Source organism: Aotus nancymaae, unplaced genomic scaffold, assembly GCF_030222135.1.
Source record: "Aotus nancymaae isolate 86718 unplaced genomic scaffold, 86718_ANA_hifiasm-v0.15.2.pri h1tg000032l_0, whole genome shotgun sequence".
In the NCBI taxonomy this organism is placed as follows: Eukaryota; Metazoa; Chordata; class Mammalia; order Primates; family Aotidae; genus Aotus; species Aotus nancymaae.
The window spans coordinates 21,326,890-21,595,103 of NW_026988445.1; the positions used below are offsets into that span (position 1 = coordinate 21,326,890).

Sequence of the window (268,214 nt, forward strand, 5' to 3'; positions counted from 1 at the left end):
CAATAATGTTCTTTTTAGTAACGTGTTTTAAAAATGATGTATCATCCAACCCAAGATCATACATTGCATTTTGTTGTCCTCTTTCTTTTTTCTTTCTTTCTTTCTTTATTTTTTTTTTTGAGACAATCTCACTCTGTTGCCCAGGCTGGAGTACAGTGGTGCAATCTTAGCTCACTGCAATGCCCACCTCCCAGGTTCAAGTGATTCTCCTGCCTCAGCCTCCTGAGTAGCTGGGATTACAGCTGTGTGCCACAATGCCTGGCTAATTTTTGTATTTTTAGTAGAAATGGGGTTTCACCATGTTAGTCAGGCTGGTATCAAACCCCTGATCCTCCAGCCTCTGCCTTCCAAAGTGCTGGGATTACAGGCGTGGGCCACCGTGCCTGTCCTGTCCTGTCTCTTTAGTCTTCGGTAAATTGGAATAGTTTCTCAGCCTTTCTGTCTTGTTCATGTTATTGACATTTGTTAAAAGAACAGGCCAGTTGTTTTGTAGGTCTCTCAATTCAGGTGTGTCTAATTGTTCTCTTATGACTAGATTAGGGTTATGCAATCTGGCGGGAATGCTACAAAACTCTCAGGGTGTTCTTCCCAGCACATCTCATCAGGAGGCCCGTGATGTCACTGTGTCCCGTTATTGCTGAAGTTAATGTTTATTGATTGATCCAGTGGTATCTGCCAGATTTCTTTAACTCACTGTTTTAGAAAGTAAATTTATCTAGTAATATTTCTTTAAAATCCAGTATTACTACTATTATTAACAACAAAGACATTATCTTTCATATTCTTATAGTTTTAATCATCTACATATTATTTAATTCTATTTTTGGAATAAAGGAATTTTTAATTTCATTGATATCAAATTCTAAGTTGATATTAATTTTCTTCTAAATGTTTTCTCTCCAAAACCATTTTTGAAACAGTATTTTTTTTTTTTTTTTTGAGATGGAGTCTTGCCTGTCACCAGGCTGGAGTGCAGTGGCAAGATCTTGGCTCGCTGCAACCTCCGCCTCCTGGATTCAAGCGATTCTCCTGACTCAGCCTCCCGAGTAGTTGGAACTACAGGCATGCACCACCACACCTGGCTAATTTTTGTATTTTTAGTAGAGACAAGGTTTCACCATGTTGGTCAGGCTGGTCTCGAACTCCTGACCTCCCCATCCACCTTGGCCTCCCAAAATGCTGGGATTACAGGTGTGAGCCATCATGCCCAACCATTTTTGGCTATTTTTAAAAAGCATCAGGAGTGAATATTGCTCTTTGTAGGGCTTCTTTCCTCAAATCCTCTTCCCTACAGTGGGATTGCTGGGTGAAAAGCCATGAACATTTTGATGGCCTTTGATTGTATTGCTGTTTTTGGGAATGTGGGCAAAGGGAGTCCCGAGAGGTAGGACATGGGCAAATTACCATGAACACCAAAGATACAAGAGGCATGCCTTTCCACCTTCCTTCGGGTCCAGCTCCAAACCCCCTTCTGCAAAACTCCTTCCCCAATCCCGTGCCCCATACAATTCATTTCTCCCTTGCCTTCACCCTATTATACCAATGGTAGTAACAACACCTCATCTACTCCGCAAACATATCTCTACAATCTCATGTAATCTGCAGGAGTATCTTTGTCTCTCATTTTACAGATGAGGACACTGAGACTCAGAGTAATTGCCTCGCTCAAGGACACTCAGTCAGCAAGAGGCAATGCCAGCTCTTCAAATACAGAGTTCTTTCCATGGCAGAGCTGTAAAACAGTGACTCAAATCCACAGTGAACATTCTGTCTTTGTCTGAAGAGGTTGCTGCACCCAGAGTTGGAGATACTTGCATTTGAGAAAACCTGACGTCTCCTGTCCAGGCAGCCTCTTCAGCGTTCGGAAAAACTCTATTAGGGCAAGGGACGAGCTGTCTTCCAGAACGGTCATTCTCAGCAAGTAGACTGAAAGGTGGGGAGACAGGAAGGAGGAGGGAGGGGGAAATCGTGCATCAGAATTACTTGTAGAAAATTCTGATAAGCCTGAGCCTGTGCCAGGGTCTAAGGAGGGGTGGGGAGGGAAATGTAAATTGAAATTTGAAAGAGAATCTGATAAGCACCCTAGAGGGAGAATCTCTGATGGAAGCTGAAGATCTGCTGGAGGTCAGGACTAGGCTTTCTATTTCCTGGTTACAGCCCATTTAATCCTGATTACAAACTAGCCATTCCTTATCCAGGAACAAAGCTATGAGGATAAACAAAATGTAAACCTAGACAATGCAAGCAGATAAAAGAAGGGCCTTTCCACCCTCTCTTCATTCTAATGCCGGGAAGAAACTTGCACAGCACCTGTCACATGTCCAACTAACGGCTGAAGGGCCAAGTGGGAAAAGATCTGGTGTAGAAAACATGCCAACAAATTTGGAAACCATCAGATGCTGTGACATAAGCAGTTTGTTCGAAGATGCACCTGGAGTATCCTCTGTATTTACCTAGTGAGGGACTTCTGGGAAATTCTTCTTCTTTTCTTCATCTGCTGCCTGGGATGCAGATGTGGTAATTGGAACTCCAGCAGCCAACTTGAACCATGAGGCACACTTGGGGAAGGTGCTGCCGTGATCTGCAGGGGTCCCTATGGACAACACGGAAGTGTCCTCAGTGTCCAAGCTCCTGACCACGTGGAGCTGTCCTCACTGCCTGAGCTGCTGACCTCTAGACTCTTAGTCCCTGAGAGAGGGATTATAGTAGAGGACCAAGCTTAATACCTTCATAGGACAAATCACAGAAAGGGAGTCCCTTCTACAGGGTACAGGAAAAAAAGCGGCCAGGTGCCATGGCTCATGCTTGTAATCCCAGCACTTTGGGATGCTGAGGCAGGAGGATCGTTGAAGCCAGGAGTTCAAGACCAGCCTTGGCAAGAAAACGAGTCCTCATCGCTACAAAAAAATACAAATTAAAAAAATCAGCCAGGCACGGTGGCATGGGCCTCTAACCCCAGGGATCAGGAGGCTGAGGTGGGAGGAGGCCGAGCCTGAAGAGGGAGACCCAGGCATCTCAGATCAACTTCCCCTTTTTCCTAAGACTGTAAACTTCCCCTTTTCATTCTTAAGACTGTAATTCCTAAGACTGTAAACTAAGATCCTTTTCATATGTAATTCCTAAGACTGTAAACCGAAGCTCTTTTCATATGTAATTCCTGAGACTGTAAACCAAAACCCTTTTCATATGTTAAGCTATAAACCTAAGATTCTTCCACGTGTAACATCTAAAGTATAAGCCTATATAAAGATGGAACCTTCCTTTGTTAGGGGAGCTTGGCTGTTAGACAACTATGCCACCTTGCTCCCGGCCAAATAAACTCCTTCCTCCTGTATTCGGTGTCTGAGAGATCCGTTTCCCGCAGCCGCTCCTGCTACAAGCCCAGGCATCCAAGGCTTCAGTGAGCCATGATCATGCACTGCACTCCAGCCTGGGCAACAAGTCAGACCCCGCTCTACAAAGAAATAAAACAGTTATTTATCAGGGACAGTGGCATGTGCCTGTAGTCCCAGTCACTTAGGAGGCTGAGGCAGGAGGATGCTCAAGTCCAGGAGTTCGAGGCTATAGTGAGCTGTGATCACACCACTACATTTTAGCCTGGGCAACAGAGCAATACCCCATTTCTAAAAAAAATAATAATAATAAGGCAAAACCAAAAACAATCAACCTCTCATAGCTGATGGCACAAGCCTCCCTTGCAGGGCACAAGCTGATTCTCTACTTTTCCAATGCTCGAGGGTTGACAAAATAAATATAGTAAATAAATTTTATGATCTGTAAGAAAAGCTGAGTGCTATGGGGAAAATAGAGAGGTGTAGGGGGTTGGGAATGCAGGGGTAGGCAGGAAATGTGAAATTTTAAATAAAGGGATCAGAGAAGACCTCTGAGAAGGTGGCAACTAAGCAAAGTCTAAAAGGAAGTGAAGAAATGAGCTATGAAGCTACACAGGGGAAAAGCGTTCGGGGCGGAGGGAAGTCAGTGCAAAGGCCCTGGGGCAGGAGCAGGCCTGGCATGTCGGGGGGCGGGGCAGGAAGGCTAGAGCCAGAGTCAGAGGAGGGTAGCAGGTGAGGTCAGTGTGTGTGTGCATGTATGTGATGTGTGTGTGCATGCAAGTGATATGTGCATGTGCGTGGTGCATATGTGTACACGTGCCATGTGTGCATGTGTATGCTCTGTGTACATGGGTGCATGTATGTGGTATATGTGTGTGCTGCGTGTATGCATATATGGTGTGTCTATAGTGTGGTGTGTGTGTGCATGTGGGGGTGTCTGGGTGTGGTGTGTGTGTGTGCATGGTGTATGTATGTGAGTGTAAGTGGCGCATGTATATGTATGTGTATGAATGCGTGTGTGTGGTATGGGTATGTAATATGTGTATGTACATGTGAATAGTGTATGTATGTGTGTGTGTTGTGTGTGCATGTGTGGTGTGTGCTTGTGGTGTGCACGGTTTGTGTGTGTGTTTACTCGGTGTTTGGGGAGTGGGAGAGGAGTGGCTATCGGAAGGGCATATTCCTGTCATCACCTGGTCTCTGAACTCTCCCATTTCCAAGCCTCATCCCATCCTGCTCCTCCCTCTTAAGAAAGCATCTGGGCTGCGCGAGGTGGCTCATGCCTGTAATCTGAGCACTTTGGGAGGCCAAGGTCGGTGGATCACCTGAGGTCAGGCTTCAACATCACCCTGGCCAACATGGTGAAACCCTGTCTCTACTTAAAAATATAAAAATTAGCCAGGCGTGGTGGCAGGAGCCTGTAATCCTCTCCAGCCTGGGCGACAGAGCAAGACTCCATCTCAAAAAGAAAGAAAGAAAGAAAGAAAGAAAGAAGAAAGAAAGAAAGAAAGAAAGAAAGAAAGAAAGAAAGAAAGAAAGAAAGAATCTGATATCAGCCCCTGTTAGCGATCATTCTGTCTGATTCTCTCAGGTCTGTGCCATGACTCACCTTAGGCTGGTCAGTGCTCCTGGCCCATGCAGAAAAACCAGAGGCGGGAATACAAACCGAGCAGGGCATCAGGGGCTTTGGTTTAAGGAAGAGTTTAAAGCTCCATTGGATCATTCAGGCAACCTCTCTGATTTGAAATAAAAGCGGAGGAAATGAAGGATTTCTAATACAAAATTAAAGATTCTGGCTTTAAAAGAACCAAATGGGAGAGGGTTGGGTGCTTTGGGTGGTGGTTTTTCAGGACTGGAAGTACTGGAGGAAGCAAAATTAAAAATTTCTTGAAAAAGGAAAGATGCCTCCTTCACCTGCCAATCAACATCGATCAACAGGAAGAGGATGCAGGGGACTCCTCTCTGTTTGAGAGCGACCCAGGTGCTGTGTCCAGGCTGGCTGTGACTCCGCTTGCCTGAATTCAGGCTTAAGAGGATGATTTCTATGTTGAAATACAAACAGAAAGGGATGCAGGGAGCTACGCCCCTATTCATTCTTTTTTTCTTTTCTTTTCTTTTTTTTTTTGACGGAGTCTTGCTGTTGCCCAGGCTAGAGTTCAGTGGTGCAGTCTCGGCTCACTGCAACCTCCACCTCACGGGTTCAAGCCATTCTCCTGTCTCGGCCTCCTGAGTAGCTGGGACTACAGGTGCGTGCCACCACACCCAGCTAATTTTTTGTATTCTTAGTAGAGACACGGTTTCACCATGTTAGCTGGGTTGGTCTCCATCTCCTGACCTCGTGATCTACCCACCTCGGCCTCTCAAAGTGCTGAGATTCCAGGTGTGAGCCACCATTCCAGGCGTGAGCCACCATTCCAGGCGTGAGCCACCGCACCGGGAGGCTCCTATTCATTCTCGTCATGGTCCCCCGTTGTCTCCGGTCTGCTCATCCCCACACAACCTCCATACCACTGTTGGGGGAGTTTTTGGAAATGAAAATCTGATCAATTATCTTATTTCAGTGAATCCCAGAATTTTGGACTCCCTGGACCTCTGAAAGTTTAAGCGGAAACTGAAGGCACTGACGTAGAATGCCCAGCTTTTTATTGTCACCATCATTTGATTAATGACCAGATGTTTAAACATCAAAATGCAGGAATGGCATAGTGTCAGAATCAAAGAGAGTCTTTTTAATTGAATATGGTTCATTCCATGAAAAATTTGCTTTAGATAAATTATATACATCTATATAATTATAGATGTAATGTCCAATTATATGCATATGTAATTATGTTATACAATAATATGCAATTATAATATATGTAATCTTTAACAATTTTACCACAGACAGATGAAAACTTTGTCATAGACCACAGCTGGCCCCAGGACGGTGCTTACAAGGGGCCTCTGGCCCATGGAGCAATCCTAGGCTCCCTAAAGTGGTGGGAGAGACCCTTGCCAGCCCTTCACTCCCCCACCTCACACTCCTGCCCCACTCACAGTTTCCTGAGCCTTGTTCTGTCTCATGCCTCCTTGTCCCAGTCCGTCCCTTCTGCCTGGATGTCCTTCTCCTCTTCTTAGCCTTTATGTAATCTCCTATTCAACTCTCAAATCTCTGCTCAGTTATTACCTCCTCTCTTGAGTTTCCGTTGTTTTTCTTCTGCACCTAAGAAGACAGAATTGCTCACTCATGCCTTAGAATGGTATCTTAGTCTGTTTTGTGTTGCTACAACAGAATACCCGAGACTGGATAATATATAAACAACGGAAATGTATTTTTCACGATTCTGGAGGCTGGGAAGTCCAAGGTCAAGGCACCAGCATCTGGTGTGGGACTTCTTGCTGTGTCCTCATATGGCAGAAGGTGGAAGGGCAGGAGAGGATGAACGCTTTGTCCTCATATGGTGGAAGAGCAGAAGAGAGAAAGCCCACGCCCACAAGCACCCCCTTCCTTTTTTCTTTGAGCAGAGTCTCACTCTGTTGCCCAGGCTGAAGTGCAGTGGCATGATCTCAGCTCACTGCAATCTCCACCCCTCAGGTGCAAGTGATTCTCCTGCCTCAGCCTCCTGATTGGCTGGGATTACAGGCACCCACCACCATGCCTGGCTAATTTTTGTACTTTTAATAGAGACAGCGTTTGGCCATGTCAGCCAGACGTGTCTCAAACTCCTGGCCTCAAGTGAATCCCAGAGTACTAGGATTACAGGAGCACCTCCACTAGGAGCCACCTCCCCACGTTATTGCATTGGGGATTACATTTTCAACATATGGAGGGGGAGCACATTCAGATCTTAGCAAATGGTATCACTTCCCCTTCCCCTGTTTCTTGCAATTTTAATCATTTTGATGAATTCTTCTCTGGTTTCCCCCTCTGGTTTCAGGCATCTTGCAATCTAGACCTTGGTGCACAGCCAGAGTCCCAGGGCTCCTGGTATGCCATTGCCAGTAGTAACCACAGAAGCTAGGGCCTGGAATGCAGTGAGTCTAGAGTCCTGGTGTCCAGGGACCAGGTGGAAACTGAGGGTGGGCTGGGAATGGGCAGACAAACATCTTCTCTCCAGGCTGCTCGGGCCGGGGCTGGAGGGGAGTGGGCTTCCATCACAGAGTCCCCAGGCTCTGCTTCTGCCCGAAGCTTTGCGCACCACACCACTGCCCCTCAGAAAGCCTGGGGGATAAAAATGTTATCACTTTTCTATCTTCATCATTGTATTGATTTTTAAATATCTCCTTCTTTCTCCACTAGACTCTGAGTTCCTTGTTTACTGTAGATGCCTGCACAAAATAAGTACATAGTAGATGCTCACGAAATGCTTACCAGGCCAGGCAAGGTGGCTCATGCCTGTAATCCCAGCACTTTGTGAGGCTGAGGTGGGTTGATCACCTGAGGTCAGGAGTTCGAGACCAGCTTGGCCAACATGATGAAACCCCGTCTCTACTAAAAATACAAAAAATTAGCAGGGCATAGTGGTGGGTACCTGTAATCCCAGCTACTCAGGAGTCTAAGGCAGGAGAATCTCTTGAACCCAGGAGGCGGAGGTTGCAGTGAGCCGAGATTGCACCACTGTACTCTAGCCTAAGTAACAAGAGCGAAACTCCATCTCAAAAAAGAAATGCTTACCTAACTGAACTGATGTCGAACAGAAACCACCCTGTTCAAAGCAAAGTTTATTTCATGAAAATGACTCAGACATGAGCCAACTCGATAACAAAACAGTTTCCCTGTGCTGTTAACATCAGGGACTTCAGGGGGCACTCAGTCATTTGTCTCAGTGTTCAGACAGTTCCTGAAAGATCAGTTCTGCAGAGATGTGTTTAAAACAAAGATCATTTCGGAAGGCTGAGGTGGGAGGATCACTTGAGCCCAGGAGGTCAAGGCTGCAGTGAGCCTGGGACTGCATTTCAGCCCGGGGAACAGAGTGAAACCCCGTCTCAAAAAAATTAAATAAATACATAAAACAAAGGTCGTTTACAATTATTTCCTGCAAAAGGTAGTCTACGTTTGCCCAGATAACATTATTCCACAGACATACCAATGAGAAAAGACAGCTGATTATTATATTGATAAAAAAAAAAAAGACAGGTGATCACCGTGGTTCATGCCTGTATTTCCAACACTTCAGGAGGTCCAGGCAGGAGAATCACTTGAGCTCCGGCACTTGAGACCAGCCTGAACAACGCAGCAAGACTGCTCCTCTATGAAAAATAATTTTTAAAATTATCCAGGCATAATGGCGCCTGCTTGTAGTCCCAGCTACGTGAGAGGCTGAGGTGGGAGGATCTCCTGAGTCTGGAAAGCTGAGGCTGCAGTGAGTCTTGGTCGTGCCACTGCACTCCAGCCTGGGCGACACAGTGAGACCGTATCTTAAAAAAAATAAAATAAAATAAAATAAAATTAGTAAAAAAATCATTATAGTATCTGTACTAATACATCATTTTTTAAAAAAAGGGAGTAATTGTATTTTTTTTTTTTTTGAGACATAGTCTCACTCTGTTGCCCAGGCTGGAGTACAGTGGTGCAATCTCGGCTCACTGCAACCTCTGCCTCCCCGGTTCAAGTGATTCTTGTGCATCAGTCTCCCGAATAGCTGGGATCACAGGCATGCGCCACCATGCCCGGCTAATTTTTGTATTTTTAGTAGAAAGGAGATTTCACCATGAATGTCAAGGCTGGTCTGGAACTCCTGACCTCAGGTGATCCACCCACCTCAGCCTCCCAAAGTGCTGGGATTACAGGCATAAGCCACCGCGCCTGGCTCAGATCTCATTTTCTTCAAGTAGTCTAGCTGAAGTGCAAAACACCCTTTGCCCCTTTACAATTAAAACATGCCGGCTCACAATTAGCCAGGCATGGTAGCGGGCACCTGTAGTCCCAGCAACTTGGGAGGCTGAGGCAGAAGTATCTTGAACCTGGGAGGCAGAGGTTGCAGTGAGCCAAGACTGTGCCATTGCACTCTAGCCTGGGCAACAGAGTGAGACTCCATTTCAAAAACAAAACAAAACAACAATAAAACCATGCGGGCTCAGGCTGGAATACAGTTCCGTGTCATGCAGGCACCCTCCTTCTCAGCCACGAAGATTTGCAGGTTCAGAAGTGGGCAGAAACCCCTGAGTCCGTGTATTCTTGTGGATGGTAACTGTATGGACCAAATAGCCTTCGTTCCAGTTAAAAGATCTGAAACTAAAACAATCAGCAGTCCACTCATTTCAGACCAAATATGGTATGTTTTGGCTCAGAACGCATGCTCCATGGAGCTGTCATCCACAGGGAGGTTTAGGAGAGACAAGCACTTATCTTCTTCCAGGAACTACAGGGCTAAATATTTACAGAAGCAAGACAGGCTGTGTGCCTGAGACCCTCTCAAGGGATGAGTGGTTGACTGAGGTATTTTTCCCTCTTTCTGGGTTTACACTGAAGCTATATCATTACCAAACAAATGATGAAAAATGAGAAACGTGTTCAGCTGGTAGTGTGGCCCATCTGCGAGGCATTTTCAGCTCTGCTCTGCTCAGCTCCACCCTTCACTCTGTCTCGTTACAGAATCAGGCTTACTGAGGAACAGCTCTCCTCTCTGAGAAGCCAGGTGAGCAACTACGCCTGAGAAGGGAATTTTTTTCAGTTATACGTATTTATTATTTTTTTCAGGTATATGTATTTATTATTTTTTATATATATACTTTTTTTTTTTTAGACAGAGTTTTGCCATTGTTGCCCAGGCTGGAGTGCAGTGGTGCGATCTCAGTTCACTGCAACCTCCCCATCCTGGGTTCCAGAGGTTCTCTGCTTCAGCCTCTCAAGTAGCTGGGATTACAGGTGTGCACCACCACACCCAGCTAATTTTTGTATTTTTAGTAGAGGTGGGGTTTCGCCATGCTGGCCAGGCTGGTCTCGAACTCCTCACCTCAAGTGATCCATCCGTCTCAGCCTCCCAAAGTGCTGGGATTACAGGTGTGGGCCACTGTGCCCAGCCTTGGTTATATTTTAAACTAATATTACCACTCCCTATTACATTTATTTTCCAGTTAAATAGCTTGACTTTTACAATTTTTCCCTTTTTTAAAACTATAGAATACACGACTTTTATAAAAAATTCAAACATTCAGAAAAATATAATGTAAAAAAGAAAATTTCTTCTTTCCCTTCCCTACATCCCATACTCCAGATGTAATTTAGGATCTGTACCTCCAGAATGGTTTTCTATGCGAGCAGTGGTTAAGAACACAGACTCTGGAGTCATACCACCTGGAAGCCTGCCCCAGCTCTGCTGCTTCTTCTAGCACTGTGACCTTTCATATTACTTGACCTCCTCATGTCTCAGTTTTCTCATCTGTAAAATGGGCACAATTATGGTACTCGCCTCCCAGGGCTGTTGTGGGGTTTAAACGAGTTATTTATGTAAAGTGCCTAGAACAGTGCCTGGCACATAACAAGCACTAGATGTCGGTACACTGTCATTATTAGCAAAGGTAATCCTATAAAGGTACATTGTATTACTTACTGTATGAGATTTGCAGCTGTTAACAGTCCCCAGATTACAGTGACTCGAACAAGAGAAAAGTTAATTTCTCTTTCTAGAAGCTGTTAGAGGAGTGGGGCAAGGCAGGCAGTTGCCTCTGTTGCATGAAGACTCGTCCTGTAGCAGGGAGACCTTGTGTACATCAAAGCATTATCTCCGGGGTCCCACTGGAGAAGGGGGACAGAGGACGTGAACAACTCTCTTCCTTTTGAAGGATATGCCCCTTCATTGCATTTATCACTTCTGCTCACATCCCTGTGGTCAGAATTTAGACCTTTTGCCAAAGCTGGCTGAAAGGGAGGTGAGGACTGCCCACTTACATGGAGGATTCAGCCACTTTGCCCCTGACCCCTTACACCCACGCAAGCCCACCACTTAAAACGGGGCTGGAGGGGGCAGACTTCTTCTACTAAATGAAAGAAAGGATCCCGGGGAACAGCTGGCGATCTCTGCCACACACTCTTTTTCTTTAGTGGGATTATTTTGTGTGTGTTGATATACACATGGGTTTTTCATTGAGCAATGTATTGGGTGCTGTTCCCTAAGTTCCCATACACAGATCTGGTTTATGTTTTCCGTCAGGTGTCTTATATTCCAGGAAATAGAAATCTCTTTGGGGGACGGAGTCTCACTCTGTCACCAGGCTGGAGTGCAGTGACACAATCTCAGCTCACTGAAACCTCTGCCTTCTGGGTTCAAGCGATTCTCCTGCCTCACAGCCTTCCGAGTAGCTGGGACCATGCTGGGGGCAACAGCAATGGAGGGAGGGTTTACAGAGTGCCCACAAACGGTTACAAGTACTGGAAACAATAACCGTGGCGAGCTGTGTTAGGCCTTTGGTGAGGCAAAAGTCTCTAAGCCTTTACGTTTTAGGTGCAAAGTAACCTTAACTTTGTTACAGTACATTTTAAGGACTTAAAATCCCTTTTGTAGCATTACAAAGTAACCAAACTTGTAGGCTCCTTGTAAAACTTACTTCCTTCAGCTGTGCCTAAAATGCAATTTATAGATAACCACCGCACCCAGCCTTCTCTTTTTTTTTTTTTTTTTTGGAGACTGAGTCTCACTGTCACCCAGGATGGAGTGCAGTAGCACCATCTTGGCTCACTCAACCTCCACCTACGGGGTTCAACCAATTCTCCTGCCTCAGCCTCCCGAGTAGCTGGGATTACAGGCATGTGCCACCATGCCTGGCTAATTTTGTATTTTTAGTAGAGATGAGGTGTTGCCATGTTGGCCAGGCTGGTCTCGAACTCCTGACCTCAGCAGATCTGCCCACATCAGCCTCCCAAAGTGCTGGGATTGCAGGCGTGAGCCACTGCGCCCGACCAGAAAATGGAAATCTCTTAATTCACTTAGCCAAGACTTACTGATGGATGGACATGGAGGTTGTCTCCAAGTTTTGTTATCGCAAACAAAGTAACAATGTACTTATTTATTTATTTATTGAGTCAGAGTCATGTTCTGTTGCCCAGGCTGGAGTGCAGTGGCATGATCTCAGCTTACAGCAACCTCTGCCTCCTGGGTTTAAGTGATTCTCCTTCCTCAGCCTCCTGAGTAGCTGGGATTACAGGCACCTGCCACCACACCCAGCTAATTTTGATATTTTTGGTAGAGACAGGATTTTATCATATTGGCTAGGCTGGTCTTGAACTCCTGACCTCTTGTGATCTGCCCGCCTCATCCTCCCAAAGTGCAGGCATGAGCCACTGCGCCTGCCCAAAGCAGCAATGTATTTCGTTCTACATATTTTTTGCACATTTTTTTTTTGCCAGCCTTTCTACACATGGGTTTATAGAAGCAGAAAGGGTTGGCACATTTAACATTTTGACACATATGAGAGTCTTCCCATCTAGAGATTGCCCCTTTAGAGAAATACGATTTCCATCTGAAGACCTCAGGGGAGAGGTCCCTACCCATCAATGACAGTCTTGATTTATAGCTGGCTCAGACTAACAGTCTGGAGAAAAGAAAGGAAAGGAGACAGAAACTTGACATTTATTGAAAGCTAGATATTGTTACCCTTATCTTACAAGTGTGTGGAAATAGAACACTTACATAATCCGTCCAGTTCAGATTCAGCCTTGCTCCCTTCTCTTTTCTGCTTCCCTGTGGGAGCCTTCCTTTTTGTTCTTTTCTTTCTCTCTTTCTTTCCATCCCTCCCTCCCTCTCTCCCTCCCTCCCTTCCTTCCTTCCTTCTTTCTTTCCTCCCTTCCTTCTCTCTCTCTCTCTCTTTCTCTCTTTCGAGACAGTTTCGCTCTTATTGCCCAGGCTGGAATGCAATGGCGCGATTTTGGCTCACAGCAACCTCTGCCTCCTGGGTTCAAGCAATTCTCCTGCCTCAGTCTCCCAAGTACCTGGGATTACAGGCATATGCCACCCCACACCTGGCTATTTTGTATTTTTAGTAGAGACAGATGTCTCCATGTTGATCAGGCTGGTCTCAAACTCCTGACCTCAGATGATCTGCCTGCCTCGGCCTCCCAAAGTGCTGGGATTGTAGGCATGAGCCACCGCGCCCTGCCTTCTTTTCTTTCTTGTCTTTTATTTATTTATTTATTTTTGAGACAGAGTCTCACTCGGTCACCTAGGCTGGAGTGCAGTGGTGTCAACTAGGCTCACTGAAACTTTCGCCTCCCAGGTTCAAGTGATTCTCCTGCCTCAGCCTCTCAAGTAGCTGGGACTGCAGGTGTGCACCACCATGCCCGGCTAATTTTTTTTTTTTTTTTCTTTTTTTTTTTTGAGACGGAGTTTCGCTCTTGATACCCAGGCTGGAGTGCAATGGCGCGATCTCGGCTCACTGCAACCTCCGCCTCCTGGGTTCAGGCAATTCTCCTGCCTCAGCCTCCTGAGTAGCTGGGATTACAGGCACGCGCCACCGTGCCCAGCTAATTTTTTGTATTAGTAGAGACAGGGTTTCACCATGTTGACCAGGATGGTCTCGATCTCTTGACCTCAGGTGATCCATCCGCCTTAGCCTCCCAAAGTGCTGGGATTACAGGTGTGAGCCACTGTGCCCAGCCTTCTTTCTTTTCTTAAATCAGCTTTATGGAGGTACAATTCACACACAATAAAATTCACCAACCTTTAGCATGAAATTTGCTACATTTTAACAAATGTGGACAGTTTTGTAGCCAGCACTAGAATCAGGATAGGAAACACGAGATAAAACCCCTACAAGATCCCTCCCTTACAGTCAATCCCTTTTCTCCACCCCAGCCCTGCCAGCCACGGATCCACTTTCTGTTGCTATCATTTTGTTTCTAGAATTTCGTATGAATGGAATCTTATAGTATGTGGTCTTTTGTGCCTGACTTTTTTCAGTTAGTGTACTGCTGAGCCCCGCCACACTTGCTGGCCTGCCCTCCTCCTGCTACCCTTCCAGCGCGGAGAATCCCAGCTGCCCTGCAGGCTCCGTGGTCATGGAGATCCCCAGGAGACTGCGCAAGAAAGTCAAGCTGAGCAATAACATGCAGAGAATGCAGAGAGCAACTAATGTCACCTACCGAGCCCATCGTATCAGCAGAAACAAGAAAGGTCAGGTTGTGGGGACCAGAGGTGGCTTTCATGGCTGCACAGTTTGGCTAACAGGCTTGTCTGGAGCAGGAAAGACTACGGTGATCGTGGCTTTGAAGAGTACCTGGTTTGCCATGGTATTCCATGCTACACTCTGGATGGTGACAATATTCGTCAAGGTCTCAGGGAAAATCTTGGCTTTAGTCCTGAAGACAGAGAAGAGAATGTTCACACATAGCAGAAGTTACAGAACTATTTGCAGGTGCTGGTTTAGTGTGAGCACAAGTTTTATATCACCTCATACTCAGGTTCGCAGCGATGCAAGGCAAATTCAGGAGGATGCAAGTTCACCGTTTTTTGAAGTATTTGTTGATGCTCCTCTGCATGTTTGTGAACAGAGGGATGTCAAAGGACTCTACAAAAAAGCCGAGGCAGGAGAAATTAAAGGTTTCACTGGGATCGATTCTGAATATGAAAAGCCAGAGGCCCCTGAATTGGTGCTGAAAACAGACTCCTGTGATGTCAATGACTGTGTCCAGCAAGTTGTGGAACTTCTACAGGAACGAGATGTTGGACCTGCAGATGCATCTTATGAAGTCAAATAACTGTATGTGCCAGAAAATAAACTTCATTTGGCAAAAACAGATGCAGAAACGTTACCAGCACTGAAAATTAATAAAGTGGATATGCAGCGGGTGCAGGTTTCGACAGAAGGTTGGCCAACCCCATTGAATGGCTTTATGAGAGACAGGGAGTAATTGCAGTGCCTTCATTTTGATCGTCTTCTGGATGGAGCTGTCATCAACTTGTCAGTACCTATAGTTCTGACAAGTTCTGCTGCTCCTGAAGATAAAGAGAGTCTGGACGGCTGTACAGCATATACTCTGATGTATGAGGACCGCCATGTGGCCATTCTTCACAATCCAGAGTTTTATGAGCACAGGAAAGAGGAGCGCTGTGCCAGACAGTGGGGAACAACATGCAAGAAGCACCCCCACATCAAGATGGTTATGGAACAAGGATATTGGCTGATTGGAGGAGATCTTCAAGTCTTGGACCGAGTTTATTGCAATGATGGTCTTGATCAGTATCATCTTACTCCTACTGAGCTAAAGCAGAAATTTAAAGATATGAATGCTGATGCTATGTTTGCATTTCAGTTACGCAACCCAGTGCACAATGGACATGCCCTGTTAATGCAGGATACCCATAAGCAAACTTCTAGAGAGGGGCTACTGGCACCCCATCCTCCTCCTTCACTCTCTGGATGGCTGGACAAAGGATGATGATGTTCCTTTGATGTGGCATTTGAAGCAGCATGCTGCAGTGTTGGAGGAAGGAGTCCTGAATCCTGAGATGACCATCCTGGGAAGTGGTGGCCATCTTCCCATCTCCCACGATGTATGCCAGACCAGCTGAGGTCCGGTGGCATTGCAGAGCACGGATGGTTGCAGGAGCCAAACTTCTACATTGTTGGACGAGACCCTGCTGGCATACCTCATCCAGAAACAAGGAAGGATCTTTATGAGCCAAGTCATGATGCCAAAGGGCTGACAATGGCCCCTGGTTTAATCACTTTGGAAATAATAGTTCCCTTTCGAGTTGCAGCGTACAACAAGAAAAAGGAGCGTATGGACTACTATGACTTGAACACCATGAAGACTTTGAATTTATTTCAGGAACGTGAATGCACAAACTTGCCCGAGAAGGCCAGAAATCACCTGAAGGTTTCATGGCTCCCAAGGCTGGACTGTGCTGATGGAATACTACAAATCCTTGGAGAAAGATTAGGCTGCTAACCCAGTCACTCCACCTTTGAAATGTTACTAGTAACAAGAGGGGACCACTCAGTCTTGGTTGGCATTTTTCATGGTGTCTGCCTGGACATGCTTCCTTTTTTTTTTTTTTTTTAATTGCATTTTAGGTTTTGGGGTACATGTGAAGAACATGCAAGATTGTTATATAGGTGCATACGTGGCAGTGTGATTTGCTGCCTTCCTCCCCTTCACCTATATGTGGCGTTTCTTCCCATGCTATCTCTCCCCAACTCCCCACCCCCCGGACATGCTTCCTAAAAACAGACCATTTCCTTTAGTTGCATCAGTTTTGTTCTGCCTTTCGAGTTTTGTTTTGAATGAGTATAACACACTGATGGTTTTAATGTATCTTTTCCATTTATTATAGTTATATTCTTATAATACAATTTTAAAATTTTGTCCTTTTATATTATATTTATGCTTCTATCTTATGATTTTTTCAAGCTGTTATGTTAGTTGTAACCAGTAGTACACACGTTGAGTCTCGCTTTTTTCCTTTTGAAAAAAGAAAAAATTACCAAATAATAAACTTGGCTAGACCTTGTTTTGGGAATTTTAAAAGACATCTGTTGCAACTAGATTTTTTTTTCTACATTCAAAATAGAAACTGCTTCCTTTCTTCTTTCCAGTCAGTTATTGAGCTTTTCAGCTGTTATAATCTAAAGTATTCTTATGATCTGCGTAAGCTCTGAACAAACTTCTTTACTCAATAAAATTAATTTTTTGGCAAAAAGAAAGCATACTGCTTTGAGATTCAGCCATGTTGTTACACATATGTGCAGTTGATTCTTGTTTTTAGTTGCCAATGAGCATTTTACGGCTGTACAAACATTTGTTATCCAGTCACAAGTTGATGGACACTTGGGTTACTTCCAGTTTTTAGCTATCACAAATAAAGCTGCTATGAATGTTTATGTGAATACATGTTTTCATTTCTCTTGGGTAAATATTTAGGTGTAGGATGGCTCGGCTGTATGGGTGATGTATATTGAAATATTTGAGAAATTGCCAAACTGTTTTCCAAAGTGAGTGGATCATTGTCCGTTCCCAGCAGCGGTCTGTGGGAGTTCCGGTGGCGCCACATCCTTGCCAACACTATCCGTCTTTTTCATTTTAGCCATTTTAGTGGATATGTAGATGTATTTCATTGCGATTTCAAATTGCATTTTCTTTTTCTTTCTTTCTTTCTTTCTTTTTTTTTATTTTTTGAGCCAGGGTCTTGCTCTGCCTCCCAGTCTAGGGTGCAGTGGTGTGATCACAGCTCACTGATGTTGCCTCGACGTCCTGGGCTCAAGCTTTCCTCCCACCTCGGTCTTCCATGCAGTTGGGACTACAGATGTGTGCACATCACCATGCCCAGCTAATCTCTTTGATGTGTGTTTGTTTTAGTAGAGACAAGGTCTCATTATGTTGCCCAGGCTAGTCTTGAACTCCTGGACTTAAACTCTCCTCCCACCTTGGTCTCCCAAAGTGCTAGGATTACAGGCATGAGCCACTGCATGCAATCTGATTTTCTTTTTTTTGAGACGGAGTCTTGCTCTGTCACCCAGGCTGGAGTGCAGTGGCATGATCTTGGCTCACTGCACCCTCCACCTCCCAGGTTTAAGCAATTATCTTGCCTCAGTCTCCCAAGTAGCTGGGATTACAGGCACCCACCACCACACCCATCTAATTTTTGTATTTTTGGTAGAGACAGGGTTTCACCAGGTTGTCCAGGATGATCTCAAACTCCTGACCTCAGGTGATCCACCCACCTCGGCCTCTCAAAGTGCTGGAATTACAGGCGTGAGTCACCACCCCGGCCATGATTTGTATTTTCTCAATGATGAATGATGTTGATTTCCTTAGCCATTTGTATATTTTCTTTGGTGAAGTGTCTAATCAAATATTTCACTTCCTCCCCAATACTTTTAAAGTATTTAAAAAAAAATTTTTTTTTTGAGACAGAGTCTCACTCTGTTGCCATGCCCAGGCTGGAGTGCAGTGGCACAATCTCGGCTCACTGCAACCTCCGCCTCCTGAGTTCAAGCAATTCTCCTGCCTCAGCCGTCTGAATAGCTAGGACTACAGGCGCACACCACTACGCCCAGCTAGTATTTTTAGTAGAGCCAGGGTTTCACCATGTTGGCCAGGATGGTCTTGATCTCTTGACCTCATGATCTGCCCGCCTCGGCCTCCCAGAGTGCTGGGATTACAGGTGTGAGCCACCGTGCCTGGCCTAAAATTTTTAAAATTAGTTTGGCTTCTGATTTCTGAGTTGTAATAGTTCTTTATATATTCAGAATACAACTCATTTAACAGATACATATTTTGCAAATATTTTCTCCCATTCTGTGGCTTGCTTTTTTGTTTTCTTAACAGTGTACTTTTTTTTAAAACAAAGTCTCACCCTGTTGCCCAGGCTGGAGTGCAGTGGCATGATCATAGCTCACTGCAGCCTCAAACTCCTGGGCTCAAGCCATCCTCCCACCTCAGCCTCCCAAGTAGCTAGGACTACAGGCACATGCTACTTTGCCTAGCTAATTTTTTTTTTTCTGTGGAGATTGGGGTTTTGCTATATTGCGCAGGTTGATCTCTAACTCCTGGGCTCAAGAGATCCCCCTGCCTCAGTCTCCCAAAGTGCTGGAATTACAGGAATGAGCCACTGTGCCAGGCCAACAGTGTACTTCGAAGAGCAAAAGTTTCAAAGTTTGATGATGACCCATTTATTGATTTCTTATTTTTAATGAATTGTGCTTTTAGAGTCATTTGTATTAACTATGGGTTCTTATTTTCGGTATTGTCGACGCTCTGACATCTGGGGCCTTTCTGAGCCAAAAGGGGCTGCTCCTCCCAGGCAGAGTAAGCTAATTCCCAGAGACAGCAAAGGACAGGCCTGCAAGCATGCCTTTCATATGCAAACCGATCAACCCAGAGCTCACACCCCCAACCACTTCCCTTAGTGGGTTCCCACACTCTGGACCATTATCTACCTGCCCCAGTCACCCCAGAACCTGGTACCAGACCACTAGGGACAGTACCTGTGGCCGAGAGCCACCAAAGTGTTCAGACTGCCCAATACTAACCCTGCCTAGCCTGCTTATCTGCACTCATTCTATTTCCTCCTGTGAAAACCGCGATGAAGGCTCCCGCCCACAGCTCCCATCACCCCAGCCTGCTGCCTTGCCTGAGTACTTCTCCACGTGGGCCTGCGTGGAGTCCCACGCCTCCCGTCTCTAGGGACTGTGAGTATAACAGAAAACTTTTCCTTGATAACAATTATTGTCATATCTGTTTGTCTTACCATACCCAATTAGAACAAACCTCAGGTACGATTAGAAGTCACTTCCGAGAAGTCTTTGCCTAACACAGCCTCACAAAGATTTGCTATATGTTTTCTTCTAGAACAGAGGTCACCAAGCTATGGCCTGCGGGCCAGCGGCTTGTTTTTCTAAATAAGGTTTTACGGGAACAAAGCCATACCCTTCATTTTTGTCATGTTTACGGCTGCTTTTGCGCCGTGACAGAGTTAAGCAGACACGACAGAGACCACATGGCACAGAAGCCTAAACCTCTGCTACGTCACCCTTTAAGAAATAGTATGATCACCTCTGTTTTAAACATTTAATAGTTTTAGTTCTTACATTTAAATCTAAGACCCATTCTGAGTTAAATATTTTTATGATGTGAAGTAAAAGTTAAGTTTATTTTTGCGTATAAACATCCAGTTGTTTCTTTTTCAAACAAGACTATCGTTTCCACATTGAATTATGTTGGTAGTCGTCAAACATTAATCGACCATATAGTTGTTTCTCAGCTTTTTATTCTGTTCCGTTGATCTTCATGTCTATTCTTCTACCAATTCTGCCCCGTCACATCTATGGTGTCTTTCTAGTAAATCTTAAAATCATTCAATATAAACCCTCCAATTTTACTCTTTTTTTCCTTCAAAATAGTTCTGGCTATTTTAGATATTTGAATTTCCATGATTTTTTAGAATTAGCTTGTCAAACTCTTATTATTATTTTTTTTTATTTTAAAGCCATCTCTAGTAACAAAAGAAAAAATAGGCTGTGGATGGTGGTTCATGCCTGTAATCTCAGCACTTTGGGAGGCCAAGGCGGGTGGATCACCGGAGGTCGGGAGTTAGAGACCAGCCTGGCCAAAATGGCAAAACTCTAAGACCCATTTTCTATTAACTACATGTTTTTGTTTTTGGTATTGTCGATGCTCTGACATCTGGGGCCTTGCTGAGCCTAAAGGGGCTGCCCCTCTTTTGTATACAAAATACTAAAGTTAGCCGGGTGCGGTGGCTCACGCCTGTAATCCCAGCACTTTGGGAGGCTGAGGAGGGTGGATCACGAGGTCAGGGGTTCGAGACCAGCCTGACCAACATGGTGAAACTCGGTCTCTACTTAAAAATATAAAAATTAGCTGGGCATGATGGTGCACACCTGTAATCCCAGCTACTTGGGAGGCTGAGGCAGGAGAATTTCTTGAACCTGGGAGGTGGAGGTTGTGGCGAGCCGAGAGTGCACCATTGCACTCCAGCCTGGGCAATAGAGTGAGACTCGATCTCAAAATTAATAAATAAATAAATAAATAAAATACTAAATTTTGTATTTTTAGTATCTACTAAAAATACAAAAATTTAGCCAGGCTCAGTGGCGTGCAGCTGTAGAGTCAGCTACGGAGGCTGAGACAGGAGAATTGCTTGAGCCTGGGAGGCAGGGATTGCAGTGAGCTGAGATCACACCATTCCACTCCAGCCTGGGTAACAGAGCAAGACCTTGTCTCAAAAACAAAACAAAACAAACCTGCTGAGATTTTGTATGGGTTGCTTTGAATCTATAGATCAATTTAGAATTAACATCTTAATACTACTGAGTCTTTCAATCCATTAACATGGTATTTCTGTATACTTTGGTCTTTCTAAACTTCTGTCAGCACCTTGGGAGGCCAAGCGGGGGTGGGGGGTAAATCACCTGAGGTCGGGAGTTCGAGACCAGCCTGGCCATCGTGGTGAAACCCCCATCTCTACTAAAAATACAAAAAATTAGCTGGGCGTGGTGGTGTGTGCCTGTAATCCCAGCTACTCAGAAGGCTGAGACAGGAGAATCCCTTGAACCCGGGAGGCAGAGATTGCAGCGAGCCGAGATGGCACCACCACACTCCAGCCTGAGCAACAAGAGCAAAATTCTGTCTCCTCCTCTCTCCCCCAAGAAAGAAACTCAGTATATCTAAAAGATACCTGCATCCCCATGTTTATTGCAGCAGTATTCACAATTGCCAGGATAGGAAGTCATCCTGTGTTTATCAATAGATGGAAAGAGAAAGAAAATGTGGAATATACACACAATAAAATACTATCCAGTCATTAAAAAAAAAATAAAATCCCATCATTTGTAGCAACATGGATGGAACTGAAGGTTATTATGCTAAATGAAGTAAGCCAGGCACGGAAAGACAAATCTTGCACGTTCTCACTCACACGTGGGAACGAAAAGGTGGCTCCCATGGAGCTAGAGAGTAGAATGATGGTTATCAGAGGTTGGGAAGAAAAGTATTGGCGGGGAGGATGAAGAGAAGTCGGATGATAGGTACAAAAATGCAGTTAGCTAGAGGAAATGCGTTCTAGTATTCTATAGTACAGTAGGAAAACTACAGTTCATAATTTATAGTTAATATATTTATGGTATATTTCAAAATAGCTCAAATAGAAGAATTGTAATGTTCCCAACACAAAGAAAAGATAAATGTTGGAATTACCCTGATTTCATCATTACTCATCATATACATATATCAAAATATCACATGTATCCCAAAATATGTACAACTATGATATATCCATTTTTTAGGTCCCCTCCAAAAAAAGAACCGCTTTTCTTTTCTTTTTTTTTTTTTTTTGAGACAGAGTTTTGCTCTTGTTGCCTAGGCTAGAGTGCAATAGCGCCATCTTGGCTCACCGCAACCTCCCCCTACCAGGTTCAAGCGATTCTCCTGCCTCAGTCTCCCAAGTAGCTGGGATTACAGGCATGCGCCACCACATCCAGCTAATTTTGTATCTTTCATAGAGACAGGGTTTCACCTTGTTGGTCATGCTGGTCTTGAACTCCTGATCTTAGGTGATCTACCTGCTTCAGCCTTCCAAAGTGCTAGGATTACAGGTGTGAGCCACCGAGCCTGGCCAAGAACAGCCTTTCATTTCTACCTTGTCTGTGGCCTCCCAAACCAAAATACAGGTCTCAGCGCATTTCAAGGGCTTCCCACCTGGTCCTCGATCTCCTTGACTCCCCTTGGGCCTAAGAAGTATGGCTTCTCCGCCTTTCCCTCTGGTGGATGGCCTTGGACAAAACCCACCTCACACTGACAGAGACACAAGGGGTAATCCAAGGGAGGTAAGTGAGAAGTTACCCGCAGAAGAGGGAACTTTTGAGAGAAGAAACCAGGTAGCCATGAGGCCTTTGAAAACAGAAGGCTGTCAAGGCAGACTTGAAGCGAGAATACATGTGAATTAGCAAGCACAGGAGATAGAGAAAGCACTAAGTATTAGAAAGAAGTGAAGATGGGGCCGGGCGCGGTGGCTCACGCCTGTAATCCCAGCACTTTGGGAGGTTGAGGCGAGTGGATCACTTGAGGCCAAGAGTTCGAGACCAGCCTGGCCAACATGGCAACACTCCCCGCCCCGTCTCTACTAAAAATACAACAATTAGCCGGGCGTGGTGGCAGGCACCTGTAATCCCAGCTACTCGGGAGGCTGAGGCAGGAGACTCTCTTGAACCCAAGAGGGAGAGACTGTAGTGAGTTAAGATCACACCACTGCACTCCAGCCTGGGTGACAGAGTAAGATTCCATCTCAAAAAAAAAAAAAAGTGAAAATAGAAATAGGGAGAGGATAAAGAGATTTTTAATTTTTTAAAAAGCTGTGTTAAGCTAATCAAGTTCCATGAGATCATGCAGAAATGCAGCTACCATAGTATCTAAAGGACTCTGAAGTGGGTGGCCTGCCTGGTTCGAACCCTCCCCGCCCCAACTTATTCACTGTGCAATCCTGGGTAAGTTACCTAAACTCTGTGCCTCTGTTTCCTCATTTGTGACGGTTGTTGTAGGGATCAAGTTATTGCATGTAAAGTACTTCAAACAACTCCAGGCCCTTAAGCACAAGAGACCTGTTTTTAGTTCTTTCATCATCTTCCTCCTCGTCATTATGTACCTATGAATTCACCCACCTGGATTTTACCGGCATTCCAAGATTTCCTTGCACAGTGCCAAAAGTTACTGTTCACAATTGTACTCACAATCTGTGCACTCTTATTAGAATATGGGCAAGAGCTTGGATGGAGTTGCCTACAAGAGAAAGTGGGCATATAGGGAGCATTTTTTAAATATTTGCATTGAGGTAGTCTGTCATTGCAGTGGGAGCAAAATTTGACAGGCAGTAGAGTGGGTGAGGTACAGCTCCACACTAACCAGCTGAGCCGTGTGAGCAAATATTGAGGACTCCTTTTTTTTTTTTGAGACGGAGTCTCACTCTGTTGCCCAGGCTGGAGTGCAATGGTGCGATCTCAGCTCGCTGCAGCTTCTGCTTCCCGGATTCAAGTGATTTTCGTGCCTCAGCCTCCTGAGTAGCTGGGACTACAGGAGCGCACCTCCATGCCCGGCTAATGTTTTTTGAATTTCAGTAGAGACGGGGTTTCACCATGTTGGACAGTCTGGTCTTGAACTCCTGACCTCTGGTGATCAGCCTGCCTTGGCCTCCCAAAGTGCTGGAGTTACAGGTGGGAGCCACCGAGCCCAGCCATCAGGCTCCTTCTAATGTGTTTACATTTAATCATTCAATTTGCATAACTCTAGCTTCCTGCCTGCCCTAGACGTGCGGCTTTGTTGCAAAACTGACATGCTTTAAAATTAATTTGAAATGCATGTATCTTTTGCTATCCCAAAGATGGCAATAGAGCTACACTGCATTTCTAGAGACCACCAACACTTCCTTTCTTCCTGAGCAGAGCATTTAACTCCCTTTTCAAACTACTGACTATCTGGGGCAGTGTGCCATGATGCCCCGGGGAAGCTCCGTGGATCTGGAAGGCAACTTGGGACATCTGGTCTGGCCAGCCCACCCACGTAATGCGTTCAGCAGACCTGCCACCTACACAGAGGGCTGAGCCTCTGAGCTCCCACAGGCTCTACCCTATAAGCAAAGACTGAAGATTCTTTGTTTATAAGGAAAAGAGAAGAAAGAAAAGAAGCAATTAAACAGAATGGCAGGAGTTCGCAGAGTCTGTCAGTTTCTTGAGAGCCACGCCAGGGTCTCGCCTATCTTTGTAGGCTGTGAAGTGAGGCACCCAGTAGAACTGAGGCACCCAGTGGGTGCTGGCTGAGGTCTCCCTCCTCTCCCTTGGCAGGGTCCTTTCTGAGGCCCCCCATTCCTCCATCTGCAGCAATCCCCCGCACCCCCGTGGGCTTCCTTCTTCCCGCCACCTCTGCGTGCTGGGCCCTCTGGGTTCTGTCTTCCTCCTACTGGGAGCTCCCTTTCCAAATGACCTCCTGTCCTCTGTGGGCCCAGACCTCCACTTATGGGCTGTGAACCCCCATCTCCAACTCCAGCCCGATCTCTCTTCTCAATACCCAGCGGCCACTTTCATCCACGTCCCCCAGGCATCTTAAATTCAGTGTTTCCAAAGCGGGAATTCACAGATTTCCCAAACGCACTTGCGCACCTGGGTTCCTCATCCAGCCCAGGACACCACCTTTCCCCGACTCGCTCTGCCTAAAACCCGAATCTTCTTTGACTTCTCCCTCCCTCTTTCCCTCATGCCTAACGATAGTAATGGTGTTGCTAATATGTATTGAGTACATCCAGCATGCTAGACATACACGAATCCCCAGCAGTTTCCTTTGATACACCTGTTGCATGAGGCAGGTACTGCTACCAACAGCATTTCGTAGATGAGGAAGTGGGGTGTGGAGAGCTGGCTCCAGGTGGCAGAGCTGATGGAGAGCTAGGCTGAGACTGGGATCCGTTTGACTCCAGAGTTTGAGCCTTTTGTACCACTCTGCCCCACCCTTGATCGCCACATGCCCTAAAAACAAAACAAAACGCAAAACGCTCCACCACTCAACAATTTTGGTGACCACTATCCCATCTCTGTGAGGGCCGGGAGTCCCCAGAGCACACAGAGTAGCTCCCAGGCCTATAATTCACCCCAAGGCTTTTGGCTCTAAAAATCTGGTAAACAGCCACCTTGGCCCAAGCCGACACTGCGTGGCCCGCCTTCCCCTGGGCCCAGCAAGGCTGAAAGCGAGTCTAGAAGGTGGAAAGGAGGGAAGGGAGGCTCCTCTGTCCTTGCTTCAGAGAAAACCTTCTCCAGTCTCAGCGTCATCAGCACGCATGTGGCCTGCTCTTCAGCGGATCTCACCGGTATCACCTTCCAGGATTTCAGGCAGAGATGGGGCCCCTGAGGCCGCCCTGGGAAGCCTGAGGTGTGGAGGGGGATTCAGGATGTGCCTCTGTTTGTGTGCAAGTGTGAGTGTGTATGTGTGAATGCGGAGGTGGCTGAGTGTATGCATGTGTGTGTATGTGTATTTGAGAGTCATGTGGGTGTCTGTGTATGCATGTGTGTGGGTGTTGTGTGTGTACGTGTGCACATGTGTAGTAAATGTAATTTTGTGGGTGTGTGTGCATGAGTGTATGTGAGAGTGTCATGTAGGTATGTGTGTGTGAATGTGGACGTGCATTGAGTGGCTGTATACAAGTGAGTGTTAAGTGTATGTGTGTGCATGGGTGAGTGCGGGTGAGTGTTGTGTGGGTGTGAGTGTGCATGTGTGGGTGTGAGTGCTATGTGGAGGTGGTGTGATGTGAGTGTGCATGAGTGTGTGTGTATGTGAGCATGTTATGTGTGTGTGTGAATGTGGATGTGCATGTGGGTGTGTACACATGTTAGTGAGTCTTATGTGGGTGTGAGTGTTGTGTGTGTGTGTGAGCATGTTATGTGTGTGTGTGAATTTGGATGTGCATGTGGGTGAGTGTATACATGTGAGTGTTATGTGGGTGTATGTGTATGTGGGGGTGTTATGTGAGTGTGTGTGGTGTGTGGGTGAGTGTATGTGTGTGTGTCATGTGGGTGTGTGTGTGAATGTGGATGTGCATGTGGGTGAGTGTATACATGTGAGTGTTATGTGGGTGTATGTGTATGCGGGGATGAGTGTTGTGTGAGTGTATGGTGTGTGTGGGCACAGAATTTATCTGATCCCAAACCATTTTCACACCCACTCTCCCATTCGAAGGCCCATTAAAGGCCCCAAGCACTCCCGGTCCCTCCCTGCCTGTGGAAGGGACGATCTTCTGCGGCCTCCTATGCGGAAGGGACGCTCCTCTGCGGTCTCCTGTGCGGAAGGGACGCTCCTCTGCGGTCTCCTAGCACAGCCCACCTCGCCTCAGTGGCCATTTCCTGCTTGCATGGGTAGTTATTTGCATCATCTTCTCTGCTCCTTCTAACTAGACGCCTCCTGAAGACACACAGCGTCCAGTCTGTCATTGTCTTCCCAAAGCCACCAGCACACAGTAGGTGCTCAATAAATAGCTGGCGAAGGCCGGGCACAGTGGCTCACACCTGTCATCCCAACACTTTGGGAGGCCAAGATACGAGGATCCCTTGAGCCCACAGTTCGAGACCAGCCTGGTCAACATATCGAAACCCGTTTCGATTTAAAATGTATATAGCTGGTGAACTCGTATCAACCCAACCGCCCACTCAGTGCTCTCCACAGGGTCTTTGGGGTGTTTTCTCTCCCCTACATTTCTGCTTTCAGCCCCAGGAACACCTGCCCCAGCCTGGGGTGGGTAGGTGGGTGGGTGGCACAGTAGCTCCCTGTCGGCTTTGGTGAGGGTGACCCCACCTGGAACTCCACGTGACGTCAACGTCCCTGGTCTGCAAGTCGTCACAGAGAGGCTAAGAACGCGGCTGAAGCGCTGGAGGGGCGGTGCGCGGTGACCGGACGCGCTCAGCGTTCTCGGGGCCTCCGTTTTCGGCTTGGCAGTAGGAGCAGCACCTTCCCAGCCACTTCACCTGCCTCTGCAAGATGATAGCGACGGCAGCGTTGGAAAAGCTCTGAGTGGTATCAGACCCCAAGTCACAGCACTGTAAAAACAGGTCTAGTGTTTTCAGGGTCGGAAAAAGTTATTGTTCAGTGTGCTGAAATAATGTACAGCAAGTTGAAAATGGATTTGAACGAACTAAAAAGCCGAAGAGAGAAAGCAGCCTGATGCACTGCTGACTGCTCTTTGATGTGGAAATGAAGCCGAGACGCCTGGGGCTTGGCCTTTGTAAAGATCAGCCTCGGAAGATGGAACTTGCCAGTGAAGGCATCTGCCCCCAACACTGGTGTCCCAGGCTCTGGCCTCGGCCCACAAAAAGTAGACTTTTTAGCAAAGCTGCCGCTAGGCAGGGACTCAATGGTGACTGAAGCTGGTTCACCTTTTCTTGTTTCCATTTTGCTGTGGTCACTTGATTTTAGAAGTTGCTGGAGGTACCTGTCCGCACCCCCTCCTCAGACCAGGGGCTGGGTTGGTTTTGCAGGTAGAATCACTTTCCCTTTTCTCTGGACTTGGTTTTCAGGCCAGTGGACTTGCACAGCCTTTGTTTTGCCTGCTGTCCCTTCTCCAGTCCTTGGCTATGTTCCTGAATATTGGGACAGTATTTGTAAGGGAGGATGGGTTGGAGTAGAACGAAAATTCAACCATTTTTGCCTGACAGCAGATTTAATAGAGGTTTTAGTAGAGGAGAAGCTAGCATTTAACTAATGGTTTCTTAAATGTATGTTTTCCATATGTCTTCTTATAAGAGATTTTCAACATAAATCTTGTATTAAAGAACAGAATATATGTAAAATTTCCTTTTTGTCAATTTTATTCGATTCATCCCCATCATGCAGAAACAGAAGTTTCCAGTAGATGGCGCCAAAGGCTGTCTTTTCTCCGCCTCCCGGCGCGCTCTTCGTCGTTTCATGATCAGCACATTCTCTCTCAGGAAAATGACATTTCTTTCTCCGCGTAGACCCACACGAGGTACGCGCCACAGCCGAAAATCCCAGTAAGATGTCTGGCAAGCAAAACAGCCCCAAGGGTTGCAGCCCTGGGCAGTAAAACCAGCCGCCAGGAATCCCGGTTTCCAAATAGTTAATGGGTTTTGCGCCAGCTCCGTTTTGAAGCAGCGGCCCTGCAGGACCGGGGGTCAGGCCTGTCTCCCATCCGCTGCCTCCGTCCCTCCCACTGACCCCCATGGAAGCAGCTGCCCAGACGTTTTGAGAAGGTGAGTGCTGAAACTCCAGGACAGGAAAAAGACTCTAATCTTGGTCTTAAAAGACCACAAAGCATGAGATCCCCCAGCCTGGGCAACGTGCTGAGGCTTAGAAGGAAAACGCCACACTCTTGAGTTCCAATTGAGAGTCCTTTACTGCGGCGACCGAGAGTCAGCTGGCTGGCGCTCAAAATCTCTCGGCCCCAAAGAAGGGGCTTGATTCCTTTTTATACCTTGCTTAAGACAGGGGAGGGGAGAGTCTAGCTGAAGCGGAATTTACAGAAGCAGAACAAGCAAGTTAGATAAGGAGGCTGGTCACTAGGAGGCAGGAGGTTCCCATGACTGCTGATTACTAAGGCGCGTATACGCAAGTGGTTCCCATGATTGCTGGTTACCAAGGAGGGTATTCGGTACTTGCCATAAAATCAGTCAACGGGGTATTCACAATAGGAGTGGGCTTGCGGAGCAGGATATGGCTACAATGGTTGTATGTTTCTATAGTTCTGAGTGCAGCATGACCCAGGTGTGCACTCAAGGGGGAAATGGTCGGGGGGTGAGGCGGAGGTTAAGATGGAGTCTGTCAGGCTAACACAGGGTAGGTTAGCACAAGGTCTTGTCTCTAAAACAAAATTTTAAATAAAAAAAAATTAGCCAGACTTGGTGGCGTGCTTGAGCCAGGGAGGTCAAAGCTGCAGTGAGTTGTGATCATGCCACTGCATTCTAACCTGGACAACAGAGCAAGACCCCATCTCAGCAAATGAATAAATAAAAACAAAAAACAAAACAAAACCCCATGAAATCCTAAGGTTCCCAAGGCCTCTCTTCTTGCATTGGGCCCATGACTCTGCCTCAGGGTGTGACCGGGACATGAATGGAGAAGAAGGATAGGGAAATGGTAAAGGGGACAGGATTGTCCCCAAGTACTTCCCCAGTTTCGGGGAAGAGGGCTGGCAGGTGAGGAAACCAGAGAATGAGAAACCCCAGCTGAACACTGACGTTGAGCCTGAACGCTGATGTATTGCCATCTGCGTGCATAGCACAGTGTAAACTGCAAAGAGATGTGTTTCTTGGCCTCCAGGAATTAACGATCAGGTGGAAAGAAAGTTCATTCCACCCAGGGATGCACTGGAGCCAGCTGACACCCATGAGCTGATTGCTCACATCTCTGTGCAATGACACCATGACATAGCGTCAGTAGTTTCGAATCCGCCATGTAGGAGTATTCACACCACAGAAATCAGCAAACTCCACAAATCAGGCCTCCCTCCTCCCCCTCACCCAGAGCTGAATGTTAAACATTTCCCTGCACATTGGTGATTCTGCCTCACTATAGCACAAACTGCTTAAATAAAGGTGGGATAGGACATTTTGTCACAGTCAGGAAGCAACTGAAAGCGTCACGGGCTTGGGTGTAAGGTCAAGCTCTTCCACTGATTGACTATCTGACCCTGATGATCTCCGCCTCGGCCTCTGCCTCGCTTTAATGAGACTAATGCTATCTACCCTACTTAGTTACAGAGTGGCTCAAATGAGATCAGTCTGTGTGAATGCTATGTAAATTATAATGGATTTGATCACGGTAACAGAGGCAGCCTTAAAATTCATAAAATTATGAGAATGAGGCCTACCGAATCCCAGTTTTAGAAGGAATACATATGATAATGCATATTTGTTTCATTTCCCATTTATTTAATAGCACTTCTTCATGCTTCCCATATACTAGACACTGCTAGGTGGGCAGTCTGAAGATGTAAAAACACTTTGTAGATTACAAAGCTTTTTTTTTTTTTTTTTTTTTTTTTTGAGGCAGTCTTGCTCTTGTCACCAGGCTGGAGTGCAAGGGCGCAATCTCAGCTCACTGCAACATCCAGTTCCCTAATTCAAGCGATTCTCCTGCCTTAGCCTCCCGAGTAGCTGGGATTACAGGCACTCGCCACCACGCCCAGCTAATTTTTGTGTTTTTAGTAGAGACGGAGTTTCACCATGTTGGCCAGGATGGTCTCGATCTCCTGATCTTGTGATCCCCCTGCCTTGACCTCCCAAAGTGCTGGGATTACAGGCATGAACCACTATGCCTGGCAAGCTTTTGAGATGATAGAGTCTCACTTTGTCTCCCAGGCTGGAGTGCAATGTCGTGATCTTGGCTCATTTCAAACTCTGCCTCCTGGGTTCAAGCGAGTCTCCTGCCTCAGCCTCCCAAGTAGCTGGGACTACAGGCATGGATCCCCATGCCAAGCTAATTTTTCTATTTTTAGTAGAGATGGGGTTTCACCATGTTGGCCAGGCTGGTCGTGAACTCCTAACCTCAAGTGATCTGTCCACCTAGGCCTCCCAAAGTGCTGGGATTACAGGTGTGAGCCACGGAGCCCGGCTGATTACAAAGCTTTTATGCAAGTCTTTTGTAAAGTAGAAGGCATCGTGCAAGGAAAAGTATTGTTGTTTTTCTCAACTTTCTTCATCTCTTCCAGTCTGGACACACTTGCATTTTCACTACAACACAACCTGCAACCAATATTATACCCTAATGCTTTCATTTAGACCAAAATACTTGGCAGTGGTCACAAACAATGGTGTAGAAATGAAACCAGTACAGGAAAACATCCTTGCAATATTTCGTTGACTGAAAAAAGGCCATACCAAAATTTGTACAATATAATTTCTATGTATGTCTATATGAATCGAGAAGAATATACATTGAAATATTCACAGTGGCTATCTCTAGGTGGTAAGATCATTTTAATTAGCCTTTCTTGCTTATATGTAATTTTTACTTTCTCTACAAGAATTGCCTGTGAAATTTTGGAGATAAAAACTGAGAAATAAAAGATCTTCAGGCAGCTATTTATTTTGTAGAATTACAAATGTGGCTTGAAAGGAGCTTTACAGATCATCTGGTTTCATAAGACGGGAAACTGAGGCCGAGGGAGATGGAGAGGAAGTAACTGAGAATGTCGGGCCTTTCTCTGATTTTGCATTATCTTTTTTTCTCTCCAAATGTATGTGCAGAGCTTTCGAAATTAATCTAAACCTGTATACTCTATAATTAGATTCTCATCTTTCATTGTCTTTCTGATTTTTGATGTATCTGCTTCCTCTAGTATGGTCATTTTTCTTTGCCTTGTTTCTAATTTTTTTTTTTTTTTTTTTTTTTTTTGAGACAGAGTTTTGCTCTTGTCCAGGCTGGAGTACAATGACATGATCTTGGCTCACCACAACCTCCGCCTTCTAGGTTCAAGAGATTCTCCTGCCTCAGCCTCCCAAGTAGCTGGGATTACAGGCATGTGCCACCACACCCAGCTAATTTTGTATTTTTTAGTAGAGATAAGGTTTCTCCGTTGGCCAGGACAGTCTCGAACTCCTGACCTCAGGTGATTCACCTACCTTGGCCTCCCAAAGTGTTGGGATTACAGGCGTGTGCCACCGAGCCCGGCCTCTAATTTTTTTTTTAAACGTTCAGCTGACTGCTTGGTTTCTCTTCTCTTTGAAAGACTCTGGATGTAAATAAGCCTTTTATTCCAATCAGTGGCCTCTTTAATCATTTCTTCTCACGTTTGCTTTCTGGTCTCTACCAACTAATTTCTTAGAAATTTGCAAGGGTGAATCACAATGCCTCTGACCCATGATACCCAGAATCAGAAAACTGCTTTTTTAATTTGATGTAGATTGAAGTGTTTTTCATCCACGTACACGATACAAGGTAATATACTGGCCTTTGCTTTCTGGACCTCAGCGTTTACATTTGCCAAGTGGATGTTTTCCCAACTTGTATGATGACTGCTCCTTGCTGAAAGCGTCTTGGAAAATCTGAAGCCCTTTCCACCTCAACAGCACAGGCCGGGTGGGTGTGGAGTTTCCACCCCCGTAATTCTAGCAGTTTTGGGGACAGAGGCAGGAGGATTACTTGAGTTCAGAAGTCCAAGACAAGGCTAGGCAACATAGTGAGATCCTGTCTCTATTAAAAATAAATTAGCTGGCCACGGTGGCACATGTGAGCTATGATCGTGGCACTGCATGCCAACCCAGGAGCTCAGGTGAGCCACCTGCTTCAGCTCCCAAAGTGCTGGGATTATAGGCATGAGCCACTGCACTTGGCCATTAGCAGCCTGATTTAAAAAGGTAAAAAAAAAAAAAAATGGCAATAATTGTAATAATGTAATCAATATTAAAAATGATTATTGGGGGCCAGACACAGTGGCTCACACCTGTAATCCCAGCACTTTGGGAGGCCAAGGTGGGTGGATCACCTGAAGTCAGGAGTTCGAGACCAGCCTGACCAACATGGAGAAACCCAGTCTCTACAAAAAAATACAAAATTAGCTAGGCGTGGTAGCACATGCCTGTAATCCCAGCTTTTTGGGAGGCTGAGGCAGGAGAATCGCTTGAACCAGGGAGATGGAGGTTGCGGTGAGCCGAGAGTGCCATTGTACTCCAGCCTGGGCAACAAGAGCGAAACTCCGTCTCAAAAAAAAAAAATTATTGTTGAAGTATTTTACATTCTTTTGCTCCTACTAAGTCTTCAAAACCCAGTGTGCCTTTTACACTGAGGGCGCGTCTCTGTTCCAACTAGCCACAGCGGAAGTGGTCAGCAGCCGCATGAGGCTGGCGGCCTGCAGGCTGCACAGCACCGGTCCAGGTGTATCCAGCAACGTACTGAGGATGGCAGGATGGAAAGGAGGAGTATGAAATCGTCCCTGGAATGTCCAAGCGGATTTAATGTTTGTCCACTAGGTGGCGCTATATTCAAGGAATGAAAATTTACTATGTGGCTGGCATTATTAATATATGCAATTATTTGTAGATATAATTCAGCATTTCCACCATCCCTGCAAGATGAGTAAGAGGATCTTCATTTCTCGGATGAGGAAAATGAACCTGAAGTAACATTAGTGTCTGGTGAAAGGGTTTCCAGCTGGCAATCAGAGGAGGCAGGAATCAAGCCCAGTGTGTCTGGTTACGGAGCCCAGAGGCTTCCCAGCTCTGCACCCTTCATACTCACCCATCTGCCAGCCACACAGAGGTCCTGGATATCTGGTGGGCGATGAGCAAGTGACTGAGAGTCCATGTGATGAGGTTGCTCAGGCTGATGTGACAACAGTGAGAAGAGTCGTCTCATCTCATCCCTAACCAGACAGCCTTAGGGACGGCATCTGGGAGCCGCCAACTGGGGAGAGCGACATCCCTGATAAAAAGGCAGATTCACCGACCTCATCTTTGTCAGTGCACAAAATGGTGCCCTACAGCCTACTGGTGACCCGGCTGCAGAAAGCTCTGGGTGTGCGGCAGAACCATGTGGCCTCAGTCCTGTGCCAACGGGCCAAGGTGGCAATGAGCCACTTTGAGCCCAACAAGTATATCCACTATGACCTGCTAGAGAAGAACATTAACATTGTTCGCAGGGCCGGGCGCAGTCGTTCATGCCTATAATCCCAGCACGTTGGGAGGCCAGGGCAGGCAGATCACAAGGTCAGGAGTTCGAGACCAGCCTGGCCAATATGGTGAAACCCCGTCTCTACAAAACAAATACAAAAATTAGCCAGGCGTGGTGGTGCATGCCTGTAGTCCCAGCTACTCTCTTGGGAGGCTGAGGCAGGAGAATCACTGGAACCCGGGAGGCAAAGGTTGCAGTGAGCTGAGATCACGCCACAAAACAAAACAAAACAACAAACATTGATCTGGGGCTCTCAGCAGCCATGGCCAAGCAGGCACATGGCCTCAAGTGCAAGTCCCAGTTCACCATCACTCCAGGTTCCAAGCAGATCCGTGCCACTATTGAGCAGGATGGCTACGCACAGATCTTGAAGGATGAGGGCGGAATCGTCCTGGCCAATGCTTGTGGCCCCTGCATTGGCTAGTGGGGCAGGAAGGACACCAAGAAGGGAGAGAAGAACACAGTCGTCACATCCTACAACAGGAACTTCATAGGCCACAACAACGCGAACTCTGAGACCCATCCCTTCATCATGTCCCCAGAGATTGTCACAGCCCTGGCCATTGAGGGAACCCTCAGGTTCAACCCAGAGACCGACTACCTGACAGGCAAGGATGGTGACAAGTTCAAGCTGTAGGCTCCGGGTGCAGATGGACTTCCCCAAGCAGAGTTTGACCCAGGGAAGGACACCTACCAGCACCTGCCCCCAAGGACAGCAGCAGGCAACACGTGGTCGTGAGCCCCACCAGCCAGCGCCTGCAGCTCCTAGAGCTTTTGACAAGTGGGATGGCAAGGACCTGGAGGACCTGCAGATCCTCATCGCGGTCAAAGGGAAGTGTGCGACTGACCACATCTCGGCTGCTGGTCCCTGGCTCAGGTTCCATGGGCAGTTGGACAGCATCTCCAACAACCTGCTCATCGGTGCCATCAACATTGAAAACGGCAAGGCCAACTCCCTGCGCAGTGCAGTCACCCAGGAGTTTGGCCCTGTTCTTGACACTGCCCTCTACTAAAAGAAACATGGCATAAGGTGGGTGGTGATCAGAGACGAGAACTACAGTGAGGGCTTGAGCCAGGCGCACACAGCGCTGGAGTGACCTCAAGGGCCCAGCCGTCATCACCAAGGGCTTTGTCAGGATCCTCAAGACCAATTAAGCACCCCAGCGGGACCCAGCAGACCATTCTCCTAAACCACACCTTCGGTGCCGGCAGTGCCCTCAACAGAATTAAGGATTTGCAGCAGTGAGGGCGGCACCTCCCGTTCCCACCCCCCGCACCCAGTGCTGGCGTCATGTTCAAGTTCAGTTCTGTGTGCCCCGTCAGCAATGACTTTTTTTTTTTTGAAATGCCCCATTGTCCAGGCTGGAGTGCAGTGGCACCAAATGGCTTTTTTTTTTTTTTTAGATGGAGGCTTGCTCTGTCACCCAGGCTGGAGCGCAGTGGCACAATCTTGGCTCACTGCAGCCTCCGCCTCCTGGGTTCAAGCAATTCTCCTGCCTCAGCCTCCTGAATAGCTGGGATTACAGGTGCCCACCACCATGCCCAGCTAATTTTTTGTATTTTTAGTAAAGACAGGGTTTTACCCCATTAACCAGGATGGCCTCAAACTTGTAAACGCAGGGTGAAGGCCGGATCATCCCTGGACCGGGTGCCTCATTTGCTCAACGCTCTGTATCCGGGGTGTGGAGCCCTCCTAACCTCGTGATTTGCCGCCTTGGCCTCCTAAAGTGCCGGGATTACAGGCGTGAGCCACCGCGCCTGGCCCCAGCCACGGCTTCTTATCCCAAGATGGTGTGACCAGACATGCTTCCTGCTCCCTGCTTAGCCCACAGAGTGACTGTGGGTGGGGGCGGGGGTTTCTTAAAATAACTTTTTAGCCCCTGCCTTCCTATTTTTAGTTTGGTTAAGATCTTAAGCAGCTCCATGCAACTGTATTTTTGATGACAAGACTCCATCTAAAGTTTTTCTACTGCCTGATCATTTCACTGGTGGCTGAAGGATTCTAGAGAATCTTTTGTTCTTGCAAGGAAAAGAAGAATCCAAATTAAAAAAAAAGAAGAGGCAGATTCAGCAAGCTGCTTCAGGGAGGTGTTGAGGGCAGCTCTATGGAGATTGCACATAACTCCATGTGGCTAAAATATGGCCCAGGGTTTGCTGCAGTGTGAATGTACGGGGTGAGAGCAGTAGAGATGTCAGCGGTGGGCACAGCATCAAGGGTATTCGGCCTCCAGGCGATTGATAGGAACGGTTTTACTCCTTAGAGGGCTCCACACCCCGGACACAGAGCTTTGAGCAAATGAGGCACCCGGTCCGGGGATGATCCGGCCTTCACCCTGCCTTTACAAATTTGAATGGCAAGTTCAACCACACGCAGTTACCCTGCAGTGTAGGACCTGGCCCAGCCAACAGAACGGAGCAGGAGCTCTGGGAGGTGCTTGATGATTGCACCGTATGATTTGGAGCCCCACAGATCTAAACTCAAGCTCTGGCTTTGCCGTTCACGAGTACAGTAACTTCCGGCAACCCTCAATTTCTGCATGGTCAAGTAGGGATAATGCTCGGATCCTTGGGTTGAGCTGTTTGAGGATTAAATGAAGCGTTGCTTGCAAAGTCATGGTTAGCAAAGCAGTCCCACGGTGGAGCGTTCAGGACCACGAGTGGATGGTGGCTCCAGACTCTGAAATTCTCATCCAGGTCCCTTCCTTTGTCGCACGCACGTCAGCACGTGGCCGGGCACGGGATACCTGCCTCACGAGCCACGTGTTCATTCAGGAACTATTCCAACCTTACACACCTGGGGAGGACAAGATGCTTCTCCTTAATGGAGCTGATAGCCTGGTGGGGGAGATAGATGGTAGTTAAATGACACGATGAACATATAAATACAACGACAAGTGTCTCAGAGGGGAACTCTGTGTTCTAATTGGGGAGGTGGAGAAAGTCTTTCTTGGTGTGTTAGTTTCCCAGCACTATCGTGACAAAGTACCGCAAACTGAGGGGCTTGAACCAACAGGATTTTCTTCTCACATTTCTAGAGGCTAGAAGTTCAAGGTTGAGGTTAGGGAGGGCCGTGCACCCTCTGCAGGCTCATGTCTCGAAATAAATAAATAAATAAATAATTGTTCTATAGAATTGTATTGATTTAAGAAAATGTTCAGAATAGATTTACAAGCAAAAAATTAAAAAGGTATATATACATGTGTGTTGATTTGTGCATAGAATAAGACTTTTTTTTAAAAACAGACTCAAATGCTAACAGTTATCTAGGTGGTAGGATTGCAATTTTTTTTTCTTTCTATCTGAATTTTTCTATGTTTGCTGCATGGAACCATTATAATTAATTTTAAAAAGCAAATATATTTATTTCATTTTTTTCCTGAAAACTGAAAACAACTGTTCATAAGAAGGAGGCCCCTTCCTGCCCCTTCCTGCCCCTTCCCAGCATCTGGCTTTGCTAGAGATTCCTCGGCTGGTAGACACATCACTCCGGTCTCTGCCTTTGGTGTCACATGACTTTCTCCTCTGTGTCCCTGTCTCTGTGTCCAAACATCTCTTTCCTTATGAGAACACCAGTCATTGGATGTATGGTCCTTCCTCCTCCAGCATGACCTCATCTTCACCTGATTATATCTGCAAAGACCCCATTTCCAAATAAAGTCACTTTTTTTTTTTGAGATGGAGTCTTGCTGTTACTGGAGGACAATGACGCGATCTCAGCTCACTGCAACCTCCACCTCCCTGATTCAAGCAATTCTCCTGCCTCAGCCTCCCTAGTAGCCGGGATTACAAGTGCCTGCCACCACACCTGGTTAATTTTTGTATTTTTTCAGTAGAGATGGGGTTTCACCATTTTAGTCAGGCCTTATGGCGCCTGACCATAAGGTCACTTTCATAGCTACTAGGGGGTTGGGACTTCAATGTATCTTTTAAGGGAACACAACTCAACCCACATCAGTTGGGGAAATGAAATTTGAGCCAAGATCTAGAGCTTGAGGAAGGCTTATCCAGTCAAAGAGGTCAGGAAGCAGGTTCTGGGCAGGATGTGGCCTGTGCAAAGGTCCTGGGGCAGGAGGGAGCACAGCACCTACAAAGGACTGAATGAGGGCAGAGAAAGGGAGGGGCTGTGGGCACTGATTATCTGTAAGAGTGAAAGAGTTGCTAGATATTGTTGTTTTTGTATCAAGGATCACACAGGACAGGTCTTGGCGCTCTGTCTGATAGGATTGTGCCATCCAAGCTGCCCAATCTGCTTTCCTGCTGTATGCCTTACACCCAGTTCTTTCCCCATCACGTATCATTCAGAGCAAGGTGCAACAGCAAATGCTTCTGAACGGGGACAACCTGGGAGGATGATGTGGCCTGTGTTCAGCTCAGCACACAGGCTCTGCCCCAGACAGCACACCTGTGTGTCCACATTCCCCACAGAGCTGAGTGCCTCCTGAGGCTGGGGGGTGTATTTATGTTAATATTTGTACATTCAACATTTCATGAAATGTTAAGCACATCAGAGGAGTTTTAGGTGTTTGCTAGATGTTACTGACTTAGATAATTCCAGGGTGTGGCCAATTCCATCTAAGGGGCATTATTTCTCCTGTCAGTAACCACATCCTAGAGAAGTTGTTAAGCATCTGTCTAATTCAAAGAAAAATGGGTAGGTGGTAGGAGTTGGGAGGCAGGGGTGGAGGAAAGCCAGCTTGCTAATCAGAATGTCAGTGAAGGCTGGGAGCGGGGGCCCATGCCTGTAACACCAGCACTTTGGAAGGCTGAGGCAGGAGGATCATTTGAAGCCAGGACTAGCCTGGGGAACACAATGACACTCTCTCTAACAAAAAAATTTTTTTTTTAAATGCATTAACCAGGTGTGGCGGTGCATGCCTGTAATCCCAGCACTTTGGGAAGCTAAGGCGCGCAGGTTGTTTGAGCCCTGGAGTCTGAGACCAGCTTGGGGACCATGGCAAAACCCCATCTCTACAAAAAATACAAAAATTAGCCAGGTATGATGGTGTACACTTGCGGCCCAAGCTACTCGGGAAGATGAGGTGGGAAGATCACAGGAGCCCAGGGAGGTCGAGGCTACACTGAGCTTTGATGGTGCCACTGTACTCCATTCTGGGTGACAAAGTGAGATCATGTCTCAAAATAAATAAATAAATAAATAAAAATAAAAATTGTTCTATAGAATTTTATTGGTTTAAGAAAATGTTCAGAATAGATTTATTTATTTATTTATTTATTTAGAGACAGAGCCTCACTCTGTCACCCAGGCTGGAGTGCTCTCAGCTCTCTGCACCCTCCACCTCCCAGGTTCAAGCAATTCTCCTGCCTCAGCCTCCCGAGTAGCTGGGACTACAAACACCTGCCACCATACCCAGCGAATTTTTGTATTTTTAGTAGAGATGAGGTTTCATCACTTTGGCTAGGCTGGTCTGGGACTCCTGAGCTTGTGATCTGCCTGCCTCAACCTCCCAAAGTGCTGGGATTACAAGCATGAGCCACCGCGCCCAGCCTCAGAATAGATTTATAAGTAAAAAATTTAAAAAGGTATATATACATGTGTGTTGATTTGTGTGTAAAATAAGACATACATTTTTTTAAAAACAGACCCAAATGCTAACAGTTATCTAGGTGGTAGGATTGCAAGTGGTTTTTTTTTCTGTTTCTGAATTTTTCTATGTTTGCTGCATGGAACCATTATAATTAATTTTACAAAACAAATATATTTCTTTTTTTCCTGAAAACTGAAAACAACTGTTCATAAGAAGAATTTTACATGCACAAGATATACTATATAGTCATTAACAATAATGTTTAAAAAAATATTCCATAATATGAGAAAACATTCATGCTATATTTAGTGGAAGGAATAGTTTATATAATAATATATGGGTTTTTTGTTTTGTTTTGTTTTTTGAGACAGAGTCTTGCTCTTGTTGCCCAGGCTGGAGTGCAATAACAAAATCTCAGCTTACTGAAACCTCCGCTTCCCAGGTTCAAGTGATTCTCCTGCCTCAGCCTCCCAAGTACCTGGGATCACAGGTGCCCACCACCATGCCCAGGTACTTTTTGGTATTTAGTAGAGATAGTATTTCACCATGTTGGTCAGGCTGGTCTTGAACTCCTGACCCCAGGTGATCCACCCGCCTCAGCCTCCCAGAGTGCTGGGATTACAGGCATGAGCCTCCATACCCTGCCAATATACCGTAATTTTTAAAAGGGCATTTACAAAAAGACTATCAATAAGACTGATATAGTACTTATAAACTGTGAGATTACAGGGGATTCATATTTACTTCTTTATACTTTTCTGTATTTTCCAGATTTTTAATTATGAATATGAATATCAAGCTATAATAAGAAAACTTATTTAAAAATCAGATTATAAAATTGTTCAGGTTGTCATGGCCAGGCAGGGTGGCTCACACCTGTAATCCCAACACTTTTCAAGGCTGAGGTGGGCAAATCACTTGAGCCCAGGAGTTCAAGACCAGCCTGGGCAACATGGCAGAACCTTGTCTCTACAAAAACTACAAAAATTAGCCAGACATGATGGTGCACACCTGTCGTACCAGCTACTAGGGAGGCTGTGGTGGAAGGATTGCTTGAGCCCGGGAGGCAGAGGTTGCAGTGAGTCATGATTTCACCACTGCACTCCAGCGTGGGCAAAAAAGCAGGACCCTGTCGCAAAAAAAAAAAAAAAAAAAAAAAAAAAAGGTTGTGAGACAATGATTTTGTGGTTTTTTTGCTTTTTTTTTAGAGACGGGGTTTCATCGTGTTAGCCAGGATGGTCTCGATCTCCTGATCTCATGATCCGCCTGCCTCAGCCTCCCAAACTGCTGGGATTACAGGCGTGAGCCACCGCGCCTGGGCTGACAATGGCTATTTTAAATTTTATTCCATGGTTTTCTATATTTTCCAAATTCTTCTCAATAAAAAAAATGATTTCATATTGTATTAATTAGTACAGTGCAAAATCATAAGATCAGGGGACACTCATGGTGGTCTACCTCGTGATCCTCTAATACGTAGCATTTCACCCAGGGTTTTCACGTGCAGTTTCTCATTTGGTCCTCGAAGGACCCTGTGCCCAGGTGAGGATGGCGGTGCTGCTTCTGAGAAGTTGCTGCCTCCTCTTCTCCCTTTTGCCTCCCTGCAAAAGAAGACACTTCGATTGCGGGGCCACAGTCAGTTCTGACTCCCATATCTTACAGCACTTGGCAGGGACCAGCCTGAATCCATTACCTGAGTGGGATGTGGCCTCCTTTCTCTCTGAGCTTTCCCTACACCTCAAACTCCTGATCATTCAGCCCCTTAACTCTCCAAGCTACCAGCACATGCCTCTCCACCTCAATCTTCTAAATAAATAATCAACACCTGCACAAAACACTGTCGTTTTCAGTAAACTTTTCTCCCCCTTTAAAAATTGCGGTAAAGGGCCGGGCGCGGTGGCTCACACCTGTAATCCCAGCACTTTGGGAGGCCGAGGCGGGTGGATCACGAGGTCAAGAGATCGAGACCATCCTGGTCAACATGGTGAAACCCTGTCTCTACTAAAAATACAAAAAATTAGCTGGGCATGGTGGCGCGTGCCTGTAATCCCAGCTACTCAGGAGGCTGAGGCAGGAGAATTGCCTGAACCCAGGAGGCAGAGGTTGCGGTGAGCCGAGATCGCGCCATTGCACTCCAGCCTGGGTAAAAAGAGCGAAACTCCGTCTCAAAAAAAAAAAAAAAAAAAAAATTGCAGTAAAATATACATAAGACAAAATGTATCATTTAAATCATTTTAAGTATACACTTCAGTGCCATGATATACGTAAGTCAAAATGTATCATTTAAATCATCTTAAGCATAAAATTCAGTGCCTAATATGCGTCAGGCAAAATGTATCATCTAAATCATTTCAAGTATACAATTCAGTGCTGTAATATACATAAGACAAAATGTATCCCTTCATGTGCTATACATGACAAAATGTATCATTCAAATCATTTTAAGTATGCAATTCAGTGTTGTAATATACATAAGACAAAATGTATCATTTAAATCATTTTAAGTATGCAATTCAGTGCTGTAATATACATAAGACAAAATGTATCATTTAAATCATTTTAAGTATGCAATTCAGTGCTGTAATATACATAAGACAAAATGTATCATTTAAATCATTCTAAATATACAATTCAGCGCCCTGATATACATAAGACAAAATGTATCATTTAAATCATTCTAAGTGTACAATTCAGTGCCCGAAGTCCATTCATGATGTTGTTGGAACTGTCACTTCCAACCAGCTCCGGAACGTCTTAATCATCCATCTGTAAGCTTTTGAATCCACAGTCTCTTAACGCATTTTATTGCTGTCCCCATTGTCAGGTGAGGAAACTGAGGCTTTCTTCCTGACCTCGCTTTTGTGTTTTCTCTTTAACACTTGCAGTCTGGCTTTTGCCCATGGCCCTTGGAACTGATCCCCTTCAGGCTGTCAAAGACCTTCTGGGGGCTGAATTTCATGGGCTGCTTCCTGGTCTTGTCTTATTTCTGGTCTGTAGCATTTGACAATCTTGTTTTCCAATCGCTCTCAGAAATGATCTCCTCCCGAGGTTTCCATAACACTTTCTCCTGAGTTTCCTACTACTACCTCTTGGGTCTTTTCTTGTTCCTTTCTTTTCATCTTTTTCTGTTTGATTGTTTTGTTTCTTTGTGGTTTTTTGAGATGGAGTCTCTCTCTGTCACTCAGGCTAGAGTGCAGTGGTGTGATCTCAGCAACCTGTGCCTCCCTGGTTCAAGCGATTCTTCTGCTTCAGCCTCCCGAGTAACTGAGATGACAGACACCGGCCACTATGCCTGGTTAATTTTTGTATTTTTAGGAGAGACGAGATTTCACCATATTGGTCTGGCTGGTCTCAAACTCCTGACCTCAGGTGATCTGTCTGCCTGAGCCTCCCAAAGTGCTGAGATCACAGGCATGAGACACCATGCCCGGCCTCTTTTCATGTTTTTAAATTAGTCTCCCCTTTTTATTTATTTATTTTTAAATTAGAGACAGGGTCTCACTATGTTGCCCAGGCTGGTCTCGAACTCCTGGACTCAGTCAGGGTCTTTTCTTCAGGCTCCTCCTTCTCCTGGCTCAGGAACTCATCCTCACTCCCTGGAACATTTCAAGAACCACCTGCCTGGTTTCCTGCCTCTGGTCTTGCCGATTAGACAAATATGATCTTTCTACCAGGGAAATGTGATCCTGTGCTCAAGTCTACGAGTGCAGCCTGAGCTGAGAGGATAACATCTAACCTCCTTAGTTAGATATAGGATGTCCCTTGTCATCTGGCCCCGGTGACCTCTAACATTATCCCCACCCCACCCCTTGGCAGTCTGCAGTAGAACCATCTGCAGTCCCAGTGCTGGAAGCCCAGGCGGCCTCATGCCTCCCTGTCTCTGCATATGTGGTCACTCTATCCTAAAATTTGTGATGTAGTCGCCTATGTGCCTATCTGTCTCCATATCAGGGCAAGGTCCTGGAAGTGGGTCGGGGAGGGGGAAGGGGGATCTTGCTTGTCCTCTTTATGTCTCAGAGCTTAGTGTACCTTATATTTGGACAATAAATAAATAAATAAATGTGTGCTACTCTAGAAAAGAGATCAATGTCTTGATGGAGTGAAAATCAGTAAGGGGCAGAGCAAGGACTGGACATCAGGAATTGGTAATGTCTGACCCTTCTCACTATGTAAGCATCCTTTCTATGGAGGGACCTCCCAGGGTGACAAAGCCTTAGAGGAAATGCACACAGTCGCTGTATGGTCCTAGGAAAATAAAGCAAACAGAGTAAGTGTTGTAATCCTGGACTGGAGTAGGGAGACTTCTTATGGGGAGGCATTTTAAGGAGGGTGGAGAGTGGGGATGCTCTTCCTGCCTCCAGATCACAGTCTACAAGAGCTTGCTGCTTCAGATGAGCTCACACAAGACCGAGAGGCAGGCGGAATGGTGCGGCTGAAAGACATCTCCGCATCAGAATGCTTGGGTCCTGGTTTTTTTCTAGAACTGCCACTGACTAGCCAATCTCAGAAGGCCCAGCAGCCTGCATGTGTAAAACAAAGGGGTGGTTTCCATGTCTTTCAACCCGAAAATCCAGAAAGTGGGAACATCTGTGTTTAAAGATTGTTCATTTTTCAGATTAAACTGATCCACATTTTCCAAGGTATCAAAGTAGTGGCCGCATCCTCTCATGGTGCTGGGAATCATAGACTTCGCCCCTCACCCTTGACCGTGACCTGATTCTAGATGACTGTTGCTGGTAGAAATGTGCAAGTCATTCAAGGTTCTTATCTAGAGGAAATAACTTCAGTTTCACTCTTGATTTTAGCTATGTTTATGTTATGAGTTGAAATAAATGACCTTGGAGTTGATTCATCGAGGAAGGAGTGATTCTGCCTAGAGTTCTTTGAAAGCTGGCTATACTGAGTGAGAGCCTAGGTCACTGCCGAGAACAAAAGGGAAGAGAGGTGGGGAGGGAGGGAGACTGATTCCTTTCACAAACCCAGCTGGTCTCCTTAGCAGTTGTGTGTGGTTTCCACCCAACCCACCTGTCACTTGCTTAGGACTGCTAATTAGGGGGCAGAGATGTGGACTGCTGTCTGTAGCCCTAAAGATGGTTATTAACCAGGAGGCTGAGCTGGTGGTTGCAGCTGACACTGGAAATTCACCCAGCTCCGTCCCTGGGAGATGGGCCATCCCGACATCGTAGACGGCTGTGCGCCACAGGCATTTCATTCTCCAAAATCCTACATTCATTTAATGTTTCCAGCCACATAAGAAGTAGAAAACATATGACTTAATTTCCAGATTAGAAGACTAAAGATCGAACAGAAAAAATAACTTGCCCAATGTTACCCAGCTGGCACACAGAGGAGCTGGGATTCAACCCCGGTCTGTCTCTCTCCATAACACAGGTCTACCCACCTCGATTCCTTGCCCTGTCAGGCCTTCTCCATTTTTCCAACTGCTAAGTAAGTCACACCTGGTTTCATCTCTCCTTCTTTCTTCCCCTAACCCATGACACACTCTCTCTCTTTTTTTTTTTTTTGTTTTTGGAGATGGAGTTTCGCTCTTGTCGCCCAGGCTGGAGTGCAGTGGTGTGATCTTGGCTCACTGCAACCTCCGCCTCCGGAGTTCAAGCGATTCTCATGCCTCAGCCTCCCGAGTAGCTGGGATTATAGGCACGTGCCACCATGCTTGGCTATTTTTTGTATTATCAGTAGAGATGGGGTTTTACCATGTTAGCCAGGCTGGTCTCGAACTCCTGCCCTCAGGTGATCCACCCACCTCGGCCTCCCAAAGTGCTGGGATTATAGGCGTGAGCCACTGTGCCCAGCCATATCCCATGACTCTCTAGAGCACTCTGTGGTTGTTTCTGGGTTATTTTCACTTCTCCAACTAGGAGGTAAGTTTTTTGGGGTCAAAGAGCATGTTTTCTAGTTTGTTTTCATCTTATCCCAAATTGGCTGGTACCAAGCCGGGCACATAAGACATGTTTGGCAGTTGATGAGCCAACAGGGAACCCGCATTGTATTAGAAGACCACGGGCTTTGGGCTCAGGGAATGAACCCTTGCCTCATACAGTCCTGTCCACGCCTCAGCAGCCCTCTCTTAGCTCGGCGGATCTCAGTGGAATGTCACTGAGCCAGAGCTTTCCCTGACCACCAAGCCAAGCGCTCCCCTGGCTGTTCCTTCCTGTGGCGTCCTTTTTCCTCCTTCATCGGACTTACTACAACGTGTACTCATAGGCTCATTTGAGTATCTACCTTATTTTCTCCACCAAAATGTGAACCCCAAGAGGCCATGTTCTTTGAATGACTGATAATAGAAACTCCATTACCGACTTCTCAAAGGGCCAACCACAGACGCAGTGAAGAGGGTTCCGAATGACGAATCAGGGACCTGGCTCATGTTCAGGCGCGGTCCCCGGCTCACCGTGGGGTCGCATCCACACGCTCTCTCTTGGCCTCCGTTCTTTACTTGCAAAACACGGATCGTGGGTCTAGTCCTACCTACTCTCACAGGTTCTTGCCTGAGGAAGTGAAATCATTTAGCCTTGCCGTGTTGTGCAAATCAAGGCCTGACGCCAGCAGGACTAGTTCTCAGCCCCTTGAGGAAGGGCTCATGTCTGACAACCACTCTGTCTCTCTCTCCCTCTCAACATAATTTTTGTGAATAGGCCAAGTTGATATACAACTCAAAAATATAACAATATATAAAATGCATGCAGTGACAGTGTTCCCTCATTCGTCTGTCCCCACCTCCCCAGGTCCCACCCTTAACCATTACTATTGGTTTCTTTCGTAGGATTCCAGAGTTTCTTTATATTTTATTTTATTATTATTTTTTTCCAAGATGAAGTCTTGCTTTGTTACCCAGGCTGGAGGGCAGTGGCACTATCTCAGCTCACTGCAACCTCTGCCTCCCGGGTTCAACCAATTCTCCTGCCTCAGCCTCCCGAGTAGCTGGGACTACAAACGCCTGCCACCACACCCAGCTAATTTTTGTATTTTTGGTAGAGACGGGGTTTCACCATGTTGGCCATGCTGGTCTCAAACTCCTGATCTCATGATCTGCCCACCTCGGCCTCCCAAAGTGCTGAGATTACAGGTGTGAGCCACCACACCTGACTTTTTTTGTTGTTAACATTTTTGTGGGTACATAATTGATGTACATTTACATGGGGTACATGAGATAGTTTGATACAAACATGACATGCACAACAATTCCATCATGGATTATTGAGTATTCATCCCCTCAAGCATCTATCTTCTCTGTTACAACAATCCAACCACACTCTTTTTTTTTTTTTTTTTTTTTTGTTTTTTGAGACGGAGTTTCGCTCTTGTTACTCAGGCTGGAGTGCAATGGCGAGATCTCGGCTCACCGCAACCTCCGTCTCCTGGGTTCAGGCAATTCTCCTGCCTCAGCCTCCTGAGTAGCTGGGATTACAGGCACGCGCCACCATGCCCAGCTAATTTTCTGTATTAGTAGAGACGGGGTTTCACCATGTCGACCAGGATGGTCTCGATCTCTTGACCTCGTGAGCCACCCGCCTCGGCCTCCCAAAGTGCTGGGATTACAGGCTTGAGCCACCGCGCCCGGCCCAACCACACTCTTTTAGCCATTTTATTTTATTTCATTTTTATTTATTTATTTTTGAGACAGAGTCTCACTCTGTTGCCCAGACTGGAGTGCAGTGGCACGATCTTGGCTCACTGCAACCTCCGCCTCCCAGGTTCAAGCGATTCTCTTGCCTCAGCATCCCAAATAGCTGGGATTACAAACGTGTGCCACCACGCCTGGCTAATTTTTGTATTTTTAGTAGAGACAGGGTTTCGCCATGTTAGCCAGGCTGGTCTTGAACTTCTGACCCCAGGTGATCCACCTGCCTCAGCCTCCCAAAGTGCTGGAATTATAGGCGTGAGCCACTGCCCCTGGCCGCCATTTTAAAATATACAATTAAACCATCATTGACCACAGTTCCCAGTGTGTGATCAAATTCTCAGTGTTATTCGCTCTTTTTTTCTATTTTCCAGAGTGTCTATATTCACCGACAAGTAATCATGAAAGCACTTCCCCCACCGGATCATGTCTTACCCTTGCAAGCGTTCCAGCTGTCTTGTTCCATGCACAACACCAATTAAGTCTTTAGTAAATTCAATACGTTTAGTAAATCCATTGATGAATTCGATTAGCTAAATGATCTTGTAACCAACACATTGGGCAAGCAACAATGTGAGTTTGCAGTGTGCCTTAAAGACAGATGAAGACACACGCGGAACGGGGCCTGCCCAGCGTATCATCCTCTGCCTGCATCCTTCCTGCTCCAGGCTGAAACCAGTCCGGATACCTGAGCCTTGTTTGGTTTTGCTTTTCTTGGGAAATGTCAATTCATTGGTCGTTACAAGGATAATACGAGTTACTTCCTGACTGCATGAAAAGTACACAGAACAGAGCCTGGCACAAAGAGAGAAGCCAACGAGCACCAGGAATGATGGTCACAGGCAAGCGCACCTCCCGCCGCCACTCACCTCGGATGACCTGGTAAGCCTGTGTTACGGGCTGGATATTTGCCCAGAATTTACGTGTCAAAGCTCTAACCCGCAGTACCCAGAATGTGACTGTATTTGGAGGATGGAAGGAGGTAATTAAGGTAAAATGAGGCCATCAGTGTGGGTCCTAATCCGATATGACTGGTCCTGACAAGAAGTGGAGATGAGGTACTGACACGTGCAGGGGGACGCCGGTGTGAGGACACAGGGCAGGGTGGCCATCTGTAGCCAAGGAGAGTGGCCTCCGCAGAAACCAGCCCTGCCAACACCTTGGCCTCAGACTTTCAGCTTCCAGAACTAGAGATTGGTGTTGTTCAAGACTCCCAGTCTGGGGCGCTTTGCCACGGCAGCTCAAGCCGGCTGACACACCTTGCTCAGCCCCGCATTTCTCAAATATATTCAACTAGAGAAGTTGTCTTGATTGTTTAGAGCCAACTCCTGGGCTGTGCTGCCACAAGGGCAGAGGCTGAACCAACCACCTGTCAAGGAGTTTCCATCCAGAAAGGGGTGAAGGAGGCTTCACCCTAGGGGGGCCCCGTGGCCCTGTCCCCAGGAATTCTCCAGCTATGCCTGGGGGTGGAAGCCACCTTCCTGACTACTGTTTTGTTGTTGTTGTTGTTGTTTAAGAGCTGGGGTCTCTGTCACCCAGGTTGGAGTGCAGTGGTGCAATTACAGCTCACTGCAGCCTCGAATTCCTGAGCTCAAGCGATCCTCCTGCCTCAGCCTCCTGATTAACTGGGGCTGCAGGTGCACACTACCATGCTGGCTGTTTTTAATTTTTTATAGAGACGAAGGTCTTGCTATGTTGCCCAGGCTGGTTTCAGATTCCTGACCTCAAGCCATCCTCCCACCTCAGCCTCACAAAGTGCTGGGATTGCAGATGTGAGCCACAGACCTGCTCTCCTGGCAGGTCTTTGAAAATGCATGCAGAGCTGCAGCAGCCACAGCCCTGCTGGGGAGAGAAGCCCCACTTGGGGGTTGTGGGGGAGCTGGCATCTGCCAGAGATTCTGCCTAGTTTTGGCACATCTCAGGCCAGCCTGGGCTTTGATTCCTTGGTAACCCTGCTTCCTTTCTTGCTGAAGTAAAGAGATGTGGTTTATGACGTTTGTAGCTCAGACAGCCTTGACTGATACAATCTCTACGGAGTCAGATCCTGACGTTCAGCTACTCTTGATCAATGACTCCTGCTGGGGCCCTGGCCTGCCTCTCACTCCTGTAGTAGTGCAGGGCACTGCAGGGCCACTCACATCCTCTGTCACCTCTGGGCCTCCAGGACAAGCCTCTAAGCGGAGTGGGTGCCTTTGCTGAGCAGCACCTGCAGACACCGACCAGACCACTTCTTCCAAGGATGGTGACACCTGCTCAGATTCTCACTGAGAGCCTGGGGCTCCCTCCCGTGGGCTTCCGTGGCACCATTTGCCCATGGTTATTTAACCACATGGCACAAGGGTGGATGTGTGTCTGTCTTAGGTTATGATCTGAGATACCAAAATAGATACCCCTGGCAGAGAATGGTGGCTCACACCTGTAATCCCGGCACTTTGGGAGGCCAAGGTGAGAGGATCCCTTGAGCCTAGAAATTCAAGACCAGCCTGGACAAAAGAGCCAGGTGTGATGGTGCACACCTGTAGTCCCAGCTACTTGGGAGGCTGATGTGGGAGGATCACTTGAACCCAGGAGGTCAAGGCTGCAGTGAGCCATTATTGTGCCACTGCAGTCCAGCATGGGTGACAGAGCAAGACCCTGTCTCAAAAACAACACAAAACAAAACAACACAAAAAGAGACAGACCCTAAGGTTCAGGAGCCAAGAGTTACCAACAGGTCGAGGGTTCAAAGTTTGGCTGCCGGGGCAACTTCTTAAATTCCTATAGGAAAAACCACACTCTTGCTAAACTCCCTAACCACAGGAGCTAGCAAGCACATTATCCTAACTCCGGCTCACAACCCAGCCCACTACAACTCTGACTGGACAGAGGACCATCTTACAAACAGTCTTTCCTGATAAGCAACCGCACACTCCAAGCCAGTTCTAGTCACGTCTAGAGACTCCACATAAACTGTCTGTGTCCTTTAGTTACCTTTGACATAAAGAGCCAAATTCCACCTCATTTTCATCTAGGCCATCCCACAAAGTGAACATGGGATGTATGTTACATATATGTTTACCTATTGCACATACACTGAGCTCCCCTCATAAATATGTATTGATTTTGCCCCAAACTGCTGAATATGCATGACTCTACTGTGTAACACATACCCTGTGAGTCCTAACACACATCCTGCCCTTTCTCTCTTTGAAGAGAACTTCAGTCCAAACTGGAGACCATCTCTTCCTGGTTTGCAAACTCAAAGCACCAACAAACCTCTCCATCCTTTTTTTTTTTTTTTTTTCTTTCTTGATGGAGTCTTGCTCTTGTCACCCAGGTTGGAGTGCAGTGGTACGATCTCCACTCACTGCAACCTCTGCCTCCTGGGTTCAAGCGATTCTCCCCGCCTGAGCCTCCTGTGTAGCCTGGATTATAGGCACCTGCCACCATGCCTGGCTAATTTTTGTATTTTTAGTAGAGACAGGGTTTTGTCATGTTGACCAGGCTGATCTTGAATTCCTGACCTCAGGTGATTCGCGGGCCTTGGCCTCCTGAAGTGCTGGGATTACAGGCGTGAGCCACCATGGCTGGCCAGCACTGACCCTTTTACAGCTTGCTATTGCAGAGTCAGGAAGGATTCAGACCAAGATGCAACCTCCACAGCAGCTCAGGGTTCAATAACATGCCATTACTCGAGCAGCACTTACTGGAGCGGAACAGAACTGGCTGCCCACTGGCCCTTGGCCTCGCTGCCCTCACTGGAAGGACCAGAGTCCAGAGCCTGGCTGCATATTCAAGGACACCAGCCAGACAGTTCAGCAGGCGGTTGCAGCTCATAAGGTCATCAGCCCCAGGGGCCACTACTGTGGTCATAGAATTGGCTGCGATGTCATCCCAGGTTGGTGGGGGTGGTGGGTCCTCACGGGGCCTTTTAGGCCACATTGCCCAGTGGCTCAGAGCTAGACAGGAAGTTTTCTGGGCCAGCTCTGACCCCAGTTAGCTGTGTGCCTTTAGGGAAGGTCTCTAACCCTGAGATTCCTTTAATCATCCGTTAGACAGAGAGAACAATAATTATACATTAATAAAGACATGTTTAGGGAATGAATGAAATACTGTGTGTTAAACCATTTAATTCTAACACCTTAAAAATGATTGTTTTGGGTTTGTTTACTTGTTTGGCTGATTTAACTCCAATCTGTGGTCCTCCTCCCCCTCTACCTCTTATGGTCTGACCTCCTTAGGTCCAAAACCCTCTTGCTCTTGCTCTCATTCCTCGAAGCTCACACAGGCTATGCTATCTGACCCCTACTTTTCTGTGTACCAAACCTTTCTTTTTCTTTTCACATTCCTAGCTCCTACTTGTCCTTTGAGCCCTTCCCTAATTCTACACTTCCTTCTTCCCATCTTAATCCTGTGATTCTCAGTCCTGGAGCTGGGAAATTGTGTACCTAGTAAGTGACTGCTCAATTCAGGTCATGTGTGGCTGAGTCACTTTTTTTTTTTGAGACAGAGTCTCGTTCAGTTGTCCAGGCTGAAGTACAGCGGCACGATCTCGACTCACTGCAACCTCCACCTCCCGGGTTGAAGCGATTCTCCTGCCTCAGCCTCGTAAGTAGCTGGGATATTACAGGCAGGCACCACCATGCCTGGCTAATTTTTGTATTTTTAGTAGAGATGGGGTTCCACCATGTTGGCTAGGATGGTCTCGAACTACTAACCTCAAGTGATCCAACCTCCTTGGCCTCCCAAAGTGCTGAGATTACAGGCACTCGCCACCACGCCCAGCCTAATTTTTGTATTTTTAGTAGAGACGGGGCTCACTATGTTAGCCAGGCTGGTCTCGAACTCCTGACCTCAGGTGATCTGCCCACCTCAGCCTCCCAAAGTGCCGGTGTTACAGGCATGAGCCACCGTGCCCAGCCCCACGTCAGTTGTTACAAGGGGGAGGGAGATAAAGAGCCAGACAGACCAGCATCTACCTGCACCATTAACATAGGACAGCTCAAGTCTTCCATCACCGTTAAACGGTCAGGATCCGCACCACTCACGGCTCCTAACTGATGGGCTCTCATGTTCCAGATGCAGGGCTAGGCACTTACATGCACTATTTTATTTCATTTTCACAATAGCTCTATGAGGTCGATGACCCAGTCTGGACAGGAAGAGCTGTGGGTATCGCCGAGGCTGTGCTTACAGTACCTCAGTGAGGCACAGCACCTGTGCATCCGAGCAAAGCCCAGAGTGACCCATTTCTCACCTCAGTAGCCGGCATCACCATGCCAGCGGCCTGTCTCCTTCTCTGGGGCCCCGGTCCTTTCCAGAAATTCACCCAGCTTGCTAACAAGAGACTGCGCAGGTGCTGCTGTTACCTGGTGGTGGGCTGTCATTGGACAGCTGCAGATGATCGCCCTGAGGCTTGGTTGTGGAGGTTGTCAAGCAGAAGGCTGGCAATATTCCCACAGCCCGCAAGTGCTGAGGCAGCATACGTGAGTCAGGCCACAGCAGCTGCAGCCACAGTGTGGCTTTGTGCTGTGATCGCCTGCAGAGAGGAGCAGCCACTCACCCATCCACTGACTCTCCTAATTGCTTCTTAGCACCTATAATTCCCTTTCTCCCAGGAAAAGCCCTCCAAGTTCCAGCCTTTCCCCTACCCTGTTCTGCAGATTCCTTTTGGTTGATTTCCCAGTATGAGATCCAGCATTATTCCTTTTGAAATTGTAATCCCTGTTGTTTTCCCACATCGAGAGCAAAACTAAGAGGCACTTTTTAAGAAGCTGCTTCCAAGTGCTCTTGGACCAAGTTTAAGTTCTCTGTCTACTCCAGCAGCCTCCGTCTATTCCCAGGGCATCTGTCTGAAGTGGGGCCTCTTCTGGCCAAATCCTATCAGCCAAGACCTGGATCTCCCAGAGCTCAGAAAGCTCCCACTGGCAGGGGCCCTGTTTTCCTTCCTGCTTCCTTTCTCTCCCCTTGTCCCCTGGTCTCCAGATGAGAAGACACAGATGGCGCTTGTCCCAAGAAGACCTTCGCTTGTGCTGTGGGCAGGGAGGTCACTCTTCCCTTTCTTAGCACAAAGCAGTCACTGTGCTCTGCCTTGCAGAGGGAAAATGCAAATGGTGCCCTGGGTGTGGCCGAGTTCCTGGGGGCCCCAAGTGCCGGGGCTGCATTCTTTATGGGACAGGCTTTTTCTTCCCTTTTTGCAGGCTGGGCCTGAAATATGAAGATAACTTAAAACTCATACTATGCCAGGACACGGACATCACAACAAATTGGGTAATGAGTGTTAACTCAAAGACTATTTAAGATTAATTGCTGCACAAGAAAACCTGAAATGCCCTGAAAGCTTATGGACCATAAATGAAAGAAAAGTTCATCACAACGTCCTCAAGCTTGAAAACAACCCTAAGACTTCAAGACTAACAAAGAGATGTGAAGCTGAAACTCTCCTGAACTTTAATAACAAAAACAAAGTGTGATAATTGTGCAAGAGAGAAAAGCCATTTTTCTATTCCCTCTACAGGAAGATATTATTGCAGAATCATTATTTTTGCTGTTGTTTGTTTTATTTTTTATTTTTATTTTTAGAGACAGGGTTTTTTTGTTTTTTGTTTTTTGTTTTTTTCCCCAGGTTGGAGTGCCGTGGCACGATCATAGCTCACTATGGCCTCGAACTCATGGGCTGCAGTGACTCTCCAACCTCAGCCTCCCCAGTAGCTAGGACTATAGAGCAGACAGAATCATTCTTCTATGAAGAGAGATATACAGCCCAAAAAATGCAGAGAAAGGATGCTTAGAGGTACCTCAGGCAATTACTAAGCAAAAATATTGCATTATTCTTTTGAGTTTTATGATATTTGTAGTATTGGTCAGCTTCTGAAACTTCGTAATTTGTTCCAAATAAATTTCTTGTTCTAAATAAATATTCACTTTAGTACTGAATTTCATATATGTAATTTTATTTTTTCTTTCCTTAAAGAGGATCTCCAGTATTGAGTAAGGTTTCAGGCCCCACAGAAACTGGATCTAGTCTGGCCTCTGGAACGGCTTTCTCAGCACTGCTTCAAACGTGCGTCCCTCACCTCCATTCCTTTTGCCCCGCCCTGGGGCCATAGGTAAAGCCTTTCTTGCATTTTTCACCAAAGCCTGGAGATTTCAACCACTATCAATGGCTATACACGTCGTATGCCCAGGGACACCTACGGTGCAATCATAATAGCTAATTTTCCCCACAGTGCACGAATCTTATACTCTTGAAAGCCAGAGGTGGTCAGTTCTCAGTCCCTTTGATGTAATGAAGTTACGTGTGTGCAACCAGCCTCCTCTTCCTGCATGAGCTCCTTGAAACACTGCTTTTTCTGGAAAAAAAACGGGAACCTATTAGGAAGAACATCGACCATTATCAGGCAGCTTAAATGCCTTTGCAAGAACTCCTGGTAAGAACTGGATCTAATTTTCCCCTCTGAAACTTGAGCAAACCACTCACTATGACTTTCCTGGAGCAGGGTATGATTTTTTGGGGGGTGGGGGGTGGGGAACAGAGCCTCGCTATGTCACCCAGACTGGAGTGCAGTGGCATGATCTCAGCTCACTGCAACATCTGCCTCCTGAGTTCAAGCGATTCTCCTGCTTCAGCCTCCTGAGTAGCTGGGATTACAGGTGCATGCCACCAGGCCCGGCTAATTTTTGTAGTTTTTGTAGAGATGGCGTTTCACCATGTTGGCCAGGCTGGTCTCAAACCCATGACCTCATGATCCACCCACCTCTGTTTCCCAAAGTGCTGGGATTACAGGTATGAGCCACCATGCCCTGCCAAGGATATGATGTTAACATGCTTAGGATTCCTCTATAGCAACAATTTCATTCTGTTTTCAGGCGAATAGGAAATAGTCTATGTTCTTGACCTTTTATACTAAATTTCCTTTTGTACCCCAGATCCACTTAATATCAAAGTTTTAATGAAATTATTGAATCATTAATAGTGCATTCTGAGCAACTCTAGGAGGGTTACGCCATCTGCCTGTTTGCTTAGGTACCAGTTAAGGATTGTCCTAGATTTGAAGTTTATTATAAAGAATCCCACTGGAACTACCTGCTTGAATTAAAATCTGATTTTTATCTTATGACTGGAGGGATGAAAACAGCCTAAGACAGATTTATGGTGATAGTTGTACAACTTGGTGAAGTTACTGAAAATCACTGACTTGTACACTTTGGAATAAGTGAACTTTTATTCGATAACGTTTTTAAAAAATCTGACATGCTTGATGGTCTTTCAATTTAGGGATTACAAGCACAAGAGCAAAAATAAGGTATAAAATTCATGTATATCTCACAAAAAGTACAATTTGTTAGTTAAAATAGGAACTTTTAAAACATCCTGGCTTTTACATAAGAATAATCTTAGCTTGTAAAACCCTACTTACCACTTACGCTCTCTAACCTACTCCTTGAATCTCAGCATTCCTGAAACCTTTGAAACGCTTAGCATTCAAATTTTAAGATTGTGACTTAAACCAAAAACCTCACAAGAAATGTTGACTTTGTCCTGAGTGGCTAAGAATAAAAACCCCAGCCAGTGACTCAGTTGTTCATTCAGTAATGAATCCAACACCTAATATGTGCTGATCGTGGGAGTGAAGAGATAACTGTGTGTTTCTATCACTTTAGGTTTGGTAAAGCAGGACTTGTCATTGTGTAGAGCAAACAAAAAGTCTTTTATGGGCAGAATTCAGAGACTAAGAGCCACATGATCCTCAGTTTTCAAAGCTTGAATTTTTAGAATTCTACTGTAACTGCTGGGGTAGTTTCCTCTAACAACGTACAACTATGAATGTAAATAAGTCCAGTCTGATGATGGGATTCTCTGCTATTAGGTAAAGGTTTCCTTTTTTTTTTGAGACGGAGTCTAGCTCTGTCGCCCAGGCTGGACTGCAATGGTGCAAACTCGGCTCACCGCAATCTCCGCCTCCTGGATTCAAGCGATTCTCATGCCTCAGCCTCCTGAGCAGCTGGGATTACAGGTGCCTGCCACCATGCCCAGCTAATTTTCAAAAATATTTTTAGTAGAGATGGGGTTTCACTATGCTGGCCAGGCTGGTCTCGAACTCCTGACCTCATGATCCACCCGCCTCAGCCTCCCAATGTGCTGGGACTAAAAGCGTGAACCACTGTGCCTGGCAAGATTTCTGTTTTTTAAGGGGCCTGATCTCCTTAGTTGACTGACATTCCTTCTGGCTAGTGTGTTCTGTCTGGGAGCCTCTATTAATATTCTAGATTGAGCAGGCTACGGCTGGTTATATGGTTCCTAATGAGAATTGATTTCTATAGCTGGAATCAGCAGAACCAAACGGTACAAAGTGTTCCTTCCCAGGGAAATACTAGCACGGATTTGGTTGTTGAAACGAGCTACTCGCCACCTTGGAAATGCTAGTCCTCTGAAGTGGAACACAGACAGATATGTTTTATTGGCAGGAAGCACGGAAGGGGTCTGTTTGCTCATTTCAAGTGCACAAGTCATTGATTTTCAGTAAATTTACCAAGTCATGCAACTGTCACCATCAATCTGTGTTAGACTGTTTTCATCTCTCCAGTCATAAAATGGAAATCAGATCTTAATTCAAGCAGGTAGCCCCAATTAGCTTGCCTTCCTTTCCTTCCCTAAATATTTAAAAGGAAACAGAAAAGAATTCCTGAGGACAGATAATAAAAAAGATAATCTCATGCAAATGTGACATCCGTTTTCCAAAAAGTTAATTTTCAACTTTTTTTTTTTTTGAGATGGAGTCGCCCAGGCTGGAGAACAATAGCATGATCTTGGCTCACTGCAGCCTCCACTTCCAGGGTTCATGCAATTCTCCCGCCTCAGTCTCCTGAGTAGCCGGGATTACAGGCACTTGCCATCATACCCAGCTAATTTTTGTGTTTTTGTAAAGACGGGATTTCACCATGTTGCCCAGACTGGTCTAGAGCTCCAGACTTTAGGTGATCCACCCGCTTCCGTCTCCCAAAGTGCTGAGATTACAGGCATGAGCCACCGCACCCAGCCAATTTTCAACTTTTAATGACATGCATAAACTAATCTGGGAAGATCTGTAACAGTATGGGAAGATATTTGTCCCTATCTGGATTTCCAGCATGGGCACTCGCTTCCTCCACCTGGGAAATTCCCTTCTTGAAGGGAATGAAGTTGAAGCGCCTACCACAGAAGCAGCAGATGCCAGGGTGTCATGCTCCCAGCCACTCTTGGGGCTAGGATGACAGCACACGGTCTAGGCTCTGCTAATCAAATGCCCCTGCTCCAGACTTTGAATTGGAAGTTTGTGACTTAAGGAAGCACAGACTGCATAATCTATTCTAGTGAAGGATTCACTTATCCAAAATGCTTTATAACCCCTTCCCTTTGTCCCTACTATAGAGGCCGGACGTGCCAAATGAGTACTTTCTTGGGTTCCCTTGTAGCTCTAGATGGCTTATGGCCCACTCTGGCCAGAGAGATAGAAGTGGAGGCCTGACTTGGTATTTTTTGGTAAAACCTTGTCCTCATGATATAGGAGTCACTCCTGTCTTCTTCCAATTTCTGCTTTGAATGCAAATGTAATGGCTGGAGCTAGAGCAGCCATCTTGCAACCACGAGAGGACAATTCTGAAGATGAAATGCAATATGCTAAGGATAATGGAGAGGAAGGATGGAGAGAGTCAGGATCCCTGAGAGATTTTGTTAATGGTTGAATCAATGCTTGCAACAACTGACATCTAGATATGTAAGAAAGACAAACATTTACTATTAATCTCTTATTAGCCAGATTTTCTGTTACTTGCAGCTTTCTTCTTGCCTAACTGATACAGGCGATCAGGCAATTTCCAGTGTCCAGCATTAGTATTTTCTGTGGGGCAAACTACTAGTATCAGAGCCAGTGGTAGGGACAGTGATATTACTCTAGAACCAGTCCTGCAGCATTGCTTTGGGTATCATTGTTCCTCCTTCTCCCCTTCCCCCTCCCCTCCCCCTCCCCTTCCCCCCCTCCCCCTCCCCCTCATCCTCCCCCTCCTCCTCCTCCCCCCCCTCCCCCCTCCTCCTCCCCCTCCTCCTCTGAGACGAAGTTTCACTCTGTCACCCAGGCTGCAGTGCAGTGGTGCAATCTCGGCTCACTGCAACCTCTGCCTCCTGGGTTCAAGTGATTCTCCTGCCTTAGCCTCCCGAGTAGCTGAGATTACAGGTACCTGCCACCATGCCCAGCTAATTTTATTTTTTTGTATTTTTAGTAGAGACGGGGTTTCACCATGTTGGCCAGGCTGGTCTTGAACTACTTACCTCAGGTGACCCGCCTGCCTCAAACTTCCAAAGTGCTGGGATTACAGGCGCGAGCCACCATGCCCAGACTCATTCCTTCTTCTTAATCTCCAAGTTCTTCCAGCACTCTTAAAGATTTTGTGAACTACATAATGTGCCTTTTAATGAATTTTTTTTTTTGCTTAAATTAACCCAATCTTACTTCTGTTGCTTACAACCAAGAACTCTGGGAAATATAGAAACGGACAGCAGGAGCATTGGCAGCAATATACGCTCAGAGAATGGTGAGAATTGAGCTTGGTTATGCGGTCTGGTTGAGCTGGCGGACGATGAAAATTCAGATAGATAGTGAATTCAGACGGCTCATGGCTTAAATTGTCATTTGTGGTCACCTGTGGTAAAAGTAACCCAGTACAATGAAGGTCCCATTGAAATTAAAGGTTTTGGAAATAGAGTGGATGCTGCCAGACAACAGTATGAGGGAGGCAAATAATTTAAGAGCTGTGGGGAAAGGTGGTTGATTCTAATGGCTGGATAGCTTGAGAAGTGAATAACAAGGGCTGAAATTCTAGTTCAAGGCACACAGTCTGAAAACCGAGGAGTCTGGATGACTTTCAAGGGTGATGCTAAAATAATACCTTATCTTTTTCAACCATGGTCAAACCACAGCCAAAATGGAGAGCCTGTGGATTTCTGTTTTTCTTTTCTTTTTCTTTTTCTTTTCTTTTCTTTTCCTCGCTCTGTTTCCCAGGCTGGAGTGCAGTAGCATGATCTCGGCTCACTGCAATCTCCTCCATCAGGGTTCAAGCGATTCTCCTGCGTCAGCCTCCTGAGTAACTGGGATTACAGGCACACGCTGCCACACCCAGCTAATTTTTGTATTTTTGGTGAGATGGGGTTACCATGTTACCACGTTGGCCAGGCTGGTCTCGAACTCCTGACCTCAGGTGATCTGCCTGCCTCAGCCTCACAAAGTGCTGGGATTACAAGTGTGAGCCACCGTGCTGAGCCAGGTTTCTGATTTTCAACATCCATTAAATGCACAGCCTCCGCTGGTCTCTTATGTGATAGTTCGGGGACGGATTGGAAAGAGCTGGAATCAGAAGATGGAGAACGGGGACAGATAGGACCGAGTACTCAGTACATAAGGCTCCCCTTATGACAGAAAGCAGCCCTTTCTCCCAGTGTGAGGAGGCTGTTCCTGCCTGGCTGGAAGAACTATGAGGTTCTTGCCTGAGGAAGTCAGTTCGCCTTGTCTTCCAAGACAGAACCAGGTACCAACATGTCCTTCATGTTATAAAGCCAACCCTGGATGGGAAGTTACACACCAAAATAACAACAAGATTTTGCTCTTTATACTGGAAACAAATGTTTGGAATAATTGTGGGAATGGATTTTGAGGGTGCTAAACCAGAGCAGCAGGCAAAGAACATTTTATTTACTAAGATACTCTAGCTCAGTCTGCTTCCTGGAGCAGAGGGAGGACTCTGTTTGTCTAGTTCATTGGTTGAATGAAACCTGGACTTAATGGCGCCCATATCATTCAAGAGAAGCTGAGATGCCTGAAATTATCCAGCATAATATAGAAGCAAGAATCAAAAAAAAAAAAAAAAAAAGGAATGTTGCTATGGATTTATTGTGCAATAAATAAATAAATATTTTATTCACCAATCCCCTAACTGGTCCCCTGAGAGAGACCAGAAGACACTCCCTTTGTCACGGCACCGAGAGAGAAGCAGACGTCAAAAGCACTGTGGTGGCTGTACTCCGTCTATCAGGGATGCTATCGAGAGCTGCCGGAGAGGAGTGGACTCCCTCGTGTTTCCCAAGATCCTGGGTGCGGGGCCAACGGCAGCACTACCACCAGTAAGGGAGAGGTTATCCCAGTACAAGGCATGGTGATCATGACCAGTCTGAGAATGGCCAGTCTGAGAATCAGAATTGCCTTCACATCAAAGATCTTTGGCAGAAACTAACTGAATATGAGCTCTTAGGACAAATGAGATGGGCGGTCCTCTATGGCCCTGCTTCATCTAGTTGACAAAAGCAAAATTTTAAAAACTCCCTAGGTCTGACTTACACCATCCCAACAGAGAGTGTTGTACCCACATCCAACTCTCAGACCTAAATTTGGATGCTACAGAAGTGGTAAATTCCTAATTCCAGCTACTCGAGAGGCTGAGGGAGGAGAATTGCTTGAACCTGGGAGGCGGAGGTTGCTAGTGAACCGAGATTACACCACTGCACTCCAGCCTGGGCAACAGAGCAAGACTCCATCAAAAAGAAGGAGAAGGAGGAGGAGGAGGAGGATGAGGGGGAGGAGGAGAAGAAGGAGAGGTAAATTCCCATGACTTCTTCATCTAACTGCTTAGTTGGTACACAGATGGAGGGGTGACGAGTCTTGGAAAATAAAACAGGTGATTATAAGCTTCATTCAGTGGTGACTTCAATATAGCAAGCCCACACAGCCCCCGGAGGAAAATGTTTTTCTCTCTCATTCCCAATAAGTGAAGAACCCCAAAAGCCACTTCATCTCATCTAGTAAGGATACTTTTTCCCATCTTGTTCAGGGTTAGGTCAATTCTGGCTCCGTGGCACAATTTGGTCTTCAGAAACCTCAATCACTTTAACGTTCTTCAGGACATCACCGTGACATTAATGACATCATGCTATAAGGACATACAAGGCAGGGATGGCAGTTATTCTAGGCATGTAAGGAACATGTAAATCTCATGAGTCCACAGGGGCCTGTGGCCTCGGGGAAGCATTTCAGGGAGTCTAGGTTGAAACAGCTCCTCCAACATGAAGGATGAGTTCCCACGCCATGCACGGCCTCCTACAGGAAGCAGAAGCACAACGCCTTGAGGTCCTATTTATGGAAGCAACGTTTGTCACATTAGTGTGCTGCCCTCACCCACTTACGGGGTGTCTCAAAATTGAGCTGATTTTGAGAAGGGGCCCAAGGCAGAGGAGGTGCTCCATTTGGTTCAGTCTGCAGTGCAATCTGTTTCGTCATCTATGACTCAGTGGATCTAATGGTGCTCAAAGTGTCGATGGCAGACTGGAGAGATGTACGTCACCAGTGACAAACCCTGTTAGGAGAATCACAGTGTCAACTATAAGGGTTTTGGAACACATCCATGCCTTATTTGTCAAATAACTATTTTTCTTTTGAGAAAAAGAGTTGGCTTGCTCCTAAGCTATGGAAGAGACTGAATGGCTCATCAAGAAGTCAGATTACCATGAAGTCTGAGCTGCTCATCTTGAGCTGCATGTTATTTTGATCCATCAAGCCACCAAGTCAGGTTCACCAAAACACCCAGCTCCACTGGAGACTCTTAGCATTCAGGTGGACGCGTATGTAAGATATGTTCTGACCCCGGTTAACCCACTGCTTATTCAATGGGCTCATGGACACAGTGACCATGCAGGCAGGGACTGTCTGCTCCATTTTTTAAACAATCTAGACGTCCTTGCCAAGACTGACCTGGCTTTTCATAAGCATCGCCAGCCAACTCTGAGCCTTCCAAAAGGTACCAAACTCGGGAAGTCCTAGAGAACAGCCACCTGAGAGCAGATTACATAGACCTCACTCTCTCTTTTTTTTTTTAGACCAAGTTTCACTCTTGTTGCCTAGGCTGGAGTGAAATGGTGCAATCGTGGCTCACGGCAACCTCCGCCTCCTTCCCAGGTTCAAGCGATTCTCCTGCCTCAGCCTCCCAAGTAGCTGGGATTACAGGCATGTGCAACCATGCCTGGCTAATTTTGTATTTTTAGTAGAGATGGGGTTTCTCCACGTTGGTCAGGCTGGTCTTGAAACCCCGACCTCAGGTGATCTGCCCGCCTCGGCCTCCCAAATGCTGGGATTACAGGCGTGAGCCACTGCGCTCGGGCGCCTGGCCAATGTAGACGTCTTTAATCATGTAGGATAAAAGCATTTTGTCCTTACTGTAATAGGTAACGCTTCTGAACTTTGACTTTCTTTGACCCCCATGCCTGCATTATTGTCCCAGGACTGTCTGAATGTCTTGCTCACCATCATGGTATCTTATACAATATTGCTTCTGACCAAGGACCTCACTTTACACTGAAAGAAGCAATGTGGTGGGCTAATCTCTGCCCCTCAAATAGCAGCTGGCCTTATCCAGTGCTGGAATGACCAATTGCAGACTTAACTATTGTGCCTGCAGGACAACCTTGCACAGAAAGGTAGCACTGGTGTCCTAAAATCTATAGAGTTTCCTTCAAACTCAAAGCTGACATATGGTGCTATTTGTCCTGGAGTCAGGATACATGGCTACAGGAACCAAGAGAATGGCACCTTTCACTAACACTCAGTGACTTAGTTGCAAATTTCTTGTTTCCCGTTCCTTCACCTCTAGGCTTGGCTAGTTTGAAGGTCTTAATAACCAAGAAGGAACTCTTCCACCCCAGAGGATTCAAGTGCGGTTTAATTGAAATAAAAGTTGAGACCCTGGCTGTTTCAGACTCCTCATGGGAGTGGGTGAATTGCAAAGAATAATATGATGGTGTTGGCTGTGATGATGGTAACCGTCACGGAGAAGTGGAGTTGCTGTTATATGACGGGCAGAAGGAGGCGAAAGACAGAATTCAGTCATGGTAGTGCCTCTTGCTACTGGCATGTCCAGGGGCAAATGTTAACAAGCTTAGATTCCTCAGAAATCAGGGCTATGCCTGACTAGCTGAGATGCTTGATGAAGGGAAAGGGGGGTTTTGTAATGTCTATTGAGGAGAACAGTCATAAATACCGATTACATCTTTATGACCAGTCACAAAAACAAGAACTCTAACTTAAATTTTTTTCTTGCTGTGTCATATATATATATTATAAACTGATGCAAAAGTAATCGTGCCATTAAAAGTAATGGCAAAAACAACCCGCAATTATTTTGGTGCCAACCTAATAACGAACGGTTCTTTCCTTTACATTTTTTTCCTTACTATTTTATGTAGTGGTGGGTAATTTAGTCTGTAAGATACAGAATGTTGAGATGAGGTTGTGACAGAATTGGAGGAATGGCTATCACCCAGAGCTCCTGGGCTTGGACCTGGACACAGAAAATGATCATCCTTTTGGGGGTAAGAGGGAATGTGTTTTTCTTTTCTTTTCTTTCTTTCTTTCTTTTTTTTTTTTTTTGGAGATGGAGTCTTACTTTGTGGCCAAGCCTGGAGTGTAGTGGTGCGATCTCGGCTCACTGCAACCTCTGCCTCTTGGGTTCAAGCGAGTCTCCTGCCTCAGTCTCCCGAGTAGCTTGGATTACAGGCATGTGCCACCCCACCTGGCTAATGATAGAATGATAATCAGTTCTATTTTTGTATTTTTAGTAGAGGTGTAGTTTCACCAGGTTGGTCAGGCTCATCTCGAACTCCTGACCTCAGGTGATTCGCCTGCCTTGGCCTCCCAAAATGCTGGGATTACAGGCGTGAGTGCCTGGCCTGGAATATGCTTTTCACTTGTACAAGGGATATTAAGTGGGAGCATCTTTATGGTATATCATCTTTATTTTCAGAATTGTAAAGATGATAAGAAACACATTTGACATTAGGTAGTCAAAGGAGTGAATGATTGTAGCCATCTGGCATTTTTTGGCTGCTTTGAAAGTATGATCAAGATAATTTTTCCTAAATCCATTCGCCCCTTCATCTGTAATTACAGAACCATGGCTGTCAGCTGTGCAATGCCATGGGGAATAAAACTACATTTCCCAATCTCTTGTGGCCAGCTTACTAGGGTAATTAAGTCCTACCAATTAAAAGTGGATGCATTATTTGGTCTTTCTGGGAAGGCTCCAGAAACAGGAGAAAACAAGTGCCCTTTAGTCTTTGCCTGTTCCTCCCAACACTGGCCTGGGATGTGGACTCAATGGCTGGAGCACCAGTAGCCCTCTTGGATCATGAGGTAGAATCCGTGCATACTGGGGGAGAAATATCAGTTTGGACCTATGTGGACAAACAATATTCCTTCAGTATAATAAAATGTATATGGATGTTTTTCCAACATGCCAGAGGAGATAATGGTAAATAAGGTGTAGTTTCTATCCTAAGGACACAGAAATGAGTGGGGTGGGGCGGGGCGAGGGGGGGCGCGGGGAGGAGGGTAATAATTAGGCAAGGCTATTAGGGAAGCACACAGGTGAAACACGTAGCCTAATCCTGAGAGTATGGTGGGTGGAGAGGTCTGAAAAGGCTCTCTGCAGGAAGTAACACCCTCTTGGATAGATAGGATGGGCCAGTCGTTGGAGGAAAGGGCAGCGTTTTCTTAGTCTAGGGGAGTTAGGAAGTGTTAACACTGTTTAACACCTTGGAAGAGATAAGTCAGGAAGGTAAGCTAGGGTGGGAGTTTAGACTCTATCCCCAGAAGTATGCGGAGCAAGTGAAGGGCATTTAAGCACGGGAGTAAAGCGGCCAGGTGTATTCTTTGGAAAGATCATTCTATCATTCCACTTGCTCTGTGCAGCACGGGGACCGAGAGGAACTAATCAGAGGCGTGGAGACCAATTCCATATTTCCTCTTGAAATAGCGATAGGGAGCGAGGGAAAGGATAGAAAAACTAGAAAAGGAGGTCCACACCAAAGGCACACTTGGCCCCGATGAACCACCTGGAATACGCTGGGAGCGCTGTAACCACGAAGTAATTCTGAGCAAAAGCCAGGGTGGATTCCGGATATGCCAGGCCCTCTTTTGGAAAAAGAACAATTAGGCACGAAGTGGAGTAAGAAATCACAATTACTGGAGCCTCGGAAATTCGGGTTTCTTTCTTCTGTTTACCCGAACCGCTTGCCCAGCAATGTTTCCAGAGGGCAGCCCGGCTTTCCCTTTTCCCAGAACACTCCCCAGCTCTCCCAAGACCGGTGGCGTGGTGCCCCGGAGCAAAAACTAAGTCGCGGTACAGCCTCGAAGAGCAAGCCGCTCAGCAAAAGCAAAAGAAAAGGGCTCTCGGCGGCAGGGACAGACCCTCATTCGGGATGGCTTGGATCGGACAAGGGAGGCTGTGTGCTGTCAGCTGTCCCACCTCGCTCTGAAGCCCCGTGGGCTCCTTCCACTGCCCCGCGGCCCGCGCGCCTCCCGGCACCAGCTGCATCGCTGGGAGGTGAGGCGCTGGGAGCGCGTGAGGCTGGCTCTCCGGCGCAGCTTGCATCCGAGAGGAGGCAGCAGCTGCGGGCACCTTCTGTTTCCTCATTCTGAGTATACAAATTTGACCTCAAAACACAAACCCTGTCTTTGGCATTTCTGAATTTAGAAATAAACATCACTCCAGACGCCGGCCAGTTTATAGCCACAGAGTCTTAAAGTTTTATTTTTAAAGGGGGGTGGGTGGGGGCGGAAAGGACTTGTAAAGTTTCTTTTTAAAAACTTTTGTTTTTAAATAAAGGAATTAACTTCTGCAAGACAAGCAATCAGCAGCAGAATGCTCGAGGCCAGGAGCGCGATCCCCCGAGGCGCGGGTCGCGGCTGGGATGTTTTGGGGGCGCGCGGCACGGTGCTGGGGAGGAGGCGCGGGGTTCTGGGGGCGCACGGCCCCAGGGATGGGGATGGGGATGGGGTGGGGAAGGGGAAGGGGAGGAGGCGCGCGGCTCTGGGGGCGCGCACTGCGGGAGCGCGCGGTGTCGGGGATGGGGCGGACCGGGGCGCGCGGGCCGGGGCGGGGGCGCGCGGGGCCGGTCGGCGCGCGGGGGCGGCGGGCGCGGCGCTGCCAATCGCAGACAAAGGCCGCCCCAGTGAATCATGTGGTAGCGGGGGAGGAAGTGCGGCTTGTTTTCTTTCCTCCAGTCTCCGGGCTGCAGGCGGAGCGCAATGCGCGGAGACCCCCGCGGGGGCGGCGGCGGCCGCGAGTCCAGATGAGGCCGGAGCGTCCCCGGCCGCGCGGCAGCGCCCCCGGCCCGATGGAGACCCCGCCGTGGGACCCGGCCCGCAACGACTCGCTGCCGCCCACGCTGACCCCGGCCGTGCCCCCCTACGTGAAGCTCGGCCTCACTGTCGTCTACACCGTGTTCTACGCGCTGCTCTTCGTGTTCATCTACGTGCAGCTCTGGCTGGTGCTGCGCTACCGCCACAAGCGGCTCAGCTACCAGAGCGTCTTCCTCTTCCTTTGCCTCTTCTGGGCCTCCCTGCGGACCGTCCTCTTCTCCTTCTACTTCAAAGACTTCGTGGCCGCCAATTCGCTCAGCCCCTTCGTCTTCTGGCTGCTCTACTGCTTCCCCGTGTGCCTGCAGTTCTTCACCCTCACGCTGATGAACTTGTACTTCACGCAGGTGGGTCGGAGAGGCTCCGGGAGGCGCTCACCTGGCGGGGTGGTCCCCGCGCGGCGCCCGAGGCAGGGGCGATGGCAGCCGCGGGGGCCGGTCCAGCCCTAGGGCTGAGGGTGCAGGGAGAAGGCGCCGGCTCCAGGGTGGTCCGTACCCCGTCCTACCTGCGGGCATTTCTCATAGGAAACCCCCTGCTGTTCCGAAAAGGGGCGAGGAGAAGGAAGGGGAGGGCTGGGGGCCGGTCACTCGCTGCCTCTAGCTCCGGATTGTGCGGTGGGTTCGGGGCGCTTCTCTGTGCGCAGCGTCAAGCCGTAGCACCTGCACACACCAGTTAGGACGGTTGGAAGGTGTGCCCCCCAGGGAGGCCTGAACTCCACAATTTGCCCTCCCTCCCAAGACACCTAATTCACGGCTTGGAGGTCTGCCTGATGGCCTCCAGGTTTGGGCCTGACACTGCTTTTTTGAGCGTTGGCAGGGTGGGACCGTGCTGGTTTTGATGAGATGTTTTGAACCTCCGGCTTAGGAGCTCTCCTGAACTGCGACTTACTAACTCATTCCACCGGATTGCTAAACAGCAGGCTGGAGAGCACCCAGCTCCGAGCTGTTGCCGCTCATCAGACTTGCTGTCTGAGCTCATCTGAAAGGCCCCAAGAAAAGGCCATAAAAGTTGACTAGGGCTCTTTTACAGCCACGCAAAAGTCATTTTATGGGGCATATTGTTAAATAAGCTAATGGGAAAGGGCGTGAGTTAACGTGGCTGTTGCTTTACCGGTGATGGTTGCCTTAATGAGAGAGCAGTAATTGTTGAGCACTTTGCAAATGCTTTAAGCAGTGCACAAAGGTTTAATGCAGTCGCCGTCATCACCGCCATCATCATCATCATCTCTGATTCCCAATTAACTTTCCACACGCTAAGATGTCCATTTTCACTAGGACTGCCAAAAGGGAAGGCCCCAACGGTGTCACCTGGTGAGGGTGATTTAAGAACTGTCTGATGGGCAGAGGCCCTGTGCAGGCAGGCATCTCATTCCTTTTAAGTGTCTTTCTCAAAAAAAAAAAGTTATTTATTTTTTAGTTTTTTTTTTTTCTTTAAAAAGGAGGCCCTAGTCGGGGCTCACACCTGTAATCCCAGCACTGTGGGAGGCAGAGGCTGGAGGACTGCTTGTGCCCCTGAGTTCAGGACCAGTCTGGGCAACATGGTGAAACCTCCTCTCTACAAAATGTACAAAAATTAGCTGAGTGTGGTGGTGCCTGCCTGTAGTTCCAGCAACTCAGGAGGCTGAGATGGGACGCTGAGCCCAGGAGGCAGAGGATGCAGTGAGCAGAGACTGAGCCACTGCACTCCAGCCTGGGTGACCGAGCCAGACCCTGTCTCCAAAAAAAAAAAAAAAATGTATATGTGATATTTAGTAGATATTATAATCTTTTAAAAATGAGTCTACTCTCAGAGCCTTCTTATAAGTCCGGCATATCAGCATATTTTCCAGTTGGAGAGTAATGTGTATTGTCTGTCCAAGTGCTGCTTTTAAACCTGCAAACCAGTTCAGGCAGGCGGCTGCATTGCACAGAGACTTGGGCTTTGTAATTGAAATGAATGGGGCGGTTCCAGCAAGATGCAAAAGACAGGGGAGGTGTTGTTACCCCAAGAACTGTGACCCTGGTGCTATCGCACATGGAGCTTTTTATTTTTGTCCCCTTTTGGGGGGCAGTGCGGAAAGAGGAAAATGTAGGGAACTGCCACAGCTCTCCAGTAATGACATGCAAATTCTGAACTTAGAGCCGGATTAGAGGCCGGCCTGCACATTTTCTGCACCATCTGCTGGTTGGTGAGTAAATGCTGAGCAAGGGAAAAAGTGAGCAGGCGGACAGAGCCACTCTGGCCCAGGGGGCCCAAAGTCACCACGATGTCTTTGTATCTCCCAGGTCTGCGGGCACCACAGCAAAGAGCGTTTTGCCTGAGGGCACAGAGTGGCTGGCTGGAGAACGTGGCACATCTCCATCTCTTAGTGCTGGCATCTCAGAGCCTGGCAGAACAAAGCCATTTCTGACTTGCTCACAAAACAGTGGTACTTCTGGGGAGTTGTAAAGGGGTAGGCCTGTTGATGCCAACCCAGCTCTGCCTCCCATCACCTCCTCACCCCGTCACTCCCTCTTTTTCTTACACAAGCCATTGCAATTACAATTAAAGCTTAAAGTGGAGAGTTTTAAGAGTGACTGCTCCTTAGGCCCCCATCTCAGACCAAGTAAATGCGATTTTAGGAGAAGGGGCTAACAGCTAATGAGAAGCATGTTTAAGAAAGCACATTTCTGGCCAGGCGCGGTGGCTCACACCTGTTAATCCCAGCACTTTGGAAGGCTGGGGCGGGCGGATCACCTGAGGTTTGGAGTTTGAGACCAGCCTGACTGACCTGGAGAAACCCCATCTCTACTAAAAAGAAAAAAATACAAAATTAGCTGGGCATGGTGGCGCATGTTTGTAATACCAGCTACTTGGGAGGCTAAGGCAGGAGAATCACTTGAACTTGGGAGGCGGAGGTTGTGATCACTGCCATTGTACTCCCGCCTGGGCAACAAGAGCAAAACTCTGTCTAAAAAAAAAAAAAAGCCACACTTCTAAGCAATTGGTCATATTTATTTTTACCAGAACCCTCTGAAGAAAGTACTGATATTGTTCCCATTTTCCAGAGGAGGAAACTGAGGCTCAGAGAGGTTATAGGTGACTTGCTCAAGGTCGCACTGTCAGTACGTGGTGGAGCAGGGGTTCAGTGCACCTCTGTGCCATCTGTGAGGCTTGTCTTTTATGTACAGTATGTGGAACCTCTTTTTATTTTTGGGTGGGTAGAGTCTTGCTTTGTTGTGATCTGGGCTCTCTGCAACCTCTGCCTCCCAGATTCAATGGATTTTCCTGCCTCAGCCTCCTGAGTATCTGGGATTACAGGCACCTGCCACCGCACCTGGCTAATTTTTGTATTTTTAATATAGACGGGGTTTTGCCATGTTGGCCAGGGTGGTCTCAAACTCCTGACCTCAAGTGATCCGCCCACCTCGGCCTCCCAAAGTGGTGTGATTACAGGCGTGAGCCACCGCGCCTGGCTATGAAACCTCTTAACAATGGGAAAACATACCCCACTCTAAATGTAACCTCATATTCTCCTGGAGTGCAAAAATCGGATTGCAGAGAATCAAAGCATACATACAGCAAAGTCACGATTCGGGGCACTGAAGGGAGTGGATATTGAAGCATCAGGAGACTTGAGTCCTCTGAGAAAAAGCAGGTGTCTTGAGGCTGAAGCTGGTGGGAAGGAGGAGAGGACGGTGGGAAGGAAGCAGTGGGGCAGTTTGGGAATTGGGGATGAGCTGGAAGGGGAGGTCTGAGATGGGAAGGAAGCTTTTTTTCTGTTGTCAGTCCTTTGTCCTTTTGTGGGGTCCCTGTACTGGGGCTTATTTACTCACCCTCCCTGGTAACCCAGACGGTATTATTACCCCCCAGCTGAGGCTTGGAAAGGTGAGAACATGAGCCCTCACTGCCCCGTCCGAGCCTCCGTGCAGCTCACACGATGCCGCTCAGTACGCAGCCTCAGCTGCCCTTGGGTACACATCTGAGGGTAATGCGATTGTCAGCCGGCTCAATTTGATTTACTTCCCCCTAAATCACTGCTTTTAAATTCTGCCAGGTTAAGCCTCTTTCCACCCCTAATGACCTCTCAGGCATATCCTATGGCTTTCTAGTCATACTCGGTTGTTATTATATTTATTTTTTGAGACGGAGTCTTGCTCTGTTGCCCAGGCTGGAGTGCAATGGCACGATCTCAGCTCACTGCAACCTCTGCCTCCCGGATTCAAGCAATTCTCCTTCCTCAGCCTCCAGAGTAGCTGGGACTACAAGTGCCCACCACCACGCCTGGCTAATTTTTGTATTTTTAGTAGACATGGGTTTTCACCATGTTGGTCAGGCTGGTTTTGAACTCCTGACCTTAGGTGATCCGCCTGCCTCGGCCTCCCAAAGTGCTGGGATTACAGGCGTGAACCAGCGTGCCCAGCCCATACTCCTTTATTAAATCTTTACGTTTGACTTAAAGCTTTTCCCACCCTGTCCAGGGCTGGCCAGGCTTTGAGCCCCAGGGCTTGGAGCAGAGGGTGTATCCCATGCTCTCAGCCTCCTCCTCCGTCTTCCTGAGCTGCCCAGGGGAGGGGCACACTGTCTCATGGCTGCCAGCCCGCCTCTTGTCTTGCTCTGATGCTGCCTCTGTGGGTGACTCTGCCACATGGCCATGTTGACATGATGGACTTCACCTTCTTCCTAGCCCCATCTTTGGTCTCCTTCCAATCCAATTCCTTCTTCAGGGGGCAGCCACATGGCTTTAGGCCCCTTTTCGAAAAGCCCTTTTAGGGCTTTTTCTTAGAAAGCTATGGCACCACTGAGGCCCCTCCACTCCCACTTGGCCACACGGGTGACAGGCTGAGTGCCTGACTAGTGTCTTCAGAGCCCTGTACCTGGCTGCTTTTCTCTCCTTGCCTGCCCAGGGGCCCTTCCACCTGCCAAAATCCCAGGTGGAAGCAACATCCCCCTCCGGTGCCTGCTGCCTCCACATCACCAGGGCACAGGTCAGGCTCCACCAGGACTCCATCTGTGAACAGTCCCAGCTCAGCAAATGCCTGCCCGGCCCCTTCCTTCCCAGTCCCTGTGAGCAGTGCCCATGCGTCTTTCCCCTCTCTGACCTGGGTTGAGGTGCCCTGCTGGTGGCAGGCTGGTAACTCTTTTTCTCCATTTCCACTCTCTACCTTCCAGTTCAGCTTGGGAGCCATGGGGAGGTGGCTGGCATGAGAGTGGAGGGCACCGGCGATCCGGCAGCCCAGCCCCTCCTTTGCAGATGAGCCGACCAAAGTCATGGAAATTGTCCCAGGCAGTCCGGCCAGGCATGCAGAGGCAGGACAAGTCCCGTGTTTTAAGACTGGTTCTGCGAACTCTCTGCAGGCCCTCTGTATGCAGTGTCTGTCTGGCGCCGAATGTTTGGAACGTGGAGTGCTGAGTACCTGTCGTTTCCAGCTGTGGCTCCTGTGCCAGCTTTGGGGAACAGTTAAACTCCAGTTCCTGGCTGCATGAGGAAGTGGGAGGACCAAGGCTTTGCACCAAGGCCTTTGACTCAGAGACTGTTCTCAGCGCTGTGTCAAATCGCCTTTTTGATGGGGGCTTTAGAGAGGGGCAGGACTCTGAAACCTAAGGCAGGCAGGGGCCTCCGCGCATGCTCTTGGGCAGACAGGTCTGTGCCCTGCAGGGGCAGAGGTTGGTGTGGCGTGGGCTCGGTGACACCTCAGCAGCCATGTATCTCAGCCCTTCTCCCCGGGAATTCCCAGCCTGGAGCTCAGACTCTCCAGGTTCCCGAGTTTGGCAGAATGGAACAGGCTGCTTCAGCTTTGTCTTGGGCCCTATGACAAACTCCTACCATTGCTGTCACGTGGTTTGCGGAAGGAAATGGAGAAGTGAGTTCTCTCCGTGGGGAGAGGTGCTGTGACAAATGGACACCTCACCACACCTCGGAGGGCAGATGGGAAGCTGACATTTACCAGGGTCTGGTCTGTTCTGTTCTGAAACTCTGCTAGGGACTTCCACGCCCTCCACTCAGCCGCAGCAGGGATGGTTTGTCAGTCATGTGCTCCTGTGGGATGGTGCCAGGCCTTCATGGCGAGGGCCTGCGGCTCATGGTAGGGCTCATGGTCGGTGTTGGGAGCTCACCATGGGCGCTAGGCCAGTAAGCCTTGTGACTCAGGAGGCAGCCCTGGGAGTGAAGGAGCAGGGTCCCTGGGTGCAGATCCGGGCTCCAGTCCGGGCTTTGCCTCCAGTTTGGGTCCCATGGCTGGTTACCACCTCTCCGAGGCTGCTGTTTCACCAGGGAGGTGGAAGCCATAATACTCATCCCACAGGTTGGTGTGGGTTAGAGGAGACACCACGTGTCCTGAAGTGGAAGCCATGATACTCATCCCACAGGTTGGTGTGGGTTAGAGGAGATGCCGTGTGTCCTGAAGTGGAAGCCATGATACTCATCCCACAGGTTGGTGTGGGTTAGAGGAGATGCCGTGTGTCCTGAAGTGGAAGCCATGATACTCATCCCACGGGTTGGTGTGGGTTAGAGGAGATGCCGTGTGTCCTGAATCCCTTTGCTCCTCTCCTCCTTTGGCTGAGATTCTCACTGTGTGTTTGCTTACAGCTCTGAACCCAGGCTCTTGCTGAGACACCCAGCCACTGTCCTGAAGGTCAGGTCCCCGGGCTGACCCTGCCCTTTTCCAGCCCACTGTGCCATCAAAGTTACTTTTCCACCAAATAGCAACTTTTCTGCTTGTAAAATGGTGGTGACTCTTAGCACACCCATAGGGAGCATGTGGCAAGCCAGCAGTGCCCCATCGCAGAGCCTGGCATGAGAGCAGAAGGCACCGGGGGTCCAGCAGCCCAGCCCCTCCTTTGCAGATGAGCCAGCCAAAGTCGAGGAAATTGTCCCAGGCAGCCCAGCCAGGCGTGCAGAGGCCGGGCAAGTCCCGCGTTTCAGGCTGACCAATCCTGGGCTTGCTACACACGCCACACTCTGACTTGAAATGGGTCATAGTCCTCATTCTTGCTGGTGGGGAACTGAGAGGCCCCTGAAACTCTAATCCTGGAACCAGTCCTCCACACTCACCAGGAAAAGGGATGTGGGCGATCGTAGGAGTCAGGGGCTCTGGCAGTCAGTTTAGTCAAGATGTGTTTATCAAATACCTGTGGTGTGCCAGGCCCTGATCTAGGAGTTGTGAAGAGGGAAGCTTCTAGGCCTGTTGGTGATTGTGAAGAAGTGAGAGGCTTAGGAAACAGACAGGGCCGGCCAAGGGCAAGACTGTGCTTAGCCTGGCTTCTGGGCCCCATGCGTGGTCTCAGTTCCTGGCACTGGCTCCCGGTGGAGACAGTTCAGTGGGCTGATGGCCAGTCAGAGCTGTGTGTGCACCTGGGTGTGCCCCGGGTGTGCCCCTGTGTGTGTGCATGTATGTGCATGTGTGTGTGCCGGTGCATCTCTGGGTGTGGAGGTCTGTGTATGGGTGCCTGTGTGTGCGTGTCTGTATGTATGTGCCATGGTGTGCCTGTGTGTCTGTGTGAGTCTCTGTGTGTTTCTGCATATGTGTGCCCATGTGTGTTTGTGTTTGTGTATGTGCCTGTGTGTGTCTGTGCAGGCACATGCCTATGTGTGTCTGTGCCCTTGTGTATGTGTCTTTGTGTGTGCCTCTGTGTGTGGGAAGGTTTCCTTATTCTCATTTGGTCTGCTGTCCACACCCAGTACCTCCCCAGAGGCGACTTTCTTTCTTTCTTTCTTTGAGATGGAATTTTGCTCTTGTTACCCAGACTGGAGTGGAATGGCATGATCTTGGCTCACTGCAACCTCTGCCTCCTGGGTTCAAGCGATTCTCCTTTCTCAGCCTCCTGAGTAGCTGGGATTACAGGCGCCCACCACTATGACCAGCTAATTTTTGTATTTTTAGTAGAGACAGAGTTTCCCCACATCACCTAGGTGAAACTCCTGACCTCAGGTGATCTGCCCGCCTCAGCCTCCTGAAGTGCTGGGATTCCAGGCGTGAGCCACCAGTCCCAGCCTCCAGAGGCCACTTTCTAAATGTACAGCCCAGTTTCCATCCCAAGCCCTCCTTGAGCCTTGACACGCTCTCCTATCTTTAGCTGAGGCTGTGGCCACATCAGTGCCTCCCAACCGAGGGGGACCCAATCCTGTTAATGCCCGCAGCGCTCGGGGAACACTTAGGCCCCTCACAGTACATCCAGCATCCGACCCCAGTGACCACACAGGAAGCCTGGATTTCCCCACAGCGGAGGCTGGGCGGAGGCTGCCGCCGCGGTCACCGGGTCACCATCAGGAGTGCCCTACTGTCGGCGCTGAACACTGTGGCACTTGCAGGCTTTGCTACAGCTTCTTGCTCACCTGCCTTTCCACAGTCAGACAGGCAGGAACTGGTAGCGGCCAGCAGGGAAGCAGGGCCTGAGCGCTGTCTTGAGGCTAGTGCAGTTTTCCAGGTGGGTTCCCGGGCCCCTCTGTGGCTGTCACACTGCAGCTGTCTCCCACACAAGGGCTGCTGCTGTGCCCACCCTCTGCGCCCTAGGCTAGCTGCTCAGCATTGAGTGACAGGGAGTGGAGGTCGGGTTCATGGCAGTGAGGAAAGGGCTGTCAAGAGAGGACCATTTGCAAGATCCCAGGTCCCTCAACAAAATCTCACTGCAAGCGCCTTAGGGTTTTGCAAACAACAAAGTCATGTGATCCCAAGAGCCGCTTTGGTCAGGTTGTTCCTGTTGGTCTTGTGCTTCCAGCGAGAGGAGGAAAGCCACTTCCGACTTGGAGGTTCTGTCTGGGTCCAGACATTTTGGCCGGCCTGTTCTCTTGGTACAGAAATAGCCTCAGCAGGCGGTTTAGACGGTACCTGGGACCACAGGCATTCCCTGAGGGCTGCAGAAACTCGCAAAGATTTCACTTTTATGTTTCCCGTGGCTGAAGTTTAGAGTCCATTAACCTGTGAGGACAGATGAAGTCCAGGTGCTTCTACTCTGCAAGTGGGTTGATTACCTCAAGCTTATGCAGGTCGGGATTTTAGGCTGGTGGGCCACAGAGTGTTGCATATTCCTTTTTTTAAAGCAATAATAACAGCAAACGCAATGTGTTAAAATGGTAAAAACCGTTCCTAGCTCACAGGCTTTACTGAAACAGCCTGTGGGATGGACTTGGCTCTCAGGCTGTAGTTTGCTGACCCCTGGGTTAGGACAGACTCATTATTTGTCACCAAGATCCCCCTCCACCACCACCCCCTTTTTTTTTTTTTTTTTTTTTTTTTTTGAGGTGGAGTCTCACTCTGTCACCCAGGCTGGAGTGCAATGGTACGATCTCAGCTCACTACAACCTCTGCCTCCCAGGTTCAAGTGATTCTCCTGCCTCAGCCTTCCAAGTAGCTGGGATTACAGGCACCTGCCACTATGCCTGGCTAATTTTTGTATTTTTAGTAGAGACAGGTTTTCACCATGTTGTTCAGGCTGGTCTCGAACTCCTGACCTCAGGTGATCCACCTGCCTCAGCCTTCCAAAGTGCTGGGATTACAGGCGTGAGTGGGCCACCGAACCCAGCCCCCACCACCTTTGGTCTGTTATTTTTGCTAAGGCAAGTCAGAAACAGGCTTTGGCTTCTGTCATGGTTTAGGGAGTTTCATGCATTCAGTGAACAAATGGTAGTGATCCCCTACACACAGGTGTCTGAGATCAGAGATAGTAAGTTGAGATTTCTTCCCTTAAGGGTCCCAGTCTATTGGGAAGGACAGATGTAAGTAGAAGGGAGAGGGCTGGGAGCCACCCGCACCTGTGGCACACAGGAGGGACCCTCACCCTGGCCGTCTGGGCTGGGGAGGAAGTCTTGACGTCATGAGGTACCAGCTCACTCTCTCCCTCCTCGATTTTTAAATGGCATACATACTTGCAAGGCTGGGCTACACAGCCTACAAAACATAGGGTGAAAAACCCCCACACATAGTGGAGTCGGCTCCATGGGCTGCTCCCACCTCACAGGCTACTCTCCCTGGCACCTTGGACTGTGCTGCCACAGTTCCTCATAGCTGTCAGAGGTCACATTGTCCCATCAGGCCGTGTGACGGTCCGTTTGTAGTGCATGACTGGTGGCAGAGAAGGAGGGAAGTGGGCAGGGTGTGAGCCCTGCCCCATCAGGACCACACTCATTTTCTGGGAAGACAGGACACATCTGTCCATGAGAGATGGCCTTGTCCTCCCAGCTTTCACAAAGCACATACAGTTCAGCTGGAACATGTAGACTCATTTCATTTATTCAACAGGTTTTTTTTTTTTTAATTAAAGAAGTTGTATTGGCTGAGTGTGGTGACTCACACCTGTAATCCCAACACTTTGGGAGGCTGAGGCAGGAGGATCGCTTGAGCCCAGGAGTTCAGACTGTCCTGAGCAATATAATGAGATCTTGTCTCTATAGAAAATTAAAAAATTAGCCAAGCATAGTATCAAGCACCTGTAATCCCAGCTACTCAAGAAGGTGAGGTGGGAGGATTGCTTGAACTTGGGAAGGTCGAGGCTGCAGTGAGCAGAGATTGCACCACTGCATTCCAGCCTGGGCGATAGAGCAAGAGCTGTCTCAAAAAAGTGTGTTGGGGCCGAGCATGGTGGCTCACACCTGTAATCCCAGCACTTTGGGAGGCTGAGATGGGTGGATCACCTGAGGTCAGTAGTTCCAGACCACCCTGGCCAACATGGTAAAACCCCATCTCTACTAAAAATACGAAAATTAGCCAGGTGTGGTGGGCACCTGTAATCCCAGCTATTCAAGAGGCTGAGATAGGAGAATTGCTTGAACCCAGGAGGCCGAGGTTGCAGTGAGCCGAGATTCCTCCACTGTACTTTATCCTGGGTGACAAGAGTGAAACTCCACCTCAGGAAAAAAAAAAAAAAGTATTGAGCTGGGTGCGGTGGCTCACGTCTATAATCCTGGCACTTTGGGAGGCTGAGGCAGGTGGATCATGAGGTCAGGAGTTTGACACCAGCCTGGCCAACATGGGGAAACCCCATCTCTACTAAAAGTACAAAAATTAGCCAAGCCTTGTGGCGGGCACCTGTAATCCCAGCTGCTCAGGACACTGAGGCAGGAGAATCACTTGAACCTGGGAGGCAGAGGATGCAGTGAGCCGAGATCTCGCCACTGCACTCCAACCTGGGTGACAGAGCAAGATTCCATCTTAAAAACAAAAGAGAAGCAAAATTTACACAATATGAAATTAACCATTGGATGCATGCAGCTGAGTGATATTCAGTACACACCCAGTGTCGTGCAGCTGTCACCTCTATCTAGTTCCAGAATATTTTTACCACCCCTAAAGGAAACTTTATGCCCATTAAGCGGTCACGCTCCAGTCCCTGTCACCTCAGCCCCTGGCAGCCACCCATCTGCTTTCTATCTCTGGATTTACTTATCCTGAATATTTCATATCACAAGAATCATACCATGTGTATCTTTGTACGTCTGCTCCCTTCACCTAGCATAGTGTTTTGAGGTTCGTCACCTTGTAACACAGAACTTCATTCCTTTGTAAGGTTAAATAATGTTGCACTGCATGGATAGAGACCACATTTTATTTATCCATTCATCCGTTGGACGTTTAGGTCATTTCATCACGCGTGTTTGAGTGCCTGTTGTGTGCCAGACACTGTGCACTGTTTAAGGTCAAACTTAGATTCTCCCTGCGTGGAACTTAGCCTTGAGCAGGGAAAACAGACTTTATGTCAGCGATTTCTCCATTGTGCAATTGCCTGGCCGATACGACTTAGTGGCCATCCTTACAGTAGAGGTATGAAGTGTGAGATGTTTGCAATGGAAAGCAGAAGACTTAATTTATTCCCTCATCTCTGTGAGTGTCCCTCTAGGGGACGTTTTTGTTTGTTTGTTTGTTTTGTTTTGTGTTCTGAGACAGAGTCTCACTCTGTTGCCAGGCTGGAGGGCAGTGATGTGATCTTGGCTCACTGCAACCTCCGCCTCCCCGGTTCAAGCAATTCTCCTGCCTCAGCCTCCCGAGTAGCTGGGACTATAGGCGCATGCCACCATGCCCAGCTAATTTTTGTGTTTTTAGTAGAGATGGGGTTTCACCATATTGTCCAGGATGGTCTCGATCTCCTGATCCCATGATCTGCCTGCCTCAGCCTCCCAAAGTGCTGGGATTACAGGTGTGAGCCACCGTGCCTGGCCTAGGTTACATGTTTTAAAAAGGACTAGTGGTTTTTGCTGCTATTTAAATGAAAGTCAAATCTAATTTAAAAAATCTCACTGTAATGAAATCAAAATATTTCCGAAACACAGATTTCAGAATGAAGCGATGCCAGCATGGTCGTGCAGGGATATTCTTGGTGAAAGCCACCAGCTGTGATTTGGGCTGTTGGGTTTCCACCCACCATTGCCCTGGTCTTGCTCCTAGAGACCCTTCCTTGGGTGCCACTGGGAGGTGAAAGTTTAGATTTGGGTTGACCTAGCAGGTGTATTCTCACCAGAACCAGATTCTGGGGCAACCAAGTTGGACCCCTGGCTGGTCTTGGGTTGTGTGTGGGAAGCCCCCAGACTCCGTGTCCTCGGCCCTGCTCCAGGTTAGGCTGGAATTTCTTTTCTTTTTTTCTTTCTTCCTTCCTTTCTTTCTCTTTTCTTTCTTTCTTTTCTTTCTTTTCTTTCCCCTTTCCCTTCTTCCCCTTCTTCTTCTTCCCCTTCTTCTTCTTCCCGTTCTTCCCCTTCCCCTTCTTTCCCTTCCCCTTCCTTTTAGACAAGAATCTTGCTCTGTCGCCAGGCTGGAGTGCAGTGGCACAATCTCGGCTCACTGCAACCTCCGCCTCCTGGGCTCAAGTGATCCTGCCTCAGCCTCCCGAGTAGCTGGGCCTATAGCCTTGCACCACCATACCCAGCTATTTTTTGTTTTGTTTTTGTATTTTTAGTAGAGATGGGGTTTCACCATATTGGTCAGGCTGGTCTTGAACACCTGACCTTGTGACCTGCCCGCCTCACCTCCCAAAGTGCTGGGATTACAGGCATGAGCTACCCCACCCGGCTGCTAGGCTGGAATTTCTGCTTTGCACCCGGATTTGTTCTCAGCAAATCCTGGGGTCCTGACCAACATGAGGATGGAAGGGTGGAACTGGGTAACCCCACTGATGCCCCCTGGGGCCGTGCACAGCACGCATCACCCCAGGACACATGGCCTGTCACGGCTTTGACAGCGTTTATTGTGTCTTCCCCGAGTCCTCTCTGCTTGGGGTCAGCTCGTCCCAGGTTTTCTCCTTATTCCTGGAGGAATGTGGGTGTGTCCCCTGCCATCCTGGTTGCTGTTCCCGAAGGCCTCGGTGAGCCGGGGCTGCGTCAGGAGCAGACCATTTCCTTACCCCTAGTGAGGAGCCTCCCCCATCACCCGCGTTGCTTCCCCTGGAGGAGGCTGGAGGTCATTATCTCGGTGCAGGACCCGGAGCATCATCTAATCCCAAACACATTCAGCAAGGACGGGGTTCCCACGACAGCCTAGAACCACAGAATTCTCCTCACTTCTGAAGCAGAAAGTTATTTTGTGAGGAGGGGAAAAAACAAACTGGGGTATTTTCCCTGTGAATTTATTTTGTAATTTTTGCATAACTTGCCAGGAAGCGTCCAGGTACAATGGGACAGCACCGCACACTGCCGCACACGGCCCGGGACCCTCCTTCACAGGGCCATAGGGTCCAGCGGGACAGCGCTTGCCACGGGGAGAGACACGTCCTCTGTGCTTTTAATGTGTCCCCTTCCTTAAGTACATTTGGAACGATTACGGGCAGGCCCTGGCCGGTAAACTGTGAATTGCAGTTTGTGGCTGAGCAGTTAAGAAACATTAACAGTGAGCCGGGCGCGGTGGCTCACGCCTGTAATCACAGCACTTTGGGAGGCCAAGGCGGGCGGATCACGAGGTGAGGAGATTGAGACCATCCTGGCCAACCTGGTGAAACCTCATCTCTACTAAAATATAAAAATGTTACCTGGGCATGGTGGCCCGCACCTGTAGTCCCAGCTACTCGGGAGGCTAAGGCAGGAGAATCGATTGAAGCTGGGAGGCGGAGGTTGCAGTGAGCTGAGATCACACCATTGCACTCCAGTCTGGTGACAGAGCAAGACTTCGTCTTAAAAAGACAAACATAACAATGATGATAGGCCCTGTGTGGCCACAGCCCTTGTCATTCCCAAGGCCAAAGAGAGATAATCTTGCCAGGGAGGCAGGTCAGAGGGGAACTGATGCCAAAACGGGCTCCACCCAGGCAGTGGGCAGGCTGGCAGGGCGGTGGCTTCTGTGGCTGAAGCGGACCGGGGCTGCAGCTGTCCCTGCTGGGCTTCCAAGGTGGAGGACACAGGCTGCCGCTGGGAAGTTCATGTCATGGAGCTTTCAGAGTAGAAGGCAGCTTAATGAATATTTGTCCTGACGCTTTCATCTTGCAGATAGACACTGAGGCCCAGAAAGGTCAACAGAGCTAACCAGGAAATGGCAAAGTAGGGGGTTGACTGGCCTTGCCCCTGAATCCTGGTGCTCAGGGGATAAGAGACAATTCAGAAAAGCAGGGAGACTGAAGGATGGCATTTGGCGTGGCTTTGGTTGACTTTGAGAGCCTTTGGACGAGAGGTGTGCTCCCTGAACACTCCAGCCTTCCCTTGGTCTGCCTGCTGGGCCGATTTATCAATGTGGGGGCTCAGGGTCACCCCGAGTTCTGTCTTCTGGGGCAGCCAGCCTGTGTTGGCACCGTTGGATGGAGTCAAGCTCAGTTTTGAGGACAGAGGGGCTCTCGTGAGCTGATGGAGGGGTTGGGGAGGGGAGAGCTGGGCTGGCGGGAACAGGAGGGAGAAGAGGAGCCATTGGGAAGGCGGGCGGCAAGTGGGGATACCCTTTATCTATAAAGGTGGAGCCCGTTATCCCATTATCATTTACGAAATGAGGAATGCCTTGTGAGGACTGATAGTAGGGACGTTCTGGGTGGGAAGCCGAGCTCCTGCCTCGTGGGGCACACATACACACATGCACATACACATGTGCACATACACATGCACACACATGCACATACATGCACATGCACACAGGTGCACACGCGCGCGCACACACACACACACCCCTGAGGTTGGTCTCTGATCACATGGGAAGAAGCTGCTTGAAGTATGGGGGGGCCCACGTTCCGAGGACCAGCACAAGGCCAGAAGCAGGCAGGACCAGCTTCTTGGGTCACATGCTTGCCAAGGTCAAAAGTGGGAGGTGATGCGGTGAACACCTGACTCTGAAATCCAGTGACCCCTCTTATTACCTGGCCAGCTTGGGACATGGACCAGACACACCTTGGCTTCAGGCCACCAGCCCCCAGAACTCTATGGCATAGACAGCATGCTTGTTAGTCTTTTATGGCCAGTTACCTTCACCGCCATGGACACAGGACTAACTGTGAATGTGGCTGTGGTAGTGGCTATCCAGGTCCTCAGTCCCAGCCCACAGCTGACATTTGGAAGAAAAGAACATCCTAATGCAGCCATAGAGGCTCTGCCCTTGTCTGCACTGTCTTGGAGACTCAGCTTCAAATTCAGATCCAACCCCCATCCCCGCCGCCCGCAGAGCCGCCTTGTGTATCTTTGGGGGAACCCTGCAGAAAGGAGAACTCCTGCGTCTGGATTTCGGGGACTCTGACTGTCCTGCCACCCTGCTCTGCTGAGTGAGGATGCTCAGCTTGTGGAAACAGATGGAAGCAGGTGACTGATGACTGCTGCCTGGGGAGGGCCTTGGGGTTTGCATAATTTCCCCAATATATCAGGAAGTGGGCAGCGCAGAGGGACCCGGAGAGCAAATATCGAATGTGTCAGGGTTCTTAACCTTTTTGAATATGAAAGTTCCTTTTATGGTGAAGAAAGCATCTGTGGTCACGGTTTAGTAGTTGTGCATTTAGAATTATGGTTTGGGAACATATATAAGAACTAATAATACCCACAGCAGGGGTTGCAGCCACTGACGTGGCACTTATTAGGTGGCAGGCATTTGTCTAAGTGCTCTACATGTCTATTAACTTACCAAATGCTTGCAGAAACCTGGTGGATGGTGTTAATAGTCTCATTTTACAGATGAGATACTTGAGGCACAGAGAGGTCAGGTGACTTTTCCAAGGCCACACAGCTGACAATTGGTGGAGCCAGGATTCAAGCCCAGGTAAGCCAGCTCCAGATTCCACAATCTTAACTATCCTTCTGTGTCCCTCTGTCAGAGGGGTCTGCATAGCTGTGGCCTGTTATATGGGAGTAGTGTCGCCTCTCAGTATACGTGGGTGACTGGTTCCAGGACTCCCAAATACGCCCAGATCCCCGCATACTCACATCCCTGTAGAATCTGCATATACAAAGAGTTGGTCCTCCCTGTGCTCAGGTTTTACGTCCTGAGAACATTGTAGTTTTGATTCCCATTCAGTTGAAAAAAATCCATGTATAGGTGGACCCATGCAGTTCAAAGCCAGAGCTCGAGGGTTAACTGTGCTGTGCCTTAGTGAAGATGCGTGAACTAGAACTGTGTGTATCAAGATAGATTCATTCCAAACATGCAACCGTGAGGAAATAAACAAGCTGCAGAAGGCTATGAAAGGTATTAATGCGTTCAGATAAAGCGCAAAACAGTGCAGGACTGTACTGCGGGACAGGTACTCTGTACCGTTCATGAATACAGGCATACCCAGTGAAAGCAGAAGCCTGCTTGGGCATAAAACACCAAATTCAGCATAGTGATTACTTTCCTGGGAGCGAATGGCACCAGGATGGGTTGGCTGGGAGCTTCAGCTGTGTCATTTTTATTTATTAAACCACAGCTGAGGCCAGACGTGGTGGCTCATGCCTGTAATCCCAGCACTTTGGGAGGTCACGGTGGGCGGATCACCTGAGGTGAGGAGTTTGAGACTAGCCTGACCAACATGGTGAAACCCCATCTCTACTAAAAATACAAAAATTAGCTGGGTACGGTGGCGGGCGCCTGTGATCCCAGGTACTCGGGAAGCTAAGGCACAAAAATTGCTTGAACTTGGGAGGCGGAGGTTGCAGCGAGCTGAGATGGTGCCACTGCACTCCAGCCTGGATGACGAGTGAAACTTAGTCTCAAAAACAAAAAACAAAACATAGCTGGAGTAAATGTGGCAAAGTGTTAAGGATGGAGTATTTCCTGTTATTTCTTTGTATATACAGAAACTATTTTATTTTTTATTTATTTTTTATTTTTTTATTTTTTTGAGACGGAGTTTCGCTCTTGTTACCCAGGCTGGAGTGCAATGGCGCGATCTCGGCTCACCGCAACCTCCGCCTCCTGGGTTCAGGCAATTCTCCTGCCTCAGCCTCCTGAGTAGCTGGGATTACAGGCACGCGCCACCATGCCCAGCTAATTTTTTGTATTAGTAGAGACGGGGTTTCACCATGTTGACCAGGATGGTCTCGATCTCTTGACCTCGTGATCCACCCGCCTCGGCCTCCCAAAGTGCTGGGATTACAGGCTTGAGCCACCGTGCCCGGCCACAGAAACTATTTTATAATAAAAAGTTTCAACCTGCCATGCATTTGTAACATTTTCAGATGAATTTGCATACATAGGTTTTAAACTGTGCGTGTGACAGAGACTAGTTTCTTTAGTCTAGAGTCTGTGCTTGGTGCACTCAGGGTTTCAGACCCCCTCAGCTATTGCGAGGGTCTCCTCAGGGGTCTCAGCCCATAGGCAGCTAGGATCAGGATGCACACCTTTTTTTTTTTGAGATGGAGTTTTGCTCTTGTTGCTCAGGCTGGAGTGCAGTGGCGTGATCTCGGCTCACTGCAACCTCTGCCTTCTGGGTTCAAGTGATTCTCCTGGCTCAGCCTCCTGAGCAGCTGGGATCACAGGCATGCACCACCAGGCCCGGCTAATTTTGTATTTTTAGTAGAGACGATTTCTCCATGTTGGTCAGGCTGGTCTTGAACTCCCGACTTCAAGTTATTTGCCTGCCTCAGCCTCCCAGAGTGCTGGGATTCTACCTTTTACGGATAGGAGGATTATGAAGTGTCCAGAGGTGGAGACACTAGGACGTGGGTCATGGTTTAGGGGAGAGGATGTAAAGTGAAATAGCTGCACGGAGATTCTGAATCAAGTGCAGGTTAGAAGCATAGTGCTTCATTGTCTCATTGCACAGGCACTGCCTCCGGGGCATTGGTTTTACTTCTGTTGAGTTTTGCTGACTGCACAGGAGACATTGTCATACCCACAAAGAATAGCAGGGGACATTTTTGCCAGAAGCAGCACCACTATGACATTAGTAAAAATGATTGTAACCCAGACACTCAGGAGGCTGAGGTGGGAGGATCACTTGAGTCCAGGTGTTCAAGACCAGCCTGGGCAACGTAGGGAGATATCTCTAAAATATAAAATAGCCAGGCATATGGCCTGCACCTGTACATAGTCTCACCTACTCAGGAGGTTAGGGCAGGAGGATCCCTTGAACCCAGGAGGATGGAGGCTGCAGTGAGCTATGATAGCACCACGGCACTCCAGCCTGGGCAACAGAGCAAGACCCTGTCTCTTTAAAAAAAATAAAGACTGGGCTTGATGGCTCACGCCTGTAATCCCAGCACTTTGGGAGACTGAGGTGGGTGGATCATGAGGTCAGGGGTTCAAGACCAGCCTGGCCAAGATATCGAAACCCCATCTCTACTAAAAATACAAAAATTAGCCACGTGTAATGGCAGGTGCCTGTAATCCCAGCTACACAGGAGGCTGAGGCAGGAGAATCGCTTGAACCTGGGGGACGCAGGTTGCAGTGAGCTGAGATTGCACCTCTGCACTCCAGCCTGGGTGACAGAGTGAGATCTGTCTCAAAAAAAAAAAAAAAAAAAAGATTGTAAGCAGCAAATGTCAACTTGAGTTAGTAGTTGAAAAAATAGGCAAGCAGGAGTTCAAAGGGTGGGAACAAATCAGTGACGCGTGAACAGACCGATTTATGAGGGCAGGGGACAGAGTCCAGCAGCCGCTCAGAGGCCTTTCTGCTCCTGTCGACACAAGTGCGTCACATGCAGAGCCCTGGGCCCTCCTGTGTCGTTTGAAAGGATGGGGTGAAGGCCTGGGTTACCGTGGGGGCACAAGGTGCCCACAGGTGGGGGATGAGGAGGCCTTGGCCCATTGTGGGAGCGGGCAGTGTGGGAGACCCCCGAGGGCTCTTGAGCATTCCCTGGTGCCTCACCGCGGCCAGCTGGGGGCATCTTCCAGCTGCGGCTCAGCCTTCAACAGTCAAAAGCCAGCATCACCCACAGCGCCCTCCCCAGATCCATCCTAGGTTCTGCTGAGGTTCTAGGTGGGACTTTCAAAAGCAGAAGAAATGACGCTGAAACTGAAAGGAGTTTGCCATTAGGGAGAAATGCTTTATTTCACCAGATGACAAACTTCAGGGTTTCTGATGAAAGTTGCTGCAATTTCTTCTTTCTCCTCCAGGCCTGATTCTGTACCTCTCCCCTGTCCTCCATCCTTTTTGCCACAGTGGGGGAAGCCCTGAAAAACCCTGGTGTTTTCAGAGGCTGTGGGGAGCCCAAGGAAGGGGAAGGAAAGGACGTGGGACTGTCATTTACCAACTGTTCAGTTCCTGATCAGGTTCCCCAAGAAGCAGCTGGGACTCTCCAACCCGACCTCACCTCCCCTGGGGTCCCTGTCTCAAGGCAGATGGCACCTCCATGGCTATCCCTGCCACACACCCTCAGACCCCTCCCTGCTCCCTTGGTTTCTCGGCCCTCCATCCTTCACTGCCTCCTGCCTTTCCCTGTCTGCCCTTCTCGGGACCCAGGCTCCTTGTGTCTGCCTGCAAACATGCTCAGGTCTCCCAATCTTAGAAACAAGGTCTAGGCCAGGCGCAGTGGCTCATGCCTGTAATCCCAGCAATTTGGGAGGCCAAGGCAGGCAGATCACCTGATGTTGGGAGTTTGAGACTAGCCTGACCAACATGGAGAAACCCTGTCTGCACTAAAAACACAAAATTAGCCAGACGTGATGGCACATGCCTGTAATCCCAGCTACTTGGGAGGCTGAGGCAGGAGAATCACTTGAACCCAGGACGCAGAAGTTGTGGTGAGCTGAGATTACACCGTTGCACTCCAGCCTGGGCAACAGAGCAAAACTCCATTTCAAAAAAAAACAAGGTCTGGGCTCCCTGAATAACCTCTCTCTTGCATTTCACAAACATGTGCTTTTGGAGAGTAGTTTATGCTCTTGAATTGACTCACTGCTCCCACGTCCTCCTGCTGCCATCCAGGGCCCGCCCGTTCCCCTCCGGCCTCCTGTTGGCCAAGCCCACCCTTGGCCAGGCCCTGAGGCAGCTCGAAGTGAACTGTCCAGCCTCTCAGCCACATTGGACACCCTGACTGTCCCCTGCCCTGGGCCTCTCTCCCCTGTGGTCTTTGAGGCCTTGACTACTGAGGGGACTGCTCCTTGACCTCCTCCCTACTCTTAGTTTTTTTTTTTTTTTGAGGTGGAGTCTCGCTCTGTCGCCAGTCTGGAATGCAATGGCGTGATATCGGCTCACTGCAACCTCTGCCTTCCAGGTTCAAGCGATTTTCCTGCCTCAGCCTCCCAAGTAGCTGGGACTACAGGTGTGCGCCACCATGCCCAGCTGATTTTTGTATTTTTAGTAGAGATGGGGTTTCACCATGTTGGCCAGCATGACCTCGATCTCTGGACCTCATGCCTTGACCTCCCAAAGTGCTTGGATTACAGGTGTGAGCCACTGCACCTGGCCGGTTTTTCTTTCTTTCTTTCTTTTTCTTTTTTTTAGTCACAGCTTTATTGAGATGTAATTCACATTCTCTGTGCTGTCCCCGTCTGGAAGTTTACCGTATTCAGAGTTGCACAGTTCCCCACAGTTGACTTTAGACCACCCCAGAGGGAACCACGTGCCTCTTAGTGGTCACCCTCCATTTCCCCGCAGTGCTCTCCAGGCCCAGGCATCATGAATCTGCGTTGGGCCTCTGATTTGCCCTCATTTTCACCTTCTCTGTCAATCCACGGTGCAGCCTTTGCTCTGGTCCTCACCCCAGAAACCCCTCTCACAGCACAGGTCTGGATTCCAGCTGTGCTGATGCTACCCTGAAGCCCTCTGCACCCTTACCCCAGATGGCAGCCTCTTCCTGGCTGGTCCACGCCCCAGCCTGGCCTTCTGCTACCTTCCCCAGCTCCAGGCTCCTGCGGCACCTTTTCTCCTAACCCCCTCACCGCTCCTAAGTCCTTATGCTGGTATACACTGCCTCATGCTTCCTACACCTCCATGCACTTTTCATACCTCCTCATACCTCCACACTTCACATCTCCTCACACCTCCCATAGCTCCACACACTTTTCACACCTACTCACACCTCCACACTTCACACCTACTCACACCTCACACAGCTCCACACTTCACACCTACTCATACCTCACACAGTTCCACACACTTTTCACACCTCCTCACACCTCCACACTTCACATCTACTCACACCTCCCACAGCTCCACACACTTTTCACACCTCCTCACACCTCCACACCTCACACCTCCCACAGCTCCACACACTTTTCACACCTACTCACACCTCACACCTCCACACTTCACACCTCCTCACACCACACAACACACACTTTTCACACCTCCCACCTCCCACTCACACCTCCTCATGTCTCCCACACCTTTACACACGTTTCATACCTCCTGTTATGGTTTGGCTGTGTCCCCATCCAAATCTCAACTTGAATTGTATCTCCCAGAATTCCCACATGTTGTGGAAGGGACCCAGGAGGAGGTAATTGAATCATGAGGGCTGGTCTTTCCCATGCTATTCTTGTGATAGTGAATAAGTCTCATAAGATCTGATGACTTTATCAGGGGTTTCCACCTTTGCTTCTTCCTCATTTTTTTTCTCTGGCCACCACCATGTAAGAAGTGCCTTTCCCCTCCTACCATGATTCTGAGGCCCCCTCCCAGCCATGTGGAACTGTAAATCCTATTAAACCTCTTTTTTTTCCCAGTCTTGGGTATGTCTTTATCAGCAGTGTGAAAATGTACTGATACAGTAAATTGGTACCAGGAGTAGGTATTGCTGAAAACATACCCAAACATGTGCAACTGACTTTGGAACTGGGTAACAGACAGAGATTGCAACAGTTGAGGGCTCAGAAGAAGACAAGAAAGTGTGGGAAAGTTTGGAACTTCCTAGAGACTTGTTGAATGGCTTTGCCCAAAATCCTGATAGTGATATGGACGATAAAATCCAGGCTGAGACTGTCTCAGATGAAGATGAGGAACTTGTTGGTACTGTTAAAGCCAACAGTCAGCAAAGTTGACTGTTGTTATTGTTTTAGCAAAGACATTGGTGGCATTTTGTCCCAGCTCTAGAGATCTGTGGAACTCTGAACTTCAGAGAGAGGATTTAGGGTATCTGGCAGAAGAAATTTCTAAGCAGCGAAGGATTCAAGAGGTGACTTGGGTACTCTTAAAGGCATTCCATTTTAAAAGGAAAACAGAGCATAAAAATTCAGATAATTTGCAGCCTGAGTATGTAATAGAAAGGAAAAACCCATTTTCTGAGAAGAAATTTAACCTAGCTACAGAAATGTACATAAGTAGCGAAGAGCCTAATGTTAATCTCCAAGAACATGGGGAAGATGTCCTAGGCCATGTCAGAAATGGCAGCCCCTCATCATAGGCCCTGAGGTCCAGGAGGAAAAAGGAGTTTGGTGGGCTGGACCCAGGGTCTCTATGCTGTGTGCACCCTAGGGACTTGGTGCCCTGTGTCCCAGCTACTCCAGCCATGGCTGAAGGGGGCCAATGTAGAGCTCAGGCTGTGGCTTCAGAGGGTGGAAGCCCTAAGCCTTGGCAGTTTCCATGTGGTGTTGAGCCTGTGGGTGCACAGAAGTCAAGAACTGAGGTTTGGGAACCTCCACCTAGATCTCAGAAGATGTATAGAAACACCTGGATGCCCAGGCAGAAGTTTGCTGTCGGTGTGGGGCCCTCATGGAGAACCTCTGCTAGGGCAGTGCAGATGGGAAATGTGGGGTCAGAGCCCCCACACAGAGTCCCTACTGGGGCACTGCCTAGTGGAGCTGTGAGAAGAGGGCCACTGTCCTCCAGACCCCAGAATGGTAGATCCACCAACAGCTCGCACCGTGTGCCTGGAAAAGCCGTAGACACCCAATGCCAGCCTGTGAAAGTGGCCAGGAGGGAGGCTGTACCCTGTAAAGTCACAGGGGTGGAGCTTCCCAAGACCATGGGAGCTCACCTCTTGCATCACCATGACCTGGGTGTGAGACATGGAGTCAAAGGAGATAATTTTAGAGCTTTAAAATTTGACTGCCCTGCTGGATTTCAGACAGACTTGCACGAGCCCTGTAACCCCTTTGTTTTGGCAGATTTCTCCCGTTTGGAATGGCTGTATTTACCCAATGCCTGTACCCCCATTGTATCTAGGAGTAAGTAGCTTGCTTCTGATTTTACAGACTCTTAGGCAGAAGGGACTTGCCTTCTCTCAGGTGGGACTTTGGACTGTGGACTTTTGGGTTAATGTGGAAATGAATTAAGACTTTGGAGTACTGTTGGGAAGGCATGATTGGTTTTGAAATGTGAGGACATGAGATTTGGAGGGGCCAGGGTCGGAATGATATGGTTTGGCTGTGTCCCACCCAAATCTCAATTTTAATCATATCTCCTGGAGTTCCCATGTGTTGTGGGAGGGACCCAGGGGAAGTAATAGAATCATGGGAGCCAGCATTTCCTGTGCTGTTCTCATGATAGTGAATAAGTCTCACGAGATCTGATGGGTTCATCAGGGGTTTCCGCTTTTGCTTCTTCCTCATTTTTTTTTCTCTTGCTGCTGCCATGTAAGAAGTGCCTTTTGCTTCCCACCATGATTCTGAGGCCTTCTCAGCCATGTGGAACTGTAAATCCAGTTAAACCTCTTTTTCTTCCAAGTCTCAGATATGTCTTTATCAGCAGCATGAAAATGGACTAATACATCTCCTCACACCTCCCATGCCTCCACACTATTTACACCTCCCCACACCTCCCACACCTCCACACACTTTTTACAATTCCCACACCTCTTCACACCTCCCACAGCTCCTCACCTGCCACACCTCCTCACACCTTCTATAATTCCCAACACCTCCTCACACCTCCCATGCCTCCCCATGCATTCCCACACCTCTCACACCTCCCACTCACACCTCCCATGCCTCTCCATGCATTCCCACACCTCTCACACCTCCCACTCACACCTCCCATGCCTCCCCATGCATTCCCACACCTCTCACACCTCCCACTCACACCTCCTCACACCTCCCATGCCTCCCCATGCATTCCCACACCTCTCACACCTCCCACTCACACCTCCTCACGCCTCCCATGCCTCCCCATGCATTCCCACACCTCTCACACCTCCCACGCACGCCTCCCATGCCTCCCCATGCATTCCCACACCTCTCACACCTCCCACTCACACCTCCTCACACCTCCCACGCCTCCCACACCACTGGTGCTTATTACTGACATGTCTGCCTGTGTGTTTCTCCAGACAGGCCCAGCTTCTCCTTTCCACAATTCTTGGTCCAACCCAGTGTCTGGTGCAGACTCAGTGCTCAGTATCCGTTGACCTGAACGCCACCAGTCGGAAAGCCAGGATGATGTGAATTTTCATCTGGCCTCATCTGTTCCTTAGCCTCTCACAGGGGTCATATCTCCCTGTTTTTCATTTTTGTACATCTGAGGTCACTGAGCAGGGGGTGCCTGCGCTGTTAAAGCACCATAGAGTATGACAGGGGAATTCATGTCTGCCTCCCCACAGGAGCCACCTCCCCTCCTAGCTGAGTTCCTGCCGAGGTCGGTGGGAGCCCGTGCAGACTGGCAGAGATGGGCAGCCGGATATGAGAGCCCAGCCAGCCAGAGAGCTGGGGTGAGCCAGGAGGCTTAGCTCCAGTTCTGGACACCCATCAATCTTTAGCAAAGTCTCGGAACACAGAAAGGAGTGGGTGGGAGAGTTTAGATTTATTTTTTTCGAAAACTTGGTTCAAACATTTATGCCCTTTAATTAATGAGGGCAGAAGTTGTACTGAAATTATATATGTGTGTGCCCTGACATTATCTATATCATAAGTTATATAGATAATATAAGCGCATATGTATATTATTTCAGTTTCACATGCCAGGAATTCAAACACAGCTTTAAGGAACTTAAGTTTAATTATTAACTTGAAGGATTAAGGAAGAGTTTCTAAGCACAGCTTGAATAGAGTCTATTGAATTCTATCTATCTATGTATATAGATAGATAGAGATATATTTTGAAATGGAGTTTCGCTCTTGTTGCCCAGGTTGGAGTGCAATGGCGTGATCTCAGCTCACTGCGACTTCCGCCTCCTGGTCAGGCAATTCTGCCTCAGCCTCCTGAGTAGCTAGGATTATAGGCACCTGCCACCACACCCAACTAATTTTATATTTTTACTGGGGGTGGGGTGGGGCAGAGTCGACCAAGCTAGTCTTGAGCTCTTGACCTCATGTGATCCGCCTGCCTCAGCCTCCCAAAGTTCTGGGATTACAGGCGTGAGCCACCACACTCAGGGTGAATTCAAGATACATTGCCACAAATTATAAAAAGTAGAGCTATTCAAAACCATGGTCAAGGCTTTTATTTTGATGTTGTTAGCACCTGACTTTGAGCTTGGGAGGATCAAAATGACTGATTTAATGTCAGATTGTGCCTTGATATGCTGATGACTTTTTCCCTCCAGGCAGGGGTGTGGACCTCCTGATGAAAGGAATGAAGGTTTGTGAGTTATCCACAGCTTGGCTGGCAGAAGTCATCCTTCCCCTTCAAGGATAGAATGGTGAACTCCAGGGTCTTCTTGTAGTCAGTGCATTTCTTGATGTGTGTTCATGTTCTCGGGGCAAAGGCCAGGAGCATCTGAAAGTTGCTGTTGCTTCTCCTTTCTTGTTGTTATTGTTATTATTACTCTTATTTATTTATTTTGAGACAAAGTCTCGCTCTTGTCCCCCAGGCTGGAGTGCAGTGGCGCGATCTCGGCTCACTGCAACCTCTGCCTCCCGGGTTCAAGCGATTTTCCTGCTTCAGCCTCCTGAGTAGCTGGGATTATAGGCACCCACCACCATGCCCAGCTAATTTTTGTATTTTTAGTTGAGACAGGGTTTTACCATGTTGGCCAGGGTGGTCTTGAACTCCTGACTTCAGGTGATCCCCCCGCCTCAGCCTCCCACAGTGCTGGGATATATGCGTGAGCCACCACACCTGAACTACTATTACTCTTATTAAAGCTGCATTGAACCTTCTGTTCATACTTGGTTTCACAGGGCAGTGCTTCCCAAACTCTATTCTGGGAATGCTCATTAAGAAGACTGCAATTGGGCAAATAAATTTGGAAACCGCTGTATACCATATGTTTCTCTTGAAGATTGACAATACATTTGCCTTTGAAAGGCTCTGAGAATTCCTGCGGGGGAAAAACGTTTTCCTAGCAGTTTCTAAATTTGTTTGATCACATGACATTTATTTTCAAATATTTCTTACCAATTTCTAGTTCTGCTGGAACACCTTGAGAAGGCCTGCTTCCGAATAAATTCTTGCAAGTGGAATTTTTGGGGCAAAGAATATGCACGTTTATATATGGTGGCCAGGAGTGCTGCAATACAGCCGTGTTGCGTGTTGGGTAAGAGTAATCCAGGCGCGTTAACTGGGTTACCTACCGCTCAGCAAACCCCAGTATGTGGGCAAAATATCAAAACAGGTTTTGCTTATTTCCTTGAATGGGGCAAACACTTTTAAAAAAAATTCCGTAGTTTCTTCTCTTCACTTTGGTATTTGTTCTTCTCTTCACTTGGTATCTGTGAAGAAGTCTCAGTTATTAAAAGCAAGATTCTTTAGGACTGTTTCATGGAAAGGCGTCGTTCCCCGTTTCATGAAATCGGTAGCATATTTTGTAATGGAACTTTGGAGTCATGTATTAATCTATTTCTTGTTTCTAAGAGAGGTTGTTTGGTAGCTTTTTTAAAATGGGTATCAGAGAAATACCAAAGATGATGTGTCTTGCCTAAAATCCCGTGGTGGGTTGTCAGATAAAGCTGAACCAGGACTCCTTTAAAGGAAGGTCACTATACTGAGCCGTCTGTTGTTCTGTTACCAGAGGAAAATATTTTGATGTATTTATGGTACAAACCCCTGCCTCCTTCCTACTTCCAAAAAGGATTTATGACAAAGAGAAAACTCACAGCAGAACCAAGTAATTCCTGTAGAAGGTTGGAAGACTCACCTGTGATGCTCTGGGGAGGTTATAAAGGGGGAAGAGGTGCTTACTTAAATAGGAATGGCTGGGTGCAGTGGCTCACACCTGTAATCCCAGCACTTCGGGAGGCCAAGGTGGGAGGATCACTTGAGGTCAGGTTTGAGCCACCGTGCCTGGCCGTCATAAGATCATTATCGTTTGGGTTTTTTTTAAGAGATGAGCCCTCACACTATGTTGGTGAGGGTGGTCTCGAACTCCTGGGCTCAAGCAATCCTCCCAGTTCAGCCTCCTCCCTAAGAAGCAGCAGAGAGCAGATTTGACCAGGGGATTCATGAGGGCGAGGAGGACCAGGTGTGGATGCAGTTGAGCACAGAGGGCTTCAGGGGCTTCAGGGGGCTGTGGTAGCAAAGGCCTCGGGGCCAAGGGTAGGTGTAGGAACTCCATGAAGAGTGGTTTGCTTCGAAGTGGGGAATGAGAGTCTTCTTCCCCTACCCCCCCAGCTTTGTTGAGGTTTAATTGACAAAGATGGAATATATCCGAAGTCTGCACCATGATGTTTTGATATACGTAAGGAATGATCCCCACAATCAAGCTAGTTAACATATCCATCACCTCACAGTGTTGCTCACTCTTGTTTTGTGGTGAGAACACTTAAGATCTCTCTTAGCAGATTTCAAGTATACCATACATTGTTACTGACTGTAGTCATGCTGCAGGAGAGCTCCCCGGGACTTACTCAACATGGCTGGAGGACGCTACGCTAAGCGCAATAAGCCAGGCACAGAAACACAAATAGATCCCACTTACATGTGGAATCTAAACAAGTTAGAACTCATAGAAACAGAGTAGAGTGGTGGTTGCCAGGGGCCGGGTGGGGCGGCCGGAGAATGGAGAGATGTTGGTCGGAGTCCAGACTTGCTGGAACGGGGGTCTTCAGATGCTCTACAGATTATTTCTGAAAAGCTGTCCTCTCTCCTTCACTCTTCCACACCCTTTCTTTCCTTCTCCCAGTACCGTACTGCAACCCTGCTAAACAGAAGGGATCCATGTGTAACTGCTCCACAGGCTACGCCCGACCCCCAGAGAGCCCCCACTGAGATCCCCAAGAGCCTGGGCCCCTGCTTGACTCTCCAGCACGTGCTGTGGCAGTAGCGGCAGCCCTGTCTGGGCAGTGGAAGCTTGAGTGGACACCTGCTTTCTGCTGCCTCTTTACCTTCTCGGAAGGCTCCGCCGGGCTCTCGGCCGCCCAGTGTGTGTGGGCACTTCAGCAATCGTGAAGACTTAGAAAAGAGCTTGAGAAATGCCAGTGTGCAATATTTCTCTTTTGGAAAACAGTCCAATTTGAGACTTCTGTAGTCCAAAGATGTTTTGTTATTTTAAATGTACTGTAAAGTTTGAGGCTTGGGTAGGCAGACACTTATTAATTCTAATAAAGAGAGTGGACTGTTCATCTTAAATAAGAATCTTAAGGTCGGGTGTGTAATCCCGGCTCATGCCTGTAATCCCAGCATTTTGGAAGGCTGAGGTGGGTGGATCACCTGAGGTCAGAAGTTCAAGACCAGCCTGGCTAACATGGAGAAACCCTGTCTGTACTAAAAAAAAAAAAACAAAAAAAAAAACAAAATTAGCCGGGCATGGTGGCGCATGCCTATAGTCCCAGCTACTTGGGAGGCTGAGACAGGAGAATCGCTTGAACCCGGGAGGTGGAGGTTGCAGTGAGCCGAGATTGAGCTATTGCACTTCAGCCTAGACAAGAGCAAAACTTTGTCTCAAAACAAAATTGTGCAGCATAAGAAATGTTTGACATAACAAATGTAGATGTTTCAATTACAAAAAATGTGCCCCAGCGCCAGGGTATGAAGGGGCAGAGGAATTCCAAGTGACGGTATCAGTCTAGTTCTGTCAACATAACGAACCCCAACCTGCCATGTTTTTCTGTCGTTGCAGGTGATTTTCAAAGCCAAGTCAAAATATTCTCCAGAATTACTCAAATACCGGTAAGTAACATGGGGCATCTGTCTCTGGGGTAGAAGGGGAAGGTGCCGACACAGGAATCTCATCTCTCCATTGGGGACACTTCGCTCCTCTGTGAACCGCTGGAAACAGTCCTGCCTGCTGGCTGTTTGCCCACAAGCATCGTGTGCATTGCCGGTAAGGGTCGGGTCATCGAATCATGACCTCATGAATCACGGGGCTTGCATCATACTTACCCAATTCAGAAATAAAAGCCTGGTGCCTTTCCTAACAGGAGGAAATAGAGGGGAATAAAATAGGTGTCTCTAAACCTTTCTAAGGCACTTGGGAAGTAAGAGCCTCAGCAGAAGGAAATGGGGTTCCTTGAAGATGCTGGTGCTTGGCCAGGTGCTTCCCCTTCCGCATCCTGCACTTCCCATGCTCTCACTGTAGGTGCGGGTGCAGGTGCAGATGTGGGTGCAGGTGCAGATGTGGGTGCGGGTGCGGGTGCAGATGTGGGTGCAGATGCGGGTGCGGGTGCAGATGTGGGTGCGGGTGCAGGTGCAGATGTGGGTGCAGGTGCAGATGTGGGTGCAGATGGTGCTGGTGTGGGTGCAGGTGCAGATGTGGGTGCAGATGTAGGTGCAGATGTGGGTACAGGTGCAGGTGCAGATGTGGGTGCAGATGGTGCAGATGTGGGTGCAGGTGCAGATGAGGGTGCAGATGTGGTTGCAGATGTGGGTGCAGATGTGGGTGCGGGTGTAGATGTGGGTGCAGGTGCGGGTGCGGGTGCAGATGCGGGTGCAGATGTGGGTGCGGGTGCAGGTGCAGATGTGGGTGCAGGTGCAGATGCGGGTGCAGATGTGGTTGCAGATGTGGGTGCAGATGTGGGTGTGGGTGTAGATGTGGGTGCAGGTGCGGGTGCGGGTGCAGATGCGGGTGCAGATGTGGGTGCGGGTGCAGGTGCAGATGTGGGTGCAGGTGCAGATGCGGGTGCAGATGTGGTTGCAGATGTGGGTGCAGATGTGGGTGCGGGTGTAGATGTGGGTGCAGGTGCGGGTGCGGGTGCAGATGCGGGTGCAGATGTGGGTGCGGGTGCAGGTGCAGATGCGGGTGTGGGTGCAGGTGCAGATGTGGGTATCCATTCCCATACAGAAATACCATTCTGACCATTCAGTACTCATTTAGGCACCACGAGGAAACGGTATTATAGTTGAGAAGTGTACACTCTATTTGAAGGTGGCTTAAATAACACAAAGGCTTGGAGAATCAGGCAAAGCAGAATATGCAACATGCTGAAAGCATGGACCCGGGGAGGCATGGACATTTTTTGGAAGAAGAGAGGCTTGTGCTGGGTGTAATCTGGAAGGGAACCTCTTCAGTTATGTGAGGAGGTGGATCTGCATTTCCTATGGAGGGGTTCATAGCTCTCCCCAGATTTTCAAAGAGGCCTGTGATGTCCGTAAGGCCAAGAGCTAGTGGCTTAAAGAATACTCAAGTTTGGCCGGGCGCGGTGGCTCACGCCTGTAACCCTAGCACTTTGGGAGGCCAAGGTGGGTGGGTCACCAGAGGTCAGGAGTTTGATACCAGCCTGGCCGATATAGTGAAACCCTGTCTCTACTAAAAATTCAAAAATTAGCCGGGCAAGGTAGCATACCTCTGTTTTTTCCGCTACTTGGGAGGTTAAGGTGGGAAGATCACTTGAGCCCAGGAGATAGAAGTTGCAGTGAGCCAAGATTGCCCCACTGTGCTCCAGCCTGGGCAGCAGAGTGAGAATTTGTCTCAAAAAAAAGGTCAGGTTTGACTGGGGTTGGGGGAGGAGAACAGGCTTCTGGAGGAGGTGAGGGGGTGCAGCGTGAGTCCAGGGGTTCTGGAATATCTGCCCAGGAGAATTTCACCACCACCAGCAAACATTTCTGAAAAGGTGACTCTGGCCATCGCCTCCTGGGGTCAAAATGAAAAACTATTTTGTCACTTTTTTTTTTTTTTTTTTTTGAGACAGACTCACTCTGTTGCCAGGCTGGAGTGCAATGGCGTGATCTCGGCTCACTGCAACCCCAGCCTCCCATATTCAAGCAATTCTCCTGCCTCAGCCTTGTGAATTGCTGGGACTACAGGCATGCACCACCACGCCCAGCTAATTTTTGTAATTTTAGTAGAGATGGGGTTTCACCATGTTTGTCAGGATGGTCTCAACTCTTGACTGCGTTATCCACCTACTTCCGCAAAGTGCTGGGATTACAGGCATGAGCCATCACTCCTGGCTATTTTTTCACTTTTTAAAATATGTTAAATCATATACATATTTTATTTAAATATATATTATCTAAAAATATGTAAATACTTTTTACTTAAAATTCTGAAGGTGTAATAGTTTAATCCTGAGTTTATGTCCAAGGAAACCAGTTCAGAAAGTTTCTCTGAAGTTCAGAAGGTTCTGTGAAGGTTCTTGGGCCCCTGGCTTGTACCCTTACGAGACTGACTGGCCCCGGCTTTGTTTTGTTCTTCGCCTGATCTTGCTGTCTCCCTTCACTACTTTCTGCATAGCTCAGTTCACATCGCTACCAACTCACGTGGAACTTCAGCGTCTGCTGTGAAATGATGTTGGTTCCACGGAGAGCGATTTAAAGGACAGGTTGAGTGTCCCTAATCTGAAATGCTTGGGACCAAAAGTGTTTCAGATTTCAGAGATTTTTGGATTTTGAAATATTTGCATATAAAGGCCAGGCATGGTGGCTCATGCCTGTAATCCCAGCACTTTGGGAGGCCAAAGCGGGTGGATCATTTGAGGTCAGGAGTTTGAGACCAGTCTGGCTAACATGGTGAAACCCCGTTTCTACTAAAAATACAAAAATGAGCTGGGGCGGTGGTGGGCACCTGTAGTCCCAGCTACTCAGGAGGCTGAGACGGGAGAATCGCTTGAACCCGGGAGGTGGAGGTTGCAGTGAGTGGAGATCATGCCATTGCACTCTAGCCTGGGCAACACAGCGACTCCATCTGAAAAAAAAGGAAAAAGAAATATTTGTATATACATAATGAGATATGGGGGGATGGGATGGGACATAAGTCTAATGTGAAATTTATTAATGTTTCAGATACACCTTATACATGTATCCTGAAGGGAGTTTTATACAATCTTTTTAATAATACTGCGTAAAACAGTTTTAACTGTGTTTTGACTGCAATCTATCACATGAAGTCAGGTGTGGAATTCCCCATTTGTGGCATCATGTTGACTGACACTCAGTTTCAGATTTTGGAGCATTTCGGATTTTGAATTTTTGGGTTAGGGATGTTCAACCTGTATGAAGTACAAGTCGACAGTCCCCTCTCTTCTCCAGTGACAAAATAGTAGCTTCTCCTCTGCATCTATGGTCTTTGCTTGGCAACCCCTAACCAGAAATGTAAGTCAAAGCATGAGTGAAGATGGAGATGGGAGGATAAATTCTGTCTGATTGGACCACAGAACTGAGTTTATCTTGGAAACAGTTGAGGCGGGGGTAATTAGATGTCTTCTAGAGGTGGAATATGAAAGCACTGGTCAGAAAGGAAATTCTTTAAAAAGCTTTCAACCAGCTGTGCTCAGGGGCTCACGCCTGTAATCCCAGCACTTTAGGAAGCCAAGGCGGGCGGATCACCTGAGGTCAGGAGTTCGAGACCAGCCTGTCCAACATGGACAAACCATGTCTCTACTAAAAATACAAAAAAATTAGCTGGGCATGGTGGTGCGCGCCTGTAATCCTAGCTACTCGGGAGGCTGAGGCAGGAGAACTGCTTGAACCCGGGAGGCGGAGGTTGCAGTGAGCCGAGATGGCACTATTGCACTCCAGCCTGGGCAACAAGAGCAAAACTCCATCTCAAAAAAAAAAAAAAGCTTTCAACCTCTGAGCACAGGGACTGGGTCTTCAGGGGAGAAGACATGTGGGTGGGGCAGTTGTCGCTTGATCCTTGAGCCACCGTATACCTCGAAGACAAGCTGTGCTGACGTGTGGCTGCATTTTATTGGAAAGGGATTTGCAGACATGAAGGGAGAAGATGGGGAGAAATATAGTTGGATCCAGATGTTAAAAGTGAGACGTTTGGGGTTGGGCCTGGTGGCTCACACCTCTAGTCTCAGCACTTTGGGAGGCAGAGGTGGGTGGATCACCTGAGATCAGGAGTTTGAGACCATCCTGGCTAACAGAGTGAAATTGTGTCTCTACTAAAAATAGAAAAATTAGCCAGGCATGGTGGCACGCACTTTTAGTCCCAGCTACTCAAGGAGCCTGAGGCAGGAGAATCACTTGAACTCAGGAAGCCAAGGTTGCAGTAAGCCAAGATTGCACCATTGCACACCAGCCTGGGCAACAAGAACAAAAACTCAATTAAAAAAAAAATCCAATGCAAGACACCCAAAAAGAAAGAAAGAAGAAAAAGCGAGATGTTTGGGCCAGCGAAGTTGGAGAGTCCCTTGAAGCAGGAGGGTGAGGTTTCAGCGGGAGCTGCCTGTTAACCCAATCCTTGTAGTTTTGTTGCCAAATACAAAGAAATACTAGGAGTTACTTCTGCGTAGGCACATCTTTACTCTCATTTATACAGTTCCTCAGTTCTCTTAAACCAGGTGCCACTAGAGACATTTCAGGCCACAGTCTTGAGATGGTTTGGTATGTTGGCTTCTAAATAGATTGGCTTTCGTAATTTAATCATGACTCACCTGAAATAAAACAGGAGCCATTAGTCTAGAACTAGTTGAAACTTTCCACTCCAATCCATTCCTGTAGCAATTCACTGGTTTTGAAGATAATTTATATTCAACTCAGCCAAGAACCACTTTATTTTTCACTTAAAGTCACCTCTACCCTCCCACATCTGCTAGCTCAGAGTTTTGCTTGAGTGGAAGCCAGTGTGATTCAGGCTTTCTCTTTCTCAGTCTATGTATTTAATTTACTCGGTTTAAGAAACGTGAATATTTGGCATGGGAGTGCTCAAGAGCACTTCGATTTTGATTTTAAACATTTTCAACTGTTTGCCCTCCAGCTTTGTGAGTTTTTAAATAAGGAAAAAATATAGCGAGCCAGGTTTTTTGTTTGTTTTTCTTTTTTAAGATGGAGTTTTGCTCTTGCTGCCCAGGCTGGAGTGCAATTGTGCAATTTTGGCTCACTGCAACCTCCACCTCCCGGGTTCAAGTGATTCTCCTGTCTCAGTCTCCTAAGTAGCTGGGATTACAGGTGCCCACCACTAAGCCTGGCTAATTTTTGCTAGAGATGGGGTTTCACCACGTTGGCCAGGCTATTCTTGAACCCCTGACCCCAGATGATCTGCCCTCCTCAGCCTCCCAAAGTGCTGGGATTAGAGGTGTGAGCCACTGCGCCCGGCCTTTTTTTGTTGTTTTTAAGAGACAAGGTCTCACCCAGGCTGGAGTGCAGTGGCAATGGTGCAATCACAGCTCACTGCAGCCTTCATCTCCTGGGCTCAAGCAATCCTCCTGCCTCAGCTTCCTGAGTAGCTGGGAGTACAGGTGCGTGTCACTACATCCAGCTAATTAAAAAAAAAAATTGTAGAGATAAGGTCTTGGTGTGTTGCCCAGGCTGGCCTAGAACTCCTGGACTTAGGTGACTCTCCTGCCTCAGCCTCCCAAAGTGCTGGGATTACAGGTACATGCCACCACGCGTGGCATACTCTTCACTTTCTTTAAGCGAAAAAGCAGTGGCTTATGCTTGTAATCCCAGCGCTTTGGGAGGCTGAGGTGGGAGCATCACTTGAGCTCAGGAGTTCAAGACCAGCCCTGGCAACAGAGCAAGATCCTGTCTCTATAAAATAAAAAAATCAGCTGGGCATGCGGGTACCTGCCTGTGTTCCCAGCTACTCAGAATGCCGAGGTGAGAGGCTCGCTTGGACCTAGGAGGCTGAAGCTGCAGTGAGGTGTGACTGACTGCACTACTGCTCTGCAGCCTGGGCAACAGAGCAAGACCCTGTCTCAAAAAAAAGAAAAAAGAGAAGAAAGAAAGGAAGGGAGGGAGGAAAAGAGAAAGAGAAAGGAAGAAAGGGAGGGGGAGAGAAAGAGAAAGAAAAAGGAAGGGAGGGCGGGAAAGGAAGAAGGAGGGAGGGAAAGAGGAAGGAAGGAAAGGAAGGAAAGAATCAATGGTATTGGGAGATAATTTTTTTTTTTTTGAGATGGAGTCTTGCTGTGTTGCCAGGCTACAGTGGCACCATGCCCAGCTAATTTTTGTATTTTTAGTAGAGATGGGGTTTCAGCATGTTGGTCAGGCTGGTCTCAAACACCTGACATTGCAGTCCACCACCTCAGCCTCCCAAAGTGCTGGGATTAAAGGCATGAGCCACCGTGCCCAGCTGGGAGATAAATTTAAACAATGCTTTACAACTCCTAGCTCTGTCCTCTCATAATGGGAGGTGGGCAGGCGCTGTTGTGTTGGCTGCCTTGAAGACTCCCTCATCCCTGCACTTGCTGACCAGCAGCACTGATCTTTCCGGTCCTGCAGGCAAAGTGGTCTTCCGGGATGCTGGGTCACACTGAAGGCGGTCTTCCGGGATGCTGGGTCACACTGAACGTGGTCTTCCGGGATGCTGGGTCACACTGAAGGCGGTCTTCCAGGATGCTGGGTCACACTGAAGGCGGTCTTCCGGGATGCTGGGTCACACTGAACGTGGTCTTCCGGGATGCTGGGTCACACTGATTGTTTTATTTCCTTGGGTCATTTCTGTCACCATGCCAGGATGAGCTATTTATCCTGACCCTATGGTTTAGGTTAAAAAGAAGTAGTTTTGGGGGCAATGCACAAAACTGTTTCTGTGGAAACACACTTTTTTGGTGCAGTTTATTCTGGCCACCTTTTAAAACTCTCTCTCCACACCTCCAGATCACTCCCCACCACAGCTGCAGGCATAGAGGGGAGGAAAAAAAAACCTCGTTTTGCAAGATAGTTTTGCATTATAAAAGTGATAACGAGCTTATTAGGAAAAACTTTATAAAATAGAAAAAGATAGAAATTTTGTGAATGTAGACATGTGGAAAGAAATAAAGCAAGTCCGCTGAACTTTCCCTTCTCCCAGTGTAAACCTCCCTCCTGCCCTAAGGAGATACAATGATGTATTCCATTGTAGGTTTTTATGCAGATTTCCCAAGACAAAGTTGATGTCTATATATCACATTTCCAATTTTGCTTTAATTTTTAATTTTTAATTTTTTTTTGAGATGGAGTTTCACTCTTGTTGCCCAGGCTGCAGTGTAATGGCGCAATCTTGGCTCACCACAACCCCCGCCTCCCAGGTACAAGCAATTCTGCCTCAGCCTCCCAAGTAGCTGGCATTAAAGGCATGCACCGCCACACCTGGCTAGTTTTTTGTATTTTTAGTAGAGACAGGGTTTCACCATGTAGGCCAGGCTGGTTTCGAACTCCTGACCTCTGGTGATCTACCCACCTCGGCCTCCCAGAGTTCTGGGATTACAGGCATGAGCCACTGTGCCTGGCCCTGCATCCTGACTTTTTAACTTGATGTTAGATCACGCGTATTTTTTTTCATATTGTTTCAAACCTCCCAACACAGCCTCCTCTCTTAAGATAATAGGCTTTTGTTTAGTAGACTAAACAAAACCCCCTAAAGGCTCAGAGGATAGGATGTGATAGATAAAAGTCAAGGGGGAGGAAGATTCTAGGCAGAAAAATCAGCTTGCAGAAAGGCAGGAGGTGGAGACATCCAGACATATTTAAAACAGAGTTGAGCAGCTTGATCAGTGTGTAGCCTCTCTGTAGATGGATCTGCCTCTTGAGTGCTAGGGTCTGGAGGATGCAGGGCAGGGCTTTAGGGCAGAGGTGAATTAGGAAACTATATTAGTTCTGGCCAGAGGTGTGAGACGGTGTGTGAGGCTGGCACAGGAGGCATAGAGCGGGAATGAAGAATCTGCTGACCTTGACAATGGAGTATATAGGGGTGAATATAATCACAGAAGAACATTACGGTTTAAGAGTCTATGAGGCCAGGCACGGTGCCTCACGCCTGTAATCACAGCACTTTGGGAGGCTGAGTTGGGTGGATCACAAGGTCAGGAGTTCAAGACCAGCCTGGCCAACATAGTGAAACCCATCTCTACTAAAAATACAAAAATTAACCAGTGTGGTGGCACATGCCTGTAGTCCCAGCTACTCAGGAGGCTGAGGTGGGAGAATCACTTGAACCCGGGAGGCGGAGGTTGCATTGAGCCGAGACCACACCATTGCACTCCAACCTGGGTGACAGGGTAAGACTCCATCTGAAAGAAAAAAAAAAGTCTATGAAAAGCTATGGCACCTTTAACAGAAATAGGAACACTTAGCGGCATGTTAGAAGAGGCATATTGGGGCTGAGTGTGCTGGCACGGGCCTGTAGTCCTAGCTACTTGGGAGGCTGAGGTGGGAGGATTGCTTGAGCGCAGGAGTTCAAGGCTGCAGTGAGCTATGATTGCACCACTGCACTCCAGCCTGGGTGACAGAGAAAGACCCCAACTCAAAAAAAAAAAACAAAAGGACATTGGGAATTGAGTTTGGGACATGCTGGCTTGAGGGAGCAGCCTCGGAATGTAGGCTCTTAGACACGTGATCAGAGGCATAGCTTGAGACAAAAGATGTTTGAACTCAGTCATACAAAAGTCATGATTGAAGCTACAGAAGCAAGCATATTTTCTGAGGAAGAGTGTAGGCTGGGTGCAGTGGCTCACAGCTGTAATCCCAGCACTTTGGGAGGCCGAGACAGGAGGATCACTTGAGGCCAGGAGTTCGAGGCTACAGTGAGCCATGATTGTGCCACTGCATTCCAGCCTGGGTGACACAGAGAGATGCCGTCTTCTTAAAAAATACAGAAAATTATAAGGAAGAGGAAAGAAATTTTCTACTCATGTAGTGGAAGTGGATCATCATCAGAGTCTTCATCCTCATCTGTTCATGTTGAGTCAGTGGAGGAGGGAGAAGAAGGGTTGGTCTTGCTGTCTCAAGGGTGGCAGTGGAGGAAAAGCCACGCCTAAGTGGCGCTGCACAGTTCAGTCTGTATTGCTTAAGGGTCAACTGTGTTTCAGACAGCACCCACGAGGAATCATCTGTAAAACACAAGTGGCCATACAGTGGGTTCCCCAGAGGCTGCTGCATGGCATGTGTGTACAAACCAACAAGGGTCCAAAAACAATAGGGCCGTGCCAGCGGCTTCTGGATGTTTCCAACTAGCGCTCTTCACAAAAGCACAGTAGATAAAACAACAAAAGCAGAGCTTTTGAGAATCCGGAATGCAGACTTTTGGTAACTCGCAAAGGCCCTGCCTTTGTCTCTCTCCACAGTCCCTCTGGCCCATAGCCTCCTGCCCTGATTCCCCCATCACTGTGAGAACATGGGGCGGAGCACATGAGAACCGTAACACCTCCCTGTAAGCCAGAAGCTGCCCTGGAAGCTCCACAGGCATTATTTCTCTGTCCCACTCCACGGCCCCGAGAGACTGACACGAACACCTCCAGCTCTCAAGAAGAGGAAGCCACGGGGCTTGCTTGGTTAGGTGACTGGCTCAAGGTCGCGTGCAGATTTCAGCTTCCTGATTTTGACCTCCTACACCAAGGGCTTTACAGCTGGTTTCAGGAAGAGAAGAAACACTCCCGCATTGAATGCAGTGTTCCACAGTGCAAGGTGATCCTGATCGTGGAAACACAAAAATGTGAAGCAAAGAGTGTGTCTTAGAATTGAAGGATAAGGGGGCTGGGCGTGGTGGCTCACACCTGTAATCCACCACTTTGGGAGGCCGAGACTGGTGGATCATGAGGTCAGGAGTTCAAGATCAGCCTGGTCATCATAGTGAAACTGTCTCTACTAAAAATGCAAAAATTAGTCGGGTGTGGTGGCATGCACCTGTAATCCTGGCTACTCAGGAGGCTGAGGCAGGAGAATCACTTGAACCCGGGAGGCAGAGGTTGCAGTGAGCTGAGACCGCCATTGCACTCTAGCCTGAGTGACAGAGTGAGACTCTGTCTCAAAAAAAAAAAAAGAAAGAAATTGAAGGATAGGGCACTTAGTGGGAGCCCAGCATGGCATTTTGAGGCTGGGGATGCTGGAGGGTGGGGCTGCCCCTCTCATGCCCAGTCTGGTGGGGGAGAGGTTGGAGGTGTGGAGGGAACTGCATGGCCTGTGACGTGACTGAGGGGCTATGCTCAGTAATCAGGGCCTAGAAAAGAATCTGTCCGTGGCAAGTCATTAATGTTTCTTTTTTAAAAAAGAAACTGGTTTCTGTTTGAAAAGCTGTGACTGCATCATGACACATGAGGTTGAATCCCCAGGACTTCACAGCGCTCCCATCATCGCACGGATCTTGGGTGGCAGGGGGCGCTGTTCCTATCTTACTGCAGCCATGCTGGACGTCATGCTTTTTGGATGTCATGCTGGGGTGGTGGCTCCCCTCCTGCATGTCTGACTCGCTCATCTGTCTGAAGCGTGCACTTTGTTCGTCCTCCAGGGCATACCCATTCTTACTGTGGCACCTTCCTACCCCCCTGAGCTGCTTGCCTCGTCTTCATCCACCTTCTCAGCACAGGCCTGATGAGCAACCAGCCCCCTGCACAGGGCTATGCAGGAAGAAGCCTGCAGTCCTTTCTCCCTCCCCAGAAAGATGTAATTCTCTTATGACATGTTTCCCTGCTAGCCAGGGCACTAGCAGCTGCTGTGCTAGAGCATTCATAGGGAATAAAAGGGCAGCCCTTGATAGCTGATGTCATGCTTTTTGGACTGATTCCTTCCTTCTTCCCTCCCTCCCTCTTAAACTTGCTTCATGGAGACCCGTCACCTGCTGTGTGGATGGAGAGAGTGAAAATGGAGAGTCTTGGTCGGGTGCGGTGGCTCACGCCTGTAATCCCAGCACTTCGGGAGGCCAAGGTGGGTGGATCACAAAGTCAGGAGTTCAAGACTAGCTTGGCCAAGATGGTGAAACCTCATCTCTACTAAAAATAAAAAAAATTAGCCAGGTGTGGTGGCAGGCACCTGTAATCCCAGCTATTCAAGAGGCTGAGGCAGAGAATTGCTTGAACTCAGGAGGCAGAGGCTTCAGTGAGTCGAGATTGTGCCACTGCACTCCAGCCTGGGTGACAGAGTGAGACTCCATCTCAAAAGGAAAAAGAAATGGAAGGTCTCATCTTCCACAGGACTTTTCGTCTAGGGAGACGCAGTCATTGATCAGATGGTCACCTGTCTGTTTTGTTATAAACTGTGATAAGTCTGTGAGGTTAAAATACAGGGGGTCGGGAGAGCAGAAGTCAGAGAAACCTGGCTGCATGTGTACCCACATGTGTGTGTGCACGTGAGGAGGTAGCAGGAGGGTCAGGGGTGTGTTTGCTGCAGTGCTGTTTGAGCTAAGATCTAGAGGATGAACAGGAGCTGGGTAGACAAAGTTCTTTGATAGAACTGGGTTCTGAAAGTTATGTGAGAGATTTTGCCAGTGGGTGGTAAATTATTAATTACAAGACATAAAGTGCCATTCGGATTAGCCTGAGTAAGTGAGGGGTTATGTCATACTAGAATGTGAGGCAGGAAATAAAATTGCAGCTGGGCATGGGCCTGGGTGGGCTGGAACCAAGGTCTCTTTGGCCCATACCCCCTGCCCCCCTCTGTGTCTTTTTCTCTGTCTGCCTCTTTCTCTAGCACCTCCCTCTCCCTACCCCCCGACTCGTCATCAGTGTATGTCTGGAGCTGGGACTAGAATCCCGTTTCCATGTCCCGATCTTTCCATAGATTTTACACAGGTCACTCAGGAAGCGTGTAGCTCTGAGAAACCACAGGTAAAATATGGCCAATGAAGTAGAGTTTTGCATTTGTTGAACCTTGGGCAGTTGCTGTGGTGGATTTTTTTTTTTTTTTTTTGAGACCGAGTCTCGCTGTGTCACTCAGGTTAGAGTGCAGTGGCGTGATCGGAGCTCACTGCAACCTCCGCCTTCCAGGTTCAAGTGATTATCTTGCTTCAGCCTCCCTAGTAGCTGGGATTCCAGGTGTGTGCCATCATGCCCGGCTAATTTTTGTATTTTTAGTAGAGAGAGGGTTTCACCATGTTGGCCGGGCTGATCTCAAACTCCTGACCTGAAGCAATCCACCTGCCTTGGCCTCCCAGAGTATTGGGATTATAGACGTGAGACACTGGATCCGGCCTCTGGACTCCACTTCAGTAATGACTTTTGTCGGGGGTAAAATGCATTATACAAATTCATCATCTCACCTAATCCCCACAAAAGACCTATAAGGTAGGTATTATGTAGTCTTATTTTCAAGTGATGAAACTGAGGCTCAAAGAGGTTGCATTTTTGCCTGTTAATTCTAACAATGTGGAGCTGTCAGAAGGCCGTAAAACCCTGTCCCAAGCCATGCTCTCCACTCTTCGCTGTGAGTAGGGAGCACTCACTCAGTGAGTGTCCATGCCAGCCAACGTGTATGAGCTCCCAGTCCTCACAACCTCCCACAGATAGGGAAAGTGGGGCTCAGAGAGGTACGGGCCCATCCAGAGGTACAATCTGGGGTCAGTTTGTAATTTGAATCTGGGAACATCTACTTTAGTCCAAGCTCTTAAATGTAACCTTTGGTGTGTCTGCCTCTAGCGGTGCACCAAAACACATCAGTTTCCTTCTAGCTTGATCTGGATGTGCAGCTGACAAGTTCCTCTCATCCTTTCCAGGTTGCCCCTCTACCTGGCCTCACTCTTCATCAGCCTTGTTTTCCTGTTGGTGAATTTAACCTGTGCCGTGCTGGTGAAGACGGGAAATTGGGAGAGGAAGGTTATCGTCTCCGTGCGAGTGGCCATTAATGACACACTCTTCGTGCTGTGTGCCGTGTCTCTCTCCATCTGTCTCTACAAAATCTCTAAGATGTCCTTAGCCAACATTTACTTGGAGTCCAAGGTAGTTGGAAATGTGATCGAGATCCCTCCCATGAAACGTGTTCTCAAAATAGTTTCCTGGTTTGCAAAAGTACATTTTGATGAATTTTAGACTTGATTTTTGCCTTGACTTTCTCTGTTTTATCATCTCCCACACAGGGGCTGCGCAAGGCTTTTCACGACAGAACTGCAGTTTTTAATAGGAGGGGTTAAATCATAGGTTGTCAAAACACCACCGAGCTCGCCCCATGGCACATGAGCTAACAAAGCATGACTGGCCAAAAAAAATAAAATAAAATCCTTGATGTAGTTAATGACGGTTTAACACAGTGATCAAAAGTCAGTTTTTGTTTTCTGGTCATCGTAACTATCTGTTTTGAGTATTTTTTGTTGTTTTTTTCTGAGTCAGAGTTTTGCTCTTGTTGCCCAGGCTGGAGTGCAGTGGTGCAATCTCAGCTCACGGCAACCTCTGCCTCTTGGGTTCAAGCGATTCTCCTGCCTCAGCCTCTTGAATAGCTGGGATTATAGGCATGCAGCACCACGCCCGGCTAATTTCGTATTTTTACTAGAGATGGGGTTTCTCCATGTTGCTCAGGTTAAGGTTGGTCTCAAACTCTGACCTCCGGTGATCCGCCCACCTTGGCTTCCCAAAGGGCTGGGATTACAGGCATGAGCCACCGCGCCCGGCCTGAGTTTTAGTTTTTCGGTCATGTTAACTATCTGTTTTAAGCCAGGGTCTTTTAACTGTCTGGAAATCGATAGCTTCATAACGTGGGGCACAGACCACTGATTTCCACATAATTCCAAGCCCACAGTCACATGAGGGCTCCCATATTCCCTGCCTCAAAGACTCTGGACAGAGCCATCCAGAGCTCTGCCCCAGCCGTTGTCCCTCTGAGATTGGTTACTTGCCTCCTTGAGCCAGAGGCCCCGGCCGGCTTACCTGGTGCGTGTAGAAGCCAAGAAGGTCCTCTTGGAGCTGAGCAGTGTACATTAGAGATTTGGCAAATAAGCCATCTGACTTTCCTGCTCGTATACTCTAGGCCTCGGGCAAATGGCGCATATTTTAACCCCATTGAAGGCATCTCCAAACCATGTCCCAGGGTCCATATGAAGATAACTTGAAATTGTAGGAAGGAGTGTGGATGAGATGAGGTTTGGAGTAGGTTTCAGGGCCTCAGGATGAAGTACTCTGATGGAAGACCCACCAAGACCACAGTGCCCCTGAGGTCCCAAAGGTCCCCACAGGTGGGGGCTGGGGAAGGGGCTGGTGTCTCAGACCCGGAGTGGCCCATACCTTCTGCTTCCTCTTTTCCAGGGCTCCTCCGTGTGTCAAGTGACTGCCATCGGTGTCACCGTGATACTGCTTTACACCTCTCGGGCCTGCTATAACCTGTTCATCCTATCATTTTCTCAGAACAAGAGCGTCCATTCCTTTGATTACGACTGGTACAATGTATCAGACCAGGTCAGTGGGGGCACTGAGGAGGTGTCACCTGACCCGGGACTACAGTTGGCCCTTGGTATCCTCAAGGCACTGGTTCTAGGACCCCAGAAAATACCAAAATCTGAATGCTCAAGTGTAAAATGGTGTACTATCTGCATATAACCTACACACATCCTTCTGTAGACTTCAATCTCTAGATGACTTACAATACGAAATACAATGCAAATGCTATGTAAACAGTTGTTATACATTGTTTGAAAATTTCTATTATTGTTATTATTACTTGAGACGGAGTCTAGCTCTTTCTCCCAGGCGGAGTGCAGTGGCGCAGTCTTGGCTCACTGCAACCTCTGCCTCCCGAGTTCAAGCGATTCTCCTGCCTCAACCTCCCAAGTAGCTGGGATTACAGGTGCCAGCCACCACGCCCAGCTATTTTTTTTTGTATTTTTAGTAGAGACAGGGTTTCACTGTGTTGGCCAGGCTGGTCTGAAACTCCTGACCTCATGATCTGCCCGCCTCGGCCTCCCAAAGTGCTGGGATTACAAGTGTGAGCTACCGTGCCTGGCTGAAATTTCTATTATTTTTAATTGTTATTAATATTTTTTATTTTCAGATATTTTTGATCTGCGGTTGGTTGAGTCCGCAGATGTACAACCCGCTGATATGGAGGGCCAACTGTATTTGCCTTTCAATGGTCACTTCCCTGTGTGGTGTCCGAACCTCACCTGTCAGATGGATCATAGCACCTGCCGTGTTCCATTTCACATGTCTTTTGAGAAAACCAGGAGATTATCTATATGTGTGTATATATCCACATACATGTGTACACACATACTTTTCACTCCTTTCCCCCCTTAGGGCTCTTGTTAAGCAGTAATTCTTTTTTTTTAAGACGGAGTTTCGCTCTTGTTGCCCAGGCTGGAGTGCAGTGGTGCAACTTCTGCTCACTGTAACCTCTGCTTCCTCGGTTCAAGCAGTTCTCCTGCCTCAGCTTCCAGAGTAGCTGGGATTACAGGTGCCCACTACCACACCTGGCTAATTTTTTGTACTTTTAGTAGAGACGGGGTTTCGCCATGTTGGCCAGGCTGGTCTTGTACTCCTGTCCTGAGGTGATCCACCCGCCTCGGCCTCCCAAAGTGCTGGAATTACAGACGTGAGCCACCACGCTGGCCAGTATACTTAATTTTTTAAAAGTACTTCCTTATAAATATAAGATGGTATTATTAAAGGGTGACATTTGCAAAGATTAAGCAAATTGTATTCAGATTTCAGAAAATACACAGGACCATGAAGTTGTAATTTTTTTTTTTTTTTGCCATAGTCATCCTCAGGGAGAAAATGTTTTTTCAATGGAGCATGTACACAGCATTTGAGAAAATCTAGACGAAAGTGACTGAGGATTTTAAAGTTTTAGTAAAGGCTCATGGCACTAGTCACAATATGATACTCTTTCTAAAAATACATTCTATAAATTTATAAGTCATAAAGCAAATGAACAAAGGTAGTGAAATGTCATCTGGCATCCGTGCTCAAAAAAATACATAAAACAATAAGAATGAACTGCCATTCACTCATTTGACAAACAGCAGTTTGTTTTCCTATCTTGGGCAGTGTGCAAAGTGCCAGGGATGCGAAACTGAACAGACTCATTCCCTGCTCAGTGGGAGCTTTATGGTCCACTAAGGAAAAGAGACACACAGATTAGCCACTAATAAAGAAATATAACAAAATAGAGGACATCTTATCCAAGCGTTAAGGGCTCTGATTAGTGGTCAGACTGTATTGATTCATGCTAGGAGACTGGTATCAGAACTGTTTCTATAAAGTGACGAGCTCACAAGTAGGGGAAGAGACTTAAGTAACAAGGCAAGAAATATAACCGACAGATCAGTACAGGATCACTTGCAGCTTGAACATTGATATTTTAAACTCTTCTCTAATTTCCTGGGAAACCTGAGCTATCTTAGAAACTTCCCTGTTAGAAATTTATTAGATGGATTTGCAGAGCTTCCTTAGCTTTTCCTGGAAAAGTACTGAATACCTAACCATCTATAAGTCTGCTTCTAACATCTCGGCGGGGCTCAAACCCTGAGCTGGATTTAGACAGTGGAGGAAAGAATAAAATGATTATGATAAGCTAAACCTGTGAGGACAAGGTAAAATTGTGTTATAATTAGGAAGGATTAAAACAGCAGCAGCACCACCACAAACACAAGATGGGAGGAAGCCGGACAAGGCACTCGAAGGGTGTGCACTATTTTGAGGAAATCAAATATATGAAAATCTAAACTTTAAGCAATGATTAGAGACAATCGTGATACACCAAGAATTTGATTTTGTATTGTAAAATAAACGTAACATTTGCTATTTGAGCCATTTTTTAGTATACGGTTCAGCGGCATGAAGTATGTGCAGCCATCATCACCATCTCTAGAACTTTTTCATCTTCCTAAACTGAGGCTCTGTATCCAACAAAGATTTGGTTTTAACAAAATTTTTTCAGTTTTTCTTTCAATTAAGAATTTATGGGTGCTCTGTCTATGAAGGAGTAGCCATTCTTTAATTCTTTCCTTTCCTAATAAACTTGCTTTCACTTACAAACAAACTAAAAAATGTATGGGTGGGTGCGGTGACCTGTAATTCAGCATTTTGGGAGGATCATTTGAGGCCAATTGAGACCAGCCCTGGCAACATAGCAAGACCTCATCTCTACAAAAAATAAAAAATTAAAAAATTAGCCAGGCATGTTGGTGCAGACCGGTAGTCCTAGCTGCTTGGGAGGATCACTTGAGCCCAAGAACTGAAGGCTGCGGTACGCTGTGACCACACCACTGTACTCCAGCCTGGATGACAGGGCAAGACCCTGTCTCAAAAAAAAAAAAAAAAAAAATATATATATATATATATATATATATATATATATAATTATAATGGATTTAAAATATGATGATGATTTTTAAAATTCTATTTTTATGGGATATTTATGGTTATCTAGATCTGTGTGTTGCCACCAAAATAATCTAGGAGCAAGCAAAACAAATGACCACAGTTGGACATGTTGTTTGTGCAGAATCAAAGAACACATCGAGATGTAACACAGAGGAAGCATGGGGGTGATCTTTCTGAAAGTAGCATGAGTAGTTTTGGTCACCATGCTTTAAGTATGATGTTAGAGAGAAGGCAAAAGGATCGAGTTTAAGTTATTGGGCCTTTTAAGGTACATTTTTTTTTTTGAAACAATGGCCTGATACAGTTGCCCAAACCCAACCGTGCACTTTCCTCCTGTACCTTCTGTCTGCTGTGAAGACAGAACACTGCTCTACCAAGCCCTCTGGCCATCTCACTGGGCCTGACACCAAACACCTTAGGCTCTGAGGATTGGTTTTCTAGACAAGGTAGCCCACAGCAGGCTTTAAAGGGTGAAAAACAGGATATGGTGTATGTGAAGAAAAGTTTGAAAGTTGATCTCTTTACCTAGGGATGAGACTGGGGGCAGATAACAGATGCTGCTCTCAAGAATTTAGGAGGAGGCAACGTAACCTTCTCACTATTCAATTATTGAAGAAAGTCAGCTTAGATTTAAGTGAGAGTGTTAATTTGGACTTAAGAGTTTTGGGGGTGTGAAGTAATACAATATCTGAGGTTAGAAGTTTCTGTCTTTGAATATTTTGAAGAAGAGAATCATTTATCCCATATGGTTTAAATAACCCTTATCTGAGGTCCAGACCATTACTATTATCTGATTCCAATTTGCATATTTTAGGGGAGTGTACTATACTGTATTTTAATACTTCAAGTAGACATTAACATAGTATATTCTAGGGTCCTTTCTAAAATATAGGGGAGTGAATTGTACTGTAGTATTAGAATTATCCTCTGTTCACATTGGAAACAATCAATCACATTTATTTTCTTTGCCCTTGGTCTAATGACTGTCCCTCTCTCTTTCTAACAGGCAGATTTGAAGAATCAGCTGGGAGATGCTGGATACGTATTATTTGGAGTGGTGCTTTTTGTCTGGGAACTCCTACCTACCACCTTAGTAGTTTATTTCTTCCGAGTTAGAAATCCTACAAAGGACCTTGTAAGTAAACCATTTTATATTTGTAAGAAAATATCTCCTAATTCCGATCACGACACCTGCAGTTAGAACTTTTTCTTCACTTTTCAATAGAGAAGAGGGCCTCTTCCATTCTGTGGTGATATGAAAAGTTTCCTTGACTATTTTATTGAGACATTCATTTCCCTTATCTTTTGAGGGAAAATGTTTTTCAGTTAAGTTTATTTTACAGAAGAAATGAAAGTATTATAAAGTGTATCTTACGGCCTGGGGAAAGTGATTAACTATTTCTTTTTTCTTTTTTTGAGACAGAGTTTTGCTCTTGTTGCCCAGGTTGGAGTGCGGTGGCGCGATCTTGGCTCATTGCAACCTCCACCTCTCAGGTTCAAGCAATTCTCTTATCTCCACCTCCCAAGTAGCTGGGATTACAGGCATGTGCCACCATGCCCGGCTAATTTTGTACTTTTAGTAGAGATGGGGTTTCACCATGTTGGTCAGGCTGGTCTCAAACTTAAGTGATCAGCCCACCTTGGCCTTCTGAAGTGCTGGGATTACAGGTGTGAGCCACTGCGCCCAGCCTCTAACTATTTATCTTAATGCAACATTGCCTCACTAGTATTTGAGACTTGGACTTGCTGTGAACCAAATATATAAGCTTTTCTCATAGCAAAGGAAAACAGAGAATAGAGAAATAGAAAATAGAGAATACTAATAGAAAATAGTGTGCCAGAGGGTGACTAGGGAATGGGAGGATAGGGCAATAAGAAACATTATTGTAAAGAATGCTAAAGCTGCTTCTCTAGTTTGGTCACATTTCTGTACAACCAACTTTATATAAATGTCTTTATGGGGACAGGACAGAAAATGCAAAACCAGGTTGAATGAGAAAGCACCTGGGAGCCTGGTTCCGTAAATGATTCCAACCACACAAACTAGTGGTAGCTTACTGGCTTACTGATCTATGAAACCCACAGGAAAACACAGTGAGTGGATTTGGGGCAATGTGAGCAGTGTGGGTGGTGAGGAAAGCATAGATGATTAATGTCCTCCCATAATTCACAGCTCATATTTCATACCCAGATGACTGTCCTGTTGTTTGATCCTGTTTTTGGAAGCTGGAGGCAGAGGCAGCCTTCAAACCAAGTAGTCTGGTTCTAGAGTCCATGTTTTTTTTTGTTGTTGTTGTTCGTTTGTTTGTTTTGAGATGAAGTCTCACTCTATCACCCAGCCTGGAGTGCAGTGGTGCAATCTCGGCTCATTGCAACCTCCGCCTCCCAGGTTCAAATGATTCTCCTGCCTCAGCCTCCCAAGTAGCTGGAACTACAGGCATGTGCCCCTAGGCCCAGCTAATTTTTGTATTTTTAGTAGAGATGGGGTTTTACTATGTTGGCCAGGCTGGTCTTGAACTCCTGACCTCGTGATCCACCCACCTCAGCCTCCCAAAGTGCAAGGATTACAGGCATGAGCTACTGTGCCCGGCCAAGTCCATGGTTTTAATCCCTGTGCTATACTGTAGCTTTCTCTGGCCTCATGGTTTTGAGAATAAATTATATTCTTAATATATATGACCTAATAGTCCTATCTATAACTTCTGTAATTACATAGGAAAAAAAGTCTAATATTCTTTTGGGGGGAAATCTATAACTTAACTCATACCCATCAACTTTTTAAAGGAATACACTGCAGGTGGGTCATTTCTTTAAAATGTCATCTACCATTTGTATCTATAATTCATTTGGTACAAACAGGTCTCTAAACTTGGCATCATTATAGCCAAACTTCAGAGCCTCGGTAACGGGATACTCAAAGTGCAGCTCTTTACCGTCTGTATCAGAACCCCTCAGGGTGCTGGGTGTAAAGATTCTTAGGTCATGTTGGAGACCCAGACCAGAATCTCTGGGGTAGGTTCTGGGAATATACATTTGTAATACGCACTCCAGGTGATCTGAATACACTGTAAAATTTGAGAATCTCTGTCCTTATCCTTTTCTGAGACTGGGTCTTGCTCTGTCACCCAGGCTGGAGTCATGCAGCCTTGACCTCCTGGGCTCAAGCGATTCTCCGCCTCAGTCTTGCATGTAGCTGCAATTGCTTGTGTGAGCCATGTTGCCCAGGCTGGTCTCAAACTCCTGGCTGCGTTTGTCTTTTTAAAACAGCTTTATTGGGATGTAACTCACTTACCATATAATTTACTCATTTCATGTGTATATTTCAGTGGTTTGGGGGAGATTCACATATGTGCAACCATCACATCACAGTCAATTTTAGAACACTTCCATCACCTCAAAAGGAAACCCCATACTATCATCTGTCATTCCCCATTTCCTTTCTGTCTCTGCCCTACCCTTGGGCATAAGCCACTATAATCTCTCGTATCTATGGATTTCCCTAGTCTTGACTTTCGTATGAATGGAATCATATAGCATGTGGGTTTTTGTGACTGACTTCTTTCACTTAGCAGAATGTTTTCAGGATTCATCCATGTTGTAACATGTATTTGTACTTCATTCCTTTTTATCGCCAAATAAATATTTTATTGTATGGGCAGACCACATTTTGCTTACCCATTCATCGAGTGATGGACATCAATGGATTTAAGGGATTTTAAGTTTTCCTTAAACTTGTCCTTTTTGTAATTTCATTTCAAGCTGCTTTATATATATGTATATATACACACATACATACATACATACATACATACATACATACATATATATATATGGAGTCTGGCTTTGTTGCCCAGGCTGTAGTGCAGTGGGGTGGTCTCAGCTCACTGCAGCCTCTGCCTCCTGGGTTCAAGTGATTCTCCTGTCTCAGCCTTCTGAGTAGGTGGGATTACAGGTGCCTGCCGCCACACCTAGCTAATTTTTGTATTTTTAGTAGAGATGGGGTTTCACTATGTTGACCAGGCTGGTCTTGAACTCCTGACCTCAGGTGATCGGCCCACCTCAGCCTCCCAAAGTGTTGGGATTACAGGCGTGAGCCACTGTGCCGGGCCTATCATTTCAAGCTTCTTGACGACCCACATCAAGAAGCTTGAAATGATAAAGACATATTTAAGGAAATCATTTATGGAAATGAGTGGACATTAGGGTCGTTTCCACCGTTTGGCTATTATGAATAATGCTGTTGTAAACATTTGTGTACAAGTTTCTATGTGAACATGTTTTCATTTCTCTTGGGTATATTCCTAGGAGTGGAACTGCTGGGTCATATGGAAATTCTGAGTGCCACTCAGACTGTTTTCCAGAGGCAGCACCATACTACATTCTCACCAGCAGTGTATGAAGGTTCTGATTCTTCTGCGTCCTCCTAGCACTTGTTACCTGACTTTTGATTCTAGATATCCTAATGAGTATTACATGGTATCTCCTTTTGGCTTCTGATGTGTATTTCTCTGGCGACTAAGTTTGCGGAGGATCTTTTTGTGTGCTTATTGGTCACTTGTACACCTTCTTTGGAGAAATGTCTACTCACATCCTTTGTCCATTTTAAACTGGGTTGTCTTTTTATTGAGTTGTAAGAGTTCTTCATTTTAGATATACTCTAAGTCCCTTGTCAGGTATATGATTTGCACACATTTTCTCTCATGCTGTAGCATCTTTTTACATTCTTGATGGTATCCTTTGAAGCACAGAAGCTTTAAATTTTGATGAAGTCCACTGTATTTATCTTTTGTTGCTGCTTTGGTGTCATACCCAAGAACCCTTTGCCACATCCTATACTGATGGTCCCTGATTTACAGCAGTTCAACTTAGAATTTTTCAACTTTACAGATGGTGTGAAGGCAGGACACATTCAGTAGAAACCATACTTGAAATTTTGAATTTTTAAATCTTCTCCTGGGCTAATGATATGGGGTATGATAATCCCTCAAGATGTATAGGGCAGCGAGGCACAGCTCTCAGTCAGCCATGCGATCATAAACGACCAATACTCCACGGTGTGTATTTCTGATTTATTTTCAACTTACAATAAGTTTATCAGAATGTAACCTCATCATAAGTTAAGAAGCATTTATTTGCCCCTGAAAACTTGCCCCTACGTTTTCTTCTAAGAATTTTGTAGTTTTTGCTCTTACATTTAGGTCTTTAATCCATTTTATTTTTTGTATATGGTGTGAGATAAAGATCCAAGTTCATTCTTTTGCACCTGGCTCATAGGTATTCTTAAACTGTTAAAAACAGTAAATTTTAAGGCAGTCTACCTTGTGTTAGTGCCACTTTGCTCCTTATGTTTGGCTTAGTCTTAGCAAAGCAGGAATTCACATATAGATCGCCATCATGTGGCTACTTCATTCATGTTCTGTTAACTTTTAAGTAGGTCACTGTTAAGTACAAGGATGTCAAACCATATGCCTGATTTGGTGTGCCATATAATCCAGTTCTGATCTTATTTAAAATCTTTCCTGACAAAGACGACTTTACTTGTTGGAAGTTGCTGGCAGAAAAGGTTTTTCAAACTCCAGCAGTCATCCCAGGGCAGCTATGATCTTGAAAACTGGCGATGACCTCTAGGGTGTACCTGAGACCAGTCATTGGAGATTTTTTGAGGGGTGAACTCAGTTTGGGGGCAGAAACAGGATGAAATGGTTCTAGAGGCAGGAGATGGAAATGGGATGAGAATCTCCCAAAATGATCTCACCATTGCCCTCATGATTATACAGATTTATTTCCAAATTGAACTATGTAATTTAGTCTGGCTAATTTAAGCATCACCTAGCTTAAAAAATTTTTTTTTGTGGGCACAAAGATAAAAGGAGTGTATATTTATGGGGTACATGAGATGTTTTGATACAGGCATATAATGTGAAATAATCACATCATGGAGAATGGTGTCTCCATCCCAAGCATTTATCTTTTGTGTTACAAACAATCCAATCACACACTTTTAGTTATTTTAAAATGTACAATTATTATTGACTATAGTCACCCTGTTGTTAGTGCTATCAAATAGGAAGTCTTATTTATTCATTCTCTTTTTTTTTTTTTATTCATTAACTATCCCGCCCGTCCTCCACTGCCCTTCCCAGCCTCTGGCAATCATCCTTCTACTCTCTGTGTCCATGAGTTCGATTGTTTTTAGATCCCACAAATAAGTGAGAACATGGATGTTTGTCTTTGTCTCACTTATTTCACTTAACATAATCATCTCCAGTTCATCCATGTCATTCCAAATGACTAGATAGCATTCTTTTTTTTATGGCTGAATAGTATTCCATTCTGTATATGTTCCACATTTTCTTTATCCATTCATCTGCTGATGAACCCTTAGGTTGCTTGCAAAGCTTAGCTATTTTGAACAGCGCTGCAACAAACATAGGAGTGCTGATGTTTCTTCTTTAGGGTAGATACCAGCAGAGGAATTGCTGGATCACGTGGGTAGCTCAATTTTTAGTTTGAGGAACCTCCCAGTTGTTCTCCATGGTTGTTGTACTAATTTACATTTCCACCAACAGGGTTCGAGGGTTCCCTTTTCTCCACATCCTTGCCAGCTTCTGTTACTGCCTTTTAGATATAAGCCATTTTAACTGGGGTGAGGTAAGATCTCACTGTAGTGTTGATTTGCATTTCTCTGATGATCATTGATGTTGAACACTTTTTCATATGCCTCTTTGCCATTTGTATGTCTTTTGAGAAATGTCTGTTCAAATCTTTTGCCCATATTTTATTTGGATTGCTAAACCTTTTCCTATAGAGTTGTTTGAGCTCCTTATACATTCTGGTTATTAATTCCTTGTCAGATGGGTAGTTTGAAAATATTTTCTCTCATTCCATGGGTTGTCTCGACTTTGTTGTTTCTTTTACTGTGCAAAGCTTTTAACTTGATGTGATCCTTTTTTTCCCATTTTGCTTTGGTTGTCTGTGCTTGTAGGGTATTGCTCAATATTTTTAAAACTATTTTTTATTTTTGAGATGGAATCTTGCTCTGTTACCCAAGCTGGAGTGCAGTGGCATGATCTTAGCTCGCTGCAATCTCTGCTTTATGGGGTCAAGCAATTCTCCTGCCTCGGCCTCCTGAGTAGCTGGGACTACAGGCATAAGCCACCACACCCAAATAATTTTTGTATTTTTAGTAGAGATGGGGTTTCACTGTGTTGGTCAGGCTGGTCTCGAACGCCTGTCCTCAAGTGATCTCCTGCCTTGGCCTCCCAAAGTTCTGGGATTACAGGTGTGAGCCACTTCGCCTAGCCAAGAGTTTTTATTTTTTTATTTTATTTTTTAATATTAATTTCAAAAGTTTTGGGGGAACAGGTTGTGTTTGGTTGCATGGAAAAGTTGTTTAGTGGTGACTGCTTGAGATTTAGGTGCACCCATCACCTGAACATTGTACACTGTATCCAATGTGTAGCCTTTTATCCCTCACTCCCCTCCACCCTTCCCCCAGGTCCCCAAGTCCATTATATTACTCTTATCATCCCTTTGCGTCCTCATAGCTCAGCTCCTGCTTCTAAGTGAAAACATAATGATGTTTGGTTTTCCAGCCTGAGTGTTACTTCACTTAGAATAATGGTCTCCAGCTCCATCAAGGTTGCTGTTGATGCTATTTCATTCTTTTTTATGGCTGAGTATTCTATGGTATATATATATACCACATTTTCTTTATCCACTAGTTGGTTGATAGGCATTTAGGCTGAGTCTATATTTTTGGAATTGTTAATTGTGCTGCTATAAACATGCCTGTGCAAGTGTCTCTTTCATATAATGACTCCTTTACCTCTGGGTAGATACCCAGTGGTGGGATTGCTGGATCAAATGGTAGTTCTACTTTTATTTCTTTAAGGAATCTCTGTACTGTTTTCCAGTTTACATTCCCACCAGCAGTATAAAAGTGTTCCTTTTTTTTTTACTACATCCATGCCAGCATCTGTTATTTTTTTATTTTGGGACTGTGGTCATTCTTGCAGGAGTAAGGTGGTATCTCATTGTGGTTTTGTTTTGCATTCCCCTGATAATTAGTGCTGTTGAGCATTTTTTCATGTTTGTTGGCCATTTGGATATCTTCTTTTAAGAATTCTCTATTTATGTCCTTAGCCTGCTTTTTGATGGGATTATTTGGTATTTTCTTGCTGATATGTTTGAGTTCCTTGTAGAGTCTGGATGTTAGTCCTTTGTTGGATGCGTAGTCTGTGAATATTTTCTCCTACTCTATGATTTGTCTGTTTGCTAATTATTTCCTTTGCTGTACAGAAGACTTTTTGTTTAATTAGGTCCCATCTATTTATCTTTGTTTTTGTTGCCTTTACTTTTGAATTCTTGGTCATGAACTCTTTGCCTAAGACAATGTCTAGAAGAGTTTTTCTGATGTTATCTTCTGTAATTTTTATGGTTTCACGTGTTAAAGTCTTTGATCCATCTTGAGTTGATTTTTGTGTAAGGTGAGAGATGAGGATCCAGCTTCATTCTCCTACACGTGGCTTGCCAGTTATCCCAGCACCATTTGTTGAACAGGGTGTCCTTTCCCCACTTTGTTTTTATTTGCATTGTTGAAGATCAGTTGGCTCTCAATATTTGGCTTTACTTCTGGGTTCTCTATTCTGTTCCATTAGTCTACCTGTCTATTCTCAGGCTGAAGTGCAGTGGTGCAATCCAGGCTCATTGCAATCTCCACCTCCTTGGTTCCAGTGATTCTCCTGCCTAAGCCTCCTGAGTAGCTGGATTACAGGCATCCACCACCATGCCTGGCTAATTTTTGTGTTTTTAGTAGAGATGGGGTTTCACTATATTGGCCAGGCTGGCCTGAACTCCTGACCTCAAGTGATCTGCCTGCCTCGGCTTCCCGAAGTGCTGGGATTACAGGTGTGAGCCACCACGCCTGGCCCTACCTGCCTCCTCTTATACCAGTTACCATGCTGTTTTGGTAGCTATAGCCTTGTAGTGTAGTTGGAAGCTGGGTAATGTGATGCCTCCAGATTTGTTCTTTTTGCTTAGTCTTACTTTGGCTATGTGTGGTCTTTTTTGGTTCCATATAAATTTTAGGATTTTTTTTTATTTCTGTAAAAAATGATGACTTTTTGAGACAGAGTCTTGCTCTGTTGCCGAGACTGGAGTGCAGTGGTGCGATACTGGCTCACTGCAACCTCTGCCTCCCAGGTTCAAGCAATTCTCGTGCCTCAGCCTTCCAAGTAGCTGGGATTACAGGTATGCATCACCACACCTGGCTAACTTTTGTATTTTTTTAGAGACAGGGTTTCACCATGTCCAGGTTGGTCTCAAACTCTCGACCTCAAGTGATCTGCCTGCCTGGCCTCCCAAAGTGCTAGGATTACAGGGGTGAGCCACCACATCCAGCCTGATGGCATCTTGATGGGAATTGCATTTAATTTGTAGATTGCTTTTGGCAGTATAGTCACTTTCACAATATTGATTCTATCCATTTATGAGCGTGCGGGATGTGTTTCTGTTTGTTTGTGTCATCTGTGATTTCTTTTAGCAGTGTTTTATAGTTTTCCTTGGAGAGATCTTTCACCTCCTTGGTTAGGTATATTCCTAAGTATTTTATTTTGTTTTTGTAGCTGTTGTAAAAGGGGTTGAGTTCCTTATTTGATTCTTGGCCTGGTCATTGTTGGTGATGAGTTCTAGGAGCTTTTAGGATAAGTCTTTAGGGTTTTCTCCGTATACAGTCATATCAGTGGACAGTGACAGTTTGACTTAACTCTTTACTGCTTTGGATGCCCTCTATTTCTTTGTTGTCTTATTGCTCTAAGGACTCCCAGAACGGTGATAAAGGGGTGAAAGAGGGCATCTTTGTCTTGTTCCAGTTCTCAGGTGGAATGCTTTCAACTTTTTCCCATTTAGTATAATGTTGGCTGTGGGTTTGTCATAGATGGCTTTTATTACCTTGATGTATGTCCCTTCTATGCCAACCTTGCTGAAGGTTTTAATCTTAAAGAGATGCTGGATTTTTTCAAATACTTTCCTTGCATCCATAGAAATAATCATATGATTTTCATTTTTAATTAATGTGATATATCCCATTTATTGACTCATGTATGTTAAACCATCCCTGCACCCCTGGTGTGAAACGTGCTTGATCACGGTGGATTATCTTTTTGATATGCTGTTGGATTCAATTAGCTTTTCATAGCATTTTGTTGAGGATCTTTGCATTTATGTTCATCAGGGATATTGGTCTGTAGTTTTCTTGCGTCCTTTTCTAGTTTTGCTATTAGGGTGCTACTGGTTTCACAGAATGATTAAGGGAGGATTTCCTCTTTATCTTTTGGAACAGTTTCAGTAAGATTGGTACGAATTTTCTTTGAATATCTGATAGAATTTAGCTGTGAATCCACCTGGTCCTGGACTTTATTTTTGTTGGCAATTTTTTATTGCTGTTTCAATCTTGCTAGTTGTTATTGGTCTGTTTAGTTTCTATTTCTTCCTGATATAATCTAGGAGGGTTGTATATTTTGATTTGCTAGTTTGTGTAAAGATGTTCATAATAACATTGAATGATCTTTTATATTTTTGTGGTATCAGTTGTAATATCTCCCATTTTGTTTCTAATTGAGCTTATTTGGATCTTCTCTCTTTTCTTGGTTAATCTAACAATCTATCAATTTTGTTTATCTTTTCAAAGAACTGGCTTTTGTTTCTCTTTTGTATTGCCTTTTTGTTTCACTTTCACTTAGTTCTGCTCTGATCTTTGGGTTTGGTTGTTCTTGTTTCTCTAGTTCCTTGTGGTGTGACCTTAGATTTTCTATTTGTGCTCTTTGAGACTTTTCTGATGTAGGCATTTAATGCTGTGAACTTTCCTCTTAGCCCCACTTTTGCTGCGTCCCAGAGGTTTTGGTAAGTTGTGTCATTATTATCATGCAGTTCTAAGAATTTAATTTCCATCTTGATTTCATTGTTGACCCAAAGATCACTCAGGAACAGATTATTTAATTTTCATGCGTTTATATAATTTTGAGGGTTCCTTTTGGAGTTAATTTCCAATTTTATTCCACTGTGGTCTGAGAGAGTACTTGGTATCTCAATTTTCTTAAATTTAAGACTCATTTTGTGGCCTGTCATACGGTCTATCTTGGAGAATGTTCTATGTGCTGATTAAAAGAATGTATATTCTGCAGTTGTTGGATAGATTGTTTTGTAAGTATCTGTTAAACTATACCATAGAACAAATGGACTTAAGTCCATTGTTTGTTTGTTGACTTTCTGTCTTGATGGCCTGTCCAGTGCGGTCAGTGGAGAAGTGAAGTCGCCCACTACTATCACGTTGCTGTTTATCTCATTTCTTCATGTCTAATAATAGTTTAATGATAGTTTATAAATTTGGGAGCTCCCATATTGGTGCATATGTATTTAGGACTGTGATATTTTCCTGTTGGACTGATCTTTTCATTATTAGATAATGTCTTTTTTAAAACTGTTGTTGCTTTAAAGTCTATTTTGTCTGATACAAGAATAGCTACTCCTTTTTGTTTCCATTTGCATGGAATATCTTTTTCCACTCCTTTACCTTAAGTTTATGTGAGTCCTTATGCATTAGTTGAGTCTCTTGAAGGCAGCAGACACTTGACTGGTAGATTTTTATCTATTCTGCCATTCGGTATCTTTTAAGTGGAGCATTTAGGCCATTTACACTCAACATCAGTATTGAGATGTGAGACTGTTTTATTCATCATGCCAGTTGTTGCCTGAATACCTTGTGTTTTTTTCATTGTTTTATAGGCCCTGAGAAATTTATGCTTTAAGGAGGTTCTATTTTGGTGTATTTTGAGGTTTTGTTTCAAGATTTAGAACTTTTTGCATTTCTTATAGTGCTGGCTTGGTCGTGGCAAATTCTCAGCATTTGGTTGTCTGAAGAGTTTTTACCTTTTTCTTCATTTATAAAGCTTAGTTTTGCTGGATACAAAATTAGTGACTGGCAATTATTTTGTTTGAAGAGGCTAAAGATAGGACCCCAGTCTCTTCTGGCTTGTAGGGTTTCTGCTGAGAAATCTGTTGTTAATCTGATAGGTTTTCCTTTCTAAGTTACCTGATGCTTTTGCCTCACAGCTCTTAAGGTTCTTTCCTTTGTCTTTAGATAACCTGATAACTCTGTGCCTGATCATCTTTTCGCAATGATATTTTTCCCAAGTCTTCTTTGAGCTTCCTGTATTTGGGTCTGGATCTCTAGTAAGGCCAGGGAAGTTTTTCTTGATTATTCCCTCAAATATATTTCCCAAATTTTTAGATTTCTCTTCTTCCTCAGGAATACCAGTTGTTCTTAGGTTTGGCCATTTAACATAATCCCAAATTTCTTGGAAGCTCTGTTCATTTTTAAAATTACTTTTTGTCTTTGTTGATTGGGTAACTTCAAAAGGCTTGTCTTCAAGTTCTGAAGTCCTTTCTTTCTTTTCTACTTGATTCTGTTGTTGAAACTTTCCAGGGAATTTTGTATCCTCCAAATGTGTCTTTTTTTTCCAGAAGTTGTGATTGTTTTTTCTTTATGATACCTATTTCTCTGGAGACATTTTCATCCATATCCTGTATTTTTTTTTTTTAATTTAAATTGGTTTTCACCTTCTCTGGTATCTCTTTGAGTACCTTAATAATCAGCCTTCTGGGCCGGGCGCGGTGGCTCAAGCCTGTAATCCCAGCACTTTGGGAGGCCGAGGCGGGTGGATCACGAGGTCAAGAGATCGAGACCATCCTGGTCAACATGGTGAAACCCCGTCTCTACTAATACAAAAAATTAGCTGGGCACGGTGGCGCGTGCCTGTAATCCCAGCTACTCAGGAGGCTGAGGCAGGAGAATTGCCTGAACCCAGGAGGCGGAGGTTGCGGTGAGCCGAGATCGCGCCATTGCACTCCAGCCTGGGTATCAAGAGCGAAACTCCGTCTCAAAAAAAAAAAAAAAATCAGCCTTCTGAATGATTTATCTGGCAATTCGGATATTTCTTCTTGGTTTGGATCCATTGCTGGAGAGCTATAGTGGGCCTTGGGTGGGGGGTGTTAATATAATCTTGTTTTGTCATATTACCAGAACTGCTTTTCTGATTCCTGATTCCTTCTCATTTGGGTAGATTATTTTACTGGAAAAATCTGGAACTCAAGGGCTGCTGCTCAGATTCTTTTGTCCCACAGAGGGGTCCCTTGATATGGGGCATTTCCCCTTCCCCTAGCGATGGGGCTTCCTGTGAGACAGAGTGCAGTGATTGTTATTGCTCTTCTGAGTCTAGTTACCCAGCAGAGCTACCAGACTTTGGACTGGTGCTGGGGAATGTCTGCAAAGAATCATGTGATGCAATCCATCTTCAGGTCTCCCAGCTGCAGATACCAGCATCTGCTCTGCTGGAGATGGCAGCGGGGAGTAAAGTAGACCGAGAGTTCTTGGTTGTATGTTTAGTGTGCTAGCTTTCTTAAATGCTGGTTATGCTAGCAATGAAGGTGCCACATGGACAGATTCAGGACCACTGTTTAGCCAGGATGTTGCAGGCAGTAGAATTAGCTGTTGTTTTCTTCTTCCTTGGAGTGGGGATCTGTCATGAATTGCTATAATGTCCTGAGTTGGTTGGCCTCCAAACAGCAGGTGGCACTTTCAAGAGAGCACCAGAGGTTTTCTCCTGTCTCACAGAATTTGCAATGGCCTGCTGCATCTTTCAAAGTATCTGTGAGTTCTTTGAGTTTTCCTGGTATGCTCCTGTGGTGGTTCCTGGAGCAAAAGTCCATAGTGTGACTCTCCACATGTGTTCTGGCTATCCATGTGGGAGCTGAATGTAAGCCCTGTCTCCTATCCACCATCTTCCCCTCAAAGTATTTATATGTAAATAGAAGAAATAGATGAACAGAATCTAGATCCAGATGAAAATCTGGGATCCATTCCCTGCCTGTTGCACTTTCGGTTCAGAAAACAAATTCGCTGCTCTTTAGCCCCAAACCTCTGCCATAATGGCAGTGCCCATAGGGACACTCTCAGGAAATTTTTGCCCAGACCCATGTCCTGGCGATTTTCCCCAATGTTTTCTTGTAGTAGTTTCATAGTTTGAGGTCTTAGGTTTAAGTCTTTAATCCATTTTGATTATTTGATTTTTATATCTGGTGAGAGATAGGGGGTCTAGTTTCATTCTTCTGCATGTGGATATCTAGTTTCCCCAGCACGATTTATTGAAGACACTGTCTTTTCCCCAGTGTATGTTCTTGGCAATTTGTTAAATGAGTTCACTGTAGGTGTGTGGATTTGTTTCTGGATTCTCTATTCCGGAATAGATAATCCATTGGTTTATGTTCCATTGGTCTGTGTGTCTGTTTCTATAGTAGTACTATGCTGTTTTAATTTGAAGTCAGGTCATATTGATTCTTCCAGTTTTGTTCTTTTTGCTTAAAATAGCTTTGGCTATTCTGGGTCTCTTGTGATTCTGTATAGATCTTAGGATTCTTTTCTATTTCTGTGAAGAATATCATTGGTATTTTGATAGGGAGATTTTAACAATATTGATTCTTCCAATCCATAAACATTTTTCATTTTTTGTGTCCTCTTCAGTTTCTCTCATCAATGTTTTATAGTTTTGATTATAGAGATCTTTCACTTCTTTGGTTAATCCCTAGGTATTTATTTGTGGCTATTGTAAGTGGAATTTGTTTTTCAGATTGTTCACTGTTGGCATATAGAAATGCTACTGATTTTTTTGTATGTTGATCTTGTTTCCTGCAACTTTAATGAATTTATTAGTTCTCATACTTTTTTTGTAGAGTCATTAGGTTTTTCCAAATATATCATCTGCAAACAAGGATAAAATTTAATTTCTTCTATTCCAATTTGGATGCTCTTTGTTTCTCTTGTCTGACTGCTCTAGCTAGGACTTCCAGTACTATGTTGAATAACAGTGGTGACTGTGGGTATCCTTGTCAATGTTCCAGATCTTAGAGGAAAGGCTTTTCGTTTTCCCCTATACAGTATGATACTAGCTGTGGGTCTGTTATATATGGCTTTTATTATGTTGAGGTATTTCTTCTAGCCCCAGTTTGAGGGTTTTTATCATGAAGGAACACTGAATTTTATCAAGTGCTTTTTTTTTTTTTTTTTAGCATCAATTGAAATGATCATATGGTTTTTATCCATTCTGTTAATGTGATGTATCACATTGATTTGTGGATGGTGAGCCATCCATGTATCGTAGGGATAAATCCTACTTGGTCACGATGAATAATCTTTCCAATGTATTGTTGAATTTGGTTTGCTAGTATTTTGTTGAGGATTTTTGCATCAATATTTATCAGAGATATTAGCCTATAGGTTTTTTGATGCGTCTTTGGTTTTAGTATCATCAGGGTAATACCGGCCTCCTTCAAGAGTTTAGTAGTATTCCCTCTTCTTCTATTTTTTTGGAATAGTTGAATAGGACTGATACTACTTTTTCTTTAAATGTTTGGTAGAATTCTTCAGTGAAGCCATTGGGTCTCAGGCTTTTCTTTACTGGGAGACTTTTATTATAGCTTTGATCTCTTGTCTTTTTACTCCTTGTTACTAACATTGAAAGTCTTTAGAAGATGTTAAGAGAGCTCTGAAAAGAACCCTTGTTTTAGGGACAGAAGAACTGAAGAAAAGCTGGGAGAAAACATTGCTTTCTCAGTGGATCAGGGAGCAGAAAAATCCTTGTCAGAAAAAAAGATTTTTGGTCTGTTCAAGGTTTTAGACTTCTGACTTAATCTTGGTAGGTGGTATGTGTCTAGTAATTTGCCCATTTCTTCTAGATTTTACAATTTGTTGGCGTATAGTTGCTTATCACTAGCTTTTCAATAAAGGATTAAAACAAAGATGACTCATTGTTGCAAGACTGATAGAAGATTTTGCCCATACTGATAAAAGGCAAGGCTAATCCCTGTTAAACCTAAGGGTAACTGAAATGAGTATTCCAGCTGAACAGATATAGCCTACATTCAAATAAATATAACATCTTTAATCTCCTGCAAAAAAGAGATCTTATTTTTGCCTAGTGCAAGGCACAATGTCTGTTTAAGTATGCTGAATGATTATCTGTCCTTCTAGACCAACCCTGGAATGGTCCCCAGCCATGGATTCAGTCCCAGATCTTATTTCTTTGACAACCCTCGAAGATATGACAGTGATGATGACCTTGCCTGGAACATTGCTCCTCAGGGACTTCAGGGAGGGTAAGACCTTATTTCATGATAGACAAGCCTCATTAGGAGGGAAGGGTTACACTAATTAAATAGATTCAAGCTAAAAGAAAATTCCTCCATTACAACTGTGCAGCTGGAGGTGGTAAGGACTGGATTTATCGGTAGATCATTTTACTTACCTGAAACAGTCAGGAATGAGAAAGGACATCAGATTTTTTTAAAGCCCCATAGCATTATTGTATACATAGTGTTTCCTAAACAATATTCCATGAAACACTTTCTCAATAGCTATGCCTTGCAAAAGGAAATGATGGTTTAACTTTTTTGAGATAGAGTCTCGCTCTGTTGCCCAGGCTGGAGTGCAGTGGTGCGATCTCGGCTCACTGCAGCCTCCCCGCTCCTGGGTTCAAGGGATTCTTGTGCTTCAGGCTCCTGAGTAGCTGGGATTACAGGTGTGCGCCACCACACCCAGCTAATTTTTGTGTTTTCAGTAGAGAAGGGGTTTCACCATGTTGGCCAGGCTGGATTGAACTCCTGGCCTCAAGTGATCTGCCTACCTCAGCCTCCCAGAGTGCTGAGATTACAAGCGTGAACCATGTCGCCTGGCCAGAAAATGAACTTTTTAAAAAATGCCAAGATTTCACAGAGCCTATAATATGCTAATATGTGCTCTGAATCTTCAAGAGGGAAATTTAGCACTTGTCTATGAAATCACTCAATGGAACATATCTTTAACCATATTTTCTAAAGCAAGAGAGTAAACGCAGTATTTATTAGAATAAGTTATACATTATAAAGAACCAAGTTTTCAAATTTGAATGATGTCAATTCTTAATTTAAAATTTTATTAACATGAAAGGTATTTACTTTGGTCTTAATTTTCATGAATACTTATTTAATAAATACTTCTGTAGCATCTACTCCATATCAGACACTGTTCTAAGATTCACAAATATCAACTCATTTAGTTTTGATAACAGTCCTGAGAGGTCGGTACTGATTAGCCTCATAATACAGATGAAGCTGAGGTATCCAGAGGGTAGGTGACTTGTCCAAGGTCACACAGCTAGTGTTAGGCTGGAATTCTAACTCAGGCAATCTTGTTCAAATCTGTTTTCTGAATCCCTATACTATATAAACAGTTTGTATATAAGTACCCTGTCTCTCAGTCTCACTTATGCTTATGTTATACTTTCATGTGAGTTTTAGTAGGAAGAGGAGTCTCCCTTCTTGAATCCACTGCAGATCTGGCCCAGAAAATTGGGAGAGGGCAGTTAAATTATAGTTCAAACCAGCTAACATAGAAGGTGTAAGACTGTATGAATTAGCATTCAGCTGCCATCACCTAATTTTCAGTGAATTGGGAAGGCAAAAAGAGGGAAGAACCTGAACACATGAGACTAATTGCAACCATAGCAGAGACTCACCCCAGGATTCCAAGTTTTGCTTACCTCACCATGGGCATGGTGTGCAAACAGGAAGGGTAGTAGCTATTGGGATGCCCTTCCCTTTTCCTCAGCCTGCTGTGCTCAGCCATACTCCTCTGCCCGATGACTATCATGTTTCCTGTTTCAGCCTATGATTCTGGGACTGTAAGGCCAGCAAGGCCAGCAGGGGCGGGAGGAGGCAAAAGGGCTACCATAGCGCTTGCTTAGCTTGTCTTCTCTCTGCTTGTCATCCCAGGACCCCCATCCTGTTTCCTTAGAAGTGAAAGCTTGGGCCGGATACAGTGGTGCTCATGCCTGTAATCCTAGCACTTTGGGAGGCCGAGGAGGGCAGATCACAAGACCATCCTGGCCAACATGGTGAAACCTTGTCTCTGTTAAAAATACAAAAAATAGCTGGGCGTGGTAGTGTGCGGCTGTAGTCCCAGCTACTCAGGAGGCTGAGGCAGGAGAATCACCTGAATCTGGGTGGTGGAGGTTGCATTGAACTGAGATTGCACCACTGCACTCCAGCCTGGTGACAGACGTCCATCTCAAAAAAATAAAAAGTGAAAGCTTATCTTATGTAATCTTTTGTGAGATTAAAGACTTAACATTAACAACTTTACAACTTTTTTCCCTGTGGGATGAAATGATAGAAGATATGCTTGCCTTTTTACTCCTTGTTACTAACAGTGAAAGTCTTTAGAAAATCTAATGTGAGATCTAAAGAGAGCTCTGAAAAGAGCCTTTGTTTTAGGGACAGGAGAACTGAAGAAAAGCTGGGAGAATATATGCTTTCTCAGTGATCAGGGAGCAGAGAAATTCTGATTGGAAAGGATAAAAGCTGGTAGCTGAGAAAAAAGCAGCAAGCTGACCAATCCCCTGGGCTAGCAGATGTAAATGTAAGCTGGAAGCAAGCCAGTAAACAAGAAGGACTTCTTGAAGTCAAATGCTGTCCTTTAGGTCACTCAGATGCTGAGCTCCACCTCTTCCCTAATACTGCTCTTTTCCAGTTACTCCACTGCATTTCCTATTAGTGTTTTATTTTCTCCCTTTAAACCCACATTTTGCTGGAGCTGTCCTACCCTCTCATCTGCCAGAAATGACTTAGAACTGAGGGAGTCCTTACTACCTGCATCAGTGAAGAACCCCTTTTCTACTACAGAGAAACATTGTTATAATAAAAATGACTCACATGTATTGAGAATTAACTATAGATACTGTTCTGAGCACTTTACAGGTGTTAACTCGGTATCCACAATAGCCCCACGATGTAGTTACTAATATTACTCCCATTCTAAGATGAGGAAATTGAGGCAAAGAAGTTACTTGTCCAAAGACACCACAGGTAGTGAGCTATACTACATTTTAGGATTCAGGTAGTTTGTTGCTAAAAAAAATTTCCTGTTATAATGACTGGCTGGGTTCTCTAGTAATGCTATTTACTTCTGTGCTCTAAAGAGTTCAGTAGACTTGTAGGTGGGCATTTAGCATTGTTTTGTGGGAAAATGGACTTTAGGAGCCATTTTAAATAACTTTAGAGTTATCTATAGTTTATATAGAATCTCAGCTCTGTCTACCTAAACTAGACATGTCATACATACTATAATGTTTCAAGTCACTGAAATATTTTTTTCTTTTTAAGTTTTGCTCCAGACTACTATGATTGGGGACAACAAACTAACAGCTTCCTGGCACAAGCAGGAACTTTGCAAGACTCAGCTTTGGATCCTGACAAACCAAGCCTGGGGTAGCATCAGTTAGTTAACATTTTATGGAAGATTCCTCAGATGAAAAGCTTCAGAAAAGTGTAGTGACAGCTGAATTTTTAGGGCACTTTTCCTTAAGAAATAGAACTTGATTTTTGTTACAGGTTTCCAATGGCTCCATAGGACTAAGCAATAATGTAGACTTTGATAAACCCTTATTTTAGTACTAAACAGGAAGCCTTGCTATATCAGTGGGTGTAATTTAAACTTTTTAAAGAAAATCTGTACTTTTATAAAGATGTATTTTATATAACTTAATGATGCTAAAGTATACTAGGTTTTTTTTCTTGAGAATGTTACTGCAATTATGTTGTAGTTTGCACAGACTTTTATGCATAATTCACTTTAAAAATATAGAATATATGGTCTAATAGTTTTTTAAAGCTTTTGGACTAAAGTATTCCTCAGATCTTACCTCTTCAGGTCACTGATGATAGTCACTCAGATTCTGAGTGCCACATTGGTAGACTCATAAAATACAATTGACAACTTAGAAAGCCAACTGCAACTCCAGTGTTGATAGTTAAAATGAAATGGAATAGCAGCAGACTGTAAGGCCTTTAGAGTTTTTTTTTTTTTTTTTTTAAAGGTTCAGGCAGTAGGTCCCTCAAAGAATCTCTTAAGTTTTGCCCAAAGACTGTTATTTCCTTTCAGTAGGGCGCTAATGTATACACATTAATGATAACAAGTTGATAACATTAAAAATGTAGCTGACTTATCCTATTAAACCTCCTCTGCTGTATTCACAGATTCTGCATATTTTTTTTTTTCAGCCTAATGAAATCTAATATATGTATTACCTTAGGGCTACAGCAAGAGTACACCCCTTTCCCAACTCACTGAATAATGTTCACTACACTCAAGGAGAAAATAAGAGGTTCCATAAAGGGCATTAATAACAAATACCCAAGCCCTTGAGCTAAGACTGTAGAATCCGAGTAGTTTTTTTTCTGTAATCTCCAACTATTTTAAAAATAATGCCCTTACTTCTAAATAGCTCTGTAAAGAGCCTATTGAAAGCTGCACATTTTAAAATGGCAAAAGCACTGCAGTATGGTGTAGCATAATGCCTGTCTGTCAGCCATGTAAAGGAATTGTTCCAGACAATTCCTTGGAAGTCATCTTTTAAGTAAAAAACATGTTATGAAATACTGCCTCCCAGACCAGAAGTGCTATTCTAAAAATTCCACTACATGTATCTTGGAGCCATAAAACTGCCTATTGGGAGGCTAAATGCTCTGCTCTTCTGTAAAACAGAGATAAGGTTCTAAAGAAAGTACTGTCATAAGAAACAATGTATCTTTCTGCTTTGCCTAGGAACATCTGGGGACAGAGGGAAGGTCAAATGAAAAAGAACTTATATTAACAAGTCATACTACATGATGCAACCCATTTCAAATGACTCTTCTCATTTTGATCTTCAGGAATAACTGATCTCTGGGCATTGGTTTCACAGAGATCAAGTCTACTATTGTTTTGGTAGTATTTAAAATTGGGATCTCAACTTTCAAATACATTATCATTGATTGGGCTTTTCATTTGTATAGAACACCTTTACTCAGCATAATCCTACGTAACAACATTCTTGTCTTTAAGTACATGAAAAAAATGGGGGTAACATAGCATTTAAAATAGTTGTCAGGGAAAATTCTACACTGAAGTGAACTCTACACTGTTACTCAGGTTGCCGTAACACATTATAAGCTATTATTCTAAATAGCTTTAACAAATTATTGTGTCACACTGTATTACTAATATTTGGGAGAATTTAAAGGCAAACTCAGCATGTTTTAAACTCCTTTAACTCACATCTTTAGAAAATCTTGCAGTCCTTCAGTATTAGGTCAACTAAGAGAAGATATATTTTTTAAAATACAGTGATAAGAATACCACTAATATGGTATTATACTCCTATAATATCTAAACATAGTTCTGTTAATGGCAGAAAAATTGGAATACCCACCATTAACTGATAAAAGTCATAATGTACTTTTATGATGAAGCTACTAGGAGTTATTTGAACTATTTTTGTTGAAAAGGATAAAAATGTTCTGAGTGCCTATTTTTCTCATCCCCCTTTTAAAAAAGTAATGTTAAAATTTTTTAAAGTGTTGTAATACATATTAGAACACAAAAAACTGATTGGTTACATCAAACTCTCCTCTTTTAGTAAGGAAAACTGAAATTCTCTTTAGCTTTCAAATTCACTTGTTCTGCTAGGTACACTAACAAAACTACTACTTATGTGGAATATTAAATGCTAAGAGGAAAAGGAATGGTGATTACTGGTTGCAAAATACCCAAATGTCCTTTTGTTTTAAAGCAACACGGTGAAATTAAAGCCCTGATAATTTGAAGGTTCAAGTGTATGGGGAAGAAGCAATCACTCAGAATTTTGTACCACCATTTAGCTAAGTCTGATGCAACACTGAAAAGCTTCATGTGAATGTTTCTGGGTAACTATAGGAAATAGTTTCTCTGTGACTACTGGAATAGATGTCTACCTCTGCAGCTTATTGTCTAAGAATATTGTATAGATATTTTTTATTGGTTCTTTATCCTTTTTACAATGAACTTATTTAGCTGAGCTCATGATTAAAATGTCTAGAGTGTGTTACACAGAGCTGTGACTAAGAAGGTTTGACTATTATAATACACGTATCAATCATATTTAGTTATGCCAATTCTCTCTTGAATGTATCAGGCAAATTTAAAAGCTCTGCTAGTTATATTTAGCTGCTTAGATCAGGCACACTCACTAATCCCTCCTCAAATTTCCTCTTTCACCAACATGCAAGTCACCTGCTGTTTGTTGACTTTAGTGTTGGGCCAACATCTAGTTGAACACTTAAACCTTATTAAGAAGAAAGGAATGCATATTAGTAAATTCTAGAACTTGGGAAGCACTGTGAGATAAAGGTTTTCGTTTTTATATTTACATAGTGGATATTATTAGAATAGTGCTTTTATCTTTAGTGGTAAAGGTAAACATATTAAAACTAAATGGGTCTAAATAAATATTTGGAACTTTTATTGAGATTTCTAACTAGACAAACTTTATCTTAAATACCATTCTTTCACTTTAGATTGCTGCATATAGACTAGCATAGATCTGATCAGAGACACATCTAATATGCATTCCCATTCTCTTATGTGAGAATTGTATTAAACATTTCTAACTGTATATAATGCTACTTAAGACTTACGGGTCCAGATGGAGGAGCTGCTGAAAAATAGGCTAAAAACAGTGGAATTCTTCTCATCAAAAAGACTCAACTAATAAACTGATTAAAGTGAGGAAACATTTAACAAGGAACAGTGGGGATAACAGAGTGGGATTCAATGTCTATTCAGTACCTATGTATGTGAGACGCTGGACTAGGCACTTGTCATACTCAGGAACACCCACATATTAACATTACCCTAGGCCCTTAGCAAGTATACATGAAGAACCCATGAATCAAGTGATCAAAATAGGCTGAAGTCTTCTGAGGATGTCCCCGTGCCCGTAACCCAGATCTGTGTGAGAGTCCCCATTTCTACTGCCCAGTTCCTATGGGCTGGACACTGATGCTACATTCATTCAGTGAGTTCTGAGATTGGCTGCCCAGGTCATTAATGATAGGTTCAGGGTCTTGAGATCTAAATCCAGTGACTCAGCAACTCCTAATGACATCTACACCTGGTTCCTCCAAATCTAGGTTCTCTACCTCTAGTCCTTGAGCTACGGCTGGGCCCTGTCTTCTATCTTCTCAGAAACTGATTAATATCTTGCTAATACTAATTCTCTAGCTACAAGCCTCATCTGTCCTTTTGGACCTTGGCTGCCCTACCACTCAAAATATTAGACTTTCTATGTCCAGAACAGATTTTCTGGCCCTGAACTTAAGTGGAGATCAGATTCCTATGAGATTCCCAAAACTGCTCCCTTTTTCTACTGATTTCTGTTACTATGACCTTTTCCCCATCAATCTTACTAACCTACAACAGTCCCTTCAGTCTTTGGGCAGGCCCAAGTTACAGTGCTCCTTGAAGGCGTTCATTGAAGAATATAAAGCACGCATTTATGTTAAACAAATAGTGCTTTACCAGGACCATTAAATAGGTGTAACTTAGTATCCTTAAAGTGAATTCACTAGCCAAGAGTCTGGGCTCCAGATTTGCTGGTTTAAAGCTCATTTAAGGGAAAAGAACACTCACCCATTTGGAGGTATATTCTATGAAGGAAAGCCTGAATGGAAGTTAAATGATACCAGAATGTTGCTTGGAATGTTAACTCCACTCTGATCAGTGTTAGGAAAATGACTTTAATTAATAGCATCCATCTATGACAGTCTGATGGCATTGTCAAGACGACACTAAGATTCATTCACATTGAGCACCTAATCACCAGCTAAGTGTCTAGTTGGCCATTACCCTTTGGCTGACATATTTTTTTCTTTGGATTCTCACTATAATTTAGCTATGTTATAATGTCTAAGTTATATGATGGCAGGAATGTCTGTTTTGTTCACTGCTACATTACCAGCTCCTAGAACAGTGAATAGTCAAATTCTGTTTTTTGGTAGATGTCTTTTTTTTTTTCAAGGTAACTTATTGCATTTGTACTTTTATCCACATACTGATTTGACAAGTTTAGTACTCATTTAAGGGTCCCTCCCTCTTGTCTTATGACTCTATGACAGATATCCAACTTTTGGGCAAATAATTCATAATGGAATAAAAAAAGAAACAGGGATTTTGAATGAGAATAGTCCTTAAATCATCCCTAGAGACTATCTTAAAATAGAAGCACTGAGATGACATTCTGCCTACACAGGCACCGTGTCCTGTCTCTATCTGCCATCACCTGTTTGGGCACTGGCAAATAGAACACTGTAATAATTTAAAAGGAGTAAAAAGTATATCTTTATCAGGTAAAGTATCAAAAGAACTGTGACAAAATAAGTGGTTAAAAGTGCAACCCTTGGGAGAGAATTTGAGTTGGGAGAGTTTTAGTATGCTCTGTATGTTAAGAATTTTTTAAAAGCTCATATGGAAAAATAAGACCAGCTAGAAAAACTGTAAAAAAAGAAAAAAAAAGGTCAGGGGGAGGAATGAGGGAGGACCAGTGCACTAGATTAAAAATACAGCCTGAGTAATTAAAACAACGTGGTACTGGTGCACGACTAAACAGACCAATGAAATAGAAACAGAACCCAGATACAGAGCTGAATACATATGGGGTTCTAAAATAAGATCAATGCAGCCTCTCTAACTGGTGAGGAAAAAACGGTTCAATATATTGGAACAACTGGGTTAATCACCTGCAGAAAAAATTAGGTTAGATCCAGAATAAACTTCAAAGGTTCAAAATTTAGATGTAGAATTTAGGTGAATTATTCGATTGCTCTGGATTGAGAATTTAAAATCTGGAAAAATTGATAATTCAGACTACATAAAAATTTTTAAAAACTCATGATATAACCATCATAAGCAAAGCAAAAGACAGACGACAAATTGGAAAGAAAATATTTCCAATATGTTACTGTCAAGGGGTTCATATATCCCTAACAAATAACATATCAACAATATAAAAACTATAAACAAAGAAGAAGAAAGGTGGGGGGAGGAATGAGGGAGGACCAATGCACTAGACGGATAGGAACAAAATACAGGAGCACGAAAGGAAATACAAATGGCTCCTAAACATATTCAAAGGTGCTCAACCTTAGGCATAATGAAGATTTACATACTGAGCAGTCAGGTGTGTGGTGTGCACCTATAATCCAGGCTATTTGGGAGGTTGAGGTTGAAGGATCACTTGAACCCAGGAGTTTGAGGCCCCGGGGAACTATGATGATACCACTGCACTCCAGTCTGGGTGATAGAGTGGGACCCAATCTTTTTTTTTTTTTAAGTAAAATAAAAGAATTTACACATTGATAGATATTTTCATCTATCAGAATGGCCAGAATCCAACATTTTAATAACATCTACATTGGTAAAGTTGCAGGTAAGCAAGTACTATCATAAATGTCAGATGGTATGTGAATTGATGACTACCCCCGTGAAAGACAATATGCCAGTATCTTTCAAAATTATAAATGCACATACTCTCTTTGCCCCCAAAATTCTTATCTTTGGGAATTTATCCTACAGGTACAATATTTATATAAATATGAAATGACATATGTACAAGGTCTGGAAACAACCCAACTGCCCATTAATAGAGGACTGGTTAATTCAACACTGGCACATCCATATAACAGAATACCAAGCATCTACTTACAAAAATGAGAAAACTATCTAGTGATATGTGAAGACTGCCAAGAAATATTAGGTGAAAAAAATGAAATAGTATGTATATGATGTCAATTTTGGGGTAAAAGTGAGAGGGGAAATAAGACTTTGCATTTGTATATGTTTGTACACGTCTAAAACAGTGTGAATGGAAACCTAAGAAACCAAGAACAGAGGTAATTTATGGTGGGAGGTGTGTGTGCAGTGTGGGAAGCTGGGCCAAGGACAGAAGGAAGACATTCACTGAATAACTTTTTATCTGTTTGTTTCTTTTAACCATGTGAATGTATTACCCATTAAAAAAATTAAATAAAATAAGCATCTTTTAAAAGCTTTATGATTCAATACAAATCAAACGATGCTTTTAAAAATTCCCACTTTGTAGTTGAATGGTAAATAGGCCAACTTACAAAACGTCACAAAGGTTCTAGAATTAGTCTTTCTCATCTCAAATTCTTGCTCCACAACCTAGAATTTGTGACAATGGACAGGTTAATTAGCCTTTTTTATCTTCAGTCTTACTTATAAAACAGAGAAGTAATTGTACCCACCTACTAGTGCCATTGTGAAGATTAATGGTGTATTTATTTAAAGCCAAACGATACATGTAAAAGCCCTTAAGACAGTGCCTGCCAATGCTTTCCGTGATAAGAAACCACCTCAGACTACTTATAAATATAATACATTATCTCCCTTCTCCACAAGTTACAATCAAATCCTCATGCCATAAAAAGAAACACTTAAGAGGAAAAACAAGACAGAAAAGATTGCAGAACATGTACTTTAATTCACATTTTCTAGATTCTGGTGGGTACAACAGTAAATTATTTGGAATTCTGTTTAAAATCAAAGCTGCACTTGTAGATATTACTTAAAATACAGTACGCATAGATTTTTGTGTTTTGTTTTTTTACCAAATAATTTCCATGATACCATGCACCTAATCTGTGTATTTTGGTGAATAGCTATGATTTCTGCAGGTACCTCAGTCTGCAAACTACTGAGAGGTTTACTGTGAACTGTTCCCAAATTTTCAGCTGAAGGCAATGCTGATGAAGATCAAAATAGCTGTCCTTTCTTATATACAGTGGCACATAGGCAAAGTTGAAAAACATGGCACAGAGTTTCGTATACATACAGAGATTACAAATATCGAGTAATTCACAATGTTAAAAATGTCAAAATAAAATGTTTTGACATCAAATTTCAAAACTGTGGAGTCTACTACTATTCTGTCTGATCCTCCTCATAATCTAAGAATCAAAACAGGAGAAACAAAGTTTTACCAATTTTAACACATAGTTTGTCTAACTTACATAGATGCCACTTAAGTAAAAAATAAACTTATGCCATTAAAGGAAGATTTTCCTTTTCTTCATTTTCATTATTTCATCAGCGAGTACAATCATTTCTGTCAGTTATATTATCAAGTGCTGGATTTTTAAATTAGGTGATTAGATAAAGACAAAATGCCAAGAGGTGTTCACCAGCAAAGCATTTTTACAATGCAAACAGTACTCTATAGTATGATATCACTTCACAACAAAAGATGTGAATTGGAAAAACAGTTTGTATCACAAGAACCATGAAATGTCACCAGGCTTACATAATCATTTGAGAAATAAAACACACCAAAAATGTAGGGTGCTCCAGACAATCTAATTTATGATAAAGTTAATCAAAATGAATTAGAGCTTAGGAATACTTTTTTTAGTTGTGAAAAAATTAGTTAAGAACCTTAAAAAGGTTTTTAACTATATCTTTTAATTTCCTAGAATATACGCCAATATACTAGTTTTACTAAGCTTGAAACAAATCACACTACAGAAAAAAAAAAATGAGTATGACCAAGGATTTTCTCTAGTAAACAGTTTAAATAGTAGCCTTTATCTTTAACTGAGAGAATGGTGAAATAATACTATCAAAAAGTTCTTTACATTTATAGTAATAAAGTGCAAATTCTTCACATTTTTAAACTCTGAATGAACACCAAGAATAATTCTAACTTACTAGTTAAATTAATTGGATATTCACTTTTTAGACAATTTGCCCTAAGGCTCCCTCCCCCACCATACAATACTTGCAACGCTCAAGAAAAAGTAGAGGGAGGGTCCACTCATGTCAGCCTTTAAACAACTTAACAAAAAATACCACTACCGGCCAGGCGCGGTGGCTCAAGCCTGTAATCCCAGCACTTTGGGAGGCTGAGGCGGGTGGATCACGAGGTCAAGAGATCGAGACCATCCTGGTCAACATGGTGAAACCCTGTCTCTACTAAAATACAAAAAATTAGCTGGGCATGGTGGCACGTGCCTGTAATCCCAGCTACTCGGGAGGCTGAGGCAGGAGAATTGCCTGAACCCAGGAGGTGGAGGTGGAGGTTACGGTGAGCCGAGATCGCGCCATTGCACTCCAGCCTGGGAAACGAGCGAAATTCCGTCTCAAAAAAAAAAAAAAAAAAAAAAAAAAATACCACTACCATCAACAACAACAAAACCCCAAGTTTATAAAGGTTTGAAATTAGGTGCGAAAATAAATAACTCTGAGACCTTAATACCCCACCACATCCCACCAAGAGATGGCTAAGTATTTTTAAAAGAGGGGTGAGCCAATTAAATACAATTTTTTAGATGTCACTAAATCATCAATGAGCACATTTCAGACTCTGGTAGGATAAAATACGGATTTAAGAGCACTTATTCTTGAATTCAGAAAAGACTAAAGAGCCTAAGGAAAAACTCGCGATCTTGTACCTGTATTACTTCTACACAGATACACCCTTCCAAATTAATTGTATTTGCTGACATTTAAAAATATATCAAGATTTTAAATATTGTTTAAAGATTTTAAATCCCAGGTTTAGAAAATTACAGTTTAGGACTTAAGAGTCCTCTGTTGGTACAGAGGTATCACAGAAAGTATCATTTATATACAGTGAAAACAAAAGGTGAAGGGAGAGGAAGCTTAAAGGAGACTTGACCTAATCTACCTTTTTATATATCCTGTCAGGGAAAATCTCGCTGAGTTAGAGAATTGCATAGATTGTATTCTAAAATAAATCCTTTAAAAATGCTTACTTTAAGTTAAAATAGCAAATTCTGTGTATATTTTCAGTTGGCATTATAAATTCGTATAGTCCCATTCAAATTTATTTCACAGAAGTAATCTGTTAAATAAATATTTATGCAATTTTTTTTTTTCCTAAAAGTAACTGAAAATTTCCAAAATGTCTTTGTCCCTAAAATATCTAGGGGCAAAGAAAAGCAAAATCAAAAGGAGTTCTAAGTGAAAGAACACTCTTGGGCCAGCCCACCACACACATATGAAATCTGGCTGGGTAGCCTAGGGAAGAGGTCTCATTCACCTTTACCAAATCAGGTCCTTTAGGCTAGAAACAGCAACAATAAAAGCTACTAAAAATTGCAAATAAAAACCAATGAAATTGAAGTCCTGGGGAATTTTAAGGAATTTCTGTAACTATGCATTGAAAGGGCCATTCATCACGGTGACAGTTCCAGATTATAGAAATATTATATTTCTTTATATTATGGAAAGTGATACACACAGAGTGAGGCAAGGCTAAAAACACATTAAAAAGCATTGATAAATTTTTATCACTGATACCAGCCCTAAGCAACATTTGTTCCCTAATTCTTTTTCTGTAACAGACTGAACAGTGTTATTAGAATGCAGACATAGCCATTTAAAGTTTGACAACTAGAAATAAAGGATAATAGAATAGAAACAAAACCAATTCTAAACAAAATAGAATTTTCAACACATGAAATTAAACACAAAATTAGTATAACTTACATGTTTTCAAAGTATATACTTCATTTATAAATATCTCTAGTTGATAATCTATTAACAATCATAAATATTCAAGTGAGCATTTAAATTTTCTCTTTAAGAGTTCAAAATTCTTGAAGTCATATTAGTCTCTTTCTGTTGAATGTCCAAAATTAAAAGGCTTTACACAGTCATTTTATGTCTCTAGTTAGACACATAAAAGCCTTTATTACCTACTGTGTTGTAATAAGACTTTAAAATTCTGTAACTCTGTTATACTTGTAGAAAGCCTACAGAGGAAAGAAAAAGCATGTATTAGTAAGGCTAACATGATGCATACATATTTCAAATTATTGATATTGTTACAGGAACTATAATTCGAAAGCAAAATCTAAAATAAACAAACACTGAAGCTTCCATGTTTAAATTAGTATTCTGCAATTTCTCATTAAGATTGGTTTAGAAGGGGCAAAGGAAGCCCGTTAGTTCATACTATCTACAGATACCAGATTAGTAATGGGAACAGTGATATAATTCTTAAGAATCTCAAATCATTTATAATTGGTGTAATAAATTTATTTTGCACATTCCTCTCCAAATGATTGCTCTTTTCTCATTGTTCCCCTAGCACACTAATTTGTCTTATGTTGTCAGCTCCCTGAGGGTGAAGACTCTATTTTGTCTCCCACTGAGTCTCTCTCCTGTGTCCCGTAGCCACTGATGCTTCTAGTATTCAATAAATGATTCCAGACTGATTAAATGAAGTGCTTCTCCACCCAGGCCAAAAAGTAAAACTCTGGGATGGGAAATACAAAAAAGTAATTCTAAAAGTTCAATTATCCTTACGTACGATTCAGGGGTGATAGAAAAAAAGTATTTCTTTAACTACTTGATAGAAGAAAAGTTATTCATTGAGCACTTAGGAAGAGAGGCAACGTTGTAAGTCCATCACATATATGATCTCATTATAAGGAAACAAGCTAGGAAAGCAGTGTTTGCCTGAGATCATACCACTACTAAATTTCATTCAGTATCTCCTGTTTCATCTTTCTACAAGGCCTCATAAGTGGATAGACTGAATTTTTTATGAAATACCAGTTATGGATAGTCTGTGTCTATCCTGTGTCTGAAATCTCAACTTACATAGTCATCTTTAAATACAGGGAAGCAACAGGTGAAATCCTTGCTATTAAGATGGGAAATGGGCCAGCCACGGTGGCGCATGCCTGTAATCCCAGCACTTTGGGAGGCCAAGACAGGAGGATCACTTGAAGCTAGGTGTTTGAGACCAGTCTGAACAACAGAGTGAGACCCCCATCACTACGAAAAAAGATTTTTTTAATTAGCCAGGCAAAATAGTGTGTATCTGTAGTCCCAGCTATTCGGGAAGCTCAGGTGGAAGGAATGCTTGACCCCAGGATTTAGACACTGCAGTGAGCCATGATCACACCACTGCATTCCAGCCTGGATGACAGAGCAGGCCCCTCTTCTCTTAAAAAAAAAAAAAAGTGTAGAAGGGGGAACATACAAATTTATTTTTAATTTAACTGCTTTTTAACTTAAAACACATGTTAAGAAAAACAAGAAATAATTTCTATTACTTAGTCCCTTATTATTATTATTTTTAAGTCTTCCTCAAGTTGACTTTTTTCTCTTTTTCCCCAAGGAAGCATAATATTATTTTCTATGATTCTTTTCCTTCTGTTCTGTATTCCTCAGTTGGCATTACATGTACCTCTGTAGGCAAATTCAAATTATTTTTTAAACCACTGGTGACCAATATAAACAAGCACGCAAATTATATGTCTATATACAGAAGTATATCATGTAGAAATGAGAGCAAAAAAAAATGTCTTCTGAGCTGAAGAAATAGAGCAAACTGCAGAAAAAAGGTGAGAAAAGAAAAAAATCATAATAAAAATTTAAGAAAAATAAGCAGATGAAGGTTTTAATCATTTTCCTTTATCACTTTCTCAGTCACACATTCCTTACTCCTGCTATTGTAGCTGAACAAGTTACAGCCAAGTAAAAAGAATATCAGAAGACTATCTTCCTCACAAAATTAAGGTAGTGAACCGAAAAACACTGGAAACTGGAAACTTAATTTTCCTATGACCTGCAGAGAAACTGACTTGTTAGCATTAAGGTCACTCTAAGTTAGTACAGATACAATATAAAATATCTTTTTTGTCAACAAAACTAACCTTACTTTTAGCAGAGAAGATTATTTTTGCAGTTTGTTGAAATCCAATGGGAAATAAAACATCTTCAACGTTAAAATGGTTCTTACCTTCCAAAAGCATTTAAAAGAGCAACTATTTCCTGTCGGGTGAGTTGGAAGCCTTTAGATGGACTATTCTCTGGGAGCTTTTGGATTTCTTTTTCAGAGAATAATATCTTCAGGGCAGTTCCCAAACCCTGAGTCTAGAGAAAATCCCAACAAACTCATAATTAACTTTACAGAATAACTAGTATAAAGGTTTAAAGGAATATATAGCCACTATTATGACAGGAAATTCATATGAACTGAGCTTTTCACAAAAATGTTACTATATAGTTTCTCCTTTCTCACAGGTTATACATATGATAACATATCTAAGCTGTTAAGGAAACCTAAATAGTCTAACACTGACTGAATACGTATCATACTATTCCATATTATTAAAATGCCTTTTTTAACCTTCAAAATATATTATTAGGATTACAATGTTCAATTTGAAACCATAAAGGATTTTTTACAGCCTTTAGCAATTCAAAACTCAGAGATTATTGATACTTACACTTAATAATTTATCAATTATTAGCACTCTAGAAAAAAAATATTTGATTTCAGTGTAGCCTCCATTGTAATAATTGTCTCAATTTTCTATAAATTATCATCTTTGTAAGAAAGTAAGATAAAATATTAAACAATCCTTTTGACACTGACTTATGTAGAGTAATGGGCCTATCTTGCGGAACTCTCCTATTTTGGCTAAGTGGCCTTCTTTTGCTCATTTAAACAAATTCAGTGATCAAGACTTGATATTTAAATCTTTTTATATAATTGCATTTTACCTTTCTATATACATATGTAAAATATTAATATACTCTGTTCATAATGATCAAAACCAGCTTCACAAATGAATCTGGTATTGTACCAATAGGAACACAGAAACAATAAAACTAAAATCACCAAAGAATAATATGAGAATCATCCTTTCACATCACATACTTTAATATTAATTTTTTCAATAAAACAGAAAAAACACTTTAGTTCTGCCTATATCTAAATTCTAATTCAGTGAACAATGAGGACATTTTAATAAAAAGCTCGAACTCAGTGGAAAAATAAAGGTTAGTAATGGCTTTAAAAGAGAAGACAACACACATACCTGCAATTTTCCCCATAATCTGCATTTGTCACATCCAACACAGTCCATTATACGGGAGATATTCTTGAAATGTAATCGGAATTCCTCCTAGCAGGCAGAAAATATTTTCAGTCTAGTTAGACTTTTAAAATAAAACTGCATTTGGCTAAACTATAAATTTTGATGCTTATTAATAAATCAGTTGTGTTTCTCGTTTGTTTGAGAGGGAGTTTCACTTTGTCACTCAGGCTGGAGTGCAATGGAGCAATCTAGGCTCACTGCAACCTCCACCTCCTGGGTTTAAGCGATTCTCCTGCCTCAGCCTCCCAAGTAGCTGGGATTACAAGCACATGCCACCATGCCCAGCTAATTTCTGTATTTTTAGTAGAGACAGTTTTCGCCATGTTGGCCAGGCTGGTCTTGAACTCCTGACCTCAAGCGATCTACCCACCTCGACCTCCCGAAGTGCTAGGATTATGGTGTTAGCCAACCCGACCTGACCCGAGTTGTGTTTTTCAACAGTGAAGAAAAATATTTGAACTTGTATAACATGGCACATAAAATACTGACATTAATGGAAATTATAAAATTCACTCTGTATATTAATTCAATAGACTTTTCACTGAGGAGCTACTTTATACAAAGCACCAAAACTGCACTATGGGAGATACAAAAGTAAGTAATACATGGTCTTTACTTTTAAGGAACATAACTGCTGCTTCCATTTGGTATTTACAGAAAACCAACGATAAATATGTCTAGTTTGTGTTTCACTTATTTTTGATCCTTTGCTTTGTGTAAGCCTGTATCAGAAAGCTAGTCCTAGAACAATGACCAATTTTTGTATCACTCCTAGAACCATACTATGTTTGTCATGGTTACTCAATCAACATGAATAACAGGCCTGTGTGAGACATATGGTCCCACAGTTCTCTACATTTGCTAATGCAGATTATATGGGGATGCTTACTGGATCCCTCTATTTTGCTGTAATAGTTTCCTACACTGGCCGGGCACAGTGGCTCATGCCTGTAATCCCAGTACTTTGGGAGGCTGAGGTGGGCAGATCACTTGAGGTCATGCATTCAAGGCCAGCCTGACCAACACAGTGAAACCTCATGTCTATTAAAAATACAAAATTAGCCAGGTGTGGTGCTGCATGTCTGTAATCCCAGCTACTTGGGAGGCTGAGGCAGGAGAATCGCTTGAACCCGGGAGGCAGAGGTTGCAGTGAGCTGAGATCGGGCCACTGCACTTTAGCCTGGGCAACAAGAGTGAAACTCCATCTCAAAAAAAAAATAATAATAATTTCCTACACTGGAGAAACTCTTCTGCCTGTAACAATCTGTGTGCAATATATCCTTAAGGTTAGTCTCACCTTATCTGGGGATAAGATTGATTAAGAGAAAATGTCCTCATTTGTTTGACATGGCAACTGTAGAAAATAAAAATCATTTTATTTTGCATCGAGGGAAATATTTTATTGCATGAAGCTGGAGGCAAGTAGCCTGAAAACTGGCTACCACAAACCCTGACCAGCTGCCCAAAGGGTTGAAAGGAATCAATATCTTGGCAAAGAAAGACAATATAAATAGAACACAAAAAACTCCTGTGCTGGTCATACTCTCAAGTAATACAAGTTATTTGTAGCAAACGGAAAATGGACATAGGTTCTCCTTCATACATCCTTGAAAAGTAGCAAACAAAATCCCAGCATTGTGTAGTTAAAAAGCTTGTTGTGAGACTTTAGGCCTTCCTTAGTCTCACTTTCCGCATTTACAAAATATACGTAATTATAGTTGCCCTGTTACACAAGATCGTTCTGAAGATTAAAAGTAGAACACATGTGTTGATACTTAGAAAACAGGAAGCATTATAAAAATGAATTAACATTAAACACCAAAATGGCAATATGCCTCTAAAACAACTGTAAAAGAAAACAATCCTCCAACACTAAAATGTAGTTGTAGCTAAATTACTTATTTCAGAAATACCAAGAAACTCTCACCAATGGAGAATCACTCAGTATTAATTTATTGGTTCCTATAGTACATCCACATCTAAAACATCTTGGGGTCAAATGTGTTTTAGAATTTATAAGTTTTTATACTTTAGAAATACAGTACACATACTATAGATTATGACACATCTCAGTAGAGTGTAAGCAAACACCCTGCAGTCAAATCCATTAATGTTTCTGTAGCAAAATGTAAAAAATTCATACAAAGCAGAATTTGAAAAACAAAATACCCCACAAAACTACGAATATCTGCTATATTCTTACATTGGTTTAGGTCAGGTTTGGCTAAAAAATTACCTTGCACCAAACATGAGAAAATGTTTCAGTTTTTGAAGCTACCTGGATTTCAGAAGTGCATATAAAAGATTGTGAAGATGCACTCAAAGTATATTTGCAGCCAGATGCAGTGGCTCATGCCTGAAATCCTAGGGACTTGGGAGGCCGAGATGGGAAGACATTTGAGGCCAGGAGTTTGAGACCAGACTGGGCAACATAGTGAGACCCCATCTCAAAAAATAAATTTAAAAGTTAAAAAAAAAAAAGAATATCTGCCAGTCAATTTCAAATACTTTTATGAATATTCTTTATATTATGAATATAAAGAATCCCTAACATGAAGTTTGGTAATGTTCCTAAAATATACTTTCCTTCTGATACCACGTTAACAGGTAATTTTTACCTTTTAAATTAGTCCAACAGGACAAAAACATAATAGTTTCAAAAACTAACATTCCATAAAGTACACTTAAAAAAAATATATTACTTATTGCCCTAAAAGTGGCTAAAAGCTCGTGGTATTTTGAAAGATGCATCAAACAACAATATACACTGATTTTGAACTAAGAAAACTTTCCCTCAACTAGCATCTTTTAGAAAGATACCTATAAAGGTGTTTTACTTATTGGACCGTACTAATGACCAACAATTCACCAAGCAGTTGGTCAACAGAAACTGAGAAAGAAATATGGAAAGGGCTTTTTTGTACTATTTATAGTAAAAGTCCAGTCAGACGAACTTCAACAAGCTGGAATACTGGAAAAGAAAATAGTTTAGATGAACAACATTAAAACATAACGAGTAAACTTCTCGCAACCCTGTGTCCCAATCAAGAACTTTTTACCTTTAATGATTTGGCCCCTTTTTTGTCACCTGCAAACATGGATTTCTCATCAAAGTGCATGGGAAAGGACCTGATGAAATGACAGTATTATAATAAGTTATACATGAAAAATCCACATACTCTGTATCAGAAATCTGATAAAATTTTCTATCCTTACAAATATTTAAAATGCATTATTTACTCTGATGTAAGGTTTGGTAATGTAGAAAGGTGACAAACAGTTCACATGTAAACTATTTTATAAATGATTAAAGCAAGATACAGATGGCTGTTAAATTTGGTAAGATTGTAATGTTTTAAATAAATGACATAAGGTAACCTAAAATTAACTGAAAATCCATGTAAAAAATAGGCAATATTCTCTTAATGTTTCTTAAAAATTTAATACATTAATTTAAACACTTCTTAATCTAACTTTTCTCCTCCATGCTTATTTTAACAACCAGTAAACTCAAATATATATATATATTTAATTAAAAAAAATATATATATATATGTATATATATAAAATAAATAACTTTCCTGGAAAAAAAAAAGTAAAGTTATATTCTAAAAAGTAAGGCTAATGTTCCCTTATCCTTCTCAATGTAAACACACCTATAATATCACCTAAATTTAAATACAGTGACTAGAGGCCTCAATAGCTCATGAATCCCAGCACTTTGGGAGGCTGAGGAGGGTGGATCACTTGAGGCCAGGAGTTTGAGACCAGTCCGTCCAACAAGGTGAAACCCCATCTCTACTAAAAATACAAAAATTAGCTGGGTGTGATGGCTCACATTTGTAATCTCAGTTACTCGTGAGGCTGAGGCACGAGAATTGCTTGAAACCAGGAGGCGGAGTCTGCAGTGAGCCAAGATTGTGCCACTGCACTCCAGCCTGGGCGACAGAATGAGACTCCATCTCAAAAATTAAATGACTTAGAAGAATATAAAATTGGTAAGACCATGAAGTAGCATTAAATTTTCACACAACATTTAGTGATACTTTAAAGCACTATTCTGAAGTGGGAAATTTCTGCAAAAACCACCTTATTGATGCTTTTTCATCTACATTTTTGGAACTATTTTTAAATACTGTTGTTCTATTGATCACTTTCCTTTTTTGTTCTACTCTCCCTTGGCCTAACTTTTAGGAGTCAGTTTTTGTGTACTTTAAGTGCTACCTCATGTGAATAGAGCGTGGAGAATTTCAAATCACAGACAGTCAATTCTTACTTTGTATCTTGAAAGATATTCAGCAGAAGAGCTTTTGTGTCAGCATCTTCTTCTACATTTCCAGTGTAAAGATCGACAATTGAGCGCTCAAAATATGGAGCCACCTTTGACAAAGCTCGAAGCTCAATCAAGTACAAAAAGTAAAGATTCTTGAGCCTTCTTGGACCTTCTCCCTTGGTTTCCACAGGGTCAAAACGGCGTTTGAATTCTTTAATATTAGGTCCCCAACTGGGCTTACCCCAGGTTTCTAAAGAGAAAGAGAAATATATTATTTTAGTAAATAGGATTTTTTTTCTGCTCTAAAGGATATGTATTCCCTCCAGTAATTTTTACACTAATAGAAGGCAAAATCTCCACTTAAAAATATGCTTACCTTCCAAAAGATAATTTGCACACAGATGTAAATTGATGCTAGCATGAAGTCCTGATATAAGCTTATAGAAGACTCTTTTCTCCAGACACAAACCTATTCAGAAAAATATTGAAAAAGAAATCACACCCATTTAGATATCAGAAATACTGCCTCCAGGAGGTTTGATACAAAGGCTTATTTTTAAGCAAGATACAGCTGGCAAGTTCCCATGTTACCCAGCCAGCAACACCACAGGTTTTCTTGTGGTTTAGGCTAAGAACTTACTAAAGTAAATGTAATTATAAAGTCATTGGGTTGTTTTCTTTTTCCTTCCTTATATGTGTTATGCTAGCAGAGAAATAAGGGTCTTATTAACTTCTGCCCTGGAATTGTCTAATTTTTTAACCATACGTTCTACTTCTAAGGAGCTGAAACTTGGAAAACAGAAATCCAGGAATTTTCACTAATTAAAAAAAATACATGTTGACTATTTACTACTTGAGCAGAATCATATCAGATGGAGTGCAAAAAATAACAGAATGTTATTTGATGTAGCCTTAAGCTACAGAGGCTTTTTTGCTAAGAACTTAAGAGGTCAAAATAGCCCGCCTTCCTATCCTAACCCCTGCCATTTTAAAAGAGTTTCTCTCATAATAAGAGTAATACACATTGTGAATGTACTTAATACCACAGAACAGTAAACTTAAAAATGAGTAAGATGGTAAGTTCTATGTTATATATACCTCACCACAATAAAAAAAATTCTTCAGAAAATATTCTTTATAGAAAAATTTTAAAGTAAATAAAAATGCAGGAAAGTAAATTTTAAGAAGTGACTGGATCTGAGGCCATTAGTTTTTCCCTCCTTCAACACCCAACAGGTTTTTAACACTTTTCCCATGCAGGAAAATTGGCTTTAATATAGCAGAAAGTCTCATTTATATGCTGGCAGAATTTTTTTTTAATGTAAGAGTGTTTATGTGGCTTACTTTGTGTCTATTCAAGATTTTTTAGCAATTTACTCTCTCCTTCTGTGCTATCACAGATGATTCTGACACAAATAGCCTCTAATTGGAAAAAATAATTCTTTTGAGATCTCGTTCCCTAATGCAGAATTCTTGCTAGAATATTCAAATTGTCATGGATGGGGACCAAAAGAAATTAAATTTTATTTTGTAGCTTCCTCCTAAAAGTATATGGCAATTTTGAATGTTTACAATAACAATAGGTACAAACAATATGAATACATTTAATACATTAAGTACTAACTTCTTCTCTATTAAAACTTTTCATCAAATCTATTATCAAGTAACAAAATATCAGATTTGAAGTTCACTTTGTTTTCTTCCCAACCTCTTTAAGCAGTGCTTATGTCCAATAAGATGGATAAAGACTAGAAAAGGGACAGTAAGCAAAGCAAAACTCACGAAAATCCATACGCCTACAAACCAGGACCTGGAAAACTGGGAGGCACTTATAATTTGCAAAGCCCACAAAGCCCCTATGCTGAAATGGGGTAGAGAATAAGTGAGGGGAGAGGAACAGAATGTATTTCCACAAACTGTGAAAAACAGGTAAATTCAACCAGATTAATAATAAAATATGCACCAACTAAGTACACCCAGACATACAACACACTTAGCAGGATATTGCTGGAGAGTTTCTCCTCGCCTACAGTCTGTGCCAGGCTGGATGGTATCTTTAATTACTGAGGTCCAGGCAAAATCCTTCTCAATCTCATTCTGAAGTAACATCTGCAAAAGCTGACTTACGAAGGCAGAATCCACCAACTTCTAACCACACAGAGCAAATTTAATTCCACAATTTAGAAAATGGTTCTCTTCTTCCACTTTCTGACTTAATTTCATTAAAATCCATTTTCAGCAACTGAATTCTCAGAAAGGGGTTGCATTTACTGTAACAGTATTATTTGGCATTTGGACATGGTTTAGTGGTTTCCAAAGGAAACTTTACAGGCATCATCTACACTCACAGTGCAAGTTAGTAGGATTGCTATTCCTACTCTCCAAGCTCCAGATGAGGAAACTGAATCCCAGAAAACGCTGAGTCAGTTGCCTGTAAGGGAATGCTCTTTGGAACCATGTACCAATATTCAGGTACTTACAATAGTAAGACTGGAAGAATGGTTGTTGATATAGTTTACATAGAATCCAATAATGTTTCTAAATTTCATTCTCATTATTAACACTCAGAGTCTGTGACTACCTCTTCTAGCCTAAATGCTACTTTCCACAATTTCTATCTTTAGAGTACAGCTTAATAATTAAACAAAGCTAAATATCTTCTACATAAGCAATTTTCCCATATGACTCCTAACAGAATTTGCACATCACTAATGTTCACTTTAATAATGGTCAACATATGTACATATTTCATTATAAACCAAGAAATAGGCCAGGCGGTGGCTCACACCTACAAACCCAGCACTTCGGGAGGCTGAGGTGGGTGGGCAGATCACTTGAGGTCTGGAGTTCAAATCAGCCTGGCCAACATGGTGAAACCCCATCTCTACTAAAAATGCAAAAATTAGCAGGGCATGGTGGCGGGCTCCTGTAATCTCAGCTACTTGGGAGGCTGAAGTATGAGAATCACTTGAACCTGGGGGGCAGAGGTTGCAGTGAGCCACTGCACTCCAGCCTGGGCGACAGCAAGACTCTGACTCAAAAAACAAACAAACAAGAAATAATAATACTAAGATAACATGACCAACTGACATGCATAAAATTGAATTAGTTTTACTCCGTAGTATTCCTATAAGGTTATGGCTATGAAATGTCAATCTTCCTATGTCATTCAACTTGCTTATCTTTTACTAATATATTTTAATTTTTAATTTCATAAATGAATGGCAATTTGGTAAGGTAAATTTTTAAAAGCATCACATATCCAGTTATTAACCTAAGTTACTAAAATTCTACAACATTTCACCTTTCCATTAATAGCATTTGATATTTTCAAAACTGGAAGTACAAGAATGCAGAAGTATCTAACACATCAGGATCTTTACTGCTTTATCTTTTAGACAAGCTTAGACTATATTAACATGGGCAAACATGTTTAGAACCTTTTGAATTCATATTTATCTTCCATTAATTTTATATATGAAAAGTACTTCTTCCCAAAAGGAATGCCTCCACTTTTAAAATATTTCCCATACTGGTTACTAGAGTAGTAGTTTGAATGAACATTACATATAGAACAGAAATAAGATTAGGGAACCAGCTATGAAAACCTGATGACAGTATTTGGCCTGTGTATTTATATAAACCTGGTTTTTAGTTGACCACTATCTTTAAAATTTTCACATAATTTTATCCCCATATATATTAACCTAAAACATATGTTGTTTTCTTTCAAACACTGTCACAATTAGTTGACTAGGTAATAAAATCCTAAATCTTACAAAAATATGCTAAATAAATTGTTTTTTTTTTTTTTAACAAAAATCCAATTTAGAACAGACTGTTTACCTTCTAGCCATGTGTAGAATGATTCCCCTGAGAGAAAGAGAGAGAGAGAGAGAGAGAGAAAATTGGATTAAAATATTATATGGCCATTTGTAAACTAGAATAATCTAGGTTTATAAAATATTTCTGCAGGGCATGGTGGCTCATGCCTGCAATCCTAGCACTTTGGGAGACCGAGGCAGGTAGATCACTTAAGGCCAGGAGTTCAAGACCATTCGGCCAACATGGCAAAACCCCATCTCTACTAAAAATACAAAAAATTAGCCAGGTATAGTGCTGCAGGCCTGTAATCCCAGCTACTTGGGAGGCTGAGACAGGAGAAGTGCTCGAACCCAGGAGGCTAAGGTTGCAGTGGGCCAAGATCATATCACTGCCCTCTAGCCTGGGTGACAAAGTGAGACCGTCTCAAAACAACAACAACAAAAAAGAGAAATGTATGGCAGATTAAGTAATCTCTCTAAAATGTCTACTGCTTCAAGTACAATTAAAAAAAATAGGCATATGGTTCTGGGAAATAAATCCTACAAATCATTTAAGTAACTTTAAGAGTGTTTTTACAAATGATATTTTGACTATTAAATTTTTTAAGAAAACATTTCAGTCAAAATATTATGAGTTGGGCACAGTGGCTTGGACTTGTAGTCCCAGCTAACTCAGAAGGTTGAGGGGGAAGGACGACTTGAGCCCAGAGTTCAGATCCAACCTGGGCAACATAGCATGATCCTGCCTCTTTAAAAAAAAAAAAAGTATATAAATCTTTTTTTTTTGAAGGTTTAAGCATCTTATTCATTGAAGGTTTAAGCATCTGAAAACATGGGGGCAAACATTTTAACAATCTCAAATGTGCTTTTCATAACAACTATAGTGCTTCTTAAATATTCGAAAAATAGTGCATTTATAATTAATATAAACATCAAACTATTGATTATTCCATTTTTCCTAATCCAATAAAACTAAGTATATTTCCTCAATTTTCTAAGATGAATAAGTTTTAAGGGACAGCTAAAAAAAAAATCCCTTAATTTTCAACATAATTTTTTAGGAAAGTTAATATTAATAGAATAGAGAAGGGCTTGACTAATCTGTTTACTAACGCTGTAAGAACTATTCCTGGGGTTGGAGAGATGCTGGTCAAGGGATACAAAATTTCAGTTAAAGAAAAGTAGTTCAAGAGATCCGTTGTAATGGTGACTATAGTTAATTATAACGTATTGCATTCTTGAAAACTGCTGAGATTTTAAGTGTTTTTGGCAAAAAAAAATGACGTGAGCAAATTAGCTCAATATAGCCATTCCACAATGTATACATATTTCAATACATCTGTTAAACATGATACAAATATGTAATTTTTATTTGTTAACTTAAAAAAAGAACCATTCCTGGCCCTACATCCTTCTTCTGAGTGGGGGTGGGGGGAGTGGGGAAGAGTAGTAAGAATCAAAATTGTTAATGCACTTCCTGACTTACCTATCCTTGTTATTTTAATTGAGAATGATAGAAATTATAGAAAAACCGAACACACAGATGAGCCGAGTAAGGCGTCTAAGGGATAAATTAGATGGTGGGGAATTACTTTGTCTACTGAGAGGCTTCATACTGTACACAACAATGAAAATATCTAACAGATTAATTCATTCAGCATATACTAAGGATCATTTATCACAGTATCACTTGTGATTCAAAAAACCTCCAGTGCCAACAGGAAAAGGCTAGTACCCAATGTACTAAAAAACATGGCCTCTATCAATCTTTCTAAATTTAAATTACCACCATATAGTCTTACCTACCACTAAAAGAGTCTCTCCCTAAACATGCCTTTCTCATTCTCAACTCCTAGCTATTCATGCTGTTTCCTCCAACAGGTACTGTCCAATTCTATTGATCTAAATCTTTCCCATTATTCAAAAGTCATCTCAAACACTACCTTCTCCAGTAAGCTTTCCCGCATCACTCCTGTGAGATACGATCTGTTTCTCCTCTAAGGAGCTCTATATTACCTACCGTTTATACCATGTGTGGAGTATTTCTTTGCCTCATTACCACTGTTTATGTACAGTGCTTATCTTTCCTACTATCCTATACATCCTCAGCTCCTACAAAGAAATGGCTATTTTGGGGGTATCTTTTAACCAACATTCATTCAGTAATCAATTGTTGATAAATTGCTCATCATCAGATTATGATATTGATAACTGAGATTAGAAATTTCAAAGTCAATAAGAAAATAAAGAGGTCACAAAACAAATTATCTGGTAAAACTACCTTAATTTCTCCCCACTTCTTCAGAACATATTCAAGTAAATTAAATAATAACCAGAAAATGGGGAACTTGGAATATGAATCTGATTTACAAACTAAGCATTTAGGTAATATGGTTTTTTTTTAAAACACAGGATAACTTCATATACATATACATAGATACATATAATCTTTTTTTGGTTACCATTTATTAGTAGCTCTTTTCTTAAAAAATAGAAATACTTTCTTTTGAAATATGTAAAGGAAAAATCAAATTCTATTTGTCAAAAAATATTTCCTCTACACTTGAAGCAAACACAAACATGAGTTTTACTCACCATCATCTTCGCCTAAAAGAGAAAATAATAAAAAAGATTTCAGAAAATGTCTTACATAGCTCAGATCCCACTATTTTTTTGAGACTACAACTGTTAAACTATTAATTGTTATCACAAACCTTGGTCAGTGAGTAGACATCCTGCAAATGAGTCCTCTTAATTAGAATATAGGCCAAAGAGTATAAAATTTGCACATTTTGAATGGGTGCAGTGGCTCACGCCTGTAATCCCAGCACTTTGGGAGGCTGAAGCGGGTGGATCACCTAAGGTCAGGAGTTTGAGACCAGCCTGGCCAATATGGTGAAACCCTTTCTCTACTAAAAATACAAAAATTAGCTGGGCATGGTGGCATACACCTGTAATCCCAGCTACTTGGGAGGCTGAGGCAGGAGAATTGCTTAAACCCAAGAGGCGGAGGTTGTAGTGAACCAAGATTGAGCCATTGCACTCCAGCCTGGGCAACAAGAGCAAAACTCTGTCTCAAAGAAGAAGAAAAAAAAAGATTTGCATATTTTTTAATACAATAAATAAAATATCAGAAACCAACTAAAAATAGTCATAAAGACCACTATTTTCAATAATTAATTAATATAAAGTGGCTCCTTTAATCATTATGTACACAATCCTCTCTGAACGTGACTGTTTCCATCCTGGAATATTTTTCTCTTTTAAATTACTGCTCCTCAGCACAGATATGCTCTTAATAAGATCTACTCTTATTAAGAGTAGATCCCAAACTGTAATCAGTGAAACCCTTGGCAGTGTGCTACTTCAGGGAGGCCTAGAGGTACGGAAGAGGCCAGAGGTTGGGCTCTAGGACTACCACAGCAGCTCTGTCTGTCACTAAGTGGGTTCTGAAAAAAGATTTCAGCTGTGAGGCAAAACTAGTAAAAGAGACAAAGAATAAGACTCCAGGCATGTCTTTTAATATGGCCAACTTCCTTCTCCATGCACTTTCAATGTGAATTTGGGGAAAAAGAGTATTTGCCACATTGTGACAGAGTGAGCAAACCCTTCCAAGACCATTTGGTTCTCAGAAAGGTCTAAAGATACCAATTTAGACAAGGAAATTAAACTTCTTAAAACACTCCTGGTCTAACTGGAATGGCAGATCAATTACAGGGTTGCTCCCAGGGTTTGGTTCCTCATTGAGAATAGAACGAGGATGTACCCCACTGATGACAGTAATGCTGTTCCATTGAAACATGACACCAGACACACGTGTTAATTTACAATGTTTCCAATAGACACATTTTTAAAAGTCAAAAGTATACACACACCACAACAAAAATATGTTACATGATGCAAAGGTATAGCAGTCTTACCAAAACGATAAGGTTCTGTTTAACAGCAATACGGTTTTTACATCTAAATAAACTAAGATTAAATAAAATTTAAAATTCAGTTTCACACTAGCCAAATTTCATGTGTTCACCAGTCCCATGTGGAAACTGGTTACTTTATTGGACAGTACAGATAGAGAACACTGCTAAAGGCAGCCTACGCTTCTAAAATTTTTGTATGTTTTTCCTACTCAGTGTCACATATGAGTCAGCACCTGGGAACTTGCTAGACTCTTGGGCCTCATCCAAGATCTACAGAATCAGAACCTGTATGTCTACAAGGCTCCCAGGTGACTTGTATGCACCCTGAAGTATAGAAGCACTGTTATGAAACATTGGTTGTCAAACTTGGTTGCACAGTAGAACCATCTGGAGAGTTTAAAAAATACCAATGCCTGCAGTTCTCATTCCAAGGATTCTGACTTAACTGGAATAGAGTAGGGCCTGAGCATCCAGATTTTTAAGAGGTCCCCAGGAAATCTGACATATATTGATTACTTATGTAATCTAATTATTTTACATAAACTTCCTAGTTTAGAGTCTGGCACATAGCACACACTCAGTAAGAGTAATTATGTGAAACATGCCTAGAAATCTTGAGACTTGACTATGAACTTATCTTATACTTTCTGTTCATCATTCAAACTAACCAAAAATAAAAGTGAAAGTTTTTTTCAATATAAAGTTTAGTTACAAAGACATTTTATAAACAATGAAAAGCATGAAAATGTACATATGAAAAACCTACCTCGGCTAGGTGCCAGAGGATTTAAAGGACGATAAACAGATCGAGGCCTGAAAAAGAAAGCATAAAAGCCAAATATAAAATGGTTTGACTATTGTAGTATATAATTTTATTCCAACAGAAACAAATACTACTCTCCCCACCCTCTCATTTTGTTTTTTGAGACGTAGTTTTGCTCAGTCCCCCAAGTTGGAGTACAACGGCATGATCTCCGCTCACTGTAACCTCCTCCTCCTGGGTTCAAGTGATTCTCCCGCTTCAGCCTCCCAAGTAGCTGGGATTACAGTCACCTGCCATCAAGCCCAGCTAATTCTTTTGTATTTTTAGTAGAGAAGGGGTTTCACCATGTTGGCCAGGCTGGTTTTTAACTCCTGACCTTAGGCGATCCGCCTGCCTTGGCCTCCCAAAGTGCTGGGAGTACAGGCCTGAGCCACCACACCTGGCATCTCCCCACCCTATCAGTCATTCCTTCTTCCCCCATCCCCTCCAGTTACTTGAAACAGTTCTCTTCATAGATGCTGTTCCACACTCTCCATGCAGAGGTCCCTTTATAGCCAGTGTAACGCTCTGGATTCAGCAACAGGTCTACATACTGAGCAGCTGGAGATCTCTCATCTGAACAACAAACAGTTCATAAAAATCATCTATATTTCACCATTTATTTAAAATTTAACAGTACAAAGCAAACCAGACTACCCAAAGGTAAGAGAAATACCATGCTTTTCAAGTAATCTCCAACTTAAATGATATAGTGGTTAGTATACTTGTGACTGTATTTGACTCAGGATTTGTAATGACTTGGACAAATTCCTTAAGAGAAGAAAAAAAGACTCTTCCATTTCCCTTGGATACTCAAGTGCTCTTTTAAGTAACATCCCCTTCACCTTATTAGAGATGTGAATCATTTCTTAAGTTTTAACCACCCAGGATTGAAAAGACCAAACAAAATCATAACCTGCTTTAATATTTCATATGATTTATTCCCTAAGAATATACCTACCTAACCACACGCTTAGTAACATTTTGTAACATATATTATATTAAAAATGGAGATTTCCTTGCTACTCTCTGCTTGGACTTATGAAGTACATGGCTCCATAACTTTGTGATCCAAATCTGATTATTCATAAAGGTATACCAATGCTCTAGTTTAAAAAAATTATGTATTACTATTTTTACTGATGTTAGCATATTGAAGTGCTTTTTTTTGCTCTCAAACTAAAACACAGTAGGCACAACTTTCAAAAACTTGTTGAAATATTTAAAACTAAATAACCATTTTCCAATTGGAAACCCAAATGAGTATTTACCAGATCTCCACTATCTAGATTTTTTTTTTGAGACACAGTCTTGCTCTGTCACCCAGGCTGGAGTGCAGTGGCACAATCTAGGCTCACCACCGAGTAGCTGGAACTACAAGCATGCACCACCAAGCCCAGCTAATTTTTATATTTTTAGTAGAGGCAGGGTTTCATTATGTTGGCCAGGCTAGTCTCGAACTCCCAATCTTGTGATCCGCCCACCTCAGCCTCCCAAAGTGCTGGATTACAGGCATGAGCCACCATGACTGGCCCTATTTGGACATTTTAATTGAGATCTCTGAAGAATACAAAAGATTTAAAAAATAATCTTAATTATTAAGGCTCACATTCTGAATAGAAATGGAAAACATATGCTTTTCATACCTAAAAAAAGACCATGCCTCACACATGTATGCTCATAATACATATAAGCTCAAGTGTTATATATAATGGCACAGATGTAGTCCTTTATATGCTTACTAACCTTTTGTTGTCATGAGTATAAACAATAGTACACAGGCAGCTGGTTTAAAACAGGGATCAAATATGGTCATTAAATGTCCCTCCATTACCTGATAGTATAGTTACCTGTCAGTAAACAATATTCCCTGGACAGTCAATGACCACAGACTGGGATTATCCATGATCATAAGGGCAAAACAGCATCTTAATCTATAACTTCCAAGAATCACATGGTACTTTTTTTTTTTTTTGAGACAGTCTTGCTCTGTCGCCCAGGCTGGAGTGTAAAGGCACACATCTCAGCTTACTGCGACCTCCAACTCCCGGTTCAAGCAATTATCCTGGCTCAGCTTCCCAAGTAGCTGGAATTACAGGCACCTGCCACCATGCCCAGCTGATGTTTTGTATTTTTAGGAGAGATGGGATTTCACCATGTTGGCCAGGCTGGTCTTGAACTCCTGACCTCAGGTGATCCACCTCCTCAGGTGATCCACCCGCCTGGCACTTTCATGATGTAGGAAGAATACAATGATAATTAACAATTTAGTATATTTAACGGATTATATATAATTTAGTGGAAACATGATTTTACAGGCTGTAAGAATAGTGGCTCTATTTCTAGCTCTAAATTTATAAAGATATTCCACTATAAAAAATAAGGCAAAGAAAATGATTTACAGATAGAAAAAACTGTCCAAGAACACAGATTGACTCAGAACTCAAAAACGATTTTTAAAATCTTAATTTAAAACACTGATTATGAAAAAAAATTAAACACATCACATGCACATCTATGACATGTATGGCATACACACATGCGACACATATGGCATGCACATGACATGCATGTCACATGTACACATGTATGACACGTACGGCACATACATGACACGGCATGCACACGGTACATATGGCATGTGCGTGACACACGTGACATGTCACGTCTGCCATACATGCAACACTTGTCATGCACGTCACACATCACACATGACATGCCATATATGACAACACGACACATGGCACATACTTGTAATGCATGGCACATACAAGACATGTGTAATGCATGACAGGTCACAAAACGACACATACGTGAATTGTACATGTCATACACGACACACAACACAGGCTACACGTTATACATGGTGCATCCATGTCATAGATGACATACATGAAACAAAAGACATGCATATGCCACATGTGTGCATGTCATGTGCAACCTACATGTCCCCATGCATGACACATAACAGCACATATACAACATACATGGCACATGACAACACGTTATTTATGACATACATGGCACATACATGACATGGCACATGACATTGCGTAACCGTTGCCATTAAATTCTGGCCGCAGACCCGGAGTGTGTCATATGTGACATGTCACATATATGTAATGTTTATGTGTGGCACACATGACACATACATGTATTGCATGTGTACAACATGCACATGTTGCATGTGTATACATGCATGTTGCATGTGTATGACATGTATAACATACATGTGTATATATATTTTTTCAAAGTTTTACTTTGTTGCCCAGGCTGGAGTGCAGTGGCGCCATCTTGGCTCATTGCAACCTCCACCTCCCAGGTTCAAGTGATTCTAATGCCTAGCCTCCTGAGTAGCTGGGATTACAGGTGCCTGCGACCATGCCTGGCTAATTTTTGTATTTTTTGGCAGAGATGGGGTTTCACCATGTTGGCCAGGCTGGTGTCAAACTCCTGGCCTTAGGTGATCCACCTGCCTCAGCCTCCCAAAGTGCTGGGATTACAAGTGTGAGCCACTGTGCCCAGTCAAATTATGAAGTATAAGTCTGGCTTTTGATATGCGCTTGTTGGTGCATGCCTCTAGTCCCAGTTACTTGCGAGGCTGAAGTGGGAGAACTGCTTAAGCCCAGGAGTTGGAGGCTTCAGTCAACTACGATGGCACCACTGCACTCCAGCCTGGGCAACACAGCAAGATCCTGTCTTTAAAAAAAGAAAGTATGGCTTCTAGTAAAGAAACAAAAAATCTTAAAATTCAGTATTTAATTTCTAAGTTGTATAGTTTTAATTTTCATAAGCTGCTCTTGAATAAATTCATCTGCAAAACCGAATTATATATAGGCTTCACAATTAACATTATCTTCTCTGATGCATATATATTTATGTACATATTTATAAATTTGTGTGTGTACATTTAAGACTATAAGTGTATAGAGTCCCCTACAAATGTGCAAACTCTTCGCTTAACAAAACGAACTAAATAACCAATAAAGAAGAAAAATCATGATTCAGATATTAAACCATGATGATATAAAATATACTTTAGGCTGGCCACAGTTGCTCATGCCTGTAATCCCAGCACTTTGGGAGGCCAAGGCGGGTGGATCATGAGATCAGGAGATCGAGACCACCCTGGCTAACATGGTGAAACCCTATCTCTACTAAAACTACAAAAAATTAGCCAGGTGTGGTGGTGGCATGGGCCTGTAATCCCAGCTACTCAGGAAGCTGAGGCAAGAGAATCACTTGAACCCGGGAGGCAGAGGTTGCAGTGAGTTCAGATTTCGCCACTGCACTCTAGCCTGGGTGACAGAACGAGACTCCATCTCAAAAAAATAAATAAAATGAAATAAAATATACTTTAAGGGAGCTAAAAAAAAAAATCACAAGTGAAAAATCAACTATATCTGGTTTTTCATTGTTCTTTTTTTTTTTTTTTTTTTTTTAAATGTGGTCTTACTATGTTGCCCAGGCTGGACTTGAACTCCTCAGCTCAAGCAAGCCTCCTGCCTCAGCCTCCCAAATAGCTGGGACTCTAGGTGCTCACCACAACACACAGCACAATTATATCAGTTTTTATAACTACTTTAAGTAAAACTTACATTTTCAATGTTCTTAATGTTTATTCCCTTAGTTCAATCAATAGTTTAAAAAAAATCTTGTAATACTTTTTCAAATCATGAAAAGGGTGGGTTTTGTTAACCAATACAAGGAGTTTGCAAACTACAGCTCATGTGCCCAATCTGGCCTGCTGCTTATTTTTGTAAATAAAGTGTTCATGGAACACAGCCATGTTCATTTGCTTATATAGTGCTTTCACACCATTATGGCAGAGATGAGTAATTGCAACAGAGATCCTATAGTCAGTCTATAAAGCCTAAAATAGTTACTATTAGTCCATTTACTTACAAAACTTACCAACCTCTGCTCAATATGGACAAGAATTTCATGGGACATCCAGAGTGAGCAACGTGTGTGGGAGAAAGCATCTATAGGCCAAATTATCTACAAACACACTAGTTGGTATTGCCCACCCCTACCCCTGGGCCATCTGTGACACAGATTTTAATTTCTTCCTGAACTGCAACTTGTCTCAGTTTGTTCAGATTATCTAACCATTTACTGAATTATCTAACCATCTACTATGTCCTCCTCACAAAAGTTTTACTTCTTTCTGTCTCTACAAAGCAGCTTCCTAATTCCTTATTCTGGGAATTTATTGAGTTGAAATAGTGTTATTTTTTCCTCTTCAAGTATGCTTTTTTTTTTTGAGATGAGTCTCACTCTGTTGCCCAGGCTGGAGTGCACTGGCGCAGTCTTGGCTCGCTGCAACTTTGGCCTCCCGGGTTACAGCGATTCTCCCACCTCAGCCTCCTGAGTAGCTGGGACTACTTTAAGGGTACACGACTATGTCTGGCCAGTTTTTGTACTTTTAGTAGAGATAAGGTTTCGCCATGTTAGCCAAGATGGTCTCAAACTCCTAACCTCAGGCGATTCACCTGCCTCAGCCTCCCAAAGTGCTGGGATTACAGGAATGAGCCACTGTGCCTGGACCTTAAGTATATGATTTTTACTAACTGCATTTCCTTCTCACTGTCCTAATTTAATAGAGTTACGAGGTCATACCACATTTTCTAGGATGTTAAACATTCCTCCCTGCTTCCTAACTCATTTCTCTCTTAAACAATAATGGTGGCATATATAGACAACTTAGCGTGTGGGCTCTTTGCTATGGGCACAGATAAAAAAAAATACTGTATTATAGACTCAGGATTGAGCTTAAAGCCCTCCATCACCAATCCTAACCCAAACTGCTACTAACTCACTGCTAAAATATGATTTACAGTTAAGGAGAAGCTACAGTTGATAAAGCTCTCAAGAAATTTTGACACACAACCAGATTTACAAACTGCTGTTTTGAACATTTATTAATGAATGTATTTTAAGGAAAAAATAAAACTAAAAATCTATCATGCTATTTAGGCTTTTTATGAACCAACTAGTTCATTCAGCAAATATTTACTAAGCATCTACCATATCCAGGCACTGTTCTAGGCACCAGGGATACATCAGTAAACCAAAAACATAGCCCTTGCCCTCAAGTAAGCTCACAATCTAGCTGGAGAAGACTGACAAGAAATCAATACACTAAATAATATGCTATATACTGTAGGGCAGTTGTTAGTGCTTGGGCAGGGTGGGGACCAGCAGTGCAAAGGGACAGAGAGTGATAGTGGCTACTATCTTATATAGTGAGATGAGAGCAGGCTTTTCTTATAAAGTGACATTTGAGAAGCAACATGAACCAAAAAGCAGCAGCAAGCCGTACATAAAGACAGTAACAACAACAACAGAAAGAGTGGTAGGAAAGCAGTTTACCTTAAAGGATATTAAATTACTAAATTATTTTTAAAATTATTTCGTCTATAGGGATCATCTTCCATTCAAATAGAGTCATTATCAACATCAAAACAGCAGGAAATGGGGTATATGGATATATTCCCTAGCAAACTGGGTAAATATTCTTATATTTTTGTTCTAATCCACTGAATTTAGGAAGCAAGAATAACTAAACAATGATTCTAAAGCTACCCTGACGGTAATTTTAAAAACTGCTATAGGCCCGGTGACGTGGCTGACGTCTGTAATCCAGGCACTGTGGGAGACCAAGGCAGGCGGATCACATGAGGTCAGGAGTTTGAGACCAGCCTGGCCAACATGGCGAAACCCTGTATCTAATAAAAATAAACAAATTAGCTGGGCATGGTGGCACACGCCTGTAATCCCAGCTACTAGGGAGGCTGAGGCAGGGGAATTGCTTGAACCCAGGAGGCAGAGGTTGCAGTGAGCCAAGATTGTGCCATTGCACTCCAACCTGGGCAACAGAGCAAGACTCAATCTTAAAAAAAAAAAACAAAAAACTGTATATAAACCACTGGACTATACAGAAACATTACAACTCAGAAGAGTCATGATAATCCAATTAGTAGGTACCATGGTGGTTTTATATGTATAAGAATATAAAAATAATTGATTTTGAATATAATCTTAAAAATCTTAAGGGACGATTTCATATAAATTCTTAAATATCTCTTACATTTTTACAATTTAAGAAACTAATACTTTTAAAAAGTTAACACTGTTTATACTGATGGCAGGTAATCTACATATCAATTTACTTATAGCAAGTAATTCCTGCAATTAAGTATTTTTATTAAATACCTATTTACCATAAGAGTAAGATATATTCACACAAATTATTAATCTGAAAACCTATTAAACAAGCACTATTATTTATACTTTAATCAAAGAATAGGTAAATGTACAATTTAGAAATAAGTGACTATGAGTGTTAAGCACTCAAATACACCTGTAATGACAACCAAAGAGCAAATGCAAGAGTAAGGAGAGGTGCAATGTCTTGCTGTGATACAACCTCTACCAATTCTATGTATCATAAAGGGGATAGATACTTCATTAATTACCCCTTGGTACAACCTTACTCAGATTCCTTTAAAATTTCCTTATCGAAACCATATAAACCAAGATAACATTCTGTCTCCCAGCATTATTCTCAGTTTACCATACTACAGTGGAAGCTCACTATAACTTACTCCACTATAGGCTGGATTTATAGCACAATTATACCTGTGAATCTTTTTTAAAACTTTTGGAAGCAGATCACTCTAGATTCTCGAAGAGTTCCAAGAACTGCTATTTCCAACTATGCATACTTAATCCCCAAATTATTTTCCACTATGAAAAATATAACATTATCAAGGGAAAAGGTGAAGAGAAGCCAAATGAATGATTTATGCCTACTCAGCACAATTCTTTGGGAATATTATCATACAGATAAAAAATTGAGTTGCTGCAATTACCTTCTGTTAAGTGGTAGTTACTCTGGTAGAGTGTCCAGTCTTTCTACCATTCCAGGGGACTCTTGGAAAAAGGGCTGTGGAGAAGTAAAATTAGAGTCCTCCCCAGTATTCATCTGAGTTTGTTAAGACCTCTTGTTCACAGACCTATAACTAAGTGGCTTCACAGATGGTGTGTCATAATGGAAAGAATACAGGTTTTGGATTCTGATATGGGATCAAAGCCTGTCTCAGCCTCTTACTATTATGTGATCTTGGGCAAGTTATTTAGTCTTTTTCAGACTCAGTTTTCTCAGATATGAAATAACACACACTTATGAAGGTAGCTGTAAAGACCAGAAATAATGTATTTAAGGCACTGAAGACAGGGCCTGAAACATAGGCTCTCAATAAATGCCATTATGAATAGTAAGATCTACAAAGCAAAATCCAGTATTGAAGCTATAATTCAGAGTATATTTTCATCGATTAATATGTCTTATGAAAGGATTAAAGTAATTATAATAGTTTATTGTATTACCATCGAGTTCACAAAAGTGATCCCGTGAATCATCATATCTTGCCCAGTCAATGAAAGCTTCTTTGCTTTGATTACTATGGGAAGGAGAAATAAAAAAGAAAAATTATTAAATCTGGAGTTGAAAATGTTAACACTGTATTCTAGTGTAATTAAAATAGGTAATTTGAGGTCAGTCAAAGATTAGGTGATGTCACATTCTGTTATTACATGAAGGAATGACAAAAAAAAGTTATATAAAAATACATATATTAATTTCCTTAGGTAATTCATATTTCTTAACTATAATGAATTAGGACTAGTTCAAAAATAATTTTGACTAGAAAATAACTTACAAATAAATATCACATGTAGTTAAATACAAAACTCAAGCTAAACTTTTCAATTCACTTAAAAATTATGTTAAATATATTTTTTCCTGAAGTAGAAATTAAATTTACTTTCAGAATTCTTTTAATTTATATTACTTCTATACTTACAAGATCTAAAATACCAAGAACTGTATTTCTATAATCTCCCCTGCAACATGGTATTCACTGGTTATACCAATGCCACTTTTATCATGGGAATCATTCCTTTTACATCCTACTTCACATTTAACAAAATCTATGATCAAGATTTCTAACTTGAAGAACTGATATGGAACAACTACATTTATTGAAATCAACTTTGGTCTACATGAACTTAAACCTATATTCAGGCCTTCCCTGCATAGAATACTCATGATGGCAGGATCTATCAGAGAGGTATAATTTTGCTACCCTCTTTATTCATAACACAAAAGGAAAAAACAAGGTACAAAACAACTGTATAAATCAGGTATATAAAGGTAAGAATCAGGTAATTCCTAAATGTGGTACCTGTCACAATCGTGAATTTGTTTCGTGTTTGAGAAACCGCTACAAAGAAGTGTATAAGCTTGGCTGAATGACATCAACTATATCAATACATTCTTCCAGTTTAACTTACTATGTTATTTTTTCCCTATTGGAGTATACAATAAAAGTTAATGAAAAAATTGTACCATAGTTGACTCAACTGAAATACGTGATGCCGTAAACAATGCCTAATTACAGCTAAAATGACGTAACTAAAGTCGTGTTTAATAAGAGAATCTATATTGAAAACAGTGAAGAACAAATCAATAGTGACATAAATTCCTATTTTCTTGTTAACAGTATGACTAACTTTCAGGAACTTTCTTCATTGAGCATCCTCATTTGAGGAGACACATTCTCATTTGAAACTCTGCTGATTATTTCACCTAACCCCTGCCTAAAACCACAGGGAAGTCATGCCTAAGTCACAAAAAAACACCGAATGTGCATCTAATGCTAATAAAGCTGCCTCAGTTTGATTTATAAATGAGTTAGAAGGGACCTTAGAGGTCATCTAGTTCAGCTTTTCCAAAAGTCAGTTTGAAGATGTATGCAACACTCGTTGCATGAGAATTTCTTGGGCTTAACTCAGCACTTCCTTTCAAGATAGTATCCCGAGGTTAAAGTAGTAGTCTTCAAACTGGGAAGTGAGGAGCATAAAAGATGGAATAAGGAATGAGAAACTTTCTGGGTGTGATATATTTTTTTTTTTTTGAGACAGGGTCTCACCGCATCCAGACTGGAGTGCAGTGATGTCATAGCTCACGGTAGCCTTAACCTTCTGGGCTCAAGTGATCCTCCCATCCTCAGTCTCCCAAGTAGCTTGGATTACAGACACATGCCACCACATCCAGCTTTTTTATTTCTAGTTTTTGTAAAGACGAGGTCTCACTATGTTGCCCAGGCTGGTCTCAAACTCCTGGGCTCAAGTGATCTGTCTTGGCCTCCCAAAGTGCTGCGATTACAGGCGTGAGTCACCATGCCCAGTCTCTCTCTCTCTACATAGATATATACGCATACATATACACACACACACACACACACACACACACACACAGAGGGGTGTGTGTGTATTTTTTTTTTTTCTGAGACACAATTTCACTCTGTCGCCCAGACTGGAGTACAGTGGCACCATCTTGGCTCACTGCAACCTCTGTCTCCTGGGTTCAGGTGATTTTTCTGCTTCAGCCTCCTGAGTAGCTGAGATTACAGGCACCCACCACCACGCCTGGCTAGTTTTTTTTAGTAGAGAGAAGGCTTCACCATGTTGGCCAGGCTGGTCTCGAACTCCTGGCCTCACGAGATTCCCCTGCCTCAGACTCCCAAAGTGCTGGGATTACGGGCATGAGCCACCGCACCCAGCCTATGGTGTCTTAATTGTGATGACGTTATATGGCTGGACACATGTCAAAATCAAACTGTATCCTTTATGTGCAGTGTATTATATTTTATTAAACCTCAAAATAAAGCTGTCTAAAGATTGTACCAATCGCTGGAGAAGCTGTAGAACAAGTAACTGATACACTGCTAGTAGCAATATAATTTGGTGAAAATTTTGGAAAACGATTTGGCAGTACCTAATACCATTCCTAGGTATATTCTCCATAGAAATGTACACATGTACCTACCAAATTTATTTATTTACAGATAGGGTCTCTGCCACTCAGGCTGTAGTACAGTGGCACAATCATAGCTCACTGCAGTCTCAAACTCATGGCCTCAAGTGATCCTCCTGCCTCAGCCTCTCGAGTAGCTGGGACCATAGGCACATGCCAGGCTAATTTTTTAAACTTTTTTGTAGAGACAGGATCTCACTTTGTTGCCCAGGCTGGTCTTGAACACGTGGCTTCACACAATCCTCCCGCCTTGCCCTCCCAAAGTACTGGGATTACAGGCATGAGCCACCATGTCCAGCTGTATCCACCAAAATATTTTTGAAATGGCCCCAAAGTATAAGCTACCAACAGCAGAATGGAAAATGGAAACATGGCACATTCTTACTATAGAATACTATAGGTCAATAAAAAAAGAACTAAACGTTACTATGCCCAAAAACATGAATGAGTCTCAGATACATGTTAACAAAAAGAAGTCAGATACAAAAGAATATGTTCTATATCATTCTATTTATAAATAATTTAAACCAATCTCAGTCAGTATCTCAAAATCATGGTTAACTTTGGAAGATGATAATGACTACAAAGTACATATGTTAATCTTCTGGGCAGCAAGTATACTGCTCTGGATGGTGGCTATAGAGTTGGGTTCACTTTGTGAAGTTAAATTGACCTTTACACTTAAGAATTTTATACTCTACTCTATGTGTATTATACTTAAATTTTTTAGGTTTAAAAAATAATTTCTGTTCAACAAAAAACTATAAGTAAAATTATGAGACAAGTCCTAACAACCAATACAGCCAACAAAGGATTATCACATTACATAAAGAATGCTTACAAATCAGTAATAATTTAAAAAGCCAACCCAATGGAGAAAAAAATGACGAAGAATATAAACTGGCAATTTTCCCCAATATCTTGTAAGGACTTAAGCCTAGTCCCTAGATCATTCCTCTATTTACACTCTCTTCCTTGGTGATCTCATTCAGGTTTATGGCTGCTAAATACCATCTATTCATTGACTGACTTTCAGACCTCTCCTCTAATTCAGACTTGTGTATCTAACTGCCTACCCGAAATCTCCAAGTGGATGTCTCACAGGCAGCTCAAACCTAACAAATCCAAATTGGAGTATAACTTTTTATCAGACTTGCTCCTCCTGTAGGTGTCCACAGGTCAGTAAATGGCAACTCCATTTTTATAATTCCAAATCTTGTAGTCATCCAAAAGCTCATATCTTCTTAATACCACATACCCAATGCTGCAGCAAATCCTGTTAGCTTTATCTTCAAAATACATCCAGAACCTGACTGCTTCTCATCACTTCCACTGCTATCACTTGGTCTAAATCACTGTAATAGCTAATTTGGATTACAACAATAATCATGTAACAAGGCTTCTGTAACATAACATCAGGCTCCCTCAACACATCTGCTTACTCCTCTGTTCAAAACCTCCCAGTGACTTTTTATTTTACCCAATCCAAAAGCAATACTCATTATAATTGCTTTCAAGGCTCTACAAGATCTCTACCCACCCCACCTCCTGCCCCATCCCTAGCATCTTTTGACCTTGTCTTCTGCTACTTTGCCTTTGATCACTGGGCTCCAGTTACATTGGTCTTACTGTGTTTAGGTCTAGGCATGATCCTGCCAAGTGAGATTTCAACTAACATTTATATATACCTGGAATGCTCACCCCACAGGCAACCATAGTATGACTCGTGCCTTCACCTTCTTCAGCAATTTGTTCAAATGTCGTATTATCACTTAGATCTTCTCTGACCACCCAATTTAAAACAGTGCCACTCTCTCGCTCCTAGCCCTCTTTGTTCTTCCCTGCTTTATTATTTTCCTTAGCATTCATCATTTTACTTCTCATATATTTTATTAAGTCAATAGTTAATAACACATTATTATTACGTTATTTCCTCCAAAAAGGATCAAGCTACACAAAGGCAGAAATTTTATCAGGTACACTACTGTATCCCTAGTACCCTAGAACAGTGCTTGGCGCATTGTAGACATTCATTTGTTGAATAAGAAACTCAAATGTTCAATAAATTAAAAATGCTCAAATCCACTAGTAATCACAAAGTACAAATTAAACAAAAGTGAGGTACTATTTCACACTCATCAAACGTTATCAGCTTTTGGCAAGGATGTAGAGAATGGTACAAGCTCTCAGCACTGGAGTGAGTACATACTCACACCAAGTACTATGGAATGTCATCAGGCAGTATCAACAATGGGTACAAAAAGACAATCCTAAGATTCAACATTTTTACTTCTAATGTAAAACAGGAATTTGGGAATGCTCAAGGTGGCATGTTTGTAAAATTAAATAATTGAAAATAGCTAAGCATCCATCAATAGGAGAATAGCTAAGTAAAATATGGTATATTTATATGAAAATCATTCACCAGTTAAAAGAATAAATCTGTTTCAACATGGACAGATCTAGAAGGCAAAATGTAATGAAAAAAGCTACGGAATGTTAAATATAGTATGTCATTTATATAAAGGAAAAATAAAACCATGTATACAAAATAAAATATTTTATACATATAAATACATGATAAAAACAAAAACATGGACTGGATATAGACCACCAAATTCATGATAGTAGTTACCTCTACTGGATTAGGGAATAGAACATAAGGAATTTTAAATTTATTTGTGATGTTTCTTGTTCCTTAAAACATATGGCAGAAAATGTTAATATTTATTTATTTGGAATAGAGGCTTATTTATTTGAAATGGAGGATATATATGTGGGTGTTTCTTTTATTTTCCTATATTAAATTTTTTCTTCAATAAGATTGCTAACTTATACTGAGTCATTAGCAATTGTAGTACATAAATACAAATCTTTTTTTGGGGGGTGGGGACAGAGTCTCGCTCTTGTCACCAAGGCTGGAGAGCAATGGTGCTATCTGGGCTCACTGCAACCTCTGCCTCCCAGGTTCAAGCAATTCTCCCGCCTCAGCCTCCCAAGTAGTTGTGATTACAGGCACCAAGCCACCATGCCCAGCTAGTATTTGTATTTTTAGTAGAGATGGGGTTTCACTATGTTCACCAGTCTAGTCTTGAATTCCTGACTTCAGGTGATCTGCTCACCTCAACCTCCCAAAGTGCTGGGATTACAAGTGTGAGCCACCATGCCCAGCTCATAAATGCAAATCTAATGAAATGGAAATGTAAAGGAATTTCTGAAATATCCCAATCCCAACTACTGATTATTCCCAACTACTGATTATGTCTAGTCATTTTACACTGCACAGTTTGAGGCCATTTGTATATTATTTATGCTGATTTCTGTTTAGAATAAGGAAAAATTAGCAAAAAAAGAACTATGAAATTTAACAGGCTAATAACAACTTTTATCATTCAAAATGTAACATGCAGACTGAATTACTATTTATAAAAAAATTAGGACTTCAAGACCCTTCTTCCTTAGTAATCAGGAAGAATGGATCCATAAACCCTGCGAGCTGAACAATCTTGTAAATTTCTACTATTTAAAAGATTTGCTATGGATGATATATTCTAGAAACTTAAGGATAAATCAGCCAAGAAGGGGCAAAGCTATTACAAAATTTAGGACAAAGAATAACTTTCTTCCTTTAAAAAATATATTAGTTAAAACTTTAATGGGTATAAAAATGTTTTATCAAAATCATAAAAAAAACTGATTCTTGATATAAATAAATAAGGGAATATTTTCTTAATACTACCAAAATAAAACTTGCCTTAGTGTGCTGTTAATTGCTCCCAGTTTATTAGCTTGCTCACAGTCTTCTAATTCTTTGGTATTGTTTGCCATTTTCAAGTACTGCAAAGAAGTTCATAAGTTTAGTCATAATTATTGCCTTATTCTTTATTTCAGTTTCTACTGGCAGAATAATCAATCTGTCAACAATGATATACACTAAATATAGATCATTCCATTATAAAAATCCCTATCATATGTAAGAAATACAAATGAAAATGAGGCAGAAATTTCCACCAATTAAATATTATTTCCATCAACGACATATTAAAATTTAACAATTAGCACTTTGGGAGGCTGAGGCGGGTGGGTCACTTGAGGTCAGGAGTTCAAGATCAGCCTGGTCAACATGATGAAACCCCATCTCTACTTAAAATATAAAAATTAGCCGGGTGTGGTGGCACATGCCTGTAATCCCAGCTATTTGGGAGGCTGAGGCAGGAGAATTGCTGGAACCTGTGAGGTGGAGGTTGAAGTAAGCTGAGATCACACCACTGCACTCCAGCCTGTGTGACAGAGCAAGATTCTGTCTCAAAAAAAAAAATAAAAATGTAAAAATAAAATTTAACAATTAGGACTGTTGTTTGTGATAATGTCAACTCAAAAAAAACCCTCTTGGGAGGTAAATTTGATCATATGCACACACACACACACACACACACACGGTCACATTTAGTTCCCAAGAGGGTTTTAATATACATAAAAGATATATACACATACATATGTGTATATGTGTGTGTGTGTGTGTGTGTGTGTGTATATATATATGTATGTATGTATGTTTGCAAAATGGTTAAACCTTTGAACCTGCAGCCCCACTGAGAACACATCCCAAGGCAACCACTTTTTAAAAAAGGTACAACTGCCTTGGAAAATTATTTGGTATTATTTGTAATGTTGAGATAGGCATGCCTTTGGTTCAGCAATCCTGCCTTAACATGTAGACCTAGAAAAGCTCTTACATGTGAGCATAACGAGACAAAGGACAAAAATGCTAGTGCATTACTGTTTGAAATAGCCAAAAACTGGGAACTGAAATGTCCATTGATAGAGGAATGGCTAATATGTAAGATGATGAACAAAATCCACATATACAACAGAGAAAATTTCAAAAGCATAAGACAGTAAAAACACAAACTGAAAAAAAAGTTTTTAACCTAAAGAAATACAAAAATATTTAAATTACAAAAATTTTTTACATACAGATTACATATTACTTGTGGATACAAATGCAATAAAAGTACCAAATATATTACTTGTAGATACACCTGAAATAAGAATATAAAACCACAGAAGGATACTTCAGAAAAACGGTTAGCTCAAGGGAGGGAGGAAGTAGAATGGACTGGGAAAGAGCTGAGGGGGTTTCAATTGCTTTTATATGGTTTTACTTTTTCAAATCTGAAGCAAAAGTAAATAGGATAAAGTAAAAACAAAAGATTACACAGGAGAGAGCAAGAAGAAAATGGAAAGGACACACAAGGGGACAGAGAAAGGGTATGATGACCTTTATTATGTATGCATAGTCGTGAAAAACTAGAAATAAACAGTTATCTAAAAACGTATCAATGGCAAAATAAATTATGATACTCTCGTAAGAGGACAAGAACAATCATTAAAAATGAGTATCTTAATACCATCTGAAAGTACTCTACTCAAAATTTCTTGGTAATTATTTACTCTATATAATTCTGAACCTGCCAGGCTGACTAGTTGAAACAAAAGACTAAAAATAGCTATGTGACAAAACACCTGCTGACTAGGGGATCTGAAGCTATAGTTACATTTAATAGTTCTTCCAGAGATTCCAAAAATGGTATTGAGCTAATTTCAAAAGAATCTAGGAATGTACAGCCTGTCTGTGATTGATGCAAGAGTTAGGAATTTGGAATTCTGAAGCAAAAAGTCTCCATTCCCAACTAACCACATTATGGTTCTTTATTATACCCACTGTCAGTCAGTAAATGGTAAGTTTCATGACGTAAAGCAGAAACACTCAAGGAAGAGGTGGGACTTACCTTATTAGAATGCCCAGCTTTTATTCCAACTGGAATTTTACTCTTAAAATAAGAAAAACAAAAATTTTTAGTCATCTTTGTTTTTTTAAAATTTCTTCACAAATCGTCAATGCAATGCTCTAATTCATCAAGTATTTTGTTCTATGAGGGGCACATACACACTCACTCAAATTCTGTTTTCACACTATCTCATAAGGTACAAGAGTTATCCCAATATACAGACTTATAAATCAAAGTATAGAAAACTGAATGACATACACAAAGTCAGAAAGCCAAAATCAGCTCTAATAACTCCTAATGCAGTATTTTTTATATTTACATAATTTAGGTTAAAAACACTGATAATCACTTCTTCCACAAACTTTGTTACCATAGAAAATAAAGTTTTAAAAATTCAAAATTCTTTGCAATGTATTATGTGCAATTTTAACTAATGCTCTAATAAAGTGTAGGCAATTTTGGATTACTAGAAGGCTTTTTTGACCCACATAATTAACCTAGAGTTTACCAATCTAATCTAGGGTTTACCAATGGGAGAACTGTGTGTAGATGGAACATTCTTTTTCACAAGGCCAGTGACTAGTGTTTGGTTTTAATAAATGTATCTGAATTATTACAACTGGTTTATCAAATAGAACTTTAAACAAAAATACACAGTACATTTTATATATATATATATATATATATATATATGTATAAAATTTTTTTTTTTTGAGACAGTCTCGCTCTGTCACCCAAGCTGGAGTGCAGTGGCTCAATCTCGGCTCATTGTAACCTCTGCCTCCTGGGTTCAAGCAATTCTCCTGCCTCAGCCACCTGAGCAGCTGGGATTATTATAGGAGTGTGCCACCACACCAGGCTAATTTTTGTATTTTTAGTAAAGATGGGGTTTCACCATGTTGGTCAGGCTGGTCTTGAACTCCTGACCTCATGATACACCTGCCTCGGCCTCCCAAAGTGTTGGGATTACAAGCGTGAGCCACCACACTCAGCCACGTATTTTATTCTTAAAGGAAACTAAATATTATAAATTTTTTAACAATTTTCCCTGTTGGAAGGACATTCGTATATATTTTTAAGGACAACAAACTAGACTAACTGATTAGGTAAGAAAAGCAAAAAGTGAAAGGAAAACAAAGCTGATGACTAATTACTGTTGAAGGAGAGGTATATAATTAATTATACTAGATAACAAAAATCAAAGTCTAAAATGTAGCATTCTCTAAGTATAGGTTTTTAAAAAATGTAAATCTAACAAGGCCAAATGAAAATAATTCCAAGCCTGAAATTTCCCCAAATAAATCACTGTAAATTTGAAGTATAGGGTCCAGTAGCTTGTTTTTGTTTTGTTTTTTACCTATGAAACAAGATGCTGATTCAATAAAGCATGAAATAAAAGAGAACTGCAGATCCAATCCTAGAACAGGCTTCTGATTTTCCTTTCATTTTAGAGTAAGACTGCATTTCCACATTCAATCACCAGTATCACTGGCTACAAGTATCTTCAAACCCATTTTGGTGTCAAGAATAGAATTTTCAATAATCTGGTTATAAAGGAGAGAGCTGAGAGCATATGGATTTGCTGACATGTCCAAATCCATTGACATTAACCTAAAATAGAGGTTATGCTTATCTAAAATTCCAAGAGAAAACAGTCTTTGCCCTATTATTTTAATTTATTTATCATACCTCTGGACAAGGCTCCACATGACAGTCTTTTATTGAACAGTGGCCATCTTCTGCCCAGAAAGGACAAGGTCGCTTCAGATTAACCTTGAGAGAAAGAATAAATTAAATTCAGTAAACTCATATTATAGTTATAGAATGCTGTCAAAGTGTCACTGTGCTGGGCACCAGTGACATGGTAGTGGATAAGAAGGAATGCTTCCTATCCTAGTGGCACCTATATGGTTCAGAATTTTAAATGACTGCAATGAGCTAGATCATGCCATTGCACTCCAGCCTGGGTGACAGAGAAAGCATTTAGAACTACTTTAATGTTCTCCAGCCCCCTAATGTTATCTTATTAACAAGAGTTCTCTCATGCACCCATTTATTCAACAAATAAGAACTGAGTATCCACTATGTGTCAGGCACTGGGTAGGCTCTGGGGGAAAAATGGGCAGAAAAAGAACTCCCCTCTCCCTCTGGAACTTAAAAATCTATTGAAGGAAACAAATTAAACATTTGCATGTTTATTACAAGTTGTGGTCAGTGCTACAAAGAAAATCCAGAGTACAATAGTTGTTTTGGTGGATGAAGGCCTCTTAGGCAGTAATATTTTAGGATGGAGGAAGTGTGCATTTGGATAAGGCAATAAAAAGCCTGGACAGTTGTGTGAACTAAAAAAATACCAGTTGGGCTGTTTAGTGTAGAAAGGGGAGGGTGGCAAAGAATGATGATGGAGGTAAACAAGGGACAGATCATGCAGGACGTTTTAACCATAGTAAAAACTAGATTTTCATATTCTACACATTATAGGAAAACAGTAATTCAGTAGGACTTGCAGATTGCCCATGCCAAAATCTAGGTTTGATTCTCTTTCCTCCCTTTTGTTGTTCCCCATCAAACAATTCATTTTCCACTTTTCACCACCTACCTCTTACCTACACTATCACATAGTCTCCCTGCTCCTACTTCTACTTCTATTTCCATACAGCAACTACAGTTATCTATTTAAAACAGATCATGTCATATCAATCCTTCCTCAAAACCTTCCCGTGGCTTCCCATCACTCTTAGAGTATATAAACTCTGCAGCAAGTTCCACAACGCCATCCATAACCTGGCCTCTAGCCTACCTCTCTGACCTCTTCTATCATGCTCCTCTGGCCACACTGGCCTTGCTGGGAACATACCACACTCCCTATGTCTCAAGGTCTTTATCTTGTTTTTCTCTGAGACAGAGTCTTGCTCTGTCACCCAGGCTGGAGTGCAGTGGCACTATCCTGGCTCACTGCAGCCTCAAACTCCTGGGCTCAAGCGATCTTCCTACCTCAGTCTCCCAAGTAGCTGGGACCACAGATGTACCACCATGCCTGGCCAATTTTTGTTTTTAAGTAGAGACGAGGTCTCCTATGTTTCCCAGGTTGGGCTGGAATTCCTGAGCTCAAACGATCCACCCACCTCAGACTCCCAAAGCATTCAGAGTACAGGTGTGAGCCACCATGCCCAGCCTCAAGGTCTTTATATCGGCTGTCCTCTCTGCCTGTATTATTGTTACTACAGATCTTATGTCAGCTCACTCTTTCACCTCATTCAAGCCTCTCTTACATATCACCTCAGCAGAGAGACCATTCCTGACCAGGCTTGCTAAAGCAGTGCTCAGTATGCAACCTCTACCCCAACGTGCTGTTTTATGTTCTTTTATGGCACTTATCACTAACTGTTATCTGCTTATTTATTGTCTGTACCTCCTACCAGCATGAGGATTAGAATTTTGCATTATCTTAGTCTTAGTGCTTAGAACAGTGCATAAAATACATAGTAGACACCTAATTAATATGGTTAAGTAAACAATATCTATATTACAGAGAAGAAGGCAAAGATAGGTAGACTGGACACACGGAGGAGAGAGTGATCAACTCTGACTTTTGGTAACATGCAAAATGGGTATGACTAGAAGTGTCTGCGAGAGATTTATAGGCAGCAGGGCAGGATGTGCATAGACAATCTTAAAACAGCATGGCACATTTGGGGACTGCAAGTTCTCAGCCTGGACACCTCCCTTGAGCTTCTGGCCTGTATATCCACCTGCTTCCTGGATTATCTCTTCCTGGACAGGGCCTTCATAGTTACCTCAAAATTAACATATACAGAACTGCACCCCTCGTTCTAGTGATTCTCACCATCTGGGTAAATAGCAACTCCATTATTCTAGTTCCTCAAGCCAAAATCTTGGCAGCTTTTCCAGCAATCCCTGAGGCTCTGGCCTCTGACAAGCTAGAATTTAGGAACCTATGTAGCAAATAAAGAATAAACCTCCTTGAGCCTACAAAGAAGGAAGAGCACTCTGTGTGCCTTCTTCCCCTGGCTTATTTCAGGCAATCATGCCAGCCACACACTCTCTCCTTGGAAAGAGGCTTGAGGCCTCTGCCAGCAAGAACAGGAGGAACAGCACTCTGTGCTTTCTTCCCTGGTTTGCTCCTGAGCTAAGTTTCTGTAATTTCTCTTTAGAAGGAGGCAGGGGGATGTCTCCGTGACTAGAAAGAGAAGGGGATATTCCCAGTGTCTTCTCCTCTAGCTTGCTTCAGGGAACTCCAGATCAAAAGGTTAACCCTACAATGTATATCTGAGACTTCTTACTTGAATAGGAGAGTGAGCACTCTCTGTACCTCCTTTCCTGGCTTGCTCCAGACACAGTCCCAGCCCTGAAATCTCTCCCTGGAAAGAGGCTGGAGGCCTCTGCCAGCAGGAATGGAAACAGCACTTCTCATGCCTTCTGCCTCCATGTGCTCTAGAGATAAAATCCTACGATCTCTTTCTCTTTTTTCATTATTATACTTTAAGTTTGAGGGCACATGTGCAGAATGTGCAGGTTTGTTACATTGGTAGGCAGGGACCTTCCCATTTCTGATAGGGAAAGTCAGCACTCCCTGTACCTTCCTCCTGGCATGCTTCAGTAATAACCTCAGACCGGAAGTCTCCCCCTGCTGGGAGGGCATGAGACCTGCTGGCCCAAAAAGTAGAGTGGGCACTTTCTGCACCTTCTTCCCTGCAGGCTCCAGCAATAATTCCAGGTCTTCAAACGTTCCATGAAAATCATTTTTGAACACATCAAGAACCCCAACTTTTATAGCTTTCACTCAAGGGACAGGCTGTTAAATCACCTAGCTCTGGGAGCTGATGAAGCTCTACATTCCTGAGTCTCCTAGACCACAGAGAACAAACAGGTGACTTTTAAACCTGCAAACAAATATTCAGCAGTTATCTCCTCCAGGTTAAAAGTCAGCAGTCAGATCAAGAGTACAGGCATCTGCCTCAGATGCTCTCCTTGGTGCAGAGCAGAATCAGTGGGAGATAAACTCTGGCTTTCAGCTTCTCTGCAAGGAAAGAAGAAACCAAAGCACACATCTAACATCCTAATATCTCTAGTCATATCCCAAGGGAATGGTTTCTATACCACCTCTCTCAAGGCAATAGTACAACCTGACTCTAATTTCTTGGAGGCCACTAAGAACAAAGACAGCTGGCTGGACAAGCATAAAGTTTTGAGGAACTAGAATACTGCCCAGCCTGATTGGGAAGAAACACCTGCTACATAAGACCAGTCTAACAAGACTAGAGAAGGTGGTTCTTTTATATAACACACAGAAGCCAATATAGAGTTAAGAAAAATGAAGACTTACTCCTTCTAGTTATTCTCACCATCTGAGTAAACAGCAACTCCATTATTCTAGTTCCTCAAGCCAAAATCTTGGCAGCCTTTCCAGCAACTCCCTACAGCTGTTGCTTCTAACAAGCCAGTATCTAGGATCCTATGTAGCAAATAAAGAATAAACCTCCTTGAGCCTAAACAGAAGGGAGAGCACTCTATGTGCCTTAAGAAAAATGAAGAAATAATGAAATATGCTTTTAAAAAAAAAAAGTCTCAATTAGAAGTCAGCCCTATTGAAATGAAGATATGTAATTTACCTAATAGGACATTTAAAAAGAGTCATAAAGATGCTCACTGAGGTAAGGAAGGCAATGCATGAACAAACTGAGAATGTCAACAAAGAGATAGAAAATACGTTTAAAATACCAAACAGAAATCATCGAGCTGAAGAACACAACAGCCAAACTAAAAGAAATTCAATAGAGGGGTCCAACAGCAGACTAGATCAAGCAGAACAAAGTATTAGCAAACTTGAAGACAGTTCACGGGAAATCATCCATCTAAGGAACAAAAAGAAAAAAACAAAAAAGAGTGAAGACAGCCTAAGGGACTCACAGGACACCACCAAGCAGAATTATACACATTATCAGAATACCAGAAGGAGAAGAAAGAAAAAAAGGAACAAAAAAATTCAAAGAAAAAGTGGCAGAACACTTCCTAAGTCTGGGGAAGGAAACAGAAAGCCAGATCCCTCCTGTGTCAGCTTGCTTATAATGAAAGAAAGAAAAGAAATGAAAAGAAATCCAGCCAGACCCAAGAAGTTCAATGAAAACTTGATAGAATTAATCCAAAGAGACTCATACACCAAGAGACATTATCACCAAACTGTCAAAAGTTAAAGACAGAGAAAATATTGAAAGCTGCAAAGGAAAAGTGAATTGTTACAAACAAGGGAACGTCCAATAAATTATAGGAAAATTTTCAACAGAAACCTTGTAGCCCAGAAAAGAGTGGAATGTTAGATTCAAAAAGCTAAAAGAGAAGAAAGGAAAAAAAAAATCTGTTAACCAAAAATACTATATCCATTTTGAAGATCCTATTCTTCAAAAATGAAGGGAAAATAAAACTTTCTCAGACAATAGGTAAGGGAATTTATCACCACTATGCCTGCCTTATGAAAAATGCTAAAAGGATCCTTTAGGCTAAAGAAAAATGTTGCCAACTAGCAATATGAAAACGGCTGGGTGCAGTGGCTCACGCCTGTAATCCCAGCCCTTTGGGAGGCTGAGGCACGTGGATCACTTGAGGTCAGGAGTTCAAGACCAGGCTGGCCAATATGGTGAAACCCCATCTCTACTAAAAAAAAGTATAAAAATTAGCCGGGCATGGTAGGTGGTGCGTGCCAAGATTGTGCCACTGAACTCCAGCCTGGTGACAGAGCGAGACTCCAGCCTGGTGACAGAGCAAGACTCCATCTCAAAAAAATAAATAAATAAATAAATAAAATATATATATATATATGAGAAACATAAACTCAGAAAAGTAAGCATACAGTCAAATTCAGAACACTATTATACTGTAATGGTTGTATAAATATCAATTACATCTCTAATAGAAAAGTTAAAAGACAATCTTAAAAATAAATAACTATAGCTATAATGCACTATGCAAACTATAAAATATATAAAACATGTCCTTAAAAACAAATTGGGGGGAGGGGAGTAAAAGTATAGCATTTATGCAAGTGATCCAAGTTAAGTCACTATCAGCTGAAAACAGCCTGCTACTAATATAAGATGTACATAAGTCTCATGGTAACCAGAAAGCAAAAATTCTCAGTAGTTGCAGAAAAGATAAAAGATTCAAGGCATACCACTACAAAAAACAATCACCAAACTACAAAAGAAGACAGCAAGAGATGAGAAGAACAAAGGAATTAGAGATCAACAAGAAAATAATTAACAGAATGGCAATAGTATGTCCTTACCTATCAATGATTACTCTGAATGCAAATTGATTAAATTCTCCATTCAAAAGACATTAAGTGACTGAATGGGTTAAAAAACAAGACCTAACTATATGCTACTTATAAAAGACTTGCCTCCCCTCTAAGGACACACACACAGACTGAAAAGATAGAAAAAGATGTTCTATGCAAATGAAAACCAAAAGAGCAGGGGTAGCTATCCATATGTCAGACAAAATAGAGTTTAAGTCAAACATGTAAAAAGAGACAAAGAAGAACATTACAAATGATGAAGGGGTCAACTTATCAAGAAGTTACAAACACTAAATATGCATGCACCCAACTTCAGAAAATGTAAATATATAAAGCAAACATTAATAGCTCTGAAGAGACAGACTGTAATACAAGACTTTAATATTCCACTTTCAACATTAGATTATCTAGACAGAAAAAAAAATGATGAAACACTGGACTTAAACTACACTTTGGCCCAAATGGCCCTACCAGATATTTATAGAATATTCCATGTAACAGTAACAGAATATACATTCATCTCAGTGCATATGGAACATTCTCCAGGATAGGTATGTTAGGCCACAAAACAAGTCTTAACAAATTTAAGAACACTGAAATCATACCAAGTATCTTTTCTGATCACAATAACACGAAACTAGAAATCAGTAATCAATGAAACCAAAGGGTTTTTTTTAAAAAAAGATCAAATAGACAAACTTTTAGCTAGACTAACAAAGAGAGAAGATTCAAACAAAATCAGAATTATAGAGGAGACATTACAACTGATATCAAAGAAAAAGAGTCTACTGCTCACAACTATATTCCAATAAATTGCATAACCTAGAAGACATGAATAAATTCCAAAAACATGCAGGCTGCCAAAGCTTGAGTAAGGAAGTAAATGAAAATCTGAATAGGCCAATAATAATTAAGGAGATTGAGTCAATAAAAGTATTTATCAAAGAAAGACCAGTAAACCCAGCACTTTGGGAGGAAAAGGCAGGTAGATCGCCTGAGTCAGGTCAGGAGTTTGAGACCAGCCTAGACAATACGGCAAAATCCCGTCTCTACTAAAAATACAAAAATTAGCTGAGTGTGGTGGCGCAGGCCTGTAATCCCAGCTACTCAGGAGGCTGAGGCAGGAGAATCACCTGAACCCGGGAGACAGAGGTTGCAATGAGCCAAGGAGGCACCACTGTACTCCAGCCCAGAACAAGACTCTGTCTGGAGGGTTGCGGGGGGCGGGCGGAGAAGAAGACAGGACCTCATGCCTTCACTGCTGAATTCTACCAAGCATATAAAGAATACCAGTCCTTAAACTTTTCAAAAAAATTGAAGGGAAGGTAATACTTCCAAACTCATTTTAGAAAGCCAGCATTTACCCTGATATTGGACCCAGACAAGGACACTACAAAAAAAGGAAACTACAGGCCAATATCCCTGATGAACAAAAATGCAAAAATCCTCAATAAAATATTAGTGAAGCAAATCCACCAGCATATTAAAAAGATCGTTTACCATGATCAAGTGAGATTTATGCCAGAGATATAAGGATAGTTCAACATACATAAATGAATAAAAATGATACACATTAATAAAATTAAAGACGAAAACCACATAATTATTTTGATAGATGCATAAAAAGCATATGACAAAATTCAACATCCATTCATGATTAAAAAAAAAAAACTTCCCCCAAAAATAAGGTATAGAGAAAATGTACCCCATCATAATAAAGGTCACATATGACAAACACACAGCTAACATCATACCCAATAGTGAAAAGTTAAAAGGTTTTCCTCTAAGATTAGAAACAAGACAAGAATGCTCACTCTTGCCACTTCTATTCAACATAGTACTGGAAGTTCTACTCAGAGTAATAAGGCAAGAAAAAGAAATAAAAGACATACATATAGAGAAAGAAATGACAGTGTCTGTTAGCTGATGACATGATCTCATAGAGAGAAAACTTTAAAGACTCTACCAAAAAATGTAGTAATAAACTGGTGATAAACAAATTCTACAAAGTTGTGGGTTATAATGTCAACATACAAAAGTCCATAGCATTTCTGTACACTAAAAATGAACAATCAAAAAACATTGAGAAAACAATCATATTTAAAATAACATCAAGAAATAAAATAGTTATAACTTTAACCAAGGAGGTGAAAGATCTATGCATTAAAAACTAAAACACTAATGAAAGAAACTGAAGACACAAATAAGTGGAAAGATATCCCATATTCACTGATTGGAAGAATTAAATTGTTAAAATGTCCATACTACCCAAAGTGATCTACAGACTCAATGTAATTCCTGTCTAAATTCTTATATCATTTCTTTACAGATATATAAAAAACAATCCAGCCAGGCACAGCAGCTCACATCTGTAATCCCAGCACTTTAGGAAGCAGAGGTGGGAGGATCAGTTGAGGTCAGTTCAAAGTTTTCAAGGTTACAGTGAGCTATGATTATGCCACTGCACTCCAGCCTAGGCAATAGAGCAAGACTCTGTCTCAAAAAAAAAAAAAAAAAAAAAAAAGAAGAAGAAGAAGAAGAAAAACAAACAATCCTAAAATTTGTATGGAACTAGAAAAGACCCTGAACAGCCAAAGCAATCATGAGCAAAAAGACCAAAGGTGGAGTCATCGCATGCCCTGATTTCAAAATATATTATAAAGCTACTGTAATCACAACAGCATGGTACTGGCATAAAAACAGACACATCAACCAATGGAACAACTTAGGAAGCCCAGAAATAAACCTAAGAATCCCAAGTATGTATGATCAACTGATTTCTGACAAAAGTGTCAAGAACACACAACAGGGAAAGGATAGACTCTTTAATAAAGTGTTGAGAAAACTAGATATCCACGTTCACAGGAATGAAGCTGGATCCTTATCTCATACAAAAATCAATTCAAAATGGATAAAGACTTAAATGTGAGATCTGACATTATAAAGCGATTAGCAGAAAATATAGTGGGAGAGCTCCTCAGCATTGCCATGTCTGAGCAATGATTTCTGGGATAGGACTCCAAAAGCATAGGCAGGAAAAGCAAAAAACAGACAAATGGGATTACATCAAAATGAAACACTTCTGCACAGCAAAGGGAACAATCAAAAGAGTAAAGAGACACCCCATGGATTGTGAGAGAGTATTTGCAAACCATACATCTGATAAGGGACTAATATCCAAAATGCATAAGGAACTCAAACAACTCAATAGGGAGAACACAAGTAACTTGAAAAGGGGAAAGGATCTGAACTGACATTTCACAAAAGATGAGATGAGAATTGCCTATGGATATATGAAAAAATACTCAACATTTCTAATCATTAGGGAGACATAAATTTAAACCATGGTGAGATATCACCTCACACCTGTTAGAATGGCTACTATCAAAAAGATGAATGATAACAAATGTTGACAAGGATGTGGAGAAAAAGGAACCCTTGTAAATTATTGATGGGAATATAAATTAGTACAGACATTTTAGAAAAAAAACTATGGTGGTCTCTAAAAAAAACTAAAAAAAGAGAATTACCACATGAGCCAGCAAATCCTTCTGGGAATTTAAAGGAATTGAAATCAGTGTGTTTAAAAGATATCTGCATTCCCACGTTCATTTCAGCACAATAGCTAAGATATGGAAGCAACCTAAGGGTCCATCAGCAGATGAATGGATAAAGAAAATGTGATATATATACATAACAGAATGTTCCCTTTAAAAAGAAGGGAATTCAGTCGGATGCAGTGGCTCACACCTGTAATCCCAGCACTTTGGGAGGCCGAAGTAGGTGGATCACCTGAGGTCAGGAGTTAGAGACCAGCCTGGCCAACACGGCAAAACCTCATCTCTATTAAAAATATAAAAATTTGCCGGGCGCGGTGGCTCAAGCCTGTAATCCCAGCACTTTGGGAGGCTGAGGCGGGTGGATCACGAGGTCAAGAGATCGAGACCATCCTGGTCAAAATGGTGAAACCCCGTCTCTACTAAAAATACAAAAAATTAGCTGGGCATGGTGGCGCGTGCCTGTAATCCCAGCTACTCAGGAGGCTGAGGCAGGAGAATTGCCTGAACCCAGGAGGCAGGGGTTGCAGTGAGCCGAGATCGCGCCATTGCACTCCAGCCTGGGTAACAAGAGCGAAACTCCGTCTCAAAAAAAAAAAAAAAAAATATATATATAGATATATATAAATTAGCCAGGTGTGGTGATAGAAGCCTGTAGTCCCAGCTACTCGGGAGGCTGAGGTGGGAGAATCACTTGAACCTAGGAGGTAGAGGCTGCAGTGAGCCAAGATCACTCCACTGCACTCTAGCCTGGGCAACACAGCAAGACTTCATCTCAAAAAAAAAAAAAAAAAAAAAGAAAGAAAGAAAGAAAGAAGGAAATTCTGTCATTTGCAACAACATGAATGGAACTGGAGGACATGATGCAAAGTGAAATCAGCTAGGCACAGAAAGACAAATACTATACGATTTCACTTATATGTGGAATTTAAAAAATCTATTTCACAGAAACAGTAGAAAAGTGGTTAACAGAAGCTGGTAGGGAGAAGGTGCGATGTCAAGAAAGAGAAGATGTTGATCTGAGTATAAAGTCTTCAGACTGGAGGAATAAGTTTCAGTGATCTAATGTACTGCATGGTGATCACAGTTAATAATATTGTTTTATATTTAAAACTGCTAAAAGATTTTTAACATATCACCAAAAATAAGTCGTGAGATGATAAATATGTTAATGTAGAGTGACTCTACAATTTAAACATAGATCAAAATGTCACATTATATCCTCAAAATCTATACAATTACATATTAATTAAAAATAAATAATTATTTAAAAAATAAAATACTCGGAATTCAACACTTTATGACTTCCATTGTTACAGCCATGGTCCAAGCCACCTCCCCCCCACCCCTTTTCTCTCCTGGATCATTGCCATTGCCCTTTGAGTCTCGCTCTGTCACCTAGGCTGGAATGCAGTGGTGTGATCTCGGCTCACTGCAACCTCCATCTCCAAGGTTCAAGCGATTCTGCCTCAGCCTCCCAAAGCTGGGATTATAGGCATGCGCCACCATACCCCGCTAATTTTCGTATTTTTAGTAGAGACAGGATTTCACCATGTTGGCCAGGCTGGTCTTGAACTCCTGACTTCAGGTGATACACCCGCCTTGGCCTCCCAAAGTGCTGGGATTAGGAGTGAGCTACCGTGCCTGGCCCTGCTGTTTTAAGCCACTAAATTTAAAGCTAATTTTTAATTCAGCAACAGAAATACATAGTGCAAGGAGTAGACTGTAGATACCATAACATGTTACTCAGATCGCACTTCAAGAATAAACGGGTTATAATTAGCCCAGCTGTGGAAATGTTGCAGGTAGACAACCTCAGTTAAAAGCCACTTTACCCAAGATTGGATCCCTATTTCCTATTGGCCTTCATCCAATGACCAACTGATGTATGGATATAAAGGTCTAGACCTCTCACCCCAAATGGGGACAACTAACTCTGAAGGCTTATTCCATCTTAAGAATTCCCCACAGGCTTACCTGAGGTTTCCACTGAGGCTGCACAGCTTGACTTCTCCCTTTGTCCAATCCTGATTTATTGCCTTCCCCAAACTGTTGGTCCTAAGAGTAGTCTCTAATTAAGCTCTTGTACACTTATCACTGTCTCAGAGTATGCTTCCCAGAGAACCTAACCTGTGACAACTTGTCTAGCTCCAGGAAAAAAAATTAAAAGTTCTGTTTTTTCTTTTGTTTTGTTTGAGATGAAGTCTCGCTCTGTCACCCAGGCTGGAGTGCAGTTCTGCCTGTAATCCCGGCACTTCGGGAGGCTGAGGCAGGTGGCTCACTTAAGTCCAGGAGTTCAAGACCAGCCTGGCCAACATGGTGAAACCCCGTCTCTACCATAATACAAAATTTAGCCAGGCATGGTGGCACACACTTGTAGTCCCAGCTACTTGGGAGGCCTGAGGCAGGAGAATCGCTTGAACCCAAGAGGCAGAGATTGCAGTGAGCCAAGATCATGCCACAGCACTCCAGCTTCGGTGACAAAGTGAGACTCTGTCTGAAAAATAAAAAAAAAGAAAAGGTGGGAGGGGAGTAAGGGATGAGAAATTACATAAGGGATACAATCAATGCACATTATTTGGGTGATGGTTCCATTAAAAGCCCAGGCTTCACCACTAGGCAATATATCCATGTAAAAAAAACTGCACTTGCACCCCTTCCTTCTTTTGTAATAGTCCCTAATTTCCCTTTGGGAAACAATACTCCACTTTTATTCATGCAAATGAGACTGTCAACCAAGATGTCCTTCCTTCTTTTGGTCCAGGGGTCACATATTCTGACCCTACCTGGACAGAAATATAACTCTTGGCATAAAGTTTGCAAAATATAGAAAAATAGTTAATTTGATACAAAATTCCAGTGATTCCTTAAAGAGAATGGTCATTAGTTCCAGCTTTAGTTTTATCTTTTCTGAAGCAAGCTTCCTCATCTTATCTTTCAATTTTGTTAGCTACTCCGTATCTTTTCTTAATAAAACTTCTGTTTTGTTAGCCAACAAAAATACCCTATCTGGGATACCTAAACTATGACTTTTTCGTTTGAAAAATGTTCCTAATACTGAGAATATTGTAGTGTGAAGATTAAATGAGATACTCATTCAAACATTCAAATATTTGAGTACTTCTACGGACCAAGCCTGCTAGGGATAAAGAAACAGAAGCCACAATCCCAGAGTGAAGGAGTGAAAGACTGAGGGACATGACATTATGTAGAGATGTGAACTGGACCTCTTGTGAAGAGATGGTCTTTGATGCAAGAAACACTTCCTCCATTGTATTACATTGAGCCATATGAAACTGGCATATTCAACCATTTTTGAAACATAAAAGTAAAAATATCATATAGTTCAATGTAATGGTAGAAAAGAAGAGAAAGCAGCTACAAATGCATTTAGATTTATAAATTTAGTGGTGGAAATTTAAAGCAGCACCAGTCTTATTTGTATGTAAAATGCCTAGAATAATAGACACTCAATAGTTTATTTAGGTATAGATTACTCTTTGAAATAAATTCATGAAATATGCATTCCTAAAGGATTTTGTATAGAGAAGAAACATTCATCACCTTTTTTGGATATTCCTGGTGCTGACAGGAAAGAGGGATGTGTTCCCAAATCTTTAATTCTCTTATTTGTTATCTTTCTGCACAAGATACTAAAATTTTTTTATCCTCAAAAATATTTAATTTAGCTGACCTAAACCTAGAAAACAAAAACAAAATATGTATTTATTTGTATAGATCAGTTGAGACCAGGAATTCAAGATCAGTCTTGGCAAACACAGCAAGACCCTATCTCTAAAACAAAAACATATATATATATATAAATTAAATAATAAAATACATATATTTAGGCCAAGTGCAGTGGCTTATGCCTGTAATCCTAGCACTTTGGGAGGCCGAGGCAAGTGGATACATCTGAGGTCAGGAGTTCAAAACCAGCCTGGCCAACATGGCAAAACCCCATCTCTATTAAAAATACAAAAACTAGCTGGGTGTGGTGGTGGGTGCCTATAATCCCAGCTACTCAGAAGGCTGAGGCATACGAGTCACTTCAACCCAGGAGGCGGAGGTTGCAGTGAGCTGAGATCGTGCCACTGCACTCCAGCCTGGGTGACAAAGAGAGACTCTTGTCTCAAAAACAGTAGAATAATAAAAAACAAAATGTTGTTCTAAAATGTCAAACACTGTTCTTTTGAATATTGCCCTACTGCCATATTTAAAGATTGCTGCTATCTTTAAACTATCACTGGTTATTTTGAAAAGGTCTACAGTAGACTATTACTAGATTTAAGAACCAATTCTGGAGCATTACTATGTGTAGTGGTCTACTTGAAGCCTCAGCCTGTTTTGCCAGCCCTCTCAGAAAGAGGTCCAACAAAGGTGCTGCTGCAGTACTTTGTACTGCTAACAATGCTAGCACCCTGCCATCAGCACGACTCAAAGGCTGAGTAGGCGTGTCCAGACGGCAGAGCTATGTTATAAAGGAGGCTGACAGAGTAAGTCTGTGGCATTTTCAGCTTCTGTAGAGAGAGGAATCTCTGCCTCAAAACCAAAACTGAAAAATGAGAAACTCCGCAAACAAAGGAAGGGGACTAAGATTCGTATTGTTTAAAAAGATCAACAGCTTTTCACTGCAGTAATACAGAATAAATTCAAATGATGAAAGATAGACACAGGGTGCTGAGAGGAACTGAAATGGGTTTTCAAAAGGATCATAAAGGTCACATTTGCAGATGGCTATACAGAAACCTTTGATATCAATAGAATAAAAAATTACAACCTTACCTTGTAATAACGAAAATAGTCTCGCTCTTGCAATTTTTTTATTTTGGGGAAGATTTTGTAGGTATTGAAGTTATCGATGCTGTCAATATCACACAAGCAATCATCCAGAACTCCAGTGACCTAGAATTTAATTTAAAATATCTAAATTACTGATGTTTCAACCTTAACAAATCTACACTATTATATAAAAATATAATTTATTCATTCACGTTAGCTGGTATTTGCTTAAGATACAACATTAATGCAATCAACTTACTTTTTACTGTGGTCAGTAAAATGAAAAACAGAGAAAGATTAGCTATACCCATTCGAAAGAACATTTTTTTTTAAGTGCTTGAAGAGTACTGAATTCTCCTTCCTCTACCCAAATGTATATGAAATCCAAGTAGCCATTGCAATATGAAAGCACTATCTTCCCAAACTAACCTAGAAGTTACAGACGGTAGTAACATTGCTGTTACTACCATCTCTTTCATCTCTTTCCTTCAGGTTGACATTTACGGAACACTTATGTGATAGACACAGTATTAAGAGCTTTATGTTACCTTATTTACTCTTCAAAAGTATTCCATGAATGAGGTATTATTACCTTCATATTACAAATAAGAAAATTAAGGTTTAGCAGCCTTGGCTGGGTGCGGTGGCTCATGCCTGTAATTCCAGCACTTTGGGAGTCTGAGGTGGGTGGATCACCTGAGGAGTTCGAGACCAGCCTGACCAACATGGTGAAACCCTGTCTCTACTAAAATAACAAAAATTAGCCAGACATGGTGGTGCGTGCCTGTAATCCCAGCTACTCAGGAGGCTGATGCAGGAGAATTGCTTGAACCTGGGAGGCAGAGGTTGCAGTAAGCCAAGATCGCACTATTGTACTCCAGCCTGGGCAACAGAGGGAGACTTTGTCTCAAAAAAAAAAAAAAAAGAAAAGAAAGGTTTAGCAGCCTTAAAGTAATTTTTCCAAAGGAGAAATGGAACTTATTCCCATTCTATCAGACTTTAAAATCTATTATCTTATCCACTAATCCAAGAAGGAAATTGGTATTTACAAAGTGAATTTAGAGTCCCAAAATTCCATAAAACATTCTTCAGCTAATTTAAAAATGGAACTCACTGGCTGATATGCACGACCTGGATTTATCTTCCAGGAATTATTCTGAATGAAAAAGCCAAGCCAAAAGGTTACATACTGTATAATTCCATTTACAGAACACTTTTTAAATAAAAAAAAAAAAAAATAGAAATGGAAAGCATATTATTGGTTTCCAGGGATTAGGGACTGGGGTAGGAGATGGAAGGTGGAGTAGGTAGGGTAGGAAGGAAATAGTGTGGTTATAAAAGGGCAACAGGAGGAATATTTGTGATGATGAAACTGTTCAGTATTTTGACTGTGATGGTGAATACATGAACCTGGATGTGTGATAAAACTGTATGGAACTAATACATACACGTACAAACAAAACAAGTAATACTCAGAGACTCTGAATAGGATCAGTAGATTCTATCACTGTCAATATCCTAGTTACAACACTGTGCTACATGTTTACAAGATGTTACCATTGGGATAAAGAGTATATGGGATTTCTCTGTGTTATTTCTTGCAACTGCATATGAACTTATAACTAAAATTTTCAAAAAAAAACAAAAAATGGGCTCAGCCTGTTAAAGGTTATTTATGTGGTCCACAGGAGGAATATATGCAAGTATCAGAAAATGGAAACCAGTCCTTGCAAGTTGTTTCATTCTCATTCTCTCTCCCAAGGACTATAAATGTGTCTTCAAACTCCCTTCGACAGAGTTAGGGCTACATTATCTTGAGATAAGTGATCATTATCAAGAATTCTGGCTCTAGAGTTAAATATACTTTTCTGTCCCACTCACTAGGTCACTAACTCACAAATTTCATTCCGTTGCTCTCACTATCTACAAGACTTCAAATTCTAATTTTTTCTTTTTTTTCCTCCAGCATGAAATATATTTGTAAAGACTTCAAATGCTAGCCCCTAAATAACAATAGGAAAAAAAATACAAACCAAAAAGCTTTCCAGGTTTTAAAAATATTTTATCTAGGGATTGTTCTTATAAATTTTTCTTAAATTGCTGACTTGCAGGTTATAAAGTACCATATTTTACTTCTTTAAAACATTTTAATTGTGGTAAGGGATGGGTTAAGGTATACAAAGTTGCCATGTACATATTTGTAACCTTTAAAGACTCCTGATGCAGAAACCTGTGCATCACCAAAAACTTTTTAAATACAGTATTATTAATAAGTAAAACAAAAAACAGATCTTGGCAAGGATGTGGAAAAAAGGGAATGCTTACACACTGTTAGGGGGAATGTAAATTAATTCAACCCCTTTGAAAAACAATATGGAGATTTGTCAAAGAACTAAAAGCAGAACCATCATTTGACCCAGCAATCCCACTATTTACCCAAGGAAATCATTATATCAAAGACACCTGCACTTGAACGTTTATGGAAGCACTATTCACAGTAGCAAGGTCATGTAATTATCACGTAGTCAAGTGCCCATCAACAGTGGATGGAATAAAGAAAATGTGGTCCATGTACACCATGGAATACTAGGTAGCCATAAAAAAGAATGAAATCATGTCCTTTGCAGCAACATGGGTGCAGCTGGAGGCCATTATCCTAAGTGAATTAATACAAAAACAGAAAATCAAACATTGTGTGTTCTCATTTATAAGTGGCAGCTAACAATGAATATACATGAACATAAAGATGAAAAAACAAACACTGGGGATCCCAAAAGGTGAGCAGGAGAAAGGGAAACAAGAGCTGAAAAACCGCCTACATCCATGTAACAAACCTGCACATGTGCCCCCTGAATCTTAGAAAAAATAATACTACCAGTATCCTTTAAGGTCCTCCTTAATCACATCTACCTCCTTCTCCCTAATGGTAGAAATAAATCCTGTTTTTCTTATCGGTTTTTCTTTTTCTGGTAATGCATCCCTAAACAATATGCTTGAGGTTTTTTCCCATTTTTGAACTTTAATATTAATGGAATCTAATGCGTGAATTTTTCTGTAATCTGCTTTTGCTAACACTTTATAATGGCATCTATCTATGATGATGAGGGTTTGTAGTACCTCATTCATTTTCCCTGTTGCAAGTGTTACATTTTATTAGAATGTCATAATTTATTCATTCTACTCTTGATGTATATAGTAGGAAGAATACCCACCCCCAAGATGTCTCTAATTCCTGAAATATGCAAATATATTATTTTTGCATGGCAAAGGGGACTTGAAAGATGTGATCAAGTTAAGGCTCTTGAGATGGGAAAACTATACTGGATTATTCAGGTGAGATGAGTGTAGTTACAAAATTCCTTATGAGAGAGGAAGATGGGAGTGTCAGAGTCAGAGAGAGACTGGAAGATGCTATTCTGCTGGGCTTTGAAGAGGAAGGAATAAAGAGGTCATAAGCCCAAAATCATGGAAACATCTACAAGCTTGAAAAGGCGCCTCCAGAAGGAAATGCGACCTTGCTGACACCTTGATTTTAACCCTGTCAATCCCATTTTCAGAATTCTGGCCCCCAGAACTACAACACAATAAATACATTTATGTTGTTTCAAGTCATTACATTTGTGGCAGTTTGTCACAACAGCAATAGAAAATTACCACAACCCATATTTAGATTGTTTTCAGATTTGGCTAAAGAACATTACCACACAAACATTTTTGCTTACATATCCTGGTATAAAAACACACACAAGAGTTTCTCCAGGTTAGGCTAGGCACAGTGACTCACACCTGTAATCCTAGCACTTTGGGAGGTGGACACAGGAGAACTGAGACCAGCCTGGGCAACACGGCAAAACTTTGTCTCTACAAAAGTACAAAAATTAGGCAGGCCTGGTGGTGCGCATCTGTAGTCCCAGCTACTTAAGAGGCTGAGGTGGGAGGAGCCCAGGAGGTCAAGGTTGCAGTGAGCCAAAAATCACACCACTGCACTCCAGCCTGGGCAAAAGAGTGAGACTTTGTCTCAAAAGAAAAAAAAAGAGTTTCTCCAGGTTATATGCTTAGGAGTGGAACTGCTGTAAGTGTATGTTCAGCTTTTCCAGGAAATGGCAAAATGATTTCCAAAACAGTTGTACCAATTTAAATGGGAGTTACTGTTGAGCCATATCCTCAAGAATTTTTTTTTTTTTTTTTTTTTTGAGACAGAGTCTTACTCTGTTGCCCAGACAAGAGTGCAGGGGCACAATGTTGGCTCACTACAACCTCCGCTTCCTGGGTTCAAGTGATTCTAACACCTCAGATTCCTGCGTAGCTGGGACTACAGACCTATGCCACCATGCCCAGCTAATTTTTGTATTTTTAGCAGAAACAGGGTTTCACCAGTTGGCCAGGCTGGTCTCAAAACTCCTGGCCTCCAGTGATCTGCCTGCCTTGGCCTCCCAAAGTGCTGGGATTACAGGTGTGAGCCACTGTGCCAGCCCACATTCTCACCCATATTTAATATTAATTTATGCTTTAATTTTTGCCAATCTAGTTAGCATGAAATGTTATTTTTTCTTGTAATAATAAAGTACAATGTTCAAATGTTTCACAAGACATTTGTATTTCTGCTTGTGTTAAATGTCTATTTATATCTTTTATTCACTCTTCTATTTGGTTATCTACTTCATATCTGCAGAAATCAATACTGCTTCCTCCCTATTCTATTATATTCTTCCAGAACTCCAATTAGATGTATTAGACATCCTCACTCTATTCTCCAGGTATCTTAAGTTCTCTTTAATATTGATTATCCCATTGTCTCTCTAGATTTCATTCTGAATAATTTATTTGCATCTATCTTCCATTCACTTATTAAGTCAGCCTATTTTACTGAGGCCCAACATAAGAACTGCACTACTCTAAGTGCTGGGAATATAAAATTAGAAGGAAAAAAAAAGACAAAAATCTCTGCCCTCAAGGAGTTTTTCACAGGGAGAAGGGAATGCAAAATGAATGAGCAAAGTATAGAATGTCAGATGGTAATAAAGTGATATAGAACCAGAAAACTAGGGACTGGAAATAGACTGCAGAATTGGGGCTGCTGACCATTTAAAATGGGATAGTTACAGAGGGTGTACAATAAAATTTGGCAAACCTTGAAGGAGAAAAAGGAGCAAGGAGCAAGACATGCAGATATCTGAGGGGACAGCATTCCAGGCATCGGGAGTCAGTGCAAAGATCCTAATGTAGTAAGCTTGCCCAGTGTTTTTGAGGAATAAGGAGGACTATGCAATAGGCAAGAATGAGAATTAGACCACCATAAGATTTTACCTTTTACTGAATCTGGGTTATTTTCTCACACCAACTAATTCTCCAACTCTGAGACCAACCGGGTGGTGTCCAACAATTCAGTTCTGACACTCTCCACCATTAGTGCAGACCTATAAATGAAGGGCTGAGTCCCACAAGATGTCCCCCACTGTTGACACAAATCTCAGGTTCTGAGCCACTTGTTCTTTTGACTGGCTATCAATTGAGGGTTCCTAGCACTTCCACTGCAGTTTTGATAATTTGCCAGAATGGCTCGCAGAACTCAGAAAGACACTTTACTTACAGTTACCAATCATTATAAAGGATACAACTCAGTAACAATCAAATGAAAGAGATGCATTGGGCAAGCTACTAAGGGAGAGGGATGTACAGAGCCTCCATGCCCTCTCCCAACATGCCACCCTCCCAATAACTCAATGTGTTCCTCGACCCAGAAGCTCATCAAATCTAGTTGTTCAAGAGTTCTCACAGAGCTAAATCTCCAGCACCCACCTCTCCCCTTCCTGGAGGTTGGTGGGTGGGGCTAAAACTTCCAACTTTCTAATCACTTGGGTCTTTCTGGTGACCAGCCCCATCCTGAGGCTATGGAAGGTCCCCATCTTAAGTCATTTCATTACTATAAAACACAAGTGTGATTGAAAGGGCCTCATTATGAGTAACAAAAGGTACTGCTATGTCTCAAGATATTCCAAGTGTTTTAAAGGGCTCTGTGTCATGAATCAGAAATAAAGACCAAATATATTTTTGGACTACACCATGTGAGACAGGAAGCCATTGGGGAGTTTTAAGCAAAGGGTGACAGAAATTTGGTGAGAATATAAGGTTTCTCTTTAAAATTTGTATGGTCAGAGAAAGGGACATTTAAGATAAAAGATATGTCAGATAAAGTGACACTTTAGCAGAAATCTAATAGAGTAAATCATATGAATACACAAGAAAAGAGTGTGCTAGGTAGAAGAAACGTACAGCCGAACATGGTGGCTCACGCCTGTAATCCCAGCACCTTGGGATGCTCAGACGGGTGGATCACAAGGTCAGGAGTTCGAGACCAGCCTGGCCAACATGGTGAAACCCCCCTCTTTACTAAAAATACAACAATTAGCTGGGCGTGGTGATGGGTGCCTATAATCCCAGCTACTCAGGAGGCTGAGGCAGGAGAATCATTTAACCCTGGGAGACGGAAGTTGCAGTGAGCCAAGATCGCACCATTGCACTCCACAGAGTGAGTCTCCATCTCAAAAAAAAAAAAGAAAAAAAAGAAAAAGAAACAGTACAAAGACTTTGAGGCAAGAACGTATCTGCCATAGTTAAGAACAAAAGGGAGGCCAATTTGGCTGAAGCTTATGTATAAGGGGGAGAAAAAGCAGATTAGGGAGAAAAGATCAGAAATGTGGTTTCTATATCAAGTTTGACATACCTATTAATCATCAAAGTGGAGATGTTAAAAAAAGTTGGACATATAGATCTAGAGCTGAGAATTCATAGATCTAGAGCTGAGAATTCTAGTCTTAGAGACTAATACTGAGAGTCACCTGTACAATTGGAATTTAAAGCTGAGAGACCAGATGAGATGACTAAGATAAGGAGAAGAAAGAGTACAAGATTTGAACCCTGAGGTTCAAATGATTAGCGGTCAAGGGCAGAGGATGAACAAAGAATGCTAAGGCAGACTGGTCCACTAGACAGGAAGACAATCAGAAAAGTTTAGAATCCTGGATGTCAGAATAAAAAAGTATTTTAAGGTGAGTGATGAGTTGTGAAAAAATGCCACCAATAGGTAAAGCTGAGGTTTAAGAACAAACCATTGGCCTTAGCAACAAGGAGGACATTGGTGACCTTGCCAAAAGCAGTTTCAGAGGTGTGGTAGGAGCAAAAGTCTGATAAAATGGGCTGAAGAAAGAATAGAATAACCAGAATAGGAAGAATAAATTAAATCTAACTCTGGAATTTTTCTAGAGGGAACAGAAAAAATAGGCGAAGGCAGAAGGAATGTGTGGATCAAAAGATAGCTTTAGTAGAATTAGCAGTATGTTTTATGATATATAATCTGGCTTTGTTTCCCCACCCAATTTCATGTCAAATTGTAATCCCCAGTGTTGGAGAGGGGCCTGGTGGGAGGTGTTTGAATCATGGGGGCGGATTTCCCCCTTGCTGTGAGTCCTCATGAGATCTGGTTGTTTAAAAGTATGCACCACTTCCCACTGATTGTAAGTTTCCTGAGGCCTCCTCAGCCATGCTTCCTGTACAGCCCATGGAACTGAGTCAATTAAACCTCTTTTCTTTAAAAATTACCCAGTCTCAAGGAGTTCTTTACAGCAATACAAGAATGGACTAACCCAGGCACAGTGGCTCACACCTGTAATCACAGCACTTTGGGAGGCCGAAGCAGGTGGATCACTTGAAGTCAGAAATTTGAGACTAGCCTGGCCAATATGGCAAAACCTCTCCTCTACTAAAAACACAAAAATTAGCCAGGCGTTGTGGTGGGCACCTGTAATCTGAGCTACTCAGGAGGCTGCAGCATAAGGATTGCTTGAACCTGGGAGTCAGAGGTTGCAGTGAGCCGAGATCGAGCCACTGCTCTACAACCTGGACAATAGAGCAAGACTGCTCCAAAAAACAAAAAAAAATGGACTAATACATGATGACAGTAATATTCCATTTGAGAAGGAAAAACAGACAATCCAGGAAAGAAAGAGAAGACTGCTGGAGCCATGTCCGTGAGTGGGAAAGAAGGAATGAGACCTAATATGCAAATAGAGGGACTGTCTTTGATAAAAAGCACACAGTTCATCAATGGTAACCAATAGGAAGTCAAAATATGTGGGTACAAAGACTAGTAAATGGATAGATGTGGATTACGCTATGGAATTTCTCTTCCAATTTCTCCAACTTTAGTAAGGTTTGAAGCTGAGAGTAAGGACTGATGAGGAGGTAATGGGTGATTGAGAAAGAAAAAAAGACATGAAATGATTGTCTAATTCAATAATCATTTCTCCAGCTGGATATGATCAGCTTTTTAATCCATCGAGTTTTTAATTTCAGCTCTAGAACTACTTCATTATTTTTTAAACCTTTTTAGCCATTCTTTAAAATCCTTTTTTTATACTTCGTTTCTTTTTTATTTGAACACATTAAACATAGTGATATTCAATTATCTATCTGATAATTTCAGAACCTAAGATCATTATTTGTTGTTTCTGTTGTCTGTGTCTAATATCTGATTCATGATGCCCTGTTTGTGTGTTTTGTGGTATTTTACTGCTGCTTATTATTCTTGGCACTTTATCTTCAATGATTTTTCAAGGTCTGAGTTGAAAATAAATTCCTCAAGAGGGGATGGGTATTTGCTTTTATTGGTAACTTGGGACATACAAATCTGGGACTGCTATAAATTTTACCTGCATATATATTTGGCTTGCAAACCTGTGTGAGGGCTGGCTCATGGTTACAAATTCTCAAAGTTTCTTCCCCTAATCCTAGCAAGTTTCTTTACATTCCCCTTACTTAGAATGGGTTTCGTCTCTCATTTACCCTTATATTGAGGATGTAGCTGTTTGAAGTCCAGGCTCCAAACAGCTACATCCTCAATATAAGGGTAAATGAGAAATGAATTATGGTGGAGCCTCCTGTTAGTTTCCTCTCACTGGGCAGACACGGGGTTATTTCTTGCCCACTCCACTCCATGCAATTGTTAAAGTAGCTTAAGATCTTCAGGGTTTAGGAGAAGCTCTCAGAGTAATGGACTGGTACAGCACTATTTGAGTTCCAAGTTTCTGGCTTTTCATTTGTTGAGGGGCTCTGTGTATTCCTTGATTTCATGTCACCTCAGAAATGCATTTAGAAAAACATATATATATATATATATATATATATAAATGAAATTACTTCTCATAGGAAGATTGTCACATCACTTGAATGCACTATGCCTTTAACTTCCAGTGCTTTACCACACTGCAAAGTATATTTACATTTCATTTATAAGAAAATGGGGCATGAGATATACAAATGCATATCATTTTATGTGCTCCAAAATATTTTTTTGATTTTTATTTTGGAAGGAGATACATTCAAAATATGTATATCCTTAAATGACTTTGATTTCTTGTGAACAGAGGTAGTTTTCAAAAATCTAATCCTTCCCTTTATCAATTTTTTACCATATGGATGAAGTCAAAGAACTGACTGAATTCCACTATTTGATTTTCCTGTTTTCCTTCTGCTTTTCTATACTACAGAGAACTGAAGATACCAATATACTGTATAGACCAGAAGGGGTTCCACATTAGGGCTCCACTTTAATGTCACTTATTTGTTTAAGACATTTAAGTTCTTTGAACTTCAATTACCTCAATGATCCCACTTCTGAGAGATGTATCTAATAAAATGAGATAATATACATGTAACAATGTTACAGACTAAAGTACTATCTAAAAGATGAGCAGACCGGGCGTGGTGGTGCACACCTGTAATCCCAGCACTTTGGGAGGCCAAGGCAGGTGGATCACCTGAGGTCAGGAGTTCAAGACCAGCCTGGCCAACATGAGGAAACCTGACTCTACTAAAAAATATAAAATTAGCCAGGTATGGTGGTAGGCACCTGTAGTCCCAGCTACTCAGGAGGTTGAGACAGGAGACTCACTTGAACCAGTCTGGTCAAAACACAGCAAGACTCCATCTTAAAAAAAAAAAAAAAGATCAAACACTACAGTAGAAAGTACTGCTGGCAGCCAGGGGCCATGGCTCACACCTATAATCCCAACACTCTGGGAGGCCGAGGCACATAGCAAAACCCCGTCTCCACTGAAAACAAAAAAATAGCTGGGCATGGTGGCAGGCAATCCCATCTACCAAGGAGCCTGAGGCAGGGAGAACTGCTTGAACCCTCAAGGTGGAGGTTGCAGTGAGCCAAGATGTGCCACTGCACTCCAGCCTGGGCAACAGAGCGAGACTGAGTTTCAAAAAAAAAAAAAAAGCACTGCTGGCAACAAAAACAAAATATATTCACTTTGAAGACTGTTTGGCACAATGCTACTTCAAATAGTCACACATCTTTAACAGCTGAACTATATATTCATTTGGATATAATGAAATTAAAAGTACAGGTGCAGGCAGGCACAGTGGCTCACACCTGTAATCCCAGCACTCTGGGAAGCCAACGAAAGAGGATAGCTGGAGGCCAGGAGTTGAAGACCAGCTTAACAATATAGTAAATCCCCATCTCTACACAAAAATTTAAGAAATACAGGTGAAATTACAAAACATTAATTACACGATTAGTGGTAAATGAAGAAAACCTAAAATGAAGTTTCTAGACAGATAAGCATAAAGTAACATATGCTACATAAAAAGAGAAAATGAGAAATCTCATTTTAGGAAAATATCTAATTGTAAGTTTCACTCAAAAACACAACTAGTGAGTAGAAAATAATTTGCCAAAGACAATTTGGAAAATTTACATTTTGTAAATCTGCCCAAATTACCACTATCTATTCTATTTCAGAGTTTTCCAAGTGAGGTCCAAGAGGTAGTCAAAAGATAACTTTGCTACTGTTACTGCACTTGCAATGTCTGTTTAAAACGCTGATGTCAGGCCAGGCACAGGTGGCTCACGTCTGTAATTTCAGCACTTTGAGAGGCTGAGGCAAGTGAATCACCTGAGGTCAGGAGTTCGAGACCAGCCTGGCCAACATGGTGAAACCCCGTCTCTACTAAAAATACAAAAATTAGCCAGGAGTGGTGGTGCATGCCTGTAATTCCAGCTACTCCAGCGGCTGAGGTAGGGGAATCGCTTGAATCCAGCAGGCAGAGGTTGCAGTGAGCCAAGATTGCACCATTGCACTCCAGCCTGGGAAACAAGAGCGGGACTCCGTCTCAAAAGTAAATTAATTAAATAAACAAACAAAATGCTGATATCTGGGACACATTCCAGATCCATTCAATCAGTACATCTGTAGGCAGGGCCAGAGAATTTGCATTTTAACATGTTCCCCAATACCAAAAGTTGCCCCTTTTATTTTTATGGTTAAAACACAGACACAAATGGACTATTTGGGCACCCTGGGATTTAGTGCAGGGCACCATAAAACCAAGAAAAAAGTGTCTCAATTCAGAAAAACATGTTTTCACGGTTATACTTATAGTCACCTTCAGTTTTTTTTCTTAGATAAGCATTAATTGCTTCAAATGACATCTCCCCTCATTATCAGGCCACCTGAGACTTTGGTTTTATTTTTTAGCTCTTAACGGTGCTGCCACTTTGCAGCAGGTGCAGAAAACAGGCAGCAGCACCTGGCAATCAATTCAAATTCTACTGAATAAAACAGACGCAAACACCTCTCTGAAGAACTGATCTGGTCAGCTCACCCTCAGATTTCTAGCACACAGAGAACACTTCTGTAATAATCGCTTCACATCAACAACCAGCCGACACCTCCCGCCTGTAGAGCCAGAGCCTCCATCCACGAGCCACCAGGCCAGACTCAGACCCCCCAGCCTCTGGGACTTACCTGGCGATGCCACTTGGCAGACACAGCTCAGGTGGGTAAAAATAAAGCAATCTTGAGCAAGGGAAGATGCTCGAGCGAGGGTAAAAGCCCAGAAAGCTGTAGTCCAAAAGTTCGAGTGAAATCTTGTCCCCTCTCCATCTCCTGCACCTGGCGGGGCCTCGGGGGTCTGCGGAGAGTGCCCCCTACTCTCAGTCTCCCTCCCTCGCTGACTCCTGAAGGGAAGGACGTCACCGTTTCTCTGGGCGCCCCCTTCGCATACAGCCGAGGTGTTCGTGCCCGTCCCATCTCCCGCCACACTCCCAGACGCTTAAAACATCCAAGAGAAAAAAACGAAAACAGCTCAAGGGGCCGTCACCATCTTCCTCTTTGACTGCCATTACCCGGAGTGTCGCCATCCCCCCAGGCCGCGGGCGGTTAGCAAGATGTTTCCCGCACTGGACGGTCAGGTCCCTACTCCCGGGTTTTCCGCTCGCCAGAAATTACCTCGGGCCGGGCCCGGCCCGGCCCTCCCCGTGCCACAGCCGCGGCCTGTTTGCAGCAGCTGTGGGCGTTCGGCAGGGGGTTCCCGGCCCGCCATCGCTCGGGCTTACCTGGGTCTCGACGACGCTCGGGAGGAAGCTCAGGGTGACCAGCAGCTGCACCGCGGCCGCCGGCCCATGCCCGGCGCCTGCCCGGCGGACCCCCTTGCTCATGCTGACCTCTTCCCGCGCTGCGGCCAGCCGGCCCCTCGGGGTCGGGGAACGGCGGGCGACCCGGGCGACGACCCAAGGGGACGGTTCCCGGCGGCCAAGCGACCCCAGGGTCAGAAGTCTGCACGCCGGCGCGGAAGCAAACGAAGCTCTTCCCGACGCCCAACAGCTGCGAGTGAGGCAAGAGAGCCGAGCTCCCCGACTTCATCCCCCGGGCGGCCCCGCCCCCGGCTCGCTCCGCTCCGCTCCACTCCGCGGCCACGCCCCCGAGCGCGGGGCCTTGTGGGAGTTGTGGTCCCGGGCGGCCGCCTGGGCGCCGCGGCCGGAAGGCGGAGCTGGTGAACCGGGGAATTCGGGAACTACAACTGCGAAGGCCGTCCCGCCTCCCCCGGGCCTCAGGCTCCACTGCGGCCAATGAGACGGGACCACGCGGGCCTCCAAAACACCGGGAGGTGCGGGCGGAGAAAACTGGGCGTCCTCTTCTCTGGGAACGAGGCTCGGGACCTCTCAGCGTCGGTCCCTGAACGAACGGTGCAGGATCTTAGGCTTTCGGTCTGAAGCGTATTCTTTGCCTCATTCAGTTTTCAGTAGACTCCTATCTCCCGTGGGTGCCTATGTAAGCCACCTGTGACTTGTAAGAGGTGGCTTGGTCTCCTTTTTAACTTCAGGCACCCTAGATAGAGATGCCAGCTCCTGCCCCGCTCCAGCCCGACTCCTAGGTTGACACGTGCAAGTGTAATGCATGCTAAAGCGTGAAGACAAGCCCAAAGGTGTATGATGAAATACGGGGATGGGGTAAAACTCACAGAAAAACTTAAGAGTCACACAGACCGGGCTCAGATCCCAACTCTAAAACATTCTAGTTAGTTATCGGGCCTTAATTCCAACCTCATGTCTTGTTCTAGGACTACATAAGATTAGATGCAGAAAGAGCTGAGTATAGTGCCTACCCCGTAGGAAGTACTGAATAAATGGTAACTGCTATTAGTTTTATTAATGTCTTTGGTGTCTACAAAAGGAGTTAATACATTCCCCTTGTGTTTATGTAGCATGTATTAGTTTCTCATGGATGCTATAACAAATTATCACATTTAGTTGCTTACAACAAAAGAAACTCATTATCTTATAGTTCTGGAGATCAGAAGTCCAAAAATGGACCTGTAGGGCTGTGTTCCTTTTAGAGGTTCTAGGGAACAATGTGTTTCCTTACCCTGTCCAGCTTCCAGAGGCCACCTGCATTCATGGCCTCATAACCTCACATTATGGTCACATCTTCACTCCCTCTGCTTCTCTCGTCACATGCCTTCTCTTTGTGACCCTAACTCTTCTTTCTTGTATAAGGACCCTTGTGATTACACTGGGCCCACCCAGACAATCCTATCTCAAAATCCTTAATCACATGTGCAAAGTCCCTTTAGCCTACAGGATAACATATTCACAGGTTCCAGAGATTAGGATGAGGATCTATAAATAGAGGGTCATGCCAGGCATATAATCCCAGCACTTTGGGAGACTGAGGCAAGTGGGTCATCTGAGGTCAGCAATTCGAGACCAGTCTGGCCAACATGGTGAAACCTCCGTCTCTACTAAAAACACAAAAATTAGCCAGGTGTGGTGCCAGGTGCCTGTAATCCCAGCTACTCAGGAGGCTGAAGCAGGAGAATTGCTTGAACCTGGGAGACAGAGGTTGGAGTGAGCCAACATCGTGCCACTACACTCCAGCCTGTGTGACAGAGTGAGACTCCATCTCAAAAATAAAAAAATTTTAAAAAAAGAGGGTCATTAATGAGCCTACCACATAGTGTTTGTACCTTTCAGAACCAGCAGAGCATTAAACCAAATGCAGGATCCTGGGGTGGGTGACTGCAATGGCCACATGTTCATGAAGCCAGCCCCGCCTGTCCTTTTCCTGTCTAGCAACTCTTTCCCTTCTGCCTCCAAACTGTCCAGATCTTCCCTAGCTTAAAAACAAAAAAATTGTTGCTTGATTTTTCCAGCTACTTTTTCACGTCTTCTTTTCTCTTCCAAACCTATACTTCCTGTCTGCTCATACCCTTCTTCCCCTCATATAAATGTGCTTTTGTAGGAGAAACATTTGATCAAGTCTGGTAGAATTTTTAAAAGAGTCCTTGTCTGTGCTGTATTTGATGTTAATAACACATACTTCCTGGGATTTTGTTATGCAAAACTTTTTTAAAAATAGTGGGTTATAAATTTTCCTATTATAAAATCTCAGGTTCTTTAAGGACTAGTGCCTGGAGATCAAAGGCAGAATTCATGGCCTTTGAGAGGCTTGAAATATTTGTTATTAAAGAACAAAGAAAGAAAGTGGGTTCAGGGGTGGAGTAAAAAAAGAAAGAGAGAGAGACAAAGTGGATAAGGAACTCTAATGCAGAAAGGGCTCAGGTAGCTTTTGTCCTCTTAGTTACCTAATCCAGAAAGTCACAGCAACAAACTTCCTCATTTGCTTTTGTTTTCAGCTCAGAAGCCTGACACATAACTTCTAGGGACAAATGAGATTTTTCTTGGTGAGTGAAACTGGAAATAGCAGGTGTTCATCATGAGATATGGGTGTATCAGTGTACCAAAATTCACTTAGAGTGGTGTCTGTCATGATCTGTTTTAGTGTGCATTATTATGAGTGGTATGAGGGGATTGTTCCTTTGTGGACAGACAGCCCTCCTCTTTGTTCTCTCATTCTGGCTGATTTACCTCTGCTTTCCCTCAAATCAACTACTCTGAAACCAGCATTGTGAGAGGCCCCAAGGATGTGCTATCACCCATGCTTCCTGCGGATGAAGGTCAGTTAGAACCTTTCCATCCCTGATACTGAGGTTGGAAGTTGAAACAGAAGAAAGTGCATACACTACATCCCTTTGATTGTACGCCACAAAAATCAGCTCTAGCTAATTTCTTTTTCTGAGACAGAGTCTCGCTCTGTCGCCCAGGGTGGAGTGCAGTGGCATGATCTTGGCTTACTGCAACCTCCATCTCCTGGGTTCAAGTGATTCTCCTGCCTCAGTCTCCCTAGTAGCTGGGATTACAGGCACACACCACCATACCCAGCTAATTTTTTGTACTTTTAGTAGAGACGGGGTTTCACCATTTCTACTAAAAATGATGAGGCTGTTCTTGAATTCCTGACCTCATGATCCGCCCACCTCAGCCTACTACTAATTTAATAGCAAATGAAAAACATGTTAAATTCCTTATGGTACTGAGGCAGACTTCACCACGCACCTCTAGAAAGGCAAGTCCATCGGGACAGAATTCAGGGACTCTAAAGAATACAACTAATGACTGAACAGTCTCTTCTAGGGCATTGCCATTATACTTATCAATTCCTATCACTTTTAGTCTTGTGTTCCTCCTGTCAAAATTCACATTCCTTCTAGAGTTTAGCTTGGGGGTAGAAAGTGAGCACCTTGATTCACAGTCCTACAGACAAGAAATGAGCCAGAGATAGTTACACAAACCACTACTTTCTTTTTTTTTTTTTTGAGACAGAGTCTCACTCTGTCCCCCAGGCTGAAGTACAGTGACATGGTCTCACTGCAACCTTCGCCGCTCAGATTCAAGCTATTCTCATGCCTCAGCCTCCGGAGTAACTGGAATTACAGATATGTATCACCACGCCTAGCTAATTTTTGTATTTTTAGTAGAGATGGGGTTTCACCATGTTGGCCAGGCTGGCTTCAAACAGCTTTCTATTTTTAATAGAGGGGAAAGGGATGCTGGTCAGGCAAAGGCAACAGATGTCTCCTACAGGAGGTTGAGTTTTTACTGAGTACTCCATTCGAATTCACTTCTTTTACCTCAACTTGTAGTCACACAGTCATTCAATTCTCACAGATGTCTTTCCATTATCTCCTCCCCCCCAGTGGATATGTTTTTATTCAGTCATTTAGTTTACAGCATTAAGTAAAAGGAAAACGTTCTCCTTGACCAGTATTTTACATAGTTGTAGTGTAAAACATTTTAGACTTCAGGGATTTATAAGGGATTACATTTCTCAAAAGTTGGGATCAGTTTAAACAAGTTTTGACTCTGAATTGTCCAGGTGACTCTTCCCTTCCAATAGTAACAAGCTCTAGTTAGTTACATAAGTTTCTTCAAGGCCAAGTTTTATCATTGTTGCTGATGTCCGAAGAGCCGAAGCACTGCTGTTTCAATCAGGATCCACTCATTCCACTTCAGAAAACAGCTTTGCATTCAGTGGAGGTTTGGCAGCAGGCTGCCCTTTCTTTCCATGAGCCTGTTCCGCTTCACTCTTCAGTTGAGGCTTTTCTCCTTTACCCAGTCAAGAGTGCTCCATCCCCTCCTGTGATAACTTTGCCCACTCCAACCTTAAAACTTAAAGGCTTGGCATTTTTCTTTTCTGAACTTGTTTGAATGTTAGTATCAAAAACAGTTCCATCTTGTAGAGTTCCTGTATACCAGCAGTCAACGTCTCCCATCTTCCAAAAAGGAGAGATATTGTTCACTGCTGTTTATTTCCCTATTTTATTGATTGATTGATTGAGATGGAGTTTCGCTCTTGTTGTCCAGGCTGGAGTGCAATGATGCGATCTCAGCTCACTGCATCAGCCAGTGTCCTGACACATGCTAATCGAGACATCTGTGGGAACTGCGGCAGGCTGGCTCAGTGGGGCACAGGCAGCGGGGGATGATGGCAGCAGCCGTCCCACTGCAGGCATGAACCCTGGAGCAGCTGTTCAGTAAGCAGCTGCCCGAGGAGAACGTTATCAAGTTTCTAAAGGACCACAATTCAGATTTGTTTCTTACAGAATGTAAATTATTGGAAACATTTTAAATGTGGGCAAGACAGCTAACAAGGACCCTTTGGTTACAGCCTATAACCATCTTTTTGAAACTGAGTGTTTCGAGGGTACTGATAGTATAAGTAAAGAAACCAAGCCTGAAGAGACTCTGGCTGAGGGTCCACCAAAATATGCAAAATCTGTTCTTAAAAAGGGAGATGGGGCCGGGCATGGTGGCTCATGCCTGTAATCCCAGCACTTTGGGAGGCTGAGGTGGGTGGATCACCTGAGGTGGGGACTTCCAGACCAGCCTGACCAACATGGAGAAACGCCGTCTCTACTAAAAATACAAAATTAGCTGGGCATGGCAGTGCATGTCTGTAATCCCAGCTACTCGGGAGGCTAAGGCAATAGTATGCCTATTGTAGCTTATATAATTTATTATTTCCTGTCACTACCTAGGTTAGATGAACCTAATTACCTGGAAGTGAGGTACAGGAAAACTGACCACATTTTTGGATGGAAAGAATTCATGAGCCCCTTATATTTATTAATCTGAAATGGATCAGGGCTAGCTATGTCAATCACCGAAACCCCTTCATTGTAAGCAATGATAATATATAATTGATTCGGCCTAGATCAATCATGAGAGTGGGTTGCAGGGGTGTCCAAGAGAGAGAATACAGTCTTGGGTTCTTAGTTTTTGTTTCTGGTTGGGCCACTAAAGCCTATTAGTTTTAGCCTCAAGCTGCCTCCTCACATATTTAATTTCAGCCTAAAGGTATTTCTGTACCTCATGAGTTGGAGGTATAAACCAACCTGTTGCCCAGGCTGGAGTACAGTGGCACAATCTCGGCTCACTGTAACCTCTGCCTCCTGGGCTCAAGTGATTCTCCTGCCTCAGCCTCCCAAGCAGCTGGGATTACAGGTATGCACAACCACACCTGGCTAATTTTTGTATTTTTAGTAGAGATGGGGTTTCACCAAGTTCGCCAGGCTAGGCTTGAACTCCTGACCTCAGGTGATCCTCCTTCCTCGGCCTCCCAAAGTGCTAGGATTACAGGTGTGAGTCACCACACCTGACCCTCTCCTTTCTCTTTCTCTTGCCTGTTAAACCTCTGCTCCTAAACTCCTCATGTGTGTCCCTGTCTTAAACCCTCTTGGTGCAAGATGACAAATCCTGGGTATTTACCCCAGACGATGAAGCTTCTTCAAAGAGTGTTTCAATGAAGATTAACCTTATTTGTATTGGAAATATAGTTACACTGACACCGTGTACAAAAACAGATTTATGTTGAGAAGCCAGAAGAATAGAAAAAATAAAACAAAAACAGATTTACATTGATTACAGATTGACTCTGTTTTACTCTCAAATAGAAAAGATTTCCCTCATCTCTCTATTTCTGTGCTTCCCTTTCTCTCCTTCCTGCTCCATGTTTCCCTCTTCTGTGGAAGGATGGCTAATCATCTCATCTCTGCAGTCCAGAGCGAATCACTGGAGTCCTATGGAGTTCCTACACACAGTATTCACGTAGCACTAACCATCTGCCACTCTGTATTAGTTAGCTTTTCTGTGTACCTGTATGTGTATTATAGCCCATCTAGAGTGTGAAGTTTTAGTGGACTCTATCTTTTTGTACTGTATTCTCTTTAGTGGCTACTGTTTCTAAGAACAGTGGTCAGTAAATACTTGTTGATTGACTAGATAATATTGTTTACTATCTCAACTTATCTTAGAAGATAATATCTCAGAACCAACCCTGAATGTGGAGGCCCCTGAACATTTCCTGTGGAGAGTTGGGAAGTGGCTTTGTTAGAAAGGAATATCCCTGGAGAATGCAGTCAAATGAAACTGGCAGTCTTCCATTAAAGCAAAGGATTACAGTTTTTAAACAGACGTGCATTTGGGGACTATGAGAGGGAGTCCCTCAAAGACTGAGGGAGTAACAGATTCCCGACTGGTGAGGCCCCTTACTGGAAACTATTACTGCAGGAGTATGCCTCAGGCAGTACTTGAAATGTCTGTAGCTAATGGATTCTGAAGCAAAGGCTTGAGAATTACGTTGAATAGATTGCCCTAATACTGAAGAAACTTTGTGAATTAACAAAATTGCACTAAGCATTTACATTTTCAAGATATCGTCAAGTATATTGTGTTCCTTCCATGACTGTATGGCTTGGTTAACTTGTGACTTCTCATGAAGGAGGAAATCGTTGATGAATGGCTCTAAATAAAAGTCAAGGTAATGGGATGGAAATTTAATAACACCAGTAATTTTCTCTCCTAATAGCAAGCTGAATTGTGATTAATGAACCTGCTGAGTAATGGCAATCTGTTGTGTTTAAACAACTGTGTTTGTAGATGGTGTGTTAACAACTGACCATGGCAGTTTCTTAAAATTGGATTTCCATCTGTCACTTAGTTATAGGGGAATTTTTGCTTGGTGATTGGATTTCTGAATTTTACTGAGGGGATTTCTTCCCCTTGTGTTTTAGACAATTAATAGGGATTAAAAGTTGTTAAAAATCAAAGACATTGTCTGGCCTGCGGCTTGTTATGAGTTATTCTACCTTAAGTATTCCTTGTTTTTCTTTAATATTTGCTCAGCTGTGTCACTCTCAAGTATTTTCACTTAAGAGCATTAAAGCTGATAAACTTGAATGAGTTAGAATTAACTCTGTTTCTAAAGGAGTTTACATGGTGATATAGTTTGGATAAAGATAAAATCTTTTATATAACAAACATGATACTACGCTAGAAGTTAATATATGATGTGATGAAGAATCTGAATAATTGGAAAAACTAGAAATATAATTCTATAATTTCCACCTCCCTTGTAACTTCTACAATGCAAAAAAAAAAAAAAAAAAAAAAAAAAAAGGCCTTCACATAACCACAGAATTGTGAGGTACATTGGGACCACCTGACAGCTACCCATTCGCCTTATCCACTCCATTCCACATAGGGTCCAGGGTAAGTCACAGTGACAGCAAATACCATGAACATCACAGGCAGTAGAAAAGACCAAGGTCATAGAGATTGTGACAGCAGATAGGGAAAGGTTGACTGCAGAGCCCAGCTGGTCATGGTGGTCAGTGAGTGGTTCTATGCTGGTACTAAGTTCTTCCCTCCTGTCCATCTGTACCCCAAGTCACTGGGAGTCCTAATTAGTTTCTCTACATCCAGCTGCTTTTTTGTGAGTTCAGTTGAGCATGTAAATGGATTATAGTCAGGTGTGTCGTTTGTGCCTTGCGCTGCCGCTGCTTCTCTGCCTCCTTTGCCTTGCTGTCCCCTTTTCCCACCCACCTGCCAGAGAGTCCAGTTTTTATTGTGCAGCCTCAATGGGCTAAGATCCTGACTCCTGTGTGTTATGCTGTCTTACTTGTCCACATCTGGACTCAGATTTGGATTCCATTTGGCCTTAACAGAATCACCTGCTTGCTGGTTTTATTTTATATAATTTCCATTGTTCCTGTAGGAAATAAATTAAAGGTTCCTCTTCAAAGCTTTCCTCTTAGTTCATTACAAATAAATAACAGTTTCTTCGAAGGTTAATTTACTTTAAAGCTTTTGCTAATAATCTTTTTTTTTTTTTAGAAACTCAATGTTTATTTTCCATGAATCTTACATGTTGTTTAAGAGCCCACACAAGAACAGCTTAAGACCATTCAGTGGTTGCTCCTACCCATCTGGTGGCCTGAGCAGTGGGAGCTGCAGGCTGAGCGCTCCAGTCTTCAGTAGGAACTGCTGCATAGGCACAGAGGGAACCTGCAAGCCTCAGACCAGTGTGCGACCTTGGGCTGAGTAGCAGGGAACTTAAGAGCTGCAGCAGCCCATTCACCCTGAAATTCCTCCTTGGCTACAGCCCTTTCAACAGCAGCCTGCTCTTTCAATCTCTTCAGGATCTCTGTAGAAGTAGAGATCAGGCATGACCTCCCACAAGTGTTCGTGGGAAATGGTGCCAGACACGCGCAGAACTTCCCAGGCCAGCATCCACCACATCAAACCCAGTGAGTGAGCTCCCCTGTTGTTGCACGGGATGGCAACGTCTACATAGCGCAGAGGAGAATATGTGTTACACAGAGCAATGGTAGGTAGGTTAACATAAGACGCCTCCATGAGAGGCTGGTGATCAGCCCTTGGGTCAGTAACCACAAGCAGCGGTGGCTGCCGGAAGGCTGCCTGGACCTGGCTGGTGAAGCTTCCAGGAGTGAAGCGGCCAGCAATTGGAGTGGCTCCCGTGGCAGGAGCAAACTTCAGCATGGCCCTCTGGCCAGTATTCCTGGAGGATATAACACTGACATCAGCAGGGTTTTCAATGGCAACAATGGCACGAGCTGCCAGCAGAAGCTTCTCCCAGGTCCTCTTCAGATTTATGATGTAGGTGCCATCACTTTTCCTTTTATAGATATACTGTTCCATCTGGAAGTCAAGGTTGGTGCCACCTAAATGGGTTCCTGCTGCCAGGAACTTAAGGACATCCTCCTCCTTCAATAGCAGGACATCAAGGGCTCCAGACATGGTGAAAGTTTCCCTTTAAGTTAAGATGGGAATCCAGACAACGCTGTATGGAGCCCTCGGCAGGTAGCGCGGAAAGCGCTTTTGCTAATAATCTTAAAGTAGCTATTAGTCATAATAAAGAAATAAGTGCGTCCCATGTTCTTATTTCTTACACTTTAACCTAAAGTTGCCCTGACATGCCTGGACAAGCCCAGGCAAGTCTTAGGTCATAGCTTATTCCCCTTCCTTATTTGGAAATGTTACCGCTTCTCTAAGCATTTCTCAGGTTACTTCCTCTTTTCCTTTGTTCTCCTCTGCTTTTACTTCTTTAGAAAATTTCCAAGTTTTTAGCCAATCGGGTCAAGCATAGAATGTGAGGTCCAGTTCCAGCCAATGGAAACTGGACACAGTAGTAGGGTAATTGCATCAGGTTATGAAAGTTACAAATGTCCCTGTCTCCCTTGTTCAGGTGTGCTCTCGTGGCAAGACTGCCGGTGAGTTGCACCCTTCCTGCAGGAAGTAAACTAGCCTTGCTGAGTGATCTGTCTCTGTGTGGATTTTCCCGATGTTATAAGCCCATTCCATTTAGGGACTTTTGATAATCTCTCAAAGATACACAACATTTTCAAGGATCTCTTTCTTCTACTTGAGCAGGATGGCCTTGCATTTAGAATTGTATTTAAACATGCTGTGCTCTTTTTCTGGAAAAAATAAGCTTAGAATATAATCCGCAAGGCACTAAAAGTGCCTCTTAACTAATGGAATCCCAGTGGAATTCTTGTTTGTGATTGTCCACAGTCACCCACAGGAGCAGGATGAGCCACCATAGTAAACTAACATTAGAGAATCATTCTAGTCCTCAAGAATGAAAAAGGCCATTTTAGGTGTCTCCTTTTTCCCATGATTCCAGGGATTCACTTTCTATTCTGGTATCCAATGACATCATCTGGCTATTTCTTAGGAATATTTTCAACAGTCAGCATTGCCACCAAGGTTACAAAACAATCAGAAAACAGAAAGAAAATGTCTAATTATTTCATAGATTATAATTATTTGGAAGTATCTTCTCCCCAATTTTCAGATACTGTTTTAATGATGTTTTAAAGTCTGATGTTCCTGGTGGTGCTTTTTATTTTATTTTATTTATTTGTTTATTTATTTTGAGATGGAGTCTGGCTCTGTCACCCAGGCTGGAGGGCAGTGTCCCAATCTCAGCTCACTGCAACCTCCGCCTCCCAGGTTCAAGCAATTCTCCTGTCTCATCCTCCCAAGTAGCTGGGATTACAGGCATGTGCCACCACACCCAGCTAATTTTTGTATTTTTAGTGGAGACAAGGTTTCATCATGTTGGCCAGGCTGGTCTTGAACTCCTGACCTCAAGTGATCCACCTGCCTCAGTCTCCCAAAGTGCTAGAATTATAGGCATGAGTCACTGAGCCCAGCCCCTGGTGGTGCTTTTTAAAGGAATCCCTGGATTTATCATACAACCAAATTAGAGTGATTCTTCACCATACGAAATAACTTATCAAAGAGGTTTTCCTACCAAATGACATCATTGTACTTTTGAAATCACCATGCATAAAAATTTACTAATTTATCAAAAAAAAGGTTCTAAGATTTTAATAATGGAAAAACTTTTTTGAAAATCAGAAGGTGTACTTATTCAAAACCATATGTTTATATCTGAAAGCTTTGTGAAGTCATTTTTAAAAGATAGACTTTATCTTTTAGAGCAGTTTTAGACTCAGCAAAGTTAAGTGGAAAGTAGAGTTCCTGTGTAACTCCACCCTGTGCACACTGCCTCCCTGCGGTCAACATCACTCCACAGTGGTACATTTGTTACAATCAATTAAGCAGCATTGACAAATCATTATCAAGTTCATAGTTTACGTTAGGGTTCACTCTTTGTATTATACATCCTGTGAGTTTTTGTTTGTTTTGAGATGGAGTCTGGCTCTGTAACCTCTGTAACCCAGGAGGGGAGTGCAGTGGTGAGATCTTGGCTCACTGCAACCTCCGAATCCCAGGTTCAAGTTATTCTCGTGCCTCAGCCTCCCAAGTAGCTGGGATTACAGGTATATACCACCATACCTGGCTAATTTTTTTATTTTTAGTAGAGATGGGGGTTTCACCATGTTGGCCAGGCTGGTCTTGAGCTCCTGACCTCAAGCGATCCATCTGCCTTGACCTCCCAAAGTGCTGGGATTATAGACTTGAGCCACTGCTCCCAGCCCATTCTGTGGGTTTTGACAAATGCTTAATAACCTGTATCTACCATTGTAGAATCATACCAAATAGTGTGGCTGCCTTAAAAATCCCCTGCCATTTACCTTTTCGTTCCTCTCTGCCCCAGTGAAATAATTTTTAAATAAACTTTACTACCTAAAGGTTTATGTCACAAATGGAAAAGTCCATATGAGCTGGAATTCATTCTAACCATGTAGATTAAAACAAAACATCAAACTCATTAGTTTAAAATGGTTTCTCTTCATTCTGTCTGCAGGATGTGCTCTCAAGAGAAAAACAACTGATGGGTAGTTGTGCCCAGTTATTTTGCGAAACATTAATGATTATCAACTCAATATTCTGGCCACAATTATGAACTAGGAAAGTGAGATTTTAAATCTTGTAGCAGGTCAGGTGTGATGGCTCACACCTGTAATCCCAGCACTTTGGGAGGCTGAGGTGGGCAGATCACGAGGTCAGGAGTTCAAGACCAGCCTGACCAACATGGTGAAACACCATCTCTACTAAAAATGCAAAAATTAGCCAGGCATGATAGTGGGCACCTGTAATCCCAGCTACTGAGGAGGCTGAGGCAGGAAAATCGCTTGAACCCGGAAGGCAGATGTTGCAGTGAGCCGAGATCGTGCCACTGTACTCCAGCCTGGGCAACAGATTAAGACTCCATCTTGAAACAAAACAAAAATGTCTTGCAGCAATCCAGATGGCTTAAGCTAAATCAGAGATAAGAAAAATATCTGTAGCACTGTCAAGGTTCCAGAAGAAAATTAAGATACAATGACTGCTGTAGAGTATTTGTGTACCCTGCAAAATGTGTGCACACTAAAATGATGGTATGTAGAAGTGGGGCCTTTGGGAGGTGATTAAGTTATGAGGATTGAGCTCTCATGATGAGATTAGTGCCCTTCTAAAAGAGACTCCAGAGAGCTCCTTCATCTCTTCTCCACATGAGGACCCGGAGAGAAGAAGGCTGTCTATGAACCCGGAAGTGGGCCTTTACCAGATACTGAATCTGGCATGTTGATCTTGGACTCCCACCCTCCAGAACTGTGAGGAATAAATATTTGTTGTTTAAGCTGTGTAGTCTATGGTATTTCTGTTACAGCAGCCCAGACAAAAAGACAGTGATTTTCTTTAGGTGTCTTTGGAATAGCACCCTATGGCTGTGACTCCCCACATCGTTCTGTGCGGTCATCTCTGAAGTGCTTCAGACCAGAATTGGCTTAGGATTCTCTGCACCTCAGCCTGCTGCATAAGGTATCTCTGCCACCTGCATTGCCCCATGTAAAGAACGTAGCTCTGATTACATGTTTTGAGTGACAACTAAAAAATCCCCTTACTGTCCTGAAAAGTTGCATACAATTCTTAATCTTTTGTTGCTGTTGAGATAGAGTCTCTCTCTGTTACACAGGCTAGAGTGCAATGGCGTGATCTTGGCTCACTGCAACCTCTGCCTTCTGGGTTCAAACGAGTCTCTTGCCTTGGCCTCCTCAGTAGCTGGGATTACAGGCACGGGCTACCACACTGGCTAATTTTTGTATTTTTAGTGGAGATGGGTTTTCACCACATTGGTCAGGCTGGTCTCGAACTCCTGACCTTGTGATCTGCTCGCCTTTGCCTCCCAAAGTACTGGGATTACAGGCATGAGCCACCATGCCTGGCCCTTTCTTAATCATTTTTTAATGAAAACCTACTAATTTGGTCTTGTTTGTTAATTTCTATGATGTGGAGGAACAGACACTCCCCTGCCGCTAGAGGTAAGTAAAGGGTAGACAACTGCTTAACAGGGATGTTACAAGGGGTTTAGGCATCAAAATGAATGATTGGGCCACATGATTTTTAAGTTTTTCAACTTTGACTTTCATGATTCCACCTAAAAAACAGAGCTGTACTGAGCTTTTTTTCAACCAACAAATGAAAAACCCTTTTTCTAACCTATTTTAAACATTTTAGAATAATTCTATTCTATATTTAGTATGAATGTCAGTGTCAGCAACTCAGTAAGTGGCCTATTGTCCTGTATTCCCACATAGTTTGAACTGGATTGAGTGAATGGAACCATCTGGAGTCAATCTCTGTGAGAGCTAATGTCTGAGTGCTTCCTCTCTGCCAGGCTTCATGGCGAATGCGTTTCATGGATCACATCCTCAGAACAACAGTGTGACGAAGCAAGTGCTGCTCTTTCTTCTAATTTAGAAATGAGAAAACCGAAGCTCAGAAATTGTTCCTAATACCCTAAACTAACAGAGGCAACAAGAGGCAATGTAGGATTTGGCTCCATAGGATCTGATTCCAGGGATCTGGGCCCATCCACTGATATATGTGGGCTTGGAGTCTAATTTTCATTCTGTTTCTAACTCACTGGGTGATGTTGTATAAATCATTCATCTGTCATGGCCTTGGTTTCCTTATCTGTAAATCAATTATCATTAAGCCCCTTTTAGCTGAGGTTTTATAACTATTATTTGAGCACCTGCTATTTAGAAGGACTTTTCTGATAGATGTGGAACTGCTCTAAGTGTTTCGGGGTGAACTTTTTGGTGCACATAATTTTGCAAGGCCATTTAGCTCAGGAGATGTGTTTGGATCTCTAGGCTTTACTGACTGGTTTGCTACCCAGCCTTCAGTTTATTCTATCACATCCCCAAACAAGCCCCAAGTGAAAAGCTTTTCATTTTCTCCACTAAAAGAACAAATCTTGTAATTAATATCTGGAGTCCACTGTCTCTGGAGAGAATCTTTTCCCCCTGCCCTCTGGGTTATAGGACCTATACCAGTTTTGCTTTATTATTATTTATTTATTTTGAGACAGAGTCTCACTCTGTTGCCCAGGCTGGAGTGCAGTGGCGTGATCTCAGCTCACTGCAACCTCTGCCTCCCGGGTTCAAGCAACTCTCCTGCCTCAGCCTCCTGAATAGCTGGGATTACAGGTGCCCACCATCATACCCAGCTAATTTTTGTATTTTTAGTAGAGATGGGGTTTCGCCATGTTGGTCAGGCTGGTCTTCAATGCCTGACCTCATGATCTGCTTGCCTTGGCCTCCCAAAGTGCTGGGATTACAGGCATAAGTCACCACACCCGGCCCAGCTTTTCCTTATTAATGTTCATCTATTTCCTTGAACCCGCTTTTCTCATTGGAGAATCAGTCTTGATCATTTATTTTATTTATTTATTTATTTTGAGATGGAGTCTTGCTCTGTCATCCAGGCTAGAGTACAATGGCGTGATCTCAGCTCACTGCAACCTGTGCCTCCCAGGTTCAAGCAATTCTCCTGCCTCATCCTCCCAAGTAGCTGGGATTACAGGTGCCTGCCACCACACCCAGCCAATTTTTGTATTTTTAGTAGAGACGGGGGTTTCACCATGTTGGCCAGGATGGTCTCGAACTCCTGACCTCATGATCTGCCCTCCTCGGCCTCCCAAAGTGCTGGTATTGCAGGCGTGAGCCACTGCGCCTGGCCCAGTCTTGATCATTTAGAAGGCTATTGATGTAGAATTACTTCTGTTGATTTCTGTAATATACTGGATTCAGATGCAACCAGGATTTGCAGCAAAACATGGTTATATATAAACTTACATGGAACTTATAAGTTATATTGACAGGATGGGTGTGGTGGCTCGCACTTGTAATCCCAGCACTTTGGGAGGCTGAGGCTGGCCGATCATTTGAGGTCAGGAGTTTGAAACCAGCCTGTCCAAGATGATGAAACCCGTCTCTACTAAAAACACAAAAATTAGGCATGGTGGTGGGTGCCTGTAATCCCAGCTACTCGGGAAGCTGAGGCAGGAGAATTGCTTGAGCCTGGGAGGTGGAGGTTGCAGTGAGCAAAGATTGTGCCATTGCACTCCAGCTTGGGCTACAGAGCGTAATTCCATCTCAAAAAAAAAAGAAGTTATATTGAACAATCAGACAAACCCAACATTATATAAGAATATTTGGGGTGGAGGAACAGACCAGAACACTATAATACTATATTTAGTATTAGACAAACTAGAGTTCAAATGTCAGCACCTACTATTTTCTTTTAGTTAGTATGACTTTAGATAAGCCAGTTCGCTTCTCTGAGCGCTAGTTTCCTCAGCTGTTCAAAATAATATTTTCTCCATAATAACAAACAACTATATGGTGCCCTGTTCTAAGTAGTAACTTGTTCAATCCTCAGAACATCCACATAGGTAGGTATTTTATTATCCCCAGTTCTGCAGATGGGTTATATGATTTGCCTAAGTTCGCTTACTAAGTGGTGGAGACAGAATTTGAGCCAGGCAGTTGGCTCCAGGGGTCACATTCTTAAACACAGCAGAACCCTAACTGACTTAAGTAGTGTATGTAACACCAACTCCCACATCCCAATTCTGACTTTCATATTGCAAGCTCCCAGTAACTTGCCATTGAATACTGTACTATATGTGGAAGTACTGTACGATATATACAGTATATGGAAGGAAAGCTGAACAAGGTAAATATCTCACAACTTTTATGCTCTTAAATCCCTGGTAGAAGTAGCAGCAGGATTTCCCATGATTTTACTAACTCAAAAGATTGACCTGTGACTTCTGGGTAAGGATAAGGTCTCTGCTTGTTCTGAAAATGTGGACAGAGCTGAATATTGGCTTTGAACTTCATCTTCAGGCCTAGTTCATAGAAACGTTTCTTAGGCAAAGCTTAATCATGGAATCATGGATAGTTCACAAAGAATAAAGATGAGAATTCCTTGTGTCATTAGCTCTAGGTTTAGCTGAGAAGAGGGCACCTTTTTTTTTTTTTTTTTTTTTTTTTTGAGATGGAGTCTTGCTCTGTTGCCCAGGCTGGAGTGCAATGGTACAATCTTGGCTCACTGCAACCTCCACCTCCCGGGTTCAAGCGATTCTCCTGCATCAGCCTCCTAAGTAGCTGGGATTACAGGTCCCTGCCACCATGCCTGGCTAATTGTTATATTTTTAGTAGAGATGGATTTCAACATGTTGGCCAGGCTGGGCTCGAACTCCTGACCTCAGATTGATGCACCCACCTCGACCTCCCAAAGTGCTGGGATTACAGGTGCAAGCCACAGCACCCGGCCAGAAGACGGCAACTTTTGTCTTCAACATTCTTCAGCTTCCTTTGGGAAATATCTTATCCTTAGGGTTTCAAACTGGTAGTCTGAAATTAGTGGCACCACATGACTCACAAAACTATCCTGTTTGGCTTACAAGTGTCGACATACAGATTTTGCTGAAATTGAATGTTATTAACATTTAACAAGAAGGACAGTTCACATTTATATTTAAGCCACAATTAGATACATTTTAAGGCTATAGTTTCTTTTTAAGGTTTTCATTTTTACCAGTTCACATTTATATTCAAGCCAATATTGGCCCATTGAAAAATCTGTAGGCGCCAGGCACAGTGGCTCTAGCTTGTATTCCCAGCATGTTGGGAGGCCAAGGCAGGAGGATCGTGAGGCCAGGAGATCGAGACCAGCCCGGGCAACACAGTGAGACCCTGTCTCTATAAATAAATAAATAAAAATGGAAAGAGTTTTAAAAAGAAAAATCAGAATATCTGACAACAGTCCGCCATGTCATTCATCATCTGGAGCTTAGCAGATGCCGCCGCTACTGGAATGGGCATGCACCACACTTCCCCACCACCCCCTCACTGATGTCATTTCACTTATGTCCTATTTCACTAATGTCCATACCTCCTGGCTCCTAATAGCAACTGAAATGGCCATGATGATTTCTGCCTCTTGGGGTCTTTCCCTGACGTCAGCCCTTTTCACCAAATGCCTAGCACTTTTCTGGTTGAAGTCTGCCCGCTTCATTAAGTCAATTAGAGACTCTTCCCAGGTTTCAAAAAACACAGAAACATCGCCTTGCTAAAATGCAAACATCTCCCTAGAGGCCATTAAGGGAATGGCTTTAATAAGATTTCAGGCGTCCAGAAGACCCATGTTATAAATGGCCTTTCGGCAGGACTTGCTTGATAATAAATCATCTTTAGGACACATATTAGATACATTTTAAGGCTATAGTTTCTTTTTAAAGTTTTTATTTTACCAGTAGTCGCTTTTGAGAAGTGACTCATTTTGAGAAATGGATAAGTCAAGATCCAGAATTATGTAGATGATATACTCCAAATGTCATGTTTAAAGAAATCTGTAGTGATGATCTACTTATTGCTAACTTATTAAGGGATTGTTTCTTAAGAACTCCTAAAATAGTATGTACGCAAGTGAATAAAACAAAATCCTTCATAGAGAGAATTTCCTTGATGATAATTCATGAAAAACTTTTCAGCTTCCAAATTGTGGCCTTAGATATTTTTTCCTAATTTGATACTTTCTAATATAATATCTTACTCTGGAAACTTTTGTAATAGATATACTAGAAAACCAATTATTTTTGACAATAAACCATATTTAATCAAGATCTCTGGAAAATCTAGAGCTACAGTCCCATATATAATGAAAATCCATTCAGATTTAAGTGGATACGAACCAAGATGGCAGTATCATCAAAGCCATAATTGAGAATATCACCTCTCCCATAAGCAATTAGTAATTATAGATTTATGTTATATTTAGTATCTCTTAGAGCAGGTACTATACAGTATAAAAAGCATTACAGTTGATAATTTCTCAACTAGGAATGAGAAAACATTGCTGACAAATAGATGTGCTATCCAGAAAGAACAAGGAGTGTACATAGTAATTCGAAGTCTTATATTTGCAAGCCTAGTCCTTGTTGAACTTTATTTATGACACAATTAAAATTACCTTATGTATTTTTAAATATTTATAGGACAACTCAAAGTTTTGTTTACTTTTAATTTTCATGAAATATTGCAACCACAATTCCCTTAGAAAGAAAGAAGGCAGCCATGTGCTTACTCTATTTTATAGGGCACCCAAAGTTCTCCGCCATTCAGCATCCGTAGACTTCGACAGCCTCTGAAATCACATCTGTTGGTGATACACAATGCTGCCAACAAAATCTGCACCCTCTCTTTTCTTGGTATCATTTCGATTCATGATATCATGTCTGCAAATCTACCTGGATTGTACTCTTGGTGACATCTAATTTTACTTTAAAAAAAAAAAAATCCCAACTCCAAGTTGTACTCATGACAACCCCTGGCAATATTATTGGTTCAGATGTAGGATAAGTGATCAAAGTTGGTCTTGTGGGACATATGGGAAGGGCTTTCATTTTATGGCTGGGATAGAGGTAAGTGAAGAAGTGTCTTGTTCTAGAAGCTACTAGCAGCCATCTTGTGATGTGGAAGTCTGCAGTCTTCTCTGCTACATTGCCTAAATGTTTAATCAGGGTTACTAGACCCTTATTCCTATGCTTAATCGAATCATTTCTAATTTATTAATCTTCCTTTTTCTTTTTTTGACAGGGTCTCCTTCTGTTGCCCAGGCTGGAGTGCAGTGGGGCAATCTCAACTCACTGCAACCTCTGCCTCCCAGGTTCAAGTGATTCTCCTGCCTCAGCCTCCTGAGTAACAGATTACTTGTACTCACCACCACAGCTAATTTTTTTTTTTTTGAGATGGAGTCTTGCAAAACTGGAGTCTCTTTGTTTGCAACCTGGGCTTGATGCAGTGGCACAATCTCTGCTCACTGCAACCTCTGCCTCCCAGGTTCAAGCAATTCTCCTGCCTCAGCCTCCTGAGTAGCTGGGATTACAGGTGCCTGCCACCATACCCAGCTAATTTTTATATTTTTAGTAGAGACGGGGTTTCATCATGTTGGCCAGGGTGGTCTCCATCTCTTGACCTCGTGATCCACCCACCTCTGCCTCCCAAAGTGCTGGGATTACAGGCGTCAGCCACCGTGCCCAGCCAATTTTTGAATTTTTAGTAGAGACTGTCTTTTACCATGTTGGCCAGGCTGGTCTCAAACTCCTGAACTTAGATGATCTACCTGCCTTAGCCTCCCAAAGTGCTGGGATTACAGGCATGAGGCACCGCACCCGGCCCTAATTTATTGTAAAAACACACTGCTTGAAGCAGAATTCTGTTTTTCCAAATTACTAAAAAGAAAGAAATTTCTTTGCTATATGATATTTCAACTGCTAATCAAACACCAGTGTAAACAATGTAACAGATCTCTTGCAATTTTACAATATTTCTCTTTCCATAGGTAACCAAGTTTTAGCTGTCACAAAACAAGTTTTATCAGGTTTGGGATCTTTAAAAGTCTTTTTATTATTGTTACTAATGTGTTCCACCATGTTTCACAGCCCCAAATAACTTGCTGACCCACTGCTTAATTTTTGATCATTGCCGAACACAGAAGAGAATGCATGGATAATGATGTTGGCAGAGTCGAGGCAGACAGAGAAGGCAAATCCAAATGCAGAATGGGTATGTCCTGGGGAAGGAAAAATTGCTGCCCTTTCCAAGAAGAAAGGAGTCCAAAGTCACTGGCGTACCACCAGGTAGCTGGCTGGTCACCTTGAGATACGGTGCCAGACTAGGTGTTCAGTGTGAATTATGGTGGCCGGAAAAAAATAGGAAAATTAGGCACTCAGCAGTCAAAGCTTTGATGATGGAAAGTCCATATTAATGAGCTTTCACATAATTTGAAGGCTTGCCACTAATAATGATATATTCATGGCCAGGCGCAGTGGCTCATGCTTGTAATCCCAGAACTTTGGGAGGCCGAGGTGGGCAGATCACCTGAGATCAGGAGTTTGAGACCAGCAGGGCCAACATGGTAAAACCACAACTCTACTAAAAATACAAAAATTAGCTGGGCGTGGTGGCACATGCCTGTAATCCCAGCTACTCAGGAGGCTGAGGCAGTGGAATCACTTGAACCCAGAAGGCAGAGGTTACAGTGAGCTGAGATGGCGCCACTATACTCCAGCTTGGATGACAGAGCCAGACACCATCTCACACACACACACAAAAAAAATGGCTATTATAGCTTCTTCCAAAAAGGTCATCAGTGTATCAGTGTCAAAATGTCTTAATGCTTATCCTGTATATGGTAGCAGTGCATGGGATTCCATCAGCTCCAGGTTTTCGCTGAAGTACTATTTTATTTTATTATTTATTTTATTATTATTTTTTTGAGACAGAGTTTTGCTCTTGTTACCCAGACTGGAGTACAATGGCACGATCTTGGCTCACCGCAACCTCCGCCTCCTGGGTTCAAGCAATTCTCCTGCCTCAGCCTCCCGAGTAGCTGAGACTACAGGTGCGCACCACCATGACCAGCTAATTTTTGTATTTTAAGTAGAGACGGGGTTTCACCTTGTTGAAGGATGGTCTCGATCTCTTGACCTCGTGATCCACCCGCCTCGGCCTCCCAAAGTGCTGGGATTATAGGCGTGAGCCTCCGCGCCCGGCCTTGAAGTACTATTTTAAAAGACTGACAATATTTTTTGGTAACAAAGCTTTCAGAGCAGCTAGTGAAATTACTATAATGCATAAGAGAGTGTGTGAATTAAATTGTGCTGAGTGTTTGCATTTCTATGACACTAGCAAATGTATTATCATTCTACTATGACTGTGTTTGGGTTGACTTGTCATTTTAATGAATGAGGAAACTGTTGGGGAACAGTTCTATTTCAATGTAAAGGTGTTAGCATAAAACTGTAGTAACATAACTTGCACTTTAATAGCAAGGTGAATTTGTATTAATAAAGCAGCTGATATTGGTGTTTATAAATACTGTTATGATGTCCTGGGGAGACTAGTGATTCATTTCTTGGATTTATATGAGTGAATTTTTGCTTGATCTTAGATTTTCTGGCCTTTTTGGAGGACACTTCTCTTTCTTTTGAAAAATGAAAGGAATAAAAAGATACCAAAGTGAAAGACATCCTTTTCCCCTGAAATATTTGTTGAGTCTAAAACTTTCTTCTCTTTACTGTATGACATTAAAAAACAAACAAATAAAAAACATGGGCCAGGTGCGATGGCTCACACCTGTAATCCCAGACCTTTGGGAGGTGGAGCCAGGAGGATCACGAGGTCAGGATTTGAGGCCATCCTGGACAACATGGTGAAACCTCATCTCCACCAAAAATACAAAAATTAACCAGGCGTGGTGGCGCAGGCTTGTAGTCCCAGCTACTCAGGAGGCTGAGGCAGGAGAATTGCTTGAACCCAGAAGGCAGAGGCTGCAGTGAGCCAAGATTGTGCCACTGCACTCCAGCCTGGGTGACAAAGTGAGACTCCATCTCAAAAATAAATAAATAAATAGAAATTTTTAAAAAATGAAATAACTCAAAATCATTAAAGACTCTGAGTTTGTGCAATGAAAAATATTGTGTGGAAAAAGACCTTTGTGTGGAAAAAGACCTTTTTATTATTTTTATTTTTCAAGACAAGGTCTTGTTCAGTCGTCCAGGCTAGAGTACATGATCACAGCTCACTGCATCCTCAACCTCCCAGGCTCAAGCGATCCTCCTGTCAGAGGCATGTGAACCAGAGCAACTCCATCTTGAATGGGGCTAGGTAAAATGAGGGAGAAATCTACTGGGCTGCATTCCCAGATGGTTAAGAGATTCTAACTTACAGAACGAGATAGGAAGTTGGCACAAGATACAGGTCATAAAGACCTTGCTGATAAAACAGTTTACAGTAAAGAAGCCAGCTAAAACCCATGAAAACCAAGATGGTCACAAGAGTGGCCTCTGGTCATCCTCACTTCTACACTCCCACTAGCACCATGACAGTTGATGGATGCCTTGGCAACGTCAGGAAGTTACCCTATACGGTCTAAAAAGGGCAGGCATGAATAATCCACCCCTTGTTTAGCATATCATCAAGAAATAACCATAAAAATGGACAACCAGCTGTCCTCGGGGGCTGCTCTGTCTATGGAGTAGCCATTCTCTTATTCCTTTACTTTCTTTATAAACTTTCTTTTGCTTTACTCTATGGACTTGTCCTGAATTCTTTCTTTTTCTTTTTTTTTGGGGGGATGGAGTTTCGCTCTTGTTGCCCAGGCTGGAGTGCAATGGTGCCATCTCGGCTCACTGCAACCTCCGCCTCCTGGATTCAAGAGATTCTCCTGCTTCAGCCTCCCAAATAGCTTGGATTACAGGCATGCACCACCATGCCCAGCCAATTTTGTATTTTTAGTAGAGATGGGATTTCACCATGTTGGCCAAGCTGGTCTCGAACTCCAGACCTCAGGTGATCCATCCACCTCGGCCTCACATAGTGCTGGGATTATAGGTGTGAGCCACTGCGCTTGGCCTGAATTCTTTCTTGTGCAAGATCCAAGAACCCTCTTTCTTTGGGTCTGAATTGGACCCCTTTCCTGTACACTTCCACCTCAGCCTCCCAAGTAGCTGGAACCACACGCAGGTGCACAACTGGCTAATTTTAAAATTTTATTTTGAAGAGATAGGATCTCCTTATATTGCCCAGACTTGTCTCAGACTCCTGGGCTCAAGGAATCTTCTTGCCTCAGCCTTCCAAAATGCTGGGATTATGGGTGTAAGCTGCAGTGTCTGGCAAGAGAAAGACCTTTTTTAAATAACCAACATGGCTAGGTACAGTGGCTCACTCCTGTAATTCCAGCACTTTGGGAGGCTGAGGGAGGTGGATCACCTGAGGTCAGGAGTTTGAGACCAGCCTGGCTAACATGGCGAAATCCCATTTCTACTAAAAAAAAAAAATACAAAAATTAGCCAGGTGTGGTGGCGCAGGCCTGTAATACCAGCTACTTGGGAGGCTGAGGCAGAAGAATCACTTGAACCTGGGAGGCAGAAGTTGCAGTGATCTGAGATTGTGCTATAGTACTCCAGCCTGGGCAACAAGAGTGAAACTCCTTCTAAAAAATAAATAAATAAATAAAATAAAATAGCCAACATATTGTACTAGGGTACAGTTTAACGTGCTAAACATGTTTAGGAGACTCTAATATTCAAAACATGGGTAAAAGTCATGCCATAATTCTGCACCATTTCTTCACACACTAACTTCTAACTGCAAATCGCAGGGTGCAGTGGCTCATGCCTGTAATCCCAGCACTTTGGGAGGCAGAGGCAGCCAGATTGCTTGAGCTCAGAAACTCCACCTCTACAAGAAATACAAAAATTAGCTAGGTGTGATGGCACATGCCTGTGGTCCCAGCTACTAGAGAAGCTGAGGTGGGATTGAAACTGCCTTTGCAAAAACTAACTGAGAAAGTTATGATAGTGAAATAGATCTGACCTAACCAACTCCATCTTGCTTCTAACCTCCAAGCTGCCCTTGTTCATTCCTGGGATGAGGCTGAACTAACTTTGGGAGAAAAGTTTTTTTTTTTTTTTTTTTGGAGAGGGAGTCTGGTTCTGTCACCCAGGCTGGAGTGCAGTGGCATAATCTTCGCTCACTGAAACCTCTGCCTCCCGGGTTCAAGTGATTCTCCTGCCTCAGCCTCCCAAGTAGCTGGGATTACAGGCATATGCCACCCACCATGCCCAGCTAAGTTTTGTATTTTTAGTAGAGAGAGGGTTTTGCCATGTTGGCCAGGCTGATCTTGAACTCCTGACTTCAAGTGATTCACCTGCCTCAGCCTCCCAAAGTGCTGGGATTACAGGCATGAGCCACCGCACTCAGTCCAGGTTTCTTGTTTCTTGGTATTGCTAATGACTGTGACAGTGAACCACATGGCTGGGACATTCATATCCCCAGCATGTAATCAGCTATCTATGCCATCTCCTTTCCTTTTAGGTTCTCACCAAACATCAGCTAGCCTGCATAGTCAGTGGAGGAGTTCTTTTTTAAAATGAAATTAAAAATTTTATTTTAGTAGAGACAGGGTCTTGCTATGTTGCCCAGGCTGGTCTCGAACTCCTGGGCTCAAGTAATCCTCCCACTTTGACAGCTCCCAAAGTGCTGGCATTACAGGCATGAGCCACTGCATCTGGCCAGTCAGTGGATGATTTCTAATTTTATTATCTAACTTATTAAACATATTTAAAGTATGGAGTTTTAAAACAAATTTTTTAGTTCTTTAATAAACTTGTGTGGAAAACAAAGTATCATCAAAAAATGGAGATTAATCAAACACCACGTTTTCACTGATAGGCGGGTGATGAGCAATGAGAACACTTGGGCACAGGGAAGAGAACAACACTCACTGGGCTAGATTGGGGGGTGAAGGGGAGGGGAGGGGAGGGACAGTGTGGGGGCGGGGAGGATGGGGAGGGATAACACAGGGAGAAACGCCTGATGTGGGCGGGGAGGATGGAGACAGCAAACCACCATGGCATGTATATACCTATGCAACAATCCTGCAGGATGCAAGATGTGCACATGTACCCCAGAGCCCAAAGTACAATAAAAAAATAGAGATTATACTTATTAAATAGGAATGCTCTATAATGCTTGGTGACAGAAGTAGGCTCCTGGAAAGTGAGTGTAAAATGAGAGAGTAAAGTTGTTTTCAAGATATTTCTTTTTGTTGTTTTTTTGAGACAGAGTTTTGCTGTTGCTGCCCAGGCTGGAGTGCAGTGGTGCGATCTCGGCTCACTGTGATCTCCACCTCCCAGGTTCAAGAGATTCTCCTGCCTCAGCCTCCCGAGTAGCTGGGATTACAGGTGCCCACCACCACACCTGGCTAACTTTTTGTATTGTTATTAGAGATGGGGTTTCACCATGTTGGTCAGGCTGGTCTAAAACTCCTGACCTTATGTGATTCGCCTGCCTAGGCCTCCCAAAGTACTGGGATTACAGGGGTGAGCCACCGCACCTGACCTTCAAGATATTTCTAACACTGCTGGTTCTGATTCAAGTAGCACTCAACTGGAATTCTGACCAATGACTGCCAGGTTCCTATGTGTGGAGCAATGATTTTGGGGAGAGGAAATGATCTAAATCACCCCTCATGCTGTCCTCTAGCCACTGTGAGAACAGGGAACCACTTGGTCCATGGGAGCTGTCATTTATTCAGTATTTTCTGCGTGCCAGGCAATGATTTTAGTGCCTTATGTATATTGAAAATGTTTAATTATTCTAGCAACCCTCAGAGTTCTTTTTTCTTGGAAAAGTTAAGTAACTTGTCAAAGTTACGTATCTAGTAAGTGATAGATCTGGGATTTATACCGCTGAGTGTGGATTCAGGGTCTGTGCCTTATGTTTCTGTTGTTTAAGTTGGCTCAGGCAAACGAGGACTAGGAAGGTACCTAATTTCAGAAACAAACTGGAAATGGGCAACATAACACTTCCAGGAAATTCTCTCTCTCTCTCTCTCTCTCTCTCTCACACACACACACACACACACACACACACACACACACACACCCATTCCTCCCTGAACATCTGTTTTACTCTCATCTGTGATTGCAGACCAGACTTTTCTGCTTCTCAGTCTATGTGGCAGGACATGGATAACCTCAGTATCCCGGCTTCTACAGCCTCCCTTTTAAAACCGCCTAGTCTGTAAGGGGAATACCTTGGTAATAATTCCTAATTCTCTGCAAAAGGACTTTGATTGGCTCAGCAGGGTTTAGATGTTAACTCTTAGAACAGCAACTGGGGCTGAGGCAAGGACATGTGGTGCAATTGTGGCTGCTGCTTCTGCAAACCTATAGGTATGAATGGACGGTTTTCTGAAAAGGGGAAAGATAAAGGATTGCCGCAGAGGACGAACAGGCCACCCAATAAGTATCTACTACATTTAGATTATACTGAAACTCAAATGAGAAATAATTTTTGGACTCCTGTTTCTTCTTGAACCCATCAACTTAGATATAGCTTTTTTTTTTCTTTTTCTTTCTTTCTTTTTTTTTTTTGAGACAGAGTCTCACTCTGTCACCCAGGCTGGAGTGCAGTGGTGCAATATTGACTCACTGCAACCTCTGCCTCCCGGGTTCAAGCGATTCTCCTGCCTCAGCCTCCTGAGTAGCTGGGACTACAGGCACGTGCCACCATGATCAGCTAATTTTTGTATTTTAGTAGAGATGGGGTTGGCCAGGCTGGTGTCGAACTCCTGACCTCAGGTGATATACCTGCCTTGGCCTCCCAAAGTGCTGGGATTATAGGTGTGAGCCACCACACCCAGCCAACTTAGGTATAGCTTTATGAATTCATGAAATAAGAAACGGGATCAGTAGCTACTTTTAAACCTGAAGGCACTCAGTGCCATTAAGTAATGCCTATAAGGAAGTAAAAAAGGGCAGAGACAAGAGTGAGCTTTATTAGGTTTCCTTAAATGGAAGATGTTAGTCATATTCCATTAGAGCCACAGCTTGTGAGTCCTCCTTGACACAGGAAACATTCACATTAGTTGCTATTGTAATTTTTGGAGCAGTCACAGAGTTAATAGTATTAAAAATCACTGGCTGGGAGCAGTGGCTCACGCCTGTAATCCCAGCACTTTGGGAGGCTGAGGTTGGCAGATCACGAGGTCAGGAGATCAAGACCATCCTGGCTAACACGGTAAAACCCCATCTCTACTAAAAATACAAAAAATTAGTCGAGTGTGGTGGCACGTGCCTGTAGTCTCAGCTACTCAGGAGGCTGAGGCAGGAGAATCTCTTGAACCCAGGAGGTGGAGGCTGCAGTGAGCTAAGGTCGCACCACTGCACTCCAACCTGGGCAACAAGGGCGAGACTCCATCTCAAAAAAAAATAGCTGAAGTGGGAATTAGTGACACAAGGTGAAAGACAGTGGATTCCATATCACAGCCTCATCTGGTGCTGGTGCCTCAATCTTAACTCTTTTCTAGATCATGGCCCATTACAGAGCTGGCAGTAAAACTTAGTAAGAACCTTAACAGTGACCATTTTATCAAGATGAGAAAAATAAAAACAAGGAGACAAATTTTTTAAAAAACAAGATTATATAAATCATCTCATATGTTAATATTAAACTTATAGTGGCCTCTTTACATATGGGGTGTTTCCTTCTGATAATTTGATATCTCCTTTGATAGCGAGCATTCAGTCTTTGTAATAGCTTCTAATCTGTATATATAGATTCCAGAAAATACATATTGCTTATTGTGATTTTCAAGTGAGAATTGACAATTATCTAAAATTAAAAAGTATTGGTTTAAAATATTTTGGGTTTTTTTTTTTTTTTTGCACAATAACTCAAACAAGTCACAAATATTTCCCAAGCAACTTCCACTATGTAGAGCAGGACAAGGGCCCTCTCTGGGGAATTTTGTTCTTCAAGCCTATTGCTGTTCATGCTCTTCTCCCCATCCATCTTCACTCTGTGGCTAGTATGGATTCTAATGACAGAATTCAGTAGTTATTGGGGTATAATCAATGGTGGCAGCTTTGCCTCATGCCACTTGGGGATAGCACTCTCATTATTCTTGGAATCAGGCATTCCACCACCCTCTACTCCAGGTAAAAGAAATATACAGCTCTTTCTCATCAGTGAACTTTGCTGAGGTAAAAAGGCAATTGAGTTCTTGTCTTTCATACATGAGGGAAGCCATGTCAGTGAATAGATGAGGCATCAAGGAGCACAGGTGGTGAATATGACTGCCATAAATGAATACCTCAAGTTACATGGTTACAGAATTCAAGAATAATGGACAGATCAAGATCACAAAATTAGAGAGTGAGACAGTAATCTTTAATTTACATCAAAGCGCAGAATTTCTCAGGGCGTAGTTGGTTCTAAATGATCTCTTAAGCAGAACATTCTGTAATGTCTTTTTGGCAGCCGGCCTTCTGGTAAACATTTGCTTACGAATCACCATGTGCTGCCACTATTGATCTGGGTTTCCCATAGCATAGAACTCTCAATCCTCTCTACCCTGTTCACAGCCTTCCAGCTATCCTTGCCTAAAATTAAAATCTTCCAAACTGAATGACATCAAGATAGGTGTATTAGTTTTCAGATGGGAAAAGGCCAAACAGTTCAGAGTGCAGGCTAGACAGAAGAGTGACAGCACCATAGCCATGTGAAAGTTATAGCAGGACTGCAGATCTTCAGGTGCCTGGGACAAGAGACTGTGGATAGAGAAACAGATGAGAACATCTAAGGCCCTGAGAATAAGCTGGGGTAAGACTCTTTGGGAAATTAAGACATACAAAAAAAGATATGTATATGCAGGTAATAAAAAAACATGCAAATACCTGGGTCCAGGCAGGGTACATGTCCAAAAGAGACCTGAGAAGTCCCAAGCTGATTGTGAGTCTTAGAAATTATACTGCTAATTAGGTCTTCCTTCTCATAGACCAGGACAGGTGAGAGAGGTGGCTGTTTTTGCAAATGCTCGATTAAAAAAAAAATCACAAGGCATACAAAGAAACAGAAAAAATACAGTCTATTCAAAGGAACAAAATAAATCTACAGAAGCTGTAACTGAAGAAGGACAGGCATTGGAATTACTAGACAAGGCTTTAAACCCATGATCTTATATATGTTCAAAGAACTAAAGAAAAACATGGAGAAAGACTAAAGGACACCCAGGAAAACAACATATGAACAAAATGAGAACAACAACCACAACAGAAGATTAAAATTATTAAAATAAAAACCAAACATAAATTCTGGAATTGAAAAACGCAATCATTATTTGAAAAATACAGCTGAGGGGTTCAACAGCAGACTTGAACACATAGAAGAATCAATGAACATTAAGACAGGTTATTCTTTATATTTTATTTTATTTTTAGATGGAGTCTTTCTCTGTCACCCAGGCTGGAGTGCAGTGGCATGACCTCAGCTCACTGCAACCTCCACATGCCAGGTTCAAGCAATTAAGACAGGTTATTTTAAAGTATCGAGTTTGAGGAACAAAAAGAAAAATGATTTTTAAAAAGTGAGCAGAGTCCAACTTATGGGACACCATCTAGCAGACTGTTCTGTGCGGGAAACACATGAGGGGAGAATAAAAGACACATACAGAATACCTTTAAGAGTAAACAAACTTTATCCCACATAAATGGCAATGCAGGTATAATAAGCAAATGATATATAAGCAAATTGCATTGCAATGAGAAGGGGAGAAGGGGAAAAATATATGCATATTTACACTCACCAGACTATGGAGGATTCATCATCAGACCAGAAAGCAACAGCCTGGTCTCCAGAGTCAGACACTACACTCACCAGACTATGGAGGATTCACCACCAGACTGGGAAGCAACAGCCTGAGCTCCAGAGTCAGCTACTTGTCTGTGCACAGACAAGGAGAGGTCTCTTGAAGCTTCAGCGCAGTCTGGGACCCTATCTCTTTTTGTAACAAGTTTTTTGGCATGAGGCCCAGTCAGGAGGGCCCTTCAAAACTGTGCTCAATGAACACAAAAAGGTCAAGTTGCTTTTGCAGTTGTCTTCTGTTTTTCAATAACTGACATGTAGGAATAGATTGAAGTAGAGATTTATCTGAAGCAGTGCTGGATGAATGCCTCAAGGGGCTTATATAACCTGTCCCAGGACTTGGTGACCATTGTTTGTGTCCATGCTCAATTGAGTTCAAATTTAGTATTTTAACTTTTCCTCCTCACAGACTAACATAGGCATTAGTAAAATTTAAGAAGTAGAAGAAATAGAGAAAGGAGTAAAGAGTTTATCTGAGAAAGTAACGGACAAAAAACTCCCCAAATTTGATGAAAGGCATAAATCTATAAATCCAAGAAGCCTAGTGAACTTTAAGAAGGACAAAGCCAAACAGACCGACATGAAGATGCATTATGATAGAACTGTCAAAAACCAAAGACAAAGAAGAATCTTGAAAGCAGGAAGAGTGGCTGGGTGTGGTGGTTCATGCCTGTAATCTTGACACTTTGGGAGGGTGAGGTGAGAGGATTACTTGAAGCCAGGAGTTTGAGACCAGCCTGGGCAACACAGTGAGACCCTGTCTCTACAAATAATAAAAAATTTAGCCAGGAGTGGTGGCATGCACCTGTAGTCCCAGCTATTTGAGAAGGTAATGTGGGGTGAACACATGAGTTCAGGAGTTTAAGGCTGCAGTGAGCTATGATCATGCCACTACATTCCAGCCTGGGACATAGAGTGAGACTCTATTTTAAAAAAAGGCGAGGAGAGGCAGCAAGAAGAAAGCAACTTGTCACATACAAGGGATCTTTAATTAGACCACACGCATATTACTTAGCAGGCCAGAAGGCAGTGGGTTACTATTTTTAACACACTAAAAGGGGGAAAAAAAAAAACCTGTCAACTGAGAATTTTCTGTTCAGTAAAACTGTCCTTGAAAAAACTGAGGAAAATTAAGACATTCCCAGATTTAAAAAGCTGAGGGAATTCATTACCACTAGACTTCCCCTGCAATAAATGCTAAAGAGAGTCTTTCAGTTTGAAATAAAAGTATACTAGACTGTAACTCAAAAAATATAAAGATTTCTGGTAAAGGTAGATACATGGATGAATGCAAAAACCAGTAGTACTATAATTTTGGTTTGTAATTCCACTTTTTACTTTCTAAAGGATTTAGAAGACAAATGCATAAAGTAATCATAAATCTATGTTAATGGGCACATAGTATATAAAGGTGTAATGTATACCATCAACTACATAAAGTGGAGTGGGGACAGGGCTATACTGGAATAGAGTTTTTGTAAGTCATTGAAGTTGACATTAATTCAAAATAGATTGTTATAACTTCAGGATGTCATATGTAATCACCATGGTCACCATAAAGGAAGTATCTATGAATACACATCAATGAAAATGAAAAGAGAATAAAAATATGTCACTGCAAAAAATCAGCTGAAAACAAAGAAAAGCAATAATGGAGGAAATAAGGGACAAAAATTTTTACAATATACAGAAAACATGCAATAAAATGCCAAAAGTAAGTCTTTCCCTGTCAGTAATTACATTAAATGTAAATGGATTAAACTCCTTCATGCGTAGACGTAGATTGGCAAAATGGATTTAAAACAAACAAACAAAACAGGATCTGGCTATCTGCTGTCTTCAGAAGATTCACTTTAGATTTAAGGGCACACATAGGTTGAAAATGAAAGGATAAAATGAAAAGAATAAAGGAGAGTAATAAAGACAAATAAACTTTAAGTAGAAAACTGTCACAAGAGACAAAGAAAAATACTGAATAATAATACAGTCTTCAATTCACCAAGAAAACATAACAATTATAAATATGTATGCAATAAACATCAAATCTCCTATATATGAAACAAACATTGATAGAATTAAAGAGAGAAATAGACAGCTCTACAATAATAGTAAAATACATCAATACCTCACTTTCAATAATGGATAGAACAACCAGACAGATGATCAATAAGAAAACAGAAAATTCAAACACCACCACAGGCCAACTGCTTCTAAAAGACATCCATAGAACATTCCACCAAACAACAGCAGAATGTACATTTTACTCAAGTGCACATAGAACATTGTCCAATATAGGTTAATATATTAGGTCACAAAACAAGTCTTAAAAATTCGAAAAGACTGAAATCATACCAAGCATCTTTTCTGATCACAATGGAATTAAACTAGAAATCAATAGCAGAAGGAAAACTAGAAGATTTATAAATATGTGGAAATTAATTAACACAGCCTTAAGGAACCAAAGGGTCAAAGAATAAATCACAACAGGAATTAGAAAATATCTTGAGACTGATGAAAGTGAAAATCAAAATACAGCATATCAAAACTTATAAGATGCAGTGAAAGCAGTGCTAAGAGGGAAATGTATGGCTGGAAATGTTTATATTAAAAATGAAAAACTCTCAAATCAACAACAACCTAAGTTTACACCTTAAGAAACTAGAAAAAGAACAAACTAAATCCAAAGCTAGTAAAAAGAAGGAAACAATAAATATTAGAACAGCAATAATAAAAGAGAGAATAGAAAAACAATTTAAAAAATAAAAAAACAAGAGTTCATTCTTTGAAAGTATGAACAAAATTATAAGCCTATCTTTAGATAGACGTAGAAAAGAGACAAGACTCAAGTTACTAGTACCAGAAGTGAAAGTGAGAACATAAGTACTGATTTTACAGAAATAAAAGGATTTATAGCAGAGTACTATGACCAACTATTATCCCAACAAATTGGATAACCTAAAAATTGAAGGTGAGAGAACACTTCCCAAATCATTCTGGGAGACTAGCACTACCCTTAATGTCAAAGCCAGACAAAGACAATGCAAGAAAACTACTGACCAATAACCCTTATAAATATCAGTGTAAAAAATACTCAGTGAAGACTAACAAACCAAATTCAACAGCATATCGAAAGGATTATACCCCATGAGAAAATGGGATTTATTCCAGGAATACAAGGATGGTACAGCATATGAAACTCAATCAATTAAAAGGTGAATTAAAACATGATTCAGAAACTCCACTTCTGAGTATATACCCTGTGCAGGCTGAAGCAACTCCATCTTAGATGCTCATCTGCCACGTTAGCTTCTGATCAACCCCAGATCTGGGAAGGCCTCCGAGATTTCCAATTTGTCTATTATTCCCTGTGTAAGACTATATGCTCACTGTAAATCAAGGCAAATTCCTACCCATTCCCTCTGAAGCACATATGCCCCTCCTCTATGGTATATAATTCCTGGGTCTGGGGGCAACTGTGCAGGGATCCACCATCTTGTCTCACTACCTTCAGATATATGGACATAGCTTCTTCTCACAAATACCTATTGAATGTTTCATTCTAAGAAACTGGATTTGCTCACCTCTTCAGTCTCTCAGTTCCCTTGGACTTTGGGGTAGGTTTGCATAGATCTGCCCATTGTGAAACACATCTCGCAATAACTGAATTAAGGGATTTAAATGGACATTTGTACACCCACGGAAGCATTATACACAATAGTCAAGTGGAAGCAGGCCAAGTTCTGTAATCCCAGCACTTTGGAAAGCTGAGGCAGGCGGATCACTTGAGGTCAGGAGTTTGAGACCAGCCTAGCCAATATGGTGAGACCCCGTTTCTACTAAAAATACAAAAATTAGCTGGGCATGGTGGCGTGTGCCTGTAATCCCAGCTACTCAGGAGGCTGAGGCAGGAAAATCGCTTGAACCCAGGAGGCAGAGGTTGCAGTAAGCAGAGATCATGCCGCTGCACTCCAGCCTGGGTGACAGAGCTAGACTCCATCAAAACAAACAAACAAACAAAAACAAAAAAACATGGAAGCAACCCAATTCTCCATCAATAGATGAATGAATATATACCACAAAATGTGGTATATCTATACAATGGAATATCATTCAGGAATTGTAGTCATTATTCTTTTTGATGCTCAATTTGACTCTTTCACCAGTGAGAGTCCCCTTTAAGTCAGCTGTATTCACAGTGTTTTATAGCTTCCTTGCTCTCTGGCACAAAAGCTGCAGGCTTATCTGCAATATAGTATTTGGTGATCTAGACCTTGAATTTGCCATTTCTTTATAGGTAAAAATGGCACTTAGAAATATCAATCTGCTTGCTATTTGATATTGCTAAAGGATACGACTACTTTTAGATCCTTTCAGCGCACATGAATTCACAACTGAAATTTAACATTATAGGAGTTATTATTACCTTACTACTTTTATTTTCGTGTATATTTTCCTTTACACTGAAAACTGTGATGTGAGTGCTATGCGTGTAATTTTCAAAAGTCATTTCCATGAAGATCTACAGTATAAACATATTCAAGTGAAATAATTTTAGTGCAATTTACATAAAGCTTTTAGTAATGATGTTAACTACTTTCAGCACATTTTCACTTAGGGGAAGATGCCTTGTCTGAATTGAAGTCCACTAAAGTAAGGAGAAATAGGGAGAACACATGAGGCCTCTCGAAAGTTAAAAAGCCTTTGAAGGGTAAGAAACTATAGTATGGGTCATTTTGAATTTTGAGTCAGTTTAACATTACATCTTCTGAGTATTGGAAGTTGAGAAAGGGAGATGCTTCCTTCTTCTTTCCTTTATAAGAGGTAGAGGTTATTATTATCAGATTTGCAATTAAACATTTAAAACATTAAAAAAATCTATTGCATTAAGAGGAATTTTAAACATTTTTTTGAGATGGATCTTGCTGTATCACCCAGCCTGTCCTTGAGCTGCAGGGCTCAAGGGACACTCCAGCATCAGTCCTTCTGCATAGCTGGGACTACAGACATGTACCACTGTGCCCAGCCTGGGATTTTTTTTTAAAGTTATTTTAATATTGGGAAGAGCTCCACCACAATGAGAACAGAGCAACCAAAGAGGAAGTAGCCTTTTGCTGCAGAGGATCCAGGGGCACCTAAATCCTAGCTATGTGTCCCCCGTTCCATGTGCTTGCATGTGCTAGAAGACAGAGAGTGAGAGAATTAGAAGAATGGAGGGGGAAGTAAAAAAAAAATAACCTTATAAAACAGAACTTCTGTTCTCAGCTGACATTCTTTACCTAACCTGTTTATTTATAAAACCGTATTTTCCTTTAAGTCATTGGACATTTATACCAGCTGTTTTAATATCTTTCATGAAATCTGACATCTGGGCCATCTAGTGATCATGCTAGTCCCACGAGCCTAAAGCATTTATTATCTTGCCTCTTAAAGAAAAAGTCACCAACCCTGTTCTAGAGTATGGCCTTTATTCCTAAGGTGTGTGATTTCTGTTGTTTTATATTGGTGCATGAGCTGTTGTAAAAGTCATTAACTAACAGGGCCAGAACTTGATCTTCCAGCAACTCTTAACCTCTAATATCTCTTTTCCACTCTCAACCCCACAGCAGCCACTATCAGATAATCCTTGATTTGTCTTCGCACATGCATATAAATCTCATCCCTCTGCCAAAGATTTGCAGGAAAGCCATTCAGATTTCTGCCTGGCAAAGATTTTCAGAAAACTCCCACACACAAGTCTACCTTTGTTCACTGTGCAGTTCTTCTTTTCTGGTGTCCAGCTCTATAGAATTCAGTCATATCAATAGCCCCAAACTCTAATTCCTGCTCAGCTCCATGAAGACTACCACGCTATGCTTGGGTTCCAGGTTCCTGCAATGCAGTCAGGAAATTGTTACTAGACAGAGTGCTGGGCAACTGTAGAAGTCTGTAAAGTTTCCCTTCTCTCAGGGATTGTAGTCTATGTTGCTTTTGCCTAGTGCCTTGAAACCATTGCCCTATATATTTTGTCTAGTTTCACAGAATTTTTTCTTGTTGGCTAGGTGCGGTGTCTCATGCCTGTAATCCTAATACTTTGGGAGGCCGAGGCAGGTGAATCACTTGAGGTCAGCAGTTCAAGATCAGCCTGGCCAACATAATGAAATCCTGTCTCTGTTAAAAATATAAAAAAAATAGCCAGGCGTGGTGGCACACGCCTGTAGTCCTAGCTACTTGGGAGGCTGATGTGGGATGATTGCTTGAACCTGAGAGGTGGAGGTTGTGGTGAGCTGAGATGGCAACTCAGCACTCCAGCCTGGGCAACAAAGCAAGACTCCATCTCCAAAAAAAAAAAAAAAAGAAAGAAAGAATTTATTCTTGTTGGAAGAAAATAGGAAAATGGGAATTTTTATAAAGGAAAATATTATATTTTAAAATCTGGTGAGGTCTGATACTATCATAGACTGTCTTTGAAATAAGCTTACTATGATGCTGGGGATATTATAAAAGAAAATATTAATTCCTCTAAAGTTCAAAAATATAAAATAGGAATATAATATTCTAATTCTGTTAGTTCAAGTCTTATATACCTTGACATCATACTTTTCCATAAGAACACATTTGAGCTTTGGATAACTCTGTGTGCCCTTGGTTATTTACCTGAAGAATGTTTGGTTATTTACCTGAAAATTGAATAAACTAAAGACATTTGACCTCAACTTTCTCAACTTAAAAAAATTTCAATTTTATATGGACCCAGTACTCCAGGGATTGAAGGTACTGATAGGATTTGAACTATTAATTGCATTTTGCCAGTTTTCAGATAATTTTTTTAAGGGTCAATGTTACAAAAACTTTGAGGAAAAGCTAGAATGAGAAGTGGCCCTTTCATTGCTATTTTAAGTATGAGTTTGGAAATGAGAAAGAATATGCTATAAGATTACCTGCAGCCTATTCTCATATCTAAAACATAATTTTTAAACAATTAATTCTATCTATCTGTCTATCTATCTATCTATCTATCTATCTATCTATCTATCTAGATATTTATTTATTTATCTTAGGCAGGGTCTTGCTCTGTCACCCAGGCAGGAGTACAGTGGTGCAAACTCAGCTCACTGCAACTTCCACCTTCTGGGCTCAAGCAATCCTCCTGCCTAAGCCTCCTGAGTAGCTGGGACTATAGACATATGCCACCATACCCAGTTAATTTGTAAAAACATGTATTTTTAATTATTTTTATATTTGACAACATAAAAAATCTTTTTATGACAAGATTTACCACTAAAAACCACTATGCAAAATAGCAGTTTCTGTGAAAAATTTAATGCTTAGTATTTTTTATGTTCTTTGACATTCCCAGAATATATGGCTGTTTACCTCTCAGTTATGAAGAGACTATAAAAATTCAATGTTTTGACATATTAATCCTCTCATCACAACATAGAGATGAGGAAAATGCAGCCAGAATGCTTCATGCCTCTCTTTGAGCCAGGCAGCAGCACATGGAGGATCTGTCTTTAGACAAGAGTTTTTCCCACAATGGTGTGGACAGTAAGATATCAAGTATTAGGAACTCTCAAACTTAGATTTGTTAATAATCAACAATCACAAACATTTGAGGAAAACCAATGTCATGAGAGACAGTAATCTCTATACATGAGGAGACTTTATAACAAAGCAGAAGGTGGTTCTAAAATAACTATATTTTGGATGACTAAGAGTCAATAACACCTGCAGAATGTAGATGGGATGATAAGAAAAGATTATGCATGAAAAAAATAGTTTTTAAAGGTAAAAAATTCAACAGATGGGCTGAATAGCAGATAAGACGCAGTCCAAGAGCAAATCCGTGAACTAGAATATCAAGTGAAGGACTTCTTCGAGAATATAACACACAAACACAGGCAAGTTATGAAAGAAAAGTTAAAAGATATGAAGGACAGATCCTCAAGTTCCATCATTCCCAAGTTGCTTTGCTTATGTGACTATCATAAGTAAAGACCACCTTCTTGCTTTTCTTCTTAGCCCAAAATAAATTATGTTAGCCAGCCTTTCCTCTTCCCTGGATTTGAGGTACTGCACACCCCATTACAGGGGCCAAAGGCACAACCACACCTGAAGAGCTGAGTCCAGTGGAAGAGGTGCCAGCCTGGCCAGAGAGCATGCCCTCTTTTTCTTTTCTTTTCTTCTTTTTTTCTTTGAGATGGAGTTTTGCTCTGTCACCTAGGCTGGAGTGTAGTGGTGCAATCTCGGCTCACTGCAGCCTCTGCCTCCCACATTCAAGTGATTCTCCTGCCTCAGCCTCCTAAGTAGCTGGGATTACAGGTGTGCACCACCACACCCGGCTAATTATTTTATTTTTAGTAGAGATGGGGTTTCACCATGGTGGCCAAGCTGGTCTTGAACTCCTGGCCTCAAGTGATCTGCCTGCCTTGGCCTCTCAAAATGCTGGGATTATAGGCCTGAGCCACTACACCTGGCCTTGCCCTCTTGTGCCACATTGTCTGAGGTGTGGTCCTTCTCTTTGTACCCTGGCCTGCTACTTCCTTCCAAAGCCTAGGCCTTAAACTAAGGTTTGCTCCTAGAAGAGCCCAAGTAAATGAGGCTTAGGAGGACCTCCCTGTATGGAGTCTCCAAAGTTCTTTAACTGAAATTTAGCCTGTCCTGGGACCCCACATAGCCCTAGCACTTGGCCTGGACTTTCAAACAGAGGCAGAAGTGCTTCTCTCTCACTCTTTAGCTTCCTACCAACTGGGAGTTCTTAGAAGTTTCATTAGCAACTTCTAGGTGCAGCTTCTGCAGCACTTTCACTGAAAGCCCAATTAAGGGCCCTCACTATCACCACCATTTAAACATACATACAAGTCCAGTCATGGTGGGTCACACCTATAACCTCAGCATTTTGAGAAGCCCAGGTGGGAGAATCACTTTAAGCCAAGATTGAAGACTAGCATTCAGACAAAAGGTTTTCTCAGAAAGGCAATTTTACTTTCTGCAGAAAGGGTGCTCTTGTTAGCCATCTTGCCATAAGAGTACAATGAACAAAGGAAAGGCAGGCATATTTATTCTTTACGCATTGGATCCTTACTGCTATGTCTGATCTCTGTTGGTTGGAGCCAGACCTCACAATCTAAACTGAACCTGATTGGCTAACAACTTAAAACTTTTCTCAATAGGTAAAGGCAATGGAGTACAAAGGAAAAGAGGAAGTCTAAATAAGGAAGGGGTGTAAGCTGTGAGCACGTCCAGCACAGATATCTTGGTTAAAGTAAAAGGACGTAGAATGTACTACATGCCTGTGAGCATGTCTAACAGCTACATAGGATAGGGCTTAACAAAGAGTTATCAGCAAAAAGCAAGAAGGCTTTGAAGAAAGTTAGTCTTTAAAACAAACTATTATTTCTAATATTTATTATTATTATTCTTTAGCAAGAAAGGGAACTTTGAAGAGGATCGTTTTACTTTCTACAACATATATAAAAACACACATATAAGAAATTAAATTTAAAAAATAAAAACAAGCCAATGTATACGAACCCATTGGTGGCAGCCCTGGATGTGAACAAGACTAGAGTTCCCTAACTGGTGAACACCAACAGAGGCTGGGTTCAGAGACCAGTGACCCTGGACCTTTGGCAGTTTCCATACTTGTGCAAACAACTTGCTAAATTCTTATGGACAACATACTAACTCTTAGAGAATCACAATCTGTCGGTACTGCAAGTGGAAATCAGTTTGAACTGAAAAAGGAAAAAGTGACTCTGCTGTGAATCAGGTTCAGAGGACAGGCAGAGAGACCTGTTGCAAAGGCCACAAGAACCATCATTTCTCTAAGGCAGGTGTCCCCAAACTCCTGGGCTGTAGATCGGTACCAGTCTGTGGCCTGTTGGGAACTGGGCTGCACAGTCAGAGGTGAGCAAGTATTACTACATGAGCTCCGCCTCCTGTCAGATCAGCAGCCACATTAGATTCCCACAGGACCACGGACCCTATTGTGAACTGCATACGCGAGTGATCTAGGTTGCATGCTCCTTATGAGAATCTAATTCCTGATGATCTAAGGTGGAACAGTTTCATCTGGAAACCATCCCCACTACCACCCCACACACTGTCAGTGGAAAAATTGTCTTCCATGAAACTGATCCTTGATGCCAAAAAGGTTGAAGACTGCTGCTCTGAGGTCATGCTGCAGTTTGAAATGCCCTAAGGATCATAAGGATCCCCTCTGTGAGTGACTACTGGTTTCTAACCAACGATGCCTCCAGACCTGCTTTGCAGATCTCGTCTATTACTAGGGATATTCAACTGGCAAGGCACCTTGTTATTACTACAGCAGCCACGTCCTGATTAATCCCTGCTTTTATGAACCCCACTTTAGACACCACAACCAATCCAGAACTGATCTCTGCTTCCTTTAGATCTGCCTCAGACTCCAACATGGGAGCCTAAACCTTGCCAAAGATGCATTTCTCCTCCCTCATTTTGAGCAGCATGTTGTGGTTCCTATGGAATGTCCCTCTCACTGCACCGAGTCAAAAAGTTCAATTTGAACAGGCTACAGGCTTGTCTCCAGTGGTCTTGGAAGATTAGGCTTTAATACCTCCAAGAAACTTCCCGATAGACTGGGTCATGAAGGGGTGAGCTGCTTCTCTGAGGCCTGTTTGCCACCTTCTAATTAGGAGGCACAGCCAAGATAAACCCTCCCAGGTGCCAGTTTCTCACAGGGCTCTGGGTGCCAGTTCTTCTTATGACAACTCTGTTTTAATGAGCTCTTGACAGAAGAGTTCATTGATATTGGTACAAAGTGCACTGATAAGTTATCCTAATATGAGGGAATGTTTTTTGGGTGCTAGACATTTCCGTGTGTGTGTACGCACCAAGTATTGTGATAAATGCCTGATTAAATTTAAACATTTGAAACTCAGAATAACCCTCTGAAGCAGGTACTATTTTTTTTTTTTTTTTTTTTGAAACAGAGTCTCACCCTGTCACCCAGGCTGGAGTGAAGTGGTGAGATCTCAGCTCACTGCAACCTCCATCTCTTGGGTCCAAGCGATTCTCCTGCCTCAGCCTCCTGAGTAGCTGGGATTACAGGCACCCACCACCACGCCTGGCTAATTTTTGTATTTTTAGTAGAGACAGGGTTTCACCATGTTGGCCAGGCTGGTCTCGAACTCCTGACCTCAAGTGATCCACTCACCTTGGCCTCCCAAAGTGCTGAGATTACAGGCATGAGCCACCATGCCTAGCCTAAAGCTGGTATTATTATTATTTTGATTTCATAAATTGTGAAAGAGGGACACAGAACAAGAAGTAGCAAAAAGAAGAACCAAGATTTGAATGCAAAATGTCTGACTTCACATTCAGTCTTAACCAACACACATATAGACCTGGTTCCAGTTTTAGCTCAGCTATAACCTTGCTATAACGTTGGATAGGCTGGTCATGCTTAAGGTTCAGGCTCTTTGTCTGCAAATTAGGGATGTTCCAGGACATCTGATTCCCAGGCCATTCTTGTGAACTCCAATTTGGAAATTTAACTACTTACTTGACTTTATATAAAGAACTGTGAAGGATCTGAAACTTTGCCCAACCTGCTAGCAAAATTTAACTACTTACTTGACTTTATATAAAGAACTGTGAAGGATCTGAAACTTTGCCCAACCTGCCATAGTTTCATGGACGCTGACAGAAAGCACAAGGTGTTGAAGTCAGAAATAAAGAACATTATCACTCATAGCACAGCAGGTATTCCTGTTCATGTCAGTTCCCTTGGCTCCCCAAATAACAGACAGCAGCTCAGGTGGAAGCTGCTCATGCAGGAGGTCTGCATCACAGTGAGGAACTCTGAGCACCGGGAACCCAAACCTATTAAAATTGACAGCATGTTGGCGCGGTGGCTCATGCCTGTAATCCCAGCACTTTGGGAGGCCAAGGTGAGGTGATCATTTGAGGTCAAGAGTTCGAGACCAGTCTGGCCAACATGGTGAAACCCTGTATCTACTAAAAATAAAAATAAATCAGCCAGATGTGGTGGCATGTACCTGTAATCCCAGCTGCTTGGGAGGCTGAGGCAGGAGAATCACTTGAAACCATGAGATGGAGGTTGAAGTGAGCCAAGATCATGCCACTGCACTCCAGCCTGGGCAACAGAGCGAGACTCCATCTTAAAAAAAAAAAAAATTGACAGTGAGCCTGCCTGATCTTTCCCCAGAGGGTGACATGATCCTTATTGCACTAGACAGTAAACAAATCTGCCCTCTGCTTTGAAAAGACACATTCCCTCTATCGTCCAAGAATATTCAGTGCCTCTGCTTACAAAATGTGCAGAAATGGAGAGACCGACAGAGAGCTGTCTGTCTCCAAACAATATCTACTTCTTATTTCTACACTCTTGGCTTCTGGTGAATTTCGTCTTGTGAGTCAGTTTGTCGGCCACTCTGATTGCTCTGACCAGTGGAGGCTGGGACCAAATCTATTCATTTTATCTGACACAGCCTTTAAAGTCAGTATCCACAGGACCCAACACCAGGATGAGGCGAACTTACAGTATTGACCTCAACCATTTCCCTCCAGATCCTGGAGCAACCCAGCTAAACAAATCTCATAAACCATCATTATCAGTAAGGTTCTGTACTGACCTCTCCACATGGCTTGAGGCATTAACACAGGTGCAGCAGGATGCATTAGTGAGGCACAGTCTCTGCCTTGACCCACAAGGAAGAAATCGAGAGCAATTCTGACACCTGGCTGATGGATTGAGGTTGACCTGTCTCCCAGGTCCAAAGTGATGATAATTAAAATCAGGGACAAATTGGTACCACTTTTTCTAACTAGATGATTCCCATGGTAGAGAAAACAGCCTGTAATGTGTGCATTAAAATGGGTCAGTTGGCCAGGCGCAGTGACTCACACTTGTAATCCCAGCACTTTGGGAGGCTGAGGTAGACAGATCACCTGGGATCAGGAGTTGAACACCAGCCTGGCCAACATGATGAAATCCTGTCTCTACTAAAAATACAAAAATTAGCTGGGCATGGGGCGCATGCCCGTAATTCCAGCTACTCAGGAGGCTGAGGCAGGAGAATCACCTGAACCTGGGAGGCAGAGGTTACAGTGAGCTGACATAGCACCGCTGCACTCCAGCCTGGGCAGCAGAGTAAGACTCTGTCTCAAAAAAAAATAATAATAAAATAAAATAATAAATAAATAAATTTTTAAAATGGGTCAGTTATCCCTCTGGAAGCTTCCCCCATGTCACCAAGAATAGCCTTGTTTTGGAGAGATCTCTGCAGTTACCTCAGGGCTACTTAATTCCCTAGTGGCGTTTTCTTAAATACTCTTAAGGTCTCTTAGGCTCACCCCGAATATACAAATCCATGTATTTTGGAAGGAAGGCAAATTAATGTATGGCTTCCACACCAGAAGTGCAGTGTCAGGGGACCACATGGTACCCCTGGGGAAAAAGTAACAATTGTTGGAAGCCCCCAAGTAAGACCCATATCAGTTGAAGGGCACAGGTTGAGTGCCTCCAACATGGCTTCCTGACAGGCTGCAAAACCCAAGGCTTCCCAGCTCAGCTGGAGTAATTGGGTCTAGTCCTTGTTTTGCTTCAAGTCCAGCTTATCCAGTTTGTCCACATTACCAACCAGGCAGTGTTCACCTACCCAGGGGACGACTGAGCAACATCTACAGAAACAGGGGTGGAGAAGATGACCATAGGCGTTGACAGACGTTTTGTGTGGGAGGTGCAGGAGCTGGGCCATCCCCTGCAGGGACTTTTTGGTCATATGAAAAGGCATGACAATCAAACCATGGTTAGAGCTATCTGGCAGGGGATGGTAGATACAACAGTCAGTTAAATGTAAAGGGCTTGTCAGGGTTTAGGAGACCTGGACCAGGGCATTTTCCTTTGTGAGGATGGCTTCAGGTACAGTTCTGAAAGGGAAGAGATCATTAACGTCAATCTCTCCCCAACACTGCTTGGGGTCAGGAGTGTTTCCTCCCCGGGTACCTGAGTGTTGCTCTCCCTCCAGCACCACACCCTCAGTGAGTCTATCTAGTAGCTAGAACTTCACTTTTTTTCAATCATTTCCCACCCACACCAAGGCCTTCTATCTTGAATGGTCTTGTACAACAGGGACAAGGGCAACTTTTTAAAACTTACAGAGGTTTATTGTAATGCTCCACACCTTGGCCTGCATAGGTCATTATAGAGACATTCTGCAAACAGTAGACTCAGAAAAGTGGTCATTATCTTCACAAAGGCGGAAAGTGGCTGGGCCAGGTGACTCACACCTATAGTCTCAACACTTTAGGAGGCCAACGTGGAAGGATCCCTTGGGCCCAAGAGTTTGAGACCAGCCTAGGCAACACATAGTGAAACTCCACATCTACAAAAAAATGTTTAAACAATTAGCTGGGCGTGGTGGCATGCACCTGTACTCCCAGCTACTCAGGGGCCAAGGTGGGAGAATCACTTGAGACTGGGAGGTTGAGGCTGCAGTGAGCTATGATGGAGCCACTGCAATCCACTGTGGGCAACAGAGCAAGACCCTGTCCCTAAAAAAAAAAAAAAAAAAAAAAAAGTTTGGTAGATCTAGGGACCAAGAAAGCAAGAATCAATGGGTCATCAGAATAATAGAACACTAACAATCCCTTTTCATTCTTGGTTTGAATCCTCAAGGTTCAACTTCAGAACAGACTTTTAATTTTGGCATACTCTGATTCACTTGTCCACATTCACTTAGTTCCACTAAGACCACCTACAATTGGGGATAACAGTACCCCAGAGGGACAGGAAAAGTATATTGGTTTAGCAAACCCAACACATGTCCATTATAGGAGGTCATGTTTCAGTCACGTTCTTCCATTAGCAACCTTTTGACTTGCAAAGAAAGAATTAGTCACAGCTCTTGTTAAAGATGGTAAGGGAGACTATTCAAGGTGGGCTCTGACAGTGGGGTTTTGTAGTAAGGGACAGAAACTGGGCTCAACTCTGAATACAAGGACGAGTGGAAATTTATAGTCAAGGAGTACAGTGAGTGTCAGTGGGCAGAACATTACTAAAAGAAAATACCAGGGATAAGTTGGGACTCTGGCTAAACCACCTTGGCAGGATTATTGTGTGACGCAGGCAAGGGTGACAATATATTGAAGGTGGGGGATAAAGAATTTGATTAGATATCAAGAAAGATCAGACAGGCTGTGTATGGTGGCCCACATCTGTGGTCCCAGCACTTTGGGAGGCCACGGAGGGGTGGATCACTCTAGGTCAGGAGTTCAAGACCAGCCTGGACAACATGGAGAAACCCCATCTCTACGAAAAATACAAAAATTAGCTGGGCATGGTGGTGCACACCTGTAATCCCAGGTACTTAGGAGGCTGAGGCAGGAGAATCACTTGAACCTGGGAGGTGGAGGTTGCAGTGAGCTGAGATTGCGCCCCTTCACTCCAGCCCAGGTGACAGAGTGAGACTCCATTTCAAAACCAAAAGCAAAAACAAAAATGATGATCAGATAGCAAGTGTGAAGGATTTTCACTAAACTGACCCAGCAGGAGTTTTGCTAACACTGGATTAAGTGGGCAGTCACTGGACGAAGGACAGAGCCAAAGTTGGTGATTAGTCAGAAGAAGAACTCAGAGGAGCCTGACTCCAGCTTGGTTAAAGGAGAGAGTCTTTGTCATGACTCGTCTATTTTTTGCAGCCACACATTTCATTAATTCTTTTATCAAACACATAGTAAGTAAGGCGTATTAAAGCAGTAAAAACAAGTAAGCACTCTGGCAGAGACCAGGGCAGTGCAACAACTTGCCTTGTTAGGTTTAGAATATGTGATTCCAGGTCTAGGCTCAGTGGTTTATACCTGTAATCCCAACACTCTGGGAGGCCAAGGCAGGAGGACAGCTTGAGGTCAGGAAATCAAGATCAGCCTGATCAACATAGCAAGACCCCATCTCTACAAAAAACAATTCTTTTTAAAATTAGCCAGGCATGGTGGCTGCACCTGTAGTCTCAGCTACTCTGGTGGCTAGGGCAGGAGGACCACTTGAGCTTAGGAGTTGGAGGCTACAGTGAGCTGTGATTATGCCACTGCTCTCCCGCCTGAGTGACAGCACACGATCTTGTCTCAAAAAAAAAAAAAAAAAAACACATGATTCCATGATTGAGTTATTATCACCACTTAATTAATTGACTTAATTGAAATTAAGATGAAGAATAACTCAGAGCACCATCTTTTGAAGAGAAGAATATGTGGGCTATCTAGACCTGTACTGTCCCATGCTGTGGCCAATAGCCACACGTGGCTAGTGAACACTTGAAATGTGGCTAGTCTAAACTGAGATATGCTATAAACTTAAACTGAAAACACACAATGGCTTTCAAAGGCTTAGTATGACGAAGTCAGGCAGCACTGTAAGTAATTTACAGCTGATGGGAGTGGGTCTGAAGCTGAAAGTCCATGACATCAGAAGGACCTGGAGGGAGTGGAATGAGTTCAGTCAGAACCTTCTTTTGTGATTCTGTACATGGCCACAGAGAATTCACTGTGGGCAACATTTACACGCCTCACATTTTCAAAGGAGAGTTATCAGAACAGGTACAGACCACAGCCATAGACTAGTTACGATTTAAATGAAAAATGGGCAAAATATCTGAATGGACATTTCTCAAATAAAACGTACAAATGGCTCACAAGTATGTGAAAAAATGTTCAACATCGTTAATCGTCAGAAAAATGCAAATCAAAACTACGAAGAGATATCATCCCACCCAAGTTTCAATGGTTTTTGCCAAAAAGACAAGGAATAACAGAAGCTGGTGAGGATGCAGAGAAAGAGGATCCGCATACATGGTTGGTGGGAATGTAAACTAGTGCAGCCACTATGGAGAACAGTATGGAGATTCCTCAAAAAACTGCAAATAGGCCAGGCGTGGTGGCTGACTCCTGCAATCCCAGCGCTTTGGGAGGCGAAGGCGGGTGGATCACCTGAGGTCAGGAGTTCGAGACCAGCCTGGCCAATATGGTGAAACCCTGTCTCCACTAAAAATACAAATTAGCTGGCCATGGTGGTGTGCGACTGTAAACCCAGCTACTCAGGAGGCTGAGGCAGGAGAATCGCCTGAACCCAGAAGGTGGAGGTTGCAGTGAGCCGAGATCGTTCCACTGCACTCCAGCCTGGGCAACAAGAGTAAAACTCTATCTCAAAAAACAAACACAAAAACAGAAACTGGCTGGGTGCAATGGCTTACGCCTGTAATCCCAGCACTTTGGGAGGCCGAGGTGGGTGGATCACCTGAGCTCAGGAGCTCAAGACCAGCCTGGGCAACATGGTAAAACCCCGTCTCTACTAAAAAGTTAGCCAAGTGTGGTGGCGTGTACCTGTAGCCCCAGCTACTCAGGAGGCTGAGACATGAGAATCGCTGGAGCCCCAGAGGCAGAGATCACAGTGAGCCGAGATCATGCCACTGCACTCCAGCTTGGGCTACAGAGTGAGAACCTGTCTCAAACAAACAAACAAAAACAAACAAACAAAAAAAGAAACTGAAAATAGAAGCACCATATGATTGATCCATCAATTTCACTCTTGGGCATATACCTAAAAGAAAAGAAGTCAATACATCAAAAAGCCATCAGCACTCCCATGTTTATGGAGGCACTATTCACAATAGTAAAAATATGGAATCAACCTAAGTACTCATCGATGGATGAACGGATAAAGATAACATGGTACATTGACACGACGGAATATTATTCAGCCATAATCCTGTCATTTGCAGCAACGTGGATGGAACTGGAGGTCATTATGCTAAGTGAAATCAGCCAAGCACAGAAAGACAAATATCACATGTTCTTACTTATATGTGTAAGCTAACAAAGTAAATCTCATGGAGGAAAGAGTAGATTAGTGGTTACCCGAGGCCAGGAAGGATGGGTAGGGAGCAAAGAAAAGTTTATTAATGGCTAAAATACACAGTTTGATAGAAGAAACAAGACCTCATGTTACATCAGTAGGATGACAATAATCTACAATAATCTATTGTGTATTTCAAAATAGCTAGAAGAAATCAAATGGTTCAAGAATGAACAAAAGACAAATATTTAAGGTAATGGATACTCTAAGTACATTAATTTGATCTTTACAAATTACATGAATGTATAAAATTATCACATGTATCCTGAAACAATGCAAATCTATTATACATCAATAAAAAAAATTTAAATGAATTTATACCCACTCCAATCCACCAAATGTGTCCTTTAGAGTCTTAGCCTCTCAATTTTGCTGTTTGGCTCCTTCCATTCTTGAAATCCCAACACAAATCTCACTCCTTGCCTGAGGATCATAAGCGAACCAACGACTTCACTGGCAAAGACCAAAGTGATTCATTCAAAGCTATTTGATTTTGAGTGGCCACAAAGTGCCAGGCGCTGTTCTAGGTGCTGGTAACACAGCAGTGAAGGAAACAGGCCAAGACCTTGCGCTCATGGCATCCATATATTAGAGGACTTACTTCTCTGAATTTTCATGTTTACTCTTCCTTCCATTTGTTTGTTTGTGGGTTGTTTTTTGTTTTTGTTTTGAGACAAAGGCTCACTCTGTCACCGAGGCTGGAGTCCACTGGCACAATCTCAGCTCACTGCAACCTCTGCCTCCCAGGTTCAAGCGATTCTCCCACTTCAGCTTCCTGGATAGCTGGGACTATAGGTGTGTGCCATCATGCCCAGATAATTTTTTGCATTTTTAGTAGAGATGAGGTTTCACCATGTTGGCCAGGCTGGTCTCAAACTCCTGACCTCAAGTAATCCCCCTGCCTCAGCCTCCCAAAGTGCTGGGATTACAGGTGTTAGCCATGTGAGCCACCACACCCAGCCTACTCTTCCTTCCATTTATTGGGCTGCTCTGTTTTCTGAGTTACACTTCCATATATGGGTATGTATGACATTATGGTATGCAGGGGGAAATCCTTGTCTTATAAATGTTAATAGAATTATGATGAATGTTTAGAATTGCAGTTTTATCTTGGAGGATATCTCAGGTGATCACCTTGGAGCTGGTTCTCCTGAAAATCCCCTTGGAGAACTCGTTCATACTGAGTCAGCACCTTTCCTGAAGAGGGCAGTGACCTGAAAGGCAATAAAACTAGCATTCTTGCATCAAGAAAAAGGATTACAAAGCCTTAAACACAGGCCTGCTATTTAGCTGTCAAAAAGTCCACAAGGCAGTCAAATGTGTAGCCAACTAATGGAACTTGTCAACTCACAGCTTATCATCCACAAAAGCAATGGAGGAATTCCTCTAGTTATTGATTCTCCTTGACAGAAGCTTGACAATGGCCTTGGTTCATTTATTATATTGGTTAAGTAATTGCACAAATTAAGAAGACTGCTCTGGGGACTTACAGTTTCATGATACAATCAAGAGTATTGTTTGCTATTAAAATTTTGTGGGTTCCTGATTTAGGAATCAGCTAATGAATCAGCTAATTCTATATTAGTGTCAAGGTGATGAGATGGAAGTGTAACAAACAGCCTGGTGCAGTGGCTCACACCTGTACTCCCAGCATTTTGGGAGGCCGAGGCGGGCGGATCACTTGAGGCCAGGAGTTTGAGATCAGCCTGGCCAACATGGTAAAACCCCATCTCTACTAAAAATACAAAAATTAGCCGGGTGTGGTGGCATGTGCCTGTAATCCTAACTACTCGGGAGGCTGAGGCAAAGAATCGCTTGACCCTGGGAGGCAGAGACTGCAGTGAGCCAGGGTCACACCACTACACTCCAGCCTGGGCAACAGGGCAAGACTCCATCTCAAAAACAAAACAAAACAAAAACAAAAAGTCAAAAAAACAAACGGCTGGGTGCAGTGGCTCACGCCTGTAATCCCAGCACTTTGGGAGGCTGAAGCGGGTGGATCACCTGAGGTCAGGAGTTCAAGACAGCCTGGCCAACATGTAGAAACTCTGTCTCTTCTAAAAATACAAAAAAAATTAGCTGGGTATGGTGGTGTGTAGCTGTAGTCCCAGCTACTTGGGAGGCTGAGGCAGGAGAATCACTTGAACCTGGGAGGCAGAGGTTGCAGTGAGCTGAGATCTCACCACTGCACTCTAGCCTGGGCGACAGGGAGAGACGTCGTCTCAAAAAAAGAAAAGACCTGTAATCCCAGCACTTTGGGAGGCCGAGGCGGGTGGATCACTAGGTCAAGAGATCGAGACCATCCTGGTCAACATGGTGAAACCCCGTCTCTACTAATACAAAAAATTAGCTGGGCATGGTGGCGCGTGCCTGTAATCCCAGCTACTCAGGAGGCTGAGGCAGGAGAATTGCCTGAACCCGGGAGGCGGAGGTTGCGGTGAGCCGAGATCGCGCCATTGCACTCCAGCCTGGGTAACGAGAGCGAAACTCCGTCTCAAAAAAAAAAAAAAAAAAAGAAAAGAAAAGAAAGTGTAACAAACAATTATTTGTACTTCCAGGAGTAAGCTGAACTGTGATGAATGAAGCAGCTGGGGTCTGGATACTACCTTAATCTATACAATATAATAGAGCTACGTCAAGAAATAAGGCTTCTGAAGAGGCTGATGATTTTGATTTGGGCATAAATTGCAATTTGTACTTAGTGATAAGATTTCTGATATTTATCTTCTCCTTTCTTTGGCAAGTACACGAGATAAAAAGTAACTAAAATGAGTCCACTGTTTTTCTTCAATATTTACAAAACTATAAAACTCTCAAACTGGCTTTACTAGACAGGATTAGATAAATTTGGGATAAAGTTAGAATGATTTACATTTCTAAAAGAGGACACAAAACAAGAACCGTCAGTTTAAAGAAAGCCCATTTTTATAACACATTGACTAGGCTAGAGATTAATGAATGCTGTTCAGAATGAAAAAACTTAATAAACTTGATGACTGGAAAACTTGTTCCATCATTCTCCCCTTTGTTCCACAGACCATATTATTCAGCAGAAGATGCTTTGCAGAATTGCAAAACATCAGGAAGTCAGTTAACGTAACCAGGCTGCTAGCATTGCTTTTAAATGCCACACCACTCTGCACAGCAAGCCAACTATCCTTTGAGAACTAGCCACATTCTTGGAATATGCTTGACCCCCAAGAGTAAGAGGGACCACTGGGGACTAACTGCTCTTCCATAGTCCCCCGCTCTTCTCTCACAAGTAACACCTTGGACATTGCAGATTAATTACAACTTTCAGCAACCAGAAACCGACACCAGAGTACAAAATGGCTAGTGAATGGAAAGAAGCGAAATGCCCTGCCTTTTCAAGGTGGAGCCAAACTCAGGAGCCCACTGAAGACACTGCAGTCATTTTACAGAATCAGACACTTGCAACCCTGTAGGCCCTTGCACAGTGCTTCAAGAAGACAGAATGGGATAGGACGGTAAAATAGAACAGAGGGGCTTCAACTTCATGGAAATAGAGACCAAATCTCTTTTTATCTACTTTTATCTCACCATTATCGACCCAGGTGATAGCACAGTGCCTGGAGCAGGGTAGACCTCCATTGCCATTTTCACACCTAGAGGTTGCACAATGAGTACATGCTGAATGCTGCTGAAGTGACAAGTGAGTGGGCCTGAGGGGGAGGCCAGGCGAACGCCATCCACAAAAGCCCCAAATGGCACAGCTGCCCCCAACTTCCTCACACTTCACTGCAGCAGGGCCCCTTGCACCTAATGCCATGAAGATTTGTTCCACTAGATTAAAAACAGCGAGGCACGTTTAACAGGTCCAATACTACATAAGGCATATTGTATTGCTAGACTTGCAGTCTTGCCAATGGCTAGGTGTTTACATCGCTTAAGAAGATAGCTCTTAGGCCAAGAGCGGTGGCTCACACCTGTAATCCCAGCACTTTGGGATACCAAGGTGGGCAGATCACCTGAGGTCAGTAGTTCAAGACCATCCTGGTCAACGTCGTGAAACCCCATCTCTACTAAAAGAACAACAACAAAAAATTGGCCGGAAATGGTGGAGCACACCTGTAGTCCCAGCTACTCAGGAGGCTGAGGCAGGAGAATCACTTGAACCCAGGAGGCAGAGCAGTGAGCCCAGATCGCGTCACTGCACTCCAGCATGGGTGACAAGAGTGAAACTCCATCTCAAAAAAAAAAAAAGAAGAAGAAGAAGATAGCTCTTTGGATTTGCCTCTCCAAATCTTTGGGTCTAGCATCAGCACTCCATTTACAATCATATTGAATTTCTTGGTATCATAGAAAAAAACTCATCAGAAAAAAAGCAAATGCTATTTTCTTATTTAAAAATTTAGGCTGGGCATGTTGGCTCACGCCTGTAATCCCAGCACTTTGGGAGGCAGAGGTGGGCAGATTGCTTGAGTTTGAGACCAGCCTGGGCAACAGCAACATGGCGAAAGCTGGTCTCTAAAGACAAAAAAAATACACACACACACACACACACACACACACACACACACGCAAAAAATTAGCTGAGCGTGTTGGCACATTCCTGTAGTCCCAGCTACTCGGGAGGCTGAGGTGGGAGGATCCCTTGAGCCTGGGAGGTGGAAGTTGCGGTGAGCGGTAATCGCACCACCCTACTCCAGCGCCAGTGACACAGAGACCCTTCTCAAAAAAAATAAATTTTAAAAAATGTAGCGCATTTTCTCTCATGCACACCCATACGCATGCACACACACTTGCAAAATCAAAAACAACAACCAAACCCTCCTGTTCCAACGGCTCCAGTCTTCTCTCTTCTCTATGCCTGTTGCCGCTCCATCTCCACACTGCTCCCGGCTCCACCTCAAAGCACGTTCTGTGACTGAAGAACAAGTGGAGGCATCTCCCACCCGCCTCCTGTGAGTCTCCTACAAGCACACTCTGCCCCGGGCATGCAGTCCCAGGGGCTTGCTGGGTTTCCCTTATTGGTCAGCCTTCTTATAGAGCTGGTCCACCCTCTGCAAGGGGAAATGAAAGGTATCTACCTCTCACCAGTGGTTGTCTTGCACCTAGCATATAAGATGGTCAGCCCAATTAGCAGACTTGGGCCAAAGGACTTGGGCCAAAGGACCTGGACAAAATAAACTCACTGTGGGGCTTGGGACATGTGCTACTATAACACACCCACATGAGACACACACAGGCGTGCACACACACAAAACTACAAATATGATTATTCAGCTGAATTATATTGGTGGTTTCCTAATACCCAAATTCGAATCCCGGCTTCATTTCGGAATAGTAACTTTCCCACCTCCCTGCATCCCATCTGCTTCAGTATTGTACCAGGACACCCTCATACCTCAACCCATGCCAAGCCAACAAAAATTCATGACTCCAGTCCTACCTCTCATGCTTTATTCATTGCCTCCGAAACCTGGTAATCCCACCCTCATTTTCTTTTCCTGCCAAATCCAGCACTTCCTGGGAACTTTCCTGATGTTTCTCACCTTTACAAACAATTGGTGCCAATTTGTCACATTGCCCAAGCTGCATCATAGCCCGTTCTATGTTTTTAACAACCAAGGCTTTGACTTGTAGCAAAGGCCTTCAAAGCACCACTGCCTGTAATAGTTTGTAAGCAGCTGGAGATGGATTGTAATTAGTCTATTGTGCAAATATCTGACCAATAGGTGACAGGGCAACTGACTGAGACACTAGAACAAAGTTCCACCAAAATACAACCTTCCAGGAAATAGAAAATGGGGACTCTGCTTCCATCTGTGAGTGCGTATGTGTGCGAATGCCAATAATTATCACACTAGGGAGGAGAGGGGGAGCCCCCAGCTGGCCACTAGGCTACAAATACTGCCTCTTCCCTCTCTCATTAAAAAACAAAAATAGGGCCAGGCACAGTGGCTTACAGTGGGATTACAATGCCTGGAACCCTAACACTTTCAGAAGCCCAGGTAGGAGGATCACTTGATGCCAGGAGTTGAAGACCAGCCTGGTCAACAAAGCCAGACCCCGTCTCCACATAAAAAAAATTAAAAACTTAGGTGTGGTGGCACATGCCTGTAGTCCCAGCTACTTGGGAGGCTGAAGTGGGAGGATCCCTTGAGCCCAGGAGTTTGAGACTGCAGTGAGCTATGATTGCGCCACTGCACTCCAACCTGGGTGATAGGGTGAGAGTCTAGCTCTTAAAATAAAACCAACAAACAAAAAATTGGCCATGTGCAGCGGCTCACACCCGTAATCCCAGCACTTTGGAAAGCCGAGGTGGGTGGATCACCTGAGGTCTGGAGTTCGAGACCAGCCTGGCCAACATGGTGAAACCCCAGCTCTACTAAAAATACAAAAATTAGCCGGGCGTGGTAGCAGGTGCCTGTAATCTCAGCTACTCGGGAGGCTGAGGCAGGAGAATTGCTAAGGCGAGGTTGCAGGAGGCGGAGGCTGGGAGGCAGAGGTTGCAGGGAGGCGGAAGTTGCAGTTAACCGAGATCACACCACTGCACTCCAGCCTGGGCGACAAAGCAAGACTCCGTCTAAAAACAAAAATAAAAAATAAAAAGCAAAGAATTACAGAGGACAGATTTAAACGTTGAGACATTCATCCCATTGATTAGGCTGTCGTCTTTCCTGCTCATTTTCTTAGCCAAAATTAAAGTACCTTAGCAGCTTTGCTTTTTCCCAGTTACAGTCGGCTTCCGCTCCGTGGTGCTTGTTTGGACTTAGGGGTCCGGAGTGAGGCCCCAGGATTCCCCAGGTAACTTCCTGGGCGCCAAACAGGCTGCCCAGGCAGCCCGGAAGACCAGAAGCTTCAACGCAGCCCAATCCCCAGCCCTGCGCCTCCCCAGGTCGGAAAAGGAGGAACCCGTAGGGCGGTGAGAAAGCTTTTTCCCCGCCCGCTGGAAGCCCAGTGAGGGCGCGCAGGTACTGGGAGCGGAGACTTCATTCGCCCACCCTGCAGTGCCACGCCCCCGAGCGCGAGGCCTTCTGGGAGTTCTGATCCCGGACGACCTTAGGGTGCTACAGACTGACAGTGAACTACAACTGCGGTGGCGACTCCGCCTCCCGGGGGCTGGAGCTCCCCAACGGCCAATGAGACGGGACCACGTGAGCCTCCAAAACACCCTGAGGTGCGGGCGAGGCTGCTGGGCGCTCACTTCTCTGCCCCGCCGGCTGTCGCCGCGCCCCTCCCTGGCCCCTCCCACATCCCCGGTTACGGCCTCTAAATGTAGCATTTGCGCCCTCATCCTTCACAGCCTTGATTTTCCAAAGATAGGCCTGGACTTTTGCAAACAGGGGCTCTCCTCCTTCTTGAGTCTTTCTGTAGTGTCATACCTACAGGCTACTGGAAATTACACCGGTGACTTGTAGGATCCCGGCGTAAACAGACGCTGCTTTCGGAAATCTGGCACCCTACACGGTCCACAGTTGCAAACACAATGACCAAGACCTACTTCCAAGCTGTCGTCAGTGTACTGCCCAGTGAGGCTGCAACGCGTGCACCTCTGTGGAAGGCGCCCACCTTTTCCCCAGTCCTTCTTTCACTTAGCACCCTATCAAAATGGAAGAATCCCTGAATGAACCCATTTCAAGTTTGAATTGTGGTAAAATATTGCAATTCCAAGTGCTGGTTGCCTACAGCTTCCTACTGATTTTGGCTGGTGCCTAAAAAGAAGGTACCCCCCAAAATAAAATAAAATTTAAAATTAAAAAGGGCCCAGAAATGAATGTCTCCTGTGTCAGCCCAGTAAATAGTTTACTTTCTTTTCTTTTTGTTTTTAGAAACAGGATCTTGCTATATTGCCCAAACTAGATTAAAACTCCTGGGCTCAAGTGATCCTCCTGACTCAGCCTCCCATGGAGCTGGGACTGACTATAGAAAATTTAAACATTTTCTGGTTGACAGTTGGTTGAGTTTATCTGAAGACCCTGGATCAATAGAAAGGAAATGTTCAGGTTAAAATAAAGGATTATGGAGACCAAGTTTTTATTGTGCAGAGGAAGCTCTCCAATAGCAGACTTCAGAGAGAGCAGGTTGTAAAATGTTTCTTATTGGACCTAAAAGGGTGCCTGGCTCTTAGTTGATTATCTCCTGGATCTGGAAAGGAAGGAAGGAAAAAAAAAAAAAGGTGGGAAGCCAGACTCGGTGGCTCACATCTGTACTCCCAGCATTTTGGGAGGCCGAGGTGGGCAGATCGCCTGAAAATACAAAAATTAGCTGGGCAAGGTGATGTGCATCTGTAGTTCCAGCTACTCCAGGGGCAGAGGGAGGAGGATCTCTTGAACCCAGGAGGTGGAGGTTGCAGTAAGCTGAGATTGTGCTACTGTACTCCAGCCTGGGTGACAGAGTGAGACCCTGTCTCAAAAAACCAAAAAAAAGAACAACAACAAAAAAGATGGGGGAGAAGGGGATTCTCTACAGAATGTGGATTTTCCCACAAGGGACTTCTTTGCAGGGCCATTTCAAGATGTGGCAGATAAACATGTTTTGGGGTAAAATATTTTTATTTCTTCCTTCTTATGCTAGAGTCAGATTGGAAAGTAAGTCACAATATACAGGGTTAAATAAAACCCATCTGATGAGAATTTATGGTTTGTAGGGCATGACTCCCCAGATTTCTTAGGAATTTGGGCAAGATAAAAAAATCAGAGCTTAGTCCTCTGGTGTGTGTCATCACACCCGGCTAATTTATTTTACTTTATTTTATTCTTTCAGTAGAGAAAGGGTTTCACCATGTTGGCCAGGCTGGTCTTGCACTCCTGACCTCAGGTGATCCTCCCGCCTTGACCTCCCAAAGTGCTGGGATTAAAGGCATGAGCCACCAGCCCAAAACAGAATGAGTGTTCTGATGAGCTGAGCAGAGGAGGTTGGCTTTGTAGACAGAAAAACGCTGAGGAAAGTATTAGTAGAAGCGGAGAGCAAAAAGCAGATTGGTCCTTTCAAAGTTGTTTTCCTTCTACAGGTTTGAGAGAAGAAAAATAGCTCCAAGCATTCTGAGCTCTGTAAAGTGTGCAGGACCAGAGAGACAGGAGTGTGAGATTTCATTCATGCCTGCCCCAAGCCCTCCCACGTTGTTTAAAGCAATTTTGTTCCTGACTAGCTGCCTCACCCAGTACCTTCCTGTTTCTGGAATCTGTGATACAAAGAACAACATATAGTCAATCAATAGCTTACATTATTTTAATGTGAATTATTGGTAAACAATTTAGGAACTGTCTCTTCTTGTCCTTTAAAAATCCCAGCACTTTGGGAGGCCAAGGCGGGTGGATCATGATGTCAGGAGTTTGAAACCAGCCTGGCCAACATGGTGAAACCCCATCTCTACTAAAAATACAAAAATTGGCTGGGCACATTGGCTGGTGCCTGTAATCCAAGCTACTCAGGAGACTGAGGTAGGAGAGAGAATCACTTGAACCCTAGAGGGGGAGGTTGCAGTGAGCCAAGATCACACCATTGCACTCTATCCTGGGCAACAGAGCGAGACTTCTCAAAAATAAAAAAAAAAGAAAAAGAAAAAAAAGAAACCCGATCTCTACTAAAAATACAAAAAATTAGCCAGGTTTGGTGGCACACATCAGCTACTAGGGTGGCTGAGGCAGGAGAATCCCATGAACCTGGGAGGCAGAGGTTGCAGTGAGCTGAGATGGCACCACTGTACTCCAGCCTGGGTGACAGAGGGAGACTCTGCCTCAACAACAACAACAACAAAAAAAAAAACCTTGAGGTGGTGAGTCCCTGCGTTCCCAAGTACTTGGGAGGCTGAGGGAGGAGGATTGCTGGAGCCCAGGAATTAAAGGCTGTGGTGAATCATGATGGTACCACTGCACTCCAGCCCTAGGCAGTGGTGAGACCCCATCTCTAAACAAAACATAATTTTAAAACCCTACTTGTAATTGTTGCTAGTCCCCGTGAATAGTCACTGGGCAACTTGAATGTATGCTCCTGGGATGCAATCTGAAGCTTGGCCCACATAAATTATTTATATTAATTTTGATTCAGCTTCTTCCTTTTAGGTAGACAGGTTAAAGCAGAGGGGGCTTTCTTATCATGTTTATACCAGTGGGCCAGAGGAGGTCCCCAAATGCAGGTGGGACCTTGACCTTGGCCGGTGTCCAAGGTCTTGACACCATCTTGAGAATGAATTCAAGAATGAGAGAGGAAATAGTGAAGATAGGGAGATTTACTGTAGAGTGAAAAGTACACACTCAAGAAAAGGGAGTGCAGGAGTACTCAGGAGACAGTCACACACAAGGGGGTTTGGGGCTGCTACCTTTATGGGTTTCTTTAATCAAGGGGCTGAATATTCCTGGAAAAAGGCAAAGATTTCTCAGAACTGTGGTGCCACCCATTTTTACACCAAATATGGGTGTTTGCAGAGCTGTCATGGTGCTGGGGGTGTGTGTTTAGTATGTTAATGAGTGCATAATGAGGTCCTGGGTGAGACCTAGGTCACTCCCATGCCATGCTGGGTCTAGTCAGTCTTAGCCAGCTTGGTCCACACCCTGGTTTTTCAGGGTCTTATCAGCTCATAGCTTCTGCAGCTATTTCAACGGTTTCCTTTTGCTGGTCATGTGAAACCGCTGCCTAGAATATTCTATTCTCCTGTGACCACCCTGTATTATTTCTGTCTCAATGCCCACTAAAACTCTCCTTGTGGGGAATTGGGTTATCTCTGTCTCTCCTGATTTCTTGGAAGATCAAATGAACAACTTAGGTTTGGCTTAGTGGTGTGGAACTTCAGTACGAGTGGCTTCATTTTAGTTTCAGCTGTTGAGCCAAATAGCCTCCCATCAATTTTATCTAATAGACCGGTTGCAGTGGCTCGTGCCTGCAATCCCAGCACTTTGGGAGGCCTAGGCAGGAGGATCATTTGTAGCCAGAGTTCAAGACCAGCCTGGGCAACAAAGCAAGAACCCCATCTCTACAACAAATAAAATAAATTAGCCAGGGCCAGGTGTGATGGCTCACACCTGTAGTCCTAGCACTTTGGGAGGCTGAGGCAGGTGGGTTTCCTGACTTGAAGTCAGGAGTTCAAGACCAGCCTGGCCAACATGGTGAAACCCCATCTCTATTAAAAATACAAAAATTAGCTGGGCATGGTGGCAGATGCCTGTAATCCCAGATACTTGGGAGCCTGAGGCAGGAGAATCTCTTGAACCCGGGAGAAGGAGGTTTCAGTGAGCACCATTTTATGTTTATGTATTGCACCACTGCCCTCCAGCCTGGGCGACAAGAGCAAAACTCCATCTAAAAAATAAATAAATAAAAAATTAAAAAACAGAAAACTCTCTTTTACCAAATTGTTAAGAGATTCTCTTGATAATTTGAAAGTTAATGTTTTACAATTAGATCTTTAATCTATCCAAAGCTTACTTTGGTGTGTAGGATGAGACAGAAATATAAATTGCATTGTGTGTGTGTGTGTGTGTGTGTGTGTATCCTCCCAACACCATTTTTTGAACTGTCTTTACTATTTAAATGTATCTATCATTTATTATATTCCAAACACATATATGAGTCTGTGTCTTGAATTTTTGTTCTATTCCATCAATCTTTTTTCACTTTTATTGTACTAATAGGGTTTTAACTACTGCTGTTTTATTTTATTATATTGTAACATAAATCCTTGTTATTCTTTCTCAAAATGATCTTGAATTTACTCTCCTATATGAATTTTACAATAAGTTTTATGTTCCAAGAAAATCTTGTTACTTTGGTTGAGTTAGCATTGAATCTATAGATTAATTAAGAAATCATGACTATCTTTACAATATTGAGACATTTTATCCATTAACATAGTATAGCTTGCTATTTAGTCAGATTTCTTTTTATGTTTTTCACTAAAGCTTTGTAGTATTTGCAGTAGTACTCTCACATAGTTTTATGGAATTTATTTCTAGTTACTTTATAGTTTTATTTGTTGGTTTAAATGGGACCTTCCCCCCACACCCAGTTGGGTATTGCTGGCATATAAGAAAGCTCTTGTTGTTTGATAACTCCCCACCAAGCTATATTCACTTGCCAATTCTAATAGTTTCTCAGGTGACTCATTTGGTCTAAGTTCACCTTCTTGTCTTAGCTCAGAATAAGTTCTAAACGACAATTTATTAAATGAATTCTTTAAATGATTGATGATTCTGTAGATACCTGAGTTACCAGACTGAGCCTGTGTTCTCCATTCTGGGGCCAAAGCGTGGGAAACTGAGCACTGGCCATGGTCACTGATAACACTAGATTGTTTTCCATTTGTCCTTTTCTTGCCACAGCAATAACCAAAGCAGACACCCCCTAAAAAAACTCACCTAGCTGAATCTAATTAGTTGGGTTTCAGGTTTTAATATATGAAATTAATCTCTTGGAACAGATTTTATCTCAAAATCTGAAGCAAGAAATAAATTGCTATGTATGAAGGTATTCACTGAAAAGGCAGCTGGAAATGATGCCGGGTGTGATCAAGGCACCAGGAAGACCTGCAAGGTGGTGAGTGAGGATCCCGAGGCTGCAGGAGGATATGTAGAATAAAAGTGCTCTCTGCACAGCCACACTTTTCCACCCCACTCCTGTCCCTCCTCTCTGCTCTGCACCTACCACTCCCCACGCAGGGCATTCTAAGTGTTTAGCAACACATCATACTAAGAATCACCCACACTTTGCCATTCTCTTTGTGGGAAACCAAACAAACATTGCTCATGTTTCTAGTGAGGGAACAATTCAAAGTAAACTACAAGTAGACAAGAGAGATGTAATCTCCTGTATGAGGAATGGTATTGTGTAAGTGAAGAGAGGAAACTTTAAGAATTCTTCATGCTTAGGCCAGGCACGGTGGCTCACGCCTGTAATCCCACCACTTTGGGAGGCCGAGGTGGGTGGATCACCAGGTCAGGAGATCGAGACCAGCCTGGCCAACATGGTGAAACCCCGTCTCTACTAAAAATACAAATATTAACTGGGCGTGGAGGTGGTGCGTGCCTGTAATCCCAGCTACTTGGGAGGCTGAGGTAGGAGAATCGCTTGAACCAAGAAGTCGGAGATTACAGTGAGCTGAGACCACGCCATTGCACTCCAGCCTGGCAATAGAGTGAGACTCCATCTCAAAAAAAAAAAGGAATTATTCATGCTTAAATATATGCCCTGGAATACTGTCCCTCTGAAAAACAGAAATTAAATCAGCACAAAGTTAATATTTTACTTATTTAAGCTTCAGTGCCTCTGTTGACATTTTGGAATATACCTTTCCAGATAATTATATGTATTTATGCAAAATCTACAAGGCAATTGACTCCTATATAATAATGAATGCTTAAGAAAATAACGAGCTAGGCATGGTGCCTCACTCCTACAATTGCGGTATTTTAGGAGGCCAAGGCAGGTGGATCCCTTGAGCCCAGGAGTTTGAGATCTGCCTAGGTAATGTAGTGAGACTCTTGTCTCTACAAAAAATGAAAATTTAATTGGCCAGGCATAGTGGGGCACATCTGTAGTCCCAGACACTCAGGAGGCTGAGGTGGGAGGATTGATTGAACCCCAGGATGACCACCCTGCAGTGAGCTGTGATGATGCCACTACACTTTGCACTCTAGCCTTGGAGACAGACAAGACCCTGTCTCAAAAAAAAAAAAAAAAAAAGGAAAAGAATGTTTAAATTTTTCTGATGGGAATGGAAAACCAAACATCGTATGTTCTCACTAATATGTAGGAGCTAAGCTATGAGGACGCGAAGGCCTAAGAATGGTACAATGGACTTTGGGGACTTGGGGGGAAGAGTGGGAGGGGGCAAGGGATAAAAGAGTTCAAATATGGTGCAGTGTATACGGCTCAGGTGATGGGTGCACCAAAATCTCACAAACCACCACTAAATAACTTACTCATATAACCAAGTACCACCTGTACCGCAATCACTTATGGAAAAAACAATTTCTAGTATGAGTTTTTCCTGCATTTGGATGAGGATGTAAATTCAACTCATAAATTACAGTGTATCATAAGGATTAAACGTCTCTCCCCTGCATTCTCTCCTAGCTCTGTTCCATCCTACACACAACTGCTGGATTAATCTTCCAAAACACCAATTTTCTCCTGCCACTTTTCAAAAACTGGCTTCCTGGCATCCTGTTGTCTAAAAACTAGTTTCAAATGCTTTTGTCTGGCATTCAAGGAGGTTGGTAGTGTAGATTCTCCTAAATGTTTCACTCCTACTCCTTCCTTCTACCACATACCAGCTGTGTGCCCTTGGGATAGTTATAATTATTATGAGACAGAGTCTTGCTCTGTCACCCAGGCTGGAGGGCAGTGGCACGATCTCGGCTCACTGCGACCTCCCTCTCCTGAATTCAAGCAATTCTCCCGCTCAGCCTCCCAAGTAGCTAAGATTACAGGCGTCCACCCCCATGCCTGGCTTGGGCTAGTTATTTTAAGACCCATCCCCCTGCCCTTGTAAAGATCCCATGCACCTCCTATACTCAATGACTAACTGTAGCAATGCCCAGAAAGGCTGTAACTGATTCATATTCCAAGTCCTGGACTACTGGGGAGTCAGGGGTGATGGTGCCACCACCTAATCGCATGGATTGAGGATGGGAACGGTGATTCTCAAGAAGAAAACTTGGGCACTCGTATGAGAAGTTAGTACAACTGCCTATAAGCACTCTGGGCAAAATTTAACAACTGTCTGTTCCAAAAATGCAGAGACACAGGAACTTAGTAACTCTTGTTGGGGTATCTTTCATCATATATGACTCAGTAAGGGTATATCAAGCAAATTCAACTGTAGGGACTGCCCCATTCTGAGGCGTGGTGTCGCTTATGTTCCTAAATTCATATTTTACCATTGCGGTTCCAGTCACTCTCTATAGACCAGACCCGCTTGAGCAGCCCAATTTGCTGAGTTTTATCTGTATACAATGTACATATCCTTTGAAATAAGAGATATGTGGTTCAATAATTTAATTTTTTATCTTAGGTTGCAGAAATTTCACTGTAACACTTACCTCAACTGGTATAAAACAAACACAAACGATGTATGTTATGATGAATCAAACAAAACATACTTTGAGTTGTTGTTTCCGCCTTTTGAAACAGCACATTCCTGTTGGTGAAAAGACGTGAGACCGACAGGTCTCTCCACACTTACGGCTGCAGCCTTGTACCCGTTAATTAAGGCCTCGGAATTTGCCTGAAACGTCCATGGTTACTTGTCAATCCAAGATGGTCATGACCAAGCCACTTTACTTCCCTGCATCTTCAGTGCCTCCTTCCACACACACATCTTTCCTGGTTTAGACTTTCATTTCTCCAGTTCTACAGCAATATTTGCAAATCTCTTTTGACCACAAACTCCTAACAGTCAGGGACTTCTCATTTTGATTTCCCCAGGCTTGGAATTTTGTTTTGTTCATGGGGAGGGGGTGAGATTTTTAAAATTGCCTTAATAAATGCAAACAATCAATCCATTGCTCCATGCTGTATACAAACAGTGTAATAAATATTGATTTATTTCTTATAACAAAGGCAATAGGAGCTTCTCTCAATAAACTAAATTCCAAGGAAAGAATGAAGGCAGGAAAGTATCTGGTTTGTTAGCACCTAAGGCCTTAGTTTAGGTTTGTTTACTTGCTTGGAGACAGGGTCTCCCTCTGTCGCCCAGTGGTGTGGTAGGATCATAGCTCCTTTTGGTCTGTAACTCTTGGGCTCAAGTGACCCTCTTGCTTCACCCTCCCAGAGTACCTGGGACTATAGGCATGTACCACCATGCCCAGCTAATTTTTTTTTTTTTTTTTTTTTTTTTTTTGAGAAGGAGTCTGACTCCATTGCCCAGGCTGGAATTCAGTGGCACAGTCTCAGTTCACTGCAGCCCCTGCCTCCCAGGTTTAAGCACTTCTCCTGCCTCAGCCTCCCAAGTAGCTGGGCACCTGCCACCACACCTGGCTAATTTTTGTATTTGCATTTGTATTATTTATTTTTTGAGATGGAGTCTTGCTCTGTCGCCCAGGCTGGAGTGCAATGGCACGATCTTGGCTCACTGCAACCTCTGCCTCTGGGACTCAAGCCTCCCATGTAGCTGGGATTACAGGTGCCTGCTAATTTTTGTATTTTTAGTAGAGACAGGGTTTTGCCATCTTGGCCAGGCTGGTCTTGAGCTCCTGACTTCAAGCGATCCACCCACCTCTGCCTCCCAAAGTGCTGAGATCCAGCTAATTTTTAAATTATTTTGTAGAGACTGGGTCTCAAAATGTTGTACAGGCTGGTCTTGAACTCCTGGCCTTAGGCTATCCTGCCACCTTGGCCTTCGAAACTGCTGGAATTACAGGTATGAGTCACCCTGCCTAGCCAGTATTTTCACATAAACATTATTTCAGTGAATTCTCACCATCCTGCAGACACTTACAGACTCATCATTTCTTGCTTAATGTAACACAACCTCACGTGACAGTCACATCAGTCAAATCCAGCATATTTGACTCCATGATTACCAAATGCACTATCCCATGTATTGGAAAAAGAAAATTGGAGGTCATTCAAAGAGCAGTGAAGTTACGGAAATATGAAATTTTTCACATGACTGTGAGATTGAGTGTTTGGGTATTATCAGGAAATGTTAAAAATGTCTATTTTTTCTTTTTCTTTTCTTTTCTTTTCTTTTTTTTTTTTGAGACGAAGTTTCGCTCTTGTTACCCAGGCTGGAGTGTAATGGCGCGATCTCGGCTCACCGCAACCTCCGCCTCCTGGGTTCAAGCAATTCTCCTGCCTCAGCCTCCTGAGTAGCTGCGATTACAGGCACGCACCACTATGCCCAGCTAATTTTTTGTGTTTTTAGTAGAGACAGCGTTTCACCATGTTGACCAGGATGGTCTCGATCTCTTGACCTCATGATCCACCTGCCTTGGCCTCCCAAAGTGCTGGGATTACAGGCTTGAACCACAAGTCTTGCTCTGTCACTCCGGCTGGAGTGCAAATGGCGTGATCTCAGCTCACTGCAACCTCCACCTCCAGGGTTCAAGTGATTATACTGCCTCAGCTTCCTGATTAGCTGGGATTACAGGCATACACCATCACACCCGGCTAATTTTTTTGTATTTTTAGTGGAGGCGGGGTTTCATCATGTTGGCCAGGCTGGTCTTCAACTCCTGACCTTAAATGATCCACCTACCTTGGTCTCCCAAAGTGCTGAGATTACAGGTGTGAATCACCACTCCTGGCCCAAAAATGTCCATTTGCAACAGTGGTTTAAAACACTCTTGAACAGCAAGAGGAATAAAAGTTGAAGGACATATTGTGACAGCAATTGATTGTATGGGAACTCTGGTGAATGAGAATCATTTTTAAATTACTTTGTTTGTAAAGTGCAAAAGCCACAATAGCACCCATTTGCATCATACTTTATACTTTGCAAAGCACATAGGAAAAATAAAGGTAATGATGGGGATCATTGCAATTCATAGGAAAGGAGGCAAGAGGAAATGAAAATGAAACGGAATAATAATCTACATAACTAGTCAATCTTCCTTAAAAAAAAAACTTAAAATATCTTTCTACCATCCATTTTCTATTTGATATAAGGCAGAA

The 268,214-nt window shown here is 43.1% G+C and overlaps 2 protein-coding genes, 2 long non-coding RNA genes and 3 pseudogenes across 5 annotated transcripts; 4 read left to right on the plus strand and 3 right to left on the minus strand.

Moving 5' to 3' along the window:
- Window positions 1-14,307: 14,307 nt before the first annotated feature.
- LOC105721987 (bifunctional 3'-phosphoadenosine 5'-phosphosulfate synthase 1-like) lies at window positions 14,308-16,192 on the plus strand (annotated as a pseudogene).
- Window positions 16,193-28,205: 12,013 nt separating this feature from the next.
- On the plus strand, window positions 28,206-54,022 carry LOC105722393 (uncharacterized). Of its 2 annotated transcripts, XR_001108567.2 has the most exons (4): window positions 28,206-28,508; window positions 47,487-47,994; window positions 51,602-51,699; window positions 52,221-54,022. It is a non-coding gene; the product is annotated as an uncharacterized LOC105722393 (long non-coding RNA). The 2 variants fall into 2 exon arrangements; XR_010345114.1 differs by having other exon boundaries at window positions 51,602-54,022.
- LOC105721988 (aconitate hydratase, mitochondrial-like) lies at window positions 33,723-35,170 on the plus strand (annotated as a pseudogene).
- Window positions 54,023-66,154: 12,132 nt separating the features above from the next.
- GPR137B (G protein-coupled receptor 137B) lies at window positions 66,155-138,687 on the plus strand. The gene is made up of 7 exons (XM_064383622.1): window positions 66,155-66,652; window positions 95,437-95,486; window positions 108,103-108,325; window positions 109,622-109,771; window positions 113,706-113,834; window positions 128,784-128,908; window positions 131,951-138,687. Exons 1-7 carry the CDS (start codon window positions 66,239-66,241, stop codon window positions 132,057-132,059), a joined length of 1,200 nt encoding a protein of 399 aa, XP_064239692.1. The 5' UTR covers window positions 66,155-66,238; the 3' UTR covers window positions 132,060-138,687.
- On the minus strand, window positions 138,452-203,237 carry ERO1B (endoplasmic reticulum oxidoreductase 1 beta). Its single transcript, XM_012459899.2, has 16 exons — window positions 203,136-203,237; window positions 190,733-190,852; window positions 176,765-176,848; window positions 175,076-175,117; window positions 173,038-173,120; window positions 166,793-166,866; window positions 158,854-158,974; window positions 158,363-158,409; window positions 156,272-156,283; window positions 153,699-153,725; window positions 150,229-150,321; window positions 149,856-150,102; window positions 148,639-148,708; window positions 145,520-145,606; window positions 144,436-144,569; window positions 138,452-142,435 (listed from the first exon to the last, which is right to left on the minus strand). Exons 1-16 carry the CDS (start codon window positions 203,235-203,237, stop codon window positions 142,375-142,377), a joined length of 1,404 nt encoding a protein of 467 aa, XP_012315322.1. The 3' UTR covers window positions 138,452-142,374.
- Window positions 203,238-211,676: 8,439 nt separating this feature from the next.
- Window positions 211,677-212,516, minus strand: LOC105722050 (small ribosomal subunit protein uS2-like; annotated as a pseudogene).
- Window positions 212,517-250,659: 38,143 nt separating this feature from the next.
- On the minus strand, window positions 250,660-257,476 carry LOC135277436 (uncharacterized). The gene is made up of 2 exons (XR_010345034.1): window positions 257,313-257,476; window positions 250,660-251,851 (listed from the first exon to the last, which is right to left on the minus strand). It is a non-coding gene; the product is annotated as an uncharacterized LOC135277436 (long non-coding RNA).
- Window positions 257,477-268,214: the final 10,738 nt, after the last annotated feature.

Coding starts and splice junctions, on each gene's coding strand:
- GPR137B (XM_064383622.1), top strand. CDS start 66,239: ATGAGGCCGGAGCGTCCCCGGCCGCGCGGCAGCGCCCCCGGCCCGATG. Junction 66,653..95,436: donor TGAACTTGTACTTCACGCAG/GTGGGTCGGAGA, acceptor CTGTCGTTGCAG/GTGATTTTCAAAGCCAAGTC. Junction 113,835..128,783: donor GAAATCCTACAAAGGACCTT/GTAAGTAAACCA, acceptor CTGTCCTTCTAG/ACCAACCCTGGAATGGTCCC.
- ERO1B (XM_012459899.2), bottom strand. CDS start 203,237: ATGAGCAAGGGGGTCCGCCGGGCAGGCGCCGGGCATGGGCCGGCGGCC. Junction 190,853..203,135: donor CGAGCGTCGTCGAGACCCAG/GTAAGCCCGAGC, acceptor ATTAAATTCTAG/GTCACTGGAGTTCTGGATGA. Junction 175,118..176,764: donor ATGTGGAGCCTTGTCCAGAG/GTATGATAAATA, acceptor TCTTATTTTAAG/AGTAAAATTCCAGTTGGAAT.